This window comes from Crotalus tigris, unplaced genomic scaffold, assembly GCF_016545835.1.
Source record: "Crotalus tigris isolate CLP2741 ecotype Arizona unplaced genomic scaffold, ASM1654583v1 scf7180000018249.312955, whole genome shotgun sequence".
NCBI lineage: Eukaryota > Metazoa > Chordata > Lepidosauria > Squamata > Viperidae > Crotalus > Crotalus tigris.
The window spans coordinates 17258-305615 of NW_024096905.1; the positions used below are offsets into that span (position 1 = coordinate 17258).

Consider the following 288358-nt stretch of genomic DNA (forward strand, 5'->3'; position numbering starts at 1 on the left):
TAGACTTCAACTCCCAGAATTCCTCCCTCATCCTTATTATAGTTATTTCACATCCACTGCTGGTTGACACCGTGTGGGGGGTTTGCCCTTGCATAGCATTATAACTGGGCCATTCATTCAACCCCCCCCCAAATATAGATAAGACAGTTCAGGCACCTGAACCCTTCTTTGGAGATCATGGAAGTCCCTGAGATCACACCTCTAAAAACGAAAAGCAAACAACTGTACAATAATTTTCCACCAGTTTTTTTAATGGGAACAAACGAAAACTGGCATCTTTGTAGTGATGTCATTACAGGTAGTCCTCAACTTACAATTGTTCATTTAGTGACCATTCAGAATTACAGCAATCATAGAAAAAGTGACTTATGACCGTTTTTCACACTTATGACTGTTGCAGCTCATGTGATCAAAATTCACATGTTACGCAACTGGCTCAAATTTATAACAGTTGTAGTATCCTGGGTCATGTGATCATCTTTTGCCACTTTATGGAAAGCAAACTCAATGGAAAAGTCATATTCACTTAACAGCCGTATTACTATCTTAACAACTACAGTGATTCATTTTAACAACTGTGGCAAGAAAGGTTGTAAAATGGGACAAAGCTCATTTGACAACTGTCTTGCTTATAATCACAAACTGCCTCTCTCTCTCTCTCTCTCTCTCTCTCCATATGTATGTATGTATGTGTGTGTATGTATATATATATATTCTCTAATTATACTAAAAATGCGAATCCCGGGTATATTCATGTTGAGAAAGCTGGCCATTAGACGACATGAGCAACACTCACAGGTGTGGGTCCATATGGCCAGCAACAATCACACGTTCGACCTTGCCGGGGCAGAGGCCATCGCCCAAGGGTGGCCGGTTACTGAAAGAGGCTCGGCTGTCGGATGAACATTCAATTAATCGCCACATAGAGTTACTGCCTGCTTATCAGGCACTAAGGAAGTGGGAACAACAATGTAACAACCCACAACGGGTGCAACGGGTGCAGCCTAGCAAGACCAGAACCGCTGTCTCATGCAACAGCAAAGAAATACGACTGGCAAAGGGGAGAAATCCCCAGCACGATTCGTACAGGAGTCAATGATGGGAGGCGGGGTGCCACACTCACAACACGGGATGGCCACAAGACAGGAGGCACTGGGGGGTCATACTATAGCAAAGTGTACCCAGATATGTCCAAAGCAGGCAAAGAGAGCGACAATAAGAGAGGCGGTGATCCCTGAACTTACAAATATACAGACGGATGCAAGACTATTAGAAATAATACTGTCAACTGGGGAGGATAGACCGGTGATGCATTCTATGAGCAGAGCTCACAAACTGCCAGTCTTATGAGCAGTCATATATATATATATATATATATATATATATATATATATATATATATATATATATATATATATATATATGTATGTATGTATGTATCATCTATATCTGTATCTATATCTATACAAACACAGAGAGAGAAAAGTTGCACATTTGGCTGTACTGTATGAGTTTGCTCTTCCCATTTTTTTGCATGAAATGCAGAAAAGAATAAAAACAAACTATTGCAGTGAAGGTTTATGGAAAGCTCAGAACCCCAAATAGATTAAAAAGTTCTGTGTTCCAAAAAACACTGCATTTTTCAGTATTGAAGTGGTTGACCTACTGTGTCATTGTTGAAACTGTGACGGCACTTTGGGAGCTGCAAAAGACTGCAACTTAAATATTTTGTACCCAAATTTTATAGTCTCTTAGATTTTATCCATTTAACATATTAAATGGATAATATGTTAAATTGCCGTCTTTTTATTTTCATTTTCTCCTTCATTTTACCCCACTGCAAGCATCCTGAGGGGTTTGTTGGCTGAGAACTAGACCAAAATTATTTCATGAATGTATGTCCCCGTGAGCAGATTTGACAGTGGGTTTTCCTAACCTCATTCTAACACTTTAACCCTAAATTACCCTGCTTCTTTAATGACATCATATATTTTTTTAGCGTATTTATTGGTCTACAATGTGTCTTTATTTTTTATTTGCTTTATATGCCTGCCAATCCCATGTAGCAACTCTGGATGATTTACAGCAAGTTAAAAACATAGTATGTTTTTAGTAACTTAAAAACATAGTATGAAGCACAACAAAATATGGAGCAGCATTCATATTGGACAGTATTTGTGTTCAGAATACATTCTATATTTAAAGAATGGATTGCTTATTTCTTCCTGGCAGTTTGTGAAATAAACAGAAAATGGGTAAACCTGGTTTATGGTGGAAAAATGAAATAAATGGGATACATACTGAAGTATGTTAATCTGCCATAGTAATGTCACATCTGCCTATGTGTGATACATGATCATTTAACAGCTATAGTCATTGTTTGAAATACAAGAAGATCAAGAAGCCTTTTTTTAATAATGTGGTTAGTTACACAGTATTGTTTATTTTCACTTGGGAAGGAATGGTCCGTAACTCTCATAAGATAAGCTCACGTTAGTTATGAAGGTTATTCCCTTGTGATAAAAACTCACAACCAAGCTGAATATAAATGAGCATGCTTTATGAGAGAGGCAAACTATATTTAAACCCTTGATTAAAAATTGGAACAAGTTACAGATCATACAAAAAAATTAAGAGAGAAATACTCAAATGATTATGATGTTGTGTCCTTCACATAAAGAAAACACAGGATGTTAAATAATCAACAATTATTTAACAGTGTTAAATAAGCAACAAATATTTAACAGTGTTAAATAAGCAACAAATATTTCAACATAAGTGAGAACACCAACTACCACATTTTGTTTCTAAATAGAGCAAAGGTCTGTTTAGAGTTGAATTTTGAACTGGATAGTATGACCATTTAAAGGCAGGAAGAAACAAACTGCAAAAAAAAATACAAAACTCTTGTTACTCAACTTTCCTTTATTTATCTCAACTTATTAGTTTGTCTTTTTTTCTCCTCTCTCATTCTCTCTTGTCTGTGTATGTTGGGAGTTTTCTCACTATGTAGAAAGAAGTGGATTAGATAAGACCATTTTCCCCCTCTTTCTATGCCCTAGCTTGTATTATCAAAGGTTCTCTTGCAAATCTATGTCTGTACTGTATTAAAATGAATTTTAACAGCAGGAAGAAACGACAATGGCAAGAGAGGCAGAGAAAAAGGACTCACCAACCATTCCTTTCCTTTTCTGGGGCTGCCCCAGGGCCAAGTTAGGAATACACTGGAATTTGGAATCCCAGTAGTCTGGAGTCTTGTATCTGTGACCATCACCATCATTTTTACTTACTGTCTATCATTCATTCATACAAATACACACAAACACAGTCACATTCAGACACCTCTGTATCTTATGGTTTTGTTCAGTTTCCAGAATCAACAATGGCCAACAATAGTTGGGACTTAGAATTTCCCCTTTCTATATATATTGCACCTGGTGGAATATGAACATATTCCCTATCTGGAGTGCTTCTGCAGTGCACTTGCTAAAATGTGCAAAACCTTTTAAAATTATTCTTTCATGAGAAGTTTTATGCTAAATTCTGGGAAAGAACAGCAACTTTATGGGACTGTCTAGATGCAATGGTGTTCATAATGGTTGCTTCTTTCTTTCAATAATTTGGCTTATTGACTGGCCGCTATCTTCACTCCCCCATCCCTTGCAAAATCTCTAGGTATAAGAACACAACACCAACATCACAAACACCAACAGAAACAAACAGCAATTATCATGGGTTCTGAAGATATTTTATTAATATTCCTGAAATGAAATGTTCCAGAGAAGTTTGAAAGATTCTGTTCCTCTTCTGGACCAAACTGATCCAGTTATTCCAGGGATGATCCAGAAGTTAATCCCAGTCAATTTGGAAGTGACTCGTGCTGTTTTAGATTAGAACCCACATGGAACAGCCATACTGATATTGTCCAAAAGAGAAGATCTTCTCTCCAGCATGATCTGATTCCAAAATGTTAGATTTTTGTTTTCCTAGGTTTTATGATTTCTCAATAACTCAACCAAAATTTGTTGAACAAATAATATTCCCTCCACACCCTGGCAGTTTCTTTTTCCAACTTCATTTGGAACGGATGCTCAGTTTTTCTTTCCCCTGTACTGTAGAATGGTATATAGAAAGATTTTTTCAAACATTTCTAGAGTCCTCTTATGGCATACTGGCCTAATCTGATTACTTTTAAGCATTGCTACAATATTCATAGGAATTTGAGAGACTTTATGAGTATTCTGCTAGGCAACAATGATGATAGATATGGAGACAATTTCAGAGAAATTGACATGGCAGATCTTTTTTTAAAAAATAAATTGATTCATTGACAATTCTATTACAAGCTTTAATAGGGCAAGATCTTTTTTTTAAAAAATAAATTGATTCATTGACAATTCTATTACAAGCTTTAATAGGGCAACCTGTATAGAATGGGGGACACAGTTGGCATTTGGAATTATTGTGGGCAAAGATGCTGGACCCTTGTGTCTCTATTATATGTGCTGTTTGATAACAACCACGATATCAAGGATTTATATATCTATTTATGTCCCATGGTAAGTTATGACCTTGCCAAAAGGACAATCAGTTGGTGTAAAAGAAATGTTATGGCAATACTTCTACAACTTCTGTGACTCCTTCTGCACCCCAAAGGAAGCAGAAGAGAGGAAGAGAAAATAATTCTACGATCTTTCTCCATATTCTAAAACAGAGAGCTGTCATAGAAATGCATAACATAAGAGAGCACAATAACGCAATCAATCTTAGATATCTGCTAGGAATGCTTATTTGCACTGTATGTATATGGTCAACATTTTTTTCCATGTAAAAAGGGTACAAATATGACGTCACAGAGAGGAATATACCAAATCCATTGGTTAATATGGCTTTAAACAACCATATTAAAAATAAATAAATAAAATAAATAAAACAACCACTTGACCTTTGGCTATTTTGTTGCAACCAAAGAATATGGCTTTCCCTGTGATCAATTGATTAGCATCATTAATCCATATAAAAGATATAAATGGATATAAAGAGGCTCTGGGATAACTAAGCATATATTTAGGTTGTACAATTTATAGCCAGACACAGCTATAGGATCACTATTTAATTCATAGATTGCCATAGCTGAAGATTTTTAAAAAATCACATTAAGATGTGCAATATGGGGACTTTTTACTAGCATTTTAAATGTCATGAAGCACAAAGTGTTAGTTCTTGTTAGAATCAGCTATGGTAGTTATATGAAAACTGTTTGCCAAGTGATTTTCACATTAAGGCACAACATTTGTACAAATCATATTTTAATTTTGGTAGTGAAATCTGCCTCTCATCAACGTCAATTTTTTTCTTCCCCCCACTTTGATTATTCCAAATAAAACTCTGAAAATGTATTCCAATTAGGTCTTCACTCTTAGTCAGGTTAATTAAACACGTTCTAATCATACAGCAAGATGCCTCCTATTAATTAGCAAGCAGATTTTAAGTTGCCCAATTATAGCTAACCCAATTCCCTCCTGTGTGGGAGGTAAGAAACAATACTTATTCTGTTATGGTGTTTGCTGCAAATGCAAATGTGTATCGGTTAAAAGCAAAGCAAATTGGAGGTCTTTCAAACTACTTCTCCTCACAAGGATTTCCTGGTTAATTAAAAATTAAATAATTAATACCTTAAATTAACTAGCCTTGATGAAATGTGAAGGTCACCAGGGGCATGTGCCAAATTCACCCAGATCCTGGATACGAGGTTGGGGTGGATTAATTAAGAATAAATATTCATTTAGCTGGAGTAGAAAGTTGATGTGCACAATTCAAACATGTGATAAAGGGTAGCAATTGGACCACCACAGTATAAAAAACAAACAAAATCCTTGCCCTAATACTTATGTCATTTATATAAAACATCCATGGTGGAATTAAAATACGTGATTCAACAATCAATAAATCTCTCTACAAATCTGCACTTAAATCAGAGTCCTTGTGGTCAAGCTAATACGGCTGAGTCCATTCTTAAGAGTAGGAAATAAGTTACTGGATTGGAAAAAAAATCCTTATTTTTTCCCATTAGCTCCATGTTGTGATATGTAATTGTGACTTACTATCAGCTAGTATTTTCCCTTGAGTTACTATATCATTCCCATACTTCCAACTAACTAATTGATTCAGCCTCCGAACTATGAAATAGTTGTGTTGCTATTGGGCATGTATTTGTTTCCTGGTATTGTTTCCTGGTTTTAAGTGTTATTAGCTGCCCAGAGTCACTTTGCTGAGATGGGCAGTCATATAAATGAAAACAAATAAATACAATCTCATCAGTTATTTCATTAAGCTTCAAAGGGAAAATCTGGAGAGGATCATTTCCCCATTCCTAATCAAGAAGCTTTTTTAAAAAAATATTGGCTTGGCAGCTTTGATTGCAAGTCAAATTTTATCACCCACTGAGATAAAAATGCAGCATGAGAATAGGCCCTATTCATTCCTGACAGGGAGCAATTCAGTACACATTGTTGAGATAGATAGATAGATAGATAGATAGATAGATAGATAGATAGATAGATAGATAGATAGATAGATAGATAGACAGATAGATAAATAGAGAAAGAGAGGAAAAAAAGAGATAAAAATATAGCATCAATCAACAATAGAATCAGGGTTTTTTGGCCACAAATTTATACCAGAATAGACAATTTCAAACATTTCATCAGAAACTCCTATATCTTTACACCTTCATTTATACTTCTTTTTTGGAGTGCTTATAGTTAGAAAAGCAAACATTGGACACATGAATTTTAATTCTGGTCATCAATTTAAATAATCATTTAACATCTGCTATTATAGAGTCTTTGTTTTATTTATAATGATCCTTTTAGAGAATATAAGATACTAAAGGTATATGTAGAAGACAGTTGTGCTAAAAGTTATATTTTATACAGTTTTAAAACTTACAATGCTATTTATACCTTTGAATTTGACTATTCATTTCAGATTTAAGGCTGACTCAACCTTCCCTCCTTCCAAGGTTCATTTCAGATTTAAAAAGTATCTATTGATAAATTAAATTGCTTCATTTGGAAAATTTCCAACAAAGTTGTTTGAACAAGCACATTATTATATTCAACAAAAAACAACAATCTTTTTTATCTTCTGGTGAAACCTCCACAGGAAAATTTAATTCTGAAGGTCCCCTTGCCCTTAATTTAGATATCTTATATTTACTTGTTTCTATGTCAGATAAAACACTGTCATTAATGTTTAGCATTTCACACAGCGTTTTTTTTTTACTCTTCACAAACATGTCCTGTTTTGAGAAGTTGATTTTCCTTGAAATTTTACATTTGAAGCCTTTCTTAAGTCCCTGGATATTAACACCATCTCTTGGGAACTTCTGGCGCATGATCGACCGATATGGCGCACCTTGGTGTACCAGGGTTGCCAGACATATGAACACAGAAGGACAATCTTGGCACAAGAAAAGCGAGCACTCCGCAAAGCCAGAGCTGCAAATACTGAAGTAACAGTGTCTACATTTCTTTGTATGTGGCAGAACATTCCGTGCTAACATCGGTCTTATTAGCCACCTACGGACACATCGTTGATGGCCCATAACCCACAAGATGTCAAGGTCTTCATCGATGGATGAACAACAAACACATTTCAAATGAGTGATATGGTACAGATATCTCTGAATCCAGAGTGAGACAGAGGGTGTGCTAGTTGCCTTGTCCTACGTCCTGCTTTTTCTCTTTCCCTTCTCTAATTTTAAATGTAAAATTTAAGAACATTTCTCAAGATATATGATTTAGAGCATTTCTACAACCATTTCTATTTGCTCCCATCATCCTACAAACCATCCAATGGCATCTTGATTCCTCCTGATCGTTGAGTACTGTAGTCACACAAAGATCCTTACAATCCAATCAGCACTCTTTTAAGATCACCTTCAGGAGAGGGCAAGAGGCATTCTGTGGGATACCTTGATACTCTCTGAACTTGGTTGTTTTCTTGCAGACATTTTATTACCGAACTAGATAACATAATCAGTGTTAGAAGAGTGTGGGTTTGCTCTCTTTATATATACTTGTCTTGTCAGTGTTGGTGGATGTGCTCTAAGTGGTTATTTGATTAGGTTGTTGTTTACTGTTAACTTGTTTGACTGAATTGGAGGCATTCAATTCAGAGTTCCTACCCAGTTTGTGCTTTTATCTATTTATGAAATTTATATGACCTCCCATCTCATCCAAATGACTCTGTGTGGCATACAATAAAACCAAGAATGAAAACTCTTTGAAAACCTATTAAAACAATAATCATGCATGACGTAAGACCACAAGTGAGAAAATATTGCACATAATACAGTTGCCATTCAGGTTGTCTATTACTGGGAAAAAAACTTTCTTTTTCTAGAAGATTATGAGAGTTGGATCTAACTTCATCTCAGGAAGGATGATGTCCCAGAGGAAACAGGTGCTATTGGCTAGCTTCTAGGTCCTATCAGCTGAACCTCTATTGCAGACTGCATGCCTCTCCTGCTGGACCTGATGGGATGGGCAGACATAATTGGGAAAAAGGCGGTCCCTCGGGTAACCTGGCTAGTGATAATTTATCCTGGAATAACAAAGATTGTTTTTTCACTTCCATGCCATGCAAAGGTGAAAAAATTGTTGGGAGTCTCCTGCACCTTTCATAGAAATAGTTTTATGAAAAATCAAAAATTTAAAGAAGAACCTGATGCTAGCCAGGCCAGAATCTTGTCAATTTCACCTCTGCTTCTCTTGTTTGGACTATTGTTGCAAGGATCTGGAAACTAAAATCCTCTTTTTCCTCCACTCCACTCCACACCAATGAAATAAATTGCTAGAGCATCCCCCCTTCTCCATCTACTCAGTACATGCTGGGTGCATTTGGCCATTTGCTGAAAAATCTGAGCAACTTGTTTGAAGTTGTAAAGCTGTCATTATTGTATATAACATCCATGGTGAGCTATGATGGTGAAATAACAGCATGTCAGCATCTTCTGCAGCCAGGTATTTTCCTAGCAATTGCAATCAAGACCCCAGCAGTTGGAATGGGGAAGAAAAGGAGAGATGCTGTAAAAGAGCAGAGCTCTACAGCCAGGAAGAAAGACTAGTGTCCAGGCAACTGGGTGAGGCAAGGATATCTGCCAAATTCAGATGGTTATGAGCTCTGCACAGCTCCAAATCAAAAGAAAAAACTGCTTTGATCCAGGTTCAAATAAGTGGCTACAGATCCGGGGGGGGGGGATACATGTTTGTTATATCAAACACTGCAATGCTCAGATCAATACCTAAAGTATGAACCATGGTGGTAGAGTGGTTAGAATGCAGTATTGTACTCTAACTCTACTCACATTGCCAAGGGTTCAATTCCCTCAATCCTAACCGGCTTAAGGCTAATTCAACCTCCTTCCAAGGTTCATAAAATGAGGACATTGATAAAATGGGGCAACTGCTTAAGAGAGGGCTGTAAAGCACTGTGAAGCAGTATATAAGTCTAAATGCTATTGCTAAAGTAGTGCTAAATGCTTGTATGGTCAGATCCTTAGACCATGTCTTTTTAAACAAAAACAAGAAAATAGCTAGGTGGCATATTATAAATTCAAGCAATAGCCCCTAAATTGCAGGTTCCAATCTGTGTCGGTCACCAGGCAAGAGGTTTAGCTTTCAAAGCTGTAGGACTCATGGTGGACTCCATCTTCAGGGAACTTCTCTCTAGCGGAGTGTATGTTTTGGGCTATTTTATGTGTGGTGTTTATATAGTCCCTGTTGTGTGTGGCTTTTTAGCTGTTGAATGGGGTGTTGATGGCTGGCTATTAAGTCTTGGATGTTGTTTCCTTATGCTGTTAAGCCCTCACCTCTTAAGCACTTGATAAGCTGGTGGTAAATCAGCACTCTTGTTGACTGACAAGGGACCCATTTCCCAGACTTCAATTACTTCCCTGGCTATTTTTGTGCCTGCTCGTCCAACAATCTTAGTAACTGCATAGCTGAATGTATGTCTTTGTTTATTGCAATCTGAGGCTACCAATGACTGGCCTCTAAATTCCCTGTGATTTGAGGAAAACCTCTGAGCTTCACCTAGAGACTTTCTTAAAAAATAACAGAATTTCATGAGCCTACTCTACTTTTTGGGCATAAGCACTGATTATTCCCAGTAGCAATATTTATTATTTATTTCTCTGTCTATTTATGGCATTTAGGAGTTTCCTTCCCACTAGCTTTATGATAAACAAAAAAAAGTTGTAACCTCAGATCAATCATTGAATGGGGATTTGATTCTAGGTTCTCCCAACGCTACTATTTAATCTCAGTGGGAAAACTGGCTCTTTTGATAAAAAGTAGGTGGCAGACACTACTTTTCCAGAAAAAAACTATTCCTTTGCTTTAAGAATTAAAAACTATCTTTCAACAGGCTATCATCATCATTAAGATCATCATCATCATCATTGCCATCATCATCCTGCGGTATAAGAAAATCTAAGTGATAAAAGAGGAACTTATTCTATCTTACAAACCTTCCACCTGCAATTTTGAGGAACAGAAGAAACGAAGACTGAGATTTTAAACTACAAAACAATGACGCTTCAAGGAGGAGAGCATCTGCAACTTAGAGGAACTGAAGAAGCAAAGACTGAGACTTCAAACTACAAAGCAACGACCCTTTAAGGAGGAGAGATACAGACTTCTAATGTAGAGGATGGGATTGCTATTATTGCAAAGGCTACTGCAAGCAACAAAGACAGATCTACTGGCTGAAAGGGAAGTGTCCTTATGGAAACCTGTTTGGCACAGGAAAAAAGCCAGAATTAGACTGAAAAGAGAAATTAAAATTGTGTAATGGATTTAAAGGCAATTTTTGATTTATGGTTTGTTTTAAGGATTATGATTTAGAGTTAGAAGCAAGAAAAATATAAACATATATATATATGAGGGTGATTTTTAGAAAAAATATTTTAAATAGATTAAGAATACTTTTTGGAATAACAGATTTATTTGATGAAAATTATGTATTGGAATTGAAAAAATGTTGTTTTTTTAGATTGGAATGGTTTTAATAATTAATGAAGTGTTTTAATTTAGATGATTTTTGTACAATAACATAGATGTGATAAGGTATGACAATCAATTAGATGAAATTTGAAGTTTCTGTAATGAATTGAAGTGAATTAACATTATTTTTTAATTAAGATAGCTATTGTGTAATGGAAGAAGAAATAAATGAGATTGGTGATAAAAGGAGGGATGAACTAGAAGCAAACTAGAATATATCTGGAAGGGATACCTGAACTGATAACTTGTTGAGTTAAAGTGAAATTTGATTTTGGTAATTGTAAACTGATGAAGTTTTAAAACAGGTTTAGTAGTAATATAAATTTAATTTAGAAATGGAATATTTTAAACGTATTATGTTATTTGAGGGAAATAGAGAGGAGACAGTGAATGTATTGAGTTGAGTTGTTTATTTATGTTTTTATTTTAGAATGTCTGATTACCCAAACACCACGGTGTGTCCTGAGTACTTTTTCTTAAAAATTAAAAAAACAATAAAATATTTTCAAAAAAAAAAAAAATCTAAGTGATATTTATGTTTTCTGAATATCAGTAGAAACAGTCCTTTCAATTAACATCAGACAGAACCTCTGAATCCAAAGCATTCTACTGTGGAATCTAAGATCCACTCAAAGAAAACCTTTCAACTTCAGCTCCTACAAAATTTCCTAGAGAAGTAAATTATGACTAAAACAGCTTTGGTGTTTCTTCAGCCTAATTTATTAAAGTTCATTTGTTACTTCAAATGCATTTTAATCCCATAAACCTACATGGAATAGGAGGATTTCCATAGTTGGGTTGCAAAAAATCTTGATGACTAAGAAATAGTAACAAAGAGATCCAGGACGTTTTCTTTGTTGGCATCTATTGGTCTTCTAGATTTTTGTGATCCAGATATGCTTATCCTATATAGTAACATTTCTATACTGATTGAGAATGATGGTTCTTGAAGTAAAACACATTTGAGGGTGTCAGATCAGAGACAACCACACAAAGATAGCTTTATATTTTTTATTAAAACTATAAGAAAAATGTTAATAGTTGTAAAAATATTGTAAGAAAGGACTTCAAATTATTATCACTCATTAAAGGAAAGACTAATGATACTATGATACCATGGATTGTCTTTCAGTTAAAAGAGAATTTGGCAACTTGGGCATTCTGTACAACTTGACCTAAACAATTAGAATATATGATATCTAATTTCATTTTTTTAAAAAAAGGCAGAAGTTTGTGCTGTTTGACACTGATCCTAAACCTTGCCCTCAGGATTCCTCCTCTAAGCCAGTATTCCTCCGATAAACCAACTTGGGAGTCCTGGATTCTGGCTGCTGCTTTTAGATTCCTGGCTGATCTGTAATAAATATGCCCTCATTTATGTATTAATTGTGGATAACATGCCAACTTGGCATGTGTAATCAAGACCTGGGTGGTCCTGGAAGAGGGATTTTCTCTCTTGGAAATGTTTACACTCAGATTTCAGATTGGCATCATCTGAAAGCCCAGGAGCTATGTGTATGCAGGGGGGGGGAGCTGTTGCCACTATGAGCCACTGAGATTCAAAGAGAAAGGAAATATTTCTGAGAAGATAAATGAGATTGTGATACCATGATTCAGTTTGCAATGCAAAGCTACCCAAAGCGGACCTACAATATGTCTGATTTGTTTCTTGAATGTGTAAGTTGGTCAGGGTCAATATTATGAGGGCATGCTATAATATATACATTAAATACATTAAGTGAAATCTAACAAGTGATAGTAAGGACTTACCCTTCAAAAACAAACAAGGAAAGTCACCATGCTTGCAAATATTTATAGGGAGAATCTGTTATATACTTTTTTTCAAAACATTTTATGTAAATATAATAGTAAATAGTGCCTTCACATTTCTCCTTAGCTTCTATTGTCTTTTGTCTTGTACGATATTATGCATAATAATCAGTGTATGGAATGACCTTCATTATTTTTCCCCTCCCACCCCCAAACAGGCTTTAATTCAGTGTAATTCATTACATCTGATTCAATTTCACATGCAGTTTCAGGCCTTTAATAATATTAATGACATTATCAGTCTTCCAATATTAGCTGACAATAAAAGCTCTCTGTTCTAACATCTATGCTGTGCGAACATGATTTGTATATTCATAGGGAAAGATAACTAATGTTTTGTTGAACAGAAGAATATTTATCATATTAAGAATCCTACAAAAAATATCTGTAACAATTGTGCAGGGTTGTTTTGCTTGCTTGCATTTAACATGTTAGCACTTTTTAAATCAGATAACAAGTTACACCATTCCCATGTAATAATTTTGGAAACATCTTTCTTCCCCCCCCCACCTCTTTCTCTCTATTTCAAATATCTATCATAATATAACAAAGAAAAGGGACTGTAAAATGGAAAAAAAGCAACCTAAAAACACTTTCAAAAAGACATAAACCATTAATTGTATAAATGCAAATATCATCATAGCCACTATGTCTAAGTTAGAATTCAGTATTGATCCGACAACCTGTAGCTTATGGGATTCTTATTTAGTATTAAAACAGAGAACAAGGTAACTATAGAGAGTTATTTCATTGTGAATTAAGTACTAAAACATTATTTTAATTAATGCACTGCCTCAAGAAGAAAACTACATTTGATGGTCTCGGTATTTGAGCCATCATGGAATCTTTGGGCTATTCACCTAAAATTCAATCACCATCCATCTATTTACCTACTTATCCTTAATAATGACCTGGATAATCCAAGTCATATTCCAAATGCCCGTAAACTTAGTCTTTATGCTGAATAATGATAGTGATTTATATGTTTCACCACAATCTTTAAAATGGGGGAAAAAATAACAGAAACTTAGAAAACACTGCTGTTCTCACAAAGTAATAAAAATGTCACTAAACTAGACAAGACACCACTATTTATAATACTTTGAGTTACTGGTGGAGATTAAATATGTTTCAATATACTATCTTTCCAGAACTGTTTATCTAAGTATATGGTAAACAAAGTAAGTATATGGTAAGTAAGTCTATGGGTTGTATGTAATCTTCAGCAGCATGCAAAAGCCATCTCGGATCACAAATCTGAAATTAGCTGCAAGACTTTAAGGGTGACTAATCAGAAGCAGACTCAAACACAGCCTTGTACACTTATCAAAAGTGGACTGACATGGTTTTTTTTCCTCCTTAAATTAACTTATTCCTCAGCATTCAAAATATAGATTCCAGGGCTGCCAATCTTGACTATGGAATATTCCTAACGCATTCAGTGACCCAAAGAATTCTAATTGGGCACAGCATTTTCCCTGCCAAACAAAGATTAAAAGCCAGCCCTGAGGACTCACTTATTAATAAGAAATGCTCCAGGTAACTAATTCTTAATCTGAACTGGGATGAACCTCAATTTTGCTATCAGGTTTCTTTTGTTAAATGTCAGGAAAACAGACCTTGGCAAATGATCAACCTGTTTGTTTGCACAGAAGAGTGTGTCAGCACCTCCCCACATGTCCAATAACTATAGGAAGTTAAATGTAAGCAGTACCTTCATCACTCTATTTTAGTCTAACCCTACATCAGAAGGTTGCTTCAGCTCAGCGCTGATAACAAAGCACTATCGCTTTTCAGAGTGACACAGTGCAGTGACATATCAACACTGCAACTTAAACGAAAAGCCCCTTCTCATTTAACTGCTAATCTGCTGAAGCCACATTCTGCCTGACACTCTAGTTTTCAATTAAAACTTTCGGGTAACACATAAAAGTTTGGGTTGTGTTATAGTCTCTCTGGGAAGCAATCAAAATTATTGGAAGTTGAAGGGTCGGCATTTTTTTTTTAATGCAAACATCACTGGATAGTGTCTTTGAGCTCGCATGCAGTTCCCAGAAAAATAGCAGAACGGGTTTAGCCTGACATGATACAGAAAGAAGAAATGAAACTTGTTGGATATTACAATCTCATGATTTCAAAACTGGTTTTTTAAAGTCCCCTTTCAAAAGCAGATGCATCTGCTTAAGATAACATTTATAAGGTACCCTAACCATAGGTATCTAACAATATTTGGGACTTAATATATTTGTGGTCTACACCTATCACCCAAGTCAAAATAACTAATGGGATAGGACAGGAACTGAACGGGCTTTATCTTTTGATTCCAACAAAATGTGTTTGTTCCCAGTAGCTTACAATCTAGGTGAAAGATAGGCAGTTTCCAAGAAACTTATAACTTAAACACACTCTCTCCACATCAAGCTTTACAAGTCAAAACAAATGTTTCAAAAGGTGATGGACATGTTCCAGTAAACAGAATGGATACAGCATTAAGATGAAGAGGCTGTGTATATGTATTGGCAGCCAGACAGACATACTCACAATCTTCCAGTTTCTACACTGGTGCCTTAACCACTACACCAAACTGGCTGTCTTCATATATTTACAATATTCCAAATAGGAATATTGAGAAGTCCCTCACTCATTCTAAATGTACCACTGAGAGAAGAGGGACAAGTTCTTCCCTTGTCTTCAGATCCAGACATATCTCTATGGGAAAATATGAAGTCTTGTACATAACTTCTAGGTAAGCAAATTGAGTTGTGAAGTATATAAGGGATATCTAATAAGCTATTCAACTCTAATCATTATTGTTGTGTCCTGAGCCTGCAAGAGTTGAAAGCAGGCTCAGAATTGTTGCAAATGGTCCCGGGCAATCCAAAAGCTGCCCGGGACCAGACAAAGTGGTGCCAGCCTTGTGCGCATGCGCAAGGCACAAAAATGGTCAATTCCTATTGGTTCACACTGTCCGGATTTCAGGCACTATAAAAGGCCTGCATGCCCTTTGCTGTTTGCTTGGTTGTAGGAGAAGAGTAATAAAGAGCTTGTTGTTTTCATCATGTGTCTTCGTCAATTGCCAACGAATGGAAAACATAACAATTATCCATACTTACCAAGAACAATTTTAGGACCTATCTGAACATCGCTCATATTCAGCTTGACTTGCAAAGACTCCTCACTAACCATTTGCTGAGAATGTGAAAGCATAATGCCATTCTCAACCTACTTCTGGCCCCCTGCAAAGGAGGTCTTTACTTATCTTTCTTGCTCTACCCTTTTCAGATGACACAAATGGTACCAATGGGTTAGTGTGAAGCAAAGCATTCTGAGACATATTTAATTGTGGAGGTTTGTCCTGCCCTGATAGTTTTGAACATATGAGGCTACTACAGGCTACTGTTATCAAGGTAGGATACTGGTAGGTGTCTAAATCTGAAGCCCAGATTTTGGTCACTGGTTTTCAGGGTGATTTGTAATTCTGGTTGTGGGGACATGAAGCTGTCTTCTCAGCTTCACTATATCTGTGGGAAGAGGCACTTGTGGAAAAGAGTGAGAACACACAGGAGAAGCAGGAGCAAGAAAAGTGGATCAGATAGAGATAAAGGAGAATGGCTGCTTTGGTATCAGTTCTCCAATCCCCCTAATGGGTGTTCTGCTGCCAACCATTGTAAGGGTATGTGGAAATGACTTTGTGGGACAGGAGGAAGACCCCCCCCCCGACTAGGCAACACTCAGACAAGCAGCAGCTGAGCCCACAGAAGGAATAGAGGCATGGCAAATGCCTCAGAAGGGACCATCCCTCCTATATTAGACTGTAAAAGTGAGGAGTAAGAGATGTATTTTTAGACTTACATTCTGTTAATGTAATCTTACAATGAAGTTAGAAGTAGTATTTCTAGGTGTGCATCTTCTGGACCACCACCACCCCTCCAAGGCTGACAATGGTCCAAAGAAGCATCCTTCACCCTGCTTTTGTCATTCCCTGGTCTCTTGCTACAGACAAGACCTCTATTCTGCTTTGTTGTCAAGGCAGGATAGGTGTCCAAAACATAGTCAGCACTGCTTAGAAGGCACATACATTTGAACCTACAGGATGTTAATACTATTGCATAGAACAAAACTGATCCTTTAAGAAGGAAACTTTTCATTAATGTTTCTGTCTATAATCAGGATTTAGTCATGACTCAATGTGATAGAATATTATAAGCTACGAAGAAGATATTGTTGGACAGTATACCTCTATATTAGGTGCTTTTTCCTTTAAATTCCATTTTTGGTAAATTGTGGAAAATCAAAGTTTCAGCAATGTGAAATGCTGCATGTGCAAACATCAGGATACACATTAAAATTATTTCTTTTAAAAAGGCTTCTTTGTGGTCACCCAAGCGTGGAGAGAATCATTGATGCAGATATTAATTTATTTTAGCATAGTTGTTCTTTATGTAAATAGCATAATATTTACCTGCCTAGACTAAATTTCACCAACCTGATGCCTTCCAGATGTGTTGACATGGCAAATTAGAGTTTCTAGTCCATATGGCCTTTTGCTAAAGATTACCTAGGCTGGAGATTCCGGGAATTGCAATCTTTGGATGGATGTGGCTGGCCTAACTATGCAGATTTTTGTGACATTTTGTGAAGATAAGGATCAGATTATTTGAACTCCGCCAATAATTCTGCCAGTAATTTGCAAATCTACAAAGGAGACAATATAAATTCATAAATCTGACAACTTCATGATTTCTGACTCTGAATCAATTGAATATTGCTGCTATTTGTAAAGTATCAGTTGCATATACATTCCTGAAATTTGAAAAGTGGGACTTTTATGGTGATGTTTAAATGTTTGTGCAGGTGTTATAATAAACTGGAAGCCAATCAAGAAGTCGGGTCATCATCTACTGAAGTAGATGTGATTATGCAATCAATGCTTAAAATATCTATACAAATCCTGATTAGGTAAAGGCAGAAGGTATCATAAGAATAGAAATCTAGTGTCGGGTCCTTTTGGGGCCTTGCCATAAGGAAAGGGAGGAGGGAGAAAGCATTGATGTGGATTGTGAATGTTTCTGTATTACTAGCAATTGTTTCTACTTTCTCTTTGATGTATCTATATGGGAAATAGGGAGGGGGGAATACCTTCGGGGCTATCTATTTTGCCGGTTATCACTTTTTCAGCTCAAAGTTCTCATAACATTTGCACGCCAGTGGATTGGTTCCTGATGTACTGGGGCATTGGAGTAGGGCTGAAGAAACAGGACTTTTAGCAAAGTTTTGCACAGGACCTTCAGATTCTACCCTTTTACTCTGCCATCACTTTCTCTCAGTAAAAGATTCTCTTTGAAACAATGGCTGTTTTCTGAGTTGTGCTTTCCTGGGGGGACAGCTGAGGCAGGTCCTTACACCTGTGATTTTTAATCATCGTTTTATTAATAATAATATGCTCCAAATTTCAAATGCTATAGGGAATGGATTATAAAACAAAATCAGTATGTTTCTGATTTTGCTCGTCCATGCTAAAAGTATAAATCTACCACACCTTTACCTATTCTAAAGAAATTCCTCTAAGCCCTAAGGACATGATAGATTGTCAGCCCAAATTTCATATGAATTTATCCCCTGTCTAAATGTTAAAGATAATAAGGAAAGCTTTTCTGACACTTCCTGAAATTCTGCACAGGAGAGACACCCTGTTGATCCACTGGCTTGCTGCTGCGTTATTTAAGCAGGGACCTCTCCAGGAAGAAAAAAGCTGTAGGATTTGCTTTTAAAATTCCAGCACTTTAAAAAACAGAAGTGAAAAAAAGTGAAATAGTTAAGATTGCTGTAAGATAGGAGTGTCCAACCTTGGCAACTTTAAGACTTGTAGACTTCAGCTCTCTAACCATCAAACAAAGTGGACAAAACAAAGTAGCCCCATAGCAAGTTGGAAGTTGAAGTCCACACATCTTAAAGTTGTTAAGTTTGAGAAACACTGATATAGAGTGTCCATCATAAAATTGGATATCTTCAAAAAGAACAGGAGCATCTGCATAATATGGTCAAAAAAGTCAAATTGGTGCACTAAAGCTCCACCTGTTTTTACATGTATCAGTGCTTCAATCACACCATCATAGTCACCATTTTGAGTATTTTTTAAAACCACATCCTGCTGATACCTCTGTAAAGCAAGTTGGCTAGTCATCAACTAGAAAAAAAATCCACTTGGCTGGCTGACAAACCATTTGGATCATGCTTTTTTACTGCCAAAGACTGTGTTCGTATCTGTGTGCATTGGTGTACTGTATGTCTTCAGATGTGTTTGTATATAAGTTTTCAAAAATAAAATTTGGAAATGTTCACCTCCATTGCAACCATTGGTAAGGGTATGGAAAAAAAAAAGAGATATTGCCTTTCTTTTTATCCCTTCTGTGTTTTAATGGTGGCTAGTCAATATTTCTGATTTTATTAAATTTGAATCAACTCTGTCCTTTAATTTCTGTCATATTTAACTTTATACATGAAGTCCTTCATCTTCAAAGGCAGAAGCCTAACAGTATTATACCCAAGCAAAGTACAGGATCTCTTCACTTAATTTCCAGAACCCTTTTCAATAGTTTTAGATTAGAATGAAGAATATTATTTGTGACAGATATGGTCAATAAAAAAGGTCCAAAAGAAGTATATCTATTTAAATCTTTGACTTGTTTTGCACCCTTGTCAATACAGGGCTTTTAAAGCTATGTAACATTCAAAGGTTTTTCATTGTTATTACTTTACTAGAGCAATAAATCATATTCGTCCGATAACTATTTGACTAAATAAAGTAAGCGAGTGGTTTTAGGCTGAAGTTACAGCTTTTTTTTCCCGTTTTCTTTTTTGTTGTCCTTTACAGATGCAAGTAGCTGGGATTTTTGTGGCTACTGTGAAAAAAAGAGATTGGATAACTGTTAGGCTGACCTTACCAATCTTATAAATGGATTAAAACATTGCAATGTCTTCAGAAAGATGTCATTGCAGATACAGGCATGATTGTTTTGCGGTGAAAATTTGGTTCAAGTCTTATAATTAATGATCCCACATTAGCATGATGACAAATACACATATATACATACCACATAAGACTTTTTAAGGAAAAATTCTATTACTACTAAAAAAAAATCCTATGATGAAATCACATATAATAGTGTAAATTCAGCCCCCATTCAATCTTACTTAATAAGATTGTTTATTTAATTTGTATATTTAATATAATTCTATTTATTACATGTATGCTGTGTATAAAGATATACTTTACTAAAAACCGCCGAGCTTTCGTTGGGGACTCCCAACATCATCAGGGCTAAAAGCCAGTAAACAACGATGACTCAAATAGGTTTGGCTGACATTTGCACCCGGCTCTTGGACCGCGTCACTGGCCCTGGCCGGTCAATTTGTGTTCCAGATATTTCTTTGTTACTCTCTTCGCGTTTCTTTCTATCGTTATTCCGGATCACTCCTCCTACTGCTTCATTACTAACACTCAAATCTATTGACACCCTTTCATCCTCCTTTCTTCTAATGGCATTAGCTGTCATCTCATTCCCTTTCCTGTTGTCTACTTCGGGGGTGTTTAATTCTCCTCTACCATTGCTATAAATCTCACTGGGATTCCAGTTATTTCTTTGTGTTTCTTTTGACTGTGAATTGATGTTTTCCCTCTGTTCTATGTCCTGTTTTCTTTCCTCCTTATTCCTATGAGTAATGTTTATGCAGACGTTATATGTTTGGGCACCCATACACTCATCCCCCACCCTGGAGTTCTCTATGTCTACCATCTTCCGTTGTTCTATCTGTTTACTGCACGAGCGAGTGTTTACTCCACCTCTCTCTCCTCCTTCTCCCCCCCTCCATCCAGTGACGCGGTCCAAGAGCCGGGTGCAAATGTCAGCCAAACCTATTTGAGTCATCGTTGTTTACTGGCTTTTAGCCCTGATGATGTTGGGAGTCCCCAACGAAAGCTCGGCATTTTTTTTAGTAAAGTATATTTTTATACCTAAATTCTCCTGGTGATCATATTTTATTTATATTATAAACATGCCCAGGAGTCGTACTTTTATGGATATCATTATATATATATATATATATATATATATATATATATATATATATATATATATATATATATATATATATATATATAATAAAATATAAAAATGAACACTAGGGTAATAAAAACTAAAGAAGTTTTTAATGGGTTAAAACTATAAAAGTTTTAAAAAGCGCCAAGCTTTCGCCGTCACCTGCCGGCATCCTCAGGGCTGGCATGCCAGAGAATGAGAAGGTCTTTTTATAGGCATGTCGAGGTTTGCACTCGGCTCCTTGATCTTGTTATGGGGCCTGATTGGTTCAGCCGTGTGTAGTTGGCCTGCGCTTTTTTTCTCTTCTTAGTTGTATTTTTATCCTCGTCCGTCTCCAGTTCTCCCAACCTCAGATTAGCTGAATGGCAATTCCAGTTATTTCGGTTGCTTTCATGTTCCGATCTCCCCTCAGGCTTGGGTGGTGGTGGACGTTCCAAGTTCCTTTCTCCGCCCCGTTCTGTCCGGTTGCTACTTTTAGAGTCCCATATATTTCCGGTCTCAATGCTTTCGGTTTTAATATGTTTATCATCCTGGTAATCCCGTAAATTGTTACGAGTCTGGTATAGCGTGGGGGGGTATTCCGCATGGTGAGGGGTCGTCTCTTGTTCGTTGTCATGCCCAGCTGTCTCGCACGTGTCTTACTCCGAGTGCTCAATCCTGGGAGTGTGTGCACAGTCATCGGGGCGCGTCCCTCCTGGTTACCGTGTTCTTCCTTAGTTCTCCCCTTTTTTACCTTGTTGGAAGCACTCGCGTATGTTCTATGGGAGTCCTCAGGATCGTCAGGTAGGGGGTATGACAGCTCGATCTCTCGCCCCCTGCCGCTCTCCGACTTTCCTTCCTCCTCTCCAACGGTATGTAGGGGTTCATCATCAACCACCTCCCGTGGTTTGTCCTCATAGGAGCTGATCGTTCCAGCTACATGGGGAGGTTTTCTCCTCCTTTCCCGACCAGCTGCGATGTTTCTTTTGGTGTGTGGGCAGGCCATTGCGTTTGGTGATTCCTCCGCATTTTCACCTGCCGTATCTTCCCTCATCTCCTCTTTGTAGCCGGGGGTCCGGACCTTGGTTCCTGTCCCTCCCCTGATCTTCTGGGATTGCGGCAGTCCCGCGGGGATGGTCAAGGTGCCTCGCGTTTGCTTCCTTTCTTTCGAATTGCACCTGGTTCGTTGGGCGGTGCGGGTGCTACCCAGATTGTTATCAAACCGTCGGGGGTGTTGCCGCCGATTATTGGCACTCCATGATCTTAAGGCTAAATAGGATGGGCATAGGTCAATGTGCCTATTAATAGACTTACTGTCTGAGAGCCATGCCTCTCTAAGAAGGCGGCCCCCTTTGGTGTTATCATTTGCCAATACACTGACGTCACTAAAGTTAAACTTATGGCCTAGATCCACCATATGGGCCCATATTTGGGAGTGACAGTCTCTCCTTCTCACTGCTAATTCGTGCTCATGGACCCTGGTCTTAATGCGTTTAGCAGTCTCCCCAGTATAATTACATTGGCAGTCCGTACAGTCAATCCTATAGACGGCTGCTGATCTTTCGGTGCTGGGGAGCGGGTCCTTAGGGCGCATTATGGCCGCTCGCAGTGTTTGGTTGGGTCTATGGGCCACCTGTATTTTGTGTGGTGCCAGGATCCTAGCTGTGGCTTCCGATACGTTATGGATATAGGGGAGGGCAATACGTGTGGTGGCTTGAGGCACGGATTCTTGAGATGCAGGGTTACTCCGGAGTCCAGGTGGTCTCCTGAACTGATTAATGATTTTAACCGGGTAGCCGTTGCCTCTACATGTTCGGAAGAGGTGGTTTCTCTCTTCTTTTTTGGCTTTGACGGTGCTGCAGTGTGTCTCCACTCGTTTGAATAGCGTCCTGACACAACTGGCTTTATGGGCCATCGGGTGATTACTCCTAAAGTGGAGAATCCTCTCTGTACACGTTGGTTTTCGGTATACCCTGGTAGCTAGACATCCATCCACCTGGCGCTGCACTAGTACATCCAAAAATGCTAGACTGCCCTGATCTTCTTCCTCCATGGTGAATTGGATGTCCGGGTATACCGAATTCAGGATGCCCATAAATTCAGTTTTGTGTCTTTTCTTAATGACCGCAAACGTATCGTCCACATAGCGGGCCCAAAATTTTGGTTGGTATTGGGCCATCGCTATGTGTTCCAGCTGCTGGAGTACCATCTCTGCAACCACACTAGAGATCGGCGACCCCATAGGTGTTCCTTTAATTTGCTCATATATAACCCCCTGGAAGGTGAAGTAGGTGTTAAGACATATTTCCATGAGCTTTACCAAGTCCTCCGTTTGAAGGGAGTCCTGGTGTTGCCCATGGTCTCCTTGGTTAAGCCGGTCTCTTAGGACCTCAACCACAAGTTTCTGCGGGATGGACGTAAATAAAGAAACTACGTCAAAGGAGACCATGAGCTCATCCTCTTCTACCTTCAGGGTTTTTATTCTATTGAGGAATTCTTCTGCCGATCTTACGGTGGTGTCGCTGTTACTTGCCAAGTGGCCGATGCGAACGCTCAGCCACTTGGCAAGTTCAGAGATGGGGGTACCCCTAAATGCTACAATGGGGCGGAGGGGGACATTGGGCTTATGTATCTTAGGTAAGCCATAGAATCTAGCGAGTGCTGAGTCACCAGGGCGGATCCTTCTCAGCACTTCTTCCCCCATCCTCCCCTTACGTTTGAGGTCATCAAGGAGCTTGTTAGTACGGTTTCTCAAAGTGGTGGAGGGATCTTTACTAACCACTCTATAGGCAGCACCGTCTTGGAGTAAATCCAATGCCTTTCTTACGTATGCCTCTTTGTCTAAAACGACAGTTGCCCTCCCCTTATCGGCTGGGAGGATGACAATGGTGTCATCTTTTCTAAGTTGGCTTAAAGCCACCCTTTCCTCTGCCGATAAAACTTGTTGGCGTCTGTGGCTCATAATTAGGCTCGTGACCTGTTGCCTGATTACATTCTTGGTTTCCTCTCCTATCCCAGTATGGTGTAGGGCGGGCTCTAATGCCGCCACAAAGTCCAGTGTATCCGCATCATTAAGGTTGTGTCCTGCATCTCGTTGCAGTAGGGATAACTGTGGCTGGCTTAACACCCTTGAAGATAGGTTGTGCACCACCCCAGGTAAATTGTTATTACAAGACTCACGTAATGAATTCAGCCTTTTAAGGAATGTTCTTGTCATGTGTTGAGTCGTCCGGGCCATGACTTGCCGAATATGCTGGTTTAGCATATTGAAATGCTGATGGTTTAATTCTGTATTACAGGAGTCTCGATAGCCTTGGATGTCTCTCTTTAAATTGCCTATTCTTCTGTGTTGGTCATTAATTAACGCATATAGTGTGCGTCGTTGGAATTGACAGGCAGCCTGCCAGCATTCCAAGGAGTCTACCGTTGGTTTTCTTCTTAGCGAGTTTGGTGTTAGGTTCTCCTTGATACAGCGGTGGAGGAACGCCAGCTTGCAATAATTAGTTGAGATACGCCGTGCTGCCCTTTCCCATTTTCTGGCTCTGAGCAAGACTGCTCTACTATATTCACGATTAAAAAGGTTAAAAATGTGAACCCTAGGGATATTCATAATAAAATATAAAAATGAACACTAGGGTAATAAAAACTAAAGAAGTTTTTAATGGGTTAAAACTATAAAAGTTTTAAAAAGCGCCAAGCTTTCGCCGTCACCTGCCGGCATCCTCAGGGCTGGCGTGCCACCGTCTTGGAGTTAAATCCAATGCCTTTCTTACGTATGCCTCTTTGTCTAAAACGACAGTGCTGCCTATAGAGTGGTTAGTAAAGATCCCTCCACCACTTTGAGAAACCGTACTAACAAGCTCCTTGATGACCTCTGTCGTAAGGGGAGGATGGGGGAAGAAGTGCTGAGAAGGATCCGCCCTGGTGACTCAGCACTCGCTAGATTCTATGGCTTACCTAAGATACATAAGAGTCTGGTATAGCGTGCCCCATTGTTCCATTTAGTGGAGGGGTCCATCTCTGAACTTGCCAATGGCTGAGCGTTCGCATCGTGTCACTTGGCAAGTGCTCAATCACCACCGTAAGTGCACAGTCATCGGGGCCTCGTCCCTCCTAAAAACCCTGAAGGTAGAAGAGGATCCCCTTTTTTACTCTTTTGACGTAGTTTCTTTATTTACGTCCATCCCGCAGAAACTTGTGGTTGAGGTCCTAAGAGACCGGCTTAACCAAGGAGACCATGGGCAACACCAGGACCCCCTTCAAACGGAGGACTTGGTAAAGCTCATGGAAATATGTCTTAACACCTACTTCACCTTCCAGGGGGTTATATATGAGCAAATTAAAGGAACACCTATGGGGTCGCCGATCTCTAGTGTGGTTGCAGAGATGGTACTCCAGCAGCTGGAACACATAGCGATGGCCCAATACCAACCAAAATTTTGGGCCCGCTATGTGGACGATACGTTTGCGGTCATTAAGAAAAGACACAAAACTGAATTTATGGGCATCCTGAATTCGGTATACCCGGACATCCAATTCACCATGGAGGAAGAAGATCAGGGCAGTCTAGCATTTTTGGATGTACTAGTGCAGCGCCAGGTGGATGGATGTCTAGCTACCAGGGTATACCGAAAACCAACGTGTACAGAGAGGATTCTCCACTTTAGGAGTAATCACCCGATGGCCCATAAAGCCAGTTGTGTCAGGACGCTATTCAAACGAGTGGAGACACACTGCAGCACCGTCAAAGCCAAAAAAGAAGAGAGAAACCACCTCTTCCGAACATGTAGAGGCAACGGCTACCCGGTTAAAATCATTAATCAGTTCAGGAGACCACCTGGACTCCGGAGTAACCCTGCATCTCAAGAATCCGTGCCTCAAGCCACCACACGTATTGCCCTCCCCTATATCCATAACGTATCGGAAGCCACAGCTAGGATCCTGGCACCACACAAAATACAGGTGGCCCATAGACCCAACCAAACACTGCGAGCGGCCATAATGCGCCCTAAGGACCCGCTCCCCAGCACCGAAAGATCAGCAGCCGTCTATAGGATTGACTGTACGGACTGCCAATGTAATTATACTGGGGAGACTGCTAAACGCATTAAGACCAGGGTCCATGAGCACGAATTAGCAGTGAGAAGGAGAGACTGTCACTCCCAAATATGGGCCCATATGGTGGATCTAGGCCATAAGTTTAACTTTAGTGACGTCAGTGTATTGGCAAATGATAACACCAAAGGGGGCCGCCTTCTTAGAGAGGCATGGCTCTCAGACAGTAAGTCTATTAATAGGCACATTGACCTATGCCCATCCTATTTAGCCTTAAGATCATGGAGTGCCAATAATCGGCGGCAACACCCCCGACGGTTTGATAACAATCTGGGTAGCACCCGCACCGCCCAACGAACCAGGTGCAATTCGAAAGAAAGGAAGCAAACGCGAGGCACCTTGACCATCCCCGCGGGACTGCCGCAATCCCAGAAGATCAGGGGAGGGACAGGAACCAAGGTCCGGACCCCCGGCTACAAAGAGGAGATGAGGGAAGATACGGCAGGTGAAAATGCGGAGGAATCACCAAACGCAATGGCCTGCCCACACACCAAAAGAAACATCGCAGCTGGTCGGGAAAGGAGGAGAAAACCTCCCCATGTAGCTGGAACGATCAGCTCCTATGAGGACAAACCACGGGAGGTGGTTGATGATGAACCCCTACATACCGTTGGAGAGGAGGAAGGAAAGTCGGAGAGCGGCAGGGGGCGAGAGATCGAGCTGTCATACCCCCTACCTGACGATCCTGAGGACTCCCATAGAACATACGCGAGCGCTTCCAACAAGGTAAAAAAGGGGAGAACTAAGGAAGAACACGGTAACCAGGAGGGACGCGCCCCGATGACTGTGCACACACCCCCAGGATTGAGCACTCGGAGTAAGACACGTGCGAGACAGCTGGGCATGACAACGAACAAGAGACGACCCCTCCACCATGCGGAATACCCCCCCACGCTATACCAGACTCGTAACAATTTACGGGATTACCAGGATGATAAACATATTAAAACCGAAAGCATTGAGACCGGAAATATATGGGACTCTAAAAGTAGCAACCGGACAGAACGGGGCGGAGAAAGGAACTTGGAACGTCCACCACCACCCAAGCCTGAGGGGAGATCGGAACATGAAAGCAACCGAAATAACTGGAATTGCCATTCAGCTAATCTGAGGTTGGGAGAACTGGAGACGGACGAGGATAAAACTAAGAAGAGAAAAAAAGCGCAGGCCAACTACACACGGCTGAACCAATCAGGCCCCATAACAAGATCAAGGAGCCGAGTGCAAACCTCGACACGCCTATAAAAAGACCTTCTCATTCTCTGGCACGCCAGCCCTGAGGATGCCGGCAGGTGACGGCGAAAGCTTGGCGCTTTTTAAAACTTTTATAGTTTTAACCCATTAAAAACTTCTTTAGTTTTTATTACCCTAGTGTTCATTTTTATATTTTTATGAATATCCCTAGGGTTCACATTTTTAACCTTTTTAATCGTATATATATATATATATATATATATATATATATATATATATATATATAGGTCTTTGGTTATTCGGGTTTTCTTCTGCATAAAATTGGAAGTGTCTTGGCGACGTTTTGACGAAGTCCCATTCATCATCTTCAGGCTGGTGTTTTCAGCTTCTTGCTCCTCAAAGCACGAAGCTGAAAACACCAGCCTGAAGATGACGAATGGGACTTCGTCGAAACGTCACCAAGACACTTCCAATTTTATGTAGGAGAAAACCCGAATAACCAAAGACCTACATACAAACACCTGCGAAAACCTCAGAAAACATACACACACACACACACACACACAGACACACACACACACACATATATATTAGTTTCACTTTCACATTTTTTTTAAATGAACTTGATGGTTTTTCTTTTGAAGAGATCTGGTTAAAAATGTAATGAAGCAAAACTAAGTGTTTGATTCATCATTTATTCTAAACATAACAAAGGTTTCATTACAATGCCAGAAAGTCATCTTGAGAATTTTCAACACTTCATAAAACAATTGAAGAATTATTTGCTGACAGGAAACAAGCAGCAGGTGTATGATGGAGATGACAGCTGCACCTCTGACATGGATCACAGAGAAACTATGAAACATCTGGAATCTTTGGTCAGATTTCAAAAATGCTGGGTTTTAAAAAGTTGCCTGCTTCCCTCTTACAGACAAATTTAAAAATAACTAATTTCTCCTTTGATCATAAATACAAGATCTATTTTTTAATGTCTATACATTTTCACAGAAAAAGCATTACTTCATCTATAGGGTGAAGAAATACATATAAAGTTTATCTAGTGAGTTTTGAAGGTTATTATTATACTGAATATAAATTGGAAAAGAGTTTTTTTTTTCTGAGGCACTTTGACACTACATTTAAAGTGTTCGTTTTTCATTCAACTCTGAGTTTGAATTACTATGTATTCAAATAAACACTGTAATAAATTAGGTTGCAGGCTCTTTTTTTTCAGATAGATCTTCATTTTTAATTGCTCCAGGACAGGAAACTCTGGAAACAATATTACTTAATGAATTTGGTCAGTGGAAATGAATGAGAATGTTATTTATTCTTTTTCTTCTTTTAGGAATGTACTGAAAATTCACAGACTTCTTACTGATGGAAGTAACTTAAAGAGAACATCACACTTATGGATTGGAGAAAATAAACTTGATGAACTATCTATCTCTTGTAATTTTAAAGATGTTGAAAATGAATGGGAGGACATTTAGTTGTAAATGGAAGTGAGGAGAAGCATTCACCAGCCCCAGTTTCAAGATCTGGATTATCCCTAAACTATTGCTATGATTATGCTTATGCTTTTGCTTTGAATTACCATTATATTCCTCCATACTAGAAATCTTCTAACCATTTTTACTGGCATTTAAAAGTCAGAATATTAATTGCAAGTGTTGCATCAAGACTGCTGGACACTGTCTACATATGATAAATAGTCCCACCACACTTGTAACATAACACCTGCAGTCACTCCCTTCTGGCATTTAATATGGAAAGTTCCCTTGACAGACAACCCTGGAAATGGAAGCAATGGCATAGAATGATGTACAGGAAAAAAAACAGAGATGTGATGGTTAATTATATAAAGTGTTAAGAAAAATTACATCATGCAAAAGTTGCTTCTGAAAAATATGGTTTAAACATGCTTTTGTGGACTTCCGGTTCCCGATTATGGTGACTCTAGCTGTACGAAGAGACTTGTCTCCTCATCGGCTAGCTTCCCTCCACCGGTAGACCCTTATGCAGGTCAAAATTCACCCTGGAGGGTGCGACTTCTGTCAAGGAGGCTTTACTCAGCTGCAGAGAAACGGCAGCTCCTCCAGCTGTCCGAGCTATCTCTGAGGCCGACGGAGAAGAAGATCGGCCAGTAAAATGGCCAATCACCCTGCCTCTTCAAACCGCAAGTCAAAGAATATCTAAGCTGTAAGAACCCCCGTGGTGAATCTGGATGAGAGTTTTCCTTGCTACTCTCTCTATTCTATCTTGTTTTTTGTGCCTGTAAGAGCCTTGTTGGAATTATTTCCCTGGCTTGAAAAAGCAGCTTCTACATGTTTTGGAAGAAAGGCGTTGTATAAAAATAGAACAAAATTTCAAAGACTATACTTTATTTCTATACTATAAATTCTGTACAGAATTTGTTTTTCTCTTTCTAAGAACTGTACTATCATCTTAGGCTGGAAGATTATTTCTTTTTTCACGTTATACTTTAAAAGACAGGAAAAAACGGAAATGGTGTCTGGAAAAGATCTTTCTTTAACCTACTGAGGACATCTAGTGGCGAAAACTTAATACTGCAACTTCTGGCTACTCTTTGAAGATGGAATAGACCTGATCTTCAAATTATTTTTGAAGAGAAAAGATAAGCTGTGCAACTGTGGGAATTGTGGTGGTGGATACTGCCTAACTTTTATTAAATATAGCCTCCACAAAAAAGAAAAAAGAGACTCTTTTTAACTACTGTCAAAATGGAGAAACCTCAGTTACAATTAAACTGTAAACTTATATTGGAAAAGATTTATGAGGCTACTGCAGAAATATGTGCTACAATGAAAGAGTTTACTACAGAATTAAGATCCAGAAATCTCACTTCAAACATTCAAACTGATGTCCAGACTACAGCTTACTATTCTATAAATCAAAACATACTGGAAGAGGAATCAACAGAAATAAAAGAGGAACTTATTCTACCTTATAAACTTTCCATCTGTAACTTTGAGGAACAGAAGAAGCAAGGACTGAGATTTGAAACTACAAAGCAATGATGCTTTAAGGAGGACAAAAATAGATGCCTAATGCAGAGGATGGGACTTCTATCCTTTCAAAGGTCACTGCAAGTAACAAAAATAGAGCTCCTGGCTGAAAGAAAGCTTGATTATGGAAACCTGTCTGGCACAGAAAAAAAGCCAGAATTAGACTGAAAAGAGAAATTCAAAATTGTGTAATGGATTAAAAGGCAATGTTGGATTTATGGACTGTTTTAAGGATTAAGATTTAGAGTTAGAAGTAAGATATATATAAGGAGATCCATAAGGAGGATATCCCACTTCTCCCCATCGTGTCGTTTAGAGGCACTCCCATTTCGGGGTTGGCGAAGTGGCTTAGTGATCGCATATCCTACCTGGTCGATGGCAGCCCTACTACAGTTAGATCCGCGGAGGAGTTCCTGGAGAGGATCAGGACCCTTAGGGTGGAGGAGGATGAGGTGATGGTCTCTTTTGACGTCACCTCACTCTTCACCTCCATCCCCCAAGACCTGGCCCTGAGAGTCCTAAGGGATAGATTAGAAAAACTAGGAAAAACCGGACACCGGGATTCCCTGCAACCGGGGGATCTAGCGCAACTCATTGAGCTATGCCTTACAACTTACTTCTCCTTTCAAGACAGTATATACGAACAAGTCAAGGGCACACCGATGGGCTCCCCAATATCCAGCGTGGTGGCGGAAGCGGTTCTACAACAATTGGAACACGAGGCCATGACCCGTCAACAGCCCAAGTTTTGGGCACGGTATGTTGACGACACTTTTGCTGTCGTCAAACGATGCCATCTAGCTGGCTTTATGGGAGTATTAAATTCAATATATCCGGACATTAAATTTAGGATGGAGGAGGAGATCCGGGGCTCGATAGCCTTCTTGGACGTATTGGTCCAACGTTCCTTAGATGGAACCCTGAACACCAAGGTCTATCGGAAGCCCACCCACACGGATCGAATCCTCCATTTTTATAGCAACCATCCGGCCTCCCATAAGGCCAGCTGTATTAAGACCTTGTTTAAACGGGTGCAATCACACTGTAGCACCATGGAGTCTAAGGCAGAAGAAAGAAAACATCTGTTCCGCATATGCCGGATGAATGGGTACCCCCCAAGGTTTATTAAGCGACACAGTATGGCATCAGGACCTCGAAATGGACAACAAAGAGAGGAACCCCAGACACGAACCGTACGAGTGTCGCTACCGTACATCAGCAATGTGTCAGAAGCCACTGCCAGGCTCCTGGCACCCCACAACATACAGGTAGCTCACAAACCTACCCAGACCCTACGGGCTAAAGTGATGCGCCCCAAGGACCAGCTCCCTACCGCCGAGAGGTCAGCCGTAGTTTACAGAATCAATTGCACAGACTGCCAGAGTAATTATATAGGCGAGACCTCGAAAAGACTTAAGACTCGTTTACACGAGCATAAGCTGGCTATTAGACGAGGCGAGCAACATTCGCAGATCTGGGCCCATGTAGCAGAATACGATCATCGCTTCGATTTTGAGAACGCCCAAATCTTGGCCAATGATACGACAAAAAGAGGTCGCCTATTGAAAGAGGCATGGTTCTCAGGAACGGAATCCATTAATCGGCGTGTAGATTTGTGTGCAGCGCACCAAGCTCTAAAAATATGGAGTGCCGGTAATTGTACTAATGTGGGGAGGGGACCCAATCAAAAAACTTATAATCAAAAGAACATCGCCCGGCCCCCCTCCCTACGCAATTACAGCAATGGAGTCTCCATTGACAGCTCCCCCCTCCCAGATCAACAACAGATTAACTCTAGCAGGCAACTGCGGCTGGGTGCGCCACGATCCGTAGGGAACGGATCACCGGTGGGATGGAATGGAGACGGAGTGGAGCCCGAGGAACCGAAAGAAAAACGGAATACAACTAAGTCCAACCAAGACGATGAGACCGAGGACGAATCCCCCTCTGAGGATATTACCACGCACACCATGACAACCCGGTCACAGTCGAGTAGAAGAATGCACCCCCCTCGGATACTCTCAACACAAAGTTGCGAGATGAAACAGCGACTGCAATTAAAGGGGAAGAGCACCGTACGGAGTGGGAGCGGAGAATTGGGGATGAACGGCAATGGTGCTCATCGACAATGGATGGAACAACGAGGCACTGACAGCGGAATAACGGCAAGAAACATCGTGACTGTGCGCAAGAGAGAGAGCGTGGAAACAAACAGCAGACCGCTCAGGAGAACCTACGGGAAGAAGGAGGGGAGGAGAAATAGTATGGGTGGGGACCATGAGCCCGTGTTACAATCCCGAGGGATAGAAAAACAAGATCAAAGCAGCCTTGGGGCTTGCAGGGATATTGAAAGCAGTGCAGATAATTGCCCACCCCCGCTCACAAAGGGAAATTGTGTGTGGGATGGTGGAGGGGTTATGAGCAGGGAAGGTAAAAGGATCTGGACCCCCAACTCGGTAACAGCTAACGAAGCAACATATAATCGAATGCAAACCAGCAATGGAACGGGGACAGATGCTGATGTGGGGCGTATGCTTAGGACTCAACCCGATCAGCTGGGGCCTATGACGCGCTCCAGGAGCCGGAAACAGGCATTAAACAACTGTATATAAGACTCCCCCCCGGCGTTTGCCTTTTAACCCTGACGATGTCAAGTGTATTTGACGAAAGCTCGGTGGATTAAATTCTATTTTTGATAGATACTCTCTTGGTGATCATTATTATTTGGACAATATATATATATATATATATATATATATATATATATATATATATATATATATAGGTCTTTGGTTGTTCGGGTTTTCTCCCGCGTAAAATTGGAAGTGTCTTGGCAACGTTTCGACGAAGTCACATTCGTCATCTTCAGGCTGGTGTTTTTAGCTTCTTGCTTTGAGCAGAATGTGTGGTCTTAGCTGTTTCTTCCTTTTAACTGCCAGTGGGGGTATGAACTGATTGGGTGGGAGCTTGGCTGTGTTCTGATTGGGTGGAGGTGTGTTCTGAATGGTTAGGGGCTTGGCTGTGCTCTGATTGGCTGGGGGAGTGTTCTGTTTGGTTGTGCTCAGACCCCTAAATACAGATCCCACCACCTACCTGGAAAAAACCACCAGATCCAAAATAAAAGCCTCCCCCATTAGCGAAGAGATCCAGCAAAGAATCATTCCCAGAGAGAAATCATCCAGATGCCCCAAACTCTATGGTCTCCCCAAGATACACAAAGAAGGAACCCCACTCAGACCTATAGTCAGCTCCATAGGCTCACCTCTACAAAACCTAGCCAAATTTCTCGCCAAACAACTACAGCCCTATGCAGAATCCATCACCTCACACGTAAAAAACTCATTCCAGTTTATAGAGATCATAAAGAAACAAAACTTACAGCCCAGCGACCTACTAGTGAGCTTCGATGTCATATCCCTCTTCACCCAAGTGCCTATCAAAGAAGCCTTGACAGCTATTCAAAACAAATATAACCCCCCCAAACACATCTTAGATCTGACCAACCACTGCCTATCCAACACATACTTCATCTATAATGGACAAAAATACAAACAAACAGAAGGAGCACCCATGGGATCACCCCTCTCACCTGTCATTGCCAACCTCTACATGGAACACTTTGAAACCCAAGCTCTAGAAAAATCGGATCACAAACCCAAACTCTGGCTCAGATACGTAGACGACACCTTCATAATCTGGCCACATGGGAAAGAAAAACTGGACAACTTCCTCACACACCTCAACAGCCTACACCCCAAAATACAGTTCACCATGGAAACAGAAGCTAACAACCAACTTCCCTTCCTGGATGTCTTAGTCTACAAGAAATCCAATGGCTCCCTAGGACACACCATCTACCAGAAGAAAACACACACAAACCGCTATCTGCACGCTCTCTCACACCACCACCCAGCACAGATCAACTCTGTAGCCAAGACACTCATCTCCAGAACAAAACGCTTAGCTGACGAACAACACCTAAAACCCGAACTACACACTCTCACCAATGTACTAACATCCAATGGATTCCATAGAAATAAGATTACAAACCTAATCCAAAAAGAAACCCCCACTAAAATCCAAGACAAAGAACAAGAAAACGGCAAAGCCCTCCTCCCATACATAAAAGGCACCACAGACAGAATCAGTAAGATCCTCCATAAACACAACATCAAAACAGCATTCTGCACAAACAGAAAAATATCCACCATCCTTAGAAACCCCAAAGATAAAATTGAATTAGAAAATCAAGGAGTATACGAAATCCCATGCACCACTTGTCCCACCACATACATCGGACAAACCAACAGAAGAATAAGTGCACGCATTGAAGAACATAAGAACTCAGTCAAAAAAGAGGAACCAACATCTTCCCTGGTCCAACACCTTAAAGCCACAGGACATGAAATTGACTTTAAAAATACCAGAACCATTGCCAAAAGTGAACATTTTAATAACAGAATAATCAGAGAAGCCATCGAGATAGAAAAACACCCACACAGCATGAACAAGCGAGATGATACCTCCCGCCTACCAGCCATTTGGAAACCCGCCCTTATTGACAAACGACTCCCTAACCCCAAAATCTTAAACCCCTCTGCAACTCAGACTAACCTGAGCACAACCAAACAGAACACTCCCCCAGCCAATCAGAGCACAGCCAAGCCCCTAACCATTCAGAACACACCTCCACCCAATCAGAACACAGCCAAGCTCCCACCCAATCAGTTCATACCCCCACTGGCAGTTAAAAGGAAGAAACAGCTAAGACCACACATTGCTGCTCAAAGCAAGAAGCTGAAAACACCAGCCTGAAGATGACGAATGTGACTTCGTCGAAACGTTGCCAAGACACTTCCAATTTTACGCGGGAGAAAACCCGAACAACCAAAGACCTATATACAAATACCCGCGAAAACCTCAGAAAACAAATATATATATATATATATATATATATATATATATATATATATATATATATATATATATATATATATATATATATATGGGTGATTATTAGAATAGATATTTTAAATGGATTAAGAATGTACCTTTTGGAACAATAGGTTTATTTTGATAAAAATTATTATGCATTGTAATTGAAAAAATGTTGGCTTTTTAGATTTGCATGGTTTCAATAATTATTTGAATGTTTTAAATTAGTAAGATGACCTTTCTGAATGATAACATAGATGTGATAAGGCATGATAATCAATTGGATGAAATTTGAATGTTATTTAATGAATTGAAATGATTTAAGATTTAACATTATTTTGCTATCTTAAAGAGATTGATTGATTGTGGGATTATATATGTATAGGGTAGATTAATATTTTATTTTAATTAGGATATCTATTGTGTAGTGGAAGAAGAAATAAATGAGATTAGTGATAAAATGAGGGATGTGAGAGATTGAGAATTAAAATATATTTGGAAGGGATACCTGAATTGATAGCTTGTTGATTTAAAGATAAATTTGATTATGGTAATTGTAACTGACAAAGTTATAAAACAAGTTTAGCAGTAATAGAAATTTAAATTAGAAATGGAATATTTTAAATGTATTATGCTATTTGAGGGAAATAGAGAGGGGGCAGTGAATGTTTTGAGTTGAGTTGTTTATATATGTTTTCACTTTTGAATGTTTGATTACCCAAACACCACGGTGTGTCCTGAGTACTTTTTCTTAAGAATTAAAAAAACAATAAAATGTGTTTTAAAAAAAACATAAAAACATGGTTTTATGGCTCTCAGAAAAGTCATGGTTTGATAAATACAGCAGAGAACCTTGTCTAATCATTGTATTTTCACATAAAGATTTGTGAGTGAAGATCCATTGTACCTAATCATTAGTAAATAGGCTTAGATATATCTGAGATTATAGAGAGAAGATTTCTTTCTTCATACAAGTATGAGTATGGCAGAAAGTGTGCCAAACACATTGATAAGGAGTTCAAAGATTTAATGAATTGCTAAGAGTACAAGATCTAGGTAGCCAACAATCTAGACAATCTCTAGATGGGAGCAAATAAGTAGACTTTTCTGTGTGATGCTCATTGATTGTTAGCATTTGTGTATATTTCTCAGTATCAGATTTACTAGTCTGTTCCAGTTTGGCAGATTTATACAGAAACTTCCCTTCATGTTATTGGGCAGACCATTCATAAATATCTTTTTTCATTCTTTCTCTGATGTATATACATACATATTATTATATAGTTACAACACTAGTTCTTACATATTTAAGGACTGAAACTGTATACTGTATATCTCCTAAAGACTTTTGCTCAAGTTTAGTAACTATATGGTGGAATTTCTCTTGGATTTTTTTTGGTTGATGTTAAAATACAGTGTATTATTTCATAGTCTGCCATTTTTTTTCTTCTAGGACTAGTTAAATTATTGGAATGACTCTTTGATTTTATTTCATATTTCCCTCAAAAAATAGCATTTGGAGGATTACTAATTTCTAATTTGGATGGACAGGTAATGATGGAATGTTTGTACCTTGAGACTTGCAAGATTCTGTTAATGTATCCTTAGAATAAAGTAGATTTACTTCTTCTAGTTGTGTTTCCTGTCTGGTTCTGGATTCATGGCTACTACTAGGTGGGTGAATGTAGGATGTGGTCAGGAACACCTTTGCCTGACTCTGGATGACAGAATCATTTGGCTCTATTTAGATTGTTAGGATCCTACAAAAACATCTCATGCTTTCATCCATGTTTTGTTGGTCTATTGCATTGGATGCTACATGGAGCTGTCTTTAAAGACCATATGAAACTGAAGTTGCTCTGCATTGGCTACGCATTTCAAAATGCAGATTTTGATTTATAAGCCACTATATGACCTGGTGTGTAGGTATTTCCAGGATTGCCTTCTCTAACCAGAATCTATCTTTATACTACAATCGTCTTAGGAGCATTATTTTTTAGTAATAGCTCCACTCACATGCTCTTAGAAGTTAGGTTTTCCCTTTCTCTAACAGCATTCCCGAAGTTGGTAATAATGGAGCTGTTCCAAGGATATTGTTAGTTAAATTCTTTGCTAAGGAAGAGGTGGAGGATAATAATTGTTAATTTTCACTCAATTGCATTATTATGGCTCTATTAATACTATTAGGATCATATTTTATAGTTTTAAATTATTTAAAGGAATATTAAGGCTTTCATTGTTTAACTTTCATTTTTAACTGTTCTTATTATTATGGATGTTTTAATTGTGGACTTCTTATAAACTGCTTGGAGCCCCAGGCAGATTCAACAGTACACAATAAATAAGAATAATTTTTTTTAAAAAAAAGGTAAACTCTGGGAATATATTTTATTAAAAACCCTTAAAACATGTGGAGCCCATCTGGGTTCATTTATCCATTCACATTTATCTAAATGCCATGGCCAAATACGTGTCCAACAGAGACTAAATAATATAACATATCCAATATTATGGAAAGAAGGACATTTCTCAATATAATAATTAGTTCTGCTTCTGAGTTCTTTTTACCCTATGGATAACTATTCACATTAAACCAATGAAAAAAAATAGAAAAAAATCATAGGGCTGAGACATGGAATAGCAAATAAATTATTTCTTTTTTTCTACAGAGATAATTCGGGGAATAACAGGCAACATCATAGTAACTGAAGGATGACAGGTCTATTTTAATCCTAATTAAATGAAATGAAAATATTAAAATGGGCCTATATTTACAAGTTATGAGGAGGTGTGCAATTGTTGTTTCACTGATAACATTCATGGAAAAGTATTAATGAAAGTAATTCTTTGACTACTGAAATTATGAAATCATTAAAGATTACAATAGCCATCCTTAATCTGATATACTATAGATTTGAGACCATCACTTCCAGGTTTTCAAAGTAGTATACAAAATGAAATCCCAGCATATCTGAAGAATATTGGATTGGTTCTTTGTTAGATACTATATTTGTTAGGAGAATAAGTTGCAGAGCAGAAAGACAGGAGTGAAGTAAATAAAATAATTATCGTACTGAAGAGATTTCACCATATAATATACTGTAAATGCTAAAGTTTCCATCAAAACATGGGCATAATTTAGAAATCTACTGATTTAATGATGAAAGTCATAAAAAATAATGAGTAGATTGGACGATAGATATCTGGGGCAGACAAAGGAGGCAAGTGACAAAAGTGTTCATGACAACATCACTATATAAATGCTGTGGCTTAAATATATTTGTATCTGTCATTGGGAAATAATTATATAAATGTGATCACGCTGTTTCATGAATGTTGTTACTTTAGTGCCATAAAGTTTTGCTATGAATGTCACTAGATAATACTTAAGAAGGATCAGAAGATTAAAAATGGTTGAGATCTTTGGATCTATGTCCACTGCTGGTAAACTACACATACTGAAGACACATGTGCAGGACTGGTGAAAGATTCAGCTTTTCAAATCTAAGATAGCAGAACAGGTAACTTTATAATACATGGTTTGCAAATATCCAACTATAGTACAGTAACTACTAGTTGGAAGCATCTAGTGATAATCTCAGTGTTTAATGCCCAGGTTATTGTAGCCCTAGTAAAGGAAAGGGTACAATTGATAGAAGATTACTATGTCAAGCTTACTTTCACATAACAATCCTTCAGCCAGCTTCTTGCTCTGGGTTAATAGTAAGTTGAATCAACGGCTCAATCTCCTGCTTTGATCTAATAAATGCTTCAGTACAACATTTGAATGGAAACAAAATAAACATAGCATCTTTAATAGCTTATAGTTTATACTGTGTGAAACAGCAACTAAGTCAACTGAACAATTATATTATCTGAATTCTTATTTCTGATTGTAAAAGGCCCTTTTTCCATTTAATAATAATAATAATAATAATAATAATAATAATAATAATAATACAATGAAGACCCATAGGTAGGAGGTGATAGAAAGATTCCTGCATACTTTTTTCAATTATAAACACTGAACCAACTGTTATACTCTCTAAAGGGGCAGCTATGGATGGGAAGGGCCATGTCAAGAAGGGTGAAAGCTGCCTATTTAGCCTATCTCCAAGGAAACTTGTGACAGCTGTACAGTGCAATGGGTCTCAGCTGTTACTCATTAGCAGAATTCTTTGGGGACAGCATTTTTGGAGACTCCCTACCCTTTTATAGTAGCAAGTACCTTTGAGATAGAGCAGAAAGTGTGTGTCTCTGAGCCACAGAATGTATGCATGCCTTGAATTAAACACACTCAATGGAAGCATGGGACTAAAATTAATGTAAGTTGACATTGTGAATGATGTGGGAAATAAAAATATGCTCAAGGCACTAGAGAAGTGAACAGAAATATTTACTGACAGTCTAATAGTATTTTACTAACAAATCATTCCTGCAATGCTAGACTTTTCAGTGTGCATATACATATATAGATAACTACCTATCCCACTGTTCCATCATATTCTTTGCTGAGTGTTGAACTACATGGTAAGCATTGTATTTAGTCTCACAATGGGGTGGTCATATTCAATAACTGATCTTTGTTGCCATACTTATAAATACATTCTATAACATTTCCAAATGCCTTCATGTTATCATCATCTCTGGAAAGCGAGATGGTCAGCATATAAATAAATATATATATTTTCTCTCAACAAATATTCTTTGTTAGAGTCATACTTTTCTCATTGATTTGCTGACAGCAAGAATCTGTTCATTCCATATTATGAAGTTATAATGTACTTCCCAGGTTTTGCTAATTATCATCTCTTGTACCTTTTCAATTAGCTTTCTGCCAAATAGTTAATGGACTAGTCTGTCCGTAGTTTTTCCACTCAATCTGAATATTTTTTCATTTGGATTGGAAACAATATTGGACTTCTTCCAGGCACCACATACAGACACGGCCTTCACAACACATTAAACAAGTTACATGGCCAGTCATGCTTGTATTTTAATATTTCTTCCATTAAACAATACATTATGTCCGCCAAAAACCTTATTCTTTGTCAGTGTTCTCATACTTTATGCCTCTTCTTCATCAAATTTTGAAACTATTTCAATTTTATTCTTTTACAGTATATGTCACTTTAATTCCCATATATATTCCTAAAATACTTCTAGCAGTCCTTCCTTCAGTTTCACCACAAATAATTACAATACTTTTATTCTCCATTCCATTCATTCTGTTATTGACTCCTAATTTAACCCTTTTCACGATAGCTGTTTCTATTTCCATCGTTCTACATTTTCTCTGCCTCTTTTTAAAAATTGTCCCCCATTCCTACCTCTCTTTGACTATATTTTAAAGTATTTTTTTATTTTATGCATATTATACAATTTATTTCTCTCCTTTTTAATGAAGTAATTATCCTTGTATATATTTTTTCTTATGACAGTCACTTTTGCCTATTTTCATAATCTCCTTATGGTAGCTTTAGATCAGGGCTTTTCAACCAGTGGTATGGGTACCACCTGTGGTACATTGGCACCTGGCAGGTGGTACGCGACCATCCTAGAAAAGTGGTAGCGGGGGAGAGGAATGAGCTGAACCGGTGGCAGCACCGCACAAGCCTGAGCGAGAGATGGCTGGAGCTGCAGGGCTGTCAAGGCTCAGCGGAAGTACCAGGATTAGTGCCAGGCTCCAGCGCTGATCCTGGTGCTTCTGCTGAGCCCTGAAGAAGCACCAATCAGCTGGAATTTTGCAGCATCTAGGGTCTTGTGATTTACATTCAGATGCTTGGCAACTGATTCATATTTATGACAGTCACAGTGTTCCAGGGTCAGTTGAAGTGACCAAAACCTGCTACAATCACCCAGCAGATGGGGGGAATAAAAACCAAACACTCCCCACCTCACCTCCACTGCCAGTCCTGAACAGAAATGCTCACAACAATGAAAACCTCAGACAGGAGGAAGAACACCACCAGGTGGGCAGCCAGGTGTCTTGCTCGGCTGTGCTTTGGGGGGCACTTTTTCAGTGCCATTGTAACTTCAAACAGTCACTAAGTGAACTGTTGTAAGTTGAGGAGTACCTGTACTTTATCACTTTTTTCCTTTTTTTTTTTGGTCATCAAGTTTTTGACACCTTGCTAGGTGACTGGCGGTACTCGGATGTCGCCATATCCTAAAAGTGGTACAATGGGTGAAAATGTTGAAAAGCCCTGCTTTAGATAATCCTGAACTTTACATTATATTGCTTCTTCAGTTACATCTACTTTTCTACATTCTACTTCTGGATCCAATTCAAGATGACTGTTATGACATTTAAAACCCTAAATGACATAGGACTGGGTTATTTAGGGCACCATTTATCTCCAATTAGATCTACCCATCCCATCAGGTCTGGCAGAAGGGAAATGCTACAAATGTCATAAGCCAAGGAATTTTCTTTGGTGGGATCCAGAAAGAGAGCCTTTTTTTTCCCCCATGGCACCCACCCTCTGGAATATCACTCCCCTTGAGGTGAAGTTGCCCCCAAATCTGTTGGCCTTCCAGAAAGCCCTCAAAACGTGGATGCACCATTAGGCTTGAGGAGCCCATGGAAGTGTGAAGCATGTTAAATGGTTGAATTGTGTATATGTTTAGGCTGCACTCTTTTTCTCTTTTATTATTATATTTTTTTAACTGCAGTTTTTAACTTTTGGGAATTGATTTTAATGGTTGAATTGTCTGATTGTGTCTAATGTTGTATGCCCCCCCCCAATCACATGCAGGTGAGATAGCCAGATAAATTCAATCAATTGTCTTATCACAGAGGACCTGCAAACGGGCAATTGTCTTACATGCTGCAATGCTTCTAAGGGCTAACTTTGTTATTCCAATGAAATAAGAAACTGTTAAACCCAGAATCCCTTACTTCAGACAGTGAAATCACTTTCTGAAGAAGTATACAACTGACTTTCCGTTGTCAGCTCAGAAAATAGTTGCAATTAAAAAAAAATTAACCAACCAGTTTAAAGAGAGACTGTCTGAAGGAACATAGAATGAATTAAAGCATCAGTATACTGTATCTGCCTGGATATTGATAGGGTTGCCTGGATATTGTAGGAGACTGAAAGAATTGCAGCAGAATATAGCAAGAGAAAGAAATTTTGTTTCTCTCCCTTCTCATCACACATTTTGGTTGTTAAACCTGTCTGGTGTGGAACTAGTAAAGCTCTGCTTTTTTATCTAAGAAAAGTTGTGTTGATGAACAAGCAAATGTTTGCTTTGTCATGAAATCCAGAATATTTCACATTCTATGAACTTTTCCCTTCCCTTGTTGCGTTTTGAAAATTTGTCCCACTCTCTGGGAGATTCTTGCAGCAGAAGTTTCTTTCCGGTGCCTGATCAAATCCACAATCAACAAGAGTAAAATCAACATAGGTGGACTCGGATAGATGTCTTTCATCTCTCTCCCTCTGCTCCCCAGATTCCTTGTTAGATGACTTGAAGAATAATAATGATGAAATTATGATGGAATATAATTTTTAAAGATGTATGGTAAGATCAGCATAGCAAGCAAAACGTGAATGCAACATCTTTAAAGGCTCTTCAAAGCAGCAAAAAAATTGTCTTTAAAATATAAATACAAGATAGGGTTTCCGAGAAGGCTGTCTGAAGAGTGGTCTGCATTATTTTGGAGCAATGGACAAACTGACAATTAGAATATATTCCTTTCTCTGGTAAATTAATTGCTAATCTAATAGAAAAGAAATGTAGAGTGAGCTAATGATTAAGATATTAGGACAAGACAGGGTAGTACCAGGTTCAGATTGGTTTTCAACTGGAATCTCACTGAATGACTTTGGGAAGTTGTTCTCTCTCAGTGTAATCTATCTTGTTAGGGTACTGAATTTAGAAGCTGGAACAGTAAAGTGTACAATATGCCAGAATACACAATTGTAGTTGATTAGAGACTGCTGACTCATGCATGAGACAATCTACACCATGATTGGTTGCCGTAAGTATAGAAGGGGAATTTCCCTTTTTTCCCGGCTTTTTCTATGTGTCCTGTATACTGTTTAATTTACCTCATGATGTTCTTATGTTCCTGACTATCTTATGTTCTTTCTTTCCGGATGATAATATAAATAGACTACAAGTTTGTGTTAGTGTCTCTGACATTAACTGCTGCGCAATTCCTCAACATACCTCATCAAGGAAGATAGACAAAGTAGGGGTGTCCAGCCTTGACAACTGTAAGACCTGAGGACTCCAACTCCTAGAATTCTGTTGGAGTCCACCAGTGTTACAGTGGCCAAGACTGGAAACCACTAATATAAAGGGAGAAACCCCATGTAAGCTATCTTGAGTTTCAGGAGCAAAGATGAATATAAATCTGACCATCTGAGTATAACATAACCCACAATATTACTGGATCCTTAATCAGCACTTTCTTGCAACTGAGTAGGCTCAAACATCTTTGCCAGGTTAAGAATATGGAAATCTGTTTAATTAAAATATTTTATTCAGAAAAAAGAGCATATAGCAGAAACAATATCTAGCTGAAAGGATGGCAGTTAAGCAGAAGGTTTTCTTCAGATATAATTCTAATAACCAATACAAACTGTTGCTTCTGATTTTTTTTAAATGTCTCTATATTCAGGCATATAAGCAAAATTATAGTGCAGACTTGATATTTGATTCCATTTTAATGGTTCAGGCCATGTCCCATTTCAGCAGAATATATCTCTTAGCCATTTTAAGAAATTCAGCGTTCTTAAATAAAGGATAGGTAGCTATGAGCCAAAGGGAATTTATCTTAAATTAGAAAATAAATGATCCGCTTCTGTTGTTTTTGTTTATAGACTATGCTCAAGTGTGGCCACATTTTCTATGCATTAACTAAATCAGCTAGTGAACACTTAATATGATGAGAGCTCGAAGTCATTTATTCACTCATGCATTCCAATTTTTTAAAATGAGAAACTAGACATGATGCTGAAAATGAATTATGGCCCACAAATCATGGATCCCTGAATTCTATTTTTCTAGCAGTTCTTGAAGCACACTCACACACAGAGAGAGGCATTCCTAACTGTATAGGATATTTTTTTTTCTTCATCCTAAAATAGTTTGTGAGAGACCATATGGTAGATTCATTGCTCTACACAGAGATACTAGGGGAAATGATGGTAAAACAACAGATTAGGAATTTTGTTGGTTATTATGATCTGTAGGAAATGCATATTTGATGATGACATACTATCAGAGACTCTTCTCCATTATTATTCCTAGGTTATGGGAAATATTCCTGAAGGATTTACTATCTCTCTGCATTTCTTTCACCATTCTTGTAACTGTTTAGTCTCTGTTTTTATCATTAATGAAAAACAAATTTAAAAGCAAATCCAGAAAATTAGAAAATTAAAGACACAAATTTTTGTTTCAAATATTTTTATATTCTGTTCTTTATTTTAATTTGATGAGTCATGTTTAGGGCTCTAATGAGCACTCAGTAAATTAACTCAAATAAATTAGATTTCTGTTACAAGGTGTCTTTAAAATAATGGCTATACATATATGGTACTTACTGGCTTTTTCCAGTTTATGTTTTACTCTTTCGGGCCAATTATCATAACTGAGAATGGTGTGAGAAGACACATTTCAACTATGCAGTTGTTTGTCACACAGCATCTGTGAACATGGTGAGGAAATTCACTCATGCATATAGCTAGCAATCCAAACTATATAAAGCAATTGGTAAAGCTACATGGATTTACAACATTCTTGCCTAATATAATCATGAACAAGCTTTCTCTTATGTGGCAGAAAGAGCATGAACAAAACTGATTTATGCCTCTGTTTATGACCTATGATTTTACAGAAATATATTACTTATTTAACAACCTGAAGGTCATCAATTGTGTGGCAGCCAAATATATATGCTGCACTTGGTGTGGAAATCATTTATTTGAAAAAGGAAAGTGATTTAGAAGCCAAGAATACTTATGGAAAAATAGAACGGTTTCAAGTTCATGGCCATCACTGCTGATAAGGGTGCCAGTGTATTAATAATAGATTCTGCAATGTTGACATATTATTTTATTGTATTTATTAGATTTTATTACCCACCCCTTTATTACTTTATATGTAATTCAAGATGGCAAAAAACATATAATAGTTTTTTCTTCCTCTTATTTTCCCCACAACAATAACCCTGTGAGATAGATTCGGCTGAAAGAAAGTAGCCTGAGGTCATCCAGTTGGCTTTTATGCCAAAGGTGGGGCTAGAATTCAGTCTCCTGGCTTCTAGCCTGGTGACTTAGCCACTAGACCAAGTTGCCTTTTAGCTCCTGTAATCCATTTATCACATGCACAATAAAGTCTAATATATTTTATTCCCTTCAGAATTACAAAGAACTGATTAAAATGATATGTAATATCATTTCAAGTTCATTTCTAAATGCTCTACTATATGTTTAATGTTGATTTCTCTAGATCAGGGGTGTTAAACTGCCAGTCGGCAGGCCGGACGCATCATGACGAAACCGTGCCCACCTCATTGCAGCAATGGGAAAAAAGTTCCAATATGTTGCGCAACGTCACGTGACTTGCGAGTCTGACATGTCTGCTCTAGATGATACACCCTCATAATCCAAACAGGCAGTATACTTGATGAAGATACAAGTATTGATACCAAATGAGAAAATAAATTTATTTTGAAGAGCTAAGAAGAATCCTTCCTTTCAGCCTAAACTAAATTTCATAGAATTGAACTATGTCTCACTCAAGAGATGGAGATGTGATAGGTCAATGGTTAAGATGCTGGACTTGTTGGCTGGAAAGTCAACACTCCAGATTCAAGACTTGAGCACCCGTCTTCACTTAGCTCCTGCTCACCTAGCATTTCAAAAACATGTAAATGTGAGTAGATAAATAGGTACCACTTTGTTTGGGAGGAAGCAGCGCTCTGCAACATCATGCTGGCCACATGACTGCATGTGGAAACGTCTTCGGACAGTGCTGGCTCATGGCCTTAAAATGTAGAAAACACCGCCCCCTATAGTGGCAACAACTAATGGAGTAAAATCTACAGGAACTCCTTTCCTTTACTCAAGAGAACCCGGATCTGCTCTAAACACTTAGAAATCAACATTTATATAGTTCTCCCTCAAAAATAGATTCATGAGACTAAATACCAATTTGTTAAACTATTATTTCTTATTTATCATTTTGACTATTTATAAACTTATTTCCACATTTGCTTTCTGTTCTTGGTGCTGTTTGGTTACAACTTTCATTAAAACAAACCTCTCTGCATTTTTTAAGAAAAAAATATAGGCATCTACCTGTTTCAAATGACATATTTTTTGAGTCAAAACAACTCAGACTGCACTAAGTTACTGTACATTACTGTATTAGATAACAAGTTATAATCAATTCAAAAACAATTCATACAGAGTGAATTAGCTGAATAAACTAGGAGACATCAGTCTCAAATGAATGGCTTTAGAATTGTTAGCTGAAAACATCTGTAGGTCTTGTATTTTGTTTAACATAATTTTCTCTTTGCTCTTTCTTCTCTGTCATTAGCAAAGACCTCACTAAGGAGCTTCCAAATTTTCAAGTACCAGCTGGTGCATTATAAGTGATCATTGTAAAACTTTGACCTTGCTTAAGCAACCCACTATTCATATCTTTGCTTTTTTTCCCTTTCCCATAAAGCATTTCTTATCCTCATTTACATCAGGTCAGAAGAGTTGCATGTAACAGTCTGGACAGCAGGAAATTCAGCAATTTTTCAGATTAAGCATAAGCAATATATCAGTGTTATGGGGAACAATCCACAACTTCTACAAAGTAAGCAAACATTGAAATAGGTCCACAAAACAGTTTTAGTTCAGGCAGTGGTGGGATTCAAATATGTGAATAACCGGTTCTCTGTGTGGATGCCGCTTCTGGAAGTTCATTCTGGGCCTGGGCAACAAAAAATTAGCTACCGGTTCTGTCAAAGTGGTGCAAACTGGCTGAATCCCACCACTGAGTTCAGGTATATTTTAAACCATTTACATTTAATAAGACTATTAGATTTTGGATGAAAGAAAAAAAATTTCCATTAGCTTTTAATTTACATTTTCTATTCCTTGTCCTCTGTAAATGTGAGTTGCTTCAGGCTCATGATAAGCTGATATTGACATGGCCTTTGAATATAAATTAATTGCTTAGTACAATTTCTCTTTTTTTTGTTGGCACTGAACTGACAGTGGTTGTATTTAGAAGGATTGCTGTAAATTGTTCAAGAAGGTCAAAGACACCTCAGAAAATTCATTGAAGAACAATTGTTAATTTATAGGCTGTAATTGGGGGAAGATGAGTTGTTATTAATTATTGAGGCATTTAAAATAAAATAAAACCATCATTGTCAGCTTCACCATTGGAAAAAAAAACACTGATGATTACCAAAAGATCAGCCAGATAGGCATGAAGATCACCTTAAATCTGGTCCATATCAATGTTGCATGAATCTATCTATTTTTCCATTCTATCAAAGGTTCTGCTGTTTTTCAAAGAAAGGAAAATGTACATTTCCTTCTGTTCACAGCTTTTTCTAATATTAACATTTAACCAAAGAAGCCCACAGAAGTCAACAGTCTTCAAGAATTGTTTTAAGCAATGCTTTTTTTCTTAAAAAAAAAAAAAGGTGCTGGAACTCACACACGCCATACAACCCGCTTTGCCCACTCTACAAGGTTCCATCCCAAAAAGGTGCTGGAACTCCGTTCTGGGCGTTCTATGAGAAAAAAAGCCCTGGTTTTAAGCATCTCTATTCATATATTTTTATTACTCTTACTTCACACTGAAAGGGAAAAAAAGTGAACCAATCATCTCACAATTTATAAAAATGTTTTTAGCCTAATCATCTGACTGGGATCAAAATTTACTAGAGCATGTTACCAATGAAATATGCTATCTATTAGTGAGATGTATTTTTCACTCTATTTACTTCCAAAATCTCATCAGAAGTCTGCAGACATTTTTGGAAGAATGCAAAAGCTGAATAGGAAGGAAAACTGGATTTGATACAGGTGATTTGAAATTACCCTTACTAAAATGTTAATCTTATTTTTTTAAGCTCCAACAATATACGGTATTTCACTTGTGATCTTATTTGAGGAGTTTTTTTTAAAATCCCCTAGTGCTTTCACTCTAAAAGGGTACAAATCTTGTAGGAATTATATATCCTAAAGTGTTGTCTCCAAATCATATGCATATTACCACATATTTAGCACATTCCCTTTAGTATTACTTTTAGAGACTTTCTTACAATAATGCAGACCTGGTCAACCAATGGCTTTCCATGGAATCAGCTATAGACCTCTCAATTCTGTGATTCACCAATGAACTGATGGCCACATCTTTGTCTTCTGCTGTATAATGGACTCAAGACGTGTGACTGTGTATATGTAGCGGAATGTATAGTTTTTGTTTTTATATCTAACATATCTAATATAAGCTAGATTTGGAAATCTGTTTAGATGCAAAGTAATAGGAAAATCAAACAGTTACATGATCCAATTATATTAAAAGCAATAGTATTGTTTCTCTCTCTCTCTCTCTCTCTCTCTCTCTCTCCATTATGTTCCTGTTGCTTATTCTGCCCACAATAACACCCACGTGGGGGCTGAGAGGTGTGCCTCATGAGCACTGGGAAGAAGACAGTGAAGGTCAGCTAGAGGCAGCTTGGCCAGCAAGTCTACTGAATACAGAGTACCAAGGCCAAAAGGGTCACAGGAGGAGCTGAGTGCATGGCTGCTGGTGTGGCTGGGGCTTTGCACTGTGGTGCTAGGTGATTGGCTATGGGACTTGAGACAATAGTCCTTGGTGGCAGTGATGGTGGGCAGTGGAGATTGTTGAAGTTCCCATGCCTCTACTTCAATCCCAGTACCACTGCTAAGCAGTGCTGCTGTGCAAGGTGTCCAAAAGGCCAGAGATAGGGGAAAGATAGGTGGCTGTGGGTAGTTGAAATGCCCCTCTGTTCATAAGTGTGGGAGGACTGGAAACCCCAAATTTGGGACAACCTTCACCATTCCCATAACTTTAAGAAAAAATAAAGGAATCTGGTTTGTTCATTAAGCCAGATTTTTAGATTCTTTGATTGATTGTTAGAAGAGAAAGGATCAATGGATGCCACTTCCAATGTAACATTCGACAAAAGAAAAAAAAATTGGACCGCCATTTGTCTAGGATGAAATAAAGACTTCTGCCTTGGGCAGAGAGCTGGATTAGAAGATCTCCAAGTTTTCTTCCAGCTGTATGATTATATGAAACGATAAAGAAGATTTTTTGGTTGCTTTGTTTATTCTTGCTGGGAGAAAGAACCTAACAAAACTGTATATTTACTTCATCACAATAAACCAGAATTGTTATCTGACTTGTGTAGAAACACTTGGATAAAAGAGTGCTTCATTATGCCTCCATTACAGTCTATAGTCTACTGGTATACTTAGTAAAGGTACATAAATTATCTAAATAAATTCATGCTTTTCCTTGGAAAATATTGTTTTCTGACTTAAGCTTCTGATACAGAGGACTTCAGGGCTAAACCATATTGAGAAGTGGCTGAAAAGTATTGAATAAGGAACAGAAAATAAACCATTCATTTACTTGCCCCAAAGTAGCTGATCATGCATTTTGTTATTATGATGGTGTATTTGGAAAAGAAAATGCATACTATTTTATGTAATGTTGAAATAAAGATGTTACAAAGGATAGCATTTTTGGATAGCATTTTCCATATTGCTTTTCCTCCTTTATGTTTTACACATAGTTTTCTAAAAGTTAACTAGTAACAGCAAAAGCCCTCCTTCCTTATAAGGAAAAAAAGAAATCAGAAACCACTCTCTTAAAGGCTTTCTTACTCCAATAGCAGGCCTATAAAATAGCACCTTGGGGAAAAGGCTTCTGAGGAAAAGAAGTTGGTCTGGGATAGGATAACCCTTAATAAGCTACAGGATCAACTTCATCACAAACTTCGAAAGATTCAGATCTCCCTGTGTTTGGAGTAAGAAAGAGAGAAAAAGGTAGGAGCACCAAAAATAAAATTGTAATACTTATGGAAGAAATTCAACTGGAAGAAAATATTCTGAGTAGATAAATTTATCTATAATGAAACCCCCCCCCCAACCTTACAGCATTTGATGTTTTATTAGTTAAAAGCCAGGTGGTTTGGAATCGTCAATACTGTATGGAACAAATAAGCTAGTCCTCAGTTAATCTTCAATTACTGACCACAACTGAGAAGGGCAACCATCACTAGCTGCTGTGGTTGCTAAGCAAAACATCCTGTGACTGTGCTGGACTTACAAGCTCATTTATGCTTCTGTTGTTAAATGAACAGAGTTATGTGAGACATCACATGACTGATTTGTGATTTCAGTTCCAAATTCTTCATTAGTTCTGCATATTGGAAGCTGGTTGTGAAGCAGACAAATGGCAATCACATGACCGCAGGATGCTGTGACTATTATAAATCAGGGGTCCCCAACCCCTGGTCTGTGGAATGGTACCGGGCCGCAACCTGGCCACACAAAGAAGCAAAGCCCCATCTGCGGGATGCAGACAGCATACAAAACCACCACCCCCCTCCGGTCCATGGAAAAACCTCTCCCCACGTAACCGGTCCCTGGTTATAAACCCTAAGATTTGTTGTAAAGCTGGGTTTTTTTAGCAATCATAAGTTTGAACAGTTGCTAAACAAGGCAATTGGTGAGTGAGTATCTGTAAATTAATTGATGAGAGCTTAACTCAGAGTCAGCAATAGGAGCCAGGACAGGGGAGAGGAATGCCTTTTGGCTAATCTTGATGAGAACCATCTTGCCCAAATGTGTTGCCTGTTCACTGAATTGAATAGTTATATAGGCATTGTTTTCTGTCACAATAAAGATTGTTTCATCCTAGACTAAATTCTCCCTTCTTTTTATAGCCTAATAAAATGACTAAAATTAACTCAGCTATTATACTCTCTCTATTATGAATGTGTATGCGCTCATTCATAGAACTCTGACAAATGGCACTGTAAAAATGCATAAATGTCTATATGAGGGTGATTCACTGTTGGAGACATACATTCATGTCCACTGGTAAAATGTGATGCAGAGATTGCGATGTTAGAACAGAATTGGGAAGACCCAAATGCAACATGATTATTTCTTGGCTAACTTTGAACCATAATAAATGACATGTTAAGATATTGCTCCACATTTTACCAGTGCTTATACATCTTAACACAATTATTATTTCAAAAACCATGTTTGCTAGGAGTTGAAAGTGACTTGAAGACACATAATCAATGAATCAATCAATTTCAAAACCAGACAAGTGTACATATACTTCTATAGGTTAGGTTCCATTCTATCAATGCATGAACATTTATGCAGGAGAGGATAAAATATGTACCACAAGAAATGAAAATGCAGAGGAAGGAATAATTATGTTATTATTGTGATAATAACGATGAATCTTAAAAATATAGTATAGAATAGAATTAGGATGTCTATTCACAAAGCAGTAAGAAAGGACAACATCTACATCCTGACATTATCTAGCTGAATGTAGTAGTGAGTTAATAAAAATGAACAAAAAGGTTTCATTTATTATTACAGAGACCTTCAGTAAAACAAAATATATTCAACACGGATGCTATTTCATTCAATTGGTAAATACAGAAATAAAAGCCACAACAATAGACATTATTTCGCTTGACTGAAACAATGAGCCACCTTGAAAGGCATACCTTCTTTCAGTGTAGCCTATATTTGTAACCATTGTTTTATTGATTAAACATACACAAACAGATATTCATACCATGACAAAAGTAATTATTATCTAAGCATAGAGTTTTAATTCATGAGAACTGATGAGGCAGAAAGCCCTTTAATCTCATTTAGAGCATATGTGTTTGTGATATATGGGTTTATGTCTTTGGTTAAAAAAAAAATAATAGTGAATCCTTATAAATCATTAGACTTGCATCAGCTAGAATCTTTTGGGCCAATAAGACCACTGAATGTAGAAAGGGTCACTTCTTTTGTGGCCTATTTATGACCTATCATAATTTAAGAGACCATAATCTATACTATTTTTTATCTAAACTATCCTCAGTTCAGCTTTCTCCAACTTATATAACCATGAATATTGATAAATACTAAGAGAAGGAAAAAGGAAAACAAGTTGTTCTGGTCTGAGGCCCAGAACATGGAGTAAAAGTTCCTTGAGTTGCCCAAACTGACTTTCCTAAATTTCTCCATTCAGTGTATTATGCTGAATTCCTAATGAATTCAATGGGATTTGCAACTGTCTAGGGCAGGGGTTTTCAAACTTGGCCCTTTTATGACTTGTGGACTTCAATTCCCAGAATGCTGGCTGAGGAATTCTGGGAGTTGAAGTCCACAAGTCATAAAAGGGCCAAGTTTGAAGACCCCTGTCTAGGGAACCTCCATAGAATTTCAGTTCAATCTGAAGACACTTCACCTTTGAGTAACTTGCACTGAACTCAGAATCCTTGAATAGACAAGTGCAGAACTGTGCTGTTCATGATGATTATAGCAGTTTTCTGCTTTTGATTAAATCATTATTAAATTCAGGGAAATTTTAAAAAGATTGATAAAGAATGACAGTAATGGAATAACTTGTATCTGGAAGTCCTATTTATCCCCAAGGATATAAACAAGAAATTGGTTAAAAATAAGAGATGTAAAGATTCTAGATAAACTTTACCAAGTTTTGTTGTTCTAATAAGGATTATTAAATTCTCCCAGCCTGTGGCAGAGTAAAGGAAGGTAGATCCATCAACCTTTATCTTCCTACAATACTCAACCAACAATTATACTACCAATTTAATAAAGAGAGAAACTAAAATCTTTAGAATATTAAGAAGTCTTAGGCTTCTTACTGTCTCTTGTCTTCATACCCCTTTCTCTTTTAGGTCATCTTGTAGATTTTAAATCTGATGACAAGAAAAGTTTCTTTTTATTAATGTGGAAATCCAATGGAAAGGTTTCTGGCAAAAATGTAGGATATATATGCCTAAAACAAGCAACCTTGCAGTCAAATATTTTTTCTCAGATATAGATGGACTTACTGTATTTATTTCAGTAGATGACTCCAATTTTAAGACTTGAATTGATTGTGTTTTTTTAAAAAAACATCCACTTAAAGTATTACTAAATATTAAAGCATTTATTACTACACAAGGCAGAACAGACTGTATTATGAGAAGGAGAATGGACTCAATATCACAGAAAACAAGGCAGAATTCAGAACTGCAGGAGAGATTTTGAAAAAGCTGTTTTCAGGGGGAAAAAATCTTGTATCTGTATTTAATTCAAATAAATTTCAGTCAATAACAGAATACAGAATTACTAAATAATAGAATAACAAAACAAGGGAATAACAGAGTTGGAAGGGACTTAGTGGTATTTTAGTTCAAGCCCCTGCTCAAGCATGAAACCCTATACCATTCCAGACAAATGGCTGTCAATCTCTTCTTAAAAGCCTCCAATGATGGAACACCCGCAACTTCTGGAGGCAAGCAGTTCCACTGATTAATTGTTCTCACTGTCAGGAAGCTTCTCCTAAGTTCTACGTTACTTGTCTAATGATCTTCTACCCATTATTTCTTGTCCTGTCCTCAGGTGCTTTGGAGAATAAGTCAACCCATTCCTCTCTAGAACAGCTCCTCAAATATTGGAAGACTGCTATCATGTCACCCCTAATTCTTGTTTTTATTAGACTAGACATATCCAATTCCTGCAACTGTTCATTGTATGCTTTAGCCTCCAGTCCCCTAATCATCTTTAAGACTGGGTTACTTTCCAGGCCAATTGAATTCCTTCAACTTCTGAACTCATTTCTTCTAAAGAGTTTTATCTTTGACTGTGAAAAATTAGGAAACAATCTTTTATTTTTAAGCCACCTACTAGATGGTCACCCCAAAAGCGCAGGAACATCTGTCTCCACTTAAGCCATACTATTGTAGGTGAGCGATATTGGAAACTGAACTCTACATAAAGGGGGAAAATAATGAATTGCACAGGTTGAGGCAAATTGGTAAAACAGAGAAGTGACCACCCTTATCATTAAAAATGTGTTTATTCCAAAGATCCTACCTCCTTACAAACAATATTTCACAAAAGAAAGAACAGATTATAATTTAGAATAATTTGATGCTCATATTATATCTTTTAACATTTAGAACTTGTTACTGTAATATGGAGGCAGTAATAAATGTAATGTATGTGCAGTGATATATATAATGATACATATTATATATTAGTGTATAATGTGCATCCATTCTGACAATCACTGTAGTTTCTACTGTCCAAAATCCATATTGAGACGGTATCTTTATTAAGCCGATAACAAATTACATGCAACAGCAACTTTTCCATTTCCCAAAAGGCTGGAATGAGGGATAGAAAATAATTCACTATATCCACATCCAAGTAAATTGTTAGGTTGAAAATAGAACAAGAATCTGAACCCTGTCAGGTACAGAAATGGTGTTAGGTAGAATCAAAGAATCCTCTCCAACTTTTCTTAGAAAAATGAATACTTAATCATTTTTTAAAACAATAAAATACCATGATTAAAGTTAAATTGTTTCTGCCTCAACAACAACAACAAAAATAACCATTGGTAAATTGGTGCTACAGAGATAGTCTGGTGAGCAAATATGGAAGATATTGGGAAACAAAAACAATGTCTCATTACTTATCTTTGGAGGACTGGATTTGGAAAACATTAAAAAGTATAATATAGTGTTGTTTGCATTTACTATATTTACTGAATACCAATCAATAGAATGTAGAGTTTGCTAGTGCTTCTGAAATGAATAGACTGAGCTGATACTTAAACGTTGTATTGGAGGCACATAAAAACTACAGAAGGTTAACAGTCTGGAATTCCTGATTTAAATTGCTGAGCCAGAGAGTTGCACCTTTATTAATGTAAAGTAATTTAAACCTTAACTAGCAAAGTTTTATGTACTCATATTAGTTAAATCTGCATTATAAATGAATTATAATGTATAGCTGATAGCCATGTGAAAAAGGAATTTCAGATACGTGCATAAACTGAAAATAAACTTTTTTCAGTAAAAGATTTAAAGCAACCAAAAATTGTTATATTTTATTAATGACAGAATAAAATTATCACAGAGAAATTGTTGCTGTCCTTTTACTTGAATATATCATACAAATGTTATTTCCAATTTCATAGAGATGATAGATAGATAGATAGATAGATAGATAGATAGATAGATAGATAGATAGAATTGCACAGCTGAAATTTGATTGAGTAATGACACCTGATAGATTTTCTTGTATTTTTGCCAGATTACAGTATCCCTGTTGTGCCTATTTGAACCAGAAATTTTAAGAACCATCTTTTGCTTCATTTATGCTTTGTTAGAAGAAGCTAATCTTTTTGACATTATCAAGTACATCCATTTAAAGTTTATGTAATTCAATTAGATTTGTTCCATTTAAACTTTTTACCTTCATAGACTACATAAAACTAAAGTTTGAAACCTTTTCATTTCAGTCTTACTTTATAATCTAGGGATTAGCCTAATGCAGTCACTCTAGCTACCGTTTTATTATAAAAGAACTTTGAACATTGACATAATAAACCTGCAAAAAGCCAGGTTCATATGGCTTTTAAAAAGCAGAATTTCTTTTTCATTACCCACTTGCAAAAGCACAGTCATTTTCACTAAAAAGGGCAACCAAGAGTACTAATTTACTTTGGAAGCATTTATGTCTCCCATTCCAGCAACAGAGTAGTGGTGGCAACCTATAATCCCAGGAGCCAACCTCAAGTTGCTTTGTGGTTTTCAAAGTAGACATAGCATAAATAAAATAAGTAACCCACCTACATTTTTGTTGTTGTCCTGTCTATCTTTCAGTGCTTCCCTTATCCCACCCCCAAATCTAATAATAGCAGCTCTTGACCACTGGAAGTTTACCCATTTTTATTGTATGGCTGTCACTGTATTTCTTGTGAAAGGTTGATTCCCCCATAGAATTATCAAAACAGCAGGTCTGGTTTCACAGGGTGATTCTCAGTTCCTTTGGCTTAAGACACGGGTGTCAAACTCGCCGCGTCAATGACACGTCAGGACATAGCATGAGTTTTTTTCGCATTGCTGGAGCTGAGGTGGGTGCGACCTCCACATGATGCAACCCATCTGTGGGCCGGCAGTTTGACACCCTGGCTTAAGAGTTTACTAACATATTAGTTCCAGGGTCAACCTAATACAGTATCCAGTTCACATACTACAGCTGAGCCCCCCAGAAGCCATGTGACAGTCTTGTGTAAATGGATACCTCCAGATGTATAGGATCAAGCTTGATTATTCTCTTTTACCCGTGAGAAAGTGGTTGATAGAACTTTAACACATTTGGAGAAAACCAAACTTAGGAAGGCTATTATGGTACTAGATTGTAGAAACCATCTTTTCTCCACAAAGAAGTTCCACAACTAATTAAGAATTGCTGGCACCAGAGCAGAGTAAGCATGGAACAACAGCTAAGAGAGAAGATGGTCTATTCACTCTAGTGTATTAAACACCAATTATTCTTCAGTGAAATACTTAAAAGTATATTTTAATAGGAAGCAATGACTACAAGCTTAAGATTGATAGAGACCAAAATAATATTTTGAAAGAAACTAAGCATGTGGCTAGAAACCTAAAGATCTCCCAGGTAATATATATCCAGATGTAATATATAGCTTTAAAGATTTACAGGTAGATTTTCCAGCGGGTGGTGGCAATTTGACAGATGTCTTCCTTTGGAACACAAATCATGCTTCTGTTTTTGTACAGTCAACAAAACCTCAAAAGAATTGACAAACTGGTTCTCATGGGTTTCTGCTCTTCAGAGGCTTTGTTGTCTGTTCAAATACACTTTGTATGACAGATCATTTTTTTAATACAAATGAGGTTAGCTTTCAAATTTTATTTCAGTGGAATATTAACTAGAGCATATCTACTTAAGTTGATTTGCCTTAACCTTATGGATGATTGTTAAACATTAAATAATATTCTGAAAATAATGGAAACTGTCTTAAGGTTGTCTATCTAACATTATTATTACTTTGTGGACAATCAAATAATAGTAGATAGACTAAATTCTTCATCTTTTTACCATGAGTAACTCCTACAGAATTTAGTAGAATCTACTTCCACTTTAATATGCATAACACGAATGCCTGAAAGCCATTGTTACACATAGGTTTTGTGCTGCAGCTTTTCAGTATGTTGACTGGAATATTTACACTATAAAACAGTTTTTAAGTACAGCACCAACATGATTTGCTCATTTTTTTTCACTGAAAATATAATTTATCATGATATTTTATGACATTAGAACAGGGGTGTCAAACTCGCAATGTCACATGATGTGTTGCGACATATCGCACCTTTTTTTCCATTACCGGCAATGGGTTGGGCACAGTTTCGGCATGATGCATCCGGCCCGTGGGTCGACAGTTTGACACTCCTACATTAGAGTATGCTGGTTGAAGCCATTTTAAAAATGGCTGTCTGGTGATAAAATACATATTAATTTCTACTTCTTATAAGTCTTTCCTCCATAAATTTCTTACTGTAAAACATTTACAGTTACTTATTATTTTACAACTTTTGTAAGTCTACAGTTTACTTGTTATTTGCTTCAGTAGAGCCTATGCTATTTTCTTTAGGAATCATGCTTCAGTCTGGTTTTAAAATCAGATCAGTTCCAAGATCAAAAATCTATAAATCCAAGTCAGAGTACAGCCAAATTTTCAAACACAGACTTCACAATGCTTATCAAGACCTGGACCACTATAAAATTAGTCATAGGTTTCTGAGGATAATTATTGGTATACTGTCACAAATCAAAATCCAGGAGAAAAAATACCAACAATAAATAGTAAGAGATTCAATTATTAAACACACACACACACATTTTAACAACTTCTTAAAACAAAACAACTAGACAATTATCTTTGTACAAATATGATATTTCCTGTTTTGAGAAGATATTCACACAATAAAAATCAGTACAATTTGCTAGAAATATACCAGAGCTCAAATATGATTTTTAAAATGATTAACCACACCAAACATTGAATAAAAATAATATTACCATGAGTGTGTAGATTTTGATCCAGTTCCAAATTCTTCACCCTGAGACCTGAAAGGAAAAAAGGGGAAGATATAAATGACATAAAAACATCACATTAAATAAATTATAAATTAATAGTACAACTAAAGTACAAAATATATTCTTAAATTACTTAAAATTTACATTTGTATTCACTGCCTCTTAATATCACATAAGCCAGCTATCACATATAAATATAACAGAATATAAAGATTACAATAGAACTTTCAAAAAATCAGTGCAATTGTGCAGCTCCATTTGCATAAGTAGTGGGCGTGTGCAGCCCAGGTCTGAATGAGCCACAGCCCAGTACCTGACCCAGTAATGAGTATATGAATAAGACCACATAGTAAGACTTCTATTTGATGTAACCATGCTCCCACTCATACATAACACAAGATACAATGGGCAAGCAACACTATGGAACACTTCTAAAATGTGCTTCAGAAGCTTCGTTGTCTTCAAAGTAGATTTATACATGCTTATGGATCTATACCAAAAGCATAGTTTTGCCCCTAATTTTTGATGAGAAATAAATGTTTTAATTGATAAAATTATCTTTAAAAAAAAAACACTTTTTTAAAAGAGCCAAAACTCCACACTGACTTCCAATAATAGTTCATGTTGCATCCCGTCTCCCAGAGCCTGAAAAAGTCACTTAAATTGATTGGTATATTCACGTTTGTTCACACTAGCTAAGACAGCAGATGGGGATGAGAAATAGGGAGAGATTATTTTTCCTTTTTGGCTGGCAATATTTTCTTTAGTTCCCCATTGAAATCAATGGGAGAAAGTTATTAAGTCAGTTGAAAATGGCAGAGTTGAAAGCCATGAATTAAAATGATTTTGGATTCTACAAATCCCTAGCTATCCACAAGATTCTCCCATCAAAATGCCTTATAGTAGACTTTAAACTAGACATTTTTGAACTTTAGATAGCTGTGCCTTCTGTTCCTGATTAAAAAAAAAATGCATGAATGGAGTCCCACCAAGAGAAAGTCAAGTCAATTTTATTATTATATTCTTTTCAATGAATATAATATAGAATATAATATTGTGCTATAAGAAATGGAAAAAGAAGTCCTATCTCTGCATGTGATACTGTAATTTTATTACCAAGCACTTCTCTTGAATTTGTACTATGTAGAATTTAAATTACCTAATATTTCTTTAATCTGAATTTTGTTGCTGATTGTTATGCTTTCAACATGGAAAGGATCTTTTCCTGGTCTTCATTCATCTCTTTCACATGTTTATAAATAGTCTTTATAGTAGAAATTGTTTATCAAGTAAGATTTTATAGTCCAAGATATTTCATCATCTCATATAGTAACCAATATTCCTCAAATAAAGAGATAGGAAGGCAATTCCCCACTTAAACTCTGAAAGTCAGTAAAGGTTTACATTCACAGTTCAAGTAGGCCAATTATGCCACCCAGCTGTGCTCTTACAGCTGATGCCAAGGTGGTGCCAAGGTCAGAAGAGTCTTATCTAAGGTCTGGGCTTCAAGCCAAGTCTCTTTTAGGAAATAATGAGTTGTAATACCAAACCTTGCCACAAGATGTCACCAATACCATTTAAAGTTTTTTAAGTCCAAAATTTTTATAATCCTTTTTCCAATTTTATTTCTTTTTTTTAGATAAAAGCAAAAGTCTCCAATAAAAATAGGAAATTTTTTGGTCCCCAAGTTTCAGGAACATATAAATTCAATTAGATTAAAGTTGTTTTTTTAGTGCTTTAATTCCTCTGGGTACTCAGTTGCCACTATTCTTAGAGGGTGGGATAGAAATTCCCTTCCCTCTCTCCTCTCAGGGGGAAAGATACTTCAGGCAGTTTTTACAGGAAAAGAAAGTACTTAGGGTAAAGAAAAGATCGGATCTCACCCAGTTTCATCGGTGTTGCTTTTGAAGTGTTTGGTGGTAAGTTTGACTTTGGCTGTCTGCAGCCTAGTGATGGGCCATATTACTATGGCCGGTCTTTCTTCTGTCGGTTTGGAAGGCTGCCCCGGATTGAATGGAAGGGCTGCCGCCCTCCCGCAATCGAGCAGGGTTCCCCTCCTTGCTTGTTGCCCCTACAGGGCAACTTTCTACTCTTTCTAGGGTCCCCCAGCAGAGCAAAACTGAACGCAGAAGACAGAACTCGCCTTCCAGTGTCTGCGGTGTCCGTGATGGCAAACCCTATGTTGCTATTATCTATTTACCTCTTAATTAAAAAAAGAATTAATAAGATGAATTGCATATTAACCAAATCATTAAAGCTTCCTAGTTGCCTTGCAAACATATCACTGTAGTTAAAAAAAAACACACACTGGACTTATGGCTCCTTGAATAAAAGAAGTCATTATAGGTTGTGCACAAATATACAAGAATGAATTGGGATGGGATAGATGTGTTTTTCATATAATAATTCCTAATGGTCCATAGTCTTCTATAACAATAAACAAGAAAGCATCTTAGTTTATCTTGAAAAATTATCAATCATTTAACACCCAAGCTTTTGCAGCTCACAACATATCTGACATATGCATGGATTATGTGGTCCGTGAACCTCAAAAATAACCATTGTAATCAAATTACCATATTATTTGTTGCTTCTGTTTGTCATAAGTTTTTTTTTTTAATTGGAGGTGGAATCTTGAACATAGGAGGCACGTCAAACATTATATTTTGCTCACACTAAGAATAGTACAGGTTATTGTCATTTCAAGATGATAAAGTCCACTTCTAAATTCCATGGCCATGAATGTAAAAATAAATTGTCAATTTATTACTCTCACTAACTTCTGTTATTATTCTGTTCATCTGTTTGCTTCTAACCTTGGTGACAGGTGGAGAGAAGGGAGGAAAAGAGAGATGAACTCCCATGCACAAAATAATTGGGCAATAATTTGCAAAATGCACATTTTAAGATGTGTTTGTACTTCATTGTATTTTATGAATGATTTAATTTTATATAAATATTGAATATCTCAGAAGAACAATTATATTTGGCATGAGTTGAGCTGATAAAAAAATATGCATACATGTAGGTAATTCTGAGATCTGATCTGTCACTCTTTCCTTGTCGCTGTTGCCTTTGGTTACTTGTGTCTCGAGTTTTTTTTTTTTTTTGGGGGGGTGCTTGGCTTTGTTTTCATGCTTTCCAATTTATTATGTGTCAAAAAACTGACATGTATCCCAAAAGCCTTTAATCATAACTCAAGGTGTTTGAAGTAGCCAGAAAGAAAAATAATACAGAGTAGAGTTTAGAATAATTAGGTGGGTTGAAGAAATAGCAACAAGAACAATATATTTGAATGGAAATAACAACGGTTTGATTGATTCCACAGAGAGTTCTAGGCAGAGAAGGAAGAGACAAAAAGAGAAATGAAAAATACACAGTGATTTGCATAGGAGGAGGAGAGCCAGAGTGACCAAATCATTTCACAAGATGGGTCATTAAATTGGAGGGTTTAGAATTAATGGTACACCAATATAAGAGAATATTTGTAGCTCAGGGTAGAATAGTGGGATCCTTGGCGCTCTCTGAGTTGTTTGTTTTTTTGCAGACATTTCATTACTCAACTGAATATTACCTAGCTGGATAATGAACAATCTGGAATAAAATAACCAAGCTCGGAGAATCCAAGTACCCACATTAATGGCACAGAGTAAAGTGACTGAAGGAAAGAATGAAGGAAAAAAAGGAGACTCCTTGACTTCTTTACAACCCCTTTCCAAATATGGCTTTAGGAGATATTAGTATTCCCCTCTGTGCAAAAAGTGGCTGTAATATAGTATTTCATATCAATTATTAGTAATATACATCCACTATTTTTCTGCTTAGATGGAATCTGCTTTCTGGAATCAAAATTTCCCAAGGTTCATACTTTCTTATCTAATTCCCTTATTGCATGTAAATGTCATTTATTAACTTAAAATCTGAGACAGCTTTGATTGCAAAGCAGCTAACTAAGCACTCATGTTACCAAAGTAAAAATTGGCAATCTGCAGTTCTCCAGTTGTTGTTAGAATATTCCAGTGAGAGTTGGAATTTGACAATAGTTGGGGAATTATAGGCTGAACATTTCTGACTACGGTAGAGACTAAGTCATATTTTCAAATTGGAATAAAAGCAAAAGAAAAGCACACGTGGTCTATTCAAAGTGTAATTTAGCAAAGCCATCCAGATGTCTCCAACTATCATATTATTCAGCTGAGGGGAGAAAAAAAAACCATAGACATATGCAATCAGAGCTACAAGACAGATGAAATAATACCACTGTGTAAATTATTATTGCTTCCAGAGGCGTCGGAATAAAATGTTTCTTGGAATACTTCAAGAAATACTAGGTAAGTAGACAAATGAAAGAGATTAGCTGTGTACAGCAAATATGAAGAATCAAAAATCGAAATCATAGGTGCAAAATGAGAGTGCAATCATTCCTAGCAAGTACAGAAAAAAATGACAAGCTGTGTCAGGTTTATGACATAAGCTGATACATCTTTTCTGAGCTCTTGCTGGTTGCACATTATTACAGGAAACTTTTCTTCTAGTTTTTTTAAGACATTAAGTAAGAAAAATAAAACCTGCCATATGAAAACCATTTTGCCATGAACTTTGAAAGACGGATTTTAAAGGCTGAGATAATATATAGGTAAACCTTGACTTATGTCCACAATTGAGCCCCAAATTTATGTTGTTAAGTGAGACATTTGTTAAGTGCATTTTGCCCCATTTTATGACCTTTCTTGCCACGGTTGTTAAGTGAATCACTGCAGTGGATAAGTTAGTAACCCGGTTGTTAAGTGAATCTGGCTTCCCCATTGACTTTGCTTGTTGAAAGATTGTAAAAGGTGATTATATGACCTTGGGACACTGCAATGTCATAAATATGTGTCAGTTGCCAAGCATTTGAATTTTGATCACATGATCATGGAGATGCTACAAAGGTTGTAACTGTGAAAAATGGTCATAAAGTGCCATTGGTCTTTTTAAAGTGCCATTGTATCTTTGAATGGTCATTGAATGAACTGTTGGACTACCTGTACTACCAAAATAGTTAAGCTATTCAGTTAGGAACTGAATCTTGTCCTTCCACCAAAAAATTATTGGTAGTGGTCAGTGACTCATTCATCTTCTTTAGAATAACTCAAAAGATTCATTTGGGGACTTTAACACTTGATGGATATGTGGTTTCACTGATACTATTTTTATAAACCCCCACACAAAAAATGGTATCCTTTGCATAGGGTAATAAAGCTGTTTGATTTACTGATCCCCCATTTGTCAATTATATGTACTTCTTATTGGCAGGAAGCTCCACTTCTTAAAACAGCTTAACTGGTTGGCAAAACACCTTGAAAATCCACAGAAGATTCACACAATCAAGAGTACCTGCAGGGTGAATTAGGAAATCGAGATGGATGCCACAGTTGCACAAAAAACTTGTTTTTTCATGCTTCTCTCCTGCACAATGCATGTAAAAAATGGAAGGGATGATTTAATTACATGTTTGTGGCCAAATCTTGACAGTTTTAGAGTGCTGTTTATTTTAAAAGTAATGCAGAGGGAATAATTTTAAAAATATTGCAAAGAAATCCTTTAAGAGATTAGACCAAAATGTAATGTCCTCTTAAGGCTCTCACTGTTCTTCTTGTCCCATTCTGCCAAAAATAAAGTAGCTGCAGGGGTTGTCATCTTTCCCTCCTATTGTCTCTGTACATTTTTAAATGAAATAGCTCAAATTAGTTTGCCCTCACCTATTAAACCTCTTTGAATCTGAGATCTCCCAATAAAATCAGCCCTGAATTACATGCTACTGCATTCCCAATCTCATCCTACCAGTCACGTATTAACCCAGAGTGGATGAAGGGATGGGAATTAGTTGTCAATGGCCACAAGAATAAAATGATAATAAAGACAGGTACAAATAAAAAAAAGCTTGAAGGACTCTTGTAAAGCTTACTGCCTTGCTGCTGTCTGGGTTCCCCTCGTGTCCCCCTTTCTCCCCAAACATACTGTATATAGTAGTACAATATGTGCCAGTCATTTCTTAACCCCTTTTCTTGGAGAGATTGTTCTTTGAGAAATTGGATGTTGTGTTTGACGTTCATTAGAAGAGAATATAGGTAGCTCAGGGTTGGACTGTGGAATCCTTGATGCTCTCAGAGCTTTGTGTTGGGGTGTATAGCTGCACTACAAGAAATGTTCTGTGGGGGAATCCTTGGTGCTCTCTCAGCTTGGTGGTTTTCTTGCAGATATTTCACCCCACAATTCAACCCTGAGCTGAAAATATTCTCCTCTGTTAATATTCTGAGCTTTTAGATTTCTATCTGTAACTCCCCTGTTGTCTGTTTTGCTTTACATGTATTGGGCAACCTCAAAAAAATGGAATTTGCTGTATTTCTGTTTACCATATGCAAAACCATTATGTGCAGTGTCTACGCCTAACAATAACAATAAATGAGACTGTAGGCTAAGAAAATAAAAAGAAATTAGGCATAATTTTGATGTTAGGCACATAAAAACACAACATTCACTCCATCGTGAACATTTTCTGTCTGCAAAGACCATGCTATTTATCCTAGTCACTCGTTTCCTTAGCCTTCTCCAAATTGTTAATAGTGGTCATCATTCTCCTCGCTCAGCATCATTTATTGGGTTCTTTATTTAAGCTTCCTTGATTCAATTAATCCACTGGGAACAGGAAGGATATTAGTTCGATTAGACTGCACTCTGGAATCGCCTCCAGTTAATGGAGCCTAAAATACAAGAACTGTTAAAAAAAATAAACAAAAAATTCTGTTCTCTCAAATGAATTGCATACTTTATATAACTGTGATCATATTCAAATTCCAGTGCTATGAAGGATCACTTTTCTCAGGTTCAAATTTGCAATTATTAAACAGGACTTTTGAGGATGAGTAGGAAATATATTGGAATATACACTGTTAAGCAATGCTGATTTTCCCTGTATTAGTTTCTGTTTTGTAAGAAGAACATACATCAAATTTATTATGTGGATAATATGGCATAAGCTCATATTTTTAATAGATATATAGCCCATGTATAAAAATATCTGAATACATACACACATCCTATAGAATATAATTGGAGAAACAGAATACTATTTAAAATCTAAACTAGACATGACTTTGCAACTTAGGTAAATTGTAACGAGTTTCATGGTTCTTGGTAGATGTTTGGCATTCTATTTCAGTGGCACAAATGCAGGTGTGTTATTTTGAAATAACATTCCAGCAATTTCTAGGTAAATGCCATTTGCATTTTAGAAAATGTAAAGACATACACTCACCATGTGTGTTACTACGTTCTTTCTACACAGAAGAAATGAAGGTGACATAGTGGAGGTTTTTAGGTTCTTTGTATCCCACCCTTTTTTCATATGCAACTTAAGGCAGCAAACATACCAATATTCCTCTTTTCGTTTATTTTTACCACAACAACAACCTTTGAAGTAAGTTGATCTAAGAGAAAATGACTGGTCTCACAGCTGGTTTTTTATGCCTAAGGCAGGATTAAAATTCAGTCTCATAGTTTCTAGGCCAGCACCTTAACCAAATTGTCTCCAGTAAATGCATTTCTAGGGGATTTGAGACCCACTGATTTAGAGATAGCCCCATCCAGCAAATTGTTATAATTTAATATTCAGCATTCTATACACTCTGAACCACCTCTATAAGTACTGGAGTTACAATATCAGAGAAGCAATGGTTGCAGAAAGTTTCATTTGGCTAAGAAAAAAAAATCTGAAAACAGATCTCTTTCTCCACTATCTTCCTTCTCAAAGAAGAGTTATTTGAGAGTTGCTTGAGCAAGGAACCTCCACAGTTCCTTCCAACCCTGTTATTCTGTTATTCTTGAGTCTTGCTGTCGCCTTGGAACTAGAGGCTATAGGACTGCAAACACAATGATTTAAAAACAGTTTGTATAATATTAGTAGTAGTGGAAGCAATATTTTTTTAAAAAATAAAATTACTAAGGAATAAACTCCTACTCTCCAAGACATTATAAATGCAATAGGTAAATTTTACTACAAGATACAACTTTATCTACCCCTGAGGAAATATTTTTAGATCATGGGCTTTGGGAAACATTTTCAATAATGGTATTATTGCCCTCAGTTTCAATAATGAAGCTGAATTGGTGTGAACAGAATTCAGCATCATGAATATAGTATCTTTTTAGGTTTCTGCGTTGGCTTACTAGGCCATCACCATATGAATTTTCCACGATACCATCAGTGTAACACCACAATTTCTCCAAGCTGAATGAGGATTAGTACAGTGGAAGACAGCATTGATGTAGTTGACAATCCAGGAAAAAATAGTGATGTCCAAAAATAATTCCCTTACACCCTAAAGCAGGTCCTGCCAACAAGCTTCTGTATTGGAATCTGAACAAGTTATACCAGCTAATACTCAGCTTATGGTCACAACTGAACCCAAAATTTCTGTTGCCAAATAAGGCAGTTGTTAAGTGAGATGTGCTTCATTTTACAACTCTTTTTGCTGCAGTTAATAAGCAAACCACTGCGGTGATTAAATGAATCATGAGGCTGTTAAGTGAACCTGGCTTCCCCCATTGACTTTGCTTATGGGAAACTTGCTGGGAAGGTTACAAATGGTGATCACATGACCCTGGGATAGTGCAACTGTCATAAAGACATGCCAGTTGCCAAGTACCCAAATTTTGATCACATGACCAAGGGAATGCTGCAACTATCGTAAGTGTGAAAGCCAATCATATGTCACTTTTTTTCAGTGCCACTGTAACTTTGAACAGTCACTAAATGAATAGTTGTAAGTGAGGACTATCTATAATTCACTATAACATAGCTATACTAATCATAGCAAACACATTTAGGGTGCTTATGCTTATATCAGTAGCTTTTCTCTATAACTATTCCCACTTTTCAAATAATGTTACTACATAGTTTATTAATCCTAACCATTTTTACTGAATCTCCTAGAAATCAAAATTCAACCATACAATCGTACTAGATGTGTACTTATTAGGAAATTCCATTCAGTTGACTGAGAATCACTCCTGTTGGGTTTCAATTAAGTATTCCTTTCTTTGTAAGCGCAAACAGTTTAGAATACTATATCTAATATTGTACATAGGAATGGTTTTATATACACTTTTCTGAAAAAGATTAAATCATCAGATGCTGCAGTGACAAATAAGGGTTCAGAGCAGATCGGTGTATGTTATCCATTTCAAAGAGTTTAATGCATTAAGAGGTCGAACTACTTTTTGCACGATAGACAGTGAAATGCTAATAGAATTTTAATGAATACATTCTAACTATAATTCTGAGCAGCAAAAAAAGCAATGAATGTTTAGATGAACCATTTAAAAATGGGATTTTTTTAAAAAAACCAAAAATACTAGAACCAATTAATTGACTATTTCTAATACTTAGTTCCAGACAATATCCTGAGCTCTGTGCACTCCAGATTTTATTTTGGTTTTTGAACAAAGATATTTTAACTGTGCATCTAATCATTTGCTATGTGAGCCAGCCTGTGGATTGCTATTTTAAAAAAAAATCCCTCATCACAGATATTTCTTCCTAGCATCTACCATAAGAAAAAGGGAGAAATGCTCCTGTGTAATAGCTTATTTCCAGTTAGCGAGACTGTACAACCCAACTACCCACATAATTCTTCCTTTAGTCTTCTAATGTGAGTCTGCTGTGAAAAGCAGCTTCTCGTCCTGATTGGCCTGAAGTTCTCCCAGCAGTGGTTCAGAAACACAAATCACACAATAAAAGAGATGCTCGTACTTTAAACCAGGGGCCAACAGATGTGAGAGAGAAACCATTTCTGCTGAGAGAAAAGTCTCCTTTTCTCCTCTTCCTAGTTTCACTGTTTTTCTGTTTTGCTTAAGATTTAATTTCATTTTTAAAAAATCTAAGCATTTTATCTTTTATGCTAATAGATGTTTTCCTCTTTTCAGTTCCTTTAGTTGCAGCAAACTGTTTAGCAGCTACCACTTTGTGCTTTTTTTTACCCATTTCACAAATTAAGTTTTCCAAAGCAACCTATCTAAATATCAGATAATGACTGGCTTGGTGTTCTGGTAGAATTATTGTGGGAATAAGAAATACGAATTAGAGCACTTTGGTTTGCTTGTTAACTGTTTTAAAAATACTCTAGAGTATTTATTGATCTACTTCACTTTGTTTATATCCCACTTTATTATTTTTATAAATAACTCAAGGTGGCGAACATACCTAATATTCCTTCCTCCTACTACTTTCCCTACAACAACACTGTGTGGTGAATTTAACTGAGAGAGAGTGACTGGCCCAACATCACCCAGCTGGCTTTCTCCCCAGAGCAGGATTAGAACTCATGTCTCCTGGATTCTAGCCTGGTACCTTCTAGCTACTTTGCCAAACTGGTTCATACTGGGCAGGCTCATTCACCATAAAAATCCATTGGATGACTTTTGGCCAATCATTCTCTCTCAGCCCAAGCTACCTTATAGGGGTTGTTATTACAAGGAAAAGATGGGAGATAAGATGCTATCTAGGTTGCCTTTGGGGGTGGGATGTAAATTAATAAATACATACAAATAACAAAAGCCTTGTACAAAAATAATGTTAAAATGGGAAAGACAATATTGTGTAATAAATAATTTTGATAGGATTGAGGAGGCAAATACTTGTCTGCTCCAGGAATACTAAGGTTTGCAAAAATACAATCTCAATTGTATAAAAATTATGTCTACATTGAGTAGACATAGAGCATCGAATATTGTTTGGAAAAGAGGTTTTGATTGTGATGTATAATACGAAGTCTCACATCACAGAATATCACAATATAGTTAGTTATTCTGAAGAACTGTAAGAAAGAATCAAAAACATGTAAAAAATAATATTTCATAAATAAAGTAAAATATATTTAATGCCTACTTCGCTGTATTTGGACACAAAAATAATCTGAAGAAAATTATTTTAAATTTATCAAATGTGTCAAACTGAATCTAACTACTTTAATTAAGTCTTATGAAGGAGGAGGAGGAGGAGGAGATTTTAAAATCTGGCATCTATATCAATCTCTATTGCTATTTAAATATGCAAAACCTCAAGTTATTCCAAAGTCCTTTTTAAATATCATGAGAGAATGGATATTTTATATTTGCTCAGGGTGACATATGCCTGAGTTATGTCAAGTCTGGGATTACTATAGTGTACTTTACACCTAACATAAAGATGCTAAGTGTAAAATGCACTAACATATTTCAATTGTTTCCTTTGGTTAAAATATTCAATATATTTTGAATTATGTCCTAAAAAATTCAAATGATGAACATCTATCTGTTGGAATATGTGCTTCAGAAACATTTTAATGAAACAAACTGAGATATTTTAAAAAAATTCTGAGCTCAAAATAGGGATTCCATTTTGATCATAGCACTAACTGTAATTAACTTTATGATTTACATAGATTTAACTGATATATGCATTACGAATTATTCCATCTACTCTGAAATAATTTATTTGAACCACTTTGCTTATTATTGAACTAGCTTTCTTATTTTTTATTGTTAAGAAGCTCACGATCTCACTAGAAAACTTCTATACTCTCAAAGCATGATGACCTGTTTCTCTTACAAATACTGTCTTATTTAGAAGGCTTTCCTTAATCTTTAGAAAAGATTATAGTGTTCAGTATTAATTTATTAATAGGCAGAAGCAGTACAGTGTGTAGCATTATTCAGGGTACAGCAGTAGAATTTGTACCCTGAACATTTAAATGAATCATTTCAAAACAAATTCATAAAAAGAAACATATTTCAGGTTTGATTTTTTTTTCATGGCAGACAGTATTGACATGATGGAAATGTTATTATTATTGCCAAGAGTTTTTCAATCATATTTCTATTTTTTTTTAAAGGACATGTTTCTTAAAAGGCATCATCAAAATTAAGGTTCTTAAAAAAAAATCTGCTGGCCAAGATTTCTTTCCAAATAATGAGTTTACATACATGCAATATCATTTTAATCAGAAAACAACTCATTGTGACAACCCAAAGAAGGAAGATTGTTTGAGCTATTATTATCACTATATCCATTTGTGCTTAAACAAAACACTACTATCATCTGGGTTCTCATTAAATGTTGCTAGTCAAAGATTCTGTCTAATAAATTAATATATTCTGTTCTTTGTGTGTTATTGGAAAGCAATTGGGACTAAAAAAAGTCAGGAGTAAGTTCAGAACTACATGTTTTGCTGTAGAACGTATATAGTTATGTGCAATTAATCCATGTATTCAGAGAATATTAAAATTTTCACCATTAGCTAGATCTTTTATTAGTATCTGTGGGTGCAGACAAACCTGTTTATATAAATAAGCAGCTATATAAATCATAAACATGGCTTCTCCTGCAATGTGGTTCATATAAAGCATTAGTGTATAGTGTCCATTTGAAAAAATTAACTGAAGTCTACATCTGTGTAGTCATTCTAAAGAATAGGTTTCTCCAAGTGACACTTTCCAGATTTATTTGATTATATCTACCATCATCTTGAAGTAAAAAAAAAAATATTAAGCATAATTGCTATGGGACTATGTCCAGAATAATAATCACATTTTTTAAATTCAGATTCTTAGCTCAACTACTTTTACAACAGAGTTAGAGTTTTCTCATGAAAGAGTTGAAGGTTGTTTCCAGAATCCTTTAACAAAGGCAGCTTACCAGAAGCACTGTTTCATATTAGCAGTTTACAAAGGCATTCCATAAAATCTTTCCTCAACCCCACAATTGCAATTTGTTCCAGCCATAGTACATACCCTTCTACAAATTCAAAGATATTGCTGAAAATTTCAGTGCTACCTGTTAAACTTCTAATCAGAAGGACCTGCAACATCTTACCTGTCATTCATTTTTATCTATCAATTTTTATTCATTTTATTCATTGATTTTATGAAGTGCACCTCTTTATTGGAGGCATAGAATGGTTACATGGATGTATGATTTAAATTGGGATGAAGTGGGGTTTTGGGAAAGAAAGGGGAAAACAGGTTTGTTCTGTAGACGGAATTTTCATGTGAGACAGATTACTAGAATCTTATAACTCAACAAGTGTAATGTGTTAAAAGCTCACTGAACTTGTTGAGCTCTTGAAATTGCATTAAACATTTTGATATATGTGAGCTCAGCAATCCCTTGCTCAATGATGGAGTTACGATCCCATTTTCCCCCCAAAACAGTCATTTTAAGGTCTGCTATAGAATGTCTTGGGAGGCTGAAGTATTCTGATAGTACTTTGCCTTTACTTTGCGTCTTGAGGTCATATTTGTGTCTAGTCATACTTTTCAAAAGTTTATTTGACACAGAATCCAGAGGGGCATTTCTAGCAGGTGATGGTACAGTATATAGCCCATTAGACAAAAAGCTTATGAGAGCATCTCTACACCAAAGTTTGTTGGAGTATACTATAGTGCTTCTGGTCTATGTGTATGAGCAAATTAAACATTAGGGTTAATTGTAGGGTCTGGTTTCATGTTAGCATCATTTTCCTGGTGTTTCTGAGAGGGCAAGACTTCCCAAAACAGGATCAGCAGAAGCGTCTTGATGATTATCAAGAAAGAATCATGTGAGAACAGGACCCAGGTTCTCCATGAGCTGATGACATTCTTGAGCAGCTGTCTGGATTTGAGAAGGTCAGTTGCCTTGTCTTGCTCTTCCTGTATTTTAAGGAGAAAGACTTTAAGTGAGGGGTGTCAAACTGCCGGCCCACAGGCCAGTTTCATCATACCGGAGCCGTGACCACCCCATTGCCGGCAATGGCGAAAAAGCTCTGATATGTCGCGTGACGTTACATGACGTCGTGAGTTTGACATGCCTGCTTTAAGTAGGCTAGACAGGTTTTTATTTTGCATAAAAGTCTCATCCTGGGGCATTCTGCAAAATTAAAAGGATAGATATTTTCCCTTAAAATGGTGCCCCTACAGTCAGGTAAACTTGCCAAGGAAAACTCCATTGACCCTAACTCAATTAATTCAGATTAATTCATCTGAATTTTTATACAGTGGTTAGTCAAGGGTCTGCATTTTACCAGGAAATACATTTGTTACAAGAATTGTGTGTTTTGATACTGGCATATACCTTTGGTTTAAGAGTTTCAGCCAAATCAGTCCCAGAATTCATTTTTTTATGATTTTGAATATTGCATAGTTATTTGTGCATACAGAATTTGATGGTTTCATTTCAAACCCGAATAATCCTAAATCACGAGAGAGAATATGACAGAAATGATAATTATATATTCCAATAAAAATGTTTTTTAATCTGCTTATTGATACACCATTACTCTCATTGCGCCATTTGCACAAAATATTTACTAACTAAATCAAGTTGAACAAATTCCTCTTGATTTTTTCATGATCGAAATCATTCTAAAGAATAACAAAGAAACATACAAGTATTATAATAAAAGGCTGACAAAGATAAGTAATGTTGTGAATTCAGCAGTACAATGATAGGCAACAAACACCCTGTATTTAGAGAAATCTTTCACTTATATACGCAAAGTGCTTTAGAAATACAAAAAAAAAAAAAAGGTAAATGACAATGGAATACCTAGTCTTAAAACAAACGTGCCAAATAAAGGCATTTTTTTTCCTACCATAATAAGATACATTTTCTCAGAAGACCAGTCTCTATAATTCTAATAGTCATTCCACAACAGGAAAGATGCCAGCAACATTTTGCTTTCTTCATGAAGCTTCCAAATATTAAGTGAGAGAAATTTAAATGTCGTTATATTGCTTCATGCCTAAACTGTTTGGACAGTAGTGGTATTATCTACCATGGTTAAAAAAAAGAACACATTTAAATGATAAGCAATTCACATATAGGACTCATGACTTGTTGTACTTCAAGAGATCACACTGGTATTGAACATTATCATCATGTATAAGGGCCATTAAACAGGATGACTCTGCTGAAACTGCTCAGGAAAAGAAGTAAAGGAAATGAGCTTCACAGGAAATAAGTTTATGGACCCTGAAACAAAGAAATGATACAGATGGAAAAGATGACATGGCTAATTCAAATGAAATTTGTTCAGCTGGAAGATCTAAGCAAGGAAAACCCAAAAATATTTTTTATATTTCCTGTAGAAAACAAAGTTAAAATATTTAACAAAATATTTTAATGTCAATATGCATTCAGATTAATCTAAAATTATGACCCTCATACACATTCCCTATTTTTTTTCATTTTTAAACTTGGTTGCTAAACAAGAGTAAATTTTCTTTTTTTACATTAAATAGAGCCATTGTTTTTCTCAGCCCAAATGGTATTCAACTTTAATTTTGATTATCAGGAATAAGCCAATTCCATATGGTATGGTTTGTTTAAAGTTGTCATTTTTAAGATTGTTCAGTTCAGATAATATGGTAAACCCAAAGCTTTCAAGCTTCCAAACTCATAGCTGGAATGAAAGGAGTAAAGAAATGAAGAACTCTAAAGCTCTCTGCTGTTCAGGCTTAAAATATGGTGGTTAGAGTCAAAACAGCTTAGCATTGTGTTGATCCCAGTCCTGTTAACTCAATTATTCAGCAAATTTAAAATATTTTGACAGGTAAAAACAATGGCTAATATTAAATTTTGATACATTGCGTCAAAATAATTTCAAAATAAAACTATTTTGGGTTGTAGTTTAAACAAATGCCAAAGATGAACATGACTTATCTTTTTCGAAAATAATTGGGAAATATAGTGTTAGATTTGATTCCCCACTCTCCTTGTCCCAATAACATACTAGAATAATGAATAATGAATTACACTATTACCATAAATTATTTGAAGAAGTTGTTTTAAATGTGTAGTCTCCATTGTTATGGATAACGAATTCATGATGTCATCCAAGTGATCTACCTAATAAGATGTAATTCCTTAGATATAATTACAGGATAAATCTAGAACTCTTAAGAAATTTCAGCTTAGAAGTGTGCAGCTCTTCCTGGAAATGATGATTACAGATAATCTTCAACTTACGACTACAACTGGGATCAGAATTTCTATTGCTAAGCAAGAGGGTTGTTAAATAAGTCACTAGATTATTAAATAAATCTGTCTTCTCCCATTGCTTTTGCTTGTTGGAAGATGGCTGGGAAGGTCACAAATGCCATTCACATGACCCTGGGACACTGCATCCATCATAAATACAAGCCAGCTGCCAATTTTTTTATCATATGACTGTGCAGATGCTGCAACAATTGTAAGTGCAAGAATCCATTGTAAGTCATTTTTTGCAGCGCTGCTGCAACTTCAGTAAATGGTAGGATACTGAGACCCACCTGTATTCTTGTAAATGGTAAACATTTCATAGGAGACACAGCTACTCTGGAAATTCTCTCTTGAGGTAGGCAGCATCACATACAGGAATCTAATCAAGCAGCTTTATCTATAGTGGCTACAGTATAGTAAATATTAAATTAAATAATTCAATTCCACTGCAAATCTTGGGAGGAGTCATTATTGTTCTGAAGAGTCAATTCTCTCCCTCTCTGTGTCTCAGTCTCTGTCTATCTCTCTGTAGTACATTTTAACTGATATTGAATAATGGGTTTACCAAATATTTGGAATTCAAGTCACGAAGCTCTAAGAAATAGGAGGGAAATAAAAACAAAATACAGCACGTTTGCATTCCAGATTAGTTCAGTGTCTAATTGTGTACTGGATTCTAGCCTATGATTATTTGTGTTACCTGAGAAATGGAGCTGCTTGCGATGATTTTGTTTCATCAAAATCATGATATTCTTGAGCATGAGCAAGGCAACACCAGGTAATGAGAATTCAGTGAACATGCCTTTCATCAGCTGAAAATCTTTAATTGTAATTGCAGTATGTAATGGTGCAATTAGTTCTCTAAGTGACAGGATAGGACTGAAACTCTCTTAAGTGTTGTTGTGTTTTAAGAACCATTACTTTTTTTCATATATTTTTTTTAGACAAAATGAGTGGCATCCAAGCCAGGTAATTGTTGCAGTGAGCAACATGAACAAAACCTGTTTGATGATAGAGGGTAAAAAGAATTCTTCAAAATAAAGAACTGTTTAAAAAAATAATTGAAAACAAGAGTATATATGTTAAAATTAGTTTGAGTCACAGATGACTTCAACCAGATAGAGGAGAATCATTTACTTTGGTCAAATATTTATTCAATAGCAGCTATGTACAATTAATGGAATAATCAGACACTGAATCTTACACTCTAAATATAGACAACATATATAAGAAAACCATTGGGAAATGGCAAGGAAATTTGGAGTTATGAATGTGCGAATGTGGATTATGGGTAAAAGCACTGAAGCCCTATAGAGGGAAAACTGAGAAATAATAGATCTATACTGGACATAAACTGAGAAATTATAAAATAGATCCTGTAATAAGGCAATGAAAAAAAAACTTACTTCCCATTTCTGTTAAGGAAACTATACTTTGAAGGATTATGTCTGCCCAGGGGGAAATGGAATGATGGACTATAGTGAAATGGTGGTTTCCCAGGAAAAAGAGAGCATATTCCAAAGGGAATGACACAAAAGACTATACAGCTTAGAGGTAGATCAGACACAGAGGAAAAGAGTAAATATATCTACTCCCTAGATGCTCCCAGGATTTGTAGTATAGTTTAGTCTGGCAAGATTCTATCTACATGATATAAGCAATTTAAGAACTGAACTTTAGATGGATTGTTCTTTGTTATTCTTGGGCTGGGCTGGCATATACAGACATGTCTATGAAGTCATCAGACATCAAGCTATATTTGAAGAAAACATTACTTAACCTAGTTTCAAAGAGAAAGGAAATTCATGAACCAAAGAAAATGGTTAATCTAGAGAAAATGGTTATGGATTGATTAATTCTTGTATACTGTCTTTCCATTAAATGCTTACAAAATCAAAATATAGGATCACTATAAGCAATCATAAGTAAAAGACAATGATAAACAACAAAATTAACACATTTCAATTACTGAGGATAGTTATTTCTTTTTAACCTGCAGGAGGAAGATCATGGTTTTCTCTTGCCCTGGAATTCCAAAAACTACAGAATCCACAAAGGCTTTCCTTCGCCAATAATATCGTAACACATGATTTATTCATATAATTCAAAACCTTCCTGAACATATTTTACCTTTAAACATACCCATGAATTTCTTTTATGTCTCAAATCTGTACATTGGGAGTGGACTAAAGGCCATACAAGGCTTTTCTTTCCAAAAAAACTGGAGGTTTTGTATTTCAGATCTTAAAAATCAACAGCAATGTTTCCTGTTGCATCAGCAAAACCCTAGAAAATCTTTTATTTTTAGAATGAAGTGGGTACCTCTATGATGATTACAGTCAAGAAAAGCAAAATAACAACAACAAAAAATATACCTAGGCACATCATGCACATATGTGAAGAAATAAACCTAGAAAGATAGAAAGATTGGGCCCATGCTTTAAAAAGTTCATATTAATTTGACTCTTGATTAAACAGGGCCTTAGAAAATCAGTGCAAAAAGCCTGTATTTTTCACTTCCAACTTCTAACTTAATTAAACAACTAGGAACAAAACCCACAATATATGATGTCCAGATTGTACAACTATCTTTGCAATGTGAGGATCATAATTATCATGAACTGTCTTATGCTGGCCACTGTAGTATATTCCATTACTACTGGCAAACTGACTCACCATCATTAAATAACTAATTAAAGACTAGAATCTCCACCTATTATCCAATAAGATTGCAGTACATTTTAAAGAATTTGTATTTGCAGGTTTTAAACCTCTATGTCAAAGGTGTGAAACTTCCGGCTCATCATGCCGAAACCGTGCCCACCCCATTGCTGGCAATAGAGAAAAAGTTGCAATACATCGTGACACGTCACATGACGTTGCGAGTTTGACACCTCTGCTTTATGTCAAGGTTCCGATAGACAAGACCAAATAAATCAGAACTTCCTCAAAGAACATGTTTATTGGTTACATAGTATTGGCATGGTCAAAAGTGAAGCCAAGTTGAAGTTCTCTTCAAAGAGAAACAATATTACAAAGTTAATCTTCCCACCCTAATGCTATGCAAATCAGTTATGTTCCCCAATAGAAGGGTTTGGTGGGCTTTTTAGCCAAACGCTCACGCCCCCCATCTAACAGACAGAAATGACCTTGGTTACCATGGGACAGTAAAATGTTTAGACTAGTAGAAATCCTCCGAACCCCCTCCCATTCTTGTGGCAATCTAGAACAAGCAAAAATGGCTGCAGCCAGGTTTGTTGCAGAGTTGACACTCTACCTGTCACTTAAGGTTCCCACAAAATGTCACTTAGGATTGGATTTGTTTTCCCACTTACTCCTGTTTTTTAAAATGTCTCAGCAATGCTTATTAAGTTCATTATCCCAAAATAATTGTGAACTTTTTTAAGCATATCATTTTGTTAAGGAAATAATTTTGCCAGGTCATTGATTTCAGGTCTGTGTTTACTGTTTTAAAAACAGACACATGCATTTAAAGATATCTCTATAATTACCGATTAAAGTACTGAAAATCATGTAACGTTCTTTATTCTTGTGCAAGCTGAACAGATTTATAAACTTCTCACCTCACCTGCTATTTGTTAATTGATCTACTGCTTTATCACTAAACACCGCAAAGTGTTTATTTACAGAATTTCCAAAACATTTTTCATGTTTTATGGAATGGTAATAAATGTCTAGAGAACCAATCTGATGTAGTGGTTAAAGCATTACACTAGAAACAAGGAGACAAGAATAGAACTCACAAAGCCAGCTGGGTGACTTTGGGCCTGTCATTTTCTCTCAGCTCTAGGAAGGAAGCAATGGCAAACCATTTCTGACAAATCTTGCCAAGAATTGAGAGAAATTGAAAAATAGACCCAAAATGGAAGAAAAAGATCATCAATGGACACAACACTTCTTACTGAGATTCCAGCTGGCTTTGTAGATGGACCAATTAAGATGAAACAAGAGTAGTGGAAATGATAGATTTGCTGAATGCTCTGATGAATGTTTACAGTGTCATAGCTAGAATTTGAGGCATTGGTCTTACCGTAGAAGGATAACAGAATAATAGAGTTGGAAGGGACCTTAAAGGTCTTCTAGTCTTACCCCCTGGTCAAGCAGGAGACTCTATATCATTTTAGGTAAATGGTTGTCCAATCTCTTCTTAAAAACTTCCAATGTTGGAGCACCACAACTTCTGGAGGCAAGATGTTTCACTGATTATTTTTTCTAACTATTAAGAAATTTCTCCTTAGTTCTAGACTGGTTCTCTGCTTGATTAGTTACCATCCATTGCTTCAGGTGTTTTGGAGAATAGATTGACTGCCTCTTCTTTGTGGCAGCCCCTTAGATACTGGGATATTGCTGTATTCCAATGACAGAAGATGAGCTGATGTTTCTGCTTTTCAGTATCCTCTCCACAGTAGCCACAAAAAGCCAAAATATCTCTTAGTGCATTGAGGAGCTTGAGTAATGAAGCAAACTTTTTTTTTTTTATTGAATTTTTTTCAAAAATTTTACAAATAAACATCCACCCCCCCCTCCCAAACCACCCCACCCTCCCCCCCCGACTTCCCAGAACTGAATATAGGATTATTTAACAAATTTTAAAAAATAACGTATACAATTTATAAGATAATTAATAATAATAATAAAAATCATAATAATAATATATATAATAATAATATACGTAACATAAACTTTAAAGTAAATAATATATATTAAAAAAAGGGGAAAAAAAGGGAAAGAGAAAAGAGAGAGAGAAAGAAAAAAGAAAGAGGTAGGCGAAAAATAAAACATATATAGAAAAGTATATAGATAATAATACAGAAGAAGAAAGAAAGAAAGAAAAAAAAACAATCATTACAAGTTATAAAAAAGCTAAATAATATTTTTCCATATCCAAATTATGTTGTATAAAATTTATCCATTTTTCCCATACCGCAAAAAATTTCTCTTGAGATTGCTCCTTTAAAAAAGCCGAAATCTTTGCCATTTCTGCCAAATACGAAACTTTATAAAACCACTCTTGTAAAATAGGCAAGGATTCCTTCTTCCAATATTGTCCTATTAACAGCCTAGCGGCTGTAATCAAATTTAGCATCAATATAACCTCCCTAGCATCACAATCAGTAACAATACCTAATAAAAATAATTGCGGAGTAAATTTTACCCTCCTTCTAAAAATTCTCTGAATATTCCACCATATCTTAATCCAAAAAGCTTTTATATGCTTACACGTCCACCAGATATGATAATAAGTAGCATCCAAGTGTCCACATCTCCAGCATTTTGGCTGTAAATTAGAGTACATAATGGACATTTTCTTTGGATCAAGGTGCCATCTATAAAACATCTTATAAAAATTCTCTCTTAAATTTTGCGCTTGTGTGAATTTAACATTTCTTATCCAAATAAGTTCCCAAGTATCCATTGAAATCGATTCACCAATATTCTGTGCCCATTTAATCATACAATCTTTAACTAATTCAGATTCTGAATCCAATTCCACTAAAACCCCATAAACTCTCTTAATATGGGTTGGCCTTTGATCTCTTACTTGTTTTAGGAGAATTTCATCTTCTCTAAGCCAGCCCATTTTACAATCCATCTTCCATCTGTCCACTATTTGTCTATATTGGAACCATGAATAAGTTAGATTTTCATGTGTTAGTTCTTCCAAAGATTTTAACTGCCAGTCTTGGCCATCCCATCTAAGTAACTGTGCATAAGAAACCGTATCCATATTAACCCCTTTCCTTATACCTTCTATGGCATGCCGAGGTATAGCCCATAATGGTATTTTAAAATCACATTTATAATACTTCCTCCACACTCTAAGCAAAGAGATTCTTATAATATGAGACTTAAAAACCCAATCCACTTTTTTATTAAATATTAAATAGGCATGCCATCCAAAAAGTAAATCCCAACCTTCCAAATGAAGTATTTCTATATTTGTTAAATTCACCCAATCGCTGATCAATGTTAGTACTACAGCATCATAATACAATTTCATATTTGGTACCTTGAGTCCACCTCTCTCACGAAAATCTTGCATTATTTTAAGTTTCACCCTTGGTTTTTTCCCTGCCCAAACAAATTTATTAATACCTTTTTGCCATTCATCTAAATTACGATCACTCTTTAAAATAGGTAACATTTGAAACAGAAAAATAAACTTTGGCAGGACATTCATTTTAATAACTGCAATTCTACCCATAAGGGATAACTGTAAATTGTTCCAATTTTTTAAATCCTTCTGTATCTCCGTCCACAACTTTTCATAATTATTTTTATACAGTTTTGCATTGGAAGCAGATAATGTAACCCCCAAATATTTTACCTTATCAACAATTTCAAAGTCTGTTAACTTAACTAGAACCTGTTTATCACCATTAGTCATATCTTTAGCTAATATTTTGGTCTTATTATTATTAATTTTAAAACCAGAAACACGTCCATATTGTTGGATCAATTGTAATAATTTTACCACCGAACAAGTAGGTTGAGACAAAGTAACAACCAAGTCATCTGCAAAGGCTCTTAATTTATATTCTTTTTTATTAATTTCTATTCCTTTTATTTCTTGAGACTCCTGAATTTTAATCAACAATATTTCCAATGTTAAAACAAACAATAACGGGGATAACGGGCATCCCTGTCTTGTACCTTTTTCTATTACAAAAGCCTCTGACAAACCCCCATTTACAATAAGTTGAGCAGTCTGTTTTTGATATATATTAGATAGTACTTGTAATATATTTTGTCCAAAATTCATCTCCTTAATTAAACATAACATAAACTGCCAATTCACTTGGTCAAAGGCTTTTTCAGCATCCAAAAATATCAAGCCTGCAGAGACTTGGTTATTCTTTTCTAAATACTCTAATAAATTAATGATTTGTCTAACATTATTTTTCATATACCTTCCAGTTATAAAACCCGATTGATCCTTATGTATAATCTGCTGCAAAATCCCCATAAGCCTATTAGCTAAAATTTTTGCAAAAATTTTATAATCCACATTTAAAAGGGATATAGGCCTATAATTTTTAGGCAATGTGAGATCTTGATTGTCTTTTGGAATCAATGATATAAATGCATTACGCCAAGATGGAGGGATCTCTAGCCCCTGTAATAAATTATTAAACAATTCACACAATGGTTGAATCATCTCTTCTACTAGAGTTTTATAATAAATAGATGTCAACCCATCCGTACCTGGCGCTTTACCCAATTTCAATTGTTTAATAGCTGTAACAATTTCTTCCTTAGTAATTAAACCATTAATCTCTTTTTCCTGATCTTCTGTTAGTTTAGAAAAATTAACTTTACCTAAATAATTGTTTATATCTGTGATTTGAATATTAGTACTCTTGTATAATTTTTGGTAATATTCTAAAAAAGATTTCTTAATCAATTCTTTCTGATAAACCAATTTACCATTATAATTTATTTTGTCTATATTCCTCTGTTTCTGTTTCTTTCTTAACTGATAAGCCAACCATCTCCCTGGTTTATTAGCGTTACAAAATGTATTTTGTTTCATAAATAGTAAATTGGTTGCAGCTTGATCAGCCATCAACATATTAAATTGTGTTTTTAACAATTTTATAGCTCCTTTCACCTTTTCATCTAAAGGATTTGAAATTAAAAGTTTCTCTTTTAATTTAATCTCCTCTTCTAAATCTTTACGTTTCTGAATCTGTTTCTGTCTATGCAAGTTATTCATTTTTATCAAAATACCACGCATAAAAGCTTTACTTGCATCCCACACCATTGACATTGATGTTCCCTTATTCATATTTAAAGCAAAATATTCCTTTAAACATTCCTTTAGTTTATGAACATTTTTTTCTTGTTTAAATAAATTCTCATTCACCCTCCAGGATCTCCTATCTTCTTTCTCAGCAAACAGTTCCATCCAAACTGGGCTATGATCAGATAATGTCCTAGGAAAAATTTTTACATTCTTCACCCTGTTGTATAAATCTGTTGTGATCAAAAAGAAATCAATTCTTGAGAAAGATTGGTGTCTATCTGAGAAGAAGGTAAAGTCCCTTTCTTCTTGATTGCGTTCGCGCCAATAGTCTCTCAGTTCCCAATCTTCTTTCATATCAAAGAAGGCTTTAGGTAGTTTAGCCTGTTTAAAAAAAGTAGAAGAGCCTTTTTTGTCCTTTTGTATATCTAAGACACCATTCCAGTCTCCCATTAGAATCACAGATCTATAGTCCAACAAAGTTATTTTCTGATATAACAACCTGTAGAATTGCTCCTGTTGCTGGTTTGGTGCGTACAACCCCACAATAAGAATTTTCTTGCCATATAAACCAAGTTCAAGCATAACATATCTTCCGTGGGGATCTGATTCTAACAGGATAGCAGATAAATTCTGCTTAACATAAATTACCACACCCCCTTTTTTCCCAGGGGCGGGAGATACAAAATGAGATCCCAAACGAGGATTGTTTAAGTATTTTTGATCTTTAGATGTAATATGAGTTTCTTGCAAGCAGATAATATCATTGTTGTGTTGCTTTAAATAATGGTAGATTTTTTTTTCTCTTTTGAGGAATATTTAATCCATTAACATTCCAGGTCAGGAGCTTTGCCATCTCCCTTGGCCTTGAGCCTGGAGAAGATCCCCTCAAATTCTGCTACTGAAGAGTATGTTGCAGAGCTTTTGGGTCTTGCTCCTCCCACCGGCATTGAGACAATTTGCTGAGTAGATTCTTTAATTTCTTTTTCTTTTTTCTGTTGTTCTTTTTCTTTGCGTTTATGTGCTGCACGGGTCATTCTCTGTTCTTTAACCTCTGCTTGGGACATCCATACCACCTGTCCAGCAGTCATCACACCTGTACCTTCAGGTTTCTGTTCCATCTCTTTATCACTCAAGACTTTGTGCATCATGGGCAGAGGTGAGCCTGCACCCAGGACCGTTTTGTAAAAATCCTTAGCTTTAGCAACTGTATTAAGTCTGTAACGTGTCCCCGCATGGCTCAGGACAATACCCATCGGAATCTCCCATCTAAATGGCATCAGTCTTGCTTTAAGTTCATTTGCTAAAAAAGCAAAATCTTTTCTGCTTCTTAAAATTTTAGGTGGAATTTCCTTTAATATAATAATATCTTGGGCAGCAATCTGGAATCTTTTGTTGTAGAAAATTTGCAGAATCTGATTTCGCAAAGACTTCTTAGCAAAATATATCACCACATCTCTAGGCAGATTCTTCTGTTTTGCAATCCAAGAATTAACTCTATAAATTCTTTCCACTTCCCCACGTAACTCATCTTTATCTATGTTCAGAATAACAGCCAAGTCATTAATCACCATTTCCATCAAGTCTTGGGTTTTATCTTCTTTCAGGCCTCTTATTCTCAAAGCATATTCCATCTGTCTATACTGGAACATAAGAATATCATCTTGTGAAGTTTCCACTTTTTTCTCCATATCTTGGAATTTATAATCCAAAAGTTCTACTGTTTCTTCAATTTCCTCCACTCTAGAATCCAGCTTCACGACCACTGAGGCCACTCCAGATAAAGCGAAAAGTATATCATCCCTCAAAATAGTATTATTCTGTTCTAAAAGTTCCTTCATCTCTTGCTGAGTAATGAAGCAAACTTGTAGACACCCAGGCAGCAAATATCAAATTACAACACTCTTTATTGCAGTTAATAACCAACATAATGTAATTATAGCTTTAAAGATGAAACTAAAGGGATTCAAATAAATGACAGAAGGTAGAACAATAATTTTAAGTCAGGGAAGTTTAAAAATAAAAAAAGCTTCACTTAATAGTAAGCCTAAAGATAAAACTAAAAGATGGGTAAATAGAAAATAAAAAAATTAATTAAGAGGAAAAATACTTCATTTAAGTACTAGTGGTGTTGCTAAGAAAAAAAAACAAGTCAATCCTAAAATCAGTGATAGGAATAAGCCATATCTAGCACATGTTAATCAGCTTAAGGTGTTTTTTGTTAAAATATGCCTTATTTTACATGCAGTGACACAGAATCTGCATATCATCTCAGGATTATGGTCAGACACCAGAAGCTCTACATATTGTTGGGTGTTAATCTAGTAGTATTATAATTCAGAAGCAGAGAAATTAGGGTCTGTGTGATTTTTTTGTAAAACTGACAATGGAAGAAGACATGCTCAATACATCCCATGCCATGTAGGTTTATATTGGTATTATCTGCGGTAATTTTCTTGTGTCTACCTCATCATGGCATTAAAAGGAGGGCATTTCATTGGCTAGGGTAAAAGCTGTTCTCTAGATTGGGACATTCATTGCGATGAGTGCAATGTACCTGGTATTAGGAGATAGCTCCAATTGTCAGTCACAAAGAAGTGGAGGGTATGTTCTCCATTAATCTGACCTTCTAAATCAAGGATGTCCAACTTGGCAACTTTAAGATTTGTAGACATCGACTCCCATGATTGGCTGGGGAATTCTGAGCATCAAAGTCCCCAAGTCTCAAAGTCCCCAAGGTTGAATACCTATGTTCTAAATCAAATAGGAGTGGCTTATTGAGTTATTGCATGCTCAAAGCCCACTAAGAGTGAAAACTTGAGGGACATTACTGTAAATTGATTGCTTTGTCATCCTCTACTGATAAGTATCTAAACCTGTAGGAAGGATAATCAGTCTTAGTCAATCATTTAATGTAGCCTGCCATCTTCTGGTCTTCACTCTCCCCATTCCTGCCTCCATGTTTAAAGGTGCATTAGAAATAAAATAGGAAGACTTGGACAAATGCTGTTAGGAATTTGGATTGAAAAAGTTTTTAGTTGTGCAGAACTGGGCAATATAGACAGCATTGCACTGATGGGCTTGGCATCAAATAAGTTAAAAACTGCAGATATATATTGTAGCCTTCTGAGTGGCACAATTACAGTGAACAACTTTGTGGCCTATGACAACCCTGGAAGATGACCTTTTAGGTATTTGAAATATAGCAACTGCACAATAGTATTGCCACTGAAATATTTGAGATTGGGTAAAGATTTGAGACCTGTTGGTAAATACCATGATTATACCATTAGAATAATTGATTCCAGTTGGTTCCATGACAGCTTCAGAGTATCTTGGAGGAAGCAGATTATTCTGGATCTTTTTCAGTTGGGATTCAGACCCAGGCATGGGATGGATATGTTCCTGGATCAAGGATCCCTACTCAGATCCTTCATGTCCTGGTTACCTCCCAGATGGATTATTACAATATATTCTACATGGGGTTTCATTGAAGTATATCCAGAACTTCCAGTTTCAGCAAAAATGCATCAATTACCATATTTTTCTGTCTATAAGATGCACCCTTGTATAAGACAGCCCCCAATTTTCTGAACAAAAATTCAGCAATCAACATTTTAAATATTAAACAAACCACATCTTTAGTGGCAGTAAAACAAGTGGCCATGCCATCACACAAGGGAGGTGACTTCCTCCAATCAGATGGCACTCTGCGGGCTTAGTCCGACCCACCCCCTTAGCCGTCAATCACTGTACTGAGGCAGCTTCCCAGGGCCTTTTGTGGCTTGAGCCCTAGCTGCGCTGGTGAAAAATGGGTCATAGAAGGCGGCTTCAGTGGGACCGGCGGCATCCTTGGGGCAGCATGATCATCCAGCACCAGGCGGCATCTCAGGCCGGCTTTCTCCCTATCCAGGTGGCATCTCAGGCCAGCGATATCCTCCTGCACCAGGCAGCATGGCAGCGGCATGTAAAAACCCATTCAGTCATGCCCTGGGCTGTGGAGCTTACCATTATTTTTTTGTTTATAAGATGCTTCACTTGTATAAGATGCCCCTGATTTTTGAACAGGGTGTTTGCAGGAAAAAATAGCGTCTTATACACGGAAAAATACAGTATGTGTGCCTCTAGAACAGCCCAGGTTCCAGAGGCTGCATTGCTTGCTAGCCTGCTTTGACTTTTATTTTATTTTTTTATAAAGTTTTATTGATTTTTTTTAACAGCGTTCAGTAGTAATCATTCAACAAAAATGTGTTATCTGAGTATCTTATTCACTAATACAAATTAAATTCCTAATCCCTAAATATTTTCTCTAACCATTGATAAAATAGCCTGCTTTGACTTTTAAAGCCTTTCATGGCATGGAGAGGGTTAACTAAGATATTGCCTTTCCTCAATTATATTTCTCTGTCCCTCAGATCAAGCAGTACAGATCCCATCTGTTAGAGTCCAACACTTGGTCTTTTTTGCCATGACATTCATTTTACGGAACATACCCATCCAATGCAAAATAAGGTTGGTTCCAACCTTGCCAATTTTCTGGAAAACCTTCAAAACCTAGTTATTCCATCAGGCCTGGGGCTTCCATAGGACCAATGATGTTTTGTTTGTTTTTTAACTGTTTTACAATTTTATTGTAAGACACCCAGAGTCAGTTTTTTGGGAGATGGATGGCTATATAAATTAGATAAATGAATTAATAAATCAATAAATAGACTCCCTCATTTCAAAATGCTGGTATCTTTCATACAGAACAGGATGCGTTGCAATAGGATGCTGCGTATCCTTGTGATATGATTTAGAAGGAAAAAAGAAATGAATGTGGTGCTTTATTTTTGTATGCCTTATTTCCTCCAGTACCCTGTTTTTGTCCCTGTAGTTTCTCAGGCTATTGAGTAAATAAATACTTTATCTATTTTATAGTTGCTGATAATAGCATTCAGGCTATTTTCTAGGATACTCTATTTCATTCTCTCCCTCCTCCTGCCAATCTTTTAATGTTATTTTGAATCATTTTATAAACTTTTTTAAATTTTATGTTAATATTGTTTTATTTCAGTATAATATTTTCATGAGTTTCCTAATATTTTCCTTGAATGACTAGATACTATAGTGCAGCAACGCCCAACCTTTTGGGCACTAGGGATCGAATTCATGGAGAGAGGTTTTTCCATGGACCGTAGAGGGCATGGTTTCATGTGCTGCCTTCATCCTGCAGATGGCACTTTGCTTCTTTGCACTGCCCAGTTTTTGGCATGTCACAGACTGGTGCGGTCCATGGACCAGGAGTTGGAGATCCCTGCTATAGTGTCATTTCAGGCATAGTGGGAGACTACCTATTGATGCCATACACTGGTGGGATTCAAATATGTGAACAACCAGTTCTCTGTGTGGATGCCGCTTCTGGAAGTCCATTCTGGGTCTGGGCAACAAAAAAATAGCTACCAGTTCTGTCAAAGTGGTGTGAACCAGCTGAATCCGACCATTGATGCCATGGTAATTTAAATATATGTTTGTGCATGTATCCATATATCTGTAACTTTTCCATATATCAATATGAACTTACTGCTTTGTCATGTCGACTTGTGTTCAGTTTTGCAACAATTATGGTCACTTGTGGTGGAATTTCCAGCAAGACTGAAGGGAGGTATTAAGAGAGGGCTGAGCTTAGAATCCTTGCACTGCAGTAAACAACGTAGGCCAGATCCCCCCTATAATGCTAGAAACTTTATCTTGTCATCCCCAAGGAAATGCAGTAAGACTCTGGTAAGATTCTTATAACCTTGGTGACTGGCAATAAAGCAAATCCTTGAGACTATTCACAAGTGGTTCTGGCTGCTGGCATCTGACATACATTATGAATACTGTCACTGACATTACTGATGATCGGTTCTTCCTTTACCTATATTCCTTTTAAAACAAATAGTTCTTTGTCTTGGGGTAAAAATATTACCAATGCTCATATGAAAGAAAATCTGAATAAACTCAGCAATTTCTTTCATAGCATTTTTTCCCTTAGATACAACTATAGCAGTGGTTCTCAACCTGTGGGTCAGGACCCCATTTGGGGTCGAACGACCATTTCATGGGGGTCGCCAAACAAGGCTGTCCGCCATTTTTTCCCCCTTTTCTTTGGTCACGCCCCTGGCACCCAGTGATGTATAAGAGGTTGGGGGCCACCACAACATGGGGAACTGTATTATGGGGTCGCGGCATTAGAAAGGTTGAGAACCACTGAACTACAGGGATGTGTGCTTTCTTAATCTTATTGCCAACACAAAGTAACATGCATCTTTATCAACACTTTTGGTTGGTTGGTTGGTTGGTTGGTTTTTAAAAATGAACAGGATATATTTGCTTTTTTTCTTTGCAGCAAAGTGGTTCCCATGACATAATACCGTTACTGCAGCACTGGGACTAGCATAACACTTAAGAAGATGCTACTGCTATTATTTCTAAAAACATCATCAACAACAACAATAGCAAAGGAATGAATAAATTGTAAGGAAGGCCAGATGTCTCTGCCATATAGGAACTCAGTTTATAGCCTTTTGTTTAACTGGGGAATGAAAAAATAAAACAATGGTGAGCAGCTGCAAATGAAGTGGTACTAAATCTTTTGAATACAAGCTCACTAAGCAAATTAAATGTTAATTTTAAAGATTGATATAACATAGATAATGGAACAAATCCAGGTTTTACAGAGCAGGCTGTGAAATAAGGAGAAATTTGGGATTATTTATTTTGGATAATGCATTCAATTGATAAATAAAATTCATGTCATTAATTTAATTAATACATGAATTCAGTGACAGTTTAAAGATCTTCTCCCAGGAAGCATACTAATATTAGTTCCTCTGGATAACCAGTAAGTATTAACTAATATGCTTATCATAAGGGAAAAGGAAAACAGAAAGTGAAAACAGATCTGTTCACATGATTTTATTATTACATCAGGTTTTTGCTGGTCCTTGATCCAAGGAAATCTTTTTGGCTTTGATGTAAACAAAGTTGATTGGTTGTTTTTATGTAGCCTAGTTTCTGGTCATTTTGATGGGCAATTAAACTTGAGATGTGTAGTAGGCATAGAACAAATAAGGCAAATTATTTTTCTATTTATATCCTATTTAGGAAAGCCATGAAAATTGTTAGCATTCTGACTTGGGGTTTTATTTATACAGTGTTTTGAGTTATTAGTTTTATATAAGAACGTTTTTGGTTTTTTTTAGCTTTGGTGTATCTAGAATCATTAGAATTAGATGAAAGTAAGGTTAGAACCATAAAAATTGGATAAAAGGCATCATCTCAAAATAATGGATTGAGATTCTCAGAATTTGGCATCAGTAATACCATAGACATGTTGCCATTCATTCACAAATTATATTTTCACCTCATTACTCTGGTATGTTGCAATATAAACAGGCAGTATAATCCTGAAGTTTTTAATTGCTTTATTTTCCACATTTTCAACCCACATTTTATAGATACTCGCAAATTATAGTATCTAAGGATCACAAGTCATCTTAAAGAAGTTGCTGTTCATGGTAATATTAAATGCCGCAACAATGGATATCATGTGTCTTCCTATGTTTCCATCATTTTCAAAGTTATAATACATTAAAGATCATAGATTCATAGTTACCCTCTGTCAAAAACAATCATTTGTACAACACACTTTAAAGCAGAATTGAAGAGGCGTTAAAACTGGAACCAGATAACTGCTTAGTAAACTTCTTCTAAAATATCTAATTCTGAGATTATTCCAAGATAATTACAACCATATATTCCCCATAAAATACTTAATTATGCTATTTTCTGAACAAAGGGATATTTAATGTTGGTTCCTAATTTACTTGTTTCTCAAAAGATTAATAGTAGATTAATAGTAGAGCTGATGGGAGGAGATCAAACCGGTCAAAGGGTAACCTTTAAATTATCTAATTTGAGGTAAATACGCAGCACTTCAGATTTGATTCCGAAAAGATACAATCAATGTCAAGTCTACCTGCACCTCTTTCAAAGCAGGAGCATCTTTTTCCTGGAATGCCATTAAAACTTTAGAAGGCAATAGCAGAATCGTGGGATAAAATGTGGATTACTAAAAGTGTTATCGCAGGTAGTCTTCACTTTATGGCCACAAATGGGATCAGAATGGCTAAGAAAGGTAGTTGTTAAGTGAGTTGTGCCCAACTGTACAACTTTTTACTGTAATGAATTGTTGCAGTTGTTAAGTGAGTCATGCAGTTGTTAAATAAATCCGGTTGCGCCCATTAACTTTGCTCGTCAGTTGCCAACTGGAAAGGTTTCAAATGGTGAACACATGACCTGGGATGTGACAACCATCATAAATACATGCTGGTTGCCAAACATCTGAATTTTGATCACATAACTGTGGGGAAGGTACAACAGTTGTATGGACTGTTTGTAAGTCACTTTTTTGTTGTAATTTGGGATGGTCATTGAACAAATAGTCGTAAGTTGAAAACTACTTTGTACTTCTAGGGTGCTCTGAAACATTGTGCTGGAAGCAATTATAAGTTGTTGCACAGAACTAATCAATGTTATATGGTTATTTTCTGAATTGAATTCCTTGCTGTCTTACTTCTCTAATAATGTGCAGATTGATCTAGTTTCTCCCTAAATTCCTTATATAATTCCACATTGAACCTTCCTAATCCCAATTATGGAAAATCCCTACATAAATTATATGTGTAGGGATGAAAGAGACATAAAAAAGGAAGAATATGCCACTTCTATGCTGCTATTGTTTAAATGCATTCAACTTCAGGCTCTCTCTGGCTTCCAGACGTTCAAAGCATAAAGAGAGGCTAAGAATACATATCCCAACCCATCTGTCTCTACTCTCAACTATACCGTGTTATTGGGGAACATTTGCAGGGAAGCTGTAACTGCATTTGAATAAACACAGTTATAGCACAATCAGGATTTCAGACGGTATGGAGAAGCGTAATCATGTTTGCTGAATGTCCCCCTTCTGTTTCACAATATATCTTTATGTTAACATGGGGATGTTAGGGTAGCAAATGTAAAACTGGAAGATTTAGCACCCCAGTGTACTCCATGTTTGAAACCTGAACTTCTAAAATGGAGAATAGATTCCTACGCACATTTGGGAACCTACAACTTGAAATATCTCAAATTATTGAAATATTAACATCATTATTTAATGTCTATGTGTATGTGTGTATGGTGCTTAATATTAGCTGACATGACAGAATTATGTGAGTACAGGTAGTCCTCAACTTACAGCCATTCATTTAGTGACCATTTAAAGATACAGCGGCATTGAAAAAGTGATTTATGACCAGTCCTTCTACTTAAGATCATCACAGAATCCCCATAGCCACATGGCCAGAATTTGGGCACTTGGCAACTACTATGTATTTATGACAGTTGTAGCATCCCAGGATCATAAGATCACCATTTTTTGACCTTCCCGACAAGCAAAATCAATGGGGAAAGCTGGATTTGCTTAATAACCATGTAATTCACTTAATACCTGCACTGACTTGCTTAAAAACTGTGGCAAAGCAATCATAAAATCATACACAACTTACTTAACAACTGCCTCATTTAGCAATGTAAATTCTGGTCCCAACTGTGGTTGTAAATCAAGGACTACCTTGATCAATATATATTGTTTTAATTACTTACCCACCAAATTTCTTTACTTCTTTTTTTAGTTCTAAGCCAACTAGGAAAATAATTATATTTTCCGAAGGTACTTTAATAGAAAAATGCTATCTGACTTTTAGGGGAATGCATATTATTGAAGTGGTACTTTCTAAGTTTACAATTCCAACTGTTGTTGTGACTTTATTCTTACAGCACCGTGATGTTAATGCAAGAATTCATTTGGGAGTAACTAACGATAAACCTGTAATAACATTTTCATGAGGAAAGTATGTAAATGAGACAACACAATTCTTCACTAACAGAAGAGCTGTTTCACTAGAAACGAATGATACTAAATGTAAGACCAATGAGAACAATGTTAAAGCCCTGTGGTATTATTTACTGAGTTATGCTTATAAAAAAAATAATTTCCTGGCTCTGTTGAGGCATATGGATCATATCAGAGTGACTAAAATTTTCATTCACTATTTCAATGTATATTTATGCAGGAAGAGAATTCTCTTTTTATGAAGCATATCTGATATAAGCCATCAATACAGAGCTTTCTAACTCTTAGAAAAGAGACTAGCATAATAAAACCAACACAGGGCAGGTTTGTTATTAATTATGAAGAATGGGAAGTGGTAAATTTGGTAGCCTCTGGGGGGGGGGGATGAATTTTCCATTTCCTTTTTAGCAAAAGTACATCAATAACATTGAGTTATGCTGTACAGAGAATCACCTACATTAAGGGCCACATTCAAACTGATGTAACAGATACGTGTGTATAGGTTTCTACAAAACATTGCAAAAACATTTGCTCTGAAAATAAGATTTATTATTCATCTTATTTGATCGGTGTGGATCAGTTCCAGAGGCTGCTGCCTGGGAGATGAAAAAAGGTTTCTCAGAGATATTTTCTTGACACCTTCCCATTTTGGCTGACAGCAGAAGAAGGGTAATATATTTTTATATAAGGGAATTGTTCTTGCTCCATTAACTGTGCATTTAAATATAGTTCATTCTGAAGTATGTTTCACTGAGTTTAAATGTATTTACCTCCAAGGGCACTTGTTCCATGTTGTAGCTCAAAAGATACAGTAGTGAAACATAAACCTTTGATGTGGACAGTTTTAGTCTCCACCTTATCATTGTGGGAATGGTTACTAGACAATTTAAAAAAAAACATTACTTTTAAACAAGGATTTTTCTGTACCTATGTCTTAATGTCATTGTTTATTTGTACTTGATGAAGGAAGGAAGGAAGGAAGGAAGGAAGGAAGGAAGGAAGGAAGGAAGGAAGGAAGGAAGGAAGGAAGGAAGGAAGGAAAGAAGGAAGGAAGGACAACCCATCAACTCTTCTAAATTTCAATAGCTTTCACAAAAGTTTTCCTACTGAACCTCCAAAGAACATCTCAAAGAGTTTCTCACGTTACATGTTTAATTAATTATATTGAAAGTTGAAAATTATCACGAGTGCTATAAGGATCCGGTCCACAGATCATTATAGGATAATTTAAAGCATAATTTAAAAATTTGTCCAGCATGTAACAATTTGGTAAGACAGAATAATTAAAATCAAAAGAACTCAAATGATGCAATAAAAATGAATACATCAAATACAGTACTCTACTAGGAAGATTGTATCCTTTCCTTAAAATATATATATTCAACTAGAACAGCAGTTCTCAACCTATGGGTCACGACCCCATTTGGGGTCGATCGACCATTTTATGGGGCTCGCGAAACAACGCGATTCGCCATCCCCCCCGGGGGCGCTGCCGCGCATGCGTGCCGCGCATGGGGGCACCGCTGCACATGCGCACCATGCGCAGGGCAGCGCTGCGCATGGGGGTGCCACCGTGCATGCGCGTCGCGTCTGTGTGACGGGGTCGCCATCACACGAAGATTGAGAATCGCTGAACTAGAAAAACCTAGCTGAACATCTCAGATCTTTAGTCAGCTACAAGTAGGAGATGACCAGGCTGAGCCCAAGGGAGGAATCAAATGCGTCATCAGTTATGAGTCCCTGCGAGCCCACCTTGAATGCCTTTCTTAACTCCCACTAATTTCCTTTGACCTTGATAGCTCAGATTCTTGAATAGAGCTTAAGCAATAAATCTTTATATTCATTTGGACTGCCTGAATCTCCTCATTTCTCTGGCGTTTGACATTACAATAGCCCAAACATTTCTAAAACATATTTTATTTATTTATTTATGAGACTTATATACCGTTTTAAGTGCAAGCACTCTCTAAACGGTGTACACCAGTAAGCAATGTATATATATATATTTACATTTTCCCCAACAATCTGGGTCCTCATTTTACCTACCTCGGAAGGATGGAAGGCTGAGTCAACCTTGAGCCGGTGAGATTTGAACCGCTGACCTGCTGAACACAGTCAGCTAAAGTGGCCTGCAGTACTGCACTCTAACTGCTGCGCCACCTCGGCAGTTAATGCCAAAGATAAGGGAATGGGAGAGATGAACCCTGCTTGGCAAAAAGCTCCATAGCATTAGGTGGAAGCTCCATCCTAATTTTGTCATCTTCTCTTTTACTCCCAAGTAGGAAGATTTAGTTTTTCAAAATCTTATGCAAAAACATGAGCGCATACACACTGTTTATGTTACCTTCTGTAATATTACAGTTATCTCAGTTCAGAATTAAAAGATACATAGTTATGTAAAGACCAGCTTTTCTAACATTCAATTTCTATTTTAAAAGACTGGTGGCTATATATTTTCAGCAGTATTTAATTTAAACTAGCACCTTTCCATTCTAATTCAAATACAGCATATTCTAATTTTCACATTCAGAACATACAGGTCTAACATCTATCAGCTTTCACCACAAAGATATATCAGGGAGATTTTGATGAAAAGTCAGATAATTTATTCTACTGGAAAAAAAATGGAACTGATCAGTAAAAGAATAAATTGTACCCTGAATGCATGGCTAGATCACTGGATTTCTGCTAATATATTATTAGTGAAGCAGAATCTCCTTTTCAAAGAGTCCTGCAGTCCATGTCATAAACTGATTAAAAATCATTGAAGAAATACCTTCTACCTTTTTGCATATTAATGAGAAAGATTTCATTCTAGAAATCTGCTTGCTAACCGTTAGACTCCAAAGCCCAAATATGGTAAGGCAATGTTCATAAACAATCACCTGACCCTTGTTAGCTAAATTTGTCTTAGAAATGAGAACTGGATCCCAATCCTATATTCTCCTAGCTACTCCGAGAAAGGTCTACTGTATTGGAGTTAAGAATTAGGTTCTATTCTAAGCACACTTAGTGGTAAAAGCTCCCATAATTATTGATGCAGAGCAGTAAAATAAGTATTGGAACAAAGTTAACCTAAAAATTTGATCTCCTCAAAAGGAGTAAAAAGCTTCTAATTTAAGGAGGTCTAATACCGTCTAATAATCTAGTAAGTCTGATATGAAATTAGGATTAGAAAATAGAAAGGAGATGATAATACAAAATAAGAGTTATTTAATGACTTTATTTTTAGTGAAGTCCAACCAAGCCTCTTTTCCCTCCCCATCCCACCAGTAGACTTTTTATTCACCTTTGGTCACCTACTCAGCTCCTGTCCCAAAGATGCTTTTTCCATGAGGAAACTGGACTTTCTTGTTTTTCTTTGAAGATGTTTCGCTTCTCACCCAAGAAGCTTCTTCAGTTCTGACTGGATGGTGGGGAATGGCAGAATTTATACTTCTTGCAGACAGCTGGTCATTTGCATTCTTTTATAGCAGGGGTTTCAAACTTGGTGCGTCACATGACGTGTCGTGACATATCTTGACTTTTTTCCCCTTGCCAGAGCTGGGGTGGACATGGCTTCCACATGACGCATCCGGCCTGTGGCCCAGCAGTTTGACACTCCTGTTTTAGAGAGTCGTTCAAGCCCCTGGAGACTTATCTGTGTCATCAAAGTCATCTGAGTAGTGCAAATGGGTGTGAAGCCTTCTTGGAACTGTTGAAAGGATAGCATTGTAGACTGAAGATAGATGATGTTGTATTCCTCCCCCTCTGTTGAGACAGGCTGTACAATTTTGACATAGATGGCCTCTTTGACCTCTCTTTCAAACCAGCATTCCTCTCTGTCCAGAATGTGGACTTTGCCTTTCAACAGTTCCAAGGAGGACTGTACAGGTGACTCTGACAACACAGATAAGCCTCCATGAATTTCAACGACTCACTAAGACAATACAAATGACCAGCTGTCTGCAAGGAGTATAAATCTTGCCATTCCCCACCATCCAGTCAGAGCTGAAGAAGCTTCTTGGATGAGAAGTGAAACGTCTTCAAAGAAAAACAAGAAAGTCCAGTTGCCTCATCCAGTTGCCTCATCCGTGACCTGGATGACTGAGAATCTCTATAGAAATTTAGCTACTGTTATTGCTACTGTTCAATGTTTTTGTACATTCTCCAGAGTCATATTTTGTGGAGATTTGCAGCTGTATAAATTTGCTAAATATACAAATTGTCCAGAACTAAGGAAGGTCAACACTTCCTTGGAGCTGCCATTTGAATTGAAGTGAGAAATGACCTTGGGAGACAGAAAGAAAACCCACTGCCTAGACGTCTTCCTTATGTCTCTCAATCCCATATACCATCACATTATTTTACCTTAATATAATGTTACTTTCTTAAAGTGTCAAGTCATGAAGAAATGAAAGAATGACGTTGCTGAGGGCAGACATGCTGGAATCTGAAGTTAATGTTACAATGCAGGTAGCCCAATAGACAAGATGTCTAAAGCTGAAGTTAGAGTATGCCTCAAGTGTGGGGTTTATACACATATTCTGCAATCAACATAATTGTGTCACTTGAAAAGTATACTAGGTATGTAAAAAGGACTCTATTTGCTGCAGCTACAACAGAGCTAGGAATATATATCCTCTATACTCACTAAAAAATTAGGACATATGATTGGTGGTAGAAAACTACTTATGTGGAAATTGACAGATTCTTAAGATTGTGCTTGACAAAATAGATTAAATGTGAATTAGACTCCTCCTGGATATTACAATTTACAAATTACATTAGGACCTGTAAGCTTCCTGTCGTTTGCTTTGCAGTACCCGGACAACAAGTTAAAAATTGCATTAAGAACCTCGGATGTAAAAGCTCAAACAGATATACCGGTAGCTAGTCTCAGGAAGGCTGGTATGCTGAGATAGGTGAACCACTAATATAATTTTCAAATTGAAAAATAGTTGAAATATTGACATATCTTAGTTTACCTTTGCAAGATTTGAATATGATAGTGAAATATGGAAAATTTAACCGAGCCCCTTATGTAAACATATTAGTAGTATTAGAGAATGAGGATATAGTGCATATATTATTTAAGTGCCCATTGTATAGTATAGAAAGATATAATTATTGTGAATCTCATGTAAGACAAACAACTCAGTGAGACCCATATCTTAAAACAACCTATTTTATGTGCAGTAAGAACACAATTATTACATAAAAAATTGTATCCTTTTTGAATAAAAAAGAGCAGTTGAGGACCACCTATGTAGAGCTAATGAAGGTAAATTATAAGCAGATAAGAGCTTATAGATTTCTATTTTAGTTATTTTTATTATGGTTGACTTAATTCAATTTGTTTTATATTATACTATGGCCTTATAGCTAATCAATAAAGTGTTATTGTATATTACAAGATGCACTATTTATAGTGTACATATGCATTCCGTTACAATCACAGGTTTTGTGGATTTTTGTAGTGCTTCCAAATGCAATAAAATATAGAGAAAAACTGCTGATATCATGTCATTTTCAATTCTTTGGAAAAACTGTCTCCTATTGGTAAGGATGAAAAGAAAGCTGGTATGTTAAGAAAATACCTTCTTCCAAAAGAATAACATCAAAAAGGCAAGATTCTTTCCTTTAGTTTAATTTTAAAAAGACAGATGGGCAAGATTAATAAGCCTTCCTCTGTAAGGAGATTTCCTTTTACATGCTTAAAAACCTATATCAGTCTAACTTGAAACCAACCACCAACAATAGCATTAAATTAAAATTTAAAAAAAAAAAAATTTGCTTATAGTGTAAGCTGACCACTAAGGTAGTTTCATATTCTTCCTTTTGGCTTCCAATCCTCCCCCCCGTCCCTTTTCAAGATTAAGTAGTGTTTTCCCTAAAGACTTCAGAGAGAGGATTTTTAAGATATAGTATACTTTGATTAGACATATATCAGTAATTTCAAATTTGTAAAAATAAATTGGATGAAGAAAGTCCCTTGTGCTTTTGGTCTCAGTGGAATTTTTGAAACATATCAAATAGGGTATTCCTATAAAGAAATCCTCCTATGGAATTAATGCCAATATGCTGCAATTTATCTTAGGAGCCAGATAAAAAGTCACTGCGTTCTCAGCAAAAATGAAATTTCTGCCAGTGAAAGATCTGCTGCTCAAGCAGGGAGTGAACTGACCAGGAGGAATGATGAGACAATTTGTTAAAATGTGGTAAGAAATATGCCCGGGAATTCCCCATAACCCTTTTGGTCACTAGGCATATTGCTGTATTTTCCTTTTGTTGATTATGTAAGCCCAATATTACTAGCATGGTCATTGATTGAGCTAACTTAAGACCCACCTCTAACATTATCTTTCTACTAACTTAGCAACGCCTCTGAAAAAAGATCACATATACGTAGCATTTGGAGTCATTTGGAAGGAGAGTTTAAAAATGGAAGGGAAATAAATAATGTGTGTATTCCTTTCTAATTATCCCCGTTCCAATAGTGCAATGACAGTAATAAAAAGCGGCTTATTTATTTATTTATTTATTTTAATTTATTTTAAAGTTTTTATTGAATACAAAGAAAAAAAAGGATTAAAAACATTGAACATGGTAAATCGTCTTTGACTGACGTCTCAGTCTATATTGTACATTAATTACATATAATATATCTATATACATTCTATACATTTCTGGTCTCTATCTTAACTTATCTCTTTATTTGTGACCTCCATTTTTTTTCCTTCCATCTATAAAATTTATTCCATATTCGATAAAATTCTGTTTCTTCCTGATTTTTTAATCTTTTAGTTATCCTATCTAGTTCTGAAAAGCGGCTTCTTTATGATGGCCTCCACCTGTGAAATGCTTTCCCTAGAGGAGTATTTCTCAACCTCATCAACTTTCAGATATGTGGACTTCCAGAATTCCCCAGCCAGAGATTTTAGGGAGATGTCTAAGCCTATCAGATTTGGATCACTGCTTAACCCACTCAAACATGACATGACAGGCATTTAAGAAGGATGGAGTTTGTGGAGTGACAGTGCTTTCATCATTTGCCCTCCTCTTATCCCCTAAAAAAGTTACACTTATAATCTTTAGTAACTCTACTGCTAATTCAAAACTTATTGCCAGCCATTTTGCTGTTGCAGCTTTTTTCATTGGTCATTTCCGGTGACTAAAGTAGTAAAAATGATAAGTTAATCTTTCTCCAGTCATGGGCTCAATTTTATCATGGTCGGTTTACCACAAATTAAGCCTGTGAATGAACTCCATGTCTTATTCTGTGAAAAAAGTGTCCCTGAATGGACCCCAGTTTCCATTCTAAGATTCAGAAATCAATTTCTCAACTGACAAATAATAACGTTCTAGACAAAAATTTAGTTTTACCAGAATTCTTAAAATGAAAAAAAAAAAAAATCTAGTCAACTGTCATGCCAGCTCTTTTTATAGCTATCAATAATGCCTTGTGTATTCCTCATAAATACATGTCGTAATTCCATTATTTTTCCAGTATAAAAAAATGTATAAAAGTGGTATCACAAATTACCACCCAATTAATATTTTATCATAAACTCTTGAACTGGATGTCTTTTAATAACATTGTGGATAGCAAGTAGTCGTTTTAGATCAGGGGTAGTCAACCTTGGCTCTTTTATGACTCGTGGACTTCAACTCCCAGAATTCCTGAGCATGGCTGAGTTGAAGTCCACGAGTCATAAAAGAGCCAAGGTTGACTACCTCTGCTTTAGATCTTTAGATCACGGTACTAGGGATTCAATGTGTTATACCATCTCATTGAGAAATATAACTTGCCTAAGGGTTACCTTTAGGTTTTTTTAAACCAGCCTTTGACTCTATAGTCATGAAAGACTTTAGGGGAAATTAGCTGCCACTATGATTGATTAATATCTCCTCAAATTAATTATACTACTACATCATGGCACTATCATCCAAGTGAAGGGTAACTATCTAGGTAACCTAACTGAACCTATATCTACTTCCAAAGGTGTCAGACAAGGCTATATTCTTGTCTCATTATTGTTTAATATTTTTATGAATGACATCACTGAGGTTCTTGCCAAGCCAGAATGCCATTCATCATCCCTTGCCCACCACCCTATTTCTCTTTATCTTGACGATGCATCTATTCTGTCTGTTACCCAATTACCCTCCAGAGGTATCCTAAAAGCTATACAGTTTCACTGTACTTGAACATTTTGAAATTACAGAGTTGCTGGGAGTCAGGCCACCTATAAATTTAATATACTATTGTTGGTCATGCTGTTTAGTTTAGACTGGATTTAAAACCTAACTCTATCAAGTCCTTCCCAAGGATCTCAGATAAGTAGCTGTTGTTTGACGTGAACATTATCATTGCAGCATGTAAGCTTTCCAAGTAAATCTGCCAATTGACCGATGATGATTTTGTCAATGCTGTTCAAGTGGTGCTCCAGTTGTTTTGGGATTGCACCCCTGGTGTCTATTACTACTGCTACTACCTTTGTTTTCTTTTGCCACAGTCTTTCTATTTCTATTTGCAGATCTTTGCATTTTGTTATTTTCTTCAGTTCTTTCCCTTCTACTCTGCTGTCTCCAGGTACTTCCACAACCCACTGTGGAGACTTTTTTTGTCTTTCTTATCATCAATTGATTAGTCTGGGGTTTTATGTTACAGTGTTTGTCTGTTTGAATTCTAAAGTCCCAGAGTATTTTAGCTGCTTCATTTTCTGTTTTGAGGTCTCACCAGTTATTGCTTGCAGGCAAATGGTATTTCTTGCAAATATTTTGTTGTTACTTACTACTTTTGCTATTTTGTCATACCATTGTTTGTAGTCAGTTTGTGCAATCTTCTTTTGGTGGTGTACTATTTGGATTTTATTTTTTCCTGTTTGTTGATTTTGTATCCAAGGATTCAGATATAACTGCAACCATGCTATTCAAAACACAATATTTGGTTTGTTTCTTGCATTGAGCTGGTATTTATATTTGATATTACAATATTGGCATAGTTGAGCTAGCCATTTCTTTGAAACAAAGTTCAATTCAAGTTAATCTTATTCTTTTTTAATGCTCAGTTTTTTCCCCCCAAATTCCTCTTGTTTATTTAGTAATAGAAATTTGTTCTTTCTGAAGAGAAGGCAAAAGAGTGGGTGTCTAGTTTGAGAATAAAAATGACTCACTAGATATGCTGGCTTCCTCCATTGTTAACTCCCCCTGGTTTATCTCTACAATCTGAGCTACTTCTGTCAAAGCTTTGATTTCTTTGCCCTAGGTATAGCTTTACAATTCTTCCAATTCTACTAACGTGAACAATTTATTTAATATTATAAATCAATGTTGATCTACTTTCCTCTGTTGTGTTATTTATGCTTCTGGATTCAGAGCTGGTGCATTCTTTTCAGATATTCTTTTCTTGTCGGACTTGATTTATGTTAAGATATTTAAATTTAGTAGCTGGAGCAGTGGGGTTGTACGACAAGCCAGAACACATAGGTATAATTAATTGGTTGGAGAGTGCTGGCTCCTGCGTGAGGCAATCTGCACTGTGATTGGTTACTGTGGGTGAGAGGGGGAGTTTCCCTTTTTCCCCACCTTTTGCTTCTGTGTGCCCTGTATGCTCGGTGATTTATCTCATGATACACCTGTTTGCCTGACTATCTTGTTTACTATATATATATATATATATATATATATATATATATATATGTAAAATATACTATTCATATAAAACTACAAGTTCGTGTCAGTGTCCCTGATTCCATTTGGACACCTGCTATGCAATCCCTGACAATTTATAATAATAGATCATCATCAGTCTTCATGTAGTTGTGACAGATAAACAACTTTTTTTTCAGTATTCCTACAGCTGTTGCCCTTGATTGCTCAGCCACCAGTGCTACAGCCCACTTGTTACCAACTGCCCAGGAACTCTAACACCTCCTTGTTCGACACCCAATATGGTATGGGTTTCATAAATTACATCTCACTATATTGCTTATGGGAGAGGCATTCTTTATCTGGTTCCTCTGATGAGACCTGCCCGGTATAGTTCAACCTCTAATACAGCTGTCATTAACCTATAGTATAATTGTAAACTAGACCAAAATGAAGATCTTTATATTCTTTAGGAATTGTTTTAAGTTTCCAGTTAGCTGGATAATGATCAGTAATAACTAAATATGTTCAGTTTTGGTGTTTTAAATATGCTTAGATCTTAAATTAATTTGACTGGAAAATAACTTCGCTCTTCTGCAACATGGGGGAAATAGCAATTTTTAGGAAATTGTAGTAAATACCATCTTATTACAACCAGTGTAGATAAAGTAGGAACAGAGTCCAGGAAGGTATTTTCACATCTTTGCAGAAATGTTCATCTTAGAAACCCTTTCAGGATGTAGATTGAAAAATCCAGTCTCCAATTTCTGTATAATCAGTTCAATGTGCCATTTTCTTTCTCATAAATACCCATTCTAGATAAGAAGACAAGCATCAGCAGCATGCAATGTCAGATTTAGAGAAATAACTTTTTGGCACCCACTCATATTTCCTCAGATTTTACATTGTTAGTGGACTAGGCAGTCTCTTCTTCAACACAATACTGTGGAAAGTTACACAAATTCAGCATTTAAAACCAGAGTGGCACTAACCAAGGCAACATCCACTGGATTTACTGTCAATCTGTTGTGATATATAATTGTTCAATTTTTCTCATCACATTTCATATTTAATGTGAAATATGAAAATAGTTAAAGGATTAAATTAGCAGCCAATATTTTATATCTGTATGACATAATGCTATCTATTATTATACTATTTGGGACTTCTGTACAACTGATTAATAGTTAATACAAAAATTCATAATGACTTTAAAAATTAAATATTCCAGATCAGGAATGACCCATAATTCCTATATTTTAAAGTTCTGCATGTACAAAATTCTATACACAAAATTTCAGTCTGTAGGAATGGCTAGTACAATTTAAAACAACATTTCAAGGCAAAGCCTTCACTGGTCCTGTTCTCAATTTCCTTCAGAGTTTTATCAGCTATGACAGTTGATTCATTTCAAGTAAATAGTTCTGATAAGATCAAGCTTTTAGTAATCATAAATATGCTGAATGCTTGGGAATTGGTGGGATTTGCCAACATGATGCATTTTTCAATATTGAAACCTAAAAGTAATTGGCAGGTAGTTTTTATGGCATTGGTAACTTGCATAATTATGCTGCTCTCCTTTGATCTTTTTATTAGTAAGGTAGTTATTCCAAATAATGAATCTATAGAAAATCCAGTGTTGCATTTAAGAGCATTGGAAAATAGGATATTAAGTCTCTTTCTATTTCTCATTGAAATAATTTCCTCCCTTTGATTAAATAGTAAACAAGAAATCCCAGGGTGGAGGTTTCATTGAGGAAAAAGTGGAACCTACTATGTTCTCAAATTAGTATTATGACACATAATTGAAAGACATGTTTGTAGAACTGTCAATATTTTTTGTATTAAAATGAACAGATCCGAATACTTCATACTTGCACTATACACATATATCTGTCTTCATTATAAAAGATGTTAAAATAGATGGTGTTAATTTGGGGACAACAGAGTTAGATGAAATACTCACAGAAACGGAAGAAAAATGGATTAAAAAATGTACAGTTATCTACTACATATGGAGTTAGAGAAGGAACAAGTGAAAGAGACAATGATAAAATGGACAAGGAATTTTGGATACACAATTGAATTAGATAGATGGCAGCAATTATGGGAAAGAAACTATAAATTGACAATGGCGACTGCGTATAAAGAAAATATGTACAAAATGTTTTACAGATGGCACATGTCTCCGGAAAGATTAGCTAAAATGTTTAAGGACAGGTCTATGAAATGTTGGAAATGTCATCAGATACCAGGTTCCTTCTACCATATGTGGTGGACATGTGTAGAAACTAAAACTTATTGGAATATAATTAGAACATGGATAGAAAAGATGATACAACAACGTATACAACTAAGACCAGAAATATTCCTGTTGGGTATACAATACAATAAAGAAAAAACATATTTAATTATTCATGTAATTATGGCAGCCAGGATTGTGTTTGCACAAAATTGGAAAGCACTGAAAGCCCCCCCCCAGAGGGAGAGGTGATTGGGAAAATATTGGAATGTGCAGAAATGAATAGACTAACAATGACAATTAAAGATAAGATAGAGTCAGACTACTATGAAATTTGGGGAACTTTTTATGATTGGCTGAAAAGAGAATACAGTTAAAAGATAGTTAACATCAATTTAGATGGAAGAAGAAGGAGCAGATAAGGAGGGAGACCCAGGCGACACAGTATTGAATAACTGCAGGCTGTATAAATGTTTATAGAAGTATATACCCAGAAGGTTAGATAAACAGAAGTATTAATCTTATTATATATAATACAGATAGGGAAATTTGGAGAGAGGAGTTTCTCGGACATCACCCCTGAATTGTATCTGAAAAGGGATGAAGAAAGGAAAGGAGAGAGAAAAGAATAAAAGAGGGGAGAAGGAAGTAGTAAGGTTGGAGGAAGAGGAAAGGGGAGGAGAGTGGTGAAGGAGAGGAGAGGAAGAAGAGGGAAGTAGGGAAGAGAAGAAAGGGAGAAAGAAGGTAAAGAAGAAGGAGTGTGGATACGGTGAAAGGGGAAATGGGTAAGCAACACCAAAGTTATGTGTATGCATTTATTTCATTTTGTTAAAAGTATCTGTATGTGAGTGTGGAGGGAATGTATGTTAATATCTGATAAGTATTACGCTATATGTATGGGGGAGAGTTTGGAAAAATAAAAAATTATATATATATATATATATATATATATATATATATATATATATATATATATATATATATATATAGCGCGATTAAAAAGGTTAAAAATGTGAACCCTAGGGATATTCATAATAAAATATAAAAATGAACACTAGGGTAATAAAAACTAAAGAAGTTTGGCGCTTTTTAAAACTTTTATAGTTTTAACCCATTAAAAACTTCTTTAGTTTTTATTACCCTAGTGTTCATTTTTATATTTTATTATATATATATATATATATATATATATATATATATATATATATATATATATATATATATATATTTTCTGAGGTTTTTGCGGGTATTTGTATATAGGTCTTTGGTTGTTCGGGTTTTCTCCCGCGTAAAATTGGAAGTGTCTTGGCGACGTTTCGACGAAGTCCCATTCGTCATCTTCAGGCTGGTGTTTTCAGCTTCTTGCTTTGAGCAGCAATGTGTGGTCTTAGCTGTTTCTTCCTTTTAACTGCCAGTGGGGGTATGAACTGATTGGGTGGGAGCTTGGCTGTGTTCTGATTGGGTGGAGGTGTGTTCTGAATGGTTAGGGGCTTGGCTGTGCTCTGATTGGCTGGGGGAGTGTTCTGTTTGGTTGTGCTCAGGTTAGTCTGAGTTGCAGAGGGGTTTAAGATTTTGGGGTTAGGGAGTCGTTTGTCAATAAGGGCGGGTTTCCAAATGGCTGGTAGGCGGGAGGTATCATCTCGCTTGTTCATGCTGTGTGGGCGTTTTTCTATCTCGATGGCTTCTCTGATTATTCTGTTATTAAAATGTTCACTTTTGGCAATGGTTCTGGTATTTTTAAAGTCAATTTCATGTCCTGTGGCTTTAAGGTGTTGGACCAGGGAAGATGTTGGTTCCTCTTTTTTGACTGAGTTCTTATGTTCTTCAATGCGTGCACTTATTCTTCTGTTGGTTTGTCCGATGTATGTGGAGGGACAAGTGGTGCATGGGATTTCGTATACTCCTTGATTTTCTAATTCAATTTTATCTTTGGGGTTTCTAAGGATGGTGATATTTTTCTGTTTGTGCAGAATGCTGTTTTGATGTTGTGTTTATGGAGGATCTTACTGATTCTGTCTGTGGTGCCTTTTATGTATGGGAGGAGGGCTTTGCCGTTTTCTTGTTCTTTGTCTTGGATTTTAGTGGGGGTTTCTTTTTGGATTAGGTTTGTAATCTTATTTCTATGGAATCCATTGGATGTTAGTACATTGGTGAGAGTGTGTAGTTCGGGTTTTAGGTGTTGTTCGTCAGCTAAGCGTTTTGTTCTGGAGATGAGTGTCTTGGCTACAGAGTTGATCTGTGCTGGGTGGTGGTGTGAGAGAGCGTGCAGATAGCGGTTTGTGTGTGTTTTCTTCTGGTAGATGGTGTGTCCTAGGGAGCCATTGGATTTCTTGTAGACTAAGACATCCAGGAAGGGAAGTTGGTTGTTAGCTTCTGTTTCCATGGTGAACTGTATTTTGGGGTGTAGGCTGTTGAGGTGTGTGAGGAAGTTGTCCAGTTTTTCTTTCCCATGTGGCCAGATTATGAAGGTGTCGTCTACGTATCTGAGCCAGAGTTTGGGTTTGTGATCCGATTTTTCTAGAGCTTGGGTTTCAAAGTGTTCCATGTAGAGGTTGGCAATGACAGGTGAGAGGGGTGATCCCATGGGTGCTCCTTCTGTTTGTTTGTATTTTTGTCCATTATAGATGAAGTATGTGTTGGATAGGCAGTGGTTGGTCAGATCTAAGATGTGTTTGGGGGGGTTATATTTGTTTTGAATAGCTGTCAAGGCTTCTTTGATAGGCACTTGGGTGAAGAGGGATATGACATCGAAGCTCACTAGTAGGTCGCTGGGCTGTAAGTTTTGTTTCTTTATGATCTCTATAAACTGGAATGAGTTTTTTACATGTGAGGTGATGGATTCTGCATAGGGCTGTAGTTGTTTGGCGAGAAATTTGGCTAGGTTTTGTAGAGGTGAGCCTATGGAGCTGACTATAGGTCTGAGTGGGGTTCCTTCTTTGTGTATCTTGGGGAGACCATAGAGTTTGGGGCATCTGGATGATTTCTCTCTGGGAATGATTCTTTGCTGGATCTCTTCGCTAATGGGGGAGGCTTTTATTTTGGATCTGGTGGTTTTTTCCAGGTAGGTGGTGGGATCTGTATTTAGGGGTTTGTATGTGGAGTCTTGGAGTAGGTTGGTTAATTTGGTTTGGTAGTCAGATGTGTTCATAACCACCGTGGCGTTGCCCTTGTCTGCTGGTAGGATTATTATGCTGGTGTCTTCTTTCAGGTTACGTAGTGCTGTCTGTTCCTCTTTGGGTAAATTGCTTTTGGGTGGCTTGCTGGTACAGAGGATGTTGGTGATTTCGAGTCTGATTCTGTTAGCGTCGTCGGGGTTGATTTTGGTCAGGCTGGTTTCAACTCCACATATAATGGTTTCAGTGGGGATGTGTTTGGGAGCGACTGCAAAGTTGAATCCTTTGGAAAGGACATTGGTTTCGGCTTTGGTGAGGATCCTATCTGAAATGTTATGCACTGTTTGTTTCATGTGTGGCTGTGAGGGAGGAGGGGTTTGTTTCTGGCGTTCTTGTAGTCTTTGGAGTTTGTTGGTGTGTGTGTGTGTCTTGAGGGTGGTCTGTGTTTCGGCTCTCCAGACGGCGAGTTGTTTGGATTTGTCCCAAAGTGCGGGGTGGATCTTGTTGCTGAGTTTGAGGTGGAGTGTGAGGAGATCTTTGTTAATTCGGTCTAGGAGGAATCTTTTTGTGTGAAGTTCATTTCTGATTAGGGCCAATTCTGTTCTTTTCAGGATCCGTTTGGTGGCTGCAGAGTTGGAGTGGAATTTCAGTTGGAAACATGTGGGGATTAGATTTTGATCTCGGCAGTTGCGTAGGAATGCGAGGTCACATAAAATGGAAGCTCTTTGGACTTCAAGTTTTTCATAGGTCCTTGTCAGATGGTAGATTTCCTCCCCGTAGAGGTTCGATATTTGTTTTCTGAGGTTTTCGCGGGTATTTGTATATAGGTCTTTGGTTGTTCGGGTTTTCTCCCGCGTAAAATTGGAAGTGTCTTGGCGACGTTTTGACGAAGTCACATTCGTCATCTTTTTAGCTTCTTGCTTTGAGCAGCAATGTGTGGTCTTAGCTGTTTATTCCTTTTAACTGCCAGTGGGGGTATGAACTGATTGGGTGGGAGCTTGGCTGTGTTCTGATTGGGTGGAGGTGTGTTCTGAATGGTTAGGGGCTTGGCTGTGCTCTGATTGGCTGGGGGAGTGTTCTGTTTGGTTGTGCTCAGGTTAGTCTGAGTTGCAGAGGGGTTTAAGATTTTGGGGTTAGGGAGTCGTTTGTCAATAAGGGCGGGTTTCCAAATGGCTGGTAGGCGGGAGGTATCATCTCGCTTGTTCATGCTGTGTGGGCGTTTTTCTATCTCGATGGCTTCTCTGATTATTCTGTTATTAAAATGTTCACTTTTGGCAATGGTTCTGGTATTTTTAAAGTCAATTTCATGTCCTGTGGCTTTAAGGTGTTGGACCAGGGAAGATGTTGGTTCCTCTTTTTTGACTGAGTTCTTATGTTCTTCAATGCGTGCACTTATTCTTCTGTTGGTTTGTCCGATGTATGTGGTGGGACAAGTGGTGCATGGGATTTCATGGGATCATCCCTCTCACCTGTCATTGCCACCTCTACATGGAACACTTTGAAACCCAAGCTCTAGAAAAATCGGATCACAAACCCAAACTCTGGCTCAGATATGTAGACGACACCTTCATAATCTGGCCACATGGGAAAGAAAAACTGGACAACTTCCTCACACACCTCAACAGCCTACACCCCAAAATACAGTTCACCATGGAAACAGAAGCTAACAACCAACTTCCCTTCCTGGATGTCTTAGTCTACAAGAAATCCAATGGCTCCCTAGGACACACCATCTACCAGAAGAAAACACACACAAACCGCTATCTGCACTCTCTCTCACACCACCACCCAGCACAGATCAACTCTGTAGCCAAGACACTCATCTCCAGAACAAAACGCTTAGCTGACGAACAACACCTAAAACCCGAACTACACACTCTCACCAATGTACTAACATCCAATGGATTCCATAGAAATAAGATTACAAACCTAATCCAAAAAGAAACCCCCACTAAAATCCAAGACAAAGAACAAGAAAACAGCAAAACCCTCCTCCCATACATAAAAGGCACCACAGACAGAATCAGTAAGATCCTCCATAAACACAACATCAAAACAGCATTCTGCACAAACAGAAAAATATCTACCATCCTTAGAAACCCCAAAGATAAAACTGAATTAGAAAATCAAGGAGTATACGAAATCCCATGCACCACTTGTCCCTCCACATACATCGGACAAACCAACAGAAGAATAAGTGCACGCATTGAAGAACATAAGAACTCAGTCAAAAAAGAGGAACCAACATCTTCCCTGGTCCAACACCTTAAAGCCACAGGACATGAAATTGACTTTAAAAATACCAGAACCATTGCCAAAAGTGAACATTTTAATAACAGAATAATCAGAGAAGCCATCGAGATAGAAAAACGCCCACACAGCATGAACAAGCGAGATGATACCTCCCGCCTACCAGCCATTTGGAAACCCGCCCTTATTGACAAACGACTCCATAACCCCAAAATCTTAAACCCCTCTGCAACTCAGACTAACCTGAGCACAACCAAACAGAACACTCCCCCAGCCAATCAGAGCACAGCCAAGCCCCTAACCATTCAGAACACACCTCCACCCAATCAGAACACAGCCAAGCTCCCACCCAATCAGTTCATACCCCCACTGGCAGTTAAAAGGAATAAACAGCTAAGACCACACATTGCTGCTCAAAGCAAGAAGCTAAAAACACCAGCCTGAAGATGACGAATGTGACTTCGTCGAAACGTCGCCAAAACACTTCCAATTTTACGCGGGAGAAAACCCGAACAACCATTTGACCTAATTGTTCTAATTGATTTGCTGATAAAGGCATAATTTACTAGATTTCATATAATGCTAAACTGGCATAAACTGGTTTTCATGCCATAATATCTGGGCTGATATACTAATTAAAGGTGAATAAAATACAAAATAGATTGATGGGATATGTGAATCCATCTTAAAAAAAATCTCCTCTTTGATATTATACAAAGAACATAATTTTCCCATTCAGAATTTGTGGGATTATAGAATTGAGTCTTAATCATGCACTAGCTCTAATGTCAATTTCATCTTCCTTGGACAAAAAGTCATCTATTATGTTATACAGTTAAGCAAGGTAAAAGCTTTAGACATTTTTTGTAAGTGCTTGTTTGAAATCCAGACCTTTTCAGGTCAAATATCAAGAGTTTTAAAGTGTAATTTGGTATGTGGGCAGAATTTAAACATAATCAGCCTGTTTAGTTTTACCTATCAAAAATGAATCATAGAAGTGAAATAACAGAAGGAATATTATTGAGATGGCTCTGTTCAAGCAGGTTTATCTTATAGTTCCTGGAAACTATTATAATTATAACTGCACAGAATAAGCATGTCAATAAATCCATAACAGTAAGCAGCACTTGCCCCAGAAGTCTATTAGCAGTAACAGAGCATTTTAGTAACATAGTATAGTAAATAGTGGACAATTAAATTAGAAATTAGTTGGTCAAATCAGTTAGAAGTACTCTTCATTTAGCAATCACAATTGGGACCAGCAATCTGATTTTAAAGCCAGTCAAATCCCAAAGTGACACTGTGACAATCTTACAATCTTTCACCTTTCCTCAGCTGTACAGAATTGTAAAGGTCATAAATGTGAGGAGTGGTCACAAAGTTACTCTTATAGTTGCTGTATGAATTAGCTGCTAAACAAGCTGCTAATTGTACTATATTGAAGTGCCTGCTCATGGCCTACGACATAACTGGGTATTTACATCTCTGGGCCACATTTGGATCTTAGCCTCCCTGTTTCTGGATAACTTCAGCTAGAAACTCTCAACTTTAACCGGTCTAACTGAAAAATGTCATGAAAACCACCCTTTTATACATTATTATCTACTTGCTAGCCATACATGTTCAATTATAAATCAATAGTCTGCCTAATCAATAATAATTTAGCCCACAGCATTAAAAGGACCAGTATACACAGATATGAATTTCTGTATGGCTGTGCAAAACAAACAAACAAACAAACAAATAATTTTATTTCTTTGTTTTGGGAGAAAAAGTATGTTTCAATAATGTATTTTATTTTATCACTGGGTGCTATTTAAGAATTTTTTATATGAGTTGCCCTGTGGAGTTTTCATATTGAATGTCATGAATTTATACAAATCTAATAGTAATGTTGTGAGTTTTACTGATTCTACTATTTGTAAAGATGACCAATATCTGCACATCTTTTGCTAAATTAATGGCATTGATTTTTTCTTATACCAGAAAGACATACCATTCAACAAGAAAAATAAAAATCAAACTTCTTAATTTAGTTCCGAAGTTGTCAAAGGTTATATTAATTAAATATACCTTTGTTCCTGTACTATTGAGACAGACAGAATACCCTTATATTGCCTTTTCTGCCACATTTGTTTTTACTGAATGTTGTGTTTATTTCTTAAAGTAGTCTGAAATTCATCTTATTATGGGAAACTCTCACTATCCATTACCATTTCTACAAACTATTTCAATTTTAAGAACAATTACTTCTCAAACTTTTCCTTATAATGACTTTGAACACAGGTCAAGGGGACATTGGATAATTCCTAGCATTAAGGTGAACCCAAAAGCATGTTGGAAAAACTGACATTAACCAGAGCATAACATATCTTTCTTAAAGATGACAGACTAGTATAATTCAAAGGTTAGGTCCCAAACTTAGAAATGAGAGTGTTCAGCCATATAATATTACTCTCAGGAAGACTGTGCTTTGGAAAGCATGCTGAAAACATAGATCCCAAACATTATGCTTCTTTTGTGTGTGTGCTTTGAATCAGAGTGGCTCTTGGTGAGTCCTTTGACAAGTCCATGAAATTTTCTTGGCAACATTTTTGGGAATGGTTTACACAGGTCTTTTTCCTAGGGTTGAGACAAGGAGGTGACCTAAAGTCATCCAGCTGGCTTTGTGTCCAAATTGTTACTGGAACTCACAGAGTTTCAGTTTCTAGTCTGATGCACCAAACTTGTTCTTCTTGTTCTACTTAAACATTATACTTTGGGAAACAAAAAACAGAACCCAAGCCAGTAACTAAGTTTTTTTTTTTTCTAGATGAGCAAGGATGAATACAAATACAATTTGCTGAACAAAATTCAGGTGTTGTTGGCTCTAGGTAGTAAGTTTGGGTACACCCTTGAAAATATCAAAATAAGGCTTCCATTGCTCTCCTTTCCAAGTAACAGAAACAGTGGGCAGTTATTTGACCTAAGAAGTACAGAATTTTTAGTCTACACATAATGTATTCATAGGTTAGCGAATAGATGGTCTTTTTTGTGTCATCTGAGATGGTTGATGATGCCTGAAAGTATCCCTAATTCGGAAACAATCATTTTAGAAAAATGCTGAAATCTTAGAGACAAAAGAAAGAGACAAAATGGGATGGAGGTACACTTGTGGTCCCAACAATGGCTTAAACTGTCAGTCTAAGTAGATTAGATGACACCTTCTCTGTCATGAAAGGTTACAAAAAAAAAAAAGAATAGTGCTATATGTACTGAATAAAATAATAAAAAATTTCTTCCATTTCTTTTTTTTAAATAAGATTGATATTAAAAATTACAATTAGGACAATACAAACTAAAAAGAAAAAGAAAAAATAGAAGGTGCAGGGAAAAGAGAAAAGTAGAAACAAAGAAAAAGATGAGAATACAGTAAAGAAAAAGAAAACAAGCATTTAAAGAAATAACTTCCCCTTCAGCACAAGTATTTTAGTAACTTATCACCTTCTATTACAATACAGCAAAAGATCTCTTCTTCTCATATACCATCTTTTACTCAAAACAAATACTTACAACCTTATCACTTCAGCTCTGTTCAGCAAAAGTTACCAGAGATAATAACATATCTATGTTAATCTTGATCAGATAAGTTAACCTTACATTCCTTCCTTGTACTTTTAACAATCTTGATCTTTAGTCCCTTCAAATAATGTCCTAGAATTTGATTTCTTTTCAACATTTCTTTGGCCCCTCTCACAAAATCTTTAAAGTTATTAACAAGCCTTTTTGATAAATCCAATATAGAAAAATTATCCAGATAACTTTCTTGATTTGTTATCTGTACACTGTATCTGTTTTAATATTAAGACATTAGTAGGGGTTCTTTTGTATGTCCAATATAATATTTTTCCCATGTTATTCTTGCAGCTTGTCATTTTTAAATCCGTTTTCCAATCAGTCTCAATCATGTCAGGTAAAGTTTATTCCTCTTCCTTAGCATCTTTTAAATATAATCTATCTATACACTCTTAAAATTAACTTCTGGGTCCATTGTTCAAATATATCCTTCAATATTTTGCTCCATGCTGTATTTATATGTTGTTTTTGAGTATTCTTCTCATTTAATTTTAATCTTTAGTTCCTGTTAGTTCCTTCTAGTGTCCAATTTTTAAAATGTTAACGTATTATCAGCTTGGTGGAGCTGACTCAGAAACTAGCTTGGCTTTCCATATTAACAAATATATCATGGAATTATTTAGGCATTCACAGTTCCTGGTGGGTCTTTTAATACAGCAAGAATGTATAATATGGAGGTGGCAGGACACATTTGATACAATGAACTATTTCTTGTTGCATGAATTGCACTAAGAATGAATGATTAGGATGAATTCTTGAAATAAGTAAGATCCAGGAAAAAAGTGGAAATTTCTACTACTGGGCCAATTTATTTTTATTTTTTCTTCCCTGGGAAGTTGTGAAATGCTACTTTATATTTCAACTGAGGGTATTTGCTAGTCCAAAGATTAGCATCTTTGTCCTTGGTCGCTATCCCCTGACAGCTTTGCAACCATAAGCAAACAAGCAATAAACTGAAAGATAAATGGAGATGATTTGGCGAGAATAATTATGATAAAAAGAGCATTAAATTGTTGGCTCAGTACTAATAATAAAAAAGACCAGGCAGAATATAAAAAAGTTCTGGGTATGAATTCAAGGAATGCTTAATGTAAATCTTTCAGCTAGCTGTAGTTTTTGTGAATAACTTCTCTTTCAAAGAAAGAGAACATGGAAGTAGGATGGTTTTGCGTATAAGAGGTTGGGAATGGAAAGAAAGAAAGAAAGAAAGAAAGAAAGGAAGGAAGGAAGGAAGGAAGGAAGGAAGGAAGGAAGGAAGGAAGGAAGGAAGGAAGGAAGGAATTTGAAGTGGCAAATTCACATTTTCTCTGTCTTCCTTCTCTCCCTATCCTCAATTTTTTTTCCTATTTATATTTCCTTTTCCTTGTTCGAAGGAGTGATCAGTAATTTCTGGTCTTTACTCAGGGCTATCATTTTACATAGATCCTTATCACTATTTGATTTCATTTCAGAATAGTAAATTGAGCAGCCCAAGTAAAACAAAGGAATGTTTTATTTTTTATGCACCTTTTGATACAAATACAAGTAAATGCCAACCCTGACTTTTTAATTCATATCTGGAATGGTCTGATGTCACTGCCGCTAATGTATCAAATTTTCTTAATGTAAAAATCTATTTTTGATCAAGATCAGGTTCACCCTGTTCCCCTGACTCTTACGAATGAGCGGCACAAATAATTTTTTTTAGCTGTTTGCCACTATTGGCATTCTGCAGTTAACGAAGACATCACCTTGAACTTTCTTCCTGATGATTATCCACTTTTCTCCCAGTCAGTTGATGAGCTCGACAATCTTGTTCAAATGCCAGCAATATAATTTTGGCACAGCTTCCGCCTCAGCATCGGGGGTTGTAGCAAAGCAGTGGCTTGGCAAACATTTCAAAAAAAGGCTAGGGAATCTGGAAATATAGCTAAATGGAATACCTTGTTCAGAGATTGGCATCAAAAAAAATCTCTCTCTGTGTGTGTGTGTGTGTGTGTATGCACACAACTGTGCACAGATGTAGAAGTGTTGCTTTTATCGCTTGCTTTCTAGGCCAGCCAAATTCCAGTTAGAGTCTTGCTCATAAAAATGGTGGTGGGATTCAAATACGGGAACAACCAGTTCTCTGTGTGGATGCTACTTCTGGAAGTCCATTCTGGGCTTGGGCAACAAAAAATTAGCTACCGGTTCTGCTGAAGTGGTACGAACCAGCTGAATCCCACCACTGAATAAGCTCCATGTTTGCAGAAGATGTTCCCTTTGAAATAGTATTTAAGACTTGATCTCTTAAAACATGGATTGTAGTTATTACCAGTGATCCAGAATGATTTATAAAGAAGGTATAAAGAAGTTTTCTGTTTTTGCACCTAGCAGTTTAAAAACAGGATTATATAGTTCCAGAATTAGTTTGTTCTTGAATAATATCTGATATGCTTTACTTACAGTATAGAGAGGTTAATTTCATATCATAGCATCCATTGTTTAGCTGATTAATTAGTAAGCAAAGTAACTTGAATAATTTTTAAATCCTATTTCAAAGAAACAAAGCATTTTATGTACATCATCATTATTATTAGGAAGATTAAATTCAAACCACTAACAAGTAGAATCCATTTTCAGTAGTTCATAATATATATACTCTCAAGCTTCCTCCTTCTGTTATATATTCAAGATGGACAGTATCTAAATTTTTATTTGCTACGAATATGTAGGGATGTGGGTCTATATACAGTATATGTTGTTCATAGTATGTTTAGGTGTGCGTCATGTATGTGTTTCACTTTGAGAGCGGACAACTAAATTTCATTTTTGATGTGTGCCCTTGTGCCCACAGTAAAAAAAAAATGACAATAAAGATTATCTTATCTTATCTTATCTTATCTTATCTTATCTTATCTTATCTTATCTTATTTTATCTTACCTTACCTTACCTTACCTTACCTTACCTTACCTTACCTTACCTTACCTTACCTTATCTTTGAAGATGGAATATTTTTTAAAAAAAACAGAAGCCCAATTGATACGGCCAGATTTACCTTTCTATATTATTATTATTATTATTATTCAAAAATGCAGGAACATCTTTCAAATACTTGGAGGCTGCGCTGGTACAATCTATTCATTTTAAAGTCATTCTCTCCCTCTCTAATGACATACATTGTGTGAGGGCAGGAGTGATCAACTTTATTGCTGCTTAGGTCAGAACACAGAGACTAACAGTAAATGCTTCTGGCTCTTTAGGTTAATGGGAACATAATAGACCTCAATAGATCAGCTTTCATCTGCAAGTCATCAGCGAAGGCCAAACTCAATAAAGAAGAATGTGGTAAAGTTCACACCCAACCAATAATGAGTGGCAGGACACATTCAAGGCCAGAAAAGCTAAATCTATATTTCTATAGGAAGAAGCGACTGGCAGGTAAAAACTTCACAGCTTTACGAGAGATTTTATTCAGCTAGGTACCAAATAATCCTGGTAAGATACTTGATTACTGAGATGTATTTTTAAAATAAAATGTAAAAATAAGAAGGTCATGTAAATGAAATGTGATCTACATATACTATTGATGAAAACAGTTCCTTTCTAGAAGGATACCATTTTCATGCTTACCGTGAACTTTATGTAGGATTTAAAGAGAGACTATATTCAAGGAGAGACTAAAATTAAACATTATGACTGTGCTAAATGGTAGAAGCATTACTGTTTACTTGTACTGAAGAAGAACAACATTAAACCTAACTATTGTCCATATTTTTGTAGTATTCTACAGCAATACTTACTCTAAAAAGCTGAGCTTGGATAAAATATAGAGATATAATATGTATATTTTATTACATTTAATAAAATCAGAAACATTGTTTACAAATTGACTTAAATAAGTGAGGCTTGTCACGTGGTATCTCGCTAATGGAAACAGTTGACCTAAAATTGCTGATCGTAATCCAATTTAAGTTACTTTTCTAAAAATATTTAGTACTGATAAATATGCCATAAGGAAAATGCCACAATAAAAATACGATTATTTAAAATAGTAATAAAGGAAACACAGAGGATACAACACAGTAATGTGGCATTTGAAGTACTTATTGGAAGATAGCTGGTATTTTTACCATTTTAATATAAAAATAAAAGAAGCAAAGAAAAAAATTGACTGAACAAACCTGATATTTAGAAAATGTACATAAGCAATCCATTCTTTAATGAGTACAAGAAACAATTATATCCAATAATTGGAAAATTTATCATACAGTTAATTTTGCAAAATAAAGCAAAATGAGAAATCATGCCTGGAAATCTATTGAACCAAAGAACTTTAACCAAATAAAATATGAAGCAAGATAGCTCATATAGCTAAAAAAGAAAGGTTTCTCTTGTCATTGTCATCTCTTGACTATATGCCAAGATACACGGAAAGCTGTTAGCTTCCCACTGAAGTGGTACCTACTTATCTACTCACAATTGCAAGCTTTCAAAGTGCTAGGTGGCCAGGAGCTGCGGCGAGTAATGGGAGCTCACCCTGTTGCATGGAGCTTGAGGCTTGAACCTGGCTGCCAGCTGACAAGCTCATAGTCTTTAACCCATGCCTCTAAAAGAGGCATAAAATGTAATGCTTAAAATTATGTTCTTCTTGTTTAACATAAAAATTATCTAACAATGTATAACCTTACTTCATTCTGCCTGTCAACCTTTTAGCTCCTTCCATTTCCCTTAGCTGGAAAGATGTTGTGAAATCACTATCTTTACATTGGACACTTTAGATGGACAAATATGCTATTTTTTTCTTTATTCTTCTCCCCAAAAAACCCTGTACTGAAGTAATGGGGAACAGATGATTGACTGATTCTCTGTATGTTGAGGAGAGCCCTGATCAATTTATGCAGAATTCTTAAAAATGTCAGGGGACCAATTGTGTATCCAAGCACAGGTGTCTAAAAATGGTATATAAAATGGGTGGCTGTGTAAATTGACATCAGTAAATAAAGAGGTATGGTAACTACCAAAGGCATTATTAAATCCTCTATATGGCCTGCCATTGTTTTAGAAACCATCCTATTCTAAAGTGAAATCTATATTTATATAGGTGTGTGGGGGGGGTGGTGGAGTCTATGTGTACTGTATACACATACAATCTCTCTCTCTCTCTCTCTCTCTCTCTCTCTCTCTCTCTCTCCGTGTATGTGTGTGTAAATACATATTCCTATTTATAAATATACTCGTCAATATTGTAACAGTATGAAGGAAGTTTCTAGAAACCCCACAGGAACAATAGGCCCAGATGAAAATACTACTACCCCTTGTTCATTTAGAAGCACAGAGTTCAAGAGACTTGTTTTGTAAGGCAATTTAGATCTTTTACACTTTGAAATTAAGTGAGAACATTCTTCAACTGTAACATGGTTTTCTCAATATGTACACTAATTTATTCAGAAACTTGACTTTCAAGAAGATAAACTAAAAACATGAACAACAGTTTATCTTCTTGAAAGTCAAGTTCCTGAATTAATTAGCATATATTAGTTTCTATTCTGTATCAGGAAAAACTGCTGTTAACCTCAGAATGTAGACTATTTTCATCTTGATTGTAAGAGACAGTTTTTGGCATTCTTCAGAACAAACAACCTACACTTCAGGGTTTAGTTGATATTTGAAGTTCAGATATAAAATTGCATTATGAATGTATGCACCAAATTTAGTTCTGAAAATTTCTAGGATTCTTCCTGTCCTAAGACCTGTATTGTGGTTTGTTTGTCCTTTGTTAAAATAATACAGGATCAAGATCACAGTTCTGATAACTTTGACCTCTGCTTCTTCTTCCATAGGCAAGGACTACCTCCTTTTATATGTGAGCCGCCATAGGGCTGAATTTATATGAAATTCAATCACTACTCTGTGTTGAATCCAACATTGTTTTTGCTATATTTAATGTGGGAACATGAGTCACATGTAAAGGCATTAGCAACAAAGGCTTGTGTAGCACCAAGCTACACAAGAAGTTTGGAGATGTTTAAGGTCACTCCTTATAGCACAACGAGATTGCTGCCATTTCACTGTGCTTTGCAGACTTCTACATCTTCACAATGCAGCAGAGTAAGAATTAATTGTGTGTGGTTGTGTGGAAAACAACCTTTAAAGCATCACTAATTTACTGAGGAGAAATTCCTTCCTCCCCAAACAGCTCTAAGTCTTTCTTTGGAAATAATCTTTTCCCTGGTCCAAATGTTCCTGGGTGAAACATTTGGAGGGTGTGTGTGGGGAGAATAGTATCCTTCGTGACAATAAAAAGATAGAGTTTCTACCTTCTTACTCACATAGCAAAACCTTGAGGCAACTCTCACAAGTAAGAGATATTAATAACATTTTTTTTTGGCTTGGTCATGCAGGAATACCACATATTATCTCTTCTCTACCAAAACAAACAAATGTCAATAAACAAAAACCTGAATTTACTATAACAGCATTGAGGTAGGACTCCTGTACTGGACCCTGGGCCAATATGAAACCATCTCCAGTACTTGTGTTTTAACAACCTCAACACTAATATTGGAGAACTGAACTGATTTATTTGTTCAACTGCAGTTTAGTTGTTGCTTGTTTTATTAATTCTTGAGATGATAAGAATGGAACTATAGTTTTGCTTCTTCTTCAGCATCTAAGCTTCAGGCTCTTCTAAATTAATAGTTTTATAGCTCACTACCCCAGGCTATAAGAGGAAAGTGAAAGATACTACATTTCCCTATCAGCTTAGATTTTTATGTGGAATAGGAAGGTTGAAAAAAAAATAGGTTGCTGAAACATCTGCAGCAGGTTGAGGCAAGGCAGAGCCTTTCACTCAAAATTCTTTGCATATCAAGTTCGGTGAGATAAACACTTTAAGGGATTTTCTTCAAACTACTTCAGAGAATTTGAAGAGGAAAAATGGTTCAGTGGGGAAGTGCTCTGAGAAAAGAAGTTGAATAATTTTAAAAAAGCATATATTCATTGTGTGCTTGACAATTAAGCCAAACAGGATAAAAACTCATATGTAGACTAAACACACACAAAGACTTCCTTCCTTCCTTCTTTCCTTCCTTCCTTCCTTCCTTCCTTCCTTCCTTCCATCCATCCATCCATCCATCCATCCATCCATCCATCCATCCATCTTGCCATTCATCTGTCACATTGGTGATAGTTTTTAGTTATGTTAAGATTTTTTATCTTTATTCCTTATCTTTTTGAATCAGACATACTCTCATAATTACATACAAGTTTGCTTTCACTAAATCTTACTTCAACATTGTTGATAAATGTTAAAGATGCTTGGTACCTACAATTTACTCAGCTTCAGATAATTATATAAAGAAATTTATCAATCTATCAATATTCTCATTTGTGTATAGAGTATGATTCAAATTCAACTACATGATTTGAAATTCACTTACTTCTTCTCCAATGTTCTATTAATTGCTTTTAAAATAAATTAAATCTTGCTTAACTTTTTGGATACCAGATTTTTCCTTGGTGTTGATTTTCAGTACCATATAATATCTTGCATACAATGTGTGTGTGTGTGTGTACATGCATACACATATGTATATGTATTTATGTATGTATGTATGTATACATATACATATATATATGTATGTATGTGTGTGTATGTATATATATATATATATATATATATACTGCTCAAAAAATAAAGGGAACACAAACATATAGGATCTTATACGTTTGTGTTCCCTTTATTTTTTTGAGCAGTGTATATATATATATATATATATATATACACACACACACACACACACACACACACACGTATACATATATATATATATATATATATATATTATATATATTATATATATATATATATATATACATATATATATATATAGGTCTTTGGTTATTCGGGTTTTCTCCCGTGTAAAATTGGAAGTGTCTTGGTGACATTTCGACAAAGTCCCATTCGTCATCTTCAGGCTGGTTTTCAGCTTTGTGCTTCTAGAAGCAATGTGTTTGCATGGGATTTGCACTGCTTGCTGATTCTGTCTGTCCAATGGCTCCCTAGGACATACCCGAATAACCGAAAACCTACATACAAACACCCGCGAAAACCTCAGAAAACATATATATAAACTCAGCTCACAATCACATGAGGAGGGGAGAAAGGGTGGGGGTATAGATACAAGCAAGGAAAGCAAGGAAACAACGGCCAGCAACATGGAAACTACGATCAAAGCGCAGGTGGATTGGCTGGGACCTGTAACAAGGTCTAGGAGCCATGCGCAAAGAACACCACATCCATAAATAGCTTCCCCCATCGACTGGAAGTTACCTTGACGATGCTGGCAGCTGCCAGTGAAAGCTTGGTATTTTATCTTATTAAAACTTTTTATAGTTTTATAATTTCCTGGTGTTTGTGCATTTTTGCTAGTTAAACATGAGTCTACCCAGGAATCACCTTTTTGTTTTTAGCATTCAGTATATATACCTTGAGTGTTTTTTGATGCACCCTGTCGCATCTTCTTTCTTTTTCTTTCTCCCATATTTGGGCCGACATCAAAAAACACTCAAGGTAAATCTCCTCCCCCTGTTTCTTCCCTCCCTGATACAGCTGACAAAGTGAGAAAGAGCCTGTGGCCTAGAAGTTAATACAGCTGCCTAACATGCACACAGCCCAGGTTCGAATCTCAGAAGGGTATGTCTGGCTAAAGAGAGTTAAGAAACTCGAAATAGCTATTCCAGTTCTCCCTTTATTCTTTGTTAGCAATCTAAATGTATGTATGTATGTATGTACGTATGTATGTATTTAATTTATCTTTTTGTAATGATTATATGTGAAAACGAGCACTACAATCACTAGGATGACTATTTTGCTTTTAAAATTCCCCCCAAAGATCACACAGGAGGAAATTCATTTTGCTAAGAACTATGTTTCCTTCTACTTTTGGAAATTCAGGGGACAATTAAACTTTCAGCACTTGAAAATTATCCATTAATTAGTGCTGGAAGCAAGCACCCATGAAATACAGGTGATAACCATAAATCAGAACAATTAGTCTGTCTAAAAAAGCAACATGATCAAATCAAGATCCTTACTACCAGCTGCTCACATAATCGGAGGTTGTGGTGTTTTTTGTTCAAGAAAGGTAACTGAAAAAAAAAAGGATGATACCTGAAATTTTGTAGCAAAGTTTATCATGTAAGTACATTGGGGGGGGGAGGACCAACAGAACTTTGTAAAAAAAATAATTTTATATGGCAATGCTTGATTATTTTGACACTACATTGTATAGCTCATTTTGAAAATAAAATATGCTCAGGATTAGCCTGGGTAGATAGTATTTATGGGGTTTAATTGAAATATGATATTTTTAGGTTTGTGTTATAAGATCTCAGCCTAAAAACAATGTTAGATATCTGTCTGGTAAAACAGCCCAGAACTAATATTCTTTACAGTCTTTTAAAAACATTAATAGCCTAGTACAGATATGATAAAGTACTCAGAGTTATACCCCACTATCTTCTTTCTGAGTTATTACAGAAGGATCAAGTTTTTAAGGGCCTAGAGTACAATATATGCATGTTTATTCAGAAATAAATCCCACTGTGATTAATAAGGTTTATTCTGTTATAAGTAGATTTGGTTTTGTATGCCCCCTCAAAAAAGTGCATTTGTATTTAAAATCTTTATCTCTGGTTTACCTAACAGGCAGAAACATATTCTTCTTAAATAAGACAATCCCTTTTTTTTTTTAACCATAAGACTAGTGATGGGAAAGGGCATAGGCATGGACACAATATAGACATAATTTTCCTCTTTTGGTGTACCAATGTTAGATATTTGGCTAGTAAAACAGACCAGAACTGACCTGCTCAGCTTTTGTGGGGAAGATGTTGATTACTTATTCTACAAAGCCAAATTAATTATGAATGCCTAAGAGGACGTACTAGCCTCTTATTAGAACAGCAACGTTGCATATTCTGCCAAAGGAAAATAAAAAGAAAACCAAATGATAAACAATGAAATAAATAAACAGGTACAGATACATGTCAGTAAGGGTTTGGGATTTTGACGTTAATTTAGGAAAGAAATCAAGGCTAACTGGAAGTGGCACCTGTCTAGGTTTGCATTTGACCTTGCCAATTTTGAAAAAAAAAATCTTTCTGTCCTAATATTCTTTGTAAGAACTTTATAAACAATAGGTAGCAGTCAGTCTAGTTAGCTAAAATGTTAACGTACCCAAAGGATAGAGTTGATCTCAATTCTCTTAATTCTTTTAGATAAGCTTTAATATCTACAGGTTTTAGATTAACTTTTTAAGTTTATATGTTGCATATTATATATGTTGTTTCTAAAGCCAGTTTGGTGTAATGATTAAGATATCAGCCTAGAAGCAGAGAGATTAAGTCATAATTCCATTTTGGGCACAAAACCAGCTAGGCGACCTTGGGCCAATCATTTTCTCTTAGTCATAGGAAGAAGGCAAAAACTTTGCCAAAAAGAAAAAAAAAAACGACAAGTACTACAAACTAAGAACCAACTTGAAGGTACATATACACACACTGGTTCTAGCAGTTTATATTTTATGAAAGCTATGGCAAATCTAGACAGCATACTAAAAAGCAGAGACATCACCCTGACAACAAAAGTGCGTATAGTCCAGGCCATGATTTTCCCAGTTGCAATGTATGGCTGTGAAAACTGGACCATAAGAAAGGCTGGACACCAAAGAATTGAGGCCTTTGAACTATGTTGCTGGAGAAGACTCCTGTGAGTCCCTTGGACTGCAAGGCATTCAAACCGGTCAGTCTTATCAAGCCCAACTGCTCTTTAGAAGGCCAGATCCTGAAGTTGAAACTCAAGTAGTTTGGCTACCTAATGAAAAGGAAGGACTCACTGGAGAAGAGCCTAATGCTGGGAAAGATTGAGGGCAATAGAAGAAGGTGATGACAGAGAATGAGATGGCTGGATGGAGTCACTGAAGCAGTATGTGTGAGCTTAAATGGACTCCAGAAGATGGCAGAGGACAGGAAGGCCTAGAGGAACATTGTCCATGGGGTCGTAATGGGTCAGACATGACTTCGCAACTAACAACAACAAATGATATTTAGGTATTCTGCTGCTCAGTGATTGTAAAAATAATAGTAACATCAAATGATTCAAAGTGTAGATTTTGCAAAGAAGCAAAAGAACCAGTAAATCATATATTCAGTTCATGCAACAAAATCACACAAACTGATTTTAACATAATAACCCTCACCCTGCTTGTGCAGTGGGTTGCACTAGAAGACCTCCAAGGTTCTTTCCAATTCTATCATTCTGTTACCAAAATGATTCGCTGGAACATCTGTAAAAATAATAATGAGCCAGTAATGAAAAATTGGTCGGAACATGTAGTCAAAAAAGGTAGTCAAAAGTGTGTAGATAAAAATATTGTGGGATTTCTGAATACAAACTGATAATGTCTTGGCTCATAACACCTCAACTGTGGCTGCAAAGAAGAAAGTGTGGATAATTGATGTGGCAATACCAGGATAGTAGAGGAGAAGACAAAGAATTGGAGAAGATGACAAAGTATCAAGAAAATCAATCTTGAAAAATAATGCCAACTATGGTGGTCCCATTGTTATTGGCACATTGGGTGACCTTCCAAAAAATCTTGGATTGAGTTTAGAAAATTGACAACATTTCCATGTTTCCATTACAAGTGACACACTGCTTGGAACTGCATGTATGCTACACTGAAACATTATGATATCATAAGTTCTTGAGAAGAACTCAATATGTTTAAGGGCAAACACCAGCTAAACAATTGGCAGCTGTGATTTCATAGTATTGTGTGTATAATAATAAGCATAATGCTCCTAAGAAATGTCTTTGTGATTAAAGTCTTAACCTAACATCCAAATATTTAGTAAATAAATAGTATTTATTTATATTTAATTAAGTATATGTATATATAAATATTTATAGTATTTATAAATATAAATATAAAGTAGGTTATCCAGTATGATTTTTTGCAAAGGAATTTTTGCAAAGTTCTTATTTGACAAAAACCTAAGCTACAGCAAACATTTTATCAGTGAAATTCTAATTCTTTCAACTGTAGAGAAAAATTGCACCCCATTTTAAATCTCTTTGGTTTCCATGGTAAAAAATGCAAAGGACTGGTTTTTTTATATGAATGTCAATAAATTACAATCTATATTGTGACCTTTTTCCAGGATTCATATTGTCCAAGAATTACAAGAATTTTTACAAGGGATGCTGTTGTTTTTCAGAAAAAAATTAGCATGAAGTTTATAATTGTGTTAAAAATCATATTAATTGAAGTACAGAAGTGTAAGAAAGTTGAGGAATGTATATCTTCTCTGTCTCTGCATTGGACTCAACTAATCTTTATTTTCTTTTTTGCTTTGCACGTTATATATGCGGATGTGGTTTTTTTTTTTTTTTTCCTTTGGGGTACTTCTTTTCATTCTTTTTTCCCGAGGATCAGCAGGAACATTTAGTTTTTATGCTACACAGAACACTTTGTGTGAAGGTGGAAATCCATCTTTCATAGTTAGCTGCATCTTAGGTCAAGTGCTGCTCAGTAAACATTCAAGGAATTGGATATGACAGGCAATATTTCATCAGGGCTTCTCCCTCCATATGTTTTTCATTCTGTAGTACTGATTCACAGGAAGAAAATTTTAAAAGACACATATCTGCTTTACATTTGTATGAAAATACATATAATTCTGTACAAAATTAACTTGAGAAGTAGAACCATATTTAGCCTTTTCTTTTTATTTAAGTGAATTATTTTCATTCTTCTTTTTTTTTTTGGAGAAAAAGAAACACTGCACATGGACTGTGCTCTTATATGTGTTTGGTCAAAAATTAAGTTTCCATGCATGTAACAATGCATAGGATTTCTGCTTCTTCCCAAATGCCCAGGAAACAAAAACCTACATTTTGCTTCAAGCTATGATTGGCTTGAAGGACTTACAATGCAAACAAATAAGATCAGCCACATTTAGCCAAACAAAATGTACAACATACATTTTTATGCTGGATTAAGGAAAGATGCAATGTGATCTGAAAATATACAGTTGAAAATGTATAAAATACAAGAGGTTGATTTTGCTTTCTAATCGAGTTTCTTGAAACGGCAGTGGAAACAGCAACCATGGACAAACTCCGTAATGCAAACCAGAAGTGAAGCCACACAAGCAGTCTTCTTTACCACAACAATACGGAACTAGATGTTTGTTTTTATTTTTAATGCTGAACAGGTTTATCTGAAGAAAAGCCTGCAGAATTGGAGTAACGCCAAAATCCTTACAGTATCCTTGGCAATCTTTTTCCTAAGAAGCAGCAACCCATTTCTGATTTGGTAAACTGATGTGGAAAGGACTATCCTAAATGCAGGCTAGTCCCCTTAGGCTGGGTTATGTGACACAGGATAGCCAGAGCAGTATCCAAAAAAAAAAAAAAAAAAGCCTATCCCTTTGCTGTAATCACTGGTATTAGAATGGAGTCCCTGAGAGGGAGACCTCCAATAGCACTTCCTTTTAGCAAGATCAGCATAATGTAATACCTTTAGGTGCAGAGTGATACCTGTCAGCCCTTCAGTGTAGATCAGACTATAAATGCAATGATATGTAGGCCAGCATTACTTTCATTTTAATCAAATCTTGCAGCTTTGAATGTACTTCCCTCCTTCTATCCTGAGACATCTGTTCATATTATAGTCCTGTCTTGAACTCAGGCCTCTTTTATTGGACTATAGTCTAGAGTCTCTAGACCATCTGACCATCATCTTCCTTCTGTCCCTTAAAGTGAGACCTGGCCCATCAGGGGTCCCAGTCCAGTCCAGTCCAGTCCAGGGGCACCATGGTGGAAGGCAAAGCATCGGTGCAATGTTGATGGAGGAGTAGTGAGGGGTGCAGCAGGGATAGGGCAATGGTGGGGGTAGGGCAATAGTGGCAGGGATGTGTAGCAGTGGTAGGGTGTGTGTGGTGGTCCTCCATAACAGTTCCAGTTTCTGATATGGGCCCTTGGCAAAATTAAGCCATTCCCCTTTCCCATCTACTATACCACTGAGGACCCTTCCAAAGTTTTCTATCACAGTTCAGGAACAGAAGAATGTTACTTTGGAGTGTCAGCAAGGCAACTGGTTTATCCATTAAAATCTATAGTTTATATATTCAAAGGATTTTGAAGGTAGTCAAGACCCATGTTTGTCTGCTATCTCATCTTTCTTAGCATGCTACCTGGAACACTTTCCAGATAATTGCTGGGAACATTTGATAATGGAGAATTTTAGTGTATTGCATCTCTTAACAGAATTCCACTTTTTTCCAGAACATAAGAGCCGAGGTGGCGCAGCAGTTAGAGTGCAGTACTGCAGGCCACTTTAGCTGACTGTGTTCAGCAGGTCAGCGGTTCAAATCTCACCGACTCAAGGTTGACTCAGCCTTCCATCCTTCCGGGATAGGTAAAATGAGGACCCAGATTGTTAGGGGCAATGTAAATATATATATACATTGCTTACTGGTGTACACCGCTTAGAGAGTGCTTGCAGTTAAAGCGGTATATAAGTCTCATAAATAAATAAATAAAATACAGAAAAACTTTGGATTATGTTTCCGTGCTGTTTCAGGCTCACCAAAAAGGAGAAAATCTTGCAGCCATCTCATTTTTTTAGCATTCCATGTGAGACAGGAGGTCCATGCAATGGGCTTCATGTATCTAGATGGGGGAGCCCTCAAGGTTTTGACCAGATCAATCTTTGATCCTAAAATTGACACCCCCAATTGCAGGTCAGCAGAAGGCCAGGTTACATCAGGGTATGCTGGCTATCTGATATTCCTGAAGTGATGTTATATGCAATATTTGGAACCAAATGGTATTATTTATCAAAAACCTGTAACCTTATAACTAACACAGTTGTGGCCATTATCTTCTCATTTACTGAAAAATGATTTCATTGCAGCTCTTCTGTACTCACTCATCTCACATGGACTTCATTTAAGGTACCTAGCAAATAAGAGTATAATGTTTGTCTTCTAATACTTCTAATGAGAATAACCACAGAATAAAGGTGAAAATAATATAATATTGACCATACCACTCTTAACAAATTATTTTATATGTAGTAATTTTATGAAATTTGTATACATGTGGAACATTATAAAATCAAGGCTAAATTAGAAGGCATTCAGAATACTATGTTGCAAGCAGATTAATAAAATGTCAGAGGAAACTTTCAAGATACATTTTTGGTTGTGGATTAGAGTCAGTATTTTTAAACAAAAGGATAAATAATGAGTATTATATATTGTACTTATATGTATTCTGTTAAAAAGTAACATGAGAGCAGACAAAAACAATAGAGTAAAATTTTGAAAGAAACAAGAACTATTTATATCTATCTATCTATCTGTCTGTCTGTCTGTCTATCATCTATCTATCTATCTATCTATCTATCTATCTATCTATCTATCTATCTATCTATCTATCTATCTATCTATCTATCTACCTAACTAGCTATCTAGCTATCTAGCTATCTTTTATTATTTATTTATATTCAATTAAGCTGGTGGAACCAATTTCTATTGTTAAAAAGCCCCAACATTTGAAGGTCATTATAAATAAAATGAAATTTACAGCATTGCCAAATTTGTATAACAATTCAAAGCCATCCCATGTTATTAGGAAAAGAAGGAACATTTGGCAGCAAATGTACTTAATCTATCTGAAACAATTCATTGCCTATAAAAGCAATCAGGTTTTTTTTCCCCACAAAAAAATACAACTACATGAAATAAAACTTAATGCTGAAAATCCTAGAGCTTTTTTTGCGGGGTTGGTGGTGGTTGTTAACAAGAACATGACAACATTTATTTTATACATTTCAAAAACATTTTGGAACATCCTCCAACCTTTTGAGTCTTTTGAGTCTTTGACAACCAAATCTATAATTCTTTGCGGGTATATAAGTTGCCTTGAGTCTCTATGATGTACTGAGTCTATACAAATGTCCCCATAATTCTTAGTACAAGCCCTTTAGTCTTGCTGGCAAATGCCCTGCTTAACCAAGGTGTTTATCTTTCTCCTGCCAGACACACACATAAAGACACATGAGGCATGTGCCCACAAACACACACACAGAGAGAAGAAAATAACTGACCAGATTTAGAGCATAAGGGATGCTTTCTTTTCTCTCAGTCTTGCCTGCTTGTTAGTTCAAATTACACTGTCCTCTTTGTTTTCTCTTTCTTTTAATATAAAAGTTTAATACAGAATAAAAACTAACAGGAACCAGTATTTAGAATGAAAAAAATAAAGCAGAAAAGAGCAAAGACAAAGATGCAAAAAATCAAAGAAAAAAATGATGAAGAAGTGACTTCTGATTTTCCTTTACAGCATTTATAATTATAAAATAACCTCTTACTCTATGGCAGTGTTTCCCAAACTTGACAATTTTAAGGCATGAGGATTTCAAATCCCAGAATTCCACAGCCAGCAACGCTTCTGGGAGTTGAAGTCCTCATGCCTTAAAATTGTCAAGTTTGGGAAACACTGCTCTATGGTTACAGCATTATTTACATTTTCTCTATAATTTATTATTTTTATGTTAATCCCCAAAACCATATATCATAGCATCATGTTTTCCTATTTCTTACAAAAAATCAATAAGGGGTTTCCAATCATCACTAAATTTAGACAATGTCCTATCTCTAATCCCCACAATACACAGTCACTTCATCCACATCATCTCTTTCCTATTTGCCTTTGTCTAGGTGGTCTTCAATTAAACACGGAATTCCCATCCCATCGCTGCTACTGCTACTGCCTAGAACAGAGGTCCCCAACCTTTTGGGCACCAGGGACCAGTTCTGTGGAGAAAGGTTTTTCTGTGGACCAGAGGGGGTGTGGTTTTGTGTACTGCCTGCATCTTGCAGATTGGGCTTTGCTTATTTGTGCGGCCCGGTTGCTGGCATGCTGTGGCCCGGTATTGGTCCACAGACTGGGGATTGGGAACCCCTGGTCTAGAACAAACAAAAAAGATCTTGGAAGTATCTGATATCACAGCATTATTTTCTTCCAGTGGTGATTAGCAGACAACATGGATCGTTTGACTCTGTTTGGGGTTCTGCTGGCACATACTATAAGATATGTAAACAAGAAAATGCTAAGTGGCCGGCCATTATTTTCGTCCTTCAAACTGATTATTTTCTTGCATATTCCTTTTTCTTCTTGTCACAAACAGCCTCTCCCATTTGGTATTTGCATTCAATATTAGCAGAAAAATATGAGAAGGGTTTGATACTCAAATTAATCCCTATGTTTTTCTCCATTCCCTCAGCATGCAGATTTCTCCCATACTAGTCTTTCTATATTAAATTATTTCTACTCTTTATTCATTCTGATCTACACTACATGATTTGATGCCCTAATTCTAAATTCAATTCACCATCCACAGATTATACACTTCTTTAAATTTCTTAGGCATACCCCAGTCAGTCTGTGGAGGAGGCACTGCACTGAAGCTGACTTTACAAACAATGAAAGGCTCATATATTTCTTTCATATACTTAATTCACCTTTCCATAATACTCTACTCAATACTGTCTGTCTGCCTGAGAACACTTCCAAAGGGAAAAAAAGATAGACAGGTAGATAGGACAAAAACACAGTCTTTCCTTGGCCTACGATCTCTAATAGATTATGAAAATCAGCTTCAGAAATAAGGATTATTTTTAGTGCATGCTTGCAATTTTTAGTGCCCTAAAAAATTCCTTCTCCCAAAGGGTTATCTCTTGAAAATAACAACCACCCTGGTTCAGCATTAAATTTTCTCAAAATAGACAAAAGGATTTAGGTTTTTTTTTTCACAAAATGTGTGCTTTTCTCTTCTGTTTGCTCTAGCAATCAAGGTTCAGACATGAAGATAGGCTTTATAGTCATTTGGCAATTATTCATTTGCGCACAGATAGCTAACCAATATCTAACAGCCAGATTTAGTGAAGAAATAAAGGAATAGTGGCATAGGCTGGATATCCAAACAATAAAAAAGTAGAAGTACAATTGATAAATTGCAGTAAAAGAAGGAACTTGTAATGAGCTGCTTTGATTTATGATCTTAATTTTCATTTCACATAAGTAATCTGTCTTAATACAAAACACAAGCCCTTCCCTCTGTTTTATTAAGTAATACATTTCATGTTCCATAACTTTAAAAAGAGGGGTAAAAACCAAGTATTTGGGTAATGTAGCAGATCATTTGCTTTAGATTACTACAAGGTGAAATTGAAGCAGATTTCAAGGAGGTAATATGTGACTATTGTTTTATTAATACAGTGCTGGGTTAGGAGTAATTTTCATCTTAAAATAATGGATGTAATGTAGATTGTTAAATTAAATTACTTATAAGAATTGATTTTCCTATTAACCAGGGGATAATTTGGTTTAATTCTGATACAGAACAAGGTAATGTGCTAACACACTTGGTAGAGTTTACATTGCAGGATAGATAATTGGCATGAGTAAGGTGAAAAAATTGTCAGGAATTCCTCATGTTTACTACATGTGTGGGACAGCAGAAGCTATTGGTGCAAGAGATAGACATAACTGCATCAGGGCAAACAAGAACCATGAAAGAGAAGATCTGTCAATATATTACCAAGAAACTTAACTGTCCTCATATTTTTTTGGTATTTCACTGACTTTAAAAATTTCCCTTTGCCTCAGAAGTATGGTTAAACAAGGGTGTAGAATTAACCAAGCTCGACAAGTTAATTATTCCATAAATTATGGTAGCATAATATCGAATGGTGCAAATGTGTCTCTGATTTCTATATATTTTAATAAAGCCATCCAAGATAATTTTGCCAATCGAAAACTCTAGTGGGAAGGAAAATAAAAGACCTTTCCTGACTGGGATTTTAGTAATTGTTCATAGACATTAACAATTAAGAGACTGCCTATCACTGATTTTCTCATCTGCCTTAACCTTAATCTGACTTAACCTCCCCAAAATGGAATTTAGGGCTGGTCTAGTATGAGATGATTTATTCATGGAAATGAAGAACAAACCATTCCAAACTTAAGGATTTCTGGAAAGTTTAGAGATAGAACTTTCAGAAGACCTTTGGGTGATATATAGATTATATATTATTGTGTTTTATTATATGCATTGGAAACTGTCTAGAGTCCGATTGGATTGAGGCAGTGAATAAATTCTATCAATAAATAATTATTCATAAAAATCTTGGAATTATGTTTACACATGGTATACATTTCAATCTATCACACACATGCTGTTTTACACGTGGAATACATTTTGTACTAATGGTCTTTGGTGAGCTCAGCACCTTATGTTTTCCTTTGATCCCTTTTATTGTGGGAATATCTGCATCCTCACCTAAGGTTTGAAATGGATTTCTTTCTCCTCGGAGTTGGAATTATTTTTTCAGACTCACGTTAGTTAAGGGTGCCTCTTGTCATGTTTATATTTTCTCTACCATATATTCCGGCGTATAAGACGACTTTTGAGGGCGTTGAAACAGCTTCCGAACTCGGGGGTCGTCTTATATGCTGAGTCAACTTATACGCCAGAAATAAGGTAGTTTCTGGCGTATAAGACGACTTTCTAGGCATGCGACTCAGCGTTGATTGTCTTATATGCCGGAAATACCGGTAGTTTCTGGCGTATAAGATGACTTTCTAGGCATGCGACTTGGCGTCGATCATCTTGCGACTCGGCATCGATCATCTTGTAACCCGGTGTCGAACTCGGGGGTCGTCTTTTATGCCGGGTCGCCCTATATGCCGGAATATACGGTACATATATTTCCCTCTTGGTCTTCTCCTGAATGTCTGCTTTTTATTTTCCTGTATCTTTGTTTTTTATTCTTCTCTCAGTTCAGACTGCACAAAGAAATATAACTTTAACCTTCCCCTTCAAGTTTCCAAGCTTTCTTTTAAAGAACTCATCTCTAAATCTGGAACAGACATACCAAGTTCTATGTGCTACTGCAAGTTTATTGGCTTTGGGTTTATGATTTAAAAGGTTGTAGTTGAACAGAACATGGTTTAATGCGTTGTAGCTACAGCATCCAAGTACTCGAAATTATTCTCTTCGTAGTGTAGAATAGAGAAGGGTCCTACTTTCCATCACTTTTCTGCTGTTGTTAAGTACATGAAAAGTTAAAGTTGGAATGGCCAAAGAGGCCCCTAATGATCACAGCACTATTTCCAGTGGTTTTGAAAAGTTCTATGTTATAGAAATACAGATAAGGCAGACTATTGCAGTTAAATCCTCTAACCTTTTATCTCTTCCCTGTTGTTCCTCTCTCTTTGTCTTCCTTATTTTTCCTGCCTTTTGTCTCATTTTTGTCATTTTTGACACAGTATTTTTTATTTTTTTTTGCTAGCCTGAATTGAGTGAGACGTATGCTTAACTCTGATCTGACTGTGAACATGTTGGGTGTAAACTCAACTGGCAAATCCCGAGAGTAATTTCCTAACAGTCTTAGCTTATATTTGAAAGATAATTGTACATTTCCCTCCTGGAAACCCTTATTCCTACAGGAGGATCAATACATAAATATAAGAATGTCAAATTTCATTTTGAAATTCCCTGAGCAGGTAGAGTCAAAAATATTTTGAAAACCTTCAGGTTTTCCAAGGGCAGATCATCTCAACAATTCTCTAACTCTCTCTGCTGCTGCTTCTAACAGGAATGCCCAAAAATAAGCACATCCAAGATGAAACAATCTTATGGACTCACACTGATTTTCCCTTTCTTTTAAATATTTATTTTTATCCACGTTTTTCTCTTAGGTCACACTTACTGCGCACAAACCTTTCCAGGACAAAGGGAAGAACATTTCTTTCATTTGCACAAAAGTTTGAAATTAGTACTGTGACAATTCTCAGCTTTGTAGAATATTTAAACATCAGCTGCAATATAGTGTTATTCCGATGAAGAAACCATTTAATTTTGTTCTGATTGCTGAAGTTATTTGGGGTATTAAGGATGAAATCTGAAAGAGGGAATCTGACTAAAAACCTTTAAGCTCCTAACTGTTTTGCAAATATCACTGTATAAAGGTCACTGTGTAATTATAATTTTGCTGCCCTTCAGTGCGCAAAGATTTCACAGTATCTTTTTTTTCAAAGGAAAACATTGAAACAAAATGCTAATTTATATCATTTGTTATAAAATTGTGTGTGTGTGTGTGTGTGTGTGTGAGAGAGAGAGAGAGAGAGAGAGAGAGAGAGAGAGAAAGAGAAAGAGAGAGCTGTAAAATGTATGAAGAATTTAAACTGCTAAAGCAAGGAATATCCAAATATAAAGGTACATAAAGACTTGTGCATTCCTCAGTCTGCTAGTATGACTGATTAAGATCTTGAAAACAACAGAAAAGAACAATAGTAGAGTCTATGAATGGCCCCTAGCAAGAATCATATGCTTCACCTGTCTTTAATCCCCACATTGTTTGACATTTTCACTATCTTTTTCTATGTTCTGCCTTCTCTGAATCATATGATCTCTGTCAGCCTTCCAGTCGCAGTAAAATCGCTTACGTGGAGACTATTTGGCAGTTTCCACAAAAATATTGAACCCCAATTCCCTAGACATTTTCTGAGGTAATTTCTGAAGCATCTAAAGAAGATTGAAATTGTGTCATTAGCAGAACTGGAATAAAAAAAAATGAAACTTATTGGAAAAAATGAGAATGTTTTGAAATGTACAAGTATGCTTTGTTTGTGTGTGGTTTTAAAAAATATACCTGTTCATGTATTTTTTATTTTTCCTCCCTTGCATATCAATTTTAACTCTACCTATTCATTCCAATGTAACAAAAACCTCACAACATTTTTCTGCTTTGACCTATCTTTCTCTTATTATACAGTAGGTTGAGAAAACTAGACTTCATATAGTGTAGGGGCTATCAACCTAATTGCATACTTTAGTTTTGAGAAAATTACAGCTGTGTTCCTCTTCTAATCTTAGGTATTCCAGGGCTTAAATAGTTTTGTTAGATTTGTGATAGATTTGCAAGAGAAGATGTATCTTTTAGTTCCAGGAACCCGGGTAGCTTTTACTGAAACTGTTCTTCAACAGTCGAGAGCAAACTATATGTGATAAGGTTAATTGAACTGTTGGATAATTAACAGTGTTATCATCTCTTGGTGCTGACAATATGTGAGAATTGATCATATGCTGCACAGTGCTTCAATGTCAGTGATGTACACAATTGCTAGTCTTTCAACATGCACATGTATCTAACATCAAAGGTAATTACTGAAACACAGAGCTGTGCAAAATCTTTAAAATAGTCTTTTGGAATTTGCAAAGAAGCATAGATGAAGCAAGTATTTCTGAGCAGTTCAAGCAACTATGGCTTTTCTAGACTGTGTACAGAACAATTTGCTTCACTTTTGGTCCAGCAAAGTAAAATCTGGCTGCTTCAATGATTTACCGAGAGATGGGTCATGAATATTCCTACCTAATGCAAAATACCTGCTTCAAACATATTTCCACAGCTGGGTTAAATCTGACACCCAGATCATTCATATTCAATAATTTAAATTACATTTTAGAACCTTCAGGAGAGACTTTTGTTTGATATAGTAAGTCATGACGGTCACCGTTCCCTTGAAAGTAATTGTTTCACTGAGATAAATATGATCATACAACATTTGGATTCAAAAATATTATCCAGATATGCTCCTAGGAGGTTTAGGTATGATTCTCAAGAGAAAACTGCATGGATTTGATGGCTGGTGAAATGCTGGTTTCTAGACACTTCTTGATTGCCTTTGGAAAATGTTCACAGTCGGCTATTTCTGATAATGATAATGAAATTCAAGGTGGAAAGCTATGACCAATGGGATGTTTATTTCTGGCTGATTGACTTATCACTTTCATGCAGGAGAATTTCTTTAATAAAATGTTTACCTTTGATGTTCTAATCAATGATAGACGGGCAGTGTTTTCAGCATGAGAGATAATTTTTTTTTTAAAAGTTCCCTAAACATTTTATGGTAATTATAGCACAAATCCATCTAATTATACAACCAAATTAAAGCTATTTTTGTTTATATATTTAGAATGGGAGGGGCTCACTCTAGAAAGGTTTTGACGTCAATGAGTTTATTATTATAAAAATGAGCAACAGGGAAAATTCAAAGGAAAGAAATTTATGGAGGGGAGGGTCCCTGATGGTGATAATGCAGTGTAGAATTGCTGATATAATGTTTGCTTTAGTTCTCATTGCTTTTTATCAAGATGAAATTAGAATACAATTATATAAGCAGTTGGTTATCAGTTGTCTTAAAGAATGTCCAATTCACATAATATATGGTAAAGTAAGTGGGTCCAATTCACATAATACATGGTAAAGTAAGTGTGTCTACTGGTTTACCATATAATTTAAGTTAGTGTGATCCACTAAATGTGAATGTGTATTACAAGAGAGGTATAGCTTTGGTGGAAACACTTTTCATAACAACATTGGTATTATCAGCCTTTGTGTAATTTTTAACCTGTACTGTTGGTTGGAATATAAAAACATGTTAAGAGGGAAAATATCCCAATTCCGTATACCCATTGTAGTTTTGCATAGGTATTCTGTTATTAAGAGAAGATATAGTATACTAGGAACAGCCAGAAAGAGAAGAAAATTACTCTGGTTAAGACAGTTAGCCAGAAAAGAGGACCCTGAACTTATATGGAAACCCAGGCACCAAAGGAAGCATAAGAATTATCCATTCATGACTTCATTTCCAGGTAACATCAGGGCCATTTGTGTTATACCTAAATATAGATATTGAAGGAATGCATTCCATAGTTTAGAAGTGACCCAGAATAAAACTCTTTCCTATGAATGCAATAAAGAAATAACCCAAGCAGAAGGATCATATCACATTTGAGAAGACCTTATGCAATATATGGTATTCCATGCTTCGGGAATTCTAAAACATTTGTTTTAGAATTTTTTCCCATGATGATGATTCCATGATCCTTTTCCTGTAATAAGATTTAGTCCTGCACCTTCCAAAATGAATGTACCTCATCTTAAAATCAAATGAGCCATACAATCTGCATTTGTTTTACCTGTTTGTTTCCCTATCTCTTAATATCTGCAATATTAAACATAACAGAAAAAAACAGAGATCAAATGTGAAACAAAAAATGAACTCTTTAGCTCTAGACATTTTCAGTAGATATGTCTATCTTTGGTTTTTTTTTAAATTTTCTAGAATATTTTTTTCTGATGTTCTATTAGGGCAGATTTTGGTAATATATAATCAAGTGAATTCGTAGATATCTGATGTAAGAAGAGAAATAAATTTTCAAAATCCTTCCTAGTTTCTGGCTCCAGAGCCCAGGTAAGTAAGGGGATTCTCCTTGGAAAATAGGAAAACACCAGGAAAACTGCTGTGTGGAAAGAACTGTAAGGCTATATTTGTATTTTCCTTTCTTTGCACAAGCCAGAACCTTTTTTTCCCTGCAAATTATCTTGATCTTCAAGGAATTGTTTGGAGAAAGCTTTGGAGAGCTAAAAAATATTACAGTATCCATCCAACAAGCTTTTGAAGAAGGTATCTGATCTTATTACTCGTTACTCTCTAGCTCTGTCTGTTTCTCGCTCTTTCAGTTAATTTGCCATTACCTTCATTATTTCATTCATTTTTAAATTTATAATTAAAATATATTTTAGCTCTCCTGCAAGTCAAGTGAAAAAAAAGGGTGACTAAAATGACTGGTTATTATTCAATTCAGAATAAAGAGCTGTGAACATGTGCATGGAAGGATTAACAGAAATGGCTTTCAAAGGCCATCATATAAATGGAGGATGAAATTAGGGAGACCATTTCAGCAACTATTTTTTTTTAAAGAAAGCAGATAAAATGTATTTTTTTTTCCTAAGATAATTTTAAAATAAATTTTCCATGAAAATTAGCCTTGGAGAAAGTTGAACATCAGTACTTGTGGAAGAAAGAAAGCAATAGGGTGATAATTGGAAAGAAGAACAAATCTATTTGCTCCCTTTAACTACAATAAAATATAAATGAGCAACATTGCCTGATTTACTGAAGTACCAAAAATGCATCACCCTTTATTAGGCAGTAAAGGATAAATATTCTCCAGAATGGAACAGAAGAGAATGAAAATAGGCATTTATTTTCTAAGAAATTTAATCTGTTCAAATTTTTGGACACTTACTTAATATTTTTATATGCTAGACTACATAATTTAGTAGTTCTGTTCCAGTAATGCTGTTGTATCAATCTCAAAGCTAAGAGGCTGAGAAATATAATAAATTATGTAGCTGATACAGATAAAAAAAGTATTTTAAAATGTTAATTGAATCACATGGAACATCTATACCAGAGGTGTCAAACTGCTGGCCTGAGGGCCAGACACGTCATCTGGAAGCTGCACCCACCCCATTGCCAACAATGGCAAAACCGTCCCGATAAGTTGCGTGACATTATGTGATGTCACGAGTTTGACAATTCTGATCTATATGCTCCTGTTCATTCCTGAAGTTTGTGCATATTGTTTCATGGTATTTTCTTTCAGAAGCACAATCATAACTTTGGGGGAGATCAGTCAATCACGCTTTCTGTAGCTACTGCTCATTTAGTGACTGCTTTGTTTAGTGACCATTCAGAATTATGAAAAAAAGCTACTTTATGACAAATTTTGGCATTTTTAACCTTTGCAGGTCTGTAAAGCAAAGAAAAGCTGAAGTGAGATGATAAGCACAAGCATGGTTTCACTTAGTGAAACTTGCCAATATCAATTGTGGTCACCAAAAGAGGACCCCTGTAAATTATTCTGTTGGTTTTTCATAATCATCCCAGTGGAAAATACTTGTATTAACTTTCACTGAGAATTTTTTTTAAAAAAAAGCCTATGGAAAGAATGCAGTTTTTGTGGGCCATTGACAACAAAGGTTTCTCTACACAAGACAAGAAAGCACTAGGTTTCTGCTGGCTTAGGAGCCTTCTCAGTGACAGATGAAGCCTGACAAAATTTCTGTTTCTTTTATGTCCATTGTACCATTGTTTGGAAGTGTCATAGGATCTACGTGTAAAGTACAGTAAAGTTGCTCAGCTGGAAATTTTAGCATAACTTTCTTTAGAAAAAAGAGGGTGGAAATATTTAAAATATTCTAAACTGGGAGAACACCTGGAAAATCACAGCTTGATTTAGGATAGCTGTTCCGGTAGAAGAGTACATGCTTAATTAAACACATTTTTTAAAAATAATTCTGCTGTGGCTGATAAAACTCATTCAATAAGCTTATATTTTAGAGGGGAAAAAGCAACTGCAACTTTTACCAAGTTATATATATGGTAAATATAAAGTTATATAAAAGGTAAATGTTGTCTTCAGCTCCTGTATCAACACACTATATAAATCATAAGAAATATTATAATTAATAACTAGCAGAATGCAAATGAAGATCTTCCTTTATCTACCGTTATTTCTTAAATCCAATTCTGCACTATCCGAAGAGTCATTTATGAAAAACAGTATTTTTTATGAAGCCCCATAAATGTAAAGGGATTACAGGCAGTCCTTAATTTATGACCACAAGGGACCAAAATTTTTGTTGCTAAGTAGAGTGGTAGTTAAGTAAACCACCCATGATTTTATGATCTTTTTTTTTTGTTAAGAGAATTACAGCACTTATTAAGTGAATTACATAGTTGTTAATGTGAATCCAGCTTTCCCCATTGACTTTGATTGTCGGAAACTGGCTGGAAAGTCGTAAATGATGATCACATGACCCAGGGCCACTGCAACCACTATAAATACTTGCCAAGCACCCAGAGTTTGATAACATGATAACATCAGTATAAAGACTCATTGCAAGTCACTTTTTTTCAGTGCAGTTGTAACTCTGAATGATTGCTACATGAATGATTATAAGTTGAGGACAACTTATATATAAGTGACTTCTCTCCTGATCATGGATGGGAGGAAAAATATTCTCCCATGTTCAAATACTGACAATAATTATCACTAGCACAACTAATTAAGAAACAAAAGAAAATGTCTTTGTATGCTACTTTCCATGCATATTGTGGCCCTTTACAAGCTCTCTCCCTCTCTCTCTCTTTCTCTCTCTCCCTCTCTCTCTTTCTCTCTCCCCCCTCTGTACAAATGCTCCTCAAATTAGAGAGGAAACAAAGCAATTCTTCACAGCAGCTGAAGATGCATGTCTTCCATGATATTCCTGGCTGTTTGTTAAATACATATCCGAAACCTTAGGCATTCTGGTCCCGATTGTAGTGGAATGGCATTGAGGCTGGGGGAGATACCATTTGAACAAAATAATCTTAATAATAATAGTAGTAGTAGTAGTAAAGTTGGGAGGGACCCTGGAGGTCATCTAGTCCAACAACCTGCTCAGGCAGGAAACCCTACATCATTTTGGACAAATGGCTGTCCAGTCTCTTCTTAAAAACTTCCAGTGTTGGAGCATTCACCGCTTCTGGAGGCGGGTTGTTCCACTGGTTAATTGTTCTAACTGTTAGGAAGTTTCTCCTTAGTTCTAGGTTGCTTCTCTCCTTGATTAGTTTCCATCTGTTGCTTCTTGTCCTGCCTTCAGGCACTTTGGAAAATAGCTTGACTCCCTCTTTTTTGTGGCAGCCCCTGATATATTGGAACACTGCTATCATGTTCCTTCTCTTCATTAAACTAGACATACCCAATTCCAGCAGCCGTTCCTTATATTCTTTAGCCACAAGTCCCCTAATCATCTTTGTTGCTCTTCTCTGTACTCTTTCTAGAGTCTTGACATCTTTTTTACATCGCAGTGACCAAAACTGGATGCAGTATTTCAAGGGTGGCCTTACCAAGGCATTGTAAAGTGGTATTAGCACTTCACATGATCTTGATTCTATCCCTCTGTTAATACAGCCTAGCACTGTGTTGGCCTTTTTGGCAGTTGCAGCACACTGCTGGCTCATATCTAGGTGATTGTCCACTAGGACTCCGAGGTCCCTCTCACAGTTACTACTATTGAGCAAGGTACCTGTGCATTTGGTTTTTCTTGCCTAAATGTAGAACCTTGCTTTTTTCATCATTGCATTTCATTTTGTTAGATAGTACCCAGTGTTCAAGTCTGTCCAGATCCTCCTGTATCTTAAGCTTGTCTTCTGGAGTGTTGGCTATTGCTGCCAGCTTGGTGTCATCTGCAAATTTGATAAGTTCCCCATCTATCCCCTTGTCCAAATCGTTGATGATGTTGAAGAGCACTAGGCCCAGAACAGAGCCCTGGGGTACCCCACTACACACTTCCCTTCATGAGATGTGGTTCCATTGAGGATCACTCATTGAGTACAGCCAGTCAGCCAGCTATGGATCCATCTGGTGGTGATGCTGTCTACCCCACATTTTTCTATCTTGTCAAGTAGAAGGTTGTGATCTGCTTTATCAAATACCTTACTGAAGTCCAAGTAAATTATGTCCACAGCATTCCTCTGATCCACTAATTTTGTCACTTGGTCAAAGAATGCAATAAGATTTGTCTGGCATAATCTATTTTTGACAAACCCATGTTGGCTTTTAGTAATGACTTAGTTTGCCTCTAATTGTTCACTGATTCATTGTTTGATTATCTTTTCCAGGATCTTCTCAGGTATTGAGGTCAGGCTGATAGGTCTGTAATTTCCTGGGTCCATTTTTTTTTCCTTTTTTGGAAAATGGGAACTACATCAGCTCTTTTCCAGTCCTCTGGTAATTCCCCTGTGCTCCCTCCTGTCCAGGCAGGGAAGGCATGGGTAGCTCCAGTCTGGACTAGTTTATCAGTGCCTCCTCTCCTTTGTAGGACTTTTTCCCACTTTGTGTTTCCCTATACCAAGGGTCTTCAAACTTGCCCCTTTTATGACGTGTGGACTTCATCTCCCAGAATTCCTCAGCCAGCATACTGGCTGAGGCATACTGGGAGTTGAAATCCACAAGTCATAAAAGGGCCAAGTTTGAAGATCCCTGCCTTATACTTTTCTTTTGCTTTTGAGATGTTTGCCCCTGTGAATGCCTTCACATGTCCCTTCCTCCATTATTATTTTTAGTTTTAACACACCACCTTTCTCCCTCCCCCTTTTTTTGATTCTTTCAGTGCCTTGATACTACAATCACCAAAGGAAGAAGAGAAAAAGAGGGGAGGGGAGTGAAGGGAAGGGAAGAAGGAGGGAAGAAAAGAGGAAAAGGAGAAGGAAAAAAGAAAGAAAAGTATAGGGCAAGAGAAGCATGCTGCACCCAGCCTAGGCAAAAATTGAAAGCCCCCATAAACTATAAGTACTGAGATTTTCAAGAAGGTGGGAAAATAGGGTGAGGAAAGAGCAGAAAACATAAGATCCTGGCAGCTTAGGAAGAAGAGAAGGAACTAAGTTAACCACTAGATTATAATGAAGTCCCAGGGAACCCTGTCTTGGAAAGGATGTAATATAATTCAGATCAGAAAAAAAAAGCAGTTTTAAAATGAAGCAGGAATACCTGAGGATGTGATGCATTTGCAACGGGCTGAGATCCACCCATAGAAGTCTTATGTTTGTTTATTAGCTTGCTAAATTTAGCATAAAACACAAGTAAATGGTACAATTCTGGCAAGCTCTGCCTGTAGTTTTCAACAACTAATCCTCAACTTACGATCACAGTTGAGTCCAAAATAAGCAAAATATTTGTTAAGTGAGTTCTGTCCCATTTTACAATCTTTCTTGCCACAGTTGTTAAGTGAATCACTGCAGTGGTTAAGGTATTAGTAACACATTTGTTAAGTGAATATGACTTCCCCATTGACTTTGCTTGTCAGAAGATCTCAAAAGATGATCACATGATCCCCCCAGGACACTGCAACTATCATAAATATAAACCAGTTGCAAAGCATCCAAATTTTGGTTGGGTAACCATGGGAATGCTGTAACGGTCTTAAGTGTGACAAATGGTCATAAGCAGTGCTTTTTTTTGTAAAAAACAAACAAACAAAAGGTGCTGGAACTCATATATCATACAACCCGCCTTGCCTACTCTACAAGGTTCCATCCAAAAAAGGTGCCGGAACTCCATTCTGAGCGTTCTATGAGAAAAAAAGCCCTGGTCATAAGTCACTTCTTTCAGTGCTGTTGTAACTTTGAACGGTCACTAAACAAACTGTTGTAGGTTGAGGACTATCTGTAGTACCTTTTCTGATGGACAAGATTTTATTAAAAGGCATAATGTTTTTTGTGAGCTACAGCAAATTTCATCAAATGTTCTTCCTCCATACTGTGTCAGTTTAGCCACTCTGATGGCTACCAAATTCGTTCTGATTTTTATTTTTATTTTTATCATAGACTAACACAGTTCTCCAACAATGCCTCTTCTTTTGTGTCACTTTCTCCTATTTACCCTTTTCCACAATTTGAAGGATAAAATTTTTAAGCAGAGAAATTACCAGTACAACTAAAGTTTCTGGTCAGCGTAGATCAAATTGCATTAAAAAAAATGCTTCCTAAGTAAACAACTGATAGTTTTTAACTTTGCTACTCCTGCTCCTTGCCAGGAATTTTCTGCAGCAATTTGCACAGCAGAGGCAAATGGATAGACATAATGTAATTTGACCTTCTGCTTTTCCCCACAGCTACCCATTAAAGAAGGAAAACTTCAGGGTATAAATTGCTAGGTAGAAGCTTCAATTTATAAAATGAGGCTTGACACACACACATGGTTAACCAGTAAAAAAATATGACATTCAGACACTTTCTCTGAAGCCCTTCAGAGCTCCAGGAGGCTTACCCCTTTTTTTCCCAACATCTAATTGATCAACTATCCATTCAGCATTTGCTATTAATTCAGGGTGTGGACTGGAGTGGATGGATGGACCTGACATTTCTGGATAATAGTTGCCCTAAAATAAGGCCTATATAGTGCCTCGTACCATTGGCTTCTTGTTCCTTCTCTTCCTTCTCCTGAAGGTCTCCTCAACATCTGCAGTTGAAAGGTATGACATAGTCTTCTTATGAAAACAGCTTCCTCTCTTTCTCCCAGTATTGTCTCCTTAGTAGTTCCTTGATTAGAGTATTGTTTTCTGCTTGATTCTTTGTCTAGTGTTAATCCCTGCTTATCTGGGTATTGGCTGCTGGAGAAAATGCATTCTGGTTTTTGTTGCTGTTCTTTCTTTCTTAGCTTTTTTATTGTCTCTTTTGAATATGTGTTGATATGGTTTATTTCTAAGCATCTATTCTGATCTGTGTTCCCCAGTGTGTATAGAATATACAGAAAAATAATAAAAAGATAGGGTATAATGTGTACATCCCCAATAATCATTCCCACAAATCTGTCAAGGGTGGGAAACTCTTAAAAGGCTTTCTCCCTTCCCACAGCCTAGAAATGCGTGCCCCTATTTTAAAGAGCACTTAATACATGCCATTAAAATGGTATTTTTATTTGAACCTTGTGTCATGGAACTGTTTCTAAGGATTATCATGCTTTGAAATGACTTTATCTTGTAGAAATGAGTAGATGTGACACTATGATTTTATATGTTCTAGCCTTAAACATTAAAAAGTTGAGTGTGCTATATATTAATATTCTTCACTGGATTTTCTTCCTTTTCACTTTATTGTTATAATTGTTATTTCATGATGTTATATTTTATTTTTGTCTATTAAGTTTCCCTATTAAAAAATAAGCCTTAAAAATGCCTTGAAAGTTTATTGTTACAAGGTGGAGGCAGGCATTGGATACATGTAGAGGCACTGGTGACTGGATTGTTTATATTTTTATGGTTGCATTTTAACTATGCATCATTATGTATATTGAAAAACAAAAGTATGTTTTAACATCTCTGTTACTTTTTTTACTTGCCATCTTGATCATCATTCATTGACAGAAAATCAAAATGTACCACCTATACAGATCAGAGTTTAAATATATATAAATGTGCATTTGCAAACAATCAAAACTAAAGGATTTATGTTATTTACAACTGACTTCACATGCACCGTGCATGTGTGAAACCAAACCAAATCTATTTCAAATCTAATACTTGTTTCAGTTAATTTTTCAAGAAATCATCATCTGCCACCTACAAATTAAGAAAGTGTCATGGTTCTGACAGATGAAACTGTTCAAAGAACTTTGAGGCATTGTTTACCTTAAAGAATATTTATTCAAGAAACATAAAATCGGCACTAACATAGTCAAAACCAAAAACTGAATCCCAACTTCTTGAGCACATAATATCAAAGCACAATTCCCTCCTCCAATTAACTGTCATAAATCACATTCCCCAATTAGTTTAAAATGTGGGCTTTCCCTCCAGCTCTCCAGCCCAAATCTTATCATCTCTTATTTCAACAACCTTTGTCCATTATTATTATGTCTAGCTGAACTCTCATGCACATCTCCCCTCCCCAGCATCATCTAACTCTAAAAGCAAAAATAAGAAAATGGCTACATCTCCATCTGTTGTCAAAGCCAAAACATCTGACTTAGCAGCGTTGACAGAAGGAACAAATCTTATTCCCATAACTATGATCTAAAATTGATCTTGATTAATCTATTAAGCATTACTTCACATTCTCAACTGTTTTTTTATTTTGTTTTGTTTATCGATTTCATAGAGATCTCTATCCAACAAGAGTTAGCCCTAACTAATTATAGTTAAAAATAATATAAGTTATTCAAGACTAATTTAAAGCGCACAACCTTAAGCAGAACATAGAAATGATCTTTTTTCCCCTCTAATCAGTGACAAAAGAGACCACCCTTAAAACTCACCAAGTAAAACTATAATGTTCAAATTCTCAGCTATATAGTAGTAAATGTATTATTTGGAGCTAAATTGGTAATTAGGTTTTCCATTCAGTTTTCCATTCTTTGAAGAGCACAAACAGAATATACATGAATTTATCAGGCATAGGTCACTTTTTTCAAATGTACAAAATTATAGCTACATGTAGTTTTGTGGAAACTTGTTTCCTGAAATAAATTTAGGGAGGATATCAGAATGAGACAAATATAAAGGATTTAATTTCCAAAAGCTATTAAAAACACATCTTAGTGAAATGTGTGTTTGAAGTTCAAATGAAAGACTATATATCTGAATGAACTAATCCTCAGGAGAACTCATGACACCTGTCATGCACTGTAAAGGTTTATCAATGTTTTCTTCTGCAAAGTCAACTACAAACATCGTAAGACTTTCTGTAAATATATCTTCTGGCCTTTTTGTTTGAGCAGAAATATTGAATTTCCCATATTAGGGTTATAAACCGGAGAAGATTATTTTAGAATCTTTTAAAAAATATTTGATTAATAGACTTCCACTTTTGCCATGGGATCAAGTTTCAATCATTGTTTTAAATGTTTGAAAATATTTGAATTGTGAATGCCAGAATGGCTAGAAAAGTTTTTTCCATGCATATTATTTACACACACACAAACCATTTTGGCAATAAGGACATAATGTCCCATGACACAAGGAACTGAGTCTCTAAGACCAGTACAGTATACATAAATTATTTGCTTCTCATAAAAAAGGTACTAAAATGTATGCAACAGTATTGCTATAAATGTTAAAAGAATAGAGTTTTTTTTTTAATGCATGAAAGGATTGTATTATAACCTACAGAGCTGTGGAATTTCAAGCTTTAATTGAATGCATACATTAACTATGAAAGAAATTCTGCAATACAAATTTTATAACTTTGCTTTTTCATGATTTAAAGGAACCTAGGTGTTTGTATGTGTGCATGGGTGAGTGAATTGAAAAGAGACTTTTATTGTGGGTCCCCAATTCTTTGCTTTTCTTTCTTTGTGTGTGTGTATGAAGATGTTGCAGCATTAAAAAAAAAACTGACCTACTTCTTCATCTCTATAACATGCACTCTGGAGGCTTAGAGCCTAGAAGAGATCTGCCATCCCCAATTTAAAATGTGTATGAACTGGCTGCTGTAATTTCTGATATACTCAGTGATGAAATCTTTAACTACTGCACAAACATTAATATAAGTTCCAGTAAAAGTTATAGAAATCCTAAATTCTGACTTGACTTTAAATCATATAAACGCCGCTGGGATAGGAACAATCTATAGAAATATAGAAAAAAAAATACCCTCATCAATCACACAGCACTAAGGAACACTCCAGTACAATTGATTGCAGGTGTTTAAGGTACATCAGGTCAGGAAATAGATAACAGGAATACCTTAACTCTACTTCATTGAGGGAGGCAATCTCTCTCTCTCTCTCCCTCTCTCTCTGAATCTTGAAAGCCTACTTGCATTTCTACTTTCCTTCTTTTTATACTGACAAAGTCAATCTTTAGTTTCTTTCTCATGATTTCTTGTTTTCTCAGTCTAAGTTCGCGTTTTACTAACGGCTGCTAAATACAGCCATTGTTTGCTATGACAATGAACATTGAGGCTTCATGTTCTACTGTGAATGAACCAAAACTAGGAATATCTTTCATTTTGTACATTTGCCAATAGCCTCTGGTAAATGTTGACATTATGATCACAATCCTCTTTAAAGATCTTAGAGACTGGGCCCATGAACAATTATTCCTTAATAGATTGTATAGGGGGAAAAAATCTATTCCTCCTCTTCCTCCTCCTCCTCTGATAATCATACCCACGAAGTATATAAAATGTTGTGTGAACTATATATCTTTATATACCTTTAATATCGCCTATATAAACTCTAGCTCTTTCTTATGTTGTTTTCATTGATACAACAGCAACAATGTATTAGCACATGTGTAATAGCAAATGAATCCCGTAATCTATGAAGTACTACATTTCATGAGCTAACTTTATTTCCTAAATAACTTAGTTCAATATACAAAATCAGTGTTTAAGAATAATGTATTCAACTGTGAACAATTTTTCCTAGACTAAAGCTGGATCACAATGATGAGGGATTTATATACAATTCACGTAAGTATACATAAATAGGTGACTTACTCTTTTCCAAGGCACATCCTGTTGTTGTGTCTCAGGACAGAGGGCTGAAAGAAGAAACAAAAATGTTTTTGCTTTTTAAATATCACTATGGATTTATTTATTTAAAGTATGAGCACTTTTTGGGAAATTTCCCCAAAAATTCTAATACATACATTTTTCAACGAACGCTGTTGAAAGATATTTGATATTAAAATGGATATATTGATAGGGATTCTCTCTTTTCATTTTTCTGGTGTTGTCCTTTAAAAATAATGCACATATTCTGGCCAGCCAATTATATAAGTGGAATTTCAGATTTCTTTTGTGGAATTAACATACAATGAAATTTTGTAACATCCTGTTATGCATTCAAACTGTGCGTGCACTCATGTATTGTAAGATATGTTTCATTGTTCTTTGTAAAAATGTTTTTACATGATTACACTATAAAATACCAATATATGCTACAAAAGCAAATGAGAGAAATAATTGACTTTCTGTTTCAATGTTAAGCTCTTAGAAGATTCTGGATTGGATTTGGACAAAGCGAACAGCATCTAAACAATGCAATTATAATTTCCCAGGAATTAAGACCAGATACAGGTATAAAACAATAGTAGTTTCCAAATCATATGACTGGAACCACTCAGATTTTATACATCTACTTGTGGCAGTGATATGATTTCTACCATTCTTAAGGTAATGGGTTGGGGTCAGTTTCAGATGCAAGTAGCTTTAAGCTCCTTTAGTTTTTGAAAAAGTTTCCAGGATGTTCTAATTAATATCTATGTCAGTAAGAGGTGATCAAGAAATGAAGGAAATAGAAAATGATACTGCCAAGGGTCTATGGAGATTCTCATTCATCCAGGTCATGGTTGTCCCAAAGGTGCTTTTTCAGAAAGCAGCTGGACCTTCTTATTTTTCTTTGAAGACATGAATGGAAGGATTTATATTCTTTGCAGACAGCTGGTCATTTGCATTCTTTTAAAGAGTCGGTGAGGTCACTTGGAGGTTTGTGGAGCCTTCTTGGAACTGCTAAAAGGATTGTGTTGTGGAGCTGTCTTTTCTGCAGGATGTTTTCTTCCCATCTTCAAAGAAAAACAAGACAGTCCAGTTGCCTCTTGAAAAAGCACCTTTGGGACAATCTGGATGATTGAGAATCTCCATAGACATTTAGCTATGCACTTTGGGAGGAACACCCTTCGAATGGTGCAGGAGTATGAATGGATTTACAGATAAATTGCAGACTACAGGAAACATTTCAACTTTATTTTGAGATGCAGGCAACACAGACTCATCCCCAACAGTCTGTGCCTATGTTCAACAGTGAAGGGACACAGGACAGAAAACATCCTAAAGAAAACCACAGTTCCACAACACAGTCCTTTCAGCAGTTCCAAGAAGATTCCACACCCATTTGCATTACTCAGTTGCTACCTACAAAAAAAACCCCAAGTGACTTCAATGACTTTCTAAAAGAATGCAAATGACCAGCTGTCTGCAAGGAATATAAATCCTTCCATTCCCCACCATCCAGTCAGAGCTGAAGAAGCATCTTGGACGAGAAGTGAAATGTCTTAAAGAAAAACCCAAGAAAGTCCAGTTGCTTCTTGAAAAAGCACATTTGGAATGATCCTACCAAGACTGTTGGATGACAGTTCTTTGGATCACATGGCCCATCAAAACCAACTCAGGTTGGATAATGTAATTTGTTGGGATGGAAAAGAAAAGCATTTGATACAGGCATAAAATCCAGTTGAGCAACACATGGTACAAAGACTCGTGGTGGCTAATCTTTACTATCATTTTTAAATGCTTTAAGTCACCCTTCTTATGTTTTATGGCTTTGATTGTGGGAGAGATTTTTTTAAGAAAAGAGATCAATTCAGAAAACTGTCTTTGCAATTCACCTTTAAGTATACTGCCTTGATCTTGTCACTCATCAAAGTGTCAGAATGTCTCTTGCTATTTTTTAAAATCAATATCTATGCAGAATTTATTTAAAATACATTGCATATGCTGCATATATTTTGTTACTCTACTTCAAGATTAAAAATGGGGTGATAGTTCTAGAAAATTAGTTTCCCACATTCCTTTTAAATTAAATCATCTCAGATATTAGCTGAAAGACTAGAGGGCATTATTAAAGTGAAATAGACCTTGCTGAATAGAGGCACTGGGAAGAAAGGAAAGTTAGAAATGGTATACAGACATTTGCACAGGGATATATTAATATAATATTTATCATCAACTATGATAGTAAAATGCAACCATGATGTAACTTTTAATGTTGACTTTTCCCCTAAATCTACAACATAGTAGTTGTGCAACAGTTTATTGGACTGTATATGATGGAAAATATAGTATTAGATTTCCAAATGTTACTAGTATATTGCCAAACCTCATTGTTATCAGATTAGACATACATGTTTAGTGTATTGGGTTAAGAATGAAAATAGATATTTGTAAAAAATAAAAATATCACTGTAGAAATATTGAAAAGTTCATTTGATGCTATTTGCATTATTTGTATTAAGTTTCCATATCACTGTTCCTCTGACAGGTTATAATAGATGCCTATCGGATGGACAGGTAGAGATTTCAAATTTTCTCTCCCAAAAGCCCTTGGAATCTTTACATTCTTGTCTTGCTTCTGGTAGTCACTTGGCAAGTTTCTCTTACTGCTGTCTCTTTTACAGGAAGCACTTTATTTGGTATGCATTTCCTAAAACCAGGGGTAGGCAACCTTGGCTCTTTTATGACTCGTGAACTTCAACTTCCAGAATTCCTGAACCAGCATGATTGGCTCAGGAATTCTGGGAATTGAAGAGCCAAGGTTGTCTACCCCTGCTCTAAACTTTCAATTTTGGGGATTAAAAGTGCAAAACTGGAAAAATTCAGTTCAATAGTACCACACCTGGTTCTATAGCATAGACATGTGATGATTAGAGAATACAGCCCTTCCTCATTTTGAGAAAGAAATCAATTTCACAAGAAATAGAATCAAATTTTATTTTTTTAAATGTAAAAATTATATTTAAATATTTTAGTTTAAATATCAACATGAAAACATTGCATGTTAAAGAAGACATCTAGAGCTGACCAATGAATGCAACAGCTGCTAATGAATAAGCTACAAAATCCAAAAGAAAATATAATTATCTGGATGGAACACAGAATGGTGTTAGCATACTCTAATGGGGATTTGTCTGCATAAAGAGGTTGAGAAGAGATATAGAGATCATAAGATTCTAAAGGAAAAACTGTATGAATAAAGACTGAAATTATATCCAATTTCATAATAGAAAATAAAAATCTAGAACAGTAATTACCTAAACCTAAAGTTTGTGAGAGTTTGGTATAGTGGTTAAAGCATCAGGCTAATAACTAGGACACCACAAGTTCTAGACAGACCTTAGAGAGGTGACCTTGGGCCAATCACTTTTTCTCAGCCCTAGGAATGAGGCAATAGTAAACCACTTCTGAAAAACCTTGCCAAGAAAACTGCAGGAATTTATCCAGGAATCAGGGAAGAAGAGGGGGAAAGCATGTTTCTCTGCTTCAGCTGATTTCCTCAGCTTCTTGAGAGTTCCTCATATTATTCAGAGTTTTCTGGGAGACAGACTACTTCACTTTTTGCTAGTCTCTCTTCATGTAGTTTGGAAAAGTTCTTTTTCTTCTCTTAAAAGAACCAAACTGACTTTGTAGATATACATGAGCTATGTGACACTCATGGAGGTGGGAAGTCTGGTTAGAAGGCTATAGTCACAACAGATCTCAAGGAAACTAACCTTGGCAATTGCTTCTATTTTATGTCCACATTAAAATTTATGCAAGGTTGGTTGGACTGAAAGAAAATGTCTGGCACGGAGTCTTCCAGTGAGGATTCTAAGTGGAAATCTGGATCTTCCCATTCCAAAACTAACATCTTAAACACTCTACATTAACCACTCTGACTTTGGCTTTAGAGAGTTCCAACATATCTGATTGGCAAGATGCTTGGAAAATAAGGGAACAAAAACATCTTCCTATTGCTATGCCTTTCTGATTTCATATATTGAATCCAAAAACAAATTCGTGAAATAGGGATGACATGGAAACTAAGTGAATTTTTATTACTCACAGATACCCATAGCAAAATACCCATAAGAAGCAATACACACTTTCATCATTCTGCATTGTGACCCAAGAAATTAGCTCTCTCACTAACGCATAGAGCAGTGGTTCTCAACCTTTTTAATGCCGCAACCCCCAACCGGTCGTAAGTTGAGGACTAAACCGATTGTAAGTCGAGGACTACCCAATCGGTTGTAAGTCAAGGACTTTCCCTGCCCAGGAGCGCCACGCATGCGTGGTACCGCCCCCTGCGCCGACCGAGGCATAGCTGGCAAGCAGCAGAGACAGAGCAGCCCAACCACTGGCTGGGCCACCAGCTGACCCAGCCCAAGGGAGGTAAGGCACCAGACGGAAAAGGGGAAAAAATGGCAGACAGCCTTGCTTGGCGACCCCCGTGAAATGGTCGATCGACCCCAAATGGGGTCGCGACCCATAGGTTGGGAACCGCTGGCATAGAGGATCAATTAGTATAGGAGAAATCGCCCTTTACCCCAATCCCAAATCCATATCTCAATGCTCTCAGCTAATATTTATTTCCCTAATATGATTTGGATTTGGGTGTATAACCTACTGATCCTTCAGAATGATTAGTGATCACTGACCTTCCTAAAAGTCCTTCAGTTTCAGTGTTCACTAATCTTCCCAGAGATTCTGCCAAGGATTGGCTATGCATGCCAACATGAATAATGCGATAAGAACGGCTTCCCTCTGAGCACAAGATTCAATCTCCCTTCCTCAAGTGGCATCCAGCATGTGCATAACTCTTCCTCCCCATGTTCTTGACTTTTCAGGAGGTTCCCAAAATTGGGTACAACTCTGGTAACTTGAAAATTTTCTAGAATTGATTAATACTTTTGCATATTTCTGCTAATCTCTGAAAGACCCACTAAGCTTCTAGGAACTTTCCATGATGCAAACATAGTTTTATATGCCTTGATATTCCACTCCTAGGCCATCATTGCTGTTCAGCAAATGCTACCTTGGAGTCTAATCTGTGTACCTCTCTTCCTTTTTACTCATCACTTTTCAAGCTGTCTGCTCATTATCCTTTCCTTAATCAAGCCCCAAATAATGAAGGCATCGGCTTTCTTTTCTTGCATGTGCAGTATACCATACTTATGGGTAAATTCTCTGGATATAGCTCTACCCTCTTTATTTAACCTACAGACTGTCTCTAGCTTGGCTGTAACACTCAATCCTGTATTTCAGGGGTGTCAAACTGCCGGCCCATGGGCCGGATGTGTCATGCCAAAACTGTGCCTACCCCAATGCCAGCAATGGAAAAAAAGTCACGATACGTTGTGACCCGTCACGTGGCATTGCACATTTGACATCCCTGCTGTATTTCAATAGAGGGATGCAATATGTGATGCAGCATTATTCTTATTAATACTCAGCAAATATCCATTATTTGGGAATTTCTAGCTTTATCCAAAAGCCTAAGGTTTGTCCATACACCATCATATATCCTTATTCCTTTATTCTTATTATATCACTCAGACAGATTATAATCACTATGATTAATTTTGCATTAATTTTGCAATTAGCCGACCAAACAAAAGACAACAATCCTAGTTTAGGATCGGTCCTGTAAAATGATATCTCATTACACAACCTTCTTATCTGTTTTCCAAAGTATAAGACTGAAGTAGGCATTAAACAAACATAAGCATAAATGTTGTGTATATTAATTAGGAGCCAATATGAGCTAAAGCTCAGCTCTTCCTCTTAGGAGCAGTGTGATTGAAGTATTGGAACTGAAGAAACCTCCTATCAAAATTAAACCTCTCTTGAAAATACACTCAATTACTATCAAAGGACTTAAACTATTTAACCTTTAAAGTAAGAGTGTTTGCCTAGTATTGATTTATCAGGAATTACAAGCTAAGAAAACATGCTGTGTTTCAGTTTGTTGATTACCTTCAAGGATATTCTTCTTTACAAAGACCATCTAGCTAGGGAATACTTAATTCCTTGGAACAGCTTGTCAATTATAGGCAAATATACTGAGTAAAAAACCATCACCACTTCAAAAAATAAAAGGGGGGGAGCAGGCAAAAGTTAACTAGTCATTTGAATATCACATTTATTTTGACATTGCTGAAGCTCTAAGATGCCAAAGTAAAAGTCCACATTCCACATTTATGAATAAAAGACACCTACATGTTAAAATAATACTTTATGCAGTTCCACATACTTAGAAAAAAAAAACAGAATTCTTAAAATTTGAAATGTTAAAGGGTTGATAAAAACATTAGCTTTGAAACATTATTTTGACCAGCTTTCTTTCATCTATTGGCCTTCATTTGTTACAAATCTAATCATCACTGATCACTTTTGATGGCCAAAAAAATGTATTGTCCTTCTATAGCAGGTCAAGTGTAATAAATATCAGGTTTGTCTTAATATAGATATACATTCCAAACAGTTACCATTTTTCAACTTGTAATTGTCAAGTGCAAATCTTTACTATTATAGAAACTAAAAGTGCAAAGTGAACACCTACTAAGTGCATATGATTATGAATTTATTTGATTTTGTAAAGTGAATTTTGTTGTATATGTTGAATAAATGGAAAATAATTTTTTTTTTTAAAAAAAGAGAGGAATTCAGAAAAGGACCTGGTACATTCAGCTTCCCCTTTTATTAGGTTTAGAGCAGAGGTGTCCACCCTTTTGGGCACCAGGGACCAGTTCCATGAAGAAAAGTTTTTCCGCGGACTGGAGAGTGCGTGGTTTTGTGTGCTGCCTGCATCCCATGGATGGGGCTTTGCTTGTTTGTGCAGACCAGTTGCTGGCATGACACAAACTGGTACCGGTCCACCGGACCGAGGGTTGGGGACCCCTGGTTTAGAGGACCTCTACCTCACCTATATTGGTTAAATCCTAAAACATCTTTTCTAACCCACATCTATGTGTTTCCATCCATGCTTATTTCTTTCACTCTTCTATCCTTCTCCAACACCAAACTGTACTTCCAGGATTTCTTATCTTCTTTTATGTTTGCATGCTTCTCAATCCATGCAGAGAAGCAAACTGGATCACAATTGAACTTTACTTCAACACTGATGATAGGGCAAAGTGCCCTGATGTACGGGTAGCTTTTTGAATCTGCTTTGTAATCAAACCAAGGTGACTAAGTAGAACCAATAGTTTTGTTTACAACATTTAACCTGTAAGTCCACTAATACACAATACAAACATGTTTTGAATATTAGGGGAAATAGAAAATGTTAGATATCCCAAGATAACTTTGAATTACTTTTTTAATATAACAACAACATGCCAAATATGAATAAAATAATCTTTAACTAAAGTATTACTATGGTTAGTCAAAACTTTTTGCTGTGGTGGTGGTTTTTCTGCCAGTGCAATTTCCCACGGTTTAAAACCCCATTGATCGAAAAACCATGTATGGTAATTTTCCAATGTTTTGCAACAGTAAATCTGGCAGCTAACAACAACATTGGATTAATTTCTAATGTAAATCATTGTAAAGTCCCTGGGAAACACAACAGTAAAGCCACAGTTGAATTAATTATTAAAGATTATTGTACATTTTCCCACTCCTATTAAAACTACAAAAACAGTAATTAAATGGACAGAGATAGTTATACTTTTGCAATATGTCAGATCAGCTAAATTAAAGGCTAGCATGAAGCACAATACAGGTGGTCCTTGACTTACGACCATAATGGAGTCCAAAATTTCTGTAGCTAAGCAAAACATTTGTTAAGTGAATTTTGCTCCTTTTAACAGCCTTTCTTACCACAGTTGTTAAGTGAATCATATAGTTTGTAAGTTAATCACATAGTTGTTAAGTGAACCTGGCTTCACCATTCACTTTATTTGTCTGCAGATCACAAAAGATGATCACATGAGCCAAGGACACTGCAACCATCATAAATATGAGTCAGCTGCCAAATATCTGAATTTTGATCATGTGACCATGAGATGCCACAACAACTGTAAGTGTGAAAAATGGTCATGAGGCATATTTTTCAGTGCCGTTTTAACTTTGAATGATCACTAAATGAACTGTTATATGTCGAGGATTACCTGTAGATTCTTAGAGGAATTTCTAAAGTCTTCATCATTATTAACTGACATAATACATGATATATCAAAATTAATTTCAAGTACTAACACTGTCTTAAATTTATTCATTTCGTGTTTACTTAGCTATCTTAAGAATGTGGAATGAAGTTTGAAGAAAAACAAACAAATCACCCTTAAACAGATATTTTACAAGATATTTTTCTTCCATCTTAAGACTTTGAATGTCGTTATTCTTTTCAGTAATCTGTGTCAATACTACCATAATTAAATGATATAAAAAGTTATATTTTGGTACTGCCCTTATCTCTTCTGCTCCATTACTACTTGTGTTGGTGATACCACTAATGGATTGTAGCTAAAATTATGTTTATTTCCAGTAACAAATATTTAACAGTTTTTTTCCTCTCACAATTTAAAAGATATTGAAAATGTAAGAGTGAAATTTTATTGGTTCACTGTAATAATTAAAAAGTTCATTTTCTGATTGAATTATATGGCCTTCTCAGATGATTTTTTTTAATTTAAAGAAGAAAAACAATGTTCTAGTCAGGTTCCACAAAGGCTACAACTTGGTGAACCAAATTATAGCACCAAAGTAATTGCAAAAATAAAAAAATCCTCAAAGCTCCATTCCATGCATATGGAGATTTGGCCACCCATTTTCCATAATATATAGAATATTATAGAATATTCTGTACTCAGTAGAATTCTAGAATAATGACCCAGAGACAAGATGGCTTTATAAAATTAATATTCTGTATTTTATTTTTCTGTTTGACTTAGTCTCGGCCTCTGTGAAAGCACAACCTTCAAGTTTAATTAGCAGTTTCTTACAATGGTTCATGCATCTTGCAGTTTGCAGCAAGTCAGTACTATAATCAAAGATAGCTAAGTTAACTTACAATGGCAGTAGTGTTGGAAACTAATACGGACTTAACTAATACCGACTTATTAAAAGAATGCCAACAGAACTCAGATTTGTGCAACTAAGAATTTGTGTTAGTTCTGGCAGCTTAATCTCACCCCAGGCAGACAATAACACAATTTATCAATTTATTATTTATTTGTGGTTTCCTTTGTGCTCTCTGATCTTGGTTGTTTTCTTACAGATATTTCATTATCCAACTAGATAACATCACCATTGCAAGAAAGGAGTAGAGTTTGCAAAACCCAGGCCCTTTGCAAACCCTGCTGCCTTCTAGCACTGATGATGTTGCCTAGTTGAGTAATTAAATGTCTGGAAGAAAACAACTAAACTCAGAGGATACCAAGGACTCCACATTTCAACCCTGACCTACACTTATTCTCTTCTATTGGTATACTGAACTGTGGGAAGCTCCATTATCCTTATAATATGAGGACCTTGCTGTCTTTATATGGATGGAAAAGTAGTCCTTATCTTTTATTTATTTCTTGTTTCATTTAAGAATAATCCTGTCATCATAAGCCAAGTGCCTCACTTATGAAGAGCCAACTCCACTGACAACAATTATCTCTATGAATTTGCTAGATTTATTTTCTCCCACCTCTTCCACCTCCAAGAGTTCTTGTTTTCATCTTCTTTTCCTTCATGTATTCTACTATCAACTTTCTAAAGGAAGAACACGTGGAATTTCAACTGTTTACCAAATGTAAGTTAAATGTGGATGACAGGCATTAATGCTATAATTGTACTCTGACTGACTGGTTCTATTAGATCAACATCTGTCTAAATATAATGATCTGGATAACTATTAAGATCAAATTATTCATACATTTATAGTGGTTTTTTTAAAAAAATAATGCTGGGAATACTACAAGACTGTCAAATGTAATTATAGTCAGTAAATGTATGATTACAATCTGATTACTTCCAGGGGCATTTCCCATCCACTTTTGAAGCATGTTGTAGAAGCAACACTAATTTTACCTCTAATCCTTGCTGCCCAGCCACTGGATTACAGTCTACCACTACAATACTAATTTTTGATATAGAGTCCATTTTAGCCAATCTAAGATATTTGTACTCTGCTGTAGTGGTACTACATGTTTGTAGTCTGCTGTAGTCTAGGTGTGAGCAGTAACCCTCAAGGAAACGAGTTAATTGAAGAGGTAAGTAGTTAGCAGAAGCAAACAAATAATGAGAAGCAAGTTTTGAAACTTGTCAAACTCAAATATTTTTGTTCACTATATAAAACAAAAAAATAGGTATCTTAACTAATCAATAGTCAGTAGCTATTAATGATTCTTCTGACTAATAGTTCCAAATGAAACTTCAGAGATGTTTATTAAATTGATCAGAATCAAGATAAGAAAACATAAAGTGGCTGACATTGACTTGGTCAATTTGTTAGAGCCGTGGTGGCGAACCTATGGCACGTGTGCCACAGGCGGCATGCAGAGCCGTCTCTGGTGGCACGCGAGCCATTGCTGGGCCAAGCTGCTACCTCCTCCTCTCCGTGCAAGTGCAGTCTGGAAATAGGCGAGAGGCTATAAAAGGAGCAACTTTCTGCAGAAGCAGCATTTGCTGCAGACAGCTTGAGAGCGAGCACGAGGCAGAGCGAGAGAGTGAGCGAGCACGAGCCAACAGCTCAGTGGCCACCCCACTTGGTGGCCACATCCACTCAGTGGCCACACCCATTCAGCACCCGGCAATGTATAAGTGTGTTGCAATATATATGTAGCAAATGTCTTTTTAGTTGATGCAAAGGAATAAAATATGGAAGGTTGTTTCCATTTCTCTAGAACTGTATGGATACAGCCTCTCTGATAGCGATATCTTCAAATCTTTCTAGGGAGGCTTCTGTATGGAGCTGTGTGGGTGGGTGGGTGGGTGCTGAACTTTAACCTATTAGATTTAAAATGGAGTGAGTATATACATACATGCATATATGTGTCTGTATTTCTCTGCCTACGAGTCCGTTTCTGTCTTTCTCTCTTTGTGTTTAGATAGTAGCACACAGTTATGTTAGAGTTCTGTGTCTTTCCTTTCTTAGTGAAAAACCTTCTCTTGCTTACAATCATGTCGAGGTTGGCCAAGCTCATTACTGGATGGGAAAATGTCAAAAAAGAAAGATTCCTCAGGTAAGAGAACGTCAAGGTCTGTTACTTACAACTGCCTATTGTCTGAAATTGGCTGAGAAGATTCCGGCATGAATGAAGGATCTTCTGCAAGCACACGGCATCTTTCTTCCTTTCTGTCTTTGAAAGAGGAGTCAGCGTGTTAACCCCAGCCTCCTGGCCAGGTTCCAAATTGTATAATTACATTCTGCCTCCCAACATTTCCCCTGCAGTTTCAATTAGATTCAGTGTTCTTTTTCACTGTCTTCAACTTTTGCAGGGAAGCGTTTTCCCTTTGTAGCAGCTGTCACCTTTTACTCAGGAGTTGCTAAGATTCAATAGTGCTACCTTGCATCACAGCCCTGTTCAGTTTAACACCAGCCGCTCACTTCTGGCACAATCTTAGACAGATTTATTTGGAATTAAAGAGCAGGCCGGATCCTGGAGCTTTTCCTTGTATTTGCAGGCTCTGCTTTCCAATAGGGCTCCTTTACATCAGGGAAGTATTTCTGAAACATAACAATAGTGCAAAAGCCGCTTGGTGTGCAAGACACATTGTCACGGCGTGGGAGGCAAAGACAAATCTTTCCCCAAATGGTCCTCTGCACTGCAGTGGGACTTAAAACACAGATACACACAAACTGTACCAAGTTTCTAAGGATGCCAGTCTAGGCTTTTCAAAAGCCTGTTTGCTGCAGAGGGGGATGATTTTTCAGGGGAGTTAGTGCTTATAAAGCAACGCTTCAGTCTCTCTTTCCAGGACACGTTGGCTGCCTCCTTTAAAACATCAAGGGGTGAACTTCAGACAGCAATGCCCGTAATGTGCATAGCCCGAATCTACATTTGAGTTTGATTAGAGTAAGGGAATCATGACACTGGCATTTATTTGCAGGCTGGGCAAGAAAAAGGATCTTTGAGGATGGAGGTTAGTTCTCTGAGCTTGTGGGTTGGTTCCCGAAAGTTTCATCACCCAGGCTAGGTAACATCTTAAGCAGAGTTGAAGTCTTTTTTTTTTTTTAATTATGGTTTTTCTTCTGTTGACTTTTTTTTTTTGCGACTTCAAGAGTTTGGTTCCCCTGCATCCTGCTTCAGGCTGGGTTTTCCTGCGGGTGGGCAAATGGCTCAGATTTCTACCATCCCTTATGTAATTTATTGACAGCTTTCCATCAGGTTGGAGGGAATAGCCACATTTTGCGTTGAGCTTGGAATGAAGCAGTGCCTCTCAGAACAGGACATTGGAAGAGTCAATGTTGCAATACCGTCAACTTGAAGAACAATGGGTTTTCATTCCAGAACACAATTGCAGATAGGGCAGAATGGTCTGTACTAATGCTATCTACCATAACAATTGTTATTTATTTATTTTTTTAAAAGAGCATTTTAATACTTTAGAATTTTTTAAAAATTGAAACTAGTACTTTATATGGAAAAAATTGCAAAGAACGGTTAAGGCTTTCCTTGCTTAAGAAACTATAGACCCGAGGTCCAAATGGGCAATCACATCTTCAGCACAGATCATTAACAGTGCAACAATAACAAAATTATAGTTACCTGTCAGCCAACTCAGTACACAAAACTTTTGCGGTCTGAAAGCTTAACATCATATTGTTGCACGATACACTTTTTTTCCTTCAAATAATGGCCTATTTGCAAACATCATTGTTTTCTTGCTTCCCATCTGATTCTGTAAATTTAGAGCTGTATCGTTCAGGAATGAGAAAGCTACCAATCTGACATCCTGATGGACTATGCAAATCTTTGCATGTCTCACTCAGGTGGGTGAGATCTCCATAGCTCTAAAATGATGCAGTCAAAATTTGGTGGTAAATCACCAGATTACAGAGATATTTATTTCACTTTCTATTCACTAATAAGGAATAAGAAAACCTCTGATAAACTCCATGAGCCACCAGTCATGAAAACAACAACAACAAGACTCCCATCACAAATACCTCACTGACATTTTACCCTTTAATGCTATGGCTCCTGCACCCATGAAAGGCCTTTTAAAAATACCTTAAAATAGAAAATGAAATCTCTGGTCACAAAATGAATCAAATAGCCTAACATAAAAGAAGTGCTCCATATAGAAAATCTGAAGATGTCAACAATATCACCCTTTCCATTTCTTTCTTAAAAAAGAGAGAGAGACAGAATTGATTAATATACACTAGTGTTTCCTCAACTGCAATGTTATCAGACTGCTGATGTTTAATGTTAACATCTTTCAAAGGGAAGATAAATATATAAACTACCCAAGAGAAACAATCCCTCCCTCACTTTTTCTGAAGCAAGCAGATATATTTCACTGAATTCTACTAAGCTCCCGAAAGCAATCAAATGCAAGCTAAGGTAATTATTAGTCAGAAGGCTGTTTCCCTCTCTTTCTTTAAAATATATAAAATAAAATAAAATGGTGCTTGACCAAGAGGAAAATGAACTACGGTACTTATCAGCTCAATGCATACACAAGTGCTACTGAAGGCAACTGACCAGGACTGCTGTGTGCCATAGGTTAGCTGCAAATCCATTAGTGCTTTAAAAGTAAATGCTGGAAGTCTACCTTACATTGCCATGAAAACTGCAGAAATAGCACAGAACTTAACCGCAACATTTGCATTCCTGTTGGGTAAGATAAAGGAGCAAAATCCAATTCATGAGATTAAGTCCTGAGTAAGAGAACTAACACCCACACCCACCCACCCACACATATGCATACAGACCCCTTTCCATTTCTCTTATTCTTCCAAACAATATGACCGTGACTACAAGCCTGTAGCCAGTGAACTCGGTGGGACTTTCTGAGTAAATATGCATAATGTTAGTATGTTTAACACATCAGGATAATGAAATCAACAAGGTCTGTTTCTTATGCAGCAGAAAAAAAAAACTGAAATAGAGACACCAAAGTAGCAGGGAATGTTGTATGTTCCTTACACAATTTATCATACCAGGGCAGGTAAAAGAATGGCGCCATGCCATGTAAAGAACTGAAAACCAATTTTTAATTAGGAAAGCCAGAGAAAAGACTGAGCAAGTCTTGTGTGTGAGCAATAACTAAATAAATATCAAATGATTCTGTTCTCATAACATACTTGACTGAGCCATGGTTGTATGTGGAGTATGATGCACGATGTCCCTAATCTCCAGAAATGACATATCTAAAAAAAAAAAAGGTTAGATTTAGCCCTAAATACTGTATATCTGGTAAATTCTGCTTAAGCAAATGACTTGCTGAGGACTAGTCAACTCAGTTCATTTTCAAGAGTGAGATGGATACCCTGAACTGTGTCTACAGATACATAAAAAGATTTTTATCTGGGGAAGGAAGATAGTCTTGGAGATAAGCAGGAACCTTAGTCAAAAGGGAATGAAGCATTTTTAAAGTCCAGAAGAACGTGTTAACATTCAAAAGTAACTCAGGAGGATGTGTCCCTGATTCACTGGAGTATAAGAAGGGGGAAGGAAAGATAGCTCCATCAGATCTGAAACCTTGTTTTATTATAGACATTTTCCATAAAAATAGCTTAACTTTTCCTGTGCAGTTGGTTTCCTTGTCTAGTCTACCTGGTGGGGCTGACACTCTTCTTGCTTAGTTTTAACCCCTGGTCAAGGGGGTAAAGGGAGGCAGAGGAGGTGAACAAAAATGCAGAAAAATGTGGAGTGCATAAAGCCTGTCTGAGTCTGTCCGCCCCAGCACCAATCAAGATTGCACCATCTCAATTTTTATTTTTTATTTTCCTTTCCACAGGGATAATGATATCTCAGTGAAACAGCTTACCCCCAGAAATTGTGGGTGCTCCATCACTGGAGATTTTTAAGAAGAGACTGGACATTCACCTGTCTGAGACGGTATAGGTTCTTCTGCTTCAGCAGGAGGCTGGACTAGAAAACTTCCAAGGTTCCTTCCAGCTCTATTACTATTCTATTCTATTCTATTCTAGTCTAGTCTAGTCTAGTCTAGTCTAGTCTAGTCTAGTCTAGTCTAACCTTCTCTGCAGCAAATGGATCTGAAAATGAAATAAAAATGGCTGTTTTGCAACAGATCCAATCATTCAATTGTGTGTACTACTGGTATACAAAGGTAAGTCTATGGGCTAGGGAAGGGATGCTAGAATCATGTATGGTATACTCAGCCAGAATGTAACTACAAGATACTTCTCACCTATACAGAATGTTATCACATGATACTTATTAGCCTTTATTTCTTCAACATAATGTTATGACTATAATTCCTGGATGTTACACAGATTGCAACAGCAAAATTATGAGCTAAATAAAATCATTGAGTCATGCCAACCAGAAAATGACATTTGGAGGCAATCTTAGACTTCATAGATAAAGAACATTTTGGACTGTACTTCTAATGTTCTTTACTGACCTTTATTTATTCATCATTTATCTAAAGGCAATATGCCCAGGGGAGACAAAAATTATGCTCAAGATAGATATGAGCATAAATGCCAAATATGCAAGCTCTTATATCTGAACAATTTTGTAAAGATTTTTTCCCATAAATTAAAAGGTTTCCATAAAAAATAAGACAATATGGAATGCTTTTTACACCCTCATTTAATATTTTTTATTTGTTTTTTTAAATATTGAAATAAATTTTCTTTTTTTTTCAGGCGGAGAGAAAACTGTACAAATTTCTCCGGGGGTATTAATTTATCCCTGTGCCTAGACTAACAACCTAAACTTTATGACCTATAGTCATATATAATTTTAAAGATGCTAATTTATATCCAGCCTACACATTTATAAAGAAGAAACGTCAGAGAAATATATAAAATGATGCTTTTATCGTCATAGATATTTCCATCTTTGTAGGCAGTAGCATCATTTTTTCTTGAGATACATCTATGAAAAAGGGTGTTACATTTCTGCAAAATAAAATTAAGTGGTTATTTCAATATACGTGAAAGTTATCTGCAATTTTATTTTAAATAGTAAGCATTTTTATTTACAATTAATTTAATTTGTCCATGTGAATTACAAGAATTATTGAAAACCTAACAACAGAAAAGTGTTGTTAAGTACATTCAAAAAAGTTAAATTTTGCTTGGAGAAAAGAAAAAGACAGCCATTTATTAGGCTGGTACAAGTCACCTGATGATATAATCATTAGTGAGATATTTGTAGTGGAATCACAGGCTCAATGGGAGGGTGGAGTTAACAGGCATACCAGAATCACTTCAGGAAGGAAACACATAGACCAGACTAAGAAAAAAATCTGATCTGCTGGTTCCCAAGAGAATGCAACCAGTCTGGTGAGATTCTTGTAATACAGGTGACCAACAATAAAGTAATTGTTTTGGCCTATTCACGGGTTACTCTTATTCCTTGTGTCTGACTTATCTTATATTTAGTTTCTGAAAGACACAAAACAACTTCAAGTAATGAAGCCTAAGGGTAATTGCTTTGACATTTTATTGAAGCCTATTGGATAGGCATGTGTATTCACAGTTGTGAATACTTCCATGATTATCTTGGGAAAAAAAAAATTTTTTTATGCCCATTCATGCTCATAAGATTTCAAGTGGATCTTGAAGCAGTCTTAGCCAACTTTTGAGAAGCTTGCTTGCTTTATGTCTGTGGAGATTCTTAGTCACCCAGGTCATGGTTGTCCCAAAGGTGTTTTTTCAGTTGCTTCCTGGGACTTGCTTGCTTCAGTTTTACAAAGCAAATCCAGAAGGGCTATTGCTCATTCAGTGACTTGATATCTCTACTATTTTTATCTTATTCCCATTGGTTTGCTTAGCTCTGATCTAATCTAAGAGTATATGTGCTTGGAGAGCCTCTTTATATAAAAATAAGTATATGAAAGGATGTTTTGTAAGTTTAATGGTGCAAGTTCATAGCCTTAAGCCATCTGTTTAGCAGATGTAGATGAAGACTTCTTTGCCTGCAGACTTCTTGGAATTGGCAATTCTTAGGGAATGTTTTCATCAAGATTAGATGCTTCAATTAAAGAAAGCTGTGGAGGGATAGGGACTGAATGAATGAATGGTTCAAAGTAAAAAAAAATCAGTATATTGTAATATATCTAGAATATCTGAAAATAAATTCTTAGCTTCCAGATCAGACTACAATTATTTAAAAAAAAATCAGATGAAAGGAATTTAAATAACTTGCCACTTATGGTGACATCTTCTGAACAATATTTTGAATGGTCTCTGCATTCTAAAATTGCATTTAACAAATCCAATCAAAAAGGTTGAGAAATGCATTTGGGAGTATTGTAAGACTACAATACCGAAATTGCCCAAGAATAGAGGGTTTTGTTTTGTGATATTTCTGTTCCCATTGTTCGCTAGATTGTCATGAAGATGGATTTTGTACAGTTTTCTGCTTTATTTTGAAAGTGGTTTTTATGAATACGGTCTGATTTTGTGCCAACCCTTGTCACAAGAATGAGAATCTGAATACATTAAGAACACTAAATGTACCAAGCATTAAAATTCTGCGATAGCTTCTTCTTGCGACAAAGAGATCAGAGACAGAGAGAGAGAGAATGGCACAAAATTAATCAATTACAGTGACAGTCTCACGATTATAATAAGAATAGAAAGTGACACTACATTTTGCGCCATCTACATAATGGAAGAATGGCATACATTTAACCCATTCATAGCAAGGTATGCTTCATTCACTGTGAAATAAAAAGGATAGCACTTGCACACTGTTCTTGTAGTCAATAAGGAAAGAAAAAATAAAAAATGAAGTAGCTACCTATAGAGTTATGCCTCATTGTTTCCAGTATTTGGCACTGATTGCTTTGTAATGTCTTACTTTTTTTCAAGCCACACTTAAAACTGTTTCGGCTTCTTCACAATTTATTGATATACAAACCACTAAACAATATGACCTTAGAAACGTGATTTAATAGTTGTTGGTGTAGTGACAGGTTGTTTGAGAAAACAACCCATCATATCATTGTTTAATATACACAGTTGTGCGGTACTTAAAGCAAATCAGAATCTGTTTTCTTTACACACACCTTGGTGTTTGAGAAGACTCTTTTTAAAAATCCTAGCAACAGGAAAAAACAGGATAATACACCATAATTTGATGTGGTTGTTTCATCAGCTTAGTATGTCATAAATAGTTGTGTATAAAATACCTGCATTTCAGACTTGGAATGTTCTAAATTCCATGTAATGTTGTGCTGTTCTTCCAGAACATGCCAATCTTTTCAGGAATAATATAATGTTTTCTGAAAATGAATATCTGGAACAGGAAGATTGTACTCCCAAGTTGCTACAATCACTTCTGCTCCAGAAATCAAGAAGTCATTCCTGGAATAGTGAGTTAGCTTGTTTGTCTCAAATAAAAATGCAGTGTCCTAGAGAATGCAGAAACATTCTGAGATTGGAACATGGTTTTGCATCCAATTTAAAAGTTATAGAGTTATCTCTGTCAGGTACAAAAATAGAGAATCTTGAACCTAATGCTATCTTTACTAATTGTTTTTAATACTTTAAAGTATTTTTCCTTCTCTTTTTGTTTGTATTTCTTTTAGTTAATGACAAATAGTGCTTATACCAATACAAATATTAACATTTAGACTTTTGCCATGATTTACAATTATTTCTTAAGACAGAATGATTTTATTTTTACATATTCAATTAATTATTTAAACACTCAAATCAAAACCTTTAGTTTGGCTTTTAGGCCATAGAACACCTACAATAAAAAAGAAATAATGAGTTTAAGTTTCATAACAATGGTAAATCTTGTTTATTTACTGAACATACACTATGTTCTCATTTTGTTCTTATTTATTTTGTACAGTCATTTATTTTATTTTTAAATGTTTTAAAATATATTTATTTTTTAAGAATCTTCTTACATATATGTGTTTGGCTCTCCAACATATGTAAATGAAATGTAGTTGAAACACAATTTTCCTAACAAAAAAATCCATGTGAATGAGAGAAAGTATGCCCTGCCCTGAGGAAAAATTTTACTCATTCTAATTTCACAATTACCTGATAAGAATCTCTGTCTTTTAAAGAATGAACTTTAGTTTGGACAAATAATCAAATGAATAAGATTATAATGAATGGGAAAATAGCTGAATATATACATGAATGTTAAATGGTAGCCAAGGTTAACATTCTGGATTTCCAAAATGGATACTTTTCATATAAATTTTATACTCTGCCAATCAGTTATAGATATTTGTTATCCTTCTGATCACATTCCTTCCTTTAATTACAATACAGAGGGCAATTAAACTATTGCTTTGTGTAAGAGAACATGTCCATTTGTTTTTAGGAAAAGATACACAGAAAAAGAGAAAAGGGAACAAAAGCTTACATATTCTCAGACAAAATAGATGCCTTACTACTAGTAGTACTCAAAATGAAACACAAAGTGGAATCCATAAGAAAATTAAAATTCTTCATTATCATTCTCCAATGCTGTTCATTCATTGGTAATTTAGTTCACTGAGGCACAACAGTTTCTTCATCAGAAGAGTAATCCATTTGTCAACATCAATATTAATTTCAAACTCAAATGATTCTGTTGGGTTTAGTACACATATCCTTGATGAGTCACCATTAAAGAAAATGTCAAGTACAAATAATGCAAATATTTAAAACCCAATTATGCCACGATTATCCCTTCACTGTTCATTATGAACTCTTCATATACAATATAGAAACCTGTTCAACACATTAACATTACATTGCTATATTCTGTTACTATTATTTGATATTACTATAGTCTAATCACTTAGCTGTACCCTGACACAGGGCAGAGGTTGAATTTTTATACACAAAGAGAAGTTAGTGACAGAAGATGAATAGTTTTAATTCACGCAGTCTATATTTTAATCCTTCTATGGTGTTTTGGCCCAAATTTGTCATTCTGATGGAACAGCTGGCTATTACATGCCTTAAAAAATTGGTGAAGAGGAGAGACAGAAATATTTTATTTATAGATTAGTGGGAAGAGAGTTTAATGGAAAGAGACCAATGATGCTAAAGACATCATGGAATTTTACATATCATGCATTGATGAGGACCGGAGGCTAACATGTATGAAAAAGGGTTGCAGGAATTGGGTATGTCTAGTTTAATGTCTAGTTTAATTTCTAGTTTAATTAAAAGAAGATGTAGGGTTGACATGATAGCAGTGTTCCAATATCTGAGGGGCTGCTATAAAGAAGAGGGGATCAACCTATTTTCCAAAGCAGCTGAAGCAACGGATGGAAACTAATAAAGGAGAGAACCAGCCTAGAACTAAGGAGAAATTTCCTGACAGTTAGAACAATTAATCAGTGGAACGACTTGCTTCCAGAGTTGTAGGTGCTCCAATACTGGAGGTTTTCAAGAAGTGATTGGACAACCCTCTATCTTAAATATATAGGGTTTCCTGCTTGATCAGGGGGTTGAACGAAAAGACTTCCAAGGTCCTTTCCAACTCTGCTATTCTGTTATTTGTTGATGGAGCAATATTCAAGGTCATTTTCTGGCACCACGGACATGTGGTCATAATACTTAATAATAATAATAATAATAATAATAATAATAATAATAATAATAAGAATGCAAGAAGATTGCACAGACTGACTACAAGCAGCGGCAAAGTAGCAACAATGGTGCATTGGAAGATCTGCAAAAAATATCATTTGCCTGTAAGCAAAAACTGGTGGGATCATAAAATAGAGAAAGTCATAGAAAATGATAAAATTAAACTGCTCTGGGACTTCAGAATTCAAACAGACAAGCACCTGCAACATAACACCCCAGACTTAACAATTGTCGATAAGAAAGACAAAAAGTCTGGATAGTGGATGTGGCAGTGCCTGGAGACAGCAGAATAGACGAGAAAGAACTGGAGAAGATAACAAAATACAAAGACTTACAAATAGAAATAGAAAGACTGTGGCAAAAGCAAGCAAGGGTAGTACCAATAGTCATAGGCTCCTTGGGTGCAATCCCAAAACAACTGGAGCACTACTTGAACACCATTGGCATTGACAAATTCGCTATTAGTCAATTGCAAAAGGCGGCCTTACTAGGAACTGCTTCCATCCTGCGACGATATCTGTAATACCATCAAACATCCACATCTGCCTGTCCCAGGTCCTGGGTAAGGACTCGATAGGTAGACAAAATGCCAAATCCAGTCTGAACATCTGGTTGACTGTGCAATGATCAATAATAATAATAATAATAATAATAATAATAATAATAATAATAAGAGCACCTGCAACATAACACCCCAGACTTAACAATTGTCGATAAGAAAGACAAAAAAGTCTGGATAGTGGATGTGGCAGTGCCTGGAGATAGCAGAATAGACGAGAAAGAACTGGAGAAGATAACAAAATACAAAGACCTACAAATAGAAATAGAAAGACTGTGGCAAAGCAAGCAAGGGTAGTACCAATAGTAATAGGCGCCTTGGGTGCAATCCCAAAACAACTGGAGCACCACTTGAACACCATTGGCATTGACAAATTCGCTATTAGTCAATTGCAAAAGGCGGCCTTACTAGGAACTGCTTCCATCCTGCGACGATATCTGTAATACCATCAACATCCACATCTGCCTATCCCAGGTCCTGGGTAAGGACTCGATAGGTAGACAAAATGCCAAATCCAGTCTGAACATCTGGCTGACTGTGCGATGATCGATAATAATAATAATATAAAGTTGGAAGGGACCTTGGAGGTCATCTAGTCCAACCCCCTGATCAGGCAGGAAATCCTTTACCATTTTGGACAAATGGCTGTCCAGTTTCTTCTTAAAAACTTCCAGTGTTCGAGCATTCACCACTTCTGGAGGCAGGTTGCTCCACTGGTTAATTGTTCTAACTGTCAGGAAGTTTCTCCTTAGGCAGAACCTCCAATTTCAATCCAATCAAAAACGTTTCTACCAATCCATCAATGGAGAAACTGCAAGGAATCAGTCAGTACCTGACAAGGAAGGAACAGTGCAGTTCTGGAAGCAGATATGGGATAACCCAAAGAAATACAACAAGGATGCGGCTTGGTTAAAAGAGGTGGATGCAAATAAAACAGAAGTTGAAATGAAGAACTAGTAATAACAACAAAAATGGTAGAAAAAAGAGCAAAGAAAATCAAAAATTGGTCAGCACCAGGTGAAGATGAACTGCATGGGTTTTTGGTTGAAACATCTAACTGTTATACACCCACTCATTGCCAAGCAGTTCAACAATATACTACAAGGAGGAGAAATTGAAAAGTGGCTAACAACTGGGAAAACCTACCTAATAATGAAAAATCCAGCAAAAGGGGCAACACCAGGCAACTACAGGCCAATTACCTGCTTACCAACAACTTTCAAATTACTAACTGGTGTGGTAGCTGATGCAGTGCAACAGCATCTAGTTGAAAACAATCTCTTTCCACCTGAGCAGAAAGGAAACCGCCCCAATAGCAGAGGAACAAAAGATCAACTCCTAATAGACAAAATGATCTTGGAAAACTGCAAGAGAAGGAAGACCAACCTGAATGTGGCATGGATTGACTACAAAAAGGCATTTGACTCTCTGCCACATGATTGGATAATAAAGTGCCTAGAAATAACAGGAGTCAGTAGAAACATCAGAAAATTTGTGCAAAGATCGATGGCACAATGGAAGACACAGTTGCAGATCAATGGTGAGAGGCTGGGAGAGGTTAATATCAAGAGAGGAATATTTCAAGGAGATTCATTATCACCATTACTATTTGTTATTGCACTGTTTCCTCTGTCAACAATACTGAATAACTCAGGACATGGCTATCAAACATCAAAAACATCTGCCAGACTATCCCACCTCCTTTATATGGATGATCTGAAGCTGTATGGAAAAACATCATCTGAAATAGAATCGCTGCTCAACACTGTCCGTATATATAGCCAAGATATTGTAATGGAGTTTGGCTTGGACAAATGTGCCACACTTACTATCAAACAAGGAAAAATAATGAAAACTGAAGGAATTAAGATGCCCCACGAAAATAACATCAAGAGTCTGGATGAGGAAGAGTACTACAAATACTTGGGTATCCTTCAAGCTGACAACATCAAGCACACTGAAGTCAAGAAAAAGATTAGAGGTGAATACATCAAGAGAGTGAAGAAGATCTTAAAATCCAAACTCAATGGAGGAAATACCATAAAGGCAATCAACACCTGGGCAATCCCAGTCATTAGGTACACAGCTGGAATAGTGGACTGGACTCAAGCAGAACTAAAAGCAATGGATAGGCAGACCAGAAAAATAATGACAATGAATCATGCCCTTCATCCACGCAGTGACATTGATAGACTTTATCTACCAAGGCAAATAGGTGGGCGTGGAATGCTACAAGTACATCAGATGGTTGAAGAAGAAAAAATGGCTTTGGAAGAATATCTGAAGAACAATGATGAAGATGCACTGAAATTAGTATATCAGGAAGGCTTACTACTACTGGAGAGACCAAACTGGCCTACAAGAAAGACCAAATGAAGAACAGAATAGAGGCATGGGAAGACAAAGCACTACATGGCCAATACATGAAAAAAATAGCTGGGAAAGCAGATAATAATAAAACCTGGCAATGGCTAAGAGCAGGAAAATTGAAGAAAGAGACCGAGGGACTAATTCTGGCTGCACAAGACCAAGCCTTAAGGACAAATGCATACAAAGTCAAAATTGAGAAGACAGCAACAGACAGTAAGTGCCGCCTATGCAAAGAAGCTGAAGAAACAGTGGACCACTTGGTAAGCTGTTGCAAGAAGATTGCACAGACTGATTACAAGCAGCGGCATGACAAAGCAGCAACAATGGTGCATTGGAAGATCTGCAAAAAATATCATTTGCCTGTAAGCAAAAACTGGTGGGATCATAAAATAGAGAAAGTCATAGAAAATGATAAAATTAAACTGCTCTGGGACTTCAGAATTCAAACAGACAAGCACCTGCAACATAACACCCCAGACTTAACAATTGTCGATAAGAAAGACAAAAAAGTCTGGATAGTGGACGTGGCAGTGCCTGGAGACAGCAGAATAGAAGAGAAAGAACTGGAGAAGATAACAAAATACAAAGACCTACAAATAGAAATAGAAAGACTGTGGCAAAAGCAAGCAAGGGTAGTACCAATAGTCATAGGCTCCTTGGGTGCAATCCCAAAACAACTGGAGCACCACTTGAACACCATTGGCATTGACAAATTCGCTATTAGTCAATTGCAAAAGGCGGCCTTATTAGGAACTGCTTCCATCCTGCGACGATATCTGTAATACCATCAAACATCCACATCTGCCTATCCCAGGTCCTGGGTAAGGACTCGATAGGTAGACAAAATGCCAAATCCAGTCTGAACATCTGGCTGACTGTGCGATGATCGATATAAAGTTGGAAGGGACCTTGGAGGTCATCTAGTCCAACCCCCTGATCAGGCAGGAAATCCTTTACCATTTTGGACAAATGGCTGTCCAGTTTCTTCTTAAAAACTTCCAGTGTTCGAGCATTCACCACTTCTGGAGGCAGGTTGTTCCACTGGTTAATTGTTCTAACTGTCAGGAAGTTTCTCCTTAGTTCTAGGTTGCTTCTCTCTTTGATTAGTTTCCATCCATTACTTCTTGTCCTGCCTTCAGGTGCTTTGGAGAATAGCTTGACTCCCTCTTCTTGGTGGCAACCCCTGAGATATTGGAACACTGCTATCATGTCCCCCCTCGTCCTTCTCTTCGTTAAACTAGACATACCCATAGCAGCTGTTCCTTATATGCTTTAGCCTCCAGTCCCCTAATCATCTTTATTGCTCTTCTCTGCATTCTTTCTAGAGTCTCAACATCTTTTTTACCTCGTGGTGGTGACCAAAACTGGATGCAGTATTCCAAGTGTGGCCTTACCAAGGCATTGTAAAGTGGTATTAATACTTCAAGTGATCTTGATTCTATCCCTCTGTTAATGCAGTCTAGCACTGTGTTGGCTTTTTTGGCAGCTGAAGCACACATATTTAAATGATTGTCCACTAGGACTCTGAGATCCCTCTCACAGTTACTACTATTGAGCAAGGTACCCCCTATACTATACTTGTACATTTGTTTTTTTCTTGCCTAAATGTAGAACCTTACTTTTTTCACCATTGAATTTCATTTTGTTAGATAGCGCCCAGTGTTCAAGTCTGTCCAGATCCTCCTGTATCCTAAGCCTGTCTTCTGGAGTGTTGGCTATTCCTGCCAGCTTGGTGTCATCTGCAAATTTGATGAGCTCCCCATCTATCCCCTTGTCCAGATTGTTGATGAAGATGTTGAAAAGCACTGGGCCCAGAACAGAGCCCTGGGGCACTCGACTACACACTTCCCTCCATGTAGATGTGGTTCCATTGAGGACCACATGCTGAATACGGCCGGTCAGCCAGCTACGGATCCATCTGGTGGTGCTGCTGTCTAACCCGCATTTTTCTATCTTATCAAGTAGTATGTTGTGATCTACTAATTTGGAGTATTGACAATGCTATAGAAATGGTCTGAACAAGTGGTTGCTATTGTCAAAGAACAAAATAAAAAATTACAGTTCAACTATATAGTCAGGAAGGGTCAAATATGGCAAAAGAATTTCAGTCAGACCTGTGAAACACAGAAGTGCCTGTTGTGAAATGAAACACCTGGGGCTTCACTTCTCTCTAGTGATTTAGAGCAGGTCCTACACAGTCATGGTGCACTCGGGCCCCAAGGGTGTTATTGCTTTTTTTTTTAGTAATTATGAACAGTTGGTTACCCGTGATTAAAAATGAGAGAGATAGAGAGACAAGATTTTGATGCAAAGCCCTGGCCTAACTACTTCTCTGTTTATTTAATTTTAGTTTTGTAATAACCTAGATAGCCTCCTGTTGATTTACAACAATAAACAATTATTGGGGGGTGTATGTCATTAAGGGAATTGTGTTTTATTAATGTTATTGGGAAAACTCTGCCAGGGACAATGGAGCACTATTTTCCCCAATTATATTCTAGAATGAGCAATTATGGAATTCTTGTATCTGGCTCTCAAACTGATTGGGATGACTATTTATGGTATATAGTTTTATTGGTAAATATTGTAGTAGAATTATAAAATAAATTCTTTAATCACTCATTTGAACATTCATATTCAGCCACAATGTGTGAAATTACCATTCTGGATGGCTTTTCTTATTTCCCAGATATACCTGTTCTCGAATTATCAGTCTGGCAGGATGAAGTAACTAGGAGCTGGGACTTGCCCATCCCAACCCAATGTATTTCCTCTAATAAAAACTGGCTGAAGTATACCAGGTATGGTCTTTATAAAACCTTAGTAGGACCTGGAATACTGCATCCAGTTTTGATCGCCACATTACAAAAAGATGTTGAGAGTTTGGAAAAAGTGCAGAGAAAACCAACTATGATGATTAAAAGCCCGGAGACTAAAACATATGAAGAACGATTGTAGGATTTGGATATGGCTAATATAGAGAAAAGAAGGACTAGGGGTGATATGATAGAAGTATTCCAGTATTTGAGGGGCTGCCACAAAGAAGAGGGAGGTGACCTTATTTTCCAAAGTGTCAGAAGGCAAGACAAGAAACAATGGATAGAAACTAATCAAGGAGAGAAGCAACCAGGAATTAAGGAGAAACTTCCTAACTGTGAGAACAATTAACAGCTTGCCTTCAGAAGTTGTGGGTGTTTCATCCTGGAGGTCTTTAAGAAGAGACTGGACCGTCACTTGCCTGAAATGGTATAGAGTCTCCTGCTTGAGCAGGAGGTTGAACTAGAAGACCTACAAGGTCCTTCTAGCTCTATTCTGACTTTCTGCAAAAATTAATAAGAACTGTTTCACTATTTTTGACTTGGGAGGATTGTCATTCTCAAGGAATACTCAAATTGTTTTCTCTGACAGCTTCCAACTTTCTTGAGACCTTGAGGTGGATTTCTCCTTCTGATGAGTGTACTGCTTTTCAAACATTCATTTAAAACATTTTAAGGATATTTTTAATTAAGAATATTATTTTAGTAAAATCTTATCTAAAAATGGACTGGACACATTTTTAAACCATCTGTTCCAGCTAATTTAAATTGGTACAGCTATTCCGGATATGGAGAAGCTGATTTAGATTTTAAATACAGAGAACCTATGAAAAAATAAAATAGAACAAATGTGCAGTTTTAAATAATTCTTATAAGGACCTACCCCCCCCCCAAAAAAGGCAGTCAATGGATTTTAGTTTCCCCAAAAAAATTATTGTCTACTTTGTGAATTTGGCTATTTAAAAAAAAAAAAAATGACAGAAGAAAAATAAGAGCTTGTTGACAGTCATCAGGCACAAAATATGAATTAATTTAAAAGGATTTCTCACACATGATTGCAAATATTTGAAGTCTATGAAGTATAAATTTCTTCACATCCTCACTATCTGAGCAAGCAAGAGAGAGAGAGAGAGAGAAATCCTACTATATGATTGGAGCCAAATATTATTTGAGATAATCACATCGGCCACAAAAATTCTAAACTTGTGAGCATGTTTTGAAAGAAAATTCGTTAACTGTATGAAAATATTGCTCTTAATGATATGTAGCTTAGGTTTAACTAAAACATCCATTTTAATTTAATCTATAAGCAGTAGCTTATTTATTAGATTTTTATCTCAGTGGTTCTACTTTATAAGTAACTCAAGGCAGTAAATGTACATGATACTCCTTCCTTCACCTCTTTTCTCCATAACAGCAACCTTGCGAGGTAGGTTGAGCTGACAGTGTAACTAGCCCAAAGTCACTCAGCTGGCTTTCATCCCTAAAACAAGACTAGAACTCACAGTCTCCTAGTTTCTAGGCTAACATCTTTACCACTATGCCAAATATGTTTTTTAACCATATTAATTAACCATGTGTGAATCCACCATGTCTGGTGTACAACTGATACTGTCCCAAGTAATTTAAGATTGAAAAATTTGGGGGAACGGATTAGGAAGTACACAGTGGAATACTTATTTTATCTTGGCCATCTGCATTCAAGAGCAATCTCCTGTGTCCTGTGTGTAGTTTCCTGAAACTCATAAGTCGATAGTAACTGACATGGTCAATTCCATGCAGGGTAGATCCAGTCCAGTTCAATTTTACACAGGCAATATTGTCTATGTAAGGCTTCAAGCATGCCCGATATGGCAGCTAAATTCCAGAAACAAAAGGGAGCAGTTGAAGCCAGCTGAAAAAAATGGATAATTCAAAGTAACACTTGTTGTTGGCAGCCTTTTCCTTTTAAAGCAAAATAAAATCTTGTCTCCCTGTCCAGATAAAATCTTATATAGGAAGCTCCAATCTCTCATCTGGTTTGTTGTTCTGAGTTTCTTCTGAGTCAAAAAATTACATTTCACAGTTTATCTGCTAAATCAGACAATGATGTATGCAAGCCTGCATTTGCACACTATTCTTTTGAGTGTCATAACTGCCATTACAAAAAGCAGTGATTATTAGGAAAACCTGACCTGCTAGGGGAGAGAGGAGCTCACTAAAGATTTGAACTCTATCCATTATCAGTGGATAGCAATTAAGGGACTAAAAATTCTGAAGGCCATTATAATATGATTTTTCTGAAACACTTCTCTATTTTATCGAGAAAGGCATGAGAAAAGTTTCTCATACTTCAAAATCTTCTCTATGTATGCTGAACCATACTGGATGAAATGATTGCACCTATTAGGAAACTAAGTTCTAAAGCCGAATGTTTGTTGGTGTGTCATTTAATGCAAGAATGATTGTGCATGTGCCAAAATTAGTTTTCAAAGTATCAGTTGCTACTATTTAGGGAACAAATATGATAGAAAAAATAAACAAAAATAAAAAAAATATTCTCATTTGCCCATATATAAACAAATATCCTAATTTTCCCCATATATATATACAGCCAGACTGGTCTAGTGGTTAAGGCACCAGGCTGGAAACCAGGAGATTGTGAATTCTAGTCCTATCTTAGGACCAGAAGCCAACTGGGTAACTTTTGTCCAGTAATTCTGTCTCAACCCAGCCCACAAGGGATTGTTGTTGTGGGGTAAATAGGAGAAGGAAGGAGCATTATGCATGTTTGCCCCATGAAGTGATTCATAAAGTAATAAAGGTGGGATAAAAATCTAATAAATAAATAAGTTAATTTAAATGCTGTACTTAACATGGGTTTTGTCTACCTTTCTGTCGTAAGCTGCTAGCAATGTTCTGCACATACGGGATTCTACTCCTGGAAGATTTTTGAATTATTAGATTACAACTTTAAACTTTAAGATAGAGAATATTTGAAAGCCATTTCTTTACTTTAACTTTTGAAATACATATTCTAGAGCTTAGCATGGTAAATATTTATGAAAACAAACTGAACTGTCCAATTGTTAAACAATACTTTTTCACTTCGTTTCTGTTTCTGCATGTGTATTGGTTCTCTGTGAATAAAATTAAAGAAATGAAGCTTAGGAATACACTCTTTTAAGTCTAGTGTCTCAGAGAGTCTTTCTCTGTCTCACTCTCTCTTCTTCACTGAAACCCTGCCAGACAAATAATAACAGAAAAACAATAAATATAAATATATTGTTTACTGCAGATCAAATCTCTATTGAACCCCTTGAGACTGTTTGGATTTTCCTAATAATCACTGCTTTTGGTGATGGCACTTCACCCATCCTCATTCTGCCAAAGGAATAGAGTTTTTGAAGAAGGAGAGTTAGCAAGTAAATATAGGTTTGCATGCAACTTAGAACAGAAGAAAATACCTGGAAACAAGGAAAGATTTCAGAAGGATAAACTAAAAAAAAAAAAAAGTTAAAAGACTTTGTGAATAAAAACTCAAAGAGGAAAATGAAGCAGTGGAATTTTTGGGGGGGAACTGTCTAAGACAGTGGTATTTCTTTATTTCCTTCCATAATTAAGGGAATAAATTTTAAATACCTTGGAAAAGCCACTGTTGGTTGTTTTGCAGGGCTTGAGATACTAAGGGCAAACGTTCCTGAGTGAAATTACCAGCGTTATGCATTGAAAAGATTTTCAAGCTGTTTGCTAAAAAAAAAAATACCATTTGGTCCTTCACCTAATCCAAACATTTTGAAATTAAAATTGAAATCGAAATTGACAGCTGGGAGGAAAATGTGTAATATCTGGAGAAACAAAAGAATTTATTTCATTTTTTAAGATAAATTTGAGACCCATGAGGTTGTCCAAGGAAGGCAACAGAGGCACATAAGAAAGAGAAAGGGCAAAGGAAGGAGGAAGTTAAAATGGAAGAGCTGGAAAACAGATGGTAGGCTGAGATGAAATGGATAAAAGGTGAAAAAGAGAATAAAAGAAGAAAACTTGCTCTTTTAAAATACAACCAACGATAATGTAGGCTGATGATTGATGGAAATCGTAAACTATTTCATCTGGAAGGATTGGATGGCTAAGCTGCTTTAAACTAAAAAGCAATGTGATGTTAGATTTAAATGACTTTTAGGATTTTGCTTTCTAACTTCATATCCACCATTCTGCATTTGAAGTTCTGATAGTAATACAATAACAATCCTTTAAAAATTAAAATTGTTATCTTAGACTCCAATGAAAGTAGAGTAATGCATATTGATGAGATCAATATGGAATTCTGAAAATGTATCCTATTTTGTAAATAATACCAAGGATAAAATAGACCCTGCTGTAAGGATTGCAAGTGCAACAAAACTTTCTAGAAAGTATTAAAACCACTCTCTTTGCTACATAATCCAAAGCCATGAGTAATTATGAACAATCACTGGCTCTTTTTTTGCTGAAACTAAGTTAAAAAAAAACAGTCTTCAGAAGCACAGAAGTGCAGTAGAGAGTTTAAGGTTTTTTTTAAAAAAAGTTATTAACTTCTTTGCAAGATTGAATCTGGGTCAGCCACCAGGACCAAAGATTGTCTGTTGTTTCCTTATTAACTTCCTTCCTTATTAACTTCTTTATTTTTTCTTCATTTTTTAAAAAATCTTTCCACATATTCTTTTTTTTCCACATGTGTGCATCCTACACAAGATGGATATTTGATGGTAATGAAGAAATAGAAATATTAAGGAGATTTAACAAAGTCAAAGGCATATGTCAATAAAATAAAGCATTTTAAAGCTCCTATGCAGTAAATCAGTAGCAAATGTTAATTTAAAATCAGGTTAGAAACTGGGAGACCTTGAGTTCTAGTTCCATCTTAGGTGCAATGCCAGCTGGATGACCTTGGGCCAATCACTTTCTCTCAGCCCTAGGAAGGAAGCAATGGCAAACTACTTCTGAAAAAGTCCATAGAGATTCTCATTTATCCAGGTCGTAGTTATCCCAAAGGTGCTTTTTCACAAGGCAAACATCCAGTTGCCTCTTGAAAAAGCACCTTTGGGACACTTATGAAAAACTGCAGGGACTAGTCCAGGTAGTCTTTGAAAATCAGACGATTGAAAAAGAAAATATATTAGTAGTAGAGCACATAACTGAAAATCATTTGTTAGGGCAGTGTTTCTCAACCTTGACAATTTTAAGGCATGTGGACTTCAACTCCCAGAATTCCACAGCCAGCAATGCTGTTAGGGCCATTATTATCATTCTGAAGGGATGGAGGTAGATAAAATTTTGGTGTTTGATACCACATTTTTCTAATAGTTTGATTGTTATAATGAATGGGGCAATCATGCAATTAGGTACATGGGTAGAGCAAAGATTTTCAGGTTTTTCCCAAGCTTGGGAGATACTTAGGGCTGACTGAGAAATATGAATATATTGTCTGCCCAAAAACGTGGTCACTGCTTTTCAGCAATCATGGCTTGTGTCGTGCAGACTTCAGAAAGTGCAAAGAAGGGAACAATGAAGCTCACACTTCGTGAGGTCCATGCAGCATCCATTCCTATTTAGAAGTTTGCAATGTTACTAATATTTTATATTATAATATTTCAAATGACGTTCAATACATTAGAAATGATGGCAGTTCAAAGTTACTGCTCACATTTATTCAATCGCTGTTGTAACTAATGAACAAGGCTAGTCAAAGGTGGAGGCAGATTTTAATGTAATAATGTTTCATTTAATATACTCATATTTGTTATTGGGACTATGCAAATCTTTCAAAAGAGGTGTTTCACAATACCTGAGAAGGCAGACTGAGCCCCTCTCTGAATCAATAAAACAGTTCCAGCTCTTTTCCAGGTTCACCTTCCTGTCTTAGGTTCGTCTTTCAGATGGTCCTGTATATGTGTGCAGGCCCCTTTTTTGTTTAAGGAGGGGAAACCAAATAATAAAGTAAAGTGCCAGCTGGAAGCACTTTCAGAAGCACTTACACAAGTTTGGGGAAAGATGCAGCTACTTCAACCATTCCAGAAGAAGGGCTTTGCCAAGCCAAGATTTGCCCAGTGCAATTTATTATGAGCTCTTTTTTTTTTTTTGACTGATCTACTCATTCAATATATACAGGATAATTTACTTTTCTTTTAGGTCTAAAGATTACCTAGTCATAAAATTTTGCCAGTTGAGACTTTGTAGTTAGATCTAAAACAGTTATGATGCTGCCACCTTCTGGCATTAACATTCTGATTTAGAGAGTCTTCATTTTAAGTTTAGCTTTTAGTATTCTTGCAGTTTCAGCCAGGTAGGGTTTTTAATATATATATAAATATGTGTGAAGCCATACAACTAAATAGTGGCATGCATCCACTACCTTAAAATATCTGAACTCTAAAGTTTGATACCTGCATAACAGAGGAAGCCCTACTGATTACCTTCAATTCTGCCATTCTACCTTTTATAACACAGTAATTCCTTTTTTATTTTTCTTGTTATTTTTCCCATTCAATCATGTCATTCTCAGAGAGTGCCTAGACAGGTGCCTACAGTTTTCTTGGCAAGACTTTTCAAAAGCGCTTTGTCGTTACCTCCTTCTTAGAGCTGTGAGAAAGTGACTGGTACAAGGGCACCCAGCTAAGTTTGTCCCTATAAGGTGGGACTATAACTCCAAATTTCCTGGTTTCTAGCCTGATATTTTAACCACTACAACAAAGTGGTTCTCTAATACAGGATATCAGAAGCTAAATGGGTAATAGGTTGAAATACAGGGACCGAAGGGGAAGAGACTAGATTAGTTTTCTCTTTTTCTCTAATTAGTATTGACTTTTTGGCCTGATATTTTTAATATGTCAAAAATAGACTGTAACTCTGCTCTTTAAGATAATCTGCTCTCATTAAGAAATCAGACATAGTTTTAAATAGTGAAGGAATGATGGAATAATAAATAAAAAGCAGGAAGAGATATTCAGATTTATAGCAAAGACAAAGGAGACTGTGGCAATGATTGACAGAGTACCTTACGATCAAGAATTAAACAAGAGAAGGGGGTTTGATTGGAGTTAACTCATCTTCAACCTTTAGCCACAACCCCAAATTATAAAAAGCACTGTCACCATGCCAACTGCTCTTAGCTGTTTTTTAAAAAGCTTAGACTAGACTCCAATACATACTTGGTAGCTGAGAGAAACTAAGAGTGTCTGCAGTATAGAAACCAATGCAAGGGAGATTTCCCACCAGGAAAGGCTAAAGAGGGGTAAATAAATTCACTCAGCTGTCTTCTATATTCTATCACCAGTGAACCTGAAGACCAGCAAGGAGCAGTGTTCACAGCAGGCAATGAGTGAACAAGAGTTTATTGTATAACTTAGGTGTTCTTTCTGAATTCTTTGAGTGTGGGTGTCATGGTTTGACTTATTTTGCCCATTTCTCCTTACCAATTATGTATGCATAATTATTCATCTGTTGATTGTTTGAGAACGGTTCTTTCCAAGGATTTTGATAGACATAATTTGAGTTTGATTAGACATGAAGGCTCCCACTGTATGTTTTTGTTTCTTAATTACTTTTGTTTAACTCTTTGAAACAGGTTGCCAGCATGAAGCAGCAATCTGTTAATATTTTTCAGCATTTGTTTACAACTGATAGTTTCTGAAAATGGTGGTTAGATTATTTGTGGAAAGCAAAGCTTGAAATATGCCTTAAAAATTGTGCTTGAAATTTAATTAGGCAAGTGGGAATTGTTTTCAATATTTAACTTTCATAGTCAGAAACCTGTCTATGCAAATATTAACAATAAAATCATATTTTAAAATAACCTACTTGTATATTAGGATGTGTCAAGGAATCCCTTTACATGTAAACAAACCAGTTTATCAATGATTTTATTAAATGTTAACACTTGAATAAAATAGATTCATCCAGTCAATTATCTGGGTGATGATTTGGATTTGACAAGTTCAGTTACAGATATGGTTCATCTCCAAGTCCAACTGTTGATGCTAAGAAATGGGTCAGCAGTCCTAACTGCTTTAGATTCTCTTCTATTAGAGAGTTTAATTTTTGTCTTTAAAAAAATATTAAGAATGGGCGGGGGGCAGAATGGAAAACGTAATGTATTACACAATACAGTGTCTGATTATATAGCGTTAGGGTCCCTATATAGTCCTTTTCTATAGATTCTGTATAAAATAGAGGTTGGTAGATGCTTTTTATTATATTTCAAATGTGTGAATTGTAACGAATTACAATTATTGCCAAATAATATAAATGAGTGCCTGTTAGGTATCTTAAGAAGTCAGATTGAGCTAACTGTTGAAGATGGGGCATTTTAATGCAATATTAATCCGTATGATATGGTCTTGTAGTGGGTTAGCTCCTTGTGAATAAATCTTTTCACACATTAACAATGTTTTGGAAGATTCATTGCTTGGACTGAATATATTCATTTATATCTCTTTTTTCAGTGACTTTGAGTGGCTCCTTCCCAGAGCTGAGATAAAATCACTGGCATAAGTTCGGCTAGCTGGCTTTGTGCCTAAGGTGGGATTAGAACTCATGATTTCCTAGTTTCTAGCCTGGTGCTTTAACCAATACATTAAACTAACCCTGTAATTTAAATCTTTAATTTCTTGTTATTCCCTATTGTTAGAGAAACTGTGTTAAATATTAATGCTTTATAATGCTATGATATCTTATTTATTTATTTTTTTTATTTTTGCACATAACGAAAAATGAGGAGACGTTTAGTGTAGTAGTTAAAGCACCAGGCTAGAAACCAGGAGAACATGACTTCTAGTTCTTCTAACAAAGACAGAGTTGGACAACCTTGACCCAGTCATTTATTCTCAGTCCTAGAAAGGAGGCAATGGCAAATCACTTTTGAGAAACCTTACCAAGAAAATAGTAGGGATTTGTCCAAGAACTGGACACAATTAAATGGAAGAATAAAAGAAAAATAAACACAGTTGGTTCAGCTTGCCTATACAACTATCAATTAAGCAACTATAAAGGATTCACTTCAACATATTTACTGAACAACATTATAATAGCAAACATACTACAGTTTTTATTTTGAAGCTTCTAGGTAATCCAGATATTTGCAAAGTGTACACGTTTTGAATTTAATGCTGGCCTCAAAGCTCAACCATCAATTTCATGCTGTTTACATTTGATAATATAACACTTCCAAAATATAGCAATATTATTTATAATGCATATTTAGCAAGTGTATTTTTGCATTTTAAACCTACTGGAAAATAAAACATATCATTAAGAAACCGAGAGCAGGGATGTCCAACCTTGGCAACTTTAAGACCTGTGAACTTCAACTCCCACAATTCCCTAGCACTGGAAGGCCACAAGTTTTAAAGTTAATAAGGTTGGACAGCCCGCTCATAAAAGATAAATTTCTATGCAACCCATTCATTCTTTGCCTAGGAAAGGAATTTAAAAACAGCAGTACAGTTACTTATTGGGCAAGCAGAGTGTGTCATTTTCTAAATCTCCCTCATCCTTCTCTCTTTACCTCATGTAACTCCAGCAACCAATCAGAAACCACCAAGATCCTGAAATCCTAGACTCTGTGACATAGTTCCCAATTCAAAAAACTGAAAATAAGCATGTGTAAATTAAGGGCAAAAATTTATCAGGTACATGTAGATTTACTTTTCCCCTAATATTTTAAATTAAGTATTAAAAGTGCATAATAACCTGCCTACCTATTAGATGAAGAGCTTCCATTATATATTTTAAAACATATATTAAAAAAACACTTTAAGAACTCCTTTTTGCAAGACCCTCTTTAGGCAGTTCTTCATTTGTTCTCTCTCTTTTGTCATAGATTAGGGCAGGGGTCTTCAAACTTGGCCCTTTTATGACTTGTGGACTTCAACTCTCAGAATTCCTCAGCCAGGAACGCTGGCTGAGGAATTCTGGGAGTTGAAGTCCACAAGTCATAAAAGGGCCAAGTTTGAAGACCTGTGGATTAGGGTTTGGATTCATAAAGGACTGCTCATCTCCCCATCTAGAACTCTGCCTAGTCAATTCAGTCCTGCAGGCTCCTGTTGTGAGGCACACAAAGTCATTGGGAGCTGCCTGGCATACAAGTTTGCTTTATTATTCTTATATAAGTAAAAATATGAAGTCAAAACTGGCATTTCTTTAAATGGTGTTGACCTTTATATGCATTGAATATTCCTGGGAACCTAGGATGATGCAGTGTATTGGCATTGTATGTGTGCAGATTGAAGCAGTGTAATTTTGTAAAAAAATGGAAATATTGTTAATTTATAGATTTTCTAAGTGCCATCCAAGATTTTCTGGCACAGCACTTAGTGTGTCATTAACCTCTGGGACCTAGTTTATGCCATAATTTTCAATTTCAAGTTTTAGATCTTGATACTTGTGATCTTATCCAATTCTTTGGCTTCTTTAGCTATTCACAACAATGTGAAGTCACAGCTGCTAGTTCTTTAGCTGCTGCTGGCATTCATACACATTGAGTTCAAGCAATGAGGCTTTTGGAACTGACAGATTTTTAATATACTAAAGGATGCACAGTGTATCATGATATTTGACATTTAGCTTTCTTTATGTAATGTTATGATTGGTCACATAGTCAGTCAGATTTTATATTTTGATCTACCTATTGAATCCTTCCTAAGGACCTGGGAAAGGCAGATGTTATTGTTTCATGATATTAAAAGTATTGTCACAGGATGTAAGCTGTTCCAATTAAAGCTGCCTTTTGCAATTGACTGATGGTGAATTTGTCAGTGCCAACGGCACTCAAATGGTGCTCCAGTTGTTTGGGGATTGCACCCAAAATGCCTATTACTATTAGTACTATCTTTGCTTTTTTTTGCCACACACATTTTACTTCTATTTGTAAGTCTTCATATTTTCTGATTTTCTCTGATTCTTTCTTTTCTGTATTTTTGTCTCCAGCAATGTCTAGTATCCAAACTTTTTTGTCTTTCTTATCAACATTTGTTAAATTGTCAATAAGAAAGACAATTTTTTAAAGCTAAGGTGTTACATGACAAGTGCTTGTCTGTTTGAATTCTAAAGTCCCAGGGCACTTTAGAATAAATGGTATTTATTATTATTCAACTGGGCTTCTTGTCTGTACAGGCTCTCTCTATTTTGTGGTCTCTTAGGACTTTTGCAATGGAACTGCAGCAGAAACGTGCTGAACTATACTAGCGTGGCATTTGAGTTAAAACATAAAAATCAACATAAAACAAAACTCCTCTGATTAATGGATATATTTTACTTTCAAAACACAAAATTGCTATTAAGAATTTAGAAAAGTCCAGAAAGTTAAATGTCAAATGATTACACCATGCCTCTCTTAGAATACTAAAAAAAGAAAAAAAAGTCATTCACACATTTAAAAAAATTGACCATCTTTGCTTTATATACGGAACATGCCTGTAAACAACTTTCTTCAATTCCATTTTTAACTTATTTTTATCACAGACTTTGAATCATCTGTAATTTTTTTTCTTTCCCCTACTTGAAACCTCCTAAATTATATCAACAGTAAAATGCTCTGTTCTTGAAAAGGGACCCCACATTTCTGGGATGCATAATTTTCACATGGATAGAATTCTCTGAATGGAACGTGGAACTGTTGCAATTGTAGCAACTGAACAAAAACGGTTGAATTGCATTGCTATTGTATTTAATATCAAACTTGTGTTTAGCATAATTCCCCAGGCCCTGTAATTGTTCTAATTGTAAAGGATCTAGGGAATCCTAAAGTTAATAACTAAGAAACTTTCTGATAAAAACAGGTATGTCTAAACTTTTACTTTCTGAAAGAGACAAAGAAATCATTGCAGACATCCCCAACATAAGAAATTCAATATAAAATGATAACTCATTCATTTTTTCTGAACCATTTCTAAGCTCTGGACATTGTCTAAACCCTCTACTTCCCTCTAGTGGATCTAAGAAATATATTTGAACATTGAATATAATGAAGCTAGCGTACATATGGATCAATCATATTTATAGATGTTAAACAGGCTAACATGAATAAAATATCTATTTTAACATGTCCCTTTGGCACTGGAGTCATATTGCTGTGTTTGTTCTTCTCTTCATCTCCAGTATTGCCACCATTGTTTATATCTCTCTCCCTGGTATTTGATTAGTTTTCTCACATTTCTGCTGTGAATGTAAGCTATATCTTTCCAGCTGTGCTGAATATGTCCATGTTCTGCTTCTTTTATAAAATAAATGCATAGGTTTGGTTTATTTATCATTAAACTATTATATGTACTGTTCACATCAAGGGGGGGGGGATTTTTCCAATTGTTCATGCTGAGCATTATGGAAGTGATAATTATTTTTTCCTGGCGTATATTGTATTTATCTTTGCTGTATTTCTGAGTAGTACACACTTATGGAATGTTTTATACGTAAGAAAATATGAACAATCCGTAAGAATCCATGACATTGCCTCTCTATCAAGGTTTTGTCTTCAATTGCTTTTATTTTAAATTAGGTATGCAGTAAGTCTAGATTTTTTGTAGTTATGATTATGGCTGCTATCTTAATTTGATTGATAATGGTTCTTTTAAAATTGCTTACTAGGTTGATAAATAGGTCTACTGTTTCATTTTTTTAACTACTCACACACCATCTCCAATCTGTGCAGTGCCGTTTGTGCACCCTCTCTGATCTGCACAGCATTTCCTGCACACTCTGGTGCAACCTTTCTGGTCTACACAGTACTTCCCACATCCTCTCCCTGTGTCCCAGCATACTCCTTTGCCTCGTCCCATATCCAGCAGTAGCCACATTCCCGGGATTTGCAACTTACTGCCAGCTTCCCTACTGATTTTGGTTGAGGGAAACTGACCTCACCTAACTGAGATTCATGGGATTCAGTTAACAATGGCAACTGGGACTGCAGGGACTGCCATTTTCATTGCCCTTTATGACTGCACTGTTTTGTGATGGACATTTACGTCCCAAATTGCCACTGTATGTCAAGGACTACCAGTACCACCAAACAGCATCCATGTGAAGAAATGCCATTTTAATATGTAGTAAAAATTAGTCATTTTTTTTAAAAAAATAACCCTCACAAGAAAGCTGTTGTTTGTATTCCACTTCTGAGTCCTTTGTTATGACAACCTTTATTTCATACACACTTGAACAATGATTATTACTGCAGTTCATTTCTAAGGCTGGATATCATTTTAAACAGATGCTGTTTAGTGTGGATATGGCTATTAAATCCAGCCATGCATGTAAGTGTTTCTGTTGATCTATTAGCCTCAGATTGCTCAACTACAGTGATGATGCTTTGACCTTTGTTTCTAATTCTCTCTCTTTCTCCCCGCCCACCATTGCCTGCTAGATGACAAGTCAGTTCTCTGTCTAATGCCCTGACAGTAATCAGAGATTTTAGAATTCTGCAATTAGCTGTACTTAACCTGTTGTGCTTCACCTTCGATACCGCTGCGGTGCTGACAATCCTAATGTTCCTCATAACACGTCTGTGTTCATGAAAGGAATATTCCAACATCATCTTACAGAGATTTTTGTCTTCATTGTTTACATTTATTGCTTTATTGGTTTTGTCTTTATTATTTCTATATCATTTTATTGCTGTACTTTTCTGGATAGTGTGGGTACCTGAGATGTTTAGGTACAGGTTTCAGGAATGCCCCATTTTGTATTTAAAATCTCTGCATCTTGAAATGAATGCTTCTAGTATGCTTGTTGGTTCTGGAGTAATTCTAATAATATAGTTTCATGAGTTTTGAAGCACATGATGGAGAATAAGACAAACCAGGATATGTACAGGCATCGTAAAACATATAAGATAAATCAACATGAATAAATGAAGAGGAAAAAAAAACAGGTGGAAATAGATGGAATGCAATATGTGCCTATAGTTTGTTATGAGCTGTGTGAGAACAATAGAAGATGTTTAAATGGATTTTGACCTCTGGGAAGATCAAAGGAAAACATTAACTCAGCAGTGGTGGCAAACTGCATTTAAAACTGCAAGTAACTATATTAGAATCTGTATCTAAAGTCTCCATAATCTAAAAAAGAAATTAAAAGTGAGAGGGCCAGTTTGCTCTAGGGGTGAAGGCATCAGGCTAGAAACCAGAAGACGGTGAATTCTAGTTCCGTCTTAGTCATGAAAGTCAGCTGGGTGACGTTGGAACTCACCTCACAGGGCTGTGGAGGTGAAAATAGGAGGAAGAAGAAATATTAGATGTGTTCTCTGCTTGAGTTGTTTATAAAAAAAATAATAAAGGTATACAAATAAAATAAATAAATAAAGCAGAAGACCAAATTGGTCCTGAGACTGTGTCATATACATCTTGTCCTAACTGCTGATGGCGTGACACATCCGGCCTGCAGGCCAGCAATTTGACATGCCTGCAGTAGTGAATGCAGCAGCTGAAGAATCAAATCAACCAAGTTGAAATGGTCTAACTCTCATGGCTGAGAACATATCTTCTGAAAGTCTTTAGCAGGTTTGGGGCCAAAGCTAATTTCAGGAAGAATAGTTTTCCATAGGGAAGAATCATTAAATGAAAAAGTCCCTTTCCTGCATGCCCAAGGCTGACTCAACTTTCTATGCTTCTGAAATCAGTAAAATGAGGACCGAGACTGTTCGAGGCAATATGCTGACTCTGTAAACTTAAATAATGCTGTAAAGCACTATGGAAGCAGTATATAAGTCTAAGTGCTATTGCTATCCCACAAGATTTTTTTTTTCAAATTAGCAGAATTTACAGCAGTCTTCTACTGTTAGATTTAATAGGATAAATAGAAACAACTGGGGAGAGACAGTCCTGGAAACAACTTGGCTATATAACATGAAGGGTTATATAGTGATAGCCAGCCTCTTGGTTTCTATAGCTTTAGGTATATATAGATGAGCCAGTAAGTAGGACATAGGACAAACAGGCAGAAGACTAGCAGATTGTATGCACTTGAACTAGTTTACAGAAAACAAGATGAAAACTTAATTTCAAAACACATGCACATACTCAACCAAAGTTTTAAGTGGGAAATTGTGAGCCTATTAGACCAAGCCAAATCTAAAAACATTAGAGAATTCCTAGAAGCCTGCCACTCACACAAATCAGCCATCCATAGGCACATAGAGATAAACAACATCTACATACCATTCAAAAGAGACAATCAAAAAGCCAAGAAGGAAACAAAAAGATCAAAACACCTTCAGCTATCAATGCCCAGATGGGCATAGATTAACACCAAGATTAACATTAGATCAACAATCAAGAAGCAAATATTATCCAATCAAGGAACTGCCAAACAAATTAAAAGTAAACAACAGTTCAAATTAAGAAATCAAAAATGCCCCAACACTGTCAGGGCAAGTCACTGGAACATAAAATGAGAGAAAACCTCTACTAGCGCTGATGATGTTACCTAATTTGGTAACGAAACCAAGAAAAGAACCAAGCTCAGAGAGCACTAAGGACTCAAAGTTCAATCCCAAGCTACAAATAGTTGTTATCAGTACAAATAGATGAATGAAGGAAAAGACAAAGGGGAAAGTAGATTCCTTTGATTGACCAAAGTGTTTATTATTATTACAGTTGAGATCTGCAGCTAGGCTCAAGCTCTGTGGGTATTTCCTAATATACAGCAGGCTAGCCAACTCCTCTTGGGACAATTTTAGCTGGGCAATCTTACCTGGTCCCAAGAGAATGCTGCATCTTATCTATCTCCAGTTGGTTGGCTCCATTTGGGGAGCTTGGGGTAAGTTTTTAGATCCATTGTTTGACTGTGATTAATGATCAGACTTTGTGTGTATGTGTGTGTCCCAAGAGTCCAAAACCTCAAAGAGTCTAACTTATTTAAAATCAGGTCACCATAAATTATCTCAAGATTTTCAGCAGGATCTTTCCTCCTTCCCATTCCTCCCAATGTGGTCTGCTCAGAACAACTGACCTATTTCAATTAAGTCCCATCTACTACAATGCCAATTTTATAATTTTCCCAAATCTGAAGATTAAGGAAAAGGATAAGCAAGGAAAAGCTAAGGAAAGAGCATGATAACTCACATTGCCAGCCACAAACCAACAGCTGGCCAAAAATCAACAGCTGGCTAGCAGCCCTTATGTGAGTGTCCAAGGTGTTTGTGTGACCTGCTTCACTTCAGGGTAAGTACAATGTTGCTCCCTAAATAAATGGGGAAAAGAAGAAATAAATATGGAATATAGCAAGTAAGAATTTAATAACAAACAAAAACAGAAATTTGTATCCTTTGGATGGCTTTTCTCCCATTATTTAATGTCTTGACTTTTATAGAAATGTTATCAGCAAAACTACATTTATCATGAGCTTGTTTAAGCTGCTCTATGCTTACGTGATTTAATATGCGATGTAATTTAATATTGACAACTTTTTAGTCAATTCTAAATGACTTAGCCCCTAATAAATATAATTAGAATAATATTAACTGCAACATATAGGAAAGACTAATACATGGGATTCAAAAGCAGAAGAATGTATGGCTATTATTTCCTCTATTCCAAGAAGTAAAACAAATGATTATATAATTAGGTTTTATCCAAGTTTATACCCTGTTTTTCTGAATATTGCAGAAATCAATATTCTGACTTTCACAAAAGTAATTGTGTATGAATAAAATATGATGCTTTGATAAAACTGATAAAACTTATTGAAATTTAAAAATAACAATGTATATGACTAGCACAATATATCCTTTCTATTAATGTGCGTTTAGTGAAGCTTATTTTGCTCATTTTTTAAAAATCTATGTTACTGCTACTATCTGCTACTACCACACATTCCTTTTGAGTTCAAAGTTTGGCTATGTTGGTTGGGTAATGAATTTTTTACATTTACATATGTTTACGTGTGGGAGTTGGAGAAAGAACGGAGTATGATTCAAAAACAGATCAAAATAGTAAAATAAGTTTAATTGCTGAAGTCAATTAACTGGAATCTATTAGAAAAAGAAACAAAATTGTCAAAGACTCTAAACTGGAGTTACTTTTATTATCTGCCAGGAGAATTACTTTTCTTGTGAATAGCTCATCTCCTATTCTTCACTTTCTGAAATCTATAAGGAACAGAAGGGCAGAAATTAATAAATTTAAAACAGGCCTCAAAAGATAACACATTATAATACGAAACTGTTTCACGAAAAAAGCTGAATAACACAAAAGAGCTGTATGCATTTAATAAATAAATGGATAAATGCTGTAGAAACAAACTACAAAGCGCTACAATAAATCAATATTGCATAAACATAAACTGCAAATCACAAGGAAATATGAAGAAATATGCACCACGGATTTCGGTTTCAAAGTAATTCGTTTTCTGTCCTCAAAATTTTATAGAAAATCTGGCTGTCCATCCATCCACCCATCCATATAGACCAGGGATGTCAAACTGCCGGCCCATGGTCTGGATGCTTCATAGAAAAACCGTGCCCACCCCATTGCCGGAAATGGCAAAAACGTTGTGATATGTCATAACACGGCACATGACGTTGCAAGTTTGACACCCCTGATATAGACATAATTCCATTACATCATTGTGGAACCCTGGAGAAAACTGTTTGAAAAACTCTGATCTATCTAACAGACATAGTTACAAATAGTCCTTGATTTACGTCCACAATCGAGCCCAAAATTTCTGTTGTTAAATGAGACATTTATTAAGTATGTTTTGCTCCATTTTATGACCTTTCTTACCACAGTTGTTAAGTGAATCATTGCAGTTGATAAGTTAGTAACCCAGTTGTTAAGGAATCTGGCTTCCCCATTGAGTTTGCTTGTCAGAAGGTTGAAAAAGGTGATAACATGACCTTGGGACACAGCAACAGTCATAAGTATGAACCAGCAGCCAAGCAATCTGAAGGTCGTAACTTTGAAAAGTGGTCATAAGTCACATTTTTCAGTGCCATTGTAACTTTGTACGGTCACTAAAAGAACTGTTGTAAGTTGAGAACTACTTGTACATGTTTGTCTTTGAACCTTTAAATATTAATTCCTTGGGAATGGCAATGAAATTAGCTCTTTGCATTTAGTATCTTCTTAGTCATCCTGGAAAAGAATTTGCTAGACTAGAGATTTGAATTAACAGGATTCTCTAGGAGCTGAGTTTAAAATAAAAAAAAACCAAAAACTTAGCTTCTGTTTTTTCAATTTTTGATGCTGATGCACGTTCATTGCTTATCATAATTAAATAAGACAGGCAGATTTCTACCTGTTAAGGCATGTCTGTCAAATGTGCGCTTAGCACCGGTGTTGCTAATAAAATTCTGCTATGGACGAATAACACGATGATTAATGTCTTTTAAGTGCATATTTGCATTTTTGAAGGAAAAGTGCACATTTTCCTTTCCTCCACATTCTCTTTGAGAACCAACATGGATAACATTTCAATGTATTTATTTATTTTGCAGAAGGATGCATTTTGTGGTAAACAGGCATGCTAATAAATGACAAAAGTACTACCAAAAGTACTGTAGCATTAAATTAAAAATATATCATGACCTCCTCATCGGATATGCATTATGTTTTAATATGTTGCAAATGCAAATGTAGAATCATGTCATTATCTCAAAGATACTGTGCAAAAATCCAGAACACAGTGGTGGATTAAAAGAGTCCTGCGTATTATAAAAATGCAGTATTTGGTAATTCAAGCACTTTAAAGGCTTATAAATCCTGTTTTTAAAAATCTCTGAATAAATCCACAGAAGCATTTATTTCTCAACTGAACATTTCTCCCCACCTCTTATCTTGGGAAACATTCACCAATATTGATTGGATGACAGAAATAGAGACAGAACTGCAAACCAATAGAAGGAGGAACAGTTCTATTGCATAGCAATCATTCTTCAAAAAAAAAAAAAAAAAGATATTTTGGAATAAATTTTCTGGAAAATAACTTTCTATATTATGCTGCAGCTATGGGAAAGGATAGAAAATCAACATGTTTATTTATTAAATGGCTAAATTAAATGAGTTACTGGTTATAATATTGATGACAGAGACATCCAATTTACCTTTCTACTTAACCATGGACTTTATTAAATGTTTTAGATGAGTTACTGTTGACCAGGTTAACCTAACTTGGGTGATTGTGAAGATAAAAAGGGAGCATGTGCAGAAATAAATTATGCCACACTATAATAAATTCAGATTTTGAGGGTTTTATGAAATACCATTTGTTTATACTCATATTTATATTCATTGAAGTAGGCACCACATCATGTACTTTTGATTATCAGCTTTTGAATACAAGCGGATTACCGATTGCATTTTAGATGCACACAGTCATTTTTTAAAAACACACATAAGCCACTTGTTCTGTGCATAATTAGCTGGCATAAATTCTGTGAGTAATATGGGACTTATTTCCTATTCAGAACATATGATCAGATTACATGTAATTCCATCGTGATGTTCTTCTAAATCTTTTGCCCATTCTATCCCATTGCAATATTTGTGAAGTTTTTAGAGCTAATATTTCTTATATCTGCATGAATGACAGGAGTGATTGGGTTAGATGCTCTTTTATCTCTGTGTGCCAACTGTGCATAATTATAGATATCCTAGCCAAATAGGGAGTGCCATCTTAAATGCTTTAAGCTATTACTTTCTATTGTTGTTTTTGTTTTATGAATGAAGGCAAATAGACATGTCCCAGGATAATGTTTCAGGATTCATTGAGAGCCATGGTCGCGCAGTGGTTAGAATGCAGCATTGCAGGCTAACTCTACTGACTGCCAGCAGTTTGATCCTGACCAGTTCAAAATTGATTCCTTCCGAGGTTGGTAAAATGAGGACCCAGACTGTTGGGGGCAATAGGCTGACTCTGTAAACCACTTAGAGCAGTGATGGCAAACCTTTTAGAGACCGATGCCCCAAAACTGGCCCCACCTCCAATCCACCACCTGCCCCACCCCTGCCCTGCCCCCACTCTGCCTGCCCGCAGGGCCACTCACCGCCTCCAGGGCCTGCCGCAGATCGCCCAGTAGCGCCATGGCAGCCACGCCCTCTGCCCATGCCTTGCAGCATCAACTGTGCGTGATGGGGCGTGAGGGCAGAGTCTTGTCCATGCTGTCTGGCTGCCACGTCCTTGGCTGCACTGCTCCGCGTGGGCCATGCATGGGGATGACTCTCCTCCAGGGGGACTGCTGGTGAGGAAGAGGTTGTGGGGGGGAGGCAAGGCTGGGGCAACGGCACATGTGCCCACAGAGAGGGATCCGAGTGCCGCCTCTGCACCCATGCCATAGGTTCGCCACCACTGGCTTAGAGGGCTGTAAAGCACTATGAAGTGATATGTAAGTCTAATGCTATTGCCATTGCTATCCAGTCTAGGTTGGTCACTGGGACCAGAGGTTTAGTCTTCATGATAATATGTCAGGTAAAAGATGATGCAGCTACATGAAATGTTTCACAGAGAAAAACAACACACCATCCACCAATGTTGCTGCTCTGTTCCCAAAGTGAACAGGATGTGGGCTAACTTTGATCATGTTCTGTTTTAGGAACTGATATTAATGTTTTTCCTTTGTAGATCATCCATGACTTTCCTGCCTTGATTTACTTGCTGGCTAGTCAACACTATTTTGCCCCTATTTTCTCTCTCTTTTTCTGTTTTTTCTTGTTTTCCTTTGAACAAACAATGTGAAACTGGGAAACATAAGCAGTGTTAGCTACTAAGCACTTCATGCTGCTGTTCCCACAAGGATGCCTTTAGTTTGAATGGACTAAATTAACTGAGTGATATGTTTTATTTGATTCTTTATATTATTTGCTGTCAGGCTCTATAAAACACAACTTTCTTGTGAATTTTACCAATGTCACAAGAAACTATGAAAGAAATATAAACAATGAAAGGAATAAATTCTGTCCAAATACCCCAAAGAATAAAAGTTACTCAACCAATTGAACTCGATTTTAGGAGAGATAGAGGGAAGGAGAGAGGGAGAGAAAGACAGAGAAACCAGCGAATTGAGCAAGATAGTCACATATAAGTTTTTAAATATATCTAAAAAAAGCAAAAATAATAAGTTCAGTGTAGTGGTTAAGGCATCAGGCTAGAAACAGGGAGACTGGGAGTTCTAGGCCAGCCTTATGCATTAGGTCAGCTGGGTGACTTTGGGCCAGTCGCTCTCTCTCGGCCCTAGGAAGTAGGCAATGGCAAACCACTTCCAAGAACGCTGAAGAGACTTGCCTAAGCAGTCTTGAAGAATAAGCCATGATTGAACAAAAAGGAAAAAAACTAGACCCTAGATGTTACTGCAAATCAAGATTAGTACGAGACCATTTGGCAAATTACTAAATCTAAAAAAAAAAAAAAATGATATTAGAAGAAAGCTTTGATATCTGGCCACATCTCACAAAATGGTGGTCACAACAGAAAATCACAATGGCATTGTGAGAAACATTTAGAGGGAGATTCAGCCATAAAGAGCTGGCTCTTCTCCCAGCACTGGGGTAGTTTATGACGTGAGCCTACAATTGGTTGAAATGCTGGTTTTGTTTTAGTATTGTTTTTATGTGTTTTTTTCTTGAGTTTGTGGCTTAATTTTGTTGCATGCTGTCCCAGAGGTTTGCTCTAAGATGGGCAGTCATGTAAATCTTTTAAATAAATAAATGGGACAAGGCATCCAGTCATCAGATACTCATCATCAAACACCAGGATACAAAGATTGGGCATCCATGCAAATGTTAACAGGACTTCAGTAAATTCATCTGAGGTTGCATTACTGCAATTTAATGGTCTGCAATAAAAAATAAGTTTCAATCAACCTAATAATTTTTAATACTACATATTGAGCTTTGTTGCAATCATGGACTTATATTCCCAAATTCTTCTTCTATGATGGCATCTTTCAATTTATAACAATAGCCTGAACTTTTCTTGACCTTAGGCTGCAGGGTTTTCACCTTATTTGCCATGTACTAATACATTAAAGACTCCTAAATTGGACTCTGAAGAAATGGTATAAAGACAAATTGTGAGTACTTCTCAGGAGTAATGAGCATGATTCTGCATGGAAAGGCAGAATCTTAAACAGAGGTAAGAGCTAAGAAGACAAAAATAAGGATATCTGCATTTGTTCACTTTTTCACTTTTCCAGCCATAAGTTCATTCTATGCTGTTTTCTCATTTATGCATGAAAATTCATAAAGCTCTCATATATATTTCACAACATAAAAAGAGGCTTAACACAAAGATAAAAACCTCTGAATTTGAAATACTCTTAAACTAAAAGTCCACTCATCGGATAATGGAATTTCTCTTCTAATGTGAATTTTATGTATGAAACATGTCATACATTCATGTAGAGAACCTATTTATATATGTGATTATACATGATTCTTCATATAATAATGCATGAATTGGGAAGCTAATGATGGGTGAAAGCAATAGTTACCGTGATCAGAGTCCTTGACAAGATAAGAAACCAACAATTCAAATATGCAATACTTGGGAAGAGAGAGTTTCCAATAAGCAAAAACTTATTGGAAACTTATCCAGGAAAAAATAACAAAGCATTTCACAGGTAAGAAGTAAGTACAACTATTCAGCAAACTGACACACACAACCCCAAAAAGAAACACCCCAGTAGTTCTCAAGATAAGGATGATGATAATTGATGGTGGTGATGGTGTTGCTGCTGAGGGTGGGAAGAAGGAGAAGAAGTCCAGATATGACTATTATGATCAGCTTTCTGTCTTTCTCTTGTGAGACCACAGAGCATAAATGCCCTATTTTAGTAAATAGAAGATCGGGAATCAATAAAAGCACATCAAAAGCCCTAGCATGTATCCAAACTGGCTAAAGCAAGCCAATATTAAGAATAGGCTGCCACATTATGTTCTGATAATAAGAAGACACTTGTTACTGAAGAGTTTGACATAAACTCACTAAACCTAACACATTTCCTGGGACAAATATGATTAAGAAGACTGAAGCATTGGCAAGTGGAGGAGAAAAGGAAGATACGTGTGAAGAGATCTCAAAGATGTTTTTTCAAAAGGAAATTGGACTTCTTCCTTAAGAAAGAAGAAGAAAAAAACATTTTGCTTCTCATCCAAGAAGCTTCATCAGTTCTGATGGTGGGTAGAGATAGGTATTGAGAGTTCAGAGTGAATGGTGGGGGGAATGGAAGGATAGGTTCTGATAGGATGATGGGTGGATGGGTGGAGGGAATGGAAGGATTGTATTTCTTGCAGTCATCTGGTTGTTAGCACTCTCTCTGAGAGCTGTTGAGGCCACTTGGGGGTTTATCTGTGCCCTCAAGGTCACCTGAATCAGAGTGCAATTGGTTGTGGAATCTTCTTGGAGCTGCTGAAAGGGCTGCATTGTAGACTGGAGAGACTGATGTCTCCCCCTCTGTCAAGGCAGGGTGATACAATCCTTCCATTCCACCCACCACCACCATCCACTCTCAACTGTCAATACCTACCTTTCCATCCCCTCACCATCAGAACTGATGAAGCTTCTTAGATGAGAAGAAAAATGTCTTCTTCCTTAAGAATAAATAGTCCAACTGCCTTTGAAAAAGCACCTTGAAGACAAATATGACCTGGATGAGTGAGAATCTTCACAGATATATGAAGAGATACATTGCAGCAATGTGAAGAAATTAATGCTGCTACTTCATTTAAACTACTTAAGGTGTCTGAGAACTTGGAGAAAACAGAACTTAAAACTAGGTAGATGGAAGTGGTCTGAAATGTGAATTTCAGTAGCTAAATGCAGGATTTTCCCATGTATTTTAGCAGAAAACATAGAAAAGGCAGACTCAAAAAGTCAGTGCCCTCTTAAGCATGCCCAAATGCTGCAAATACATTAACGGTGCTAATTTTCCCCTACAAATTCACTCAGATCTAACCCTAAGCCAAAGTGGATGTGATCCCAAATCAGATTTTCCCATGTATTTTACCTGGAAACTGAGAGCCAGTTTCAAAAAGTCAACACCCATCTACTGTAAGCATACAGATGCACTCCGAAACTATTGTGATGTCTCCTTTGCTTCTTTCAAATTCATGGAGACCTAACCCTAAGTGTATTTGCCTACCAATGGGATTTTCCCATGTATTTTACCTGGAAATCTAGATGACACAGGATGGAAAAGCCAGCATTCTCCTAAGCATACCGATCCATTACGAATCTGTTGGCGATGTCAATTGGGTGTACATGGGAGAACACTGACTTTCTCAGTCTGCCTTTTCTATGTTTAGTATTGAAATACATAGGAAAATCCCATTGGCGGCCAAATCCATTTAAGATTAGGTTAGGTCTTCATGAATTCAGAGAGCAAAATGGACATCCCCAACAGATTTGGAACAGATGACGAAGGTGCTGACTTAGGGTTACGGTTAGTTCTGCATGAATTCAGAGAACGTAATGGAAACTGCAATGGATTTGCAGTCCTTGGATATGCTTAGGAGGGCACTGACTTTCCACACCTGTCTTACCTATTTTTTCTGGTAAAATACCTGGGAAAAGCCCTCTAGGGGGCAAATCCACTTAGAATATCAAAAAAGAATATAACACTGGCAAAGTCTATTAACAAATGGTGAGATTCAATTGTTAACTGTTAAGTTTTTCAGCATAAATTGTGGATTGAATCACAGCCTTCGATTGTTAACTTCAGTATTCATAGTTTTGGTATATGAAATCTTTTTAGGACTACTTAAAAATATGTAGACTATTGGTTAAATCAGTTGGATAATAATTCCAATTTTTAAACTTGTGCTGCTCTACTGGGACATTGGAGTTTTTGCTTCAAATCTGGAGCGGATACATCCTAGTTTAAAATGACATTCATACCAGCTTATATTTCATACATTGTTTGCTTTTGAGCAGATTTCCAAATATGAGATTAAAAAATAGTTCATGAAATAGTTCAAGATGAATTCCCCAGTCAGCATTCCCCTCAGAGAATTAGAATGGCCTCAACCTTTTTAGCTTCTATGAAAGCTCTAAAAACTTGACTATGTATCCAGGCTTGGGACTGGAAATGCATGAAGAGGCTTCACGCTACTTGGCTTCACTATTAGCAAATTAATCATCGTGGATGCTGTTTATATTTAAGGATATTTATTTTGTGGAGGTTTTAGTGTTTTAATGAACTAAAACAATAAATGCCTTAATCTATTAATCTATTTTAAATTGTTTTAAATATATTTTAAATTGTTCTCTGGCAAAATAAAGTTGACTTGGTTTGTTACTTCGAACACATTTCATATCATGCTCTTCCCATGCAGAATTAATTAATTAATAATTAGCAATTATTCCCAATAAAGCTGGAACAGTTATTCCTTTTCCTGGTACCATCATGCTATGGGCTTTGCCTTCCTATAGCTAGCAACTGTTAATGGAAATACAATATAAATAATCTACCAGGCCATAAATTCAGAGTACATGACAATGATTCTGTACATTATATTGAGAACCCAATACACTATAGTGATTTCTTTTAGATGACAATTGATTTTGAATGTAATGTTCGATTCTACTGCCAGTCACAACAATAATTAATTACCTTTCTTCCTGTTGGGTTCAACTTAGTCAAACAGTTGGAAACCCTGTTTAAACAGTACAATGTATTACTGCAATAAGAAATCATTCTAGAGACCAAATGCTGTCCACCGAATTGATTACAAAAATGCTTAATCTGTACTGCTTAGAACCGGATACAATACATACAATAATGTATTATCCAAACTTTGAATGTTGAATGTGTTAGAACATGTACAGAATTTTTTTAAAGACTGAAATATTTTTAGCAACAATTGGATTAAATATAAGAGGAACAAGCTCTCGTGAAAGAATAATTTTCGCTATAAGAACCCTATGAAATAGATTGTATTAAGAGAGCAATTGACCCAAGTCATTCTGTAGGTTTCTGTTACTGACTGTATATTTAACCTTGGATCTTCCTAGGCCAGGGTAGGCAACCTTGGCTCTTTTAAGACTCGTGGACTTCAACTCCCAGAATTCCTGAGCCAACTGGCTCAGGAATTCTGAGAGTTGAAATACAAGAGTCATAAAAGAACCAAGGTTGCCAACCCCTGCCCTAGGCCTTAAATACTATATATTAAATACTAGTACTTTCTATTTTCAGTTTTAGAACACAAACCTCTGTAGAAATAGTATGTACAGTGGGTTTGGTATAAAGAATGCTACAGCAATGGCAAACCTCACCTACAGATTATGCTACCGGCTGGAATATTTTCAAAAAATAATTTGTAATGCACAATGCAAGTTTTTCTTTATAGTCTCACATAGAGAAAGATAAATAAGCATTTGCTACAGCCATGTGGTATCTCTAAACATAACCCATTAGTGGTGAAAACTAATGTGATGCCTATTTTGAATAATTTCAATTTAAGATTGATAGACAGATGATTATACATATTGCTCTAAACTAAGATGGGGAACAATGGGATGAAAATGTGATAGTTAGTGAACCTCTAGTGCCCTACTTAGCAATAGCAATAGCACTTAGACTTATATACTGCTTCACAGTGCTTTACAGCCCTCTCTAAGCGGTTTTACAGAGTCAGCATATTGCCTCCAACAATCTGGGTTCTCATTTTACTTACTTCAGAAGGCTAGAAGGCTGAGACAACCTTGAGCAGGTGAGAATCGAACTGCTTGCAGTTGGCAGAATTAGCCTGCAATACTACATTCTAACCACTGTGCCACCATGCCTACTTGTAGATAGCCTAATCCCAAATGAATCCTGAAACATGTAGTAGGTCCATAGTATTTCTTGCAGTGCCCAGATTGTGTTCAACAGCAGAAAGAATTCAAAATGAACCTATTCATAATATATCAGATATAAATATACAGTAGAAAACCTTGGGAGCGGGCATGTAATTTCTTAGCTAACACTCTCACACTATAAATGATCTTTGACAACCACATTTGTTATCAAGGCTTTTAAGATATGAATTTGGTCTTATGAATTTGTTTGGAAAAAAATGGTTTCTCTGGCTTGGAGCCGAATCCTTAAGTGACATCATTATTCTAATAAGGAGTAGAATTATTGCTCACACTGATAAAAGGAAGACAACTTATCAAAACAGGGAATAAATGGAAACTGCTCTTTCTTCACCATAGAAAGAAGCCTCCAGCCCTCTGCACAAAAGAGCAGGACAAACTTGGATAGACATTTTGGTGTATATTATTTATGTATTGCACATATATCCCTGACTGGCCTAAAGTCAACCACTGAATCCTGTGCTTAAGCAAGAATTTGATATTTAGTTTTCCTGGTCCAGGTAACTCCTTCTGTTTATAAATATTTCAGGGTTGTTGTTGTTTTATGTATTTAAATATTAATATTTTTCAGACCAGCACTGTCCAGATAACCAACTTCAGAATTCTTAGCCAGTATAGTGAATTGTCAAAATTGGCCAAAAATTTTGGGAATTGTATCCTAACAAATCCAGATGGAATCAGATTTGGAAAGACATTTGCCTTGAATTAGTCAGATATCTTTAGAACAAAAACTTCTTGTAAACATTGCCAAACTAGCAACACAGAAAAGGTCAAAGCTGATTTCTGGGTGTGTATGACACCTGTGGGGAGAGTCAGAGTGCTCCTAAATAAATAAGATTCAGACTCTATATTTTAAATTATTTCATTTGAGATCTTTATAGATGTCCTCCAATTTAAATAATACCATACTTCTTTCATGTACCATGTGAACGAGCTGATAAAAACTGAGTTTCCTTACAATGCTTACTTTGTGAAATTAAAACTGCATAAGCTGATGCTTTCTGTCATATAAAGCTGAAAGTTGATGAGAATTTGCATTTTTTTTTTAAATTCACAGTTTCAGTTGTTGATCATAGTCAGCCTAAAAGGCAAAAACTGAATTGTTTTGAAAACCTTTAATCAGTTTTAATGCAGGAGGGAATTTAACAGCAGGAAAAGAAATAAATCAGTTGCAGCTTGCTGACCTTTCTTCTTCATTATATCAACTTTTCAGTTTTACAGAGATAAATTAGTAGTATTAATAACAAGTTATTTTGAGAAGGCATATGTTGCTTACATTATAATCAACTATTTAATGCAATTCTTCACTGCTAAGTGGAGTACACAGGTTGATTGACTTGACTTATGACATCATTTGGCAATGCAGTTCATTTTAACACCAAGTGTATGCAGACTTTTCTTCAGCCCTGTCCTGATTCCACATTCAGTATTTGGAGGGGGGGAAAATATGTAATTGATCTTCCCTTGCAAAATTCCTGCTGTTTCATGAGCTTGCTTTCAATTCAACATAATCTGTTTCCTACTGATGTTAGAAAACATAATAAGGTCACAGCAGGGAACCTTTAGCTTCATTAAAGAATTTTATTATAAAAAAATAAAATAAAATGATCTTGAGTAAATTGTTTTTGTCCTTGTGGTACAGTTTGCACAGATCCACATTAATCTGATCATTTAAAGCAGCAATAAATGTATTAGCCCCCATCACATTAGAAATGAGCTTTCTTATTATTCATTTCACAATGACAGTCCTTGGTGGCAGATGGAGATGTCAAAAGCTTCCTTTGCAGCCCTTTTCAAACCCTACTGCATTAAGGCAAATCTCCACCAATGCAAATTCCAGCCAGTAAAAAGGTTTATTTCAGCCTTTAAATTGTCCTGGAGCCTTTGCTCTGCATTTCTGCCAATGTGAATGCCAGAATTATTTGGAAAAAGCAAGAAAGGCAGGAGATAAATGGACACTTTGACCTGCTTGGGCTTCCATTTATCCTGGGTGTTTATAAAAGAAGGACCACAAAGAAGGATTTAAGACAGAGAATCAGTACGTGCTCTATTAATCTACTTTAACTGATACTAAAATCTGGCCGGGCAAATTACAAGTTGCAGCCAGTAAGGCTTATCAATTCATTACTGCTTTCAAGGCTCCCTTTTTCTTTGCCTTCAGCTACTGGCAAAGGATAGGCTTTTACAGTTCAATTTTTCAGTTTATTTTTGACTGCTTTTAATTAAATTTGATGGCCTGCTTCTGCACAAGTGAAGTTATTGGAGTTGCAAAGCACTTTGCTGTTATACTGATGGCTCCCTTGATATTGGTTCATTATTAACTGCTTTTTCAAAAGTGCTGCTCTCTACTCTCATTTTATAAATATTTAAATAACTGTGACTTTGTGAAACATAAATATCTGGAGATAGAGATTCCAATGCCTATTTAGCATAAACAGAGGTTCTTCTTCTTTTTCTTTTAAGTTACACATTAAGTTAACTGGAAAAACAGTGCCCCTAAATCATGGTATTTGCAAATGTCAGCACAAATTGTAGGAATACATCAAGATTGTGGTAATCAATGACTCAGTTCTAAAGGATGCATTGATTTTTGGCTAGTATTTTTCATCTTAATTTGAGGAACAGGCAAATATAAACAATCTATAATCTTACACATATATGCAAACAGATTGAAGTAGTACCGCATATTAACTTCCGAGTTTTCAGGACAAAACTTAAAATATATATTTGTAACTAATATCACCTTGTTATCCATATTTCTAATGAAATTGGAAAGTTCGGAATACTTAACTTTAAAATGCAGTGCTATCATCTTAGCTTTATATTGATTATCACTGTAAAATTACCCTGTTTTAAAATTAAAGTTACCACAATACTGGTATGATGGATAGCATCTGGAAACAATCATTATGAAAAATTTCTAATATTCCTATGGAACTGCAATTATATCATTTAATTCTGTGATGTACTGTTTCTCGGTGAGTTTACCTAGCTTTAACTTGTCTAACAGTCAGAATGTTCTTTATAAAGTGTTTTAACAAGGCAACCACAATCCAAAAGTGAGGAACAAATGAATAAATCTTACCAATCAGCTTTCAACGTTCTTTACTGGCTACCTATTAGAATAGCTGTTTCAATAATTCATGGACAATCTATTTTAACTAACTGATTTGCTTTACTAGACAAATGAAGAGAGAAGAAATACATTGGGGGGGGAGTTTTTCTTTGTTAGAATGTTGTAATACTCAAGGAACTTTCTTGATATTTTTAGAAATTTAAGACCAATAACTAGTTTTCCAATTTAGCTTGCTTGGGCAACTGCGGTGAGATTCAAATATACATTTACCAGGAAGTAAATAATTATTTATGATGTATCAATATCAATTAAGTCTACAAAAAATCTAGGCTAGAATTCAAATCTAGAGGAAGAATTAATGATTCCCAATTTGTATCTAGTCTTATCTTTTGGTATTGTAGTTGAATATATTGAAATAATTTAAGTGTGGGGTTAAATGAATGTATGTGCATTACAAGGATTTAGGGAATGAATAACGAGCAAGTAACATGGACTGGAAATAAACTGGTTCAGTGTTTCTCAATCTTGGCCACTTTACAATATATGGACTTCAATTCCCAGAATTCCTCAGTCAGCTGAGAAACATTGGGCATCTCTGATCCATCTTCAGAGATTTCCTCCATTTAACCTGGAGTTTTAGAGCAATTTAAAACGAGTGCATATGATATTTCTGACTAATACAATTCAGTGTAATTCCAATTACAAACTTATATGAAGGAGAAATATGGCAAGAAACATCTTCCAAGAATAGTAACAAGATGGCCTAACTGATGACAATGGTCAGTTTCAAAAGGTTAGCTGGACTATGGGAGATAAATGTCCATTCATACAAATGTTGATGCAATTTTGTGTTTACTTCTAAAATCACAACGTTTCAAAAGATTTCAAAATTGCTAATAACGTTATCATTCTTTATTAAAAGTACATGTTTTTATTTCTTTGTTACTTTATTAAAAGTAAATGGTTCATGCTTAACTAAAGCATGCACTAAATTGTCACCAATATATTATTCACAAATGCATTTCAAGTACTATGTACAATTACTCTCTTGTAATGAAAAGCCTTTGGATATGCTGGACCCAAGACCATCAAGCCCAAGCACTATACAGGTAGTTCTCAACTTACAACCATTTGTTTCATTACCATTTAGTGAACATGCAAAGTTACAACATCACTGAAAAAAGTGACACAACTGTTTTCACACTATGACTGTTGCATCCCCTCAGTCACAGGTTAAAAATTCAGATGCTTGGCAACTGGCATATATTTATGACAGTTGCAGTGGCCGATTCACTTAACAATGCAGTACAGTGATTCACTTAACAACAAAGAAAGGTCATAAAATGGGGCAAGATTCACTTAACAACTGTTTTGCTTAGCAACAGAAATTTTGGGCTCGATTATGGTTGTAAGTCAAGGACTACCTGTATTATCCCATACCCAGGACATAGGGATTAAAATCCTCTAGCAACAGAAAGCTAAGGGACTTCAACACCAGCATTGCTATTACATTCAGGAATTCTTGAAGGACCACTACACCCACAGCAGTCCCAACTGGAGTTTTATGCTTAACTTAGTTTGTTGGCTCCCGACTTTATGACATTATACAATTTACTAAGAGCTTGGCTGTTTTCCCAGATCTTGGGATTGGGTGGATTTTAGAGACCATTCTAATTTAGCTTAGTTTTTTTTGGGAGGGGTTCACTATGTTTTCCTTTATATGCTTTGTTTCTTTAATTTGTAACCTACCCAGAGAAGAGCACCCTTGAAATTGGAATAATAAAATAGAATAAAACAAATCTTAACCTATAAACATTCATAGCTGGTCAGTTTCAGAACTAAGGGTCCATAAAGATTATTGCCATTCCTTTTCCCCAGCTATGTTTCAGGATCTGGAATTTGGTAGGAAAAATCTTAAACAGGTCAACATGCCTCTCTTTCCTCAAACAGATCAGCAAGTTCATCCACTATCCAATAATCATGGATAGATGGGGCCTGGTGTGCATCTGGCATTAACCAAGAATACCTAGAGATCAGCCAAGGTGATCCTTATGGCATGGAGTCAGGATACCTGAAGGACTGCTGACCCTGCCTATTTAATCTGGCAGAGACCCTACAGTTAAAAAAAAGCCATGTTTTTTTTAAACCTGTCGTTTCTAAAATGGCACCTGTCCTCTGAGCACTTTGCCACCTGAGATCTTTTTTTCTGAGGACTTGACCTAATCCTAAGACTTGGGACATTAATGGGTATCCATATAAGTCTATGAAAACTAAAGATAATAATCTGGGTTCCTTGGATCCTGGAAGGAAGCAGATAAGCCAGAACAGGGACTATTATTGGTCTAGCCTACAGCCTTGTTATTTTTTGGTGCTTTTCCATCCAAATTGTATGCAGATCTAATTGAATGGTATATCAAACAGCGACACGTTCTTCAAATGGGGAGTGTGGATGACCATTGTTGACAAGCTGGCTGAGAAATTAATTTCTTCAGCTATCTTCATATATCAACAAGTTACCTCAGTTCTCAGCAGGGCTGGATCTGATGGCTAAAATGTCCCTTCAAACTTTATATTCCTTCATTCATTATCTTACATTTCATTTACATCTAGACTTCAAGCGATTATTGATACCATTCCATGTTTGAGAATGATGAAAGAAATCCATCTCTCCTGCCTGAAGAATTTATTTTATATCTCCTCTACCTTAAAGCAATCTTACCAAGTCTAGGAAAATCCAGATATGTTAAATGACTATTTTCAGAATTTCCAGATATATTAAATGATTATTTCCAGTCTGTTGTTTTCCCTTGCAAAGAATCAAGAAAATTGCATTCTAGAAAACCAGATTGGAGAATATGGATTTATACAATCTGAAGCTTGGTTTTTTTGCCAATATGTCTTCCTAGACATTATCTTTTTAATTCACTGTTTCATAACGTAATTCTAATCCAATCAGAACTCTATAGATACCAACATTTATCATGTTTTTATATCAAGGGCTTATGTTTATCCAGTGGAAACTAAATTAATTTTTTTAATTTAGTAAAAGTCGAATTACAGATTTGATCAAAATAGCATTTCGGTACATTAAAACAAATTTTGGTTTTTATGATGCCACTTTCCATTTTAAAAAGACTCTTAATTCCATTTTGTTCATTTAATATATATTCTTGTGTGGCAGTGAAGTCTAATTAACACTGTAAATGAAATCCTGTTATATATCTTCACATTTCACAAACTTCCATACCTTGAGTTGAGGCTGATCGATTCTTCCAAAACTGGTGCCAACATTCTGTCAATCAATTACTTAATTTGATTGTCAAGGCCAGAAAGACAGATGCCTTTTTATCCCCACCTGGAATATATATATATATACATATATTATCAGTTTTTTATGGCCTCTGATGCATAATAAGTTGCTCACTCTGTTATCTTTGCCTGACACATTAAGCAATGCACTGAACTCTTTTTTGCAAAAAGCTGATGAATATACTATTCACCTGTATGAGTTACTCTTCGGTGACTGTGAATAACCTAGATATCTACAAAAATTAATTAGGTTGTTTATCTTTTTTTATTTTTAAAAGTAATAAAAATAGTTAGACTAGATTTTGATCAAAGTTAGGTGAATTGGAAAGACATGAATTAAATGGCATTTACTAAAGTTTATGAAAGTTTAATTATATTTTATTTAAAGAATCTTAGAAATAAACATCACTTCTGAATGAGAAAAAAACATTAAATAATATGCCCACTGCTAGAATTGCAATTATTATAGTAACTTTTAAATAGTAATTTTTAAAAAAGAATGACATTTCGAAGCATAATTTCTATTAGTGTTGTTCTGAGTGCTAGAAGTAAAATTATTATTTTAGTATCAGATCGTCCTATCCACAGTTATATCATAAAAGAGATATTATGGGCATTTTTAGACAGGTTTCCTTGTTATTAAAACTTACTAGTACATACTTTTCCAAGCTCATAAAATGTTGAGCAATATTTGTTTAAACATTTCTAACAACAATAGCTTAATATTGATTATTTTTAAAAAAATAGTTGCTCAAAACATTTAAAAGCATCTGTTCTGTAAAAAAAAACCTGCAGGATGCAATATACTTGGCAGTTTATGTTATATCAATTTTTTTTTTCTTGGAGTTCTGTATCATTGTCAAGAGGCTCACCAAAGTAAGAATTGTCCCTTTTGTTTGTCAACACTTGCTATAACTACTTTCAAGTTGATTGCCTGGTGATGTAGAAGGATATAAAATACTTAAGCTTCTAAGTGAGACCTAATTTACAAAGCTTGTATATTGTATGCAGTTGGGTCATAGATTTCTTTTCAAACACAGAAACCCCACCCCCCACATATTTAGACAACTTTAATTTTGAAGACAAAGTGAAAATATATTGAGTTGGAAATAATCCTCCATGGTTTATAGAATCAACTTTTATAGTTTTGCGTATATTTTGTTTTGGTTGACCAATTGGCATTCAGAGCTGCTAAGGAAATCACAAGAGAAAAGAAGGTCGAGTAAGCACAATAGTCAGTGATATATTTCTAGCCATTGAAGCACAGTTACAAAGCATTGATCACAAGGCCCTACAGATCTGACAAGGCTGTGACCTTCCAAATAGTATTCAACTATATGGGACAATGACACAGTTGCACTGGGTATCTGGAATAGTGTTTGTCTTGAAGACTAAAGTATATGTGAAATCCCTTCTAGTAAATATTAATATTCCAATAAATCCACAGTTAGAAATCACGTTAAGATCTAGAGACTATTCTATAAATGCACTAATAATTATTGTGATGGCTAAAGATATAATTTACTTGTTACAATAATTACTTCCAGGCTACATCCAAAATACAATAAACTATTCCCTGGATCTTTCCAGGCTATATCCAAGATGCAGGGAATAGTATATTGTACTTTTATTGTATTTTTTGTTGGTTTGTTTGTTTTGTCACCTAGTCAGCCAGTTGTTCAGATTGGATCTGGCATTGTTGTCCACCCAGGACTTGGGATTGGCAGATGTTCTTTGATAGTGTTAAAGGCATCATCTGAAGATGTAAGCTGTGTCAAGTAAAGCTGGCTTTTGCAATTGACTGAAGTTAAATTTGTCCATGTCTAGAATGTTCATGTGATGCTCCAGCTGTTTTGGGATTGTATTGGTATTAACTTTGCTTCCTTATGGCATAGTTGTTCCATTTTTTTTTAATGTATCTTTTTCTAGTGTCTATCATAGCATCTTTCTCTGGCCATTTCTTTCTATCTAAGAATGACCACCTGATCATTGACAGAAAGGACATTTTTAAAATAGAAAAAAATAATAAAGGAAAAGAAAAAATAATAGATAAATATTTGTAAGTGATCCATCCATCATCCAAGCCATGTTGATTCCAAAAAGGGTTGTTCCTTCAGCCTGCATTCCCTGTAACCCATCCAATTTTCTTCACGAGTGATATAAAACAAACAGGAGGAAACAGTTGCAATTGGCACCAGCAGTTACTGTCAGATTAGAATAGCTACAACTCTAACAGCCCATGTAAACATCTACCAAGAATGCACCCTGCCTACAAAGATGTTAGCATCTTAAGTGCATTGGGCTCAAAATATTCACTGGCATGCCTCTACTCATTTCAAGAGAGCAATATAACTTGTGAAAATGAAAATTTAATGAGGGAAACAGCCATAAGACAATGCACAAGCCTTCTAGGGCTGCCCGTGAATAATTGTCAGTAATATGGTATTATGCCTATCTAAATAAAATAAAATCAGCGGACAGTAACATTCTATTTATTCTAGGTGTGAAAAAAAGAGCTTTAAAATGAAGAATGGAAACATTGACAATTTATTGGAGTTGCTGTGAGACACATATATAAACTGATTTTATACATCAATGCCTAAAGCATAAAATGTTTAGGTTTAAAAAGCTGCACAGAGAAATCACCTTCTAGAAAAAAAATGTACATTGTCTTTTTTTAAAAAAAATAATTATTAAAAGCAGAAAATAAAAAAAATAAACTGCTTATATGACATTGAACATTGCCCCCATTTAATAATAAAGATCAGTAGCAATGTATGGAAAATGGTTCCCTTGAGTTCATTTGCATTTAATTTATTTAGCAAATCTTATAAAATGACATTTTAAATAGCCTCATCTGAAGAAAAGAAAAGCTAAAAAGAGAGAGCAGAAATGAGCTCAAGAGATCTTTCATAAACATTCATTAATGATCATTTCTGATAATATTGTTTGCTAAAGTTTTAATATACAATTCATTCTTTAAGTTGCAGAAACTATTTTAATATCCTAGATATTAGATGTTAAACCTGATGCATCCTGTGCTGTAGAAGCTCTTCTGGTTAAGTTACACACTTTGCTTTTACTTCTTTCTAGAAACCAGTTCAAATCCTGATTTTACTGCCCCAGCCTAGAGTTTTCAAGATACTAGCCCTTGAATTAGTATATATAAACTCTTTCTTTCTTATTTAGAGATGAGCCCATGTTTCTCTCATGTTTTGCTGACTGCCGGCTGCCAGCAGTTTGAGTCTCACTGGCTCAAGGTTTCCATCCTTCCGAGGTAAGTAAAATGAGGACCCAAATTTTTTTGGGGGGGGGCTGACTCTATAAACTGCCTAGAGAGGGCTATAAAGCACTGTGAAGCAGTATATAAATCTAAGTGCTATTGCTGTTGCTATGTCGAAAGCTATTCCAAATATGGAATCCCAGTACCATTAAACAATTTGTATGGCTGCCACCCTGATAATTTTTGAAAAGTCTTAAAAAACATGGTTTTGCTCCCAGGTCTGGAGGTAGGAGTTACTGAGCTCCACCATTTTTTTTCTTAGTCTGTTACGTTTATTCCTTTGAATATTTATAATCTTTCTTCCCCCTCCCCTTACTTTCAAAATGTTGGTGGCCTCTAACTTTAGTAACTGTTCAGATATTCTTCATGGTTCCTATCACAAAACAGAACCCAATGACTGAATTGTTGGCCTTGGGGTCCTGGGCAATGGTCTACAGAAGTTAAAACAGAAGCTGAAGATAACTAAGATGTTGATTATAGTTTATATATCATATCAACTATAATATCTGGGAACATTAGGTTGAAGTCTCTGCCCTGGGTTAATATATCTAAGTTTATAAAATTACAGATTGTTTCAAGAGATATTTGTTAGCAGTTGAATAGATGCAGCAGGCCAATAAACATATTCCTACTAAATGCTTATGCACCCTCAGTTTTTACCTACAGTATTATATTTTATGCATATCTAGAATTTGACCAGAAGGTTGCAGAGGAGAGCAGAAATAAGAGTCATCTGACTATACCCTTATATTTCCTGATTGATGTCAGGTCTAAAAACCAAGAAAGATACATGGTGATTCTTCTAAACAGATTTCTTTATTATTCCACACCTATAGAAAGAATCTTGCCAAACTGAAGCACTCTACTGTTGATATCAAACATATATTCTGAGAACCATTAGGGAGAGGTTGTCTTCACCCTCTTTCTCTCACATAAACTACCTAAACTAAGTTGCCTCTTATTCCCCTGGAATGCACCACCACCCTCCTGGGAATCCAATCTATGACATTATATCACATCAAAGACCTATTCAAAGATTTGCTTATTGTAATCAAATCCCTCCCCCCATTTCAACCCAGCAAATATTAAAAGGACCCTGAAAAAGCACATTTTCTCCATTTCAAAGAGAAGAATGACTCCTGGCCTAGTGACATGTGATGCATGTTAAACACAAGTAAGACCTTGAGATGAGCTTATAAAGCATCCATATTTAAACTGCTGTCCTGGATACAATTATGCGAATTTTGCTGAACCACTAGATCTCCAGAGCAGACATGTCTAGGCCTGCTTTGTTATCATTTTAAAAAAGTAAATAAATAAGCTGTCTGGGCCAAATGAGTGCCCTAGCCTTGCATAGATTGCAAAGCGTTAGAAAAAGGTACACAAAAAGGAGAATTATAAAGATGGATAATTAGGATCTCATGTTACTTAATTCTGAAATTGATGTGGATAGAGAATGACAACGTTGTGATAGTTAATTCTGAAATTATCTTGGTGTAAGATTTCATGATTTCACGTGCAAAAGAAAGAAAAGTGTAAGTAATTAAAGTTGTTAAGAAAACCCAACTTCCATACTGTAATATGATTTTTTTATATTCTTATCAACCAGGATCATTAATAAAAAAGCCAAATATATTCCTAATGGAAGATATTTGTCAAAGGTAAGGATTGTTCTTCAGAAGTCAGGTGAGAGTAAAACCTATTTTAAATTACCAGGTCTTGTTTGCAAATACATATATCAATTCTAAGCCTGATTAATATCCACAGGGCCACTTTCTGACTTTTTTGCTGTTTTATTTAATAATGAACCAGATTATCCTTCTGCAATGTGGAATGCTAAGAGTGATCATTCTGTCAGAATCCAATGGGAAAAAAAATGTGGTAATAATTTGACAGAACATTTTATTTTTCAGAACAAGTGATTTGTGTGCTGCATAACCTCATCTTACAACTCTGCATTAAAAGCTCCAATACTGTCCTATTTATGCATGTCAGGAACTGTGGTACTTAACTTGTAGTGAAGCCTCAAATAAATTACCCTAATTTCCTACACGGAAATATGTAGAAGCTAACACATCTGTTAAGGAAACCGCTGTGGACTGTAGAAGAGAGTTGCCACCATAAAATGTCATTTTGCTTCGTTGTGGGGTACAAAATCTTTTATTACACTCACCACACTGGGCAAAGTGCTCATAATTACTAATGGAAAGAAGTATATATAAAAAAGCATCTTTTTTCAAGTCCCTTAACCTATAGCCCAGGGTCCAGGTTCGTGAACTAAAAGGCTGTCACAGAGAATGCAATAAGAAGCTGGGAGGGGGGAAGTACAAGGAAATGCAAGGGGAAAGTGAAGAAATATAAAATTGTGTGTTTTAAATACAACATTTTACCTTGAAATAAAAGAGTTTTATAGGCATAATGTTCTATTCAGATTTCTAATCCACTTTCTCTTTTGGGCTCTGTTATCCAGTTCAACACAGATTAAAACACCACATTTATGCATTATTATTTAAATGAGTTACTTCTGCCTGAATAAAGATTTACAGGATTTCCAGGCAATACTAAAACTTGAGCTTTGGCAGAACTCATCATATATTAATATCATTATTCTATAGCAGTTTTCTGTACTTCTAGAGTGTGAATATTTCCATATCAATTACGTGTAATAAAGACTAAAGCCCATGGATGGAATTATGTTCATGGAATGAGCACTCTCAATTTCTGTCACCAAAATGGGACAGTGATCTTGCCTGTTTCTCCTTTTCACCTGGATTTTTTTTCTAAATGTTGAATAGGAAAGCTTTAATTTTAGAAAATTGTATCCTTACAACTATGGATTTCTGCAAGAATAGAGTACTCGGAAGGAAGAAGACAATTTACATACCGATAGGTGCAAATGATTGGGGTAAGCTCAACTCCTACCCATAAACCTATAGGACTGTATAAAAGGTGTTGTTGTTGTTATTTTGGTATATTATCCCAGTTATGGTTGTTGAAAGAGATTCTATATATTTAAAATTTGTCAGAGATGCAATAAATAAATAAATAAATAAATAAAAATATTTGAACATTTGTGTTTATCAATAAGTTTGGAAAGTGACGCATGCAATACATTTTAGCCTTGCATTTTACTTACCATCCATGTATTTTTTTGTTCAACATTACAAAGTCTTACAATTCTGGAACAGTTTCCTGGATTAAAACTATATAGTATTTTTATTCAGGAGTGAGAACTCAATATGCCAAATACTGGAATTCACAATAATACGTTTCTTCTGAGATTGACAGATGAAATTGTGGGACTATATTGCCACGTCTAAAATAACAACACAACTGGGATAGAAATTCTTTGATCAGTTCAATATAGTATTGATTATAAGGGTTTTTTTTAATTTAAATCTTCCCTGCTCAAATTATGGCTATATTTATTTTTAAAACTATTTATATATGTATATATTTTATTACACCATATAAATATGGTGTAAATATGGCACATTATATTACTGCATGGTATGGACAGTCTATTGCTGTGCACTTTTGTTGTGTATTATTGTGTATATTATTCACTCTTGCTGTATATGCTTATTCTTGGTTACTTGGCCGTACTTGTTGTTCTCTTATAAAACCTACATTGACAACCATATAACATTATGTACATTTCTAAGTGGCTATAAGATTTAAATAAAGGAGCTTAACAATAACAAATAGTGAGGAGTAATTCCTTACTTCCTGCTGGCATTGTTTGATATACCAGGGTGTTCTCATGTTATATACAAAGAATATGTAGATTATATTTCCCCACCCCAGAGAATTCTGAGTATAAAATTCCTATCATTTTGTCTTTATTTCCCAATGAACTTTTTGTATCTATAGTTTTAGCTTTGTTGGTTTTAGAATAAAATTCCCCATTAAAATTTCCCCTAAATCCAAGTTACATGGCTGCTTGTTGGATTTCAAGACTGATAAATGGTTTATATCTCCAGATTCTATAGGTAAGATTCAAAACACCATGTTCTCCAGTCTTTCCAGATTTTGTGCTAAAAAGAGAAGACAAAGGCAGAAGGGCAGAGAATTCTCCTGCTGGATATTTCTGTACTGTATCTGTTTCATTAAATTTGTGTGCCACCCAAATCCAAATCTAGTCTGAGTGGTTCACAATATAGTAATCAATAAAAATACAAGATGGAAGAAGATGGAATTCAATTGTTCAATATAAAAACATAAACAAAAACACATACATCTATGGAAGTGACATATCGTATTTCACTGGGAATCCTGGAAGAAGGGGGAGTTAGGATTTATATCAGGAAGTCTTTAAAAAAAAATGAAGTTATCTATACAAGTCAATCAGCGGTCAATTGCTTCAGTTGTAAAAATGTAGGAGAAAGAAAATTTGGAGGCAGACATCCAAGTTACACATTTATCCAGCTACAGCTTGAAAATTACCAGCTGTAAAGCTGCTTGTGTAATTAGGATGAATTTGTAGAATTTGTGTTTTGCCACTTGTGCTTTAATAGACTATTTTATTTAAAGAAGTTGCCAGAAATTGGGGATATTTTGTCAGGAATAAAATGTAATTATGTGGATGATTTTCAAAAACTTGATCGCGCATAATCAATCAAATCATTTGCAGATTTAACGTTTATGAAATGTATACACAACTCAGGTAGGGATTTGTCTAGATTTTAATTCTGATATCTCAGAATTAGTCAAGGAATTTTTCCCTCTGCTGAGTCCATCCTTGAGACATCAGAAAACAATGCTGATTTTTAACATGCCACTCAAGTACGCATTCAGAATTAAACCATGTTGGAACAAGAGTTTTAACTACTTAACCTGCAGGAGAAGGTGTAAATAATTGTCCTTGCTTTCTACAGAGGAAAAATAGAAAACCTTTTAGAATAGTAGAAATTAGCAACTTTCCATTTTCGATATCTGATAGCAGATTTGTCTCAAAAGAAAAAAACTCATAATTTATTTACTTTAACATTGTGGAACGTGAGAGAAATAAGATTATATAAGCATTTCATTCAGGCTGTATTAAAATAGCATATTACAATACTTTAAGAGAAAACAATTATGTCTATTTTAATAATAAACCAAGAAAGGGTAATAATTCAGTGGCTGAGTTTTCCAAAGCTGAAGCTGAATGTAGAACAGGAATATAAATAAAGTCTGTAAGGTTCTGACCAAGTTCCAAAGATGGGAATTTGCAGAAGAAATTATAATATTGCTTGCTAGTTTAGCTGTAATAGCTCCCAGTGCCAAAGACACCAGAAATGTAATACAGTTATGTCAGCCAAATAATTATATATTTATATGAGCAAAGATATGATTGATTATTCTGTGAAAAAATTAGAACAGGACTTTTTTAGGTGAACATCAATTAAAGAAATGATATCATTACAACTTTCCCTTTTTATCCTACTTCTTACTGACTGTTAATTATTCCCACTGAATGCCCTGTGAACATTTTTATGCCTGTGTTACTGTGTCCCTCAATACAGTTTATTGTTGCGAATGGCGTTTCTTCATTGATGTTTTCCAACCACTGCTATTTCCTTTTTATTGCTCTTTCCCATTGACTGGTAAGCCCCCCAGAGTGTTTCATGAATGTTTTAATGTGCTTTTCTTGAGTAAAATTCAACATCTTTTTGTGAGCTGTATGTTGTCACCATTTTGAGGATCATATTAGCTCTGGGATGTATTTAGTTTATTTTTTCAATTAAAAGGCCTTGTTTGCAATAGTGGTCCCTGCTGGGCAATAGCAGTGACGGATGCTGCATTTGTTAACAAAATCCTATGAAATGAGTTATGATCCTTTATGCCTTACTAACCCTGGGGTTCTTCTAAATTACATTTTCTGAAATAGAAGAGTACTTAAAACTCAGTTTCTATTTTCATTGTCAATGATAACTGGGCACAAATTTCTGATTTAACACAATCAATGTTCATTTTCTGTCTCATACACACAAACATGCATACACCCTTGTTAGAGAGCAAAGGAAGTTCTGAGAAATACAAATTGAAGCACAATAATCAGAAAAGCTACCTATGCAAATATTTCTGCTTTAATATATCTGTCATTTATGTTGCATCATTTGTGTTCAATGGACAAATAAAATAATCGGAGTTTTTCAGAAAATAATAAATATCTGAAACAAGAATGCTAATGCATAAATAATCTTAAACTGAATGCTTTTAGAACATTTCCATCAAGCCATTAATCAATTAAATCTTTATTATGCTCATAGAGCAGCATAGGAAGGGTAGAATATAAAGGTGTAATATTACACGAAGTATATATTACATATATACACACATATGTGTGTGTGTGTGTGTGTGTGTTTGTGTGTGAGCACTTATAATGGTATGAAATATCTAATATACTTGATGCCTAGCAACAGCATGAGTGAGTTACTTTGGAATAAATATTCACCCCTGTAGAAGCTTAGTGACATGATTCATGTAAATTTTACCAACAGGAAAGTAAATAGAAAATATATGATGTTTGCATATAGGAACACAACAAAATAACTATCACCCTATTGTTCTGAAAACATACATCTCTAATATTCTAGCTGCATATTAAATCTAATTAACAGCACAAGGGCTGGCACAACTGGAGGGAAAAATGATGTAATAACACAGTTGTTTAGCAGTTATAATAATATAAATACTGTATAATATTTTTATAGCTGAATAATGAATGATTTTATAATTGGAACTGTACAGTAGATTGGGACTCAGTCTCTGAAGTTCTTTCACTTTCAAAGTAGTTCTTTGTAAAACCTACATAAATAAAACATCTAGTATTATTAGGTTAATAATAACCTTAAGTATTAATAACTTTAAGCATGTATAGTAGTTAATAAGTATTCATAGTAACCTTTTATTATTATACATTTTTCTTTGTGGATAGTTAAATTAATAGTTCAGGATAGTTATTTGTAACATCTGATCAAGAAGTATTTGGGCTGTGTAAAGTGCCTTTGATTTGCCTCAGGGAAGTGTTTCATATCATGATTTTATCAACAAATTATATTTGTCTACTTATGTTAAGAAAGCACAAAATGTAACCACTTTGCTTTTAGAAGTGAGGGGGTCATCCAGCTTAAAGGAGTGAACTCTTATCAAACGAAGTAGCCCATCAAAGACCTTCACAGCCCAAATAAATTTGTAGGATAGCTTTAGATACACTATTGCTGTTTAGGTTATGTGTAATTTATTGAATACCTAATAGGAGACATAGAACATAACAAATGTAATGTTTTTCCAAAGAGACTGACAATTTTACAGTTTTTAATTTATCTTTTTGTCCCATCACTGCTCTGAGATTCTGATTAAAAGGGCAAAATGTGATTTGGCATGTTTATGCATGCATGTAAAGCCCCCTCCAGGAAGTTCTTAAACAGCTGCGTCTTTTCCAGTTTGCACAGGCTATGTTCCACAGTTGAGGTGGAATGCTAAGCAATATATGCTTCATTTAAGATATGTGTATGTCCTCACATGCTCCAAATAACATTTTGGCCTTTGAATATGGCACGAGACTCATGCCATATTCACAGTGTTATCTGAATAGTTCTGTTCACAGTGTTATCTGAATAGCTCTGTTAAACATGGAACTAGAAAATTTGTTCTCAGTTTCATTTTTTGAAATAACTGATTCATTATTTGCTTCAGTACCTTTTTCTAAAGTTTCCGTAAACATCAAGAATAGCTTTCTGTGAATGAAGGTGGCTTTATGTATGTTCTCACAGAGGAAGAAAAGCATTTATACTGTATTACAATCCTATCATTTTGAGTAACTTCAGGGTAATTAAAATTGGACTCTAATAACCATATAAAGAGCCAGACTAAGATAAAAATTATAACCCCCATTAATCTTAAAATAAAGCAGCATAAAAAAATAGCTGTTGTCTCTGTAATCCTGTGGAATTTTGTATAGCCACAATAAAGATTGTTTTTCCATGTTTTATGCTACATCTATACTTGATTAAAATCAACAAACACTGTCTACTGAAAAGTATCTGTTGTTGCTAGTTATGGTGAAATCAAGCAGATGGCAGCATCTATAGGATCTTACTGGTTTTCTTGGAATGGAAAAGAATGTTGGAAAAGCAATGTCATGACAATTTGCTGTGGCCCCTGCCCTGCCCTGTGGAACATCTCACCATCAGAGGTGAGATTTGCTCTCAGCCTTCTGGCTTCCTGGAAGGGTCTTAAAACATGATTTTGCAGGTTGGCTTGGGCATTGATGGTGCCTCTCTTTAATGGAGGTGGCAGACAGGCTAAAGAAGAAGATCTGATCCATTGGCCATCCATTCCCTTGGTATTAGTTCTTATGTAATTCTTCCCAAATTTATTTATATCACATTTATCTTTTTTTATGGTCATATCAGTGACATGGAGCATCCAAAATAAATAAATAAATAAAAAATACATACATACATACATACATAATCAAACAAATAAATAAATAACTTAGGTGTCATCCCAAAACAACTGGACCACCACCTGAACACTATCGGCATTGACAAATTCATTATAAATCAATTGCAAAAGGCAGCTTTACTTGGAATAGCTTACACCAGGGGTTCTCAACCTTAGCAACTTTAAGACTTGTGGACTTCAACTCCCAGAATTCCTCAGCCAGCAAAGCTGGCTGAGAATTCTGGGAGTTGAAGTCCACAAGTCTTAAAAGTTGCCAAGGTTGAGAACCCCTGGCTTACCCCCTGTGAGGATCCCTCTAATACCATCAAACATCCACATCTGCCTATCCCAGGTCCTGGGACAGATGGATAAAAATGCAAAATTCAGTCTAAATGTATAACTGACTGTGTGATGAGACATATTAAGCATGCATAAGATGTTACAATACTCATAGATAAGGGACAGACTTGCTTCATGAGCCTGTGGTATTGCTTTCTTTATTCTGAAACACACACACACAAACAAAATTCTCCCATGGACAATGCTGCAAATATATGTTTTATTCCTATTGGGCCAAAGCAATTCTTCACAGAACTCCAGAAGTTTACTTCTGCAGTGTAATACAGTAAATGTGAAAAAAGAATCAATTTTTTCCCAAGGCATGAGTTAATTAAAAGACAAGATAATGCAGACACATTTCTCAATATCCTAGCCAATACAGTGCTGGCTATATTCCACTATTGAGCTATTTGTGCAAATCAGATTGTGGATTTGGATTTAATTTGTTGTCTACCTCTAAGGGAAATTGGCAACTGCAATTAAAGAAGACATTAAAGAATGTCTGAGCCCAAAGTTCTAATTTCTATCCTTTAAAAAATAGCTAAAACAACTGTTTCCACATTCTGAATTAGTTCTATTTGTTTGCTCACTATTAAAAGTTGAGAAGTTCTTTTAGTGATGCACCAGCATATTTTTTGGAAAGGGGAAAATAATGTATGTCTGTGTCACATCCTGTTTTCCCACAAAGATGCCTCACTTGCCATTTTTAAAGAACATATTGTTATGAAGCCAACTTGCTCTTATCCCCAGTCCATTGTGGAGTAAGCCTACATTCAAATTTAGATGTTCCAGTTTACAACTGATAATTTTCTTTTCTTGACACAGATCTTGTTATGCAAACTACCTATGACACCTTACCAATGCTGATGATATACAATCAGGGGATAGGATCTGCCCAGCTCCTATTGGGCACTTGAAGCTCACATAAGTGTCAGCCCTTCTCCCCCTTCCCTCAGCATTGCCATTTTGGTTTTGCAGAATACACTGGTTTCTACCAAGGGAGCAGGGAGGGAAAGAATGAGCTCAGAAATATTACTTTTTAAACTGATAAAGAAGCTTATTCCTGAGGCATTTCTAGAACTGTGTGGTTTATAAAGAAAAGTTTGATTGCCTATGTTGTAAAATACACATTTCATTCTCTGTGGAATCCAGAGGACTTACCTCTAAATAAGTATTTTTTGAGGAGGGAGTACCTAGGAGGGAAAAGTGAGTCCATTCTTATGGTGGAATCTCTGGCTAGACTGGAGGTGATGTTAGCAGGGGAACAAGTTTAGAATCTTTACACCGCAGAAGGTGACAAAGGCTTGACCTGTCCCATAATCCCATAAGTGGTTCTGTTTGTTTGTGCTTGACAATTATCTATATATTGTAAACATGACACACAAATTCAATATTAGGGCCATCTGGTATTGTGCTAAAACCTTGTCCCAAAGATCTTAACTATTATCTGGTGTAATCTGGTCATCTAGTTCTCTTGGACATTTGACAAGACCCGAACAAATTTTGACAAACGGCTAGGCCAACTTTTCTACTCAACTGTCAAAATTCACTTTCACATCAGCCCCAATCCACACTGAGGGAAGTGATTGGTGGACGTTTTCCTCACCAGCAGATGATGCTTAGTAGCAAGCAGAACTAGGGAGTAGAACTATTGTTTTCCTTATGCATTGATAATACAAGGACAATACCACTCCTTACTGAGGTAAAATATGTTTCAACAATGCAGTCAATTTTTTTTATTTAGACTCAAAAGACTGCAGAAAAGCAATTTAAGTACACCATGAAAAAGAGCTTGTGAGAATGCACATGCATTAAAGATCCTAAATAACTTTTCAAACATCAAAGCCAGTGGTGGGATTCAGCCAGTTCACACTGGTTTGGTAGAACTGGCAGCTAAATTTTGTTGAGTTCAGAGAACCGGCTGAACCCAACAGACTTCCAGACTTTCCATCTGGAGACCTGGAGACTCCCAGGCCTAGAGCAGCCCATAGGAAATGCATTGATGTAACTTCTGGAAGTCCATTCTAGGCCCAAGCCTGCATCCATGCAGAGAACCGGATGTTAAGGTATTTGAATCCCACCACTGATCAAAGCTCAGCATAAGCTTTATTAAATCAGCCTAATTCTTCATTGTTCATTAAAACAACAATGCAAGGAAAAAAGGAACAGATAGAAAGTTAGAGCTGTGGCTAAAATTAACATTAAAGAAATGGAAGGAATGCATAGCAGCCAGACAGAGTTTGGCTACATAGTGAATAGCAGTACTCTTATGGTATGCTGGAGAAAGGAAGTATACTTGTCATCGCTCTGGCTCTTTATTCTTTTATGATGGGCCGAATCAACATACAGATAGTTCTCATTTAATGACCGGTCACTTAGTGACCATTCAAAGTTAAGACAGATCCGCAAAAGACTTTTACAACCCAGATTGAAAGTTCTGATGGCTGTCCATCCCCCTCCACAGTCACATGACTGCATTTTAGGTGCTCAACAACTATAATTTATAACATTATTGGGCAGAAAATGGAGTTTATATCTGATATTTTTTTAAAAGAAAAATGCCATTGGGAACAGTGGGTTCGCTCAAAGGCCACTGCAAAAAAAAAATGTCATAAAATTGGATCATTCATTGATGACCTACTTAATGACAGGCCCATCTTAAGCCCCTAAATCCAGGTCCAATTATGGACATAAATCAAGGACTACCTGAATTATGTAAGTTGCCCAGCAATAGGCCCACATCTTCAGTGGTGTGGGAATCACACATGCAGATATGTTTGTGGAAAGAGATCTTGATATATATCAGCAAAATTTACTGTGCATCAAAAATAGCTAGAGCAAATGATCTGTAATGTTTGTGATTTATTAGAAACATTTCTTCTGCCCCTTTTCTCTTTCCTTAAGTAAGAATACCTAAAAAGGCCAAAGACAGAATTAATGTACACCTCAAAAGGGTGCTCAGCTATATCTTTCTCCATGGAAAACGAACATAATCAGTAATCCAGGAAGACATTCCCTCATTAAGAATGGAATCATTATCATAGTCATGAACAGTAGTAGTATCCTTTTGCATTTGAACTTTATTTAGTCATATTTATTTTATTTGGTTACAAATAAAACTAAGTATTAGAATTAAAACCCTACAGCCTCAAATTAGTCAGGAGCAACTGTTTCAGACCAACAAAAACCTAGAGGAAAAGTCTTTTATGTTCTTAAAATGGAAATTTGTAATCTTATATTCTCTCATCTGCCAAATTAAAAATGTTCAGTATATGATTTCTTCGGAGAGCCAGAAAATTTGGAAATGAAACCTAAACTGTGGGAATAAAATGCTATGCCGAACTTTTTATCCCTATTTTCAATGTAATGTGTGCTTGCTCTAGGAATGGGCAAATATGTTAACGTATATTTTTATAGTGCCTTTCAATTAAATATGAAATATGTTATGTCCCGAGCCTTTGCAAACGGCTCGGGCGTTTGCAGGCAGTCCCGGGCAGGTGCAAAGCTGCCCGGGACCAGACAGGCTGTCGCCAGCGCCGTGCGCATGCGCGGGTGCTGGCGCGGGAAAAGTAACCCATTTACCCGGGAGTTGCCTATATAAGAGGCTGCGAGGCGTTTGGGCGAGGCTGAAGCCATCTTCCTGTAAGCTGAACGCTGAATAAAAGAAACTGAGAACTCCAGCTGCTTCTCGTGTCTGTTTTCCCGCCACGGACTCAACACTGGCGACGAGGATGGGATGCCTTGCACTACCTGGAAAGGAAGAAGTGTAAGCTTACCCAAGGAGTCCTGAGTGGCGGAAAGAGGAACGGCGTCGACTCGGCAGCTGCCCGCCAATCCGGTGCGCATTCGGGGGTAGGCTGGCTGATAGACCCGTCTCCTGAAGATCCGAAGATGGCGAAAATCGGAAGGCTTTCGGAATTCGACGTCTCACATCCAGAGCGGTGGGAGTCCTACGTATCCAGAATGGAGAACTACTTCAAGGCAAACCAAGTGAGGGAAGATAGCTTGAAGGCTGCCACCCTGCTTTGCGTTTGCGGCCAAGACGCCTTCGAAATCGCAGAAAACCTTGCAGCACCTGTCCCAGTAGAGTCTGTAAGCTACGCAGACCTGAAGAAGCTGCTGAAGGAGCACTTCAACCCCAGGGTGTCCGTTATCTCATGGCGCCACACCTTCAAACAAAGAGATCAATGGTCCGGTGAGTCAGCCAAGGAATACATCGCCGCGTTACGGAAGGCTGCCAAGCCCTGCGAGTTCAAGGACCTCGAGGAACGACTGAGGGACCGATTCGTGTGCGGGTTAAGGCATCGCGAGCTACAACAGAGACTTTTCGCAAAGGAAGAATTATCCTTCCAAGACGCCTTAAGGGAAGTCACCGCAGAAGAAGCAGCAGGCGGCGCCGTCAAAAACATGCGGCCGATCAGAAACAGTGCAGAGGGTGCGTCCGTGCACCAGGAAGACGTCCGACGAAACTCCGAGGAGGATCCGGACGGAAGTCGACCGTCTACACCCCGCGAAGGAAGAGAACCAGAAGGGAAGCTCTTCGGCTCCGCTCAAGTGCATCGGCTGTGGAGGTCGCCACAGGAGAACCGACTGCAAGTTCCGCTCCGCTACCTGCCGGGCATGCGGTAAACAAGGGCATATTGCAGCTGTGTGCCTGGGCCGACGAAAGGCACAACCCCAAGAAGAACGCCTGAAGGGCACCAGATTCCCCAGCCAGAATAGGGTAGTTTTTTGCGCTTCGCGAAGGAGCATCTGTAGAACAGGCACACACAAGCCCATGAAGAAAAAGCTGTCACTCAACGTGAAGCTACAAGGGGTTCCATTATCTATGGAACTAGACACAGGGTCTGCCCTGTCCATCATTTCATTGCATACATTTAGGAAGATTTGTTCCAGAAGTGGGTCTAAGGCCAAGTTAAGGCCTTCTGATATTGTATTAACAGATTTTCAGAACTCAAGAGTGTGTGTTAAGGGGGAGGCCACCCTTAACGTGCAATACAAGAGTTTTGAAGGTCCACTAGACTTATTAGTAGTAGGGGGTGAACGAACGAGTCTCATAGGACTCGATTGGTTTGAGGCCCTGGGGATACACGTCACAGGACTCAATAGCTTACAAACACTCGACCTACAGGAAGTCTGCAAAGAATTTGCAGATGTTTTCAGCCCCCAGCTGGGCACATTCAAAGGACCACCTGTGTCCTTAAAGCTAGACCCACTGTCACTCACATTAGGATTAAAGCAAGAAGGGTCCCTTTTGCTTTAAAAAGTAAGATTGACACTGAATTAGACAAACTAATCCAACAGGGAATCCTAGAACCTGTTGATTCCAGCCCGTGGGAGACCCCCATTGTCACGCCTCTAAAGGCAAATGGGGACATTCGCATTTGTGCTGATTACAAATGCACACTCAATAAGGCATTGCAGCAACATGCCTATCCTGTTCCTGTGGTCAGTCACATCCTGGCCTCTCTCAAGGGGGGGCGTGTTTTTGCAAAGCTTGACCTAGCTCAAGCATATCAACAGCTGCCTGTTGATGATGATGCTGCCATAGCTCAGACCATTGTGACCCACAGGGGAGCCTTTAAGGTAAAAAGGCTACAGTATGGAGTGAATGTCGCTTCTGGGATTTTCCAAAGCGTAATGGAAGAACACACTACGAGGTATACCAGGGGTCTGCCCCTACTTTGACGATGTCTTGATTGCAGGAGACTCCACACACATTCTAGCTGAAAGACTTAGGGCTTTCCTGTTAAGATTCAGGGAATCAGGCCTCAAGCTCAGAAAAGACAAATGCAAGATCGGGGTGCCTTCTACTGAATTTCTGGGATTCAAAATTGATGCTGCTGGGATTCATCCTGCTGAATCCCAACTAACTGCTATTTTACAAGCACCCAGGCCAAAGTCTAAGGCCGAACTTCAGGCCTTCCTAGGCCTTCCTTATTTTTCTACAATTCTTTTCTTCCACATAAAGCTAGTGTAGCTTATCCTCTTCACACAGGCTACTAGACCAAACAGCTGTGTGGCTGTGAGTCTAACGCTCATGATGACTTTTCTTTAAGAAGTCAAGCCTTGCTCACTTCTAAACAGTGTTGCTTGCATATTACATTTCAACGAGTCTCTTCCTGTGTGCATCGCTTGTGATGCATCCCCCTACGGGGTTGGAGCTGTCCTGAGTCACCTCAGGTCTGATGGAACTCAGGTTCCTATTGCATACTACTCCAGAACACTGTCTTCTGCCGAGCGCAACTACGCTCAGATAGACAGGGAGGCTCTGGCTGTTGTTGCTGGAATTAAAAAAGTCCACGATTTTCTATATTGCAGGCATTTCACGGTCTTCACTGACCATAAGCCCCTGCTGGGACTGTTTACCACACGTAAGCAGACTCCCCACATTATTTCCCCTAGAATGCTTAGGTGGTCTATTTTCTTGTCTGCATATGATTTTTCATTACTCCACAAGCCTGGGAAAGAAATGGGCCATGCTGATGGCCTCAGTAGATTGCCTCTGCCAGTAGTAGAAGCTTGACCCCACCGCGCCAGCTGTCAACTTCTATCAATCCAGCCTTGGCCCGAGCTTCCTCTGATGTGCCAGGGATGTTACCGCTGAACAGGTAGCAGATCACACACTTTCACGTGTCCGCCCTGGGTCCTGTACGGGTGGCCTGAGCACTGCCCTAGTCCTGAGTTTCAGAGTTTCTGGTCCAAAAGGAACGAGTTGTCCACTTCTCAGGGTTGTTTGCTTTGGGGAAACAGAGTTGTCATTCCCACCTCAATGAGGACTAGGATCTTAGAGTCCCTCCACGAGGGTCATCCTGGCATTGTTCGCATGAAGGCCCTTGCGCGCCGCCACTTGTGGTGGCCTGGTTTAGATAAGGACATTGAGGCTAAGGTGCATGCATGCCACATGTCCAACGATCTCGCCCAGAGTATCCCCGCTCCTGTTGCATAATGGGAGAACACAGTCCCCCATGGTCTAGGGTGCACATTGCTACGCTGGCCCTTCAGGGCCATTTCTTCCTTGTCCTTGTTACAGCCTTCAAAATGGCTTGAAGGTTGTGCCTGTCTCGTCCAGCCACTCACTGCAAAGACTATTCGTCCTGAGGGGATTTTTGCTGCACACGGGCTGCCAGATGTCATTGTGTCCGACAACGGCCCTCAATTCACCTCCTCCGAATTCCAAGCTTTCTTACAGGCAAACCTGATTCGTCATGCCACGTCTGCGCCTTTTCACCCGTCCACCAACGGTATGGCTGACCGCATGGTGCGCATCGCCAAGGACGCCTTGACGAGACTCACTACGGGGACTGGCATCCAGGTTGGCTGACGGTCTCCTTTCTTATCGCACCACAACCGTCACTTCTACAGGGAGAAGTCCAGCTGAACTTCGTTGGGGGCCGCCAACTTACTACGAGACTTGACGGTTGCATCCGACAGACTGCCTTCATCTACCTCACTCCCCAGGGCACCTAGGCAACTACTTGTGGTGCCCCGGTTTGGACTCGTAATTACGGGCCTGGTCATACATGGGTCCCCACATCTATATCCAGGGTCACAGGTCCTCTATCCTACGAGGTATCCCTGGACAACAGTCATGTCCTGCGTCGGCACATTGACCAACTTCGCCCTAGACGGGACCTTCCCGCTGAGACTCCTGGGTCTTTTCCAGGGGGAGGGGAGCCCTTTGGGCAAAGGGAGGGGCATGGAATGCTGCCCTTTACCAATGAGGGAGCCACAAACGGCCCATCCCAAAATTCCGCGAGTGCTCCGCAAAGAAGTCATGGAGCTTACCACACACAGGCACTTAGGTGCCTCACGCCTACTCCAGCCGGGAGTCAACCCCCGGGGGCATACTCACTTTCCACACACATCACACAGCACTCCAGCAACGGAGGATACCCGGGGGCATCCCAACAAATCATTCCCCGCAATAGAACTGGCACACAATTCCCAAGGTTGGCCTGACCTTACCCCAAATCCTACAGGGGGTCAAACATACACAGAGTTAGTCGAGGAACCAAGTCCCGACTACAACAACCCTAGCACAATCAGGGAACACCTGAGTTTTGGGAAAGTACAGAAACCCACACGAGCCCGAACACAGAATGGGGTTCAGGGGAATGGACAGCCTCCTGACAGGTCTTGGACTGACCTAGGAGGTCCTACAGAGACGCCCAGCAGCGGCTATCACTTCAAGGGGCCCGAGGGTCTACCGCTAGGCAGGTCAACCAGGTCACAAAGCAACAGAAGCCCTGGCCTGACGAGCCCGGTGGGCAAGCGAGCAGGCCAGGCATTGGGGCACAGTCCTTGGAAGACACCAGGGCACAATAGAGAGAAAAGGCTCACGCCTCCCTCCAGTCAGGGGACTTATGCAGTAATCCAGAGCTAAGAAGGTCACAGAGAGCAAAGAAATCTCCCAAGTACCTAGAAGACTACATAACATTGCTGGCAAAGCAAAAGCCAGTAAACAGTGGGAACATTGGGAAGCAAAATGTCGTATAAAATAAATGTTGTATGTTGGTAGTAGTTTTAGCCTGGGGGAAAGGGGTGTTATGTCCCGAGCCTTTGCAAACGGCTCGGGCGTTTGCAGGCAGTCCCGGGCAGGTGCAAAGCTGCCAGGGACCAGACAGGCTGTCGCCAGCGCCGTGCGCATGCGCGGGTGCTGGCGCGGGAAAAGTAACCCATTTACCCGGGAGTTGCCTATATAAGAGGCTGTGAGGCGTTTGGGCGAGGCTGAAGCCATCTTCCTGTAAGCTGAACGCTGAATAAAAGAAACTGAGAACTCCAGCTGCTTCTCGTGTCTGCTTTCCCGCCAAGGACGCAACACCACCCATAACTTTAAGCCTTATCCCCAAACCCCCACATCACATCCAGACTTTGCCTGCCAATTGCATGGGCATTTCCCCCCTTTGCTAAGCCAGGATACGAAAACTTGCTTTCCAGCCTATATTCCTTTTCACAAATGTTGTGCAACTGGGCATAGATTTGGAGTCAGTCCATAAAGAAAACTAGACACTTTGTGATCAAGTGGGGCAACTGGCTATAGCTGTGCCCAATCTAAGTCATGCCTGGATGAGCTCAATATTGCACTCCATATGTGTTAGCATCTAAGAAGTTTGATGTTCATCTTGAGCTGTTTTCTACGTTCCTTGCTCAGTGTGATTTCTATTTTTGACTACATCCCAAAGCTTTTCCTTCAAAAGCCCAAAAATAGGGTTTGTGCAGTGGTGGGATTCAAATATGTGAACAACTGGTTCTCTGTGTGGATGCTGCTTCCAGAAGTCCATTCTGGGCCTGGGCAACAAAAAATTAGCTACCGGTTCTGCCAAAGTGGTGTGAACCAGCTGAATCTCACCACTGGGTTTGTGGAAAGTGTGCTGACTGGTCTTGCTGCCAAGTGGACTACTCCATACCTGGTGTCTGAGAGACCCATATTGCAGGATTCGGCTGCCTTTTTATGGGAACTCTGGCAGACTTTTGAGGATCCTGCCAAGGCCAATGCTACCAATCAATCAAGAAAGGGGGGGGTGATTTGTAGGTTTATTTGTTCTCATTTTTATTAGATGTGGCAATAACAAGAAGGGTCCTGGAAAGTTTCCTGGGAAGGGAGGCTTCAAAAAATCCCAGTGACAGGATATATATTTTCTTTTATGTAATATATTCCATGATCACTCACAGTTCTAAAAACAAACTTATAGTTTCTTATGTCCAATTCAGAAGTTGTTATTTTGCACCCCTGTGAGACTTTAGGAGTTTGGGGAAGGGATATCTTTAAAAGGAACAGTGTCATGCAACTGATTTCTAGTGAATTGTCATTGAAATTCAGTTGTATGGTTGAAACATGTTCTGTAGGAAGAGATTCAGACTAAGTATCAAGAATTGCTATCATTTAACCAGGAGATTCTTCATGTTTGCTGAAAGTATTTATAGCCATAGTAATGACATTTAGGCTTATATACCATCCTATAGCACATTACAGCACTCTTTGGATAGTTTACAATGTAAAAGCATTACTGGCATATTGCCCCAAACAATTTAGATCCTCAAGGATGGAAGGCTGAGTCAATCTTGAGCCCCATCAGGATCAAACTCCAGGCTATGCGCAGTTAGCCTGCAATACTACACTTTAACCACTGTGCCATGAGAGCTCTTCTCTTTATAGCAATAGCACTTAGACATATAGCAATAACAATAATACTTAGACTTATATACCGCTTCACAGTGCTTTACAGCCCTCTCTAAACAGTTTACAGAGTTAACATATTGCCCCCCAAAATCTGGGTCCTCATTTTAACAACCTCAGAAGAATAGAAGAATGACTCAACCCTGAACCGGTCAGGATCGAACTCCTGGCAGTGGACAGAGTCAGCCTGCAATATACATTCTAACCACTGCACCACCATGGCTCCTATTATTCCCAATTAAGATTGTCCCAATCTGGCTGCATCCTCCTTTGGGTTCTCTTCTAACATACATACTGTATCTTTACATGTTTGTAAAACTTGTGTGATGAATTAAATGTGTGTCCTTGTATTAAAAATGCAAGACCACTATCCATTTCCTGCAATATTATTTGCCAATTCTACCATTCTGGTAAGCCGATGCCTGGCTGAATTACAAATTGCATAATATTTCCTTCTACAAATAAGAAATGAAATACTCAAAAAAAAAAACCAAAACCCTCTATTCAGGATGTAGTTAACTTTTCAAGTAGAGCAACGTTTTATTGTTTAGCCCAGGTGTTCCTCTAATTGTGATCTATTGGAAAAAAATAGAAGGTTTAATGGACCTGAAAACATACATATTCCCAATTTCAAAATCTGTTAAGTTAACTAAAGCCTGTTTATCACCATTAGTCATATTTTTAGCTAATATTTTAGTCTTATTATTATTAATTTTAAAACCAGAAACACATCCATATTGTTGAATCAATTGTAATAATTTCACCACCGAGGAAACAGGTTGAGACAAAGTAACAACCAAGTCATCTGCAAAGGCTCTTAGTTTATATTCTTTTTTATTAATTTCTATTCCTTTTATTTCTTGAGACTCCCGAATTTTAATCAACAAAATTTCCAATGTTAAAACAAACAATAACGGGGATAACGGGCATCCCTGTCTTGTTCCCTTTTCTATTACAAAAGCCTCTGACAAACCCCCATTTACAATAATTTGAGCAGTCTGTTTTTGATATATGTTGGATAATACTTGTAATATATTTTGTCCGAAGTTCATCTCCTTAATTAAACACAACATAAACTGCCAATTCACTTGGTCAAAGGCTTTTTCAGCATCCAAAAATATCAGACCTGCAGGGACTTGATTATTCTTTTCTAAATACTCTAGTAAGTTAATAATTTGTCTAACATTATTCTTCATGTACCTTCCAGTTATGAAACCCGATTGATCCCTGTGTATAAGCTGCTGCAAGATCCCCATAAGCCTGTTAGCTAAGATTTTTGCAAAAATTTTATAATCCACATTTAAAAGAGATATAGGCCTATAATTTTTAGGCAAAGTGAGATCCTGACTATCTTTTGGAATCAGAGATATAAATGCATTACGCCAGGATGGAGGGATTTCTAACCCCTGTAATAACTTATTAAACAGTTCACACAACGGTTGAATCATCTCTTCTACTAAAGTTTTATAATAAATAGATGTCAACCCGTCCGTACCCGGCGCTTTGCCCAATTTTAATTGTTTAATAGCTGTAACAATTTCTTCCTTAGTAATTAAACCGTTAATCTTTTTTCCCTGATCTTCTGTTAATTTAGGAAAGTTAACTTTGCCTAAATAATTATTTATGTCTGTAGTTTGAATATTAGAACCCTTATATAATTTTTGATAGTATTCTAAAAAAGATTTCTTAATCAATTCTTTCTGATAAACCAATTTACCATTATAATTTATTTTATCTATATTCCTCTGTTTCTGTTTTTTTCTTAACTGATAGGCCAACCATCTCCCTGGTTTATTAGCATTACAAAATGTATTTTGTTTCATAAATAGCAAATTGGTTGCAGCTTGATCAGCCATCAGCATATTAAATTGTGTTTTTAACAATTTTAAAGCTCCTTTAACCTTTTCATCTGAGGGATTTGAAATTAAAGATTTCTCTTTTAATTTAATCTCCTCTTCCAAGTCTTTCCGTTTCTGAGTCTGTTCCTGTCTATGCAAATTATTCATTTTTATCAAAATACCACGCATGAAAGCCTTACTTGCATCCCACACCATTGACATTGATGTTCCCTTATTCATATTTAAAGTAAAATATTCCTTTAAACATTCCTTTAATTTGTGAACATTTTTTTCTTTTTTAAATAAGTTCTCATTCACCCTCCAGGATCTCCTGTCTTCCTTCTCTGCAAACAGTTCCATCCAAACTGGACTATGATCGGACAGTGTCCTAGGAAAAATTTTTACATTCTTTACCCTGTTGTATAAATCTGTTGTAATCAAAAAGAAATCAATTCTTGAAAAAGATTGATGTCTATCTGAGAAAAACGTAAAATCCTTTTCTTCTTGATTACGTTCACGCCAATAGTCTCTCAATTCCCAATCTTCTTTCATATCGAAGAAGGCTTTAGGTAGTTTAGCCTGTTTAAAAAAGGTAGAAGAGCCTTTTTTATCCATTTGTGTGTCTAAGACACCATTCCAGTCTCCCATTAAAATCACAGATCTATAATCCAACAAAGTTATTTTCTGATGTAGTAACCTGTAAAATTGCTCCTGTTGCTGGTTTGGTGCATACAACCCCACAATAAGGATTTTCTTACCATATAAACCAAGTTCAAGCATAACATATCTTCCGTAAGGATCTGATTCTAACAGGGTAGCAGATAAATTCTGTTTAACGTAGATTACCACACCCCCTTTCTTCCCCGGGGCGGGAGATACAAAATGAGATCCCAAGCGAGGATTATTTAAATATTTTTGGTCTTTAGCTGTAATATGAGTTTCTTGCAAGCAAATGATGTCATTGTTATGTTGTTTCAAATAGTGGTAAATTTTTTTTCTCTTTTGAGGAGTGTTTAATCCATTAATATTCCAGGACAGGAGCTTTGCCATCTCCCTTGGCCTTCAGCCTGGAGAAAATCCGCTCAAATTCTGCTGCTGATGAATATGTAGCAGAGCTTTTGGATCTTGCTCCTCCCACCGGCACTGAAACAATTTGCTGAGTAGATTCTCCAATTTCTTTTTCCTTTTCTTTTTTCTGTTGTTCTTTTTCTTTACGTTTATGTGCTGCACGGGTCATTCTCTGTTCTTTAATCTCTGATTGAGACATCCATGCCACCTGTCCAGCAGTCATCATCCCTGTAGCTTCAGATTTCTGTTCCACCTCTTTATCACTCAAAACTTTCTGCATCATGGGCAAAGGAGAGCCTGCTCCCAGGACCGTTTTATAGAATTCCTTAGCTTTAGCAACTGTGTTGAGTCTATAACGTGTCCCCGCATGGCTCAAAACAATGCCCATCGGAATCTCCCATCTAAATGGCATTTGTCTTGCTTTAAGTTCATTTACTAAAAAAGCAAAATCTTTTCTGGTTCTTAAAATTTTAGGTGGAATTTCCTTTAAAATAATAATATCTTGAGCAGCAATCTGAAATCTTTTATTATAAAAAGTTTGTAGAATCTGATTTCGCAAAGACTTCTTAGCAAAATATATCACCACATCTCTAGGCAGATCCCTCTGTTTTGCAACCCAGGAGTTGACTCTATAAATTCTTTCCACATCCCCACGTAACTCTTCTTTATCAATATTCAAAATAACAGCCAAGTCATTAATCACCATTTCCATCAAATCTTGAGTTTTATCTTCTTTCAGACCCCTTATTCTCAGAGCATATTCCATCTGTCTGTACTGGAACATAAGAATATCATCTTGTGAAGCCTCCACTTTTTTCTCCATATCTTGAAATTTATAATCCAGAAGTTCAACTGTTTCTTCAATTTCCTCTACTCTGGAGTCCAGCTTCACAACCACTGAGGCCATTCCAGATAAAGCTAAAAGTATATCATCCCTCAAAATAGCATTATTCTGTTCTAAAAGCTCCTTCATCTCTTTCTTCATTTCCTCCTTAGTTTCAGATTTATTCTGATCCAAAAGTTGTTTCATTTCCTCCCTAAACTGTAAAACAGCACTTACCATTATTTCTTTAATGTCTTGTGCTGATGTGCCAGATGGGGGAGGTGAAGGTGGAGTAGATTTAGGTTGCTGCACTGAAGGTATTATTTTAAGTTGTTGCTGCACAGTAGAAGTAGCAGGAGAAGAAGTTACTTTAGAGGCTGCAATAGCTGGTTGTCGTTTTGAAGCCATTTTAATTTATCTTCCTTTCTTCTTAAAAGTACCAATAAAAATAAATAGTCCAAGAAAAAATTAAAAATAAAATAAAATAGAATAAAGTAAAAAAAAAAGCAATATTAAACAACAATTCAGCCGAACCGTCTTCTAAAGAAAAAAAAAAGTTTCAAAACGCCATTTTACTTTCACTCTCACTTTTCCGCCCAAAAAAAAAAGAAAGCTCGAAAAAATAAAAAAAAAATCAGCACAAACTAAATAAACTAAATAAACTAGAAAAAAAAAATAAAATAAAACTAAACTATAAATAAAATCCTTTAAACAGTTCTGTCCGGTTTAAGATTACTCACGGTTTCTTTATATTCGGAGATGGTAGCGGCGTCTCGCTTTGTTTCTAAAGAAACAAAGACAGCTGAGAGGCGGAGAAGCAATGAACTCCGAGGGAACCTCTTTCTCCCCCTAAAAATAAAAATCCAGGGAGAGTTAAGAGGTTCTACCTCTATTCATGCGATCTCTACCCCTTCCCTTCGCCCGGGAAGGGGATTGCGAGCCGCGGGCCAGCTGGTAAACGCTGTGCTCCGCGGATCTGACACCTTCTCAGGAGGACGGCTACAAAGTAGCCGCCATCTCCACCGCTTCAACCACCGGAAGTTGATAAGGTAAAATATTTGGGGGTTACACTATCTGTTTCTAATGTAAAATTGTACAAAAATAACTATGAAAAGCTGTGGATGGAGGTACAGAAGGATTTAAAAAATTGGAATAATTTACAGTTATCCCTTTTGGGTAGAATTGCAGTTATTAAAATGAATGTCCTGCCAAAGTTTATTTTTCTATTTCAAATGCTACCTGTTTTAAAGAACGAACGTAACTTAGATGAATGGCAAAAAGGTATTAATAAATTTGTTTGGGCAGGGAAGAAACCAAGGGTGAAACTTAAAATAATGCAAGATTTTCGTGAGAGAGGTGGACTCAAGGTGCCAAATATGAAATTGTATTATGATGCTGTAGTACTGACTTTGATTAGCGACTGGGTGAATTTAACAAATATAGAAATACTTCATTTGGAAGGCTGGGACCTACTTTTTGGATGGCATGCCTATTTAATATTTAATAAAAAAGTGGATTGGGTTTTTAAGTCTCATATTATAAGAATCTCTTTGTTAAGAGTGTGGAGAAAGTATTATAAAAGTGACTTCAAAATAACATTATGGGCTATACCTCGGCATGCCATAGAAGGTATAAGGAAAGGGGTAAATATGGATAAGGTCTCTTACGTACAGTTACTAAGATGGGATGGCCAAGACTGGCAGTTAAAATCTTTGGAAGAATTAACACATGAAAATTTAACTTATTCATGGTTCCAATATAGACAAATAGTGGATAGATGGAAGATGGATGGTAAAATGGGCTGGCTTAGAGAAGATGGAAATTTTTTAAAAGAAGTAAGAGACCAAAGGCCAACCCATATTAAGAGAGTTTATGGGGTTTTAGTGGAATTAGATTCAGAACCTGAATTAGTTAAAGATTGTATGATTAAATGGGCACAGAATATTGGTGAAACGATTTCAATGGATACTTGGGAACTTATTTGGATAAGAAATGTTAAATTCACACAAGCGCAAAATTTAAGAGAGAATTTTTATAAGAGGTTTTATAGATGGCACCTTGACCCAAAGAAAATGTCCATTATGTACCCTAATCTACAGCCGAAATGTTGGAGATGTGGATACTTGGATGCTACCTATTATCATATTTGGTGGACCTGTAAGCATATAAAAGCTTTTTGGATTAAGATATGGTGGAATATTCAAAGAATTTTTAAAAGGAGGGTAAAATTTACGCCGCAATTATTTTTATTAGGTATTGTTATTGACTGTGATGCTAAAGAGTTTACATTGATGTTAAATTTGATTACAGCCGCTAGGCTATTAATAGGACAATATTGGAAGAAGGAATCTTTGCCTACTTTACAAGAATGGTTTTACAAAGTTTCGTATTTGGCAGAAATGGCAAAGATTTCGGCTTTCTTAAAGGAGCAATCTCAAGAAAAATTTTTTGCGGTATGGGAAAAATGGATAAATTTCATACAATATAATTTGGATATGGAAAAATATTATTTAGCTTTCTCATAATTTGTAATGAATGCTATTTCTTTCTTTCTTTCTTCTTTTTCCTTTTTATATATATATAATTTTTATGTATTATTATTCATATATAATTTTCGTCTATTTTCTTCCTTTTTCTTTCTCTCTCTCTTTTCTTTTTTTCATTTTTTTATTTTTTTTTTTTTTTTTTTTTTTCTTCTTAGTATATATTACTTATTTTAAAGTTAATGTTATGCATATTATTATTATATATATTATTATTGTGATTTTTAATCATTATTATTAACTATTTTATAAATTGTAAATGTTATTTTTAAAAAATTTGTTAAATAATCCTATATCCAGTCTCTTTGAAAAAAAAAAAGTCGGACTAATAAAGATTTAGAAATTAAGGACAGTATAAAAACATAAATCCATAAAGTCGGGGCATTCGGAACAAAAGTCGGGAGGGGGCTGGGGTGGTTGGGAGGGGGGGGGAGGATTTTATTTGTAAAACTTTTGAAAAATTTTAATTAAAAAAAAAAAAAAAAAAAAAAAAAAAAACATACATATTCCCCTACATGGTTCTGTACCAATGCTAACACACAGTAAAACATTGTGAGAATATTAGCTGCCTAAGAGCCTGTTAAGGCATTATTCTTTATGGCATCTGTGCTTGTGCTGCTTCACTTCTTTCACTGCATATATTTTCTAGCAGCTTATGATCTTGGGTGGAAAAAAATGTTTTCATAATATTGGTATCAGTCACACATTTTATTTCCTCAACAGACACAGAAAATCCTAGTTTTTAAATGCATAAAGCATAAAAAAAAATAAGAGTTTTGAGACTAATATATTTTTTATTTTTATGTGGGCTGCTCAGAGTTTGTTAAAGAGGTTAGAATATAAATGATGTTTGCTATATACTGAAATCTCCAGGGTGAGGTAGAGGGGGAAAGGAGGTGTTGTTACCAACCTCACAATGAATACAAGTGATCACATTATATTCAGTCAGGCCATTTGTCCATGGAGCTATATAGCTAGCATTATGGGCATGATCCAGAGGTGTTTGATGTGGACCCTCAAAAAACAAACAAACAAAAAAAAACCTTGAGTGAGCCTCTCTTATTGCTCCCAATTGTAATTTTTATGTCACTTTTCCATGAGATGGACTGCCATGTATATTTGATGAATAAATAATGTTAATGTATTTTTAATGACAAGAGAAACAAAATATAAAACACATGAGGACTAATCATATAATTCTACTGAAATAATGTAGCTATGCTTATTGTACTCTGGTTCTAATATTGCATACAGTTTGTCCTGACCCCACTCAATTATGGAAATTAAGGCCTCCACCCTGAAAAGATTATGTGGCTCTGATGGCTAACTTTAAGTTGAAGCATTGCAAACAGCACCAGGTGAATGTCTTGCACTAAGAAAACTATGGTGGACCAGTCTTATGAAGCTCAATCTCTCATTTGCCCTTCTTGCTCGAAGAATCAGCACTTCACAAACCTGCTGTGCTGATTACATTCTCTGCACTGTTGAACATCTCAAATGGCATTGTTCCTCAGATGAAGGTGTATATGAAAGTCTAGGCTCAAGTTGAGAGATCCTGGGGAAAGCTAATCAACCAACAACATAGTTAAGTCCTCTTCTTATGATCTGCAACCTTACTTGGAGAAGCTACAGCTACAGATTCAATTAGGAGTAAATATCTTCTTCCCATCAACATCATGAGCAACAGCAAAGGATAAGGAAGATAGAAGTCCAAAAGACTGGACTTCTTCTAGCCTTCCTTCTCCAAACGTAGCCAGTTAGGTGGTAGATACTATCTATGAACACAAAGTGATATATGAAATTTAGATCTCTCTAATGTATATCTGCACCATTGACTTCAGCTCACTTAACAATAGTTGCCTCTTTTTCAGGAAGCCTGGGAATGTTGACTTTGTGAGGAAGGTAGGGAGTTCTATCAAAAAGGTTCACAATAATACATTCATACACAGTATATTTGTAGTATATGCACAAAATAGAGATATATCCTTCATCCCTGTTAAACAAACTGAACACTATTTATTCTATATGGTCACCCATTTCATATTCATGACTCTACGTGGCTAACAGCAGTTAAAAACCATAGAGCAACATCTAACAATAAGAATAATGCACATATAATTGGAGCTGAGATAAAAACCAAAACCACTAGCAAACAAATCAATTCATGGACTCTGCCACATATCTGCATCCCAAATTTTGATAAGAAAACCGTGTTTTAAGGCTTTATGGAAGGTCAGTAAAGTTGGGGCCAATCTAAGCGCGGGGGGGGATGATATTCCAAAAAGTGGCCACCATGACATAAAAGTCTCTGTTCTTGGGTTCCATCAGATGACACTCCTTGATCCATGAGACCCAGAGCATGTCTCCCCACACCTAAGTTAGTAGATGTAATTGTGAAGAGGTAGGCATAATTGGGGAGTAGTTTTCCCTTGAAGAGAAAAAGATGATTTTTTGGTAGATGTTAAAAATGTTGTAAGCTGTCCAGAGTCACTTCAAAACGAGAAGGGCAGCAAATAAATTTCATAATAAATATATATAAATACATGTTTTTGAAGATGGCTGGAGGTTCAGAAACAAATAATTTAAGCCTAAGAAGCATAAAGGCTGGGAAAGATGGGGTGGACAAGAGAACTTACTTGGCAACTTTTAAACAAGTTATTCCACAGAGTGATTCTACTCTTTCTTATTTCAGTAATCAAATAAGATATTCAGGACACAGATACTGAGACAGAATTCCTAACTCAACATGGGAACATTCAAGAATAATGAACAATTACCACTTCGTAAAAGACACTTGCTTCCATGTTTCTCTCATTGGCCTGATTCTGCACTATGTGTGGTTTCTCTTTTGCTGATCAAATCTTTGCTCTTGCAAGTTTCTATTTCTATCTGTAATTATTGTCCCATAATTGCTTCAAAGCAGCAACATCTGCTGTTGCTCATTACCATTCCTTCTCATTGCCTTAAAGCTATTTTATGTGTTTTGAAAGAAATCTTGGATTATGTTATCGTTATATTTTTCTGATGTTTTTAGCAAAAGATGAGCAAATGAAGTCAAAAATAATTCAAAGAACGCTGATTGGTCAAGGAATTGGAAAGAATAGTGGATAAATATGGTTGTGATTATTTCCATAGCATAAAAAGGTTACTTCCACAGTATTTTTTTTTTTAGGCTGAAATAAATATTACTGCATTATACAGAGAATCCAGATAACATCATTTTGAGCCTGTCACATGCCAATATATTTCGTATTATCTCTCCATCTTGATTTTCTGATCTAATGTATAGCAATATTGTCAAGGGCAGCTATAATGTTAGCTGTTCAGGTGATCAAGAATTATTGAGGCTTTGCTAGCTTGGTTTGAATATCCTTTAAAATATTAAAAACTTATTATCAGTTGTAACTCCTCCCATCTTTTTGGGGAAAAAAAGTGAGCATGGCAAAGACATAATAACCAATTTTTATAACAGAGCAATTATTTTAGTTACAAAGAAGAAATTAATATTTAAGTCTTCAGCCACCGGGAAGAAAAACTGACAGCTACAGAGAAAACAGTACTATCTCAATAATGACTGAGTAGTAACTAGCTTATCAACCATTTTAAAAGGCAAGCGCAAATAGGCAAATGGCATCTTAAGAATTAACTGAAAGAGCAAAAGGAGTTCTTCCAAACTTTTCCTGGATTTCTAAGGAGGAAAGGCCCAATATTAAACATCTTTTTGCAATATCACTTATTCATTCCCTTTCCCAATGATTGGTAAGAAAATAATATTGTATCATTTGTTATTCCATAATAGGTAGTTGAAAATAGTTGAATAGTTGAAAAGTGCATAAGAAATTTTCTAAATTGATTTTGGAAAATCAATTCCTAGAGTTTAGTGCTGAAAAGATGAAATAAATCAGCAGTACACTATGGACCCCCAAAAGACTGCATTAATAATAACCAATTCCTTTACAGTGTTATTGTTTTTTTTAAAAGTCACAAGGACAAGCAAAGCTGAATTTATCAGGACAATTCTTAAGGTCTTAGGTCAGGAAGATGTTCCCGGGAATTAAATGTACATCATTCATTTTCAGAATTCAAACTTCATTCTGTTCTTATGAATCAAATCAGGATAGAGATTCTATTATTACACATAACAAATCCAGAAACGTTCTAATTAGTTTAGTTCAAATCTCCCTCAAATCTATCAACTATCTTTTAAAATCTTTCATGCTGTCTATGATCTCACATTCATGGGATTTTAAAAAAGGATTTTTTCTGATGACAGTAATTATTGGGCTTCAAACAGGATAAGTTTTAAGTGGCTAGTCTTTACCAGCTTTTTGAGATAGCACAGGGTTTACAGGAAAGCTACTTCTTTGTTGTAGGACATGTTAACACAATCTTGAAAACTTATCCAGAATTTCACTGCCCCTTTTAATGACAATAACATAAACATGGGGCTGCTGAAGTATCTTTCTCATGCTTGCTGTTTTCCCTGGGCTTAATGTCTCATATTTCTCACTTCCTTTTCAAGGTCAAAGCTATGTTTTTCTGCAGCAACATTTTTCTACCTTGGCAATGTTAAGAGGATAGACTTCCTCAACTGAGGGGGACTTCAACTCCCCAAATTCCTAAATTCCTCTACACCAGTCTTTTTCTATCTTGGCAATGTTAAGATAGGTGGTCAACTCTCCAAATTCCTCAACTGGTGGAGGAATTCTGGGAGTTCAAATCCACCCGTCTGACAGTTGCCAAGGTTGTGAAACACTGCTGTACAAGAATTGCCTTCTCCAATTACTGGAATTCTCCCTCTCTTTCAGCAGGGGTGGAATCTAGCAACTTTTCCTTCCCAACTTCTTTTCCTTCATTCTTTTATCCCTGAACTGTCTTTAAAAAGAAGAGAAAGATAATAAGTTAATGAAATCTTTAGTGTTTCCAGAGCATGATTAGGCATACTATACCCAAACCGTATAAATCCAGGTAACCACTCAATGGTCATATAGTGGCAACACAGCAACTGGCACGACTAACATAAGTCAAAATTTTGGGGAAACTACAGTTCTGAGCATCATTATATCTGAATGAGAAAGGCCATTTAAAAACTGTTTTGTGTTCAAAGAAAAAAAATGGGGCATAACTATAATAAATTTAATAAACTACAGACCTACCATTTCACACTGAATACATTAATAATTGCAATAATCTTTTGTCACCAAAACCCCATTAGATTTTGTAATGTAGAGAACATTACAATACATTTCACAGCACATATTTACTAGAATTGTGAACATTCATTTTTGCTAGTGAATCCATAATAAGTAATAAAACTGTGGCATCTTTTAAAGTAAAGCCCTATAAATTATGCCTGATTATCTCTGAAAAAGAAAAATAGCTATCCATTTGAGAATAATAAAATAAATTCAGCTTTCTTAGCAAATAAACTCTATTACTGAGCTTACAGTTTTTTTTAATTGCTTTTAATGAAAGATGCTATCCAGCTCACAGTTGTTTTATCACACAAAATTTGACACATTATCATTGGTTTGACCCATCAATGCCAAACCAGATGTTATCTTTGAAAGCAATGTAAAAGAAGCAGTACAAGAGTGATCTGAGTACAGAAACGATAGTTTGGACCAAAAATATTCTAACAAACTAGAAATTCCTAGGACACTTCACTAAACTCGTCAGTGTCAAATGGAATGTGCTGTATATCTCCAGTTACCTTAATGTTATGCCTCTATATACTCCTATTTGAAACATACTTCATAGAATCTAGATATATATCCCTGATATTAATCAGAGAACTTCCAAGTTCACAATCATCTCCAAGCACATTGGTCTTGTGCATGAATAGAGCCAATTTGGTCTAATGGGTAAGACACTAGGTTAGAACATGGAAGACTAAGAGTTCTAGTCCTGCCTTAACCATGAAAGCCAGCAGGATAACCTTGGGCCAGTCACTCTTTCTCAGCCCAACTCATCACACAGGGTTGTTGTTGTAGGGAAAATAGGAGAAAAAAGGAGTATTAGATATGTTCACCGCCTTGAGTTATTTGTAAAAATAATAAATCTGGAATATAAATAAATAAATGTCTGCAGCCTTGAGTTACTTATAAAGTAATAAAGGTGGGATTAAAACTCTAATAAATAAATAGGAATTCAGGTATCCAAACAGATATTTATCTCACCTAGACAAGAGGCATTTGAAAAGTGCTATTTCAGCATCATTCCATCTTCTCTTCTCAAGGTTAAGCCTTCCCAGTTCTATATTGCCACAATTTAATCTCCCAAGCTTCTGACAGGTCCTTCTGAAGGAAGACCTCTGGGTTATAATGTCACTGAAAGGAGTGCTGAATTTTAGGTCTTTGAGCAGAAAAGGAGCCCTCTAAACCAGGGGTCTTCAAACTTGCCCTTTTATGACTTGTGGATTTCAAGTCCCAGAATTCCTCAGCTGGCTGAGAAATTCTGGGAGTTGAAGTCTACAAGTCATAAAAGGGCCAAGTCTGAAGACCCCTGCTCTAAACACTGAATTGCTTTCACCCATACCATTAAAACCCATCTCCAGCTCCCCCTACTCCCAACCCTACCTCCAAAAACAGCTAAAATCAGACTGTCAAAATTTAGCAGTGAAATCTAGATGTGCTGGGATACAGCCAACAAGCCCAGAATTAAGCATTGTCTTCCTTTGTCAAAGAACATTTTTTCTAATCCTCTGATGGTCCTCATTACTTTCTTTCAATCTATTCCAGCTTATCTAAATCCTTCTTAAAATGCAATGCCCTGAATGGGATACAGTAGTTAATATGGGGCTGACCAAGACAGAATAAAGCAGAATTATTTTCCATATTTAGATCACTACTGCTGATAGCAGCCTAAATATGCATTTGTCCTATTAGGAATCACTTATACTCAGTCTGTGTATGTCAATTATTAATTAATCTGAAATCTTTCTTTCTTCCCAGGTACAGTCACCTGGGAAGATAAAACTTTTATTATTACTGTTTCCTAAGTATCTACATTTACATATATTCTGTGGTTAATTTAATTTTATTATTTTCAATCCATTTCTCAAATCTATCAAGATTGGCCACCCAGAATCCACTGGTGTTGGGTGGCCAATAAATTTAAACAAATAACAAATAAAATTGTTTTGCATTTTATTTCTGGCTTGACTATCAAGCAACCCTCCAGTTTTGTGTCATCTGGAAATGTGATGTGCTTTCCTTTCATATCCTTCATATCCTTTTTTTCCACATTCTTTTCACAAATCATTCTTTTACTCCATAATCTGAATCTCATTCAAGAGCCAGATTCCTTTTACCCTCTCCCTCCATTCCAATGAGTCCTCTTTCTAATGACATTTCCCCCTCCAGAGAGGAAAGTGTTTCACTTTCAGAAAATATTCACTGCCCCTTGAAATATTTGTTGTCATTCTTATGAAAAAAGGCAGGATAATGTCATTTCATAAATGTTTATTAGTTGGTACATGTTTCTTCATGTATCTTGTTCACTAAAAATTATAGGATAGAAGAAATATCAGAAATTAATCCTTAGAATTGTTCTACCTGGGCAATCCTTTTCTTCTAAATGGTAAAAAAAAAAATGATTACTCTTATTTTGATTGTGTCCAAAGGTAGTGAAACCAAATATATTGTTTTCCAACACCTCTGGGGCATTTGAACAGATTGTAATGGTGTCTCAATTAAACCAATATTCTTCTGCTTAGAATTATTACATTTTTATCCCAACTACTTTTTGATAGTGGTGTTGAGGGTCAGTTCAGGGTGGCAAACATATCCAATGCTCCTGCCTCCTATTTTCCCCACAACAGCCACACTCTGAGGTGTGTTAAGCTGGGCTGAGAGAGGATGGTCCAAAGTCACCCAGATGGCTTCCATGTCTAAGGGAGGCCTAGAACAGAGTCTCCTGCTTTCTATGCTAGCGTCTAAACCCCTACATCAAACTTGCTCTCAACATTTTGAAGTTAACAGAACCCATTTCTGTTTGGGCATAAAAAGTTGTGGGGAGCAACTTTTGTTTGGATTAGGGCAACAGAGGAAAGCTGAAAAACAGAAGCATGTGTTGTTATTACCATCTAGGGTGGTCTGTGCATTTATCACCTGCCAACCAGCAGCACTATACTGTATTCTGTACAATAATTCTATGCTAATAGAAGAAAAATGTAAACATAGCATATACGTCATCAAAAGCAAGAGTATGTTATGATTTCTCTCTTTAAAAGGCTTATATTGTTCCAGCAATATGAGATTTTCCTAAGCCCTAACTTCATTATCAATGATTGATGAACATTTGATCAGAAGAATACTTACTGTACTCTAAGTGAATTGCAGTACTAATGCCATTGAATAAAATTATTTAAGACTCTCTTAACCTTAATGAAAGTAAAGCAGTTGAAATATATTCAGATAATCCGGTTTTATTTCCCAAATAGCATTTTACTTCTGTTTTGACTATTGCTGTTTTGGGGAAAGAGGCTATTATAGCAATAATAGAGCCATAATTGACCTTGGTTTCTCATCCAGTTCATGCCATGTGTGATGCAGAATCATACTCTAGATTTTCATGCACTCAAACCACAACAATGTCAGAGAGGAATCTCTGATTCATTATATTGTATTCTCTGTTTGTGTGTTCAATTCCCTTGTTTTGCAGAGTAGACACATGGAAGACATTTCAGGAAAGAAAAACACATTTCAGATAAGAAAATTTAATTTGGGATTAATATGCAACAAAATGTTTCCAAATACTATAAATCACAATTTGACCTTTAACCAAAAAAAACCCTATATCTTCTTAAGATATGGAAGCTCTTGTTAAAATAAAGAACATCAGTAATAATAAATGCCTAGATAAGCACTGAGTATTTCCTAATCTACTCTAAATTGAAGCATTCTCCTATTGGCTGTTTGGTTTGTGAATTAATACAGGGGTGAGTAAAGTCAGAGCCCCCTGCCAGCATCACACACATATGTGCCTCTCCCTCTCCATATTTTCAAATTCAAGGTGATTATAGTGGTTTCCCCCCCTCCCCATTATTTTGGTCTTGCCTTCTGGATGATTTCTAAGTCTTGTAGTCACTACCATTCTTAAAACTCCACAAATAACCTCATCATTTCTGTTTGAAGGTTAATGAGTAAAGATGAAATAGGTGCTTTAGGTGCAAGACATTTGGTCCCATAAAATGTAAAACACACAGACATGCACATGTTATATGAAACACAAACAATAATAAGTAAAACAGGAAAAAGGGGAAAATAACAATCTAAGCACGCCCCTTGTATATGAAGTATTAAACAATGTATGTAATTTCAAATTAAAAAGAAGAAAACCCTCTATTGATAGAAAAAATTAAATCTGTGCCAAAGGGGAAAAAAATTACATTATTTTTTCATTAGTGGAAAATATTGCTACACATCTTGAATTCAGTCCTTAATATATGAAAGAGTGGATTTCCAGTTTCTCAAAATAATGTCCTTAGTAATGCCCCACACTTGGTGCAACCAAAATGCATATGAAAAACTTAACAATATATACCAGGGGTATCAAACTGCCGGCCCACGGGCCGGTTTCATCATACCGGAGCCGCGCCCACCCCATTGCCAGCAATGGCAAAAATGCTCCGATACGTTGCGCGACATCATGTGATGTCGCAAGTTTGAGATGTCTGATATACACAGTTTAGCAAAGTAGTTATAGATGTCAGTTGAACAAAATTATATTAGCAAGGAATATCTTGGCCTGACCACCATATTCAGATTAGCAACAGATGCTGCTCCCTCCTTTCTGTCTCTGTATACAAATCTAGCTATATTTCACCTCACAGTCTCTGCATGACTGTGAGATACCCATATGCTACACAGGCCTGATATACTTTGCTAAGGAACAGTGTCATTTTGCTCCAAATATTTTTTTTTTTCTGCCAGAAAAGAGCATGGCAACCCATCTGATTTGTACTATGAAAGATCAAATCAACTTTTAAATAAAGCTGGTAGTTGGTTACAATCATACTGTGTACAATAAATTACATGGAGGGCTGGATCATAAAATCAAATTCATTGGTGTTAACTCTCTGGTCTTCAGATTTAGGTTCCTTGTTTTCTCTGTTCTATGATACATCTAAATGCCCCAATTCTTCCCATGTGGATTTCAAGATAAAACTCTAGTTCACAGAGGAAACTGGGCACTCCTACATAGTCTCTAATAACAAGAGAAGGAACCAAGATTTTTCTCATATTATATTTCTTATTAGAGATAGATCTTTTAGTATTTCAGTATTATCAGCCTATAAATGGATCTTTATTTTTTGCACTATTATATGAGTGTGATACAAGGCAATTTCTATTTTTTTTACACTTGAAATAATCTCTCTCTCTCTCTCTCTCTCTCTCTCTCTCAGAAGTGACAGTGCACACTAGAATAACTAGGTAGCATCTTTCAGACTTCATCATATTTACATATTTTCCCAGTTTTATTCAAAGATACAGAGACAGAGACAAAAACAGAGATAGAGATAGAGATAGAGATAGAGATAGTGATAGAGATAGAGATAGATAGAGATAGAGATAGAGAACCTGGCAATATAGATATTTAGATGTTTCCTAAGAGCTTTATATGTTTGAGAAAATCATTGGCTTCTGCAGAGTCAAGAGAAATGAGGAATAAAGGCAAGGCTAGTTAGGAAGTGGCTTTATGTTAAATGGATTTTTAAGAGCATTTTATGACCAATCAGTGCCCACAATTGGTTTGATTCGGCAATCTCTAGATGAAGTTCCACTTATGGAGCAGGGTGCTTTTCATTCCTGAAAGTGTAAGCAAGAAGATGGCTTTTATCAATTACAGTACACTACAAAGCTCCTTTAAAATTAAACAGTGGTTCATCAATGTTGGTTCACTTCATGAATGCAACAATGTTTGCATGGGCCATCCCAGATGCAGCACTGACAAGCATAATAATCCTTCAACTGACACACTTCTTCACTTAATAATTATGGTCATCCAGATTATCAATTTTAAAGGATCAAAGTGATAGAGTCTTTGGGAAAGATTGAAATGGGCACATTTGGTAGCAGATGCTGGTACATGGGCTTCAGTGATGAAACTCTGTGGGCAGAAATGTTGTGTTGCAGCTTCCACGCCATCCTCAAGTGCAGATCTCTATATTTTGTTAAAATGTTACTAGTTTGATTGGCTTCTGGATGTAACATTGGGAGGTGCAGGAGAAAGATGTTCTCTTTTAATAAACTTAAAGAGATTTTTCTAAGTTTATTTCTTAAAATATAGTGTAGATTACAAGGAAGTCAATAGGCTTCATTAGACAGAAAGACAGAACATAGCTCCAGCAATGACATGAAAAGGTAGCTTTTTCCCTTCCTCCATTTGTAGGACTCAACCAAACCCTTGTGCTAGGGTAGAAGTAGCCATTACCTTCTGAACCAGGATGCCAATAAAGAGTCCATTTAGCTGTAGAATTCAAAATGGAAGGCAACAGGGTGAGATATTTATTTATTTATTTATTTATTTATTTATTTATTTATTTATGAGACTTATGTCAAGCACTCTCTTTAAGTGCAAGCACTCTCTAAGCGGTGTACACCAGTAAGCAATGTACCGCAAATGCCGGCGTATAAGACAACTTCCGCGAGCGCTGAAATCGGCACCAAAGACAGGGGTCGTCTTATACGCCAGAAATACTGGTAGTTTCCAGCGTATAAGACGACGTTCTAGGAATGCGGCCCGGCTATAAAGACAGGGGTCGTCTTATATGCCGGGTCGCCTAATACGCCGGCATATACGGTATATATATATATTTACATTGCCCCCAACAATCTGGGTCCTCATTTTACCTACCCCAGAAGGATGGAAGGCTGAGTCAACCTTGAGCCAGTGAGATTTGAACTGCTGACTTGCTGAACACAGTCAGCTAAAGTGGCCTGCAGTATTGCACTCTAACTGCTGCGCCACCTCGGCTCATATAGCTACAAGAAGCCTCTCACCTGGCATCTGATGTGTTTCAACGCTGTAATGCAGCATCCTTGAGAATCTTCTACATGACTACTGGATGTTTCCAGAGTCAAGAAGAAGTTAGAAGGCAATTAGATTTAGTTATAAGTTCACGAGAATATTATTTGGTCTTAGTCTAATAGTCTAACCAGAGTCAGGGAAACTTTTTAGTCCATAGAGATGATTCCCAGGGCTGGCCCAGATTTTACAGTATGCTTCCCCCCAGAAAAGTCTTATTCTCTTAATTCAACAAACAAAAGCCAAGCCAACAGCTTGCCAACTCTTCCAATTCTCTATCTGAGGCAGCTGATTCATTGTTTCTAACAGGACAGTCTGCTCTTCACCAGCCTTTCCACCTATATTAATTCAGATTCGTTTTTTTCTAATGTCATTTTAATCATCATCAACCTTTTTTCCCCTTCATTTTATCATTTTCCTACTTGAATTTTAAAAATATTCTCCTCTTTCATTTATGATCATGAGTAAATGTCTTCAGGAAGATTATAGTCTTTAAAGATCCCTGATGGCCAGGTTGTTTTAAAGATTGCACTCGGCTGAGCCTAACTGACAAGATCAAAGGCAACGGGTAACAGTTTTCATGACTAAACTTGTTTAAATGTGCCAAAACCGAGCCATGCTGTACAACTCAGTTGGAATAACTGTCACTCAATTTTTTTTTTACTTTTTGACAAAAAAAAAATCCCACAAACTAACAGAAAAGATTTTACCTTGTAACAAAGAGACAACAGAGAAATTCAGACTGATTAGAACAGACATCTTCCTGAAAGGAGGATTTTTCTTCTTCTCATCTTTTTAATAAAGATTCAAGAATATATTTCTTCATTCCTTCTCTTTTTCTAACTTTGGATTGGATTGGTATCAAGTCATCGCAGCTGAACCTGAAGATTCTCAAATCCCATCAGTTCGACAGTATCAAATTGTAGCTTTGGGGGAAAAAAATAAACAGAACCACTCAAGTCAATAGAGTCATTTTTTTTTCCTTTTGTAAAGGGAGAAATTCAGATTCCATGTTGTCCAAAATGGAGGCAACCTCAGCGGGGGCACTTACTATTTATGTTACTTTCTTTTTATGCCAATTTCTGTAGCTGCCATCTCATGAGTAACTCAGGGCAGGACACAATTAAAACAACAAATGACTAAGAAGTAAAAAATCATGCAATATAATGAGTATTAAACACTACTTTGAAATCAAAAAACAGACTCCATGAGTTTGATTGGAACTCTTCTTTATGGCTATAAGATGTAGTAACAGAAACTTGAAATCTCCCAATGTCATCTTTGTGACTCAGATTATCTAAAATGAGGTCATGCAGACACAATAAGACTGGAAAAATATCTTTATTCTGCCATTCTGATCACTACAGTGTAGTCATTAAATGCCGTTCCTTCCTGTGTTCAATCAGACCCACTCTTTGTCTTCATTCAGTACTGCTCTAAAGCATTTCTTCTTCCATTCATCTCCTGCAGTTCTTTTGAAAACCAAATGTTCATCCATGATCCAGGTATAGAATGCCCCAGCCATTCTCCCATTCCACGAAAAACTACAGCATCAGATCCACAACTTCTTTCTTCAACAGCCATTTGAAACCCAGTGGGGTCCATCAGTGTTCAGGATGGTCTAATCAAAAGGGTTTTCTCTCTCTGCCATGAGGAGACAGAGTTTAGAACAATAAAGCAATCAAAGAGTGATCTGATTATGACAAGGGATAACTAGGTATACATACTATCTAAATCCAGATCACGTTTCCATTGCACCAAAGCAAAAATTAGATCCAGCAGGTAATCCCCTATATCAGGCAGTAAATATTTTGGGTCAGGTTCATAATTATATGGGATCTGTGAACTCCCAAGACACTACATCCAAGGAGGGCAGGACAATCTCATATTATTGTAAGTGTACAAAACTCCAAACCACAGCATCAAGTAGCTCAGACAGGAAGCCATGATGCAAGAAACTGAGTAGAACAGCTGCAACCCCATCTGTTTCCCAAAGTTAAACTTCACAAACAGCACATCATTTCTAGTTATCTGCAGAGCACTGCTTCTGGAAGCAACAAGAGACTCCTAGGCTTCCTCTTCACATACACACAAACACAGAGATGCACACACACAAGTGCTAAGAATCACAACTGGTGACAATCTGAAAAAGATGGGCAATTTTCTGAGAGGAAGTGCCCAACAGGGTCTCAATAATATATACCAGGTGGCCCTCTCATCTATGTCTTGTTATAAGCCAATGATGGCAAACCTTTTTGTTTTGTTTCAGAAGAAGAGGCATCGAGATGAAGCAACAAGTTCCAACAGTTCTCCTTTATTGCAAACACCAACAGAACAGATTTTAAAATGGTGCGGCCCCCTTTTATAGCCCCACTGCACAATACCTTGCTGGCCAATCATTGCAAAGGATCTTTTCCCGCCGTGCACATGCACACAAGGCTGGGAGCAGCCTTTCTTGTCCCGGGCATCCACATGGTCTGCCCAGGCCAATCGCTGCAGCCTGTGCCTGCCGGTCCAGGACATAACACCCCTCCCCCCCTTGGCTAAAATAATAAGGCACACTTATTATTTTAAATACTCCAACACTCCATTACATTGTTTACATTGCATCTATATACATACACAACCTACAGTCTTGCTACAGCCATGCTACCCACTCCTCTTGAGCTGCATTACTTAATCAATACCCCATGGCCCCCATGTATGTGCCGGAGGTGCCAGAGGCCGGAGCCACCTCCATGGTGAACCCCCTTTCTGCAGACTCCCTGTTTGGAGCAATATCTGAAGCCTGGGGGTGTTGGAGAGACCATGGTCCACAATTGTAATTTTGGTCCTCCTCCCCCCCCTGAGAGCAGATCCAGGAGCTGAAGAGTTGCTGGGAAGCCTCCAGCGCAGTTGGTCAATCTGACGTCGGATCACACAACTATCGTCTAAGGCCACTTCGCATGACAGCGGCCCAGAGACCTTGCATACCACTGCTGTGACCCAGAGATGTCCTGGTCCATAGTTCTTTGCCCAGACTGGATCACCCACTTGTAGTCTCCTAGGTGCCCACAGCTGTGACACCTGTGAAGCCACCCAGTCTGGCTGCAATCTGTCCAGTTTCATGATGAGGCGGCAACTCCAGCGGAGTTCAGCTGGACTCTTTCCAGTAGCTGTGCAAGATGTGGTGTGGTGGCACAGAAGAAAGTCCGCTAACCTGTGATGCCAGTTCCCGTGAGTGATCCTCTATAAGGCATCCTTGGTTGTGCGCACCATCCGTTCAGCAAGGCCGTTGGAAGCTGGATGGAATGGTGCAGATGTGGCATGCTGGATCATGTTGGCCTGGAGGAATGCCTTGAACTCAAATGACGTGAATCGGGGCCCGTTGTCAGAGACAAGGACATCTGGAAGTCCATGTGCGGCGAAGATCCCTCTCAGCACCTGGATGGTCCTAGCAGTGGTAGTGGAGGAGACAGGCATGACTTCTAGCCACATGGAATGGCTGTTCACGAGGATTAAGTAGAATTGCCCCTGAAAGGGCCCAGCATAGTCGATATGGACCCTCGACTATGGGGTATCAGTCTCCTCCCACCTATGAACTGGGGCCTGGGGCATCTCTGGCCTTGACTGTTGACAAACAGTGCACCTGTGGACCTGGGCCTCGATGTCTTTTTCGAGCCCAGGCCACCAAAGATGGCTGCACGCTAACACCTTCATCCGGACTACTCCCGGATGTTCCTCATGCAGAGACTGCAGGACTCTAATCCTCAATGAGGTTGGGATTACTACCCGGCTATCCCATAGGACATAGCCCTTGAAGTGGAAATCTCATGCTTCCTCTGCCAGAAGCTCTGGAATTCTGAGCCTGGACATGTGTCAGGCCATCCAGACAATGCCCAAGTCAGCACGTGTGTTAGCATGTGATTGGTGGCTGTTTCTGCAGCCACATCCCTAGCACTGAGGGGAGATTCTGGCAAGTCCTGAATAGACAGGATGCGGTTGGCAGGTACTGGATCTGCCTCTATCTGCTGTAATGGCAAGCTGATGAGACCATCTGCATGGCCCATTTCTTTGTCTGACTTGTGAACCAGTGTATGGTCATATGCAGACAGGAACATAGACCACCTCAGCATTCGTGGGGATATTATGTGTGGAGTTTGTTTGTTCGTTGTGAACAACCCCAGCAGTGGCTTATGGTCTGTAAAGACTGTGAAGTGGCGGCCATATACGAAGTCATGGAACTTCTTTATGCCAGCTACTATGGCTAAGGCTTCTCTATCTATCTGTGCATAATTGCGTTCAGCTGATGATAGGGTTCTAGAGTAGTATGCTATTGGGACTTGCATTCCATCAGCCTTCAAGTGACTTAATACAGCCCTAATCCCATAAGGGGATGCATCACAGGCGATGCACACTGGCAAGTTCTCATTGAAGTGCGCTAGGACCGCATTTGAAGAGAGCAAGGCCTTGACCTCTTTGAAGCTCTTTTCATGTGCTTGTGTCCACTGCCAAGGGGCATGTTTGTCCAAGAGCTGGTGTAACAGTTCAGCCATTGCAGCCTTGTAAGGAAGGAATGAGTGGTAAAAATTTAGCAGTCCCAGAAAGGTCTGAAGTTCGCCCTTGGATTTGGGACTTGGGGCCTGCTGAATTGCTTGCAGCTTGGATTCAGCAGGGTGGATGCCCTGAGCATTAATGCGGAATCCTAGAAACTCTGTGGAGGTAACCCCAATCTTGCACTTGTCTTGCTTAAGCTTCAGCCCCGCTTGGCGGAAATGTAGCAAAACGGCTCTCAGCCTTTCGGCTAAATTGTCAGCTGAGTCCCCAGCGATGAGGACATCGTCAAAGTACGGGCAAACGCCAGGGATATTTTGGATCATTTGCTCCATTACACTTTGGAAGATGCCAGGGGCAATGTTTACTCCAAATTGCAATCTTTTTACCTTGAATGCCCCCCTGTGAGTCACTATAGTTTGGGCCTCGGCCATTTCCTCATCAACTGGCAATTGTTGATAGGCCTGAGCCAGGTCAAGCTTAGTAAAGATCTGGCCCCCCTTGAGGGAGGCTAGAATGTGGCTGACCACTGGTACTGGGTACGAATGCTGCTGCAGCACTTTGTTAAGAGTGCACTTGTAGTCCGCACAGATTCGGACTTCACCATTGGCCTTCAGTGGCGTAAGTATGGGTGTTTGCCATGGACTACTATCCACAGGCGCTAAGATACTCTGCTGAATCAGTTTATCCAGATCTGCATCTATTTTACCCTTTAAGGCAAAGGGCACCCTGCATGGCTTGGTTCTAATGGGGGCTATGGCTGGGTCTAGCCTCAGAGAAATAGGAGGGCCCTTGTAGGAGCCAAGTTCTGGATTAAACACATCTGCAAACTCCTTGCAGACCCCAGCCAGGCCTGTTGTTTGCACGCCGTGTATTCCAGTCACCTGAATTCCCAGGGCCTCAAACCAGTCGAGTCCAATGAGACTTGTGCGGTCTCCCCCAACCAAAACTACATCCAGTAGCCCCTCAAAATTCCTATGCTGCACCTTGAGTGTGGCCTCCCCCCTCACGTTGACTCTGGAATTTTGGAAATCTGTGAGGATGAGGGTTGACGGCCTGAGTTTGACCCGTATGCTGCTTCTACTGCAGCCTTGTTAAAGGTGTCTAGGGAGATGATCGATAAAGCGGACCCCATGTCCAGCTCCATCGACAAGGGGACCCCTTGCAACTTCACATCAATGTGAAGCTTCTTCCTAAGTGGCTTGTGGACCCCCGTTCTAAAAACGCTCCTACGTGACACGCAGAAGCCCACCCTGTTCTGGCTGGGACCTTGGTACCTTTCTGAGGCAATTCTTCTGGATAACGTTCCTTCTGGCAACCCAAACAGATGGAGGGAATGTGGCCTTGCCTCCCACAGGCCCTGCAGATGGCAGAGCAGAAACGGCAGTCTGCACGGCGATGGCGGCCTCCATACCCGATGCACTGAGGGGATGATGCTGGCTGGGCCTTCCCTCTGTGAGGCCTTCTCCCTGGAGTCTGATGCAGCTGGTCCACTTCTGATTCTGGATCCTGTTTGGATTCTTCATGAGCGACCTCTTGATGAATGGTGGCTGGAACTTGAGGAGGCTTGGCGAGTCACAAGGCTTTCACAGCTCCGCATGCTGCTTCTTTGTCTGAAACTTCCCTCAGGGCATCTTGGAACATAAGGCCTTCCTTTGCAAAGAGCTTCTGTTGCAACTCCTGGCTTCGCAGGCCACAGAGCAGCTGATCCCTCAGTCTCTCCTCCAAGTCTTTGAATTTGCAGGGCCTAGCTGCTTGCCGTAAGGCTGCAACAAACTTTGCTGCAGACCTGGTCCCTCTGCTTGAACATGTGTCGCCAGGCAATCACTGAGAGCTTGGGTTCAAAATGCTCTCGAAGCATCCTCTTCAAGTCTGTGTAGGTGATTGATTGCAGTGGTGCTGGGGCAACCAGATTCTCTGCAATCTCGAAGGTCTCTTGCCCACACACACACAGCAGCATGGCAGCTTTGAGGTCATCTTCATGAATTTGATTCACCCGGAAGTAGTTCTCCACCCGAGCCATGTATGAGCTCCAGCGTTCTGGGTGAGCTGTGTCAAATTCTGAAAGCCGGCCTATCTTTGCCATTGTTTCAGCTCAGGAATTTCGTCCACGCCTCCTGCTGCAAGGATTGAGAAGGGGCCCCTTTTCTGACCTCATCTCCAGTGTTTCTGTGCTGGCAGGCTGAGTCGATCTCCAGGCACCACACTTCTCCAAGCTGCAAGCCCCCCTATGGTGAGTCAGCTTAGCTTCTTAATCTGTTTGCCTTGTAGGCATCCCATCCTCGTCACCAATGTTCTGTTTCAGAAGAAGAGGCATTGAGACGAAGCAACAAGTTCCAACAGTTCTCCTTTATTGCAAACACCAACAGAACTGATTTTAAAATGGTGCGGGCCCCTTTTATAGCCCCACTGCACAATACCTTTCTGGCCAATCATTTCAAAGGATCTTTTCCCACCTTATGCATGCACGCAAGGCTGGGAGCAGCCTTTCTTGTCCCAGGCATCCACATGATCTGTCCAGGCTAATCGCTGCAGCCTGCGCCTGCCGGCCCAGGACATAACACTTTTAGAGACCAAGTGCCCAAAAACTGGCTCTGCCCCCACTCCACCCCCTGCCCTGCCCCCGTTCCACCCCCCATCCCCTGCCCCGCCTGCCCACAGGGCCACTCACTGCCTCCAGGGCCCGCCACAGATCTCCCAGGCAGCCCAGCAGTGCTATGGCGGTCATGCCCTCTGTCCGTGTCCTGCAGCATCAACTGTGCACGATGGGGTGTGAGGGCAGAGTCTTGTCTATGCTGCCTGGCTGGCAGGTCCTTGGCTGCACTGCTTTGTATGGGCCACGTTCAGGGGTGACTTTCCTTCAGGGGGGCTGCTGGAGAAGAGGGGGTCTTGAGGGGAGGCAAGGCTGGAGCAATGGCATGTGTGCCCACAGAGAGGGCTCTGAGTGCCGCCTCTGGCATCTGTGCCATAGGTTCACCACCACTGTTGTAAGCCAACCTGTCATTAAACAGCTATAAGTGGTCAGAAATCAAATTCTTACCAAATTACCATATCATCCCTTGACTCTACTTAGACCAGTGGTTCTCAACCTTTCTAATGCCGCGACCCCATAATACAGTTGCCCATGTTGTGGTGACCCCCAACCACTTATACATCACTGGGTGCCAGGGGCGTGGCCAAAGAAAAGGAGGAAAAATGGCGGACAGCCTTGTTTGGCGACCCCCGTGAAATGGTTGTTCGACCCCAAATGGGGTCCCGACCCACTAGGTTGGGAACCACTGAGTTAGACTATAAACTATATTGCACTGTGTAAATATAAGAATTGCACTGAGTTAATTAGTGGTACATGAGTCTTTCCCATGACCACTGCTCTATCAAAGCACCATTGATCATATTCCTTAAAATTGTGATTCTTGTACTTAAACTCATCATTTAGCTGAGCAGCAGTAGCATTTATATGAGTGTCTAAGATAGTAGTCACAGCATTGGCATGCAAGCCCCCCATCCTTCTGTACATACATTCAACATCTGGCTGGGATGTCAGATTATCCTTAATTACGATAATTTTGAAATCTGAAAAATCATATAGAGTCTTTTACCTATTGAGCCAAGTTACTTTTTTAAAGCATTTGAGACAGTTGTTCCTTTGGCAATATTTGTTGTGTGTGGTTGTCTCTCCTGGATGGCTAAAGAATGGCTTTGCTTCTTCTTTCTGACATCCCTTTCAATATTTGAGCAGCTGTCATATCTCTTTTTAATCCTTCTGCTTTTTGCACTGAATATGAATTGTTGCATAAAGCTGTGTATTTTTTCCTCTGTAATTTAGGTATTTCCCCTTACTTAATCTTCTGAGCAGAAGGACTAACAAATAAGGATCAAAGCTTTGTGAAATATATTGAATTGAGATAATGCAGATTAGAGCTGCAGGTTTTACCACCATGAACAAAATAAGTCCTGAAATGACCTCATATGGCCTAGCCTGGACCTACAACTAACAACAGAGCCCAGTCACCTTTATACATTCAATATTCAAATACGATACACCAGTGAAATTCAGAGAGAAACAGAAGTTATGCAAATAACAAAAGTTATTGCTTAAGTTGTAGCATTTAGAGTTGCATTGTTATTGTAGGATGCCTGGATTTGGTGGCATAAAAATATTATTCAATCCGAATAAAAGGATGTTTTAACTCACATGTACATAATCTTGTCCAGCTTTGGGGAAATTGCCATGTGTCTATTTCAACTCCTTATCATTTACCTTTTCCATCTCTCTTGTACTACAGCAGGGGTATCAAACTGCAGGCCGGATGCATCATAGCGAAACCACACCCACCCTGTTGCCGGCAGTGGCAAAAAAGTCACGATATGTCACGACACGTCACGTGACATCGTGAGTTTGACACCCCTGTATTACGGTATAGTTTTACATATATCTTCAGAAGCAAAAGAAATGGCTATTCTATTTCAGCAGCTATTCTAATTCCCCAATCTTACAGCAGAGGTACTCATCCCAGTGACAACAGTCCCACATTTCCTTTATTTTAAAGGTTGCCCATTTCATTATGAATGGTTTGGAGACCTCTGTTAAATCATAGTTAATGATATGCAGCAGAGGCCTTTAATCCAAACAGATGGGATCATTGTCATGTTAGCTTTCCTTCCCTCCCTCTTTTTTTACAAGCATATTACACAGCAATATGACTTAGATTTCATACCACCTACTTATCAAGATGTATAACTTCTCAAAGATAATACTTAGCAGAAAGGTCTCCAAGAACTGAGAGGTGGGGAGGGAGAGGAATGGAACAGGACTTGTATGATTCATAATACGTTTCTAGTACTTAGCTTAGCAATATGGACATTTACAAGGCTTCAGGAAAACCAGCCACAATTGTATGGAAGCAGTAAATCAGCCACAATAGCACACACACACACAAAAGGTACCCGATTGCCCTCCTTTGTACAATGAATAATGGGGTTAGTTTAATCTGAAAACATTAGCCTAATTAAGAAATAGGCATCTGTGCTCATTAATAACAAGTTGGATGCCACATGAAATGCATTTGGTTTCTTTCCCAACCCAAAAGGAGGGTTAAGACATTTGTATCTATTTGTTCTATTTTATAAGTTGGACAAACAGGTTTTCTTTTGCTGGTGGCAGAAGCAGGATCTGTCTTTAGCTTTTATTTTTTTTAAAAAAAATAGTACTGTGACCTGGTTTATTTTGATTAATGCCAATGGACACATTGCCATCTGTGTTCCATCCCACACAGCTGGTTAAGCCGATATGAAGTAGTGTTTAATACTGGATATTTCTTGATTTCTATTAATACACTAACAAAACTGGAGAAATCCTGATTCAAGCCTACCTTCAGTGAGGGAAGTTTATGGGGTGACTTTGGGTTAATTTCAGACTCATAGGTTAAGTTACCATATGGAAATAATTGAAGGAAAAGAGTGTCTTGAGCTGGAAGCCATACTGGTTTATGGCTGCTTATGCTGCTCTAATTAGATAGCAATTATTAAAGCTTATTAATGCAAGCAAAGTGATTGAAAGTACCGCCCTTGTCCATTGTTTTAAGAGAACAAACTCCCCATAAACTATACCACTTCCACCTTCCATAATAAGATGCGGGATGCACTGTATTAATCATACACGGTATGTAAATACCCAAGGAGACTGTTATATAAAATAGTGGCCAAATAATTTATTTTTTTTAGCTTTACACACATACACACACATAGACATACACCGAATATTTAAGCTGTTTCTTTTTAAAAAGTCACCTATACCCATTTTGGTTTTGTTTTAGTGTTGACCTGGAAGAGTCCTGCCAGTTGTGGGGTTTTTTGCTTTGTTTTGTTTTTTGGCATTTTAAGAAATAACTTCCGGTTTTGCGCCCATAGCATATGGCTGTGTGAGAGCAGACCTCTGCTCCCCACGGCTAGTTTCATCCTGCCAGGGGGACCCTAGATGGGTCCAAAGTCTCCCCGAAGAGGTGACCATGAAGGAGGGGTGCCCCGTTGATCACAAAGTGACAGCAATCACTTCATTTGATCTGGGGGAAGCCTCTGAACCTGACAGGAGAAAGGCTAGCTGCATGCCAGTGTCTAGACCAAGCTACCTGCAGCCAAAGTCCAAGAGCACTAACCAGAACAATGGTGAACAGCATGCTTAGAATTGGTGAGAGTATTTGATCTTCTCTCCCTTATTTTGCAACTAAGTCCCTGAGAAAGATCCCCAAAGCAAAAAAACCCCAAAAATGAGGGGAGGGGACTCCATTCCCATTCCCCCATAGATGGAAGCGGCAAATTAACCTTTAAGGGGGAAAGAAACATATTGAAATTAAATTTAAAATACTACAATCAGATCAAACTTAGAAACTAAAACAAACTGCTAAGATTATATTCTAAAGGATTTTGATGAAATTATAAAAAAAAGAAAAACAATAAGAACTTGCCTGAAAGAGCTGGAAAACAAATATTTGCTGACATCTAGTGGACAGTTAGAATATAGCATATTAAAGACAACACCCCAAAACAAAGAAAAAAATCTGCTCCCATAAACTCTAATAGCCTTTAAGAAGATAATTGTCAGGGGACAAAGAAGAGATTGTATATTGGGCCAGCTATAAGATTGGAAAGTGTTTGAAGGAAAAGAAATACTTTAATTGTGGTCTAAACTTATGAATTGTTTAAAAACTTTGATCTATGACTAATTTTTGAGAGGGAAAGTTACAGGAAGGATTTAAGGTGGCTAAATACACTGAATTACAATTCTGACTGGTTGACAATTGACTCCTGAAAGAAAGAATTGTTATCAAACATTGATTTTACTGAATCCTTGACAATTGAAAATTATAGTGGATTATAAAAATTATATATAAAGACAAGAGCTATACAAAATCGGACTGTTTGGATTTTGAGTTCTGGCCAGCTTGACAAGGCTAATTATAGAGACTATGGCACTTATGACGGATTACTCAAAAGGAGGAGACAACATGGATATGACATATTCATCAAAAAATGATAGAAAGCCACACTTACTATCTACTCTAGAAGGATTCAACCGGAAAGATCAAAGACCTCTAGAAGCAACATTTCAAGACAAGACAAATACTTTCCAAGAAGAAATGTATGCAATGCTATGACAGATACAAATCACAATAGCTCTAAACCACAATATTAAACAGAACTTTGATAACATAAATGAATACACTTCTAATTTAAATCTACAATCAAAAACATTCAAACAATAGTAAAGAATAAACAAACAAATCAGATAACAGAATGTGAACTAGAAAAAAATGAAGGGAATTATAACTTAATACAAACAAGAAAAATCTCACAGGATTTGGATACAACAATAAATATGGAAAAGATACCTTATGCATTAGAACGTCAAAATAAACCTGAGAAGAAAGAAGACTTAACAAAATGGACACTACTAGGAGAATCACTGTTTGGGAGACAAAAAGCATACATCTTACATATTATGTACCCTATACGCTTAGCAACAACTACAAAAATACAAGAACTGTTTGACAAGTCGAAAATATTAATTTGGAAAACAATTTGGCAAAGGAAGAAGATAAGAGATGGGCTTAAGAGACTTGACTCGCCCTACCAGATGGAATATTATATGAGCAAACACTTGTTTGAATATGGCTAAATAAATAAATAACTTTGGCTATAAAGAGGCTTTAGAATAAGTGGGATAAGAGATATCAGTAATATGGTATTTTTTGATAAGACACAAAATGTAAAAATATTGGGATGATGAAAGTAAAGGAAAAGTTTGAACTTTAAAGACAAATTAAGTTTGAAAAGATTTAGGATTAAGGAATGATTGAAATATTGAGGGAAAATTAGTCTTAATAAGAACTGAAAAAAGAATATATAGTGATTTAATTATTTTTTACAAATAGAAGTGAAATATAAATTGATTAGAAAAGATGTTATAGGTAGATGTTATGATAGATAAGTAGTATAATATTTCTATAATATATGAAATATGAAAATACTGGGATGATATATTTAAGTGGAAAATTTGGGTATTTAGATGTTAATTATTGAGAAAATTATGATTGATAAGAATTGTTTGAATATTATGGAGAAATTGAGTTTAAACAAGATTTATGAAAATAAGATATATGGTGAATCAATAAGATGACTTTTACAAAAATAACATAAGTTGATAAGAAAAAAATGCTATATATGGATGCTATTATTGTTGGTATAAATATAGAAGAAAATGTTTTTATTTAATCATTTATATATGGATAATATCAAATATTAAAAATTATATTTGTTTAATGCTGAAGAAGGAGAATACTATTGGGAGAAGAGAGGATCAAGGAAATATATTATCAATTGATATACTAATCATGAAAATATAAAAATTAATTATTATTGACTGTTATTTAACTATTATTGATTGTAAAAAAAGATCATGAACCAAGACAACATGCTGTACACCAGGCACTAAGGTTGTTATTGTAAAAAATTAATAAAACTCTTACAAAAAATAATAATAATAAGAAGAAATAACTTGCCCTTGCCTGCTTGCTAAGGCAGAGAGAGAATGACTGGCCCATCCCTAAGGCAGAAACACAACTCTTGGTTTCTAATTGGTACCTTAATTACCACAGAAACTGGTTCTCATTTCCAAATCTATTTCATACACTATTGTATAGATTTGGATATGTTTTGAACAAAAGATTTATACTCAAAACGTTCGCAGCTTAGATAGTAGTTTCAACTTCAAGATAGCTTGTTCTCATCGTACCTAAAATGCTCCAGTAAAGTGTTGTGCTACAGTATATAATGAACGTATTAGGCGTTCAAACCCTTTCCTTATAGTCTAAAAAGCACTAGAACATTGCAAAGTTAGGAGAGAACTTCTGGCAGTGTAAAATCTGATGGACAGCTAGCTTCCATTGCACGCATTAATTAAACTATGAAAATCATTCCACTCCATAGTTGGAGTTCACCAATGTGAAATTCCATCCACATTTCTATTAAGTACTAATATTTAAACAGTGATGGTATAAAAGACAATATAAAATTGTATAAAATACAATATCTGTGTTTTCGCCATAGTTTTTCTTTGGTGGCAGTGCTGTTAGCAGATAAAGAGAGTATGCATTTATCCTGCATATTTTTATTCAAAGCAATATGATAGAAAATCTCTGTATGATTCCCTTTCAAAATTGAACTTGATTTCCTTCAAGATAATTCAATAAAATATGTTTTTTTAAAAAAACAACTATGTAAACTGATCCCCAAAGTTGGAGGGGTGATCTCCAGAGCCTCTTCACAAGTGCCATCAAATTGTAATTTTCAATACAAGGAAAATAAATATTAAATCCATTACATTTAATTAATGTATTGATCGAGTTATTAGTTCATGTATAGATTTGCATACAATCCACTATAGTGTCTCTGTATGACCTGCAGGCATACACACACAATGTATACTCACAATTTTAAAACCACTTAAAATCCTACAACAGTTAAATTACTCACAGGCATAATAGCAGACAACATTCAAAATTATTTAAAAATAATATAACATCCTTCCAGTAGAACAGGAAGAAAATAAAAAAGAAAAGTAGAAGTGTAACACATCAATTTCTAATTGATAAAATGGTTCTGGACAATTGCAATACCTGAGAAACCAATTTACATATAGTCTAGATGATTATAAAAAGATGTTTGATTCATTACCACATAATTGGGTCATCAAATGTTTGGAAACAACTGGTAACAGTAAATACATTAGAATATTTGTAGAAAAAATAATGGAGCAATGGAAAACAGAATTGGTGGTTGGAAATGAAAAATATGAGGTTGTCAATATTAGAAGAGGCATTTTCCAGGGTGGTTCATTATCACCCTTATTGTTTCTCATTGTCATGATCCCACTTTCAGTGATTTTGAAGAAAACAAATCTTAGCAACAACAAAAAATGTTACTAAGTTCTCACATTTTCTTTTTATGAATGATCTAAAGTTTTATGAAAAATCAGAAATAAAAATCCATTCATTGACAAACACTGTAATTTTTTTAACATAGATATAACACTGAAATTTGGCCCAGAGAAATATGCTACAGAAACAATGAATTGGGGTCAAATCATGAACAGTAATGGAACTGAAATACAGAATGGCTGAACCATCAGGCACCATATGGAGGAAGCCTACAAGTATCTGGGCATTTTAAACTTGAATAACATCAAGTATAAGTAAGTTAAAAATATTAGTAAGAAATGTATTCAAAGAGTGAGAAAATTGCTAAAGACAAATTTAAACAGTGGGAATACTATCAAAGTCTTCAATACCTGGGCCATACCTGTAATTATTACCATACATTGATGGAATTATTACCTGATACAAGCTGAACTGACAGTTTAGACCAAAACAATAAGAAAGGTAATGACCATTCACTATGCATAATATTCCCATGGTGATATTGATAGATTATATCTGCCCACAGAAATGGAAGCAGAGGTTTACTTCAAGTTAAAGAATGTGTCAAAGAAGGAAAGTGTGCATTGTCTGTTTATGTAAAAGATGGCCAAGAACAAGCATTGATCCATGTTACAAAATGGAACTTACTGAATGTGCAGGAAACAACATATATATTGAAATAATGTAATAAAAAAACAAACAGAAAAATATTTACATGGTGTATTTCTACAGAAGATCAAGGTAAAAGTACATAAAGATAAAACCAGGCAATGGCTTACAACTGAAACACACAGACACACAGACACACAGACACACACACACACACACACACACACACACAAGAAACTGAGTGGTTGATTTTGGCTGGGCAGGAGCCAATCATTCAAATTAATGTAATCAAGACCAGAATTGAAAAATCATAAAATGTGCAGATTGTACAAAGAAGCAAAAGAAATCGTAGATCATGTACTCAGGTCATGCAAGAAGAGCACACAAACTGATCATAAACAAAAAAAATATAACACAATGACCAAAATGATTAAAGAACTATAAAAAATCATCATGTGCCAGTAATGAAAAATTGGTGGAAATATATAGTTGAAAGTAGTTGAAAATGAACAAGTTAAAATATTGTAGGATTTTCAAATACAAACTGACGAAGTCCTGGCTCATAATATACCAAATTTAACTGTGGCTAAAAAGAAGAAAGTGTGGATAATTGATATGGCAACACCAAGAGATAGTAAAATTGAAGACAAAGCATCAGAGAAGATCACAAATTATCAAGATCTGTAAATCAAAGTTGAAAGATCATCACATAAACAGTGGTTACCCCAATGGTTATCATCACACAGGGTACCAGATCAAAAAGCCTTGGAGGTACTTGGAAAATCTGTACATTGACGAATCTGTACATATACTTCTTAGATCCACATATATAGTATATATATATGGTGTATATATATAGGACATCCTACGTTCTTGGGGAGAACTTGATGCAAATGAAGGCCATCACCAGCTAAAGAACTGGCAGCTGTGATTTCACATTGTTGTATATATAATACTGTATTAGACTTGTATGCCGCCAAATGATTTTCATTATCCATCGCTCTCTGTGTACAGGTCATCCATCCTTTCAGTAGTCACAATTCTACTATTGCAATATTAAAAATATTAATTAAAAAGTACCATGTTTCTCAAATAAGGGTGAAAGATAGGTTAACTGAATTAGATCCTTATTCATTTTCTTGTCTAATGGATAATTGCAAAAGAAGAGGATTAACTCAGGAACTGAATTAATTAAGTTGTTTTGATTACATTGAATAGCTGAGGTCATTATGTGATTTTTAATTAAACTATTGACTGTCTTTTTCCTAATCATTTTTGAATATGACTCCAGTTCATTATTGTTATTTTGAGTATATTTCTTTATCTGTAATTAGTGCCATTATGCTATGATCCCTTGTAGATGTTGTCCAAAAACTAATTTTAATAATTTAATAAACTTAAGGAATTAGATAAATTTTCAAAGGGAAAGTTTTGAGATGGAAACATCTCATTCACAATTGTTTTCTAGTAAAAAAATTGCCATCTATTGTAGTGATAAAAACAAAGAGATGCAATTTTGACCTTAGATGTGGCAGATCTTCAACCATAAGGAAAGCCAGCAACTTCTCTTAGAACCACAGTTTTGATGGACAATTCTGTTGTAATTTAGATGACATTATTCAGTCGCTGCATACACCTTATTCTATCACTTCAGTTTATGGAGAATGAATCATCCCTAAGATTAAATATAATTGTGTAAAGCAGGGGTATTAAACTGCCTGCCCACGGGCTGGACGCGTCACCAGGAAACTGCGCCCACCCCATTGCCAGCAATGGGGAAAAAGCTCCGATACATCGCGCAATGTCACATGACATCACAAGTTTGACATGTCTGGCATAAAGGGATGGAAGCCTCTCAAGAAATCTCATAGAATAGCCTCCACCAATGAGGAGGATGTTGCTGTCCTCTGTAACTCCCTCTGTGTTTCCCAAAAATCTAAATTGTTGGAACTCCCAAGTTAACAACCTAACAGCTGAAAGTGAAGAACTCAAGAAATGAAAGTCCAGCATTAACATACAGTATAAGATAGGATGAAGAGAACGTATTAGAGATCATCATATGGAAACAACTTTGATATATTTGCCAATTTAATAAAGCCATATTCTATACATAAGCCAACTAGAAGAATATTTTCAGTCTTCAGTCTTTGGTCTTTACAAATTTACTTCATTTGTAAATCACTCATTCCATCTGGAACCTATGAGCTAATCTCATAATTAATGCAAGAGGGTTGCTAAATACCATGGCATTTGTCTCTCTTCAGCCTTTGTATTCTACAATCTCCTGTGAAAGCAAACATGGGTTTTAGTATTTCAATTCACATAACTGCTGATAAGAATTGAGAACTTTACTTCTGATTTAGACATAATGCAAAGGGCAAATTTGAGAAGGCATATATTTGGGCTCCTACATTTTGATTGTTTGCTATAAAGCAGCACTTAAGAAAATTGGCATTCATTCAGTTTAGGTATTTACAGTGCATGGAGAGCATCTTTAGAAATGTTAACAGTTTTATACTGATGAAAAAAAACAGAACTAACAACTGAAAGGAAACACAATATGTCACATTTGTAGTACAAGTTCTGTGAAACGAGTCTGGCACCTAACTGAGGGGCTGTTTGATAACTTTCAGAGATTCTCTTAAACAGGAGTCTTCAAACCTGGCTGCTTTAAGACTTGTGGACTTCAACTCCCATGGCTGCCTGAGGAATTCTGGGAATTGAATTCCACAAGTCTTAAAGCAGCCAGGTTTGAAGATCCCTGTTCTTAAACGTCTAAAAGGGGATTACTAGAATTAATCATGGCCAAAATTCTTTAAACAAGAGAGGAGGAGCAGCCAGGACTGAGAATGGTGATATGATGATATAACTGGAAGGTTTATGCTGGAAACTTCCTTATTTTACTTTACTTGATAGGTAATCCTTGACTTACAACCACAATTGAGTCCAAAGTTAGTGTTACTAAGACAAACATTTATTAAGTGAACTTTACCCCATTTTACAACCTTTCTTTCTTCACGATACGGCCCGCGATGCGATACCCATTGCTTAAGGTATCTTAATACTAAATGTTATTGGTTTTTTTGTTTTTTTGCCTTAATTACATTTTAAATAGTGGTAAAGGGACTACTACCATGGCTTAGTGCCAAGCCAAATTTCATCAGCATGAACCTGACAATTCGAGAAATTTTTGTTGGGGATGTTACACATATATTATAGGACATACTGTAGGCTCCCTATTGCTCTTTTAAGTCACAGGAAATTAAATGGAATACCATTCCAATCAATGGAAATTGAATGAATGAAATTGAATGCTCATAAAATAGATTTTATAACAGAACAGAATAACAGAGTTGGAAGGGACCTTAGAGGTCTTCTAGTCCAATCCCCTATTCAAATAGAAAATCCTATATAATTTCAGACAAATGGTTGTCTGAAATTGTCTCTTCTTAAAAACCTCCAGTGTTGGAGCACCCACAACTTCTGGAGGCCAGTCGTTCCACTGATCAATTGTTCTAGGTTGCTTCTTTCCTTGATTAGTTTCCATCCATTGCTTCTTGTCCTGCCTTCAGGTGCTTTGGAAAATAGCTTGATTTCTTCTTCTTTGGGGCAACCCCTGAGATATTGGAATGCTGCTATCATGTTATCCCTAGTCCTTCTTTTCATTAAACTAGACATGCCCAATTCCTGCAATGGCCTCCAGTCCTCTAATCATCTTTATTGCTCTTCTCTGCACTTTTTCTAGAATCTCAACATCTTTTTTTACATTGTGGTGGCCAGTACTCCAAGTGCGGCCTTACAAAGGCATTGTAAAGCGGTATTAACACTCCATGTGCTCTTCATTCTATCTCTGTTAATGCAACCTAGCCTATTTTCCAAATAAATTATTTCAACTCTTCATATTTTGTTTTTATTTTTTTTATTACCCCCAAACCTGCTGACCTTTCAGAAGACCCTGAAAACAATTCTACTCTTCCATTGGGGGGGGGGTGTCTAATGGTAGAGGAGAGCATCTTCAATGGCTGTGCTGAATGTAGGGCATCAACTGGATTCTGCTACTTCTTATTTTTCTATTTTTATTGACAGTTTGTATATTTGTAGGCTTTAAAAAATTGCTTTGTTTTGCACAATGTTTTAATTATTGTGAGCCCCCACCCAAGTCATACTGAGGTATGATGGACAGCTGTACAAATTGAATGAATAAATCAGTAAGGATAGAAAAGTATGTAGTGATATAGTAAAAAAAAGTGTGAACTAGATTTAATTATATAAGTATCTTCTTATGCCTGTGACTCCTTTTGTTTACTATATTTTACTCAATGTATGGGTAGCACATAATGTTGTTTATCCTGAAAGAGAATACTATGATGTGTGTGACAGGCAGGCTAATTTTACCAACCTAAGTACAACAGGAAGAAGTCATAGCCCAGATATGGGTAATATGGAAGGAGTACATGCACAATATTGTGACCACAACCCAAATGACTATTCAGCTTTTCACCATTCATTTGTGTGTTGTTGTTGTTGTTAATTGCAAAGTCATGTCCGACCCATGGACAACATTCTCCAGGTCTTCCTGTCCTCTACCATAAGTTTGTGTGTTAGTGTTTCTCAACTTCAGTTCCCAAAATGCTGGCTAGGAAATTCTGGGAATTGAAGTCCACAAATGTTAAAAATGCCAAAATGGAAAAATATTGATCCAGATGGCAGAGAATGTGATCACTTTCTATTGTGGAATTGTGATTTAAATTAGAAATTTAGAAATTGTATTCTGTGTTTTGTATCCAGAAAGGGTGTGGGGAGGGGAATTGTGTTTTGTTTTTCTTTGTTTTAAGCATCTACACTTAGATTTTGGTTATAAACCATTCCAGGCATTCTTAATTTCTTATTTTATACTCATGTTCAGAAAAAAAAATCTTTTCACCAGATACTTTCTAGAAGATCTAATGGAAGAACAGCATTACAAATTAAGCATTTATCTTTGGGGGATCTCTTTCTCCTGCCCATTACTGAAACTGGATCCAATATGTCAAGTGCATTAAGAGAGCAAGTGTCTATGTTTCTGATATTATTCAGGTCTCTTCATCTTTGGAGTTATGTGGAGATTGACCCTGTTCATAAGAATGCATTCAAAAATTTCAGTTTAGCTTAATATTTTCAACAATCACTGAATAATACAGAATTATTCTATGCTGGGATTATTCTAGTTCCTGAATATAATACAACAATATGCATCTTCTTTTTCTTTTCTAGAAGATAGCTAGCATTAAATGGGGCCCAAATTTATATTGTTGGAGTTTCTTCTTTCCAAAATACCATTCCTATTAAAAATTGCCTATATTGTTCATTTTATTTTTTAAAGCATTATTTTGGCCTTTAAATAAAAGATAATGTAATCTTCTATCACTTACTGTGGCCCATTTTTAACTGTATTGCTGATCTAGTAGCAATTTTTCATTTTATTGCTCAAATAAAAAGATGGCCATTCACATTTAATCATATCAACAGATTACCTCAATGAATACAAATGTGTTATATTATCTTTAAATAAAGGAATACCAATATGTACCAAGGTAACAGAAGTAATTGCATATCGGTAACAGTTATTATCATAAGTCATGGTTGCTTGCGAAAAGTGTGTGTGTGTGTGTGTGTGTGTGTGTGTGTGTGTGTGTGTGTACAATATATATATATATATATATATATATATATATATATATATATATATATATATATATATATAAAAGGTGCAATAAGATGATCTTCTCAGGGCTGATAGAAAAGGTATGTTCCATGCATAATATGGCCTTATTTTAATACAGCTGACAGTCCCAAAAAACAGATGAGAAGCAAAATGTAAAGTTGTGAATTGCCAAAATGTTGTGGTGATTGGAAATTGTAAATGGAAATGTGATTGAAAATGTAGTGATACAGGGAGAGCCTAGGCCAGGGGTAGGCATCCTTGGCTCTTTTATGACTCATGGACTTTAACTCCCATGCTGGCTCAGGGATAGGCAACAGAACAGAACAGAACAGAACAGAATAGAATAGAATAGAATTCATTATTGGCCACGTGTGATTGGACACACAAGGAATTTGTCTCTAGTGCATAAGCTGTTGGGGTACATACAAACAACAAAGTGATAAGTCATAGATCATAAATCATAAGATACAATCATAAATCATAAATTGATCATCATGCTAAATAGTAGTTTCATGCTAAATCTAAATTTAGTACATTAGGTTATTGTAAAAGATAATCTTCACCTTCATTCCAATATAACTTTACCAGATTAAAAGTATCAGAAATTAGTTATAAACCTGGAATGATTTGCATTGATATTTAAATAGCCTTTCTCCATCATGATACTTTCAGGATGCTTGCTCAATATTCCATTATCACCACATCTGGAGAAAATCATGTATATGGTAGCTGCCTTAAAAAGTACTTTGGAGATACCCTAAAAATATTTTCCATCCATAGAAAACATTAATGCAATTTCTTACCATAAAGAAAAAGTTCACAGAAAAGTGTATTCAGAGTGTATCATATCTCAACAATTTCTTCGACTACAATTCCCATAATTCCTAGCACTATAACTTTGATATATTGCTATATTGATTGGGCATCCAAGAAATTGCAATCTTATTATTTTGGGCACCAAGCTGGGGAAAGCTTACCAGATGAGAGTTTCAGTCTCCCTCCCTCCCTCCCTCTCTCTCTCTCTCTCTCACCCATATTTTTCACACACAACCTGGCACAATAGGAAACAAAAGAAATCAAGGAATTATAGCAGATAAGTTCTGAAACAATAAAATGATTTACTCATAATTCAGATCAGAGACTGAATATCTGTAATCAATTATGTGAAAGTTCTGATAAATACATTTTCCTAATAACTCCTCAAAGATTCCTCCTCAATTATTCATTTCAGCAAAATATTTTAAACATAGAAATTGCAGTGATATCTAAGGAGATGCAAGTTGGGAACATGACGATTTCAATGTAAAGATTGAATGTAAAAGTAATTAAGATGTGTATAAGCTAAAAATGTATTGATAAATGTAATAATGCTTTTATTTAATTGATACAATAAGAAATGTATTAGCGTAAATATGAGATAGTAGGTATTAAGGGAAAAAGAGAAAATATTTGAGGCTGTAGTTTGAGATTTGTACTAAAGATTTTTGTATGTTACTGAACTATTGATTAACCCAGCCACCACATTGCTTTTTAAATACCTAAATGTAAAATCAGAAAATTAATAAAAATATTATTAAAAAAAACAAGTTGGGAACATAACAACTTTTCAATTACACAAGGAAAAGCAATTGTTTTCTAAAGATTAACCCCAACAGGTTGAATCCTGTGTACATTTATATAGATGCGGTTTCTACATGAGAAAAACAGTTTTGGAGTTAAACAACTATATTGAAACTCCCTCTTCTTTACATTGTTTTTCAAAACCATGCAACTGAATTCCTGTTAGTTAAGCAATCTATAAAGTATCCAAGATGAATGATTTAAATTAATGAAAAGCAAAACATGCATCTTCAGTTGCCTCCTTTGGCAAGTTTTCAATAATCTATAAAAGGAAGAATGATGGGGGTTTTTTACCTGATACTAAAAGCTGATTTTGAAAGGACTGAATGAGGCTCTACTGCAATTAACATTTGCATTGTTTTTCACAGTTAAAATTTATGTCCATATGCTCATTTAATGATTCTGGTTGTTCCCTAACACAGGGGTCTTCAACCTTGACAACTTTAAGACTTGTAGACTTCAACTCCCAGGATTCCTCAGCCAGCTTTGCTTTGCTGGCTGAGGAATTCTGGGAGTTGAAGTCCACAAGTCTTAAAGTTGCCAAGATTGAGGACCCTTGCCCTAACAGAATCACTGTCATGGCAGCACCAAGCCAATCTGGCCTGGGAGATTACCAGTGAATTCTGCAGTATGGACTAGCAATAGCCGTAGCACTTAGACTTATATATGGCTTCACAGTGCTTTTATACAGCCCTCTCTAAGCGGTTTACAGAGTCAGCATATTGCCCCCAACAATCTGGGTCAGGGGTCTTCAAGATGGACAATATTTAATATTTATTTGCTATGTATATGTAGGGATGTGGATCTATACATATGTTGTTCATAGTATGTTTAGGTGTGTGTCATGTATATGCTTCACTTTGAGAGCGGGCAACTAAATTTCATTTTTGATATGGGCCATTGTGCCCACAGTATAAAAATGACAATAAAGTTTATCTTATCTTATCTTATCTTATCTTATCTTATCTTATCTTACTTGTGGACTTCAACTTCCAGAATTCCTCAGCCAGGCACACTGGCTGAGGAATTCTGGGAGTTCAAGTCCACAAGTCATAAAAGGGCCAAGTTTGAAGACCCCTGATCTGGTCCTCATTTTACTGACCTCAGAAAGATGGAAGGCTGAGTCAACCTTGAGCCAGTGAGACTCGAATTGTTGAACTGCTGGTGGCCGGTAGTCAGCAGAAGTAGCCTGCAGTACTGCATTCTAACCACTGTGCCACCATGGCTCTTAGGCTGGAAGATTTAAAAAATACCTCAGAAGATGGCAAAATCTTCCATGACAATGCTAAAAAAACCCTGCATGGATATGTCCTTGAATCAAATATGGCTTAAGAGAGACATTATCTTTATTCCCTATTAAGCAGGAGTAGGTTCTTCAATTTTGGTTGAGACACAGGCCTCCGTCCTCCATAACGAGCTTGCAAATGCTGATAAGATGAGATCTACCACCTCAAAAAGCCTTAAAGCACCTTGAACCTGCAGTTCTTGAAGCAGTACTTCTCTCTTCACCTCCTGTTACTATCCACTTGAGTAAAAAGAGTAGAATCTCCCTACACCTTCACCTCACTACCCTATCAATTTGGAACAGAAGATTCCTGCAGGAACACTCAATTCTCTTCTGCATAATAAGGGTTCTGTTTTCTAACTATATATCTGTTAGAACATTGCTTTTCCTTCTTTGAGATTCAATTAATTCAGGGGAACCATGAGATGGTGATATTCACATACACTTCTTGGCTCTCTTGTCATTAAATGTAACAACACCATTTTCCACCAGCCTGGATTTTACAAAAATGTTCTTCTTTGGGGGAAAAATGGAAAGTGAATGTTCATTTATCAGATTGAATGAGAAGGGGGGGAAATGCAGATTTTCTATTTTTATCTTATTTTGCCACCCCCCAAAAAGTAGAGGAAGGAATCACTCTTATCTCCTTTATGGGAGGAGGAGGAGGAAGAGGAAGAGGAAGAGGAGGAGGAGGAGAATAGAAAAATAGCAGAGCAAAGAGACTCTATGCCATTCTTGGAAGCGTGCATTTCTCTGTGGGTACTTCAATGAATCTCCTACATATTTGTTATCAGTATGTGTGCACATTTTTGTATGATTGTTCTCAAGCTCATATTTTGTTTCTCAGTCACCCATCTCTAGAAATAAGTCCTTGAGAAGCTTCCTATAAATGTATATCACCAGCTCTTGGGATCAAGGAGATTCCCAATGTAAAAAACTATAGTTGTATATCATCCTTGTATATCCTTCAACTAAGGAGTAAATCCAAATCAAATTCAAGGGCTCTTACTTCAGATATGACTATAGCTTAATCCTTATGTTTCTCCAAATGGCACATGAGGCACATGGGTATTCTTAAAGCTCAGCTCTAGAATTAATCAACTTGCCCAAATTGTCCATTTTGGTATCTGATAATTTTGATTAATTATCCCCTCTCTTTTAAAACCCTGTTTTTCATATGTTTTGCTTGCATGGGAAAAAATATTATCACAATAACCTTCAAATGTTCCCTGTTTTCATCCTTTGCTGGTTCATTCTTACAATGCTTGTGTGTATTTTTCCTGATACATTTTTCCACCCTTCATTTCTAATAAATGGGTATCTATAGTAATAATTAGTTGTTGGGAATCTTTTTCTTTTCTTTTTCTTTTCTATTTTATGGTAGTGTCACTTTTCTGCATGAATGCTCTTGTCCAAATTGCACTTGATGTTTGCAAATAGTCCTACTGTAATTAGGGCTGAAAACGCTTCATACATTTTTCAGTATCTGTGTTGCCAACATCTGTTGAAAACAATTGGGTAGCAATAAATACTTGTAAACAAAAATGAATGAGCAAGCTATGTCGAATCAGTTATGAACTAATGAGACACTGGTGATAATCAGAACTGATTTTAATAATTCTTTGCAAATTGCACGGTATATAAAATGCTCTAGAATTATTTGTCTTTTTTATTATTTCTCACAATAAGCCAGTGGGGTCATTTAACCCAGATAATGCTTTCCCATGTTAATGATGTTTGATTGCAGGTTACATTCTTATGGATCAACACAAACATTAATTTTTGCATGCAGCTGTGTGCAATTTGACCCTTCCTTCTCCTTCCTGCAGGTTAACCGAACTACTAGCAAAGCAGATTGTGGAACAGGAAACAGGAACAGGTTTTTATTCCCATGACAGAGCTGTTAAAATTTCAGGTGCCCTCAGGTCTTCCAACAATGGGCTGGAAGAAAATTTCACCAAGCTCATGCTTGTTGATTTTGTAAGATTGATAAAGAATCCAGTGGAATTTTAGGCTAATCCAAGAGGCATAGTGAGCAGTTATAAAGCTCAAAAAAGTGGTCAATTTTAGAGCGGGGCATACTTGAAAAACGATGTGGAAGAAACACTTTGATTCTTGCCCCAGCATGGCAGCTCTCCATTCTTTATTTAACAGCCTGTCTTTTCTTTAAGCTTTCACACAAGCCCTTCTTTAAAGAGGTCATTTATTTCAGGATAAAGTGACTTGTGGCATTTCCCCCCCCCACTTCATATAAAAACTTTTTTTCAGGTAGTCCAGGGGTGTCCAACCTTGGCAACTTTAAGACTTGTGAACTTCAGCTCCCAGAATTCCTCAGGCAGCCATGCTGAAGTCCACAAGTCTTGTCAAGTTTAGAAACCCCTGAGTTAGCCCATAGTCCTACTGAGGCCCTCCCTGTTTTTGACAAAAATAAAATTGAAACTCAAAGATTCCACCTGCAGAGGGTGGGGCTTTGATCACATGGTTGCAACCACCATCTTGACTTTTTTGAACTCACCTCACAGACACAGTTTAGAGGAAGGAAAATGGAAGATTTTATTTGCAGTATGGAAAGTCGCCTGGTTTTAAATTAGGAGGGGGAATGAAAGATATGGTTATTATGGAATGGGAAGATCCATTATCCTGTGGATGTTTTGCATAGTGTTTGACACTGATTTACGACCTTTCTTGTCACAATTGTTAAGTGAATCTCTCTCTCTCTCTCTCTCCCTCTCTCTCTCTCTCTCTCTCTCTCTCAACTAATGGGCTAAAGGGAGACCTGGAGACGAAGGGAAATATGACTATTAGACTTAAATGTTGTTGGATTAATTGGCCTAATAATTAGAGTTTAGATTTATAATAAATATTAAGAATCAGCCTTAGCCCAGTAAATATAGATGATGGATAGATCTGAGACAATAAAGTTTACTCTGTTAGTAAGCTGTGATCTACTAGGATGAGAATTAGAAATTGTTTATGAAATAAAAATAGAATATATTTAAGTAAGTAATATGTGTATTTAAGACATTATAACTCTTGTGTAGTGAAATAAAGGAAAGTTGGGTTACCAGAAGTTTGAATATTATAGATCTTAAAGGTTAAAATTGGAATACTGTAATTAGAAATCAAGAATTAGATAAAACTTAAAAACAGGATATGGATATGTATAAACAAAAGATGGATTGATAAATGTTTTGATTGAAGCTGCTATGGCTAGGAATTTACTAGTTTAACTATGTTATATTAAATGTTAATGAGAAATAGAGAAGGAATGTTTGACAATGTAACCTGAGATATGTACTAAAAATGCTGTTACTGAACTATTGATTACCCAGTCACCACATTGCTTTCTAAATACTTGAATGTTAAAATTGGAAAACTAATAAAATTTGTTCCCCCCCCCCAAAAAAAAAGTGAATCACTCCCATTGGTAAGTTAGTGACATGCTCGTTAAGTGAATCCGACTTCCCAGTTGACTTTGCTTGTCAGAAGGTCACAAAAGAGGATTGCGTGACCCTGGGACACTGCAACCGTCATAAATATGAGTCAGCTGCCAAGCGTCTGACTTTTGATCATGTGACCATGGGGAGGCTGCAACACTTGTAGGTGTGAAAAATGGTCATAAGTCTCTTTTTTTCAGTGCAGTTGTAATCTCAAACAGTCATTAAGGGCTATCTGTATGTTTCTAGACACAACTGTAAAACACAACATGGTTCGCAATCAGCACAGCAAAAGGAAGCTGTTGTTTCCATACTTTCAAATTCCTTAAGACTGGATAACCATTAGATGACAGTAAAAAGACTGCAGTCTATGTCGCCTTCTTACACATTCCAGATTTGTGCAAACTAGATAAGATAGCCCTGCAATGCCTGTAATTACTTCCAAAAAGATGATTATTTAAAACATAAGGCAGCATTTTTTTTCCTGTTGTCTCATCTGGTTTCTATAATGCACTTCTTAAGATGTCTGTTTGGGCTTTTTCTTTTAAATGTTAGGAAACCTAAAGCTATTTTATTTTATTATTATTTACAGTAGGAGTGCTATTTTTATTACAAAAAGGTATGATCTTGCTCTTGAATTGAAATGGGTTTAAGTAATCTAAACTGTGTTTTAAAACTTTACATGTTTCTACGATGTTTTTGGCGAGCTGCTTAGATTCTACTCTATAAAGAAAAAGTGGCACATATTTTTTATAAATAAATGCTGGGCTCTCAATCAGTTTCTCTGAGCTGTAGTGTCAGATTTTAAACCTGAAATTAATTCTGACTATATCTTAACAGGATGATTAATATTGTTAAGTAACTGTGAACAAAGACTAGTAAAACAATCATCACATTATACTGGTTATAACTTCTAGGGGATCTCATCCATATACAACACCATAATGCAGTCCCCAGTGTAAATAACACCACTTTATGTATGTTAATAAATTCTCATATTATATCCATCTTTAGGAAATCAAAGCATGCAATTACTATTGCAAAAGTGTGATTTTTTTGGAAAATTATATTTTTAAAACTGTATTGGAGAGATTAGTAAAATGAAGTGCAGTAAAATACATATAAAGTACATATGAAATGTAGGGGAGAAATGTATATAGAAAAATATGCAAATTATTTTAAAAATGCAACAACAAATGGAGTTTTCTGAGTCAAACAATTCAACTGAAAATCAAAAGTAGTAGCACTAACATAGACCAGATATTCACTAATCCTTAATAAACTATCCTGATCAGGTGAATACTCAAGGGTAACCTTGTCAGGATGATATGACCAGTTGTAGAGCATGAAAGTAAAAAAGAATGAAACACAGAATGGGGCAGGAAAATCAGCAGAACTAACAATGTGAAAAGACTGCAATGAGGTGCAAATTTTAGAGCCTTAGTGCTGAATGTTGGGAAAATGGAAATAGACTAAGCAAAACTTGCTATGCAGTGAATATTACAAAAAGCTAATCAACATGGGGAGATCATTATGCACTTTCTTTGTTGCTATCATCATAATGGCAACTGGGTTATATTCATTTGTTCAAAGTGCATTCTTCAGTTTTCCGCAACTATATATGGAAACTTAGATGAAAAATGTCTATTATCTGCTCTCTGCCAAAATAATACAGTTGCTAAAATGGAATAATCTGCTTTGTTTCCCACCAACATATTTTAATGTAAATCTGGGGACTGTGAAAGATTTGTCTTCTCTTGAGGCCGAAGATCAGAATTTTGAATATTTGCCCAACACTGGAAAAATGAAAATTTAGCAACTGAAGAAGTACTAATTAAGAAAATTCTAGAGTGTGCAGAAATGGATAGACTGACTTTAAAAGATAAAAGAGAAAGAAGACTCAGTGTTTTTTAGAACATGGGATAATTTTTATCAATGGCTAGAAAAACAAGTTAGAGAGAAAGGAATGTGATATGCAATTTTGAATATATATTAGTGAGAAGAAGGCTATTGAGTGATGAATTAACATATTGTTTATAATTAACTATATCTATTATTGCTAGTTAAATACATCTACCCAGACATTATGCTGTTTGCTAAATATTGAAAATATTATTTGGAAAAACCCCAACCTCAACCCTAACCCTAACCCAAATCCCAACTCTAAACCTGACCTGACCTTATCCCTAACCCTATAAAAACTAATAAAATCTATACAAAAAAGAAGAAGAAGTTTGAATCACAAAGCAGGAGAAAAGGAGGGATAAAAAATCAGAATCCAAGGACAGAGGGATCAGTATGGCCAACAGGAATGGAAAAGACAAGGAGGCTGAGGAAAAGTAAGGGACACTGATGAGGAAGGAGTTGAGAGAAGAAGATATGGCAGAATCTCAAAAAAAAATTAAAGGAGAAAGAGAGGGATCAGCATAATGAAGCTATCTTGGGAGACAGTACTGCAAGGTTCCTACTCACCCCCCAACCTAAGGTCACTTGCAACTCTGAGGGGCAGTGATTTCTGTTCAGTCCAGTCCATGAGTCAATAGTAGCAGTAGCAATAGCAATAACACTTAAGACTTATATACTGCTTTACAGTGCTCTATAGCAGTCTCTAAGTGGTTTATAGAGTCAGCATACTGCCCCCAACAATCTGGGTCCTCATTTTACTGACCTAGGAAGGATGGAAGGCTGAGTCAACCTTGAGCCAATCAGGATTAAAGGAATCAAATGCCTGGCAGTGGGCAGAATCGGGCCTTCAATACTGCATTCTAACAATTACACTACCATGAGTAGTAAGCATGACGATAAATTTTCACCAATCCCTTGACAGTTTGAGTCCCTCAAGGGGGACTCTCACAGAGGCTTCTTTAACCAGAAGAGAGAAAGAGCTACTATATATACTAATTCAGAAGATAAGAACTTTAGGTTCTAAATGTCTATGGAGATTCTCAGTCATTCCAGATCATGGTTGTCCCAAAGATGCTTTTTTCAGGAGACAACGGGACTTTCTTGTTTTTCTTTGATGACATTTTGCTCCTCATCCAAGAAGCTTCTTCAGCTCTGATTGGATGGTGGGGAATGGAAGGATTTATCTTCCTTGCAGACAGCTGGTCATCTGCACTCTTTTAGAGAGTTGGTGAAGCCATTTGGACGTTTATCTGTGTCCTCAAGGTCACCTGACTAGTGCAAATGTGTGTGGAGTCTTTCTTGGCTGCAGGATTTTTTTTTTTGCCCTGTGTCCCTTCACTATTGAAGACAGGCACAGGCTGTTGGGGATGAGTTTCTGTTGTCTGCATCTCAAACTGAAGTGCAAATGGTTCCTGTAGTCTGAAATGTTTTCTGGAAATCCCTTCATACTGCCGCACCATTCGAAGGGTGTTCATCCCAAAGTGCCTAGTTAAATGCCTATGAAGATTCTCAGTCATCCAGGTCATGGTTGTCCCAAAGGTGCTTTTTCAGGAGGTAACTGGATTTTCTTATTTAGGTTCTAAAATACACCCCCAAAATTGGGCTCAGCTTATCCACAAATATACTTTTTTTTAAGTATCAATATGTACTCATGAATAAACGAAACCTCAAATTTTTAACCAAAATACCATGAAAAATGTGCCACTTGTGGATAAGCCAATTGTGAAAATTAAAACATATGAAAATTTTGAGATTTGGCAGGTGATATATGATATTTTGTTTAAAAATTAAGAGTCGTTTTTTCCATGGATGGGTACATCCATGTGTAAATATGGCAGATTAAAAATTTTCAATACTTTGGTTTGCCAAGAGTCAGGGTAGTGATCAGGCGCCCAGGCAATCAATTCTTTTGGATCCAGAGACAATGAGCACACAGTAAATAAAGAGATGTTATGCTTTATTATTAGTTCAAGCAACCAGGATTACAGCCAGTCCTCAACCTATGACCACAATTGAACCAAAATTTCTGTTGTTAAATGAGGAAATTATTAAGTGAACTTTGCCCCATTTTACAACCTTTCTTGCCACAGTTGCTAAGTTAATTACTGCAATTGTTAAGTTAATAACATGTTTGTTAAGTGAATCTGGGTTCCCCATGGACTTTGCTTGCCAGAAGGTCTCAAAAGGGATCACATGACCACACCATAAATATAAACCACTTGCAAAGCATCCAGATTTTGATCACGTGACCATGGGGGATGCTGCAATGCCCATAAATGTGAAAAACAGACATTTTTTCAGTGCTGTTGTAACTTCAAACAGTCACTAAACGAGTGGTTGTAAGTTGACTACTATCTATAAAAGCATACAAACCAAGCAAGATAATCTTATAATCTGCCAGGTGCTCCTTAATACAATAGCAGGATGGCCAGTTTCCTTGGTATCTAATGCTAGTTTCTGTGCAGAAGCTCCCCATAGACAACACAACCCCATGATTTTTATCAAAACTTGGCACTATTTCATGGCCATGCTAGGGTCAAATGACTGCATGATCTGCCATTGTCTGACCCATGACTCCACAATGAGAATCAAAAGTCTGAGACTTTTACAGCTTTTGAAGATTCTTCCCCCTTCTCCTTCAACGTGAGAATGAAAAATAAGCAGGCTAGACTAAAGCTTTAAGCTTCCAGACTTTTTCTTAATATAAAGGCGAAATCAAAATATGTCACTAACTCCTCAAAATAACTCACATTATTTTGACTCACTACATCAGGGGTGTCAAACTGCCAGCCCATGAGCCGGATGCGTCATGCCAAAACAGTGCCCATCCCACTGCAGGCAATGGGGAAAAAGTCATGATACATCACGACACATCATGTGACGTTGCAAGTTTGAGACCCCTGCACTACATCATCCTTAACTCACCTCATACCTGGATAGTTTGTTTGTTTTATTTTCAGAAGCCATTGTATTTCCCCAACTGGTCACTCTTAACTGTGGCTTCTAGATGAACTGGTGAAGAGGTCATTCTTTTAACTGATATGGGATGAGATGAAGGTTCCGATATGCAGAATGGGGATCCTCTCCCACATGTCATAATATTCAGATGAAGAAGATTGGTGAGACTGATCTTTCTACAGCAGTGGTTCTCAACCTTTTTAATGCTGCGACCCCCCAACCGGTCGTAAGTTGAGGACTACTCAACCGGTCGTAAGTCGAGGACTACTCAACGGGTGCAGCCCCGTTTGCAGAATGGGACTTTTGGCAGGCTCAGCAGGGCAGAGACAGCCTGGACAATTCCTATTGGCTTTTGAAAGCCAATAGAATTAGACTCTATTCAAGAGAGTCTATTCCATTGGCTTTTGAAAGCCAATAGCATAAAAGGGAGTAGCACAGCTAAGGAAAAGGGGGGGGGAATGGCAGACTGCGTTGTTTGGCGACCCGCGTGAAATGGTCGTTCGACCCCAAATGGGGTCCCGACCCACAGGTTGAGAACCACTGTTTTACAGAGCAAGAAAATTACTTCTATGAGAATTAACCAACTTGTAAGATCTAAAGCAGGCATGTCAAACTCGCGACGTCATGTGACATCACATGACGTATTGGAGCTTTTTTGCCATTGCCAGCAATGGGGTGGGCGCAACTCCGGTATGATGAAACTGGCCTGCAGGCCTGCAGTTTGACACCCCTAATCTAAAGCTTTGATGTTTCAGGGAGTAATGACCTGAGAGAGACTCACCCTGTACCTAATGGTTTGATCTGAGGGATAAGAATTACAAAAGATCTATGGCTCCAAGATGGAGAAGCCTCATCTAGATTGGATGACCAAGGAGGGGAAATCTTGCAAACAGCTCTTGCCTTGATAGATCATCCAAAGCTAATGTTTTGGGTCACAGCTCTTGATTAAATTAATAACATGTGGTATTGATTTATGTCTTTTCCTTCCTGGTTATGGTCACCAATAAAAACATGCTGCTTTTATATGGGATGCTAAGTCCACAGGGCAATTATGAAGATCATCAGATATTGGGGAAATATGAGGAAAAGGAAAAAGGGGTGGAAATAAAATCCTAAAATCCAGCAGTTGGGATGGGGGTGGAAATCAAACAGAAAGAAAGTCAGTAAGATTCAACATTTTCAACCCAGCTAAAAAGGACTGGGCCAAAGAGCATTTCATGTTAATTAAACAATAACAACAAATCCCCCAATCTGGAGCAGATGTCGCCAAGCAATTTTTCATGCAGAGAATTATAATTATAATGACATAAATAGCTTTACTAAATGAGGTTGCAAAGGTTAAAATAAATGCTGGATCAGCGGAGAAGAAAACAGTGCAGGCTAACAATAGATCATGAAAATGGGCAGGAGGGAAATTGCAGAGACATATATTAAAACAGGAAAAAAAAATCCTGGTAGAAATCCCCATGCAAGTTATGGTCAATATTTTATTTACACTATGTGCATAATATATATGCATACCTTACAATTACAAAGCTTTTGTTAGCAAAGGTTGCCAACTTTTTCTACAGGAGAAAATATTATCTGGGACAAAATGAATCATGATGGAACCTCAAAGACCAAGGAAAGAACTTAATGTATTTTCAGAACTGAGAACTATTTATGTAATAAAATAGGTATCTCTATCATCTGTGTCAGTCTTTCCATTACATGGCCCATTGTTTCTTGAGGAGGAGAACTAGGCTACTCTCAAAGGTTTAGCAATAGCAATAGCACTTAGACTTATATACCACTTCACAGTGCTTTACAGCACTCTCTAAACGATCTACAGAGTCAGCATATTGCCCTCAACAATCTGGGTCATCCTTTTACCAACTTCAGAAGGATGGAAGGCTGAGTCAACTTTGAGCCGGTCAGGATTGAACTCCTGACAGTTGGTAGAATTAGCCTGCAAAGCTGCATTCCAACCACTGGCTCTTTTGTCATGGTTGCTCATGTCTTCTACAATCTTCCTGAAAAAAGCACTCCAAACCCAGAATCTGATGTGCATGTCTACTTGGAGAACAATCCCATCATTAATTCAATTTCTTTACCTGCTATTTTGATTATGTATTTGGGCCATAGAGGGGTGTCTGAATGAAGCACCAATTGGGTCCTATCGAAAAGCTCAGAGTAGCCATCTCAAAAACCTCTCCATATCAGGGAATGTCTGTGTACTTGCATAGATGATGCTGCAGACAAGACAATGCCAAAATAAAGCAACAATACAAACCTTTCAATGTACAACAGCCTTTACAGTAGAGTGCCTCAGTTGCTTCACAGTAAATTCCTTCAAATGGTACACATAGCCCCTATGTCTGATTATGTTTTTAAATCATATTAAGTAATAGAGAAGCATGCAGGTTAAAAATGTTACATGGAAAAAGTTGGCCAAAACTGTGACAACAAAACAAGCCAAGTAAAAATAAGATCAAAATACTAACAACGCATTTTTAAACACAAGTAAAACCAGTATCAGTGCAATTATCTAAAAATACTAAAAGCACTAAAAAGCAGCTTAATGTTAAAAGGAAGACAACCATCATGTAGATGTCAGATAATTCTTTTTGGAGAGGACATTCCTTAAACCAGGCAGTGTTAGTGAAAAAAAAAATAATTTTGGTACCTAGTCATATCCCTTTTTGGCAGGAGCACTATGACACATGACCCTTTGAATTTAAGGGGGAGTTACATGCAGTTTCCCCAGTAGCAACTTCGACTATATTCTAATGATGGTTACAGGCAATGGTGTGAAGGTGCTATAAGTCATTAATAAGAAAAAGATCAGAGACTGAACTTACTTCTTTTAAACATAATAGTCCACTAACACTTTCTTATTTTTAAGATATACTGTAAGAAAAGAAAGTAGCTTCCAATGAACAATGTGGTTGCAATGTGAATACAATTGACTTTTAACAAGTTAAAACAAGCTGGAAACTACTTTCTTAAAAAGTAAACATCAGTTCAGATTGTCAGAACTTTGCTGGTGATAAGATTACCAGACATCTGGCAAAAGGAGAATGTGTCCTCCTTTTTGTCCTCATGTTATACCCTGCAGGCATAGCTTTAAAATCAAATATTCTCCAACTTCTTGAGGGAATTTATTTATTTATTTATTTATTTATTTATTTATTTAGGGCTGCTTTCACAGCAGTAGTCATTGAAACTTTTATGTATTGTGACTTTGTCAATTGTCTGCTTTCTTTTCCCTTGTTTGGTGACAGCCTCGACAGCTTACATTTGCCTTGTTTAATTTATTTCCTGATTCCAGCAATTGGCTTCTATCCAGCCCCTTCAAATCTGTGATTACTGTAGCCTGTAGATCACAGAACTCATCATAAATTTCAATGGTGAAATTTGAAAAGCATGTCATTGGCAATTCCATATTATCGCTAGCGATTTTTCTGTTATAAATAATTAGGGTTTTTTTTACAGCCCATTGAGAGTGTGAAGAGTAAGTATTTCTTCTTTGTACAGGGATGCAATAAAAATGAAACAAAGTGTTTCATTTGCAAGTTATTTGCCCACCGCTAGTAAGGGGTTCATTGGTCTGAGGTACCATATTGACAGGGAGAAGTACGAAAATGCTCTAAGGGATTTAGCCTCATCAAGCGAAGTAGCATCATTTTTTCAGTCTAAACACTCAACAGTACTTATAGAAGTGTGTGCTGCTGAAGCAACTTTAGAATTTCATATATTTACTCATCGTCGGTTATACAAATTGTTCAATTGTATGGCTTATTTGATGGGTATGTCATGGCGACTCAAAAACTGCAAAAAATATAGCACGCACTAGAATCAAAACTAAGGCAATTATAAACCATGTTATTGCACTCGATAATATTTCCAAACTCATGAAGTCACTAAGTGATGTTACATATTCTGGAATTGCAACAGAAGATTTTCCCACTCATTTAGTTCTTTGACAGGAAGGCTGGTGGAATTCAGACTAATATTTCTGAGCTAGATAATACTCCAAATGAATGCCTGCTACTATATCACAATGCATATTGAACACTTTGACAAAATATGATCTGTCCTCAAGATGTGTTAAATTCACAGGGGACAATGCTAATGTGAACTTTGAAGGTGTCAGTGGAAAAGAGGATAAAAATGTGTTTTTGTTCCTGAAAGAAAATCTTAACTGGCCTATAGCTGGCATTAGATACCTTGCTCATGTCCTCCACAACTACCTTCAACTTTGTACTGATTTATTGAAATTGGCAATTATATTGAACAATTAGATTTCTGTATGTACAGTTTAGACTGAGATTTTGAAAGATTTTTGCAAATATACAGACATTATCCATTAGCGATTATTGTGTCACAATAAAACTAGAGGGTTTAGTCTATTTACAGCACTTGAGAGATTACTGAGGTTATTTTCAGTGTTGAAGGACTATTTGCTTTCTATAAGTCAGCCAGCAGCTTTGATCAATAATGTTTTTGAGATTTTGCAGAAGTTTACATCTGGCTTCTGCACTCATTGATGTCTGTCTTCCAGGGTAAAATTGCAAGCAGCTGAAAGTGAAGAATTGTCAGTAATGGAGGTGGTGAACCTCCCCCAATCACCATCTGAAGTTCTGAAAGGCAGACTAAGCAGGACATTTATATCTAAAAGTTAGAGAGCTTGTGAAGACACTACATGAAAGAGATCTAGGGAAAGAGTGTCAGTATTTTGCAGAAGAGATTCAACTGATGTATGAAGAGGACATTAAGTGTTTGGAAAAGTGATTAAACCCTTTCAAAGAATTTCACTGTTTTTGCCTGATGTGTTTCGATGCAAGAAAGGATACTTCATTTGACAAGCTGTTACCATGCAGACTTCACCTGAAGGAAAACAACAAAACAGTGGATGATGTACAATTATTTGATCAAGACCACAATCTTAAAATATTTGTGAAGGAACAGAATAACCATTTCATCAAAGATCTTTTGCATATACAATGGGTGCCTTTATTCCAAAGACTGCAAAAATGCAAGTTGTTTCTCGGAAACATTTGTGAATTTTTCTCTTGCATTCCTGGACATGATATCACTAATGTCAAAAGGGTATTCTATCTGATAAACCCCAAGTGGCAAAGGAAAGAAATTGGCTAGCTGTTGATTCAAAAGAATCATTTTCAAAAGCAACATTAAGAATATTACCCAGGACAGGTTTCACCCATACATTCTTAAAAATAAAAATGTATTAGACAAAGTTGGATGATATATCCTCCTTTTCAATTGCCCATGCCCTCCTTTGCCCATTCAAATACCTGGTGACCCTAGCTTATAGCTAAGATATGTTGCAATGCAAATACTTCTAAGATTAATGTCCTAAATCTGTCCTAATTTGTGACAAAATATTCTTACTTCACCGCTTGCATTAAAAATCAGTGTTGGTTCTTGAATACACTTAGATGAAATTACTGCAGTTTCAGACCAACCAATTAAGCAAAACTGCTACAACAAAGCACACAAATGAAAGGACACACAACTAAATTACAAAGCTGAATATTAAATATAAAAAACAGCAGGAGAGCAGGAGATGCTTGGCTTTCATGATATCTATAGCAATATTTAAATAACTGGAAAATCTGAGTGTTGCACATCTTCTCCTTAAAAAAAAAAAAAAAAATAAGCCGCTCAATTGATTCCAGGGGAGAGATACAAATAAAGGACAAAGTTTAGAACTCTTCTTGGAAAATGTATACTTAAGTCTGTTGATGACGCTTGTTAGTCTATAGAGTCCTTCCAGTAACTCTTTTTCTGTTCCATTAAAGACAAAGTGTTATGGAATATTGCATATTCTTGCTTTGACACAAAGAGGTAGAGCAGGGGTAAAGGAAAAACACATTTACAATATTTGCTCTCATGCAGCTAACAGATAATTTTCTTCTCTAGAAAACACTTATGGATTAGAGAATAAAAGCGTACCAGTATTGTCTCTACATATCCTTATGCCAGCTCTCAAGATGGAGCCTTACTTTCATGGGGATATGCATACACAAAGTTCTTTAAAGAACATATGTCTCTGCATCAGGCAGAGGCAGCAAAAGTTGGGGTGTCGTGAAGAACACTGGGATACAGAGTGGTGAGCACCATACAGCCTACTTTCTTTCCAAAAATTTGGTTGTTACTTTTTTTAAATCTTGAATGCTGGAGACACCCTCTTCTCCTTTGTCTTATCCAACATACTATTGTGGACTAGCCATGGTAGAAAATGATGGCTCTTTTTATTATTATTATTACTAGTACAGACCTGTGTTTGCCAGGAGAGTTTCAGTAAGAGCATCCTGTGAACATAGCATTGAGTCTTTCTCTTTGGACACAAGAGCATCAAAGAACAGACAAAATTATAGAGTGCATATGGAAGAACACTGTCTAAGAATTAAATGTACAGATGTAAGAAATGTAAGAACCATGGTATATGTTTCCTGGCTTCCAACGCTTCCAACCAGTTCTTCAATCCATACCCTCCATGAGGGAGAGATGCTGTCAAGGTTGAATTGCTAAGATGCCTGATTTGAGTTTGCTAATCAGACAGATGCTTGGATCTTGTTATAAATTCAGATATCCCAGCCCTACCCTATGCAGGGAAAGACAAACTTTGATCTTTTTATGAACAAGGGATAGAATTCCATAGAAGTTTGTTGTCTGAGGTTGTGAAAGCATAGAAGAATCACTCCCTCGCAGCCTCTGATTAAAGTTTTGAATTTGCAGAGATCTGATGGAAGTCCAAGTAAATGAAACAGAAGAATGGCTACTTCTGTAAAAATAGATAGATAAAATGTCTAGGCAAAAATCTACATTTGGAGTTTGATTTCTGTTTGCTTTGTTGTAATAAATATCTTTTTTTCTTTGTCTCACTGTACAAGTTAGGGAACGATGTGTAATTTCAGGCTAACAACTGGCTAACAAGCCTTGTAGTAGTCATCATTTTGTGATGATCTCAGCAATTGGTTTTCCGGCCAATGGACCAATGAAATTACACTCAAGGGACTTTGGAACCATTGTTTTTAGAGAAGGAGAACAACAAAACTTTGTTTCTTTAATGAAGGTTTTGGAGATCTCAGCGAGGCAAAATTCCTACAGACTTAGAAGAAAATGCCCTGGTTTTCTCTAGTAGAGTCACAGCTGCCTTGTCTCTTGTCACAGGATTAAAAGAGGCAGCTAGGATTAAATAGAGGGGAACTTTTTCAAGAACTGCAGTAAAACAGCATTGTCATAGCACCTAAGTCTCACTAAGAAAGGGAGGAAATGGCACCCCAGAATTTTAATGTACTGCAAAGGTCCATTCATAGCTTTTGGTATTAGGTGGCCAAAATCAATAAAGAGGTATTTCTCTACAAATGAACTGAATGGCTATTCAGCACATTTATCTGCATTTGCTCACATTGTTCATGTATTAATCTTGATCATCCCACTGGATGTATTGGACTCTATGATCATGGCCAGTTGACTTTGGGTGAAGAGAGTTATAGCTCCATTTTTGGAATAAGTCAAGTATGGGCAAGTCCTATTCTCATTCCTGTGCTATTGTTTTGCTGTCTACTACATATTCAGAATTCAGTGTTAGTCCCTTTGAAAAACAAGTATGTTTTAGGCTAATGTTATCAGGGATTCGATATACAGCTATATGCAGAGATACGTGTGTGTGCATGTGTATGCACATATTATCACAATGGGAAGAATTAGACAGCAAATATCCATGCAGCTCTTGTTTATATTTTATCATTCAAACACAATAGAAAGGTTGAGTGGTTTTTATAATCAAAGACGTTGTGTGTAAAACTGCACAATCCAGAATCACATCCTGAGCAATGGTTTGTTTTCCCCATTTCACGCATCTTTACCTGGACCATCCTTCTTTCTCTTAATACAACAGAAAGCCTCCCAAATATCTTTGGTTTCAGAAGTTTCTCCAGCAATCTCAGACTTATAGGGAATTTTTATAGGCAAAGTATAGTCCTGTGAATGGACAAAAGGCTGGTGGCTAAGACCTTTTATTTTGAAACAGAATTACGGGACATTAGTAAGGATGAATAAAAAGCAGATTAGAAACTCAAAAGAGAGAGAGAGAGAAATTCACTCACTTCTATCCCAAAATATCACCCTTGACTAACTAGACAGATACCATGTAAGATAAAAGCACTTTCTAGTGCC

The 288358-nt window shown here is 36.7% G+C and overlaps 1 long non-coding RNA gene across 1 annotated transcript; it reads right to left on the reverse strand.

Moving 5' to 3' along the window:
• Nucleotides 1-58414: 58414 nt before the first annotated feature.
• On the reverse strand, nt 58415-207656 carry LOC120310649. The gene is made up of 3 exons (XR_005557419.1): nt 207548-207656; nt 147947-147990; nt 58415-58463 (listed from the first exon to the last, which is right to left on the reverse strand). It is a non-coding gene; the product is annotated as an uncharacterized LOC120310649 (long non-coding RNA).
• Nucleotides 207657-288358: the final 80702 nt, after the last annotated feature.